This window comes from Peromyscus maniculatus, chromosome 4 (genome assembly GCF_049852395.1).
Source record: "Peromyscus maniculatus bairdii isolate BWxNUB_F1_BW_parent chromosome 4, HU_Pman_BW_mat_3.1, whole genome shotgun sequence".
NCBI classification, from domain to species: Eukaryota; Metazoa; Chordata; class Mammalia; order Rodentia; family Cricetidae; genus Peromyscus; species Peromyscus maniculatus.
In genome coordinates, this window is record NC_134855.1 from 143,289,164 (window position 1) to 143,577,521 (window position 288,358).

A 288,358-nucleotide genomic window follows, 5' to 3' on the forward strand; every position below is an offset into this window, starting at 1 on the left:
GAGTTCTGAATGCCTTTTCCAACCCAAAGCTTCAAAATTGTAATCCTTGTCAAAAAAAAAGAAAGAAAGAAAGAAAGAAAGAAAGAAAGAAAGAAAGAAAGAAAGAAAGAAGGGAGGGAGGGAGGGAGAGAGAGAAAGAAAGAAAGAAAAAAAGAAGAAAGAAAGAAAGAAAGAAAGAAAGAAAGAAAGAAAGAAAGAAAGAAAGAAAGAAAGAAAATGTCTGATCCATTGCAGCAATATTCCACTCTCTGCTCCAAATTTCTGCTCTAGTTTTCTGTTGCTGTGATAAAACATAGACCAAACCCAACTTGAAGAGGAAGGGTGTCTTAGTTACTTCTCTATTGTTGTGAAAAGACACTATGCCCAAGGTAACTTACAGAAAGAAGAGCTTATGGAGAGTTACAGTTTCAGAGGGTGAGTTATGATCATCATGGCAGGAGGCATGGTGATGAGAGCTTACATTTTAAAACACAAACACCAGGTAGAGAGAGAGGAGGGAAGGAAAGAAGGGGAGGGGAGAGGAAGAGAGAGAGAGACTGGGAATGGTGTGGGCTTTTAAAACCTCAAAGCCCACCCCCAGTGACATACTTCTTTCAACAAGGCCACACCTCCCAATCCTTCCCAAATGGTTCCATCAAATGGTGACCAAGTATTCAAACATATGAGGCTATGGGGGCCATTCTCATTCAAACCACAGACTGTGTTTGGTTTATAGAGTCTATCATTCAAAGAAGTCCGAACAAAAACTATGGAAGAACATTGCTTACAGGCTTGATTACTCTGGCTTGCTCAACCTGCCCTCTAACAAAACCTAGGCCCATCTACCCATGGTAGCACTGCCCACAATGGGCTGGGCCTTCCTTCATCATTCATTAATCAAGAAAATGCCCCCACAGACATGTCCAGGGGGCAATTTGATGGGGGCATTTTCTCAATTCAGGTCTCCTCTTTCCAGATGACTCTAGTTTGTGTCAAGTTGACAAAATATAATGGCTACAACCAGTCAGTCATAGGGGAAATATAAATTCACACAAGGGGAAATACTACTAGGAGGCCCCCAGAATAGCTACTGAAAAGGCAGACATTACCAAGTGTTGCTGAAATTAAGGAGCAGCAAATCTCCTCTCACATACTGGTGCTGTTTAAATTGTTACATGTGTATTGGTGAGGTGTTTGCCATATTTATGATGGCAGAGCATATCTACTCTCTGTGCCTTCCACTCCATCAATCCAGCAATTCCATTCTTAACTACATCCCACTTACATTCTCCAAAATGTATGTACAAGAATATTCATGGCAACGCTCCTTGTAAGAGTCAAAACAACAGAGTGGATGCATGTACTTTTGACATCTTCTTTCTGCTGATTTGGATTTTGTTGTTCTTGTTTATTTGTTTTGTTTCTGTTTTGTAGGTTAACAAAGTAATGGTTTGTTAACCTACAGGATAGTTCCCACTTCCAGTAGTTCCCCCATTTGCTTTCACCTCACATGTGTTCCATTACTTTTTTTTAATCCTTGCTTCTCCTTTAAGCTCTCGACCTCCCCTCTCCCAGTCCCCTTCTACTTTACACACACATACAATTAACTTACAGTCCCATATGAGAAAAATCATAAAGCATCTGTCTTGTTTGTTTGTTTGTTTGTTTTTCAAGGCATAGACATGGCTGTTCTGGAATGTGATCTGTAGATCAGGCTGGCCTCAAACTCAGAGATCTACCTGCCTCTGCCTCCCCAGGACTGGGATTAAAGGTGTACACCACCACCACTTAGGGGAGCATCTGTCTTTTGAAGGTGAATTATTCCATGTAAGACTATGAGTTCCTGTTCCGTCCGGTTTCCTGAAGATGGCATTTATTCGTCCTTAATCCCATTGTGTATGAGCACCACATCACGTTTTCTTTATTCATTATTCTGTGGTTGAACACTGAGGCTGAGTTCTTATCTATTGAGACTAGTGTGGCAATGAACATTGATTGATCTGCAAATATCTCTAAAATATGTAGAGTTCTTTGGGTAAATGTCCAGAAGTGATATGGCTGGTTCACATGACAAATCTACTTTTAGTTTTTGAGGAATCTCCACATTGATTCTTATAGTAACTGAACTGATTACATGACCACAAATGTATAAGGACCCTTTATCTTTAAATCCCCACAGCATCTGTTACTTGTATTTTTATATAATAATTTAAAGCTTTCTGGCCGGGCGGTGGTGCATGCCTTTAATCCCAGCGCTCGGGAGGCAGAGGCAGGCAGATCTCTGTGAGTTTGAGGCCAGCCTGGGCCACCAAGTGAGTTCTGGGAAAGGCGCAAAGCTACACAGAGAAACCCTGTCTCGAAAAACCATAAATAAATAAATAAATAAATAAATAAATAAATAAATAAATAAATAAAGCTTTCTATATTACACATCCCTTAGCAAATTATTATAATTTTACATTTTAACAAATTTATCTTTTAATCTTCAAATTAAAGATATGAGTGGGGTTTTTGTCATTTTTTTGTTTTGTTTTGGGGGGTTGTTTTATCTATCTTTAATAAAATATTTTATTAATTCTTCTTTGAGAATTTTATATACTGTATTTCCATTATATTCACTCCACTCCTTCTCCTAACTCCTTCCAGATCCATTTCCCCACCTCTCCACCCTTTCCCAATGTCAAATCCTCCTTTGTATTTTTTTTTTTCTGGAGTTGAGGACCGAACCCAGGGCCTTGCGCTTGCTAGGCAAGATTTCTACCACTGAGCTAAATCCCCAAACCCCCCTCCTTTGTATTTTAATAACCAGCTGAGTCAACTTTATGTTGCCCATATGCTGATGAATGTGAGGCTCTCCATTGGAACATGGCTGATTTACATGCCACTGTTACATTGTTACATTTAGTGGAGTTTACTTCTCCTTTATTTTTTTCTTTCCCCTACTTTTTTTTTCCTATGTCAGGCTGGGTCAAGAACGCAAGATCTAGACCTGGATAGTTGGCCAGGTTTCTAATATCGAGCAGGAGAACCTGTCTCCAAAAAAGACAGAGGAGAGAAAGTATAAATTCTTTATCAGCCTTAATCTTAAATCCCATGACACATATGAAAATTTCCATAAATCCAGGAAGAATATTGCTGGTAACCCCTTACACTGTCTGGCTTTATCTTTACAACGGTGTAGGTACCATTTAAACATCAACGGCAAAGAGTAAAGCCTCCTGTGCACCCAGACCTGAGCAGCATTTGGAGAAGTGGTGTTTCAAATGTTCTGGCTTCGTGATGAGAAGAGTGGGTTGGCTATGGGACACATGGCCTCTGAGCAGCAACTCTCTTACACCTGAACCTACAGCAAAACTTACGAATTAGGGAAGGTGAGGCCAGCCCTGACAGACCCTAAGAACAGAACATTATCTCCCTAACCCCTGGAAAGTGGGTAAGGGTGAGGCTTGAAAGAAACCAGCTAAGTCCTTCCGGTTCAGGCTGATAACACTTCCGTTGTTTTTTTTTTTCCTCACCTGTGAGCCACAGCACCACCTGCTGGTTATCTGGCACCCAGCGCTGATCCAAACAGATCTTTCTTCCATGTTCACCTGGCAATTTTCTTAGGAGATGAAACCAAGGAGTCTCACACTGTTCACAACAACCATCCTCCTTTGCCTCAGCATGGTGCAGCCTAGAATAAAGAAGAAAAGAGGTGATGCAGCGGGGTGCTGGAGGTACTAGGGGAGGGGAGCGTTTTCCCACGTGGGAATCCTGTGGAACCAGCTAGTGGGTCCTTGCAGTGATCCCACCGGTGCTTCCTATTCACTCGAGGGCATTTTTCTGCAGTAACGACGCCAAAACCTGGGTACTGCCCGGAATTTTTTCTCCCCTGCCCGTTTGTCCGCTTACCCGTATGCAAGCTTGATAAAGGGTGCAGGGGCATCAAAAAGTGCTGTTTCTACTACTGCCAGATGCGCTGTGTGGAACCTTGGACAACCGCTACTTGAAGTGAGTGGCCCCGGACCTGCTCTACTCGGTGCTGCCCCAGAAACGTGTCCGTGGATCCATCTTATCTGCCTTAGAGCTGAGTGTTCAGCACCTGTGGAAATCACTGGGATCAGAGCTTTTAAGTTGGGGGTTGCCTGGAAAACATAACATTCAGGCAGGAAGTGTGTCCCACGCCTGTAATCCTAGCACTTGAAAGATTGAGGGAGGGATTAGGAGTCCAGTGTCATCTCTGGCTACATAGAGAGTGTGAGGTCAGCCTGGACTACATAACACCCTGCTTGAAATGGGCATCGGACTTCCCTGTATGATGAGATCATCTGGACAGCATTATCTCTAAGCCACCCAACTATCACTGAATTTTTTGTCATGATTATTTTCAACTGACCCATTTCTCAGTTTGTTGTATTTCACATTTAAATTGAAAAGTAAGGGATTATGAGTTCATAATTTCATAGTGGAATTGCCTAGAATCCCCCAGGCCTCAGTCCCCAATTCTTTGACAGACAGCACATCCCAGTTCTCTTGGCAGAAGAGAACCTAGCAAGACTCAGGCCACGGTGGCAGTGGGATCCCAAAGCATGTCCCCAGAAGTTTACAACTGCTTCTGTTTCTGATTCTTCTCTTCCTAGGTGGAAACCCTTTCTTAACCAAGCCTGGGAAGATATGGTGCCATTGGCTCCAACTTGGATGGCTGACCTCAAGTTCCTCTGTCTCACAGGCCCCTTTTATTTGTGGGTTAAATGCTTATTAATATTAAAGCAAAACAAACAAACAAATCTCTATGTAATAACTGTTTCTTGGTGTCATAGTCAACTGCTTGAAGCCAGATACTTTATATAGAGAAGAGGTTTGTTTCCCTTCTAGTTCTGGAGGCTCAGGAACACACTCAGTCTGTCTTTAGCTCTAGTCAGGGACCCGAGGTAAATGGCACCACATAGTGGTGGCAACACATGTGAAAGTCAAGAGCAGTGCATGCAGAAAAAATAAGGGGAGGCACCAGCCTATGCCAAAGGAAGAATTCCAGTTCCACCAGATGTGTGCATTGATTGCTTCTGAAGGTGTTCCTCACATGACCTATTCAGCTGCCACCGGACCGTACTGCTTAAAGGCCACACTGAACACAGGCTTGCCATACACGAACTCTTCAGAGAAACACTCAAAACAAATCAAACCCTGTGTATTTTCAACTGTGTGGAGCTCTGTAAGACGTCTCTCTTCACCCCTCCTCTCCTCTCTACCTCCTTCCTGCTCTTCTGTCCTCTTCCCCTCCCCGCCCCCTCCTTCCTTCCCTTCCGTCCTCCCCCTTCCCTCTCTTCCATAGATCAGATTCCAGAGATTTTAGGGTCAAATTTTTAGTGTTTGTACCTTATGGAGGAAATCCTAAAATGGACGATCACATCACGTGTATTACAGCTTCCTGGACACAGGTGCTGTGTCCTTCCCACATCTTTATCTAGGAAATTTGGAGCTTTGAGTTAGAAACAAGTCAGGAACCATCTTTCATCTGGAGTGTTTAAAGACTGGGGAGATGCTCCATAGATCAAATGTCTGCTGCATAAGCATTCCCAGGCCCATGTGTAGCACATGCCTGTAATCCCAACGCTGGGAGGTGGAGACAGGAGCCTCTCAGAGGCTATCTGGTCAGCCATAGCTAGCCAATTAATGAACTCTAGGTTCAATGAGTGACCCTGTCTCAAAAAGTAAGCTGGAGATTGATAGAGGAAGATGCCCAGTGTTGACCTCTGACCTCCACATGCACACACATACGCATTATACTCAGAGAGGAGGGTGGGGTGTTGTTGTTTGTTTGTTTGTTTTTAACTCTTTACTCTTTGCTCTTTGGGTGAGGCCTTCACCCAGCTCCCAAACAAATACATGGATGCTGCGGGCCGCAGGAATATATCATAAAAACTCAGCTGGTTATGGCAAAGTCACTACCTGGAGGGATCAGGGAATTCCTCCAGAGGAAGCCAAATCCCAAGGAGTTTTTGGTGTTACTTGGCTTGTTATATATCAGCTGTATTCTGTTATGAAAATCATGTGTGCCTTCATAGTTTTCCCAATTGACTTTTCCCTAAGAAGAGCTAACAGTGTGGACTGATCACTCTCTGGACATACACATTCCAGGCATTTTGAGAACAGCCTCAGGAAAGGCTTTCTCTGGAATCAGATATCTCCCCTAGCCACTTTCAAGGACTAAAGGAGACATCACCCAGGTGGTCACCCAATTTCCGAGGATTAACAGTGATAACAACCCACAGGCGAGTCTCCTGACTTAAGGTAAATTCCACAAGGGGACACCGCCCAAGTCAGGTAGACATTAAGTAATAGCTTTACACAACTTAGCTCAGACCCCTCCTCTCTTACAGCCTTACTAACTTTATAGACCTCTAACTACTTACCTAACCACTTCTAGGAATATTTAGATAACCTTCTGTGCTAACAGCTAGGCTCAGCCAGAACTCCCAGTTCAAGCCTCCCTGTAATTATCATTATTGGTAGCATCCGGCCAGGTCCATCACCGGATGGAGGAAAGTACCTTATCAGAGATACCTCTGTACTCTCTAAGAACAGACTTAAGCATCCAGGCCACCTGTTTGAAAAGGCCTGGTGGATGTGCTAATTAAGCTTAACTTCCTCCTTTCCCAAACCTTACCTCCAGTTCCAGATCTCCCTTTAGCTATCACCAGAGGCATCTAGCTGTACACAGGTTGCCTAGAGACTGAGCACACTTTTCCCCACCCTGCAGAAAAACGGCAGACAGCCTGAACAGATAGGAGCCACAGGAAAAAAGAAGACAGTTTTATTTTCTCCCATTGACCTAGCAACTCATAGATTTTTAACATCTTTTACCAAACACATTTAAGATTATAGTTGTGCACGTAAGATCCCTCTTCTTAGATATTACCCATATTTAGCCTTTAGTTAGTTCATTAGTCACTTCCTCTTTGGGTCACAAATGGTAATTAACAACTAGAGCCCCTCTTTGTAATTCTTATCAACCCTCCATTTGATCCTGATAATGGACAATCACTGCCTGAGGAAGTTCAGGCTGGGTTTCCTGGGTGGAGGGGAGGATTGTGATTTCTGGGGGATATATAACTGTAAATCGAGGGAAAGGGGAGAATAAAGAAAAAGTGAATGGACTAAGAGCTCAGTGTGCTGAGATTCAATTTACAGAAAATAGTCCTCGCCGTCAGTAGTTCTCTCTCCTGAGCCCCTGGGATGTATAATATTGAGGCTGGTTCCTCCAATATTATACAAGACATGGAGACTTATTATTACTTATGAATGCCCGACCATAGCTTATTTCTAGCCAGCTTTTCAATCTTAACATTTATCCTGTCTACCTCTTGCCTCTGGGCTTTTACTTTTCTCTCTTTCTGTATACCTTTTCTTTACTTCTCACTCCGTGGCTGGCTGTGTAGCTGGGTGGCTGGCCCCTTGTGTTCTCTCTCCTTCTTTTCTAGTTTCTCTCCTTCTTCTCTTTATCTCCTTCTATTTATTTTCTCTGCCCGCCAGCCCCGCTTATCCCTCTCCTGCCTAGCTATTGGCTGTTTAGCTCTTTGTTAGACCAATCAGGTGTTTTAGACAGGTACAGTAACACAGCTTCACAGAGTTAAACAAATACAACATAAAAGAATGCAACACATCTTTGCATCATTAAACAAATGTTCCACAGCATAAACAAATGTAATACATCTTAAGTTAATATTCTACAAGATGGTCCAGAGGGAGGGAACTAAGGTTTTTATGGTCTTGAAATTTAAGTTATTACATATTAGCGATTAAAGAAAGAGATCCTCTGTGGCTCATCCTAATCTCCCTAATAATAAAACATTTTCTGATTCAGTTTCTTCACCTCATGCTTCTGGACTTCCAGTGGTAGTAGAGATTGGCAAACATGGCCGACTAAGTTTTTGTAACAAATACAAAAAAAAGTTTGAGGGAAACTATTTATTCAGTACCAAGTTTTCATCTGATATTTTTATAATTACGTCGTCACAGTGAGTGCAGCAAACCATCGCAGGAGACCATTCTGTGTGTAGCAAAAACAGGTTTATTGGAGGAGAAACTGCTGAGCTCTCTCCTGAGGGTGGAGAGCATCAGCCCCGCCGGAAAAAGCAAGTAGGCTTTATAAGGTTCCTGAGGGCTTAGGGCAGATGCCTTCCTCTCAGGAGATTTTAGAACAGGGTCCTCAGGCCAAGCCTACCAGGAGGGGTCTGTGCCTGATGCAATCAGGCCAATTTATGTATAGCAGATGTCCTTTTGCCTGTGGTGGATGCCCATCTTGGGGGAACGAGGAAATTGCAGGTCTCTGATAAACAAAGTCCCTGAGTCACAGGGTTTTTGAGAACTGCTGGAGGTTAGCTCCTGTTTACTCACGGCCTAGCTACACTCAGGTCGCCATTTTAAGGTATTGGCAGCCACACCACCATCTTAGGGACCTTCTTTGTGATCTCACAGTCACAAGGTGTAAAGTTTTATATACAGAATTAGTGTCATTTACATAAAATGGGTACATTGCACTTTTCAGTGTTCTTAGTGAAACTGAATTATGTCTTCTTTTGATAGCAACATTGACTAACAGAAAGATTTAAAAAAAAAGGGGGGGGGTCTAGAGAAACAGCCTAGTGGTTAAGAGCACTTCCAGAGGACCCAGGTTCTATCCTCTGCACCTACATGGTGGCTCACAATGATCTGTAACTCCAGTTCCATGGAATCCCATGCCCTCTTCTGGACCCCTCAGGCACCACGCATGCACATGGTACACAGACATGCATGCAGGCAAAATACTTTTACACACAAAATAATAAAAGAAGACTTTTAATGATAAAAGAAATTCCAGCAGGAGCGAGTCCTTTGCCATGAGTCTACTTCAGCTCTTCTGGGGGAAGAACGTTATCCAAAGAGCAACTATTTCTCCTCTTTGATAGAACATGGGCGCTTTAAACTCAATAGCAATAGATGTGTGTGCTTCATTGGACTGCCACAGGATGTTCAGCATGGAAAAACCATTTTTGTCGTTGAATTATGGTTGCTGTAGTTACTAACACAATGACACTGTGAGCCAATAAATAATTACTGTTAGTTGGGGACAATAGTTACATCATCTCACATGCAAGGCTGTATGCCTCCTTCAGCAAACTGAGCAGCCTGCCTAAATGCCAGGAACCAAGTTCTTCCTAACAGCACACTTGGAATACTGCAATCACACACCGGAGCTAGTGATCCCACCCCTGGGGGCTGGCAATAGATATGATTTTTAAGAATTACGCTCTCTTTGACTAAAATGACACATATTCAGCCTTATCTCAGCTATATAAACAATTCCTTTGTGTGCCTGAGCTGAAGTAATTGCAGTAAATAACTTCACAGCCTTGGATTTTCTTATGGAGAACTAGAGGGAGAGGTCAGTCCTATCGTTCTGAAACCAGTCCCTCCACTGAAGGGAAAGCTGACCTGCATATCTGAAGTAGGCTCCGCTCATTATAACCTATTTTCATCACAGGACCTGGAAAACCTTCAGTCACGACTCTTGGGTGTCTCCCAGGTCCTCTTCAACACCTTCCTCTATTCTTGCCTTTCACACAGTCATTTATTTTAGACCCTCAGAACACTTGAAAGACTTTCAGAAGGTTCCAAGCAAGCAGAGTTAAGCTCAAGGGGGTGTGGGTGTGAGCCAGGCTGACATTAGGGTATCAGCAGGGGGCCAGAGGAGCTGACACAAAGTGTCTTCTGGAGGCTGATGTCCCTTCCTACCCTCCCTCACACCTTGTCCCTGGTCCCTGACACAGACACCACACACACACACACACACACACACACACACACACACACACACTATGCAAGTTCATGCATGAGAGAGTCCAGAGCCTGAGTGGTGAAGACCCAGCAAGTAGATTCCAGACTGATGGGGCCAAAGGGGAGAAACCCTGACTCCAGTGTGAGTAAGCCTCATGCAATCACTTGAGAGCATTAAGAGGAAGACGGAGCAATAGTGGATATGTAGCCTCAACTGATCATCTCTTGTGACCAGGCAAGACTTCCAGGGAGGGATTGGCACACCAACCGAGCCACAGAACCTACAACCTACAGTCTGTCCTGCCTAAGGGATGTGCTGGAAAGGCTTGTGAGGGGTAAGGGAGGAGAAACTGTGGTCAGGATGTAAAATAAATAAATATTTTTTAAAAGCGTGAGAGAGAGAGGAGAGAGAGAGAGAGAGACAGAGAGAGAGAGAGAGAGAGAGAGAGAGAGAGAGAGAGAGAGAGAGAGAAGACAGAGGTTTCTGGAAGAATAAAGAATTCTTCAGACATAATTCCTGCCTGGGTTTCCAGTCTTCTTCTTCTTCTTCTTCTTCTTCTTCTTCTTCTTCTTCTTCTTCTTCTTCTTCTTCTTCTTCTTCTTCTTCTTCTTCTTCTTCTTCTTCTTCTTCTTCTTCTTCTTCTTCTTCTTTTTTGGTTTTTCGAGACAGGGTTTTCTGTGTAGTTTTGGTGCCTGTCCTGGATCTCGCTCTGTAGACCAGGCTGGCCTTGAACTCACAGAGATCCGCCTGCCTCTGACTCCCGAGTGCTGGGATTAAAGGCGTGCGCCGCCGCCGCCGCCGCCGCCGCCGCCGCCGCCGCCGCCGCCGCCGCCGCCGCCGCCGCCGCTGCCACCACCACCCGGCAAATTCTAGTCTATTACGCTCTCTGATGTTCTATTAAGTTATTATAAGTTGCTGGGTGTGGTGGCACACCTTTAATCCCAGCACTTGAGAGGCAGAAGCAGCAGATCTCTATGAGTTCAAGGCCAGTCTGGTCTACAGAGCCAATTCCTAGAACAGCCAAGACTTGTAGAGAAACCCTATCTAAAAGAAACAAAAAAAAAAAGCTTTTTTTTTTTCAAAGCTGCTGTTCTCAAAGGGTAAAAATCTTTCACCTGTAGAGCTTATTGTATGGGAAAGTTGTTTTAAAGAAATCGCTTCAAAAATAAGCTACAAGTATACTCTGGTGACAGGAAAGCAAATGTTGCTTTTATTGTCGTGTAGCATTTATTATCAGTTTTCTAAGATATGATTATCATTTTATATGTTAGAGACTTTCATTATTAGAATTTGCATGGTAATATAGTGTTCAGCATGGAGGATATACCATCTGCAGCTCAGTTCCAAATGTTTCATCAACTCTAGATCTGGATACCCCAACCTGTTATTAATTGTTCAGTCCAATACAGGTGTATGAGTGTCACTGCTCTGGTTTTTAATATGTTCTGCATACTTTGAAAGTTAGTAATAAAGTGATAGAGGTGAGGAATGGTGTTGTTTATTAAGCAGCACAGTGTTATTCATTAAGTGGTGCTGTTTACTGTGTGAGAAAAGTCACGATGTACAACAAAACCTACTATAAGAGTTTATTAAGGGAAGGGAACAGAAGGGATGTGCATAGGCCTATGGGAGTGACTTGCAGGAAGAGGGGGGAGGGATAAGTGGAACCCTCTTTTATAGGTTTCCCCTCCCCCTACACATGCACATATGGGCTTACGTAGCTAGGCCACACATGCACATAGACTACGTGATCACATTGCTTGCAAATTACGTGATCACGAAGCACACGGATTACGTGGGATGTGAGGCCCTGGGATGACTAAGCATCTTGCTAGCGCATGTGCGGGTCATGTAGCTGGGGGAGTGACTAGGAATTCTAACAAATAGCCAGCACACTCCAACATCCATGCATACACTCACCAACTCCCCAGACTCCAGCCCTAGGACATAGGACACATTAGTGAGCCTGGAATCATGGCTCACTGCCCAGTAGGGAGCTGGTGCTCTTTCTGGAATAGAGGAAGTCCTCCCTTTCTTTACTTTATATAGCAAATTACAGAAAACTAACTCACACCAGCTTAGGCAAAAAGGTAATTTTGAGGCATGGTAACCTAACCATGAGTACGGCATCAAAGAACTGGCCTTGGGAAAAACACTGGTGAAGGACAGGATTTCCTCAAATCACTCTATTTCCCATCTTTTCTTTTTAACATTTTATGTATTTATCCTCTTGAGTTTCCGGGCTTGTGCAGGAAATTTTTTTTATACCTGTAGAGCCAGTTCAAAGAAAAGACTTTAAAAGTTGTCCGGCATCACACGCACAGCACCGCTCTGCCTTGGGCTTCCTTCTCAAAAGCACCCAATACAGGAGTCCATAGTGGATTCATATTTCTGAAGGGAGGAGACTCAGAGTCCAAGACTGGAGAGATGGAGATGCTGATTGGGCTTTTGGTGGGGGGTGGGAATGGGGGGGCACATTTCAGGAAAGAAAACATAATTGCTATGAGTGAGATAAAACTATGACACCCGTTTTATGACTAAGGAAAGGAGTTTAGAAAGGAAATGCCTTCAGTCACACAACTGGTGATAAGGCCTAGGCCTGCTCTCATCGGTGGCATGGTTTGGAGCACACAGCGAGCCAGTTTTAAACTGGGTGTTCCAGAGCCTTCCCTGGGGTGAGAAGAAACCTGGGGACCAGTCCAGACATGACAGGAAGAAATGAAGACCTATGTCTAGGGAAGGACACGTAGAAACAGGGCTCAGGGGTGAGCATCAGAGTTGAAGAAACTTGGTCCTGCCACTGCCAGGCTGTGTGTCCGTGAGTGAGTGGCTTTGCTCCCTTTCTGGGCCTCCTTCCTTCCCCATAAGATAATATCATCTTGATGGTAATGTGATGTCAGTAGAGACTACTTATGCCAACATGGACGTGCCCTTGGAAGTTCCCCAAGTCCCATTTCTGATAGGGCTTGGGGAACACAGACCTCCCTGTTATTAGCAAACTTTCAGCCCTGCCCACTGCCACCCCCAGCAGACATAACTTAAAGCCAGCCCCAGCTCCAGCTCCAGCTCCAGCCTCAGCCTCAGCCCCAGCCCCAGCCCGAGCTCCAGCCTCAGCCTCAGCCTCAGCCACACGACAGCATGAGGCCAGACAGCATCTTGGTCCTCGCAGCTCTCCTCCTTTCCTCCGCTCTGGTAGCTGGAGATGAAGTCAACGGTGGTGAGTGGATATGGTGAGCTGGGTGGAGCTGGGATGGGGGCTCCCAGATGACACGGGCCTGAAGCCCTCCCCTTATCTTGTGGCTTCCTCCATCAATAAGACAAAGAAGGAGTTTGCCCAATGGACAATGGACGCTGCATCAGGAGACAGCCACCCCATTGTAAGAGTGACGAGGACTGTGCAGGCCAGGAGAAGTGCTGTTACCTGCACTGTGGCTACAAATGTGTGCAGCCTGTGAAGCCAGAAGAGCTCTGTAAGTAGCTCCCACTCCTGTGCATGGCCCTCCCCCTCCCCCTGCCTCTGCCTACCCCTGAAAGCATGGAGGAGCACTTTCTTGGAGGAGAGGCCCAGGGAGGGATGGCTGTGAGCTTGTGGGATCAGAGATCAGTGGCCTTGAACTTCTCCTTAGTACAAAGAAGGAAACTAAGGTGAAGGTGTGCAGGGCTGTCCCCAGAGCAGAGGGAAGTCCAGCCTTTTGGCTCTCCCTCCTCCCTGTCCTCGTAAGTGATGCTCCATCCTTTCCTTCTCTGCTGCTGTCCCTTAGCACCAGCCCACTGAAGGTCTTAAAGGGTGGGAGAAATGGGCACCCCTGGGAAACTTGGCCAAAAGAGGGGACCACCTACCAATCCTGACCCCAGCACATGCAGGTTCTTTTCTGTGTGTTCTCTTCCACCTTCATAGCTGGAGGCCTGAGGGTGTGAAACCTCCTGAGCCCTGAGGGTGTGAAGCCTCCTAAAGAAAGGACCTCAGAGAACTGCCTTGCCCTTCCACCATATAAGGACACAGCAAGAAGTACGAAGACCAGAAACCAGGCCTTTCCAGACCCTGAATCTCCTGGCTCCCTGACCTTGGCTTCCCAGCCTCCAGAACTCTGAAAAATAAATGCCATTTATAAGCCACTCAGTCTATGGTCATTTGTTACACTGGCCCAAATAGAATAACAACTTAATAGTTTAAAAAAAATCCCTGTTCAAGAAGCTTTACCCAATAGTTGATGGGAAGGAATGCAGAGACCCACAGCCAAACATTAGGTGGGGATCAGAGAAATTTGTGGAAGAGGGGGAGGAAGAATTGAAAGAGCCAGAAGGTCAAGGACACCACACGAAAAGAGCCCACAGAATCAACTAACCAGTGCTCACAGGGGCTCACAGAGACTGAATCAACAATCAAGGAGCTTGCGTGGGACTGACCTAGATCTTCTGCATATATGTTATGATTGTGTAGCTTGGCCTCCTTGTGAGACTCCTAACAGTGGGAGCGGGGGCTGTCTCTGATTCCTTTGCCTGCTTTTGGGACCCTTTCCTCCTACTGGGTTGCCTTGTCCAGCCTTAAAACTAGAGGAGGTTAGCCGGGCGGTGGTGGCGCATGCCTTTAATCCCAGCACTCGGGAGGCAGAGCCAGGTGGATCTCTGTGAGTTCGAGGCCAGCCTGGGCTACCAAGTGAGTTCCAGGAAAGGCGCAAAGCTACACAGAGAAACCCTGTCTCTAAAAACCAAAAAAAAAAAAAAAGAACTAGAGGAGGTGCACAGTCCTATTGCAACTTGATATGTCATGTTTGGTTGATATCCCTGCCCTTTTCTGAAGGGAAACAGAGGAGGATGGATGGGGGAGGGGAGGACGGGAGCTGGGAGGAGAGGAGGGAGGGGAAACTGCAGTCTGGATATATGTGAGAGAAGAATAAATAAAATAAATCCCTGTTCTACATTACCGTGTGTGTGTGTGTGTGTGTGTGTGTGTGTGTGTGTGTGTGTGTGTGTGTGTAAACACTTCTAGAAATATACATAAAATTTCTGGGGAAAAACTATAAAACTTTATTAAATGACATTTTTAAAAATCTGAATAAATAGGATAAATTTTCCATAATACGATTTTTTTATTTTAAAGATTTATTTATTATGTATACAGCATGTATGCCTACAGGCCAGAAGAGGGCACCAGATCTCATTACAGATGGTTGTGAGCCACCATATGGTTGCTGGGAATTGAACTCAGGACCTCTGGAAGAACAGTCAGTGCTTTTAACCTCTGAGCCGTCTCTCCAGCCCTGAGTTTTTTAATATATGCCCTTACAACTGGTCAAAGGGCAGAGAATAAAGTGACTATGGAGTCTTGACCTGTTTATTCTTAAATGAGATTATCTGTATCACACAATACTCACCACTACTACCACCAAGGTTCAGGGAATATCAAGGAAGAGCCAGCGGTCCTGGAAGACTGCTACAGATAATGTCGTCTACACATGACAGGGTCACTGTTCTCATGAATTCACAGCAGCTGGTGTAACCAGCCCAAGACCTAAACAAATCAGGCCAGTCAGTCCCCTGGCATGGAGAGGGAAGGGGCACATGAGGCCCACCTTTAGCTAAGGAGCATTGGCAGTTGATGGCCACTAGGGGAACCAGGGTCAGTTTTCCTCAGTGGTGTGGCCCATGGTGGGTTGCCTGTGTCCCAGCGGATGGTGCCTGACCCCCAAGAGCAAATGGGCTCAGTATCTGGATTCACTGGGTTATTAGAGAGAGAGAGAGATGGAGAGACAGAGAGAAAGGTGTGAATTGGAATGTAGAGGAAGATCTGGGGAAATGGGAGGGATATGATCTAAATATATTGTGTTCATGTATGAAAGTACCAGAGAATATATAAAAATTTATATATATATATATAATTATATATATAGAATATATAGAATACAATGCATATATATGCCTATTCTTCCCCAAACAGCAAGTGTCCACAAGACAAAGATATCCATCTTGATCAACGTAATTTATACTTAACTACAATCTAAATCCTTTGGAATCTGCCACCCCTAATTAAGTTGTTGACTCAGGCACTGGTCATCCACAGCTTCCTAATGTTTACAGGATGCCATTTCATCATTCCATGCTCTACTTGCCCCTGTGTTGGGGATCATGGCTTTACAATGAGAGGTTTAAGCTACCAGCTAAAATACATCAATCTGTAAGAACAACATTACCAATGGGTGAGTCGGGTGTGGACTTCCCCTCAAGTGATGAAATGGGAAGCACACATCCTCCACCACCCAGGAAAGTAACTGCCAGGGTGCTTTTCAGCTTGTTGAGTTTCTAGTGCTAATTTAGTACATGGAAATGTGAAGGGCAGAGCTAAAAAGACATCACAAGGAAGGGATATGGGCCACTGATTAGACACTCATCAGTTTGCTCAACCAGAGATAGCAAAGAGGATGACGGGAAGAAGGGCAGAAATGAGCCAGAATGTCTATTCCAGAATAACTTTAGGGATGTTGCAACCACACAGTAAGCACCCCTTGTGTGGATTTGGTTCCAACAACTGCACAAACTCACTTTTAAAAACAGATTTATTTTTAATTATATGTCTGTGTGTCTGTCTATGAGTATGTGCATGTGAGTACAGGTAGCCATGAAATCCAGAAGAGGGTGTCAGATGCCCTAGATCTGGAGTTAAAACAGGTTGTGAGCCACCCAACATGGGTTCTGGCGATCAAACTTGGGTCCTTTGCAAGAGTGGTGAGCCCCTAACCACTGAGCCATCTTTCCAGCCCCGCAAAGTCAGTGGGGACAATAAGGGAAATAGAAACCAAATGTAGAGGCAGATGATTAGGTACGACAATGACATTAAACTGTGTGGGAAAGTGTCCTTATTCCCTTTCTTTGAAAGTTGATGCAGGGTCTTGCTATGTAGCCCAGGCTAATCTGGTACTCCGGACCCTGCTAGCTGTACATCCTGTAGGTACATATCGCCACACTCAGCCTAAAGTGTCCTTATTTCTTAGAGATCCATACTGTCATATGTAAAGGGAAAATGTATGACGCATTGAGTTTACTTAAAAATTCTTCAGAAGTAAAACAAAACAAAACAAAACAGTGGATATGTACAAGAGGAAGTATCGCAAAATGTTACTGTTGAGTTTGGAATGTGCAGAGCTTTATAAAAAGAGTTACTGCTCTTCTGTATGTTTTTGAAATGGTGGTAAAATTGTTAATAGCAATCATTGGGATTTTTTTCAACTTAAAGTACTCATCGAGTTCATATTGGGCAATGAAAGACTATGATGTAAGAAGTGACCATGTAAATTAGTAGAATTTATGGATATCAGAACTCAACAACATTGTGAGGCTGTAACTATTATAACAGTACTGGATCAAGAATAAACAAAGAAGTGGTGGCACACGCCTTTAATCTCAGCACTCAGGAGGCAGAGACAGGCAGATCTCTGAGTTCAAGACCAGCCTGGTCTACAGAAAGAGTTCCAGGGCAGCCAGAGCTACACAGAGAAACCCTGTCTTGAAAACAAAACAAACAAAAAAGAACTGAAGAAAAAGAACAGAAACCCAGCAACAGTATATTATAATGGTAAGCTTCACTTGTCAGCCTGACACAACCTGGAATTACCTGGGAAGTCTCAATGAGGATTGCCTATGTGAGGTTAAGGTATCTGCATGTCTATGGGTGGTGTCTTATTTACACTAATTGATGTGGGAAGACCCAGCCCACTGTGGGCAGCACTATTCCTTATGAAGTGAATCTTGAAGTGTGTAAGAATGGAGAAATTAAGCTGAGCACAGGCAAGTGAGCATGGCTGAGTTTGTTTCTCTCTGTTCCTGACTGTAACTGTGATGTAACCTATCTATATGTAACATATCTATATTGACTTCCCCACCTTGATGCCTTGACTCCCCCACAACTGTAAGGTGGAATTAAGATAAAATCAAGTTTTTCTTCTAAGTTGCTTCTTGTCAGGATATTTTATCACATCTACAGAAATGACGCTAGAACACCCTATAACATATATGACAAGGATTTTTACAAAGTTCTGGTTGCTAATTAGTAACAGAAATTTGGATTTTTGAGTCTGAAGAGACTGCCCAGCAGTTGAAAGTACTTGCTGTTCTCACAGAAGACCCAGGTTCAAGTCAGTTCGCAGCCTCTACATGGTGTCTCATAACCTGTTTTTCCAGGATCCTATGTCCTTCCCTGACCTCCTCAAGCAGTGCGCTCATATGAAGGACATACATGCATGCAGGCAAAACACTCATACACATAAAATAAAAAGAAATCAATCTTTTTTTAAAGAAGGTAACCCAAGGATGAACATTATCAAAGTATAGTATGTGCATCTATGGAACTCTCATAACGAAATATTTTCATTTGTATAACTAGAATTGATAAATAGATATTTAAATAAAGCAAATGTAAGTGAAAAGGCTGGTTTGATCACCCTTAAATTTAAAACTTTGGGACAAGTCCAAAAAAAAATGAAAATACATTTGGAATAGAGAATTAGAAGAAGCATTTATCAAATTTATTCAGTTCTCAAAACTAGCTTATAAGATAAATATTATTTCAGTCCATCTTATAGAAGAACAACTGAGGTTTATCAAAGTTCAAATCAACTAGGACTTGGTAATACTAAAATTCAAAACCAGGTCTGTCTGTCCAGCACACATCCAACACACCACTCTATCACCACTCACATACAGCATCCTTAAGATATAAACAGCTCTTCAAAAAAAATTATGATTGTGCAGCTCAAAAATGAAAATAAGAAGACATCCAACAAAATTTAGCAAAATGGGAAAGCAAGCCATTCACAAAAGAGGAAAATACTCCAAGCAAAGTGAAGTGGAAACATGAGAAATGTTTACTCTCACCAATATTCTGAGGAAGACCAATTAAGATGAGAAGCTTCCATTAGTGGAGGTTTTATTTAGTTTGGGTTTTTGTTTTGTTTTGTTTTTTAAATATCCTGTGTTGGGTGTGCCCAGGAACTATCTGACCATGGGCAGCAGCAACAAACTTTGGAGTGTCCTCATGTGAGCAGGGCCTTCTCTGCTTAGGACTCAGATGGAGAGGGGTGGACAGGTAAGGGGAGGGCAGGTGAGGGGTGGGCAGGTGAGGGGCAGACAGGTGAGGGGAGGGCAGATGAGGGGCGGAAATCTAGTGGTCTCATCTGGATTCTCCTGTGTTAGGAGAAATATGTGGTATGTGACAACCAACCAGAATTAAAGGAGCTGCGTCAGGAGGCAGTGGATCTACCAAGGGCAGACACACGAGGCAGACAAAATGGCAGGTGTCTATGCAGGACAGATGGAGGTTCTCCTCTTCCTTTTGACTTCTGAAATGAATGCTGATCAGGTACATCCGCAGCCTGGAGAAATCCACCACGCTCTTTGACCCAATATTTCTGTTTAAACAAATTTTTAAAAAGTGTCTGAGATGTGACTTCAGAACTCCAGACTGGGATTGTGAAAAAGAAAGATAAGAAACCTTCCCGTCTTTCAGCAAAGAGCAGCTCACATGGGCTTGTCTTTTAAAGCAGCACACTGCCATCTGAACCCCTGGTGTCTAGAGAACACTTTACAACACAGGACAATGTCTACAAAATAATCTTAACTGGGATAGCATGTCGTCAATGGATGTGTACAATTTATAACTGGGGGAAATGGAGCCCATAAAATTTCCCCACCAAAATTAAGCAGCAAAAGACGTGCCAGAATCCTAAAATATCATCAGCCTGGACACAACAAGGTCCCCTCCTTTCCTGAGGGCTGAAAACACAGCATAAAGGATTCAAGTTGAACCCAAGCCTTCCTGCTTCGTCCCAGACTGGGACTGGGTAAGTGAGACAAACCCTGGAATGTCACCTCTGGGTCACATGAAGTGTTCTCCTGCTTTCAAGATCCAGGAAGTCGCCTAGGAATTAGGTGTGTGTTGTTGGAGCCGTCCATTCCACATCTGGCTAACATGTTCCTCATCTGTCGAATGGGAGAGTTGGGGCAAGGTCGTGATTGTCCCAGTGCTGATGGAGCACTGTGCTCTGGAGTTTCCATTTGGGTCCCCATGGGATGTCACACTTCAGCTACTCTCTTCCACCAAGGGCCCAGCCATCATCTCAGGTGTGACACTTAGGGTGTGGCCGCTAAGTGAAAGGAGGGTGATTTGCTCAGGTGGCCAGGGAGGACAGGAGTCTCATGACACCTACATTAGCTCTAGCTAGAGAATTTAGTCAAACCCGAGCCATGCTCTATCCACCCTGCAGAGCCATGCCAGCCCAGGCAAAGGGCAATGCCACTAGATGTCTTTGGAAGTGACCTCCCCAAGGATGTTGGTCTCACTTCCATCCACAGGGTCCCAAGATGAGAGGCTATGCCTGGTCTCATCCACCATGCCAACCTGAGCCAACTTCTCCAGAAGGAAGTCCCAACCCTGGCCCTTTGCTGTCCCCATTTCTTGGCACCTCGCCGTCCAAACTGATTCCTACCCCTTGTCTAAGACACCGTGGGAGCTTCAAGACCTTAAGAGAGTCAGGGGGCCAAATATCTCACCAAACTATCACCCTGCACACCATCAATGAAGCCGAACTCAGGACATGCACAAATAAAAAGGACTTTGCTTGGAGTCTTAGGAATTGAGATCCTGGAGGCGTGAGTTCAGAGAGTCTGCCTCAGTATTCTGGAGAAGGCAGGGGTGACTGGCGAGCAGAGCTCATGCTACGGAGCAGTAAAACTCCCTTTGTAGGAAAATTGCACTGAATGTTGAGGAAGGAAGGGGCTGTGCTGGGCCTGGTGGTGCACGCCTGTAATCAAAGCCACTCGGGGAAACTGAGGCAGGAACATCCTAAGTCTGGACTGACTGGGCAACAGATCAGCAAGGACAATGCCAGGCTAGGAATCTTGTCTCAAAACTTAAATGTTTAAAGGGGTGAGGAACGCAACTCGGTGGTAGAATGCTTGCCTAGCGTGTGAGAGGCCCTGGGTTTAATCTCCAGTACCGGTTGGACAGGCAGTGGGAAGCAAGCTGGGAACTGGCCAAAGGAAACCAATGGAAGAATTAAATACTTAGTAAGCATGTTCACACAACAAGTTCAGTGCCATCTCCTTATGCATCTCTGGGCACAATAAACTGGCCTGTTGTACCAGATGTTCCAGATGCCTGTCGTCAGAGGGTGGAGGTGGCCAAGGCTTACGTTCCCAGGCAGAGCCGGCCATGTAAGCTGAACTGCCTTAAAGGAAAGTCACCGTGTGTGGCTTTCCTTATAACCCCTCCTGCACTCCCCACGATACAGATGAGAAGACTGAGGCCCAAAGACGGCAAGACTTGCCCAATGCTCAGAGGCCAAGTCAGCAATACAGGCAGAACTAGATCCCAGTCCCCACACAAGGACCTCGGCCTTCAATTCTTGCACAAGCACCCCTTGCCTTGAAGATATCAGGCAGCGGGGTGGGGACGAGATCAGGGAAACACAAGCCACCCTAATCGTCCTCTGGTCCTCCTCCCCTGACTCAGCTGCTCTGGCATCCCTGGAGCTGTAGGTGTTAATTTTGGGGCCTCTGGGCCCTGAGCTTACTGGGTGCCACAAAAGAAACATGAGACTCCAGAGCTCCCTCCTCCTGGTAGTCCTCCTGGCTTTGGAGACCCAGCTGCCTGTGGCCTGGTGCAGGAACAAGGGAGGTGAGTGTCGTGAGTCCCTCTGCTCCAGGGGGCCGGGGGGGGGGGGGGGGCGGGGGGGGGGGGGCTTCTTCCTCTCTATGGAGAGGAAGGCCTTTGGGAGAGTCAGTGACGTGTGTGTGTGTGTGTGTGTGTGTGTGTGTGTGTGTGTGTGTCTGTCTGTCTGTCTGTCTGTCTGTCTGTCTGTCTGTCTGTCTGTCTCTCCACACGCTTCAGTGCTCCCAGGAACCTGAATTTTCATCTGTACATCATGCTTCTTCATGCTTGTGTCTTCACCTGTCAACGACCTCAGCCACGTTCTCCATGCCTGCCTGTGCCTACAGTCACATTTGAACATTTTCAAGGACATACACCTATTTCTGGGCACATATGTGCCTTTGTTCCTGACTGAGCAAAGCTCTGTCTATACACACACGCTTAGTGTGTCTGAGCTTATGGACATGTCCGCATGCATCCATGCGTCTCTCTGTAGAGGGGAGAGCATACCTACCGTTCTGATTGCGTTAACGGGCGTAAGCCTCCTCTGGACACCCAGGGACCTGTAGAAGGGACTTGGGAGTTAGTAAGGAATGTGGCCCCTGTGATTTGGGGTCTGACGGGAGACATCTCTGCTTTGCCTCTCTTCTTCCTTCCCCCGTGTCAGAGCCTTTCCCACAAAGCTCAGGTCGGTGTGTTGACAGCGAGGGACACACAGGTGTTCTCACACAGGGGCCGCCCTGTCTGGGGGAGGCCACTCCTCCCCCCGCCCACCACCCACCCCCAGGCTAGAATGCTTTGACTACCTTCACTTCTGCAGAGCTGGCCTTGCTTTTGTGGAAAGGCCCCTCCAGGGCTGGGGAAGCCTGTGCATGGCAGGTAGATGAAGAGAGCCGTTTCTACATGGCACCCCTTCCTTTTACCGTGGATTACGCCCTTCTGAGAGGCACAGGTCTCTGCCTGGGGCATGAGCTGGTTTGGGGAGGATGGTGCTTGGAGATCCCTGGCTGAGGGCAGAAGGCTGCTAGGAGGTTCCAAGGCCAGACCTCGTGTCGACTATGATTCAGGCAACCATCACAGTGTTGTAGTGAGTCAGTGCTGTTTTTATCCATTTTACTGATAAAGAAGCCAAGGCACAGCGGTAAACCACCTGCCCAAGGCCAAAGACCAAGATGGCATCAGAAGGGGGTCTGATCATGGTCCTTGTGCCTTAGAAGGTTCACTTCGCCAACTTACTCCCTGTGAAACGGGGTCCATGCCTTCCTCTCAGGAGGAAATGTCAGGTATGCCCATAAGTACAACATTTGTGGTGATGTGCGGAGGACTGGGGTGGCCAGCAGTCCTGCCACCACACCCAGGCTAAGAGACCTGGTTCCACCAGAGCTTGGGCCTGCTCTGCCTGGTCAGGTGTGACACCCTTGCCATTACCACTCATGTCAATCCATCCTGCCCTGGTTTCTCTCCCACGACACATCTGCCTGGCTCTCAGTAGTCTCAGACAGCGACAGAAGGTGACAGGGATCGGGGAAGGAAAACCTCAGTTTGTCTAGGTGGAAGCTCAGCCACTTCTGTTTACAGAGCTCATGCTCCTCCTTCGAATGTCGGGGTGTTGGCAGTTGTGTAGAGTTACGGGTAGAGAGCTGTGTATCAAGGGCGAGGCGTGCTCCTGTGTCTGACTTCATCTGTGGAGCTGAATACATTGATTGAACCATGCCCAGGTATGGTTGCTACAGAGGTATGGAGTCTACACATCAGCTGTGGTGTGTGTGTGTGTGTGTGTGTGTGTGTGTTGTGTTGTGTTGTGTAAGAGAGACTCACAGAAAATGTGTCAGTAAGATCAGCTACGGTGTGTGTGTGTGTGTGTGTGTGTGTGTGTGTGTGTGTGTGTGTGTGAGAGAGAGAGAGAGAGAGAGAGAGAGAGAGAGAGAGAGAGAGAGAGAGAGAGAGAGAACGTGAGGGGGGAGTGTGTGTGAGACTCAATGGAAATGGGTCAGCGAGTAGGAAACCTGGGTGTGGAGGGAAGGTAAGGAGCTCGGGTTGGGAAGTGTGGCCACCCAAAGTCCTGCACCTCTCTCTGTACGCTCCAGGCTTTTGAGTCTGCCTCCACACTGTGGCACTGACAGTTTGCTCCACTTAAAACACCAACTTTCGGTTCCCTCCCTATCAGTCTAGTCCTTGGAATCCAACCCCCGTGCCCTCCTCCAGAAGGTCTCCCGGACTCTATCCTGCAACCTACACTCCACCAGCATGCACACCCCTCCACCCCCAGCCCGCTAGAAGTTTCTGCTTCCTTGCTTAGGATCCAGGCAGCTTCTTTTGGCCCACTGTCTGAGGCCTGAGCACTGGGCTTGTGATTTTGATACTAAATCTTGGCCTGTAGATAGTCTCCAAAGGTTCTTCCCCCCCTTCTCCTCCCCCTGCCCCAGCATGTGCGCACACACACACACACACACACACACACACACACACACATACACACACACAGCCCTTCTTCCTTCCCAAATATCCACATTGTCCCAAGGAAGACAATCCTCAGAATGTGTGCTCCCTCCCAGGCTAAGCTGTCCAGCAGGGGGCAGCAGTTCAGCTTAAACCATCAGTTTAAGAACTAAAGCTGACCACAGGCCTGCAAGGGACCACCTACTGTGTGCACAGCCAGTGCCCAGGCAGGGACAGAAAGAAGAAGGTTGACGCCCACCGAGCCTATGGAGCTGTCTCAACTCTAAGCAGGGAGTGGGGAGCTTCTGGTGGGTGGGTGGGTGGGTGGGTGGAGCTGGGTAGGGTGGGTTGCAGGGTAGAGGCAGGGAGAACTTCTGGAAGAGGGTCCCGGGATCACATCATGATGGATCCAACCATGATACTAGACTGAACTGAAGCTTAATCAGCCCCACCCTATAAGTAGCCACAGCAGAATGAACCGATTAAAGGGAGCCAGACCCTGAGAGTCCCAGCCTAGGCCAGCATTGGGGTAGGCGGGTCACCGTCCTTGTGGGGCTTTAATTTCTCCCTCCAAATGGATATAGTGAGTGGTGTGTGTGTGTGTGTGTGCATGCGTGAGTGTGTGTGTGTGTGTGTGTGTGTGTGTGTGTGTGTGTGTAACTCATAGAAAATGTGTCAACGAGTAGGATTTCCAACTTGTATGTGACATCACAAGAAGACTAATTAGATCAACTCCAGGACAGAACATTCTAGAACTGTTAGGAGCAAAGGCTCAAAGACAGAGTTGATGCCCGAATCTGAAGTGCCTCGTTGGTGAGTAGCTGGCACACACCCAACACTGGGCCTCCCTTCAAATGCCCCTCTTCCCAATGGCCATTAGAGCCCGAGTGCTGTGCACTGTGCAGTGCTCGTGGAGGTGACAAGTCTCAGCCTCTAGCCCATGAGAGGGACAGACAGCTGCAGGCACACACCCCAGTGCTGACCTGGCTCCATGGGCTCAGAGCAGCAGGGTCTTCTGCAGAGGTGATGTTTCAACTGAGATCAACAAACTGATCGAGTGGCCAGGGTGGAAGACGGGACCAGGCAAAGCCAGAGCCTTGCAGAGAGAGCTGCCTTGGAGCAGCTCAGGAGCCTGTGAGCAGGAAAGTAGAGGTGACAGAGGATAAGGCCAAGGAGGTGCAGATGGGCAGGGTCCAGACCAGGCACAGTCTTATTGTCTCAGGTGAGACTCTGTGTGAATGCATCGGTATGTATGTTTGCACATATGTGTGGACAGATGCACATATATGTGGAAGCATGGAGACCAGAGGACAACTTGAGGGAGACTAGAGTGTTATGTCTCAAGTGACTCCCACCTTGTTTTTGAATCAGAGTCTCTCATTAACCTTGAACTCATCTAGTAGGCCAGGCTGGCTGGCCAGCAGGCCCCAGTAATCAACCTGTCTTCACCTCCTAGGGGCTAGGATTACAAACGCATATCACACCCCATCACCCACTCCACCTACCCCCACACTTTTTTTTTTTTAACATGGGTTTTGAGGATCAAATTCTCAATTGAGTGATCTCTGTAGCTTGAGATTTTAATTTCATTTTTCTCCTATCTGTTATGCCACGTGAATGTCAAAATTAGCCCTAGATGGTAGAAAAACTATAAAACTCATCCTGGTGGCAAGCAAGAAATAAGAGACAGGGAGGTTAGAACCTGCGATCCCCAAGTCAGTGATTGTTGCACAACCCTGAGCTGCCTCTGGTTACGTGATGTGAGGGTTCTCGTGCAGAAAAATTGGGGGGCTGCCCACCGGACGACGGACCTTGCCTCAAGGTGACTCCTGACCAGTGCATGAATGACCATCAGTGTCCCTCGTCGATGAAGTGCTGCTCCAGAGCCTGTTTCCGCCAGTGTGTCCCCAGGGTCTCAGGTAAATGGCCCCTCACTGTGCCGACCACCCAAGCCCCAAGCCCCAAGCCCCAGGGCTAGCGGGCACAAGCAAGACTCACTCAAGCTTCTGTATTGCAGTGAAGCTGGGCAAGTGCCCCGTGGATAAACTCCACTGCCTCAGTCCTATAAAGCACACGTGTAACAAAGACTTCGACTGCTCAGGCAAGAAGCGATGCTGCCTCGGCGCCTGTGGCCGGGACTGCCGAGACCCCAGCAAAGGTACCACTCCTGGGGGCCAGGACCGTGCCTTCCCCTCCAGCCTAGCTCTGGTCTCAGCAGGACACCTCCCTCAGAAGCGAGGCCTCCCATAGGGCCACAGCTGGAGGAGGGTGCACGGGCTCCCATTAGCGTGGCAGAGAAACCGGCTCCCTCCGTTCTCTTCTTACTGGGCATGCAGTGCCATGGAGACCCCGTCCCGAGCTGCCTTGGAGACCCCATCCCGAGCTGCCTTGGAGACCCCGTCCCGAGCTGCCTTGGACATCAGTTTGCCCTTCTGAAGGAGGCTGGCGAGTCCTGACTTAGCAATCATGAGTTGGACTGATAGGATCTAACTCTGTTACAGAAGAGAGGTTAACCCTTTCTTTCCCTTTCTTTAGGCTAATTCCGGCTTAAGATCCGTGGCTCTGTACCTCGGGTGTGGTTCCCACCAGGAAGAGATCCTGCCACCCAGGTCATCTCTCCAGAGCAGTTGTTACCTTCTGACAGACACTGGCCTGTTGCCTCTTCCCCTACAACTCATGCCTCCTGGTTTCTCTTCCTGAGTGCCAAGGTCCACAGCAGACCTTAAAGACACATCTCATCACTCCAGCTCCCCATCCCCTGTCACGCAGAGCTTCCCACCCTACCTCATAGCCATTTTTACATCTCCCTGTACATTCTGTTTCCTCCACTTAAAATGCCAACTCAGGCAGCCCCTTCTTTACGGAGCCCTAAACCCACCTCCAACAGTCCTTCCCCGCAAATGTATGTCTAGCAGGATTTCCCAAACACACGCTGTTACAATCTTAACCATCCCTGCAGAACCACACTGTAACGTGTCCAGTTGTGTAAAGCACCCCCTGTACATCGACTTACTTGATGTCTTCGTTTAAATGGCCCACTTTTGGGTGTAACAATTCATTTCCAAAGGATGGTGTGGGGGGGGGGGGGCAGGGGGTCACTACAGTAAGTGAGATAGATCTGCAAGATCACTGGTCAGACACGGAATGGAATTGTGAAGCCAACTGTAATGAAAATAGCAGTTCTCTTAATTTATGCTCTATTTAAATAATACCATTAAATTCTAGCTAGATATGGCCACCCGCCAAGGCAGAGCCTGTCTCTGTTTTAATAAATGGAGATTAACAAGGGTTAAAGAGATGTCAGAGATGCAGAGCTCTGACTGAGTCAGCTCCCTGGGCAGAGTTGGGAGCGAAAAGAGAGCCTCGTACTGCTGGGCTGATGCTGTTTCGTGTTGTAGCCAAGCGCTCGCTGAGATCATTCCAACTGTCCCACATCCAGGGAAAGGCGCTCCAGCGGTTGGGATGCCATGTGTAGTGTAGGTCTGTCTCGGCCGTTGGGCTGTGTCTCACTTCTCTTGATTTCCCCGGAGCCCAGCCTGTAGTCAGGGCCTAATGGGGGCTTCTTGAGAGGAGCCAGCAAGGATCCATCCATTCCTTGGACCCAGACAGCTGAATTCCTGACTGTCCTTCCTCCCCGGGACTGTCAGGAGGGGAAAGGAGGTACCCCTGACGCTTTCTCTGTGGAACCTCCTTTTGTCTGCTGGACATGGGCTACTGTAGAGGTGGACTAGGGAATTCTGGCTCTCCTGATCCTGTTCTTGTCACCCCGCTGTGTAGCCCAGGCAAGCCCTGCACCAACCACTTCTGTCTGCAGTGGGGAAGATGGACCAAGTTCCACTTCCTGGCTACTGTAGCCCTCCTCACTAGATTCCATTGCCTGAACTGTTGACTCATAGTAACAGTTGCTAACAACATGGATCAAGGTGACACCTGGGAAAAAAGAAAGCTCTCTGGAGTCACGGGATCTGTGCCATCTTGGATATTTCTCAGCCTCCTTCTGGGCCTCAGTTCCCTCACCCATCCCATTAACACAGATAATACAGAGGTTCAGAGTCTCTGTCCACCATGTCCCTTCCCTTCCACAGATTCCCTAGGGGATAGTATATGTCCTACCTGTAATGGTTAGTTTATAAATTGCCAACTTAGCAAAAATAAATAAATAAATAAAAAATAAATTGCCAACTTAGCAGAATTTGGAATTACTGGAGAGACAGGCTTCTGGACATCCCTGTGGGGGATTATCTTGATATGGTAATTGACGTGGGAAGACCCATCTTGACTGTGGGTGGGACCATTCCCTAGGAATTGGACCCTGAGCTGGACAAAACGAAGTGAGTGAGCCGAGCAAAGCATGCGTGCACTCATCGTCCTCTTCTGAGTGCAGACGTCATGTGACCAACTGCTTCAAGCATCAGCTGCCTTGACTCCCCTGCCATGAAGGACTGTATCTTGAACTGTGCGCTGAAATAAACCCTGTGTCTCTCCCACTGCATCTGTCAAAGTGTTTCGTCACAGGAACAGAAGGAGGAGCTGAGACATCACTCCAGTCGTTTGAAGCCTAGCTGGGAACCTGCTTGGTAGAACTAACCAAGCAAGCCTCCATCCTTCTGGAAGCTTCCAGCCTTTGCCACAAGAAGAGCTCATCCAGAAGCCACTAGCCTAAAGCTGAGCTGCCTCAGCCACGCCTCACACTTGTGAGGGGAAACAGTATTTGTGGTAGGACGTCTAGGGACTATGGGGCTGTTGGTGACATGGCAAGAGCCTGCTGGAAACGGACTGTTAGCTAGTCCAGAGTGAGTGCCCACCCTAGGCTCCCTACTTTAAAACACTATGACATCATTCACCCCATCACCCGGAGAAAGTGGATACTAGGACTCCTGTTTGACAATGGGGGAGTAGCAGCTTTGAGACAATGACTTGTCCCAAGCTCTTAGCTGGGAGGTGATGGGAGGTGATGCTGTCAGAATTAAACTACAGCGTTTCCTTCCCTGGACAACGATAAACCCAGACATTGCAGAGTACCCACCCTGTGCCCCATATCCCTTCATTCACGTGGACAATCAATCCCACTGAATCCTCACAGACCTACTGGGTTTCTCTCTGTTTCACAAAGAGAACTGAGGTACAAAGAGGTTAATTAGGACAAAGCCAAAGGAGTCACACACACTAGAGCTAGGATTCAACCTGGAACAGTTGGGTCCCAATTCTTTATATCTTTATTAAGTTGTTACAGTAGGTGGACACTTTAATAACAGTGTCCACAGATGAAAAAAACGAGGCTCGCCCAGCTCCAAGAAGGTTATGTGAACAGGCTCAATCATAGACATCAGAGGCCTGTTGGTTCACACCTGATTGTCCTGGGTTTTATTCTTGAGGGAGAAGAGGATGAAAATTCAGAGGTCCGGGAAGGAAGCTCCCACATAAACCAGCTAAAATTTGGAGACCAGTGGTCCCATGGCTCTCTCGTGGTTCCAGATTCTGAGCTCGGTCCCTGGAGTGACCGGAGGTCAGGTCACAGGCTGTGGCTTATAGCCATGCAATCCCTCTAGGCCAGTTCCTGGCCCACTCACCATCTGCTTCTTGGAGACTAGCCTTGTCTACACAGTGTCTCCTCAGTCCTCAGCTGCCTAACTGCTGCTGCAAACCCACAGCCTCTCTCCCCCACCCTTGTGGAAAGTCTCCTGGCATGCCAGGCACCTGGTTCCTTTACAAACGCCAATCTTGTTCCCAATTGTGTTTGCTGAGCACTTACTTTAGGCTACAGGCCATGCTCACACTCTAGTGGATGAGATCAAGGCCCAGTGAGGAATCTACATGATGATATACACAGGCCGCAAAGGCCTGCCAGGCTATTGGAGGCCATGAGAGGCCTAATTGATCCTGGAAGCTGTCCAAGCCCAAACCCTGAGTTTTAGTGCAAAGTGTGACATGCTAATCATCCATTCTCCCCTCCTTCCTTCCCAACAATAGTGTCTCCAGTTAGAAATGTTGTCCATACCTCTCAGCTACTGGAATGCTTATGACGTTCTACATATTGCCCAGGGCAACACAAAGGTAGAAACTTGAAATGCTAGTTCAGCCACAACTGTACATTTGTGTACTTTAATAACATCCTATACTGATTTAAAAAGTTAAATTAACTTTAAAAGCTTTTTTTTCCCTTCTTGGCTTCTTTCCAGCTAGAGATGTCCATGTGGCTCAAGACTGACCAGTCAGAAGCAGAAATTAGTCTACTGGGAAGGCCTTCCTAGAAAACCATTGTTTATCCCACTCATGAGACAAAACCAGCCTTTTGCCCCTCCCCCTAGGAACCCTTCACACTTCCTGGAAGGTGGCAGCTACACCTACAACCTAGAGAACTGTCTTGGTTGGGTTCCCAGTAGGAATCTTGGCATTTGATGAGGCTGATTTAGAAGTGTTCCTGGGGGAGCGGAGGAGGGCCCCACCAGAGGGCAGAGGAGGGAGTCCCAAGGAGCCTGATCCTCAGTGCTGCTTATGAGCAGCTATGTCGCAAAAGTCAGGTGAAGCCACCCGGAGTCCATTTCTGTTCCTGCAGCTAACTTAGCCTGAAAGCAAAGGGCAGGGAAAGTTATATGTGGGGATGACACAGCATGTGCTAACCTGCTCTGAAATCCATAATGGAGATATGTTCTCATTTGCACATAAGGAGAGAAACAGCCAAGAAAAGACACTTGGTTCAAGGTCACACAGGAATCCAGTGGCAAAGGCCTTATCTATTGCTGAGTATCAAGCCACCATAAGTAAAGTGGATTAAACGATGCACACTTATTGGGTCATAGAGTCCTAATGAAGCTGCACTCAGTCTGGGTGGAAGTCTTATCTAAGCCTCAGCTGCAGAAGTCTTTGCTTGCAAGCCTTTGCTTGCAAGCCTTTGCTGGCAGCATTTCAGCTCTGAGAGGGTGAAGGAACCAGACACCCAGCTGGCAGTGGCCAGAAGTCACCCTCATTTACTTGCCCTTCCAGCACGGTAACTTGCTTCATTAAAGTCAACAGAAGTTATAACCTTACATAATCTAATCACAGAAGGGACATGTCATCACCATACTCTAGAAGCAAATCAGTAAGTCACATACACAATCACACACTTATACTAACACACATACACATATATTAACAGCATATACACATACATATACTAACATATACTAACACACACATATATACACATATACACTAATAGCATATACTAATACACGTATACACATACACACATATACACACATACACTAACAGCATATACACACATATACTAACACACATATACACACTCACATACATTTAAGCACACATAATGAGTACAGAGTCTACGCCATTCACAGACTTCTGATTACAGAAATGGTGAGATGACCAATTTGTAGGGTAGGGGCTGCAGAAATTATGATAATTTGTAACACTGCAATAAAAAAAAAACAACTAGTATACTACATTTTGAAGACTTAGCCTAAAAGTGATTATAGAAAGTATCTCATTATTAATTTCTTTATTGATATCATGTTAAAATTGTATTTGTGATATATTGAGTTAAATAAAATACATTATTTTTAAAAACTCATTTTTTTTGGTTTTTGGTTTTTTCGAGACAGGGTTTCTCTGTGTAGCTTTGAAAACTCATCTTTTTTTTTTAAAAAAAAGATGTTTATTTATATATATGGTATTTTGTCTACATGTTTGTCTACATACCAGAAGAGGGCATCAGCTCCCATGGGACTATAGTCATAGACCATTGTGAGCCACCATGTGGCTGCTGGGATTGAACTCAGGACCTCCAGAAGAGCAGCCAGTGCTCTTAACTGCTGAGCCATCTTTTCAACCCTCTTTTTATTTTATTTTAATGCTGCTATCAGAAACAAAACAAGCAAACAAATTCAGGTAGTATCTTAGTATCCCAACTGGCCTAGAACTCATCATCCAAGCAAGGATGACCTTGAACTTCCTATCTTCCCACCTTTGTGCCGACTGTTGGGGTTACAGCTATAAACGACAGGGCCTGGTTTGCGCAGTGGGGTACTGGATATCAACCCGGAGGGCTTCATGGCCAACAGGCAGCACTCTACCAGCTGAACCTCATTCCGGGTCCAGAACCTGTAAGGGGCAGAGGTGACTCACATCCTATGTTGTAAACTTGGTGTAAACCTCAGCCACATGACCTAGAGAGAGTCAGGTACTTCTCAAGTCTTAGGCCTCCAGCTGAGGAGTAACATCTCATCCAGCCAACAGACACACTCACATGTTGAATGATGGATGGGATGGGCCCGTGTTGGCCCAAGGGAGGCGCTCAATCAATATTGGTGACTGTTGCGATGTATGAGTGAAGGAGCACACACATCAGCTACCCAAGAGATGCTGGAGGATGGGCGTTGCTAAGTATTCAGCACGGTTGTCTTCGTGCCCCACTCCCCAGCCCTCCTGGAAGGAAGTAACCAGATTCTCTAGGTGAGTGGGAGTTCTGAGCCTCCGGGACAGAAGGATGGGTTGCTGGCTTCACAACTCACTTGGAGAGAAGAGGGCGCTAGAGCCTTCGCAGGCACAGCTGAGGCTCCAAGGAGATGAAGCACCTCCCCAGCCTCCCATCTCAGACCTCCACAGTCTGAGCAAGTACCTGGGCGTGACTTATTAAGTCAAAAGCTGAAGAGCCACATTGGTGTCCAAAATGCCTGGGCTAAGTCCCTTGAAATAGTGCCTAGCATATATTAATCACTAAGTTAAGCAAATCGTGGTTTCTGCCATTCCTGGGCCAGAGCTTAAAACCTTTCTCCAAGGGTGTCCCCATTCCCTGACGTCCCATTCCTCCAGGCTCTGACTTTGAAGGATGCTCCCAGCTGTTAGGCCCCCATCCATCCCAGGCAAGAATAGAAACCAGCGCCTCCGGCCGCCCGCGGCCTCCCTCCCTCCCCCGGCAGCGATCGATGCGGCCTCAGCCGCTGGGGACGGGAACACAGGAAAGGAGGGGGCCGCCGGGCCTCCGCAGTAGTGAGGCGCAGCGCGGCCTCCGGGGCAGAAAACAGCCCCGGAGGCGCCTTTTGGAGACAGGCGCGCTGGACTCCCAGGAGGCCAGGACAGGTAAGGAGCCTCCCTCGGGGAGGGGCGTGGCTGGGAGAGTGGGAGGCGGAGATGGCCTGGGGATTCCTGGTGCTGGAGTCCCTTCTCCCAGACCTCCAAGGAGGGACAGTGTGGCAGAGATGGTCTTGCTTGCACATTCTGCAAAATGGGATTTAGAAAACTTGGGTGGTGTCAGGATATAACTGAGTATGCTGTGTGTGAGGAGCTCAGAGAAGCGGCCAGCATGCAGGGGTACTCACAGAAAGTATCAAGAGTGCAGAACCAGTCCCCTGAGAGGCCCACAGACAGTCTGTGTGATCTTGAACAAGTCACTCAGTCAGACTGACTGCGAGTCTTAACAAGAAATGTTTGTTGAATTAATTATCTGAATTCATACAGCAGGGAGGTGAGTGCCAGATAAATCCCCTTCTATCACCCTTCTAACATGTGATAGAAGAGGAATAAAAGCTGTATGTTTTGATGCCAAAGTCAGTGGAGGATGCCAGCGATGCACCAATTATGGGCCAGGGGCAGCACTACCATAAACATCAGCTTGTCTAATCCTCAGAGTCTCTCCAGTGTGGTCCAGACTCCAAAGCAGGGGACAAACCAGAAGAGGGCAATGGGTCCACTCAGTTCAACATCTGGGAAGTGGCAAACTCAGAATCTGAACCCAGATCTGATGAAAAGAAGGGGCACGGTTGTGATGTTTACTGAGCACCCATTGTGTACCAGGGATTTTGCGTGTATTCTCGTAAGAGTTCATCCAGTGCCATGCTCTCTGTTCTAAGTAAGAGAGCTAATGCCGCCCAGAGCACAGTAGCCAACTAAGGCAATGCCCATAAAGCCAAGCCCAGTGTTAGTGAAGGGCATCTGGGCTCCAGGGCTTGGTGTGCCCTCCACCCCCATCCCCTGGAAGAAGGCATTACTGACCGCTCAGCACAGATGAGATTACACAGTTTCATGGAGCAGGGATGAGCCAGGATCAGGGATCAGTGGACAGTGGAAGAATCTAGCATTTCTGGAGTATCAACTAAGCCAGACAGTTTCCATAAACCATCTGGACCACCACCACCCTCCACCCCCTCCCCGGCTATCTCTGGAATGTGTGCTATTGTCTGCACTGTGTATTCTGCAGGAAACTAAGGTCTAGAGAAGAAACGTTTTAGTCAAGGGCCAGGTCCATTAAGGATAAAGTTAAATTGTGGTTTGCCTGACTCCAGAAGACAGTGGCATAGGTGGATAATTTAACAAACTTTCTGTGAGCCTGAAAACAATATTAGGCCACACAATCACTTTACCCACACGTTCAAGTGGATATTCTGATCCCTGTTGGGGAAGGTTATGAGGAAATATGTGACTGTTAAGGGAACACAGAACCAAGGTTTAAGGTCGGGTCTGAAGGACACCACAGGCATATTATTACAAAGTCTATACCAGTAGCTCTCAAACCTGACCATGTGTTAGAATCACCCTCCAGGCTTCTTAAAAACAGACTGGCCGGGTGCACTGGGGTGTCTGGAATCCCAACACTCAGGAGACTGGGGCACAAGGATCAAAGGTTTGATATCAGCCTGAGTGAGCTGCATGGTGAGACTGTCTCCAAATAAATAATAAACAAACAAGCAAATAAAACAATATAAAAATACAGCGTGCAGGCTCCCACCTCAGAGGTTCTGAGTCATCAAACTCAGGGCAGACTGAGACTGCAACTTTGACCAACTCCTGTGATGAAGATGCTCTTAGTTCAGGGAACACAATCTGAGAATCAAGAGTCTCCCAACTGACTTTCTTAATAATCCTGGGTAGTAAGCCCTAACTAACCCCATCTGCAGAGGAAGATACTGAGGTTCAGAAGAGCCACCATACACATCTGGTTTCCTAAGCCCAAGCTTGTCCAGGAAGAGGAGAGATGTCCCACACTAGCGCCTAGCCGATGCCAGGCCATCCCGCCATCCTACCGCTTCTAAAGCCCTTTAAGGTAGGTCTCCCCATCTTTTGTGCCCTGGAGGAAATAGACGGGAAGATGGGTGATTTAGTCAAAGTCATCAAGTCGGGGGTTGAAGGATATTCAGACCCAGGCCTGACTTCAGTTCAAGGGGCATTCCATATCTGGGCGCCTACTGCATGCCTGGCACTTCACACAGTCTCCAGCACCCCATCTGGTGGATGGAGCCAAGGATTTTAACCCACAGGGCAGCACACTTGAGCCATGGTGAGTGAATCCCCGGGGCCGGGCTCCCGGGTGCCCTGGAGGCCAAGAGATGAGGCGCTGCGTGTGAACGTGGGCGGAGTGCGGCGGCTGCTGAGCGCACGCGCTCTAGCACGCTTCCCTGGCACACGGCTGGGTCGCCTACAGGCGGCGGCGTCCGAGGAGCAGGCGCGGCGCCTGTGCGATGATTACGACGCAGCGACGCGCGAGTTCTACTTCGATCGGCACCCGGGCTTCTTCCTCGGCCTGCTGCACTTCTACCGCACTGGCCACCTGCACGTGCTGGACGAGCTGTGCGTCTTCGCCTTTGGCCAGGAGGCCGACTACTGGGGCCTGGGCGAGAATGCACTGGCCACGTGCTGCCGCGCACGCTACCTGGAGCGGCGGGTGACGCGGCCTCGTGCCTGGGACGAGGACAGCGACGCGCCGAGCAGCGTGGACCCATGCCCCGACGAGATCTCCGACGTGCAGCGGGAGCTGGCGCGCTACGGTATGGCCCGCTGCGGTCGCCTGCGCCGCCGCCTCTGGCTCACCATGGAGAACCCTGGCTACTCGCTGCCCAGCAAGCTCTTCAGCTGCGTGTCCATCGGCGTGGTGCTCGCCTCCATCGCAGCCATGTGCATCCACAGCTTGCCGGAGTACCAAGCCCGGGAGGCAGCGGCAGCAGTGGCGGCAGTGGCCGCGGGTCGTAGCGCAGAGGACGTGCGCGATGACCCGGTGTTGCGCCGCCTGGAGTACTTCTGCATCGCTTGGTTCAGCTTCGAGGTGTCATCGCGCCTGCTGCTGGCTCCTAGCACGCGCAACTTCTTCTGCCACCCGCTCAATCTCATCGACATTGTGTCGGTGCTGCCCTTCTATCTCACACTGCTGGCTGGCGCGGCGCTTGGAGATCTGGGCAAGGTGGTGCAAGTGTTCCGCCTCATGCGCATCTTCCGTGTGCTCAAGCTGGCACGCCATTCCACTGGGCTACGCTCTCTGGGCGCCACACTCAAGGTAGGATGACTGAGGCCGGGTTGAAGCAGAGGGAAGATGTAGGGCAGGGTGGGTTAGTTGTTGCATTTGTAGCCTTGCCAATACAGGCACCCAGGACTACCTGCTACCCATTGAGCCAGGCATAAGGCAAGAGGCCAGATATACATTCATATTCACCCTGATCTAACCCCATGACTTTGTGAAGATTACCGGACTTGGAGTGATAACTCGATTAAGAGCCCTAACTGCTTTTCCAAAGGATTCAGGTTTGGCACCCAGCTCGCAACAGTCTGTAACTTCAGTTCCAGGGCATCTGATGCCCTCTTCTGGCTTCCACAGGCACTGCACACATGTGGTGCACAAATACACATGCAGGCAAAACACCCCTACATGCAAATAAAGATAAATCTCAAAAAAATATATAAGTAAATAAATAAAAGAAAGGCTTGGTGCTACCTGTATGTCCCCAGAAGAATACAGAAAAATTAACATATAAAAATAAATAAATACAGAAAATAAAATGGAGTGAGCCACGGGACTGGAGACATCACCCAGTGGTTAAGAGCAGGTTCTGCCCTTGCAGAGGACTCAAATTTGGTTTTCAGCACCCACATCAGGTGACTGGCAGTCACTTCTGACGGCAGCTCCAGTGGGCTCCAGCACTTCTGTGGGCACCCAGACACGCATGCATATAGCCACAAGCATACACATAACTCTAAATAAATCTTTTAAAAATTAAAGTGAACCACTATTGTCCGAGAGACAGAGAGAGAGACAGGGATACAGAGAGACAGAGAAACAGAGAGAGAAGGAAAGAGAGGGAAAAAAGAGGAAGGGCTTTTGATGTACCTATCTAATACCGAGGAAAACAGCGCAAAAAATATGCAAAGCAGGATGCTAACTGGCTTCTCTTTTGGCACCTTTCCCCTAGCATCATTGGAAGGCACAAGTAGTCTCAGGTCACTCAGCCTAGAAATAGCCTAGAGCTAACACTTACTATGCATAGGATGAGTGTTCTGTGCCAATTTTACATTCGTTATTGATTAGTCCTTAGGACAATTTCCTTGGGAAGATGCTATAATTTATTTTCTTCCCGTAAATGAAGATCCTGGGGGTGGTAAGGCTGTTTTATAAGCCTGGTTGCAGTTTATTGGCCACTGGCCCTGCTCAGGGGGTGAAATTAGCCTGGTTCAGGAAAGGAGGCAACATGAACAACTTGGACCACAATCTGATAAGGGAACAGAATGAAAGTCAGCAGAGGGGACACAGAAGGAGGAGATTTGGGGGTTTGAGGTACTGAGGGGCATGGACTCTGGACCCATGTTTTTGTTTCTTTTGTTGTTGTTCCGAGGGCACTGAGGAGCTTGTACTGTCACTACAGATGTGGAAACTGAGATTCTAAGAGGTGATAGGACTCGTGGGAGGCTCCTTAATAAGTGGTGGACCCCAGAGAACAAGCCAGCCATGCCCAGCTCCAGCCTTTTGTGCTCTCCCAAGCCCTAGGCAACCCTGTGAAGGATCCCCAGAAAGGCACTCACAAGTCCCTCCCACCCTTGATGACACAGCATCTTGTGTGTCCTAATAACGCAGGGCAGCCAGGATACTAGCCACTGGTGTGTGACCTGGGAAGAACCCTCGGGTACCAAGCAGGTACGGGGAAATATGTTAGCCAGACCCCTTTAATTCAGAGTCACTCTAGGGAAGAGCCTTATGCCCCCCAAACCTTCCTACTTTGCAGAGAATCAGAGCTTGAGGCTCCTAGCTTTGTCCACAAGGAGGAAGAAGAGTGATAACCAGAGCTGTGCGAGTCAAGACACAGGTGTAACATAGCATGGCGTGGGGTGGGGGGAGGGGGTTGCTACTAAAGTGAGGTCCCAGACCATCAACAGCTTCCTCAAAGCTTGCCAGAAAGGCAGAATCTCTGGCTCTGCCCCAGACCTACTTAACTGAGTTCTAGCTTTTAAAGAGACCCCCTACATAATTCTTCTATATGTTATAATTTGAGAGACCCCACTGTAGAAAAGGTTCTCAGCATTGGTGACATTTGAGGACAGATAATTCTTCATTGGGGAGGAGGGTGTCTTATGTTCTGTGAGATAAATACTAAGCCTTATCCCTGGCCTGTGTGCATGCATGCCAGCCTGTGCCCACTATGACGACCTAGTACTCCCTTGGTGGGCAAGGCGAGCAGAACTGCTTTGTTTGAAAATCAGGCACCAATAAACAAGTGCATTTATTCTTTAGATAGCTTAGGGAACTCATCTCCTCTCAGTTTCCTTGTGGGGTAGACAATATTTTTATACTTGTCAGAAATGTTATAGGGCAATTCAAACATACACGAAACCATTTCTTTGCATTATGAAATATAAACTGTGGTTCTCTTGGTTCTGTGAGTGCATAAAAAACACCAGGATGCTAATCAGTGTGGCCAAGCAGGCACCATCTGCACAGAAATTGGGCCTGCGTTCAATCACGGGGAGTCTTGTTGCTTAGTGTAGTTGGAAAAGTGCAGTTCAGAGTCAGGGTCTTGCCATCAGTTCTACCATTTGATGCTGGACATTCTTTTATACCCCGTAAGCCTCTGCGTCTCCCGAGAATGTAAGTCCAGATAGCCCTGACTTGCGTTCACACATTTTCTTTCAGCACAGCTACCGTGAGGTGGGCATCTTACTGCTGTACCTGGCCGTGGGTGTGTCAGTATTCTCGGGTGTGGCCTACACCGCGGAAGAAGAAAACGTGGGCTTTGAGACAATCCCCGCCTGCTGGTGGTGGGGCACCGTGAGCATGACCACAGTGGGCTATGGGGATGTGGTGCCCGAGACTGTGGCTGGCAAGCTGGCGGCCTCAGGCTGCATCCTAGGTGGCATCTTGGTGGTGGCGCTCCCCATCACCATCATCTTCAACAAGTTTTCCCACTTCTACCGGCGCCAGAAGGCACTGGAGGCGGCGGTGCGGAGCAGCGGGCAGCGTTCCTTTGAGGACTTGCTGAGCAGCGTGGACGGGGTATCAGAGGTGTCTCTGGAAACATCTCGAGAGACTTCTCAGGAGGGGCGGTCCACAGACCTGGAGACCCAGGCCCCCAGTGAGCCTGCAAAACCTCAGAGTTATTAAAACCAGGGCTCTGCATTCCCTCCCCACAGCCTCAGAGTCAGCAAATAGAGCAGATTCCTCCCCTGCTTAAGTTCTGTATGGGAGTCATCCACCTGAGCAATGAGACCTAAGCCCGAGGCAGGATGATAGTACACAACAACCTCCTTTGAAGTAGATACGCACCAAGAGGAGGAAGAGGATGGCCTCTATATGAGCCCCGTTAGCCCTGTGCTGGCAGATAATTATCCCCATTTCACAGATGAGGGAACTGAAGTTCACCTGAATGTCACGGAGCTGCTATAAAGAAGTCATCTTTTAATACTAAGTCTCAGGAAGGAGCTGGAGGCTAAGTCCTTACACAATCTGTAGGGTCCATAGCACAACCGTCTTCAGTACTACTTCCTAGGGCTGACTTATACAGAAACCTGAACAGACCCTTCTGGGACTCAGACCCAGCTCTGTACCTGCTTGGGAAAAGGTGGCCAACCCCTGGCCCCAAAACTAGATCCTAGCCCATCAGTCACAACTGGTGACCCAGAGAGAAGATTATGGAGGAGGAACCGACTTATAACCAGCTCAGCTTTGAGCTCTTGGTGGCAGAGGGCTGCTGTGCGTGCTCCTGTCCTGCTTGGTCTTTGTCAACTTGACACAAGCTGAAGTTATCCGGGAAGAGGAACCTCAGCTGAGAAACACCTCCATCAGATGACCTGTAGGCAAGCCTGTGGGACATTATCTTGACTAATGACTGATATGGGAGGGCCCAGCCTGCTGTGGGCGGTACCATCCCTAGGAAGGTGGTCCTGGGGTGTATAAGCAAACTGAACAAGCCATGGGAGCCAGTCAGTAAGCCGTGTTCCTCCATGGTCCCTGCTTCAACCCCTGCCTCCAGGTTCCTGCCTTGAATCCCTGCCCTGGCGTTCCTCTATGGACGATGACCTGGGATATGTAAGTCAAATAAACCTTTTCCTCTCCAAGTGGCTTTTGGTCATGGTCTTTATCACAGCAATAAGACCTGACTACCACAGCTCCCCTTCCACCCCTGTCCATCACACAGAACTCCAGCCCTGCCATGAGTAGCACCCAGGCAAATGTTTGAGATTCTTGTCCTTTTTGGCCAGTGCTGGTCCCATCATCCTTGATAGAGGTAAATCTTTTACACTCCCCTGCCAAATCTTCTATCCCTTTGGCTGAACAAGTTGTGAAGGGGTCTGGTCCCCACTTTTTTATACATTGCAACCAAGCACCCATTTCTCTATCATCGGGGCCTCCCTGAGGCCCCAGCTGTTCCATCACACTGAACCCCAAGGTAGAAGACATCATCTGGCTCATCCCCAAGATCAGGGCAGGGCAGGTTAGTACATATTGCCTAGACTGAGCAATTGCTACAGCCTGCTGGGCCCCAGGTACTGGGAGGAAGAAGGAAATAGAGAGAGACCTTGTTAATGAAAGAGTGAACAACATTGCAAAGGAGGCCCACAGGGCAGTCCATCCCCAGCCCTGCTTTGGTTTGGGAACTTTTAACAATGACTCCATCATGGTTTGTCACTCACTTATTTAACAGATCATTATTGGAAGAGCCTTAAGCTTAGGCTTCCCATGTGACCTACCTTGCTTTCAGATGCATGATGATTTTAGTCTATTTCAGACGTTTTCCAATGCCTTTGGAGGAGGAATGCACTCTCCAGTGTCCACAGTGTCCCACAGCTTCTCCTCTGTCCCCTCTCACACAAGCCATCATGTTCCACCCTCTTCTGACCTTGTCAGATTTGCCTTGGCTGTTGGACCTCTGTCTGACTGCTTACCAGGTTCAAGAGGTAGTCATGGTAGAGAACACAAATGTCCCTCTACTAATAAGGGAACTAGTCGGGGAGACAGACTCAAATGTAATAGTCACAAACTTTCATAACAGTTAACTTTACTAGGTAGGAAACCAGGAGCATGTGTACTCTACCAGAGTCCGTAACCTGAGACCATCAGAGAATGCTTTCCTGAGTGACAGACAGTCTAACCTGCTCTGATAATGGTAAATGGGTTCCAGGGAAGAGTATTCCAAAGAGAGTACACAACAGACGCCCAACACATGGATTCCCAGTCTCTGGACTGTGGCAGACACAGGAGCTGAGCCAAAAGGCCTCTGGGGAGGAGCTCACCATGTTAATCGTCTTTCCAGCATACTTGCCTCCTAACATCTATGTCCAGCTGTGCCCAGCTGAGGGACAGACTGGAAAGCTTCCCGCACGCTCCTTTGGCCTGGCTTAACACACACCAGACTTTCTGATCCTTCAAACAGAACTCTAAACGTGGCTTGGGGGCAGATGGGGGGGGGGGTGTAAATGTCTGCTGCAGGTTGTCTGCCATCCCAGCAGCAATGCAGTGGCTCTCTGCTGCTCCGGTGCCTTGGTGGAAAGTGTTACACAAACAGAGACCCGTGCCCAAACACCTGCCTCTGCTAGCCTGGAGCTGGCTGCCGGATTTGTTGAGTGACGGGGGAGAGTGGGCAACCAATAAAATGGAACAACTTAGAGACCACATCCTCAGAGGCTTTGTCTGTGGTAGTTCCAACCAGAGCAGTTTGCATGGACAGGAATCCAGTTGGAATTAACATGGTGAGAAAGTGTAACTCATCAGGCTTTGTGGCACAGGCCTATAATCCCAGTGATTAGAGAGGCTGAGAAAGATCTCAAGTTCAGCCTGGGCTACAGAGTGAGTTCGAGGCCAGCCTGGGAAACTTAGTAAGATCAAAATAAAAAGGGCTGAGATTGTAGTTTAGTGAGAGAGCACTTGTCTAGAATGCATGAGACCCTGGGTTCAGTCCCCAGCATCACAAAAAAGAAACCAGTTAATGAAACAAATAATGAAAACTATGAGTGACAGCAACAAGTACGAGTCCGTGGTTGCAAACACTAGAAACTAGCCAAAAAGAAAAAAAAAGAAGAAGAAAAAGAATTGGAAGGTATATTCATTTTTAATGGTTCTATAACAAATTACCACACACTCAGTGGCTTAAAACAAATTTATTATTACATAGTTCTTAAAGCCAAAACTCTAAAATCAAGGTGTAAGCAGGGCCCTGCTTCTGGGAACTGTAGGAGGAGAGGCCCCCCTCCCCCCCCACCTCTTCAGCCCTTGGCATCATTCCTGTCTCTGCCCCTGGCATCACATCACATTTTCCACTGTGTGTTAAATTTCCCCAAACTTTTCTCCTATAAAGATACTTTTGATGACATTTAGAGCTCATGGGGGATGATCCAAGATGATGTCATCTCAAGATCCTTTTAAACACAATTGCAAAGAAGACCACATTCTGAATAAGGTAACATTTAGAGGTCCCAGAGATTCCCGGGGGACATGTGAGGCCACCATTCAGCCTACTGAAGTGGAGTACATCAAGTCCACCCAAAGGAAGAAGTGACTGGCAGGGTCTGAGGCAGAAGAGCCATGAGGAGAGTTTGGGGGACCTCAGCAGCAGCCCAGAATCCTTCTGTCTAGGGACTGCCTTCCAGACATTCACCTCTGATCACCGTGTGTGTGTGTGTGTGTGTGTGTGTGTGTGTGTGTGTGTGTGTGTGTGTGTGTGTGTGTGTTCCCTCAGAGCTGGAGTTATTCTAGCCGCAAATGCTCTTACCCACTGAACCATCTCCCAGGTCCATCCCTGTGGTGATATTTTATTTGTGCAACCCAACAAGGTTTGTCTGAGGATCAGAGGAAAAAGCCAGCCACTATATTAAACATAGAAGTCCAGCAATGGTAGCACATGACTTTAATCCTATCATTCAGGAGGCAGGGATCTGTCAGGATCTCTGTGAGTTCAAGGCCACACTGGGAACAGAGCCAGGTGTGGTGGCACACACCTTAAATTCCAACACTAGTTAACCATAAAGGTTTGGAGGTCTGTACAGCCAGACAGGAAGTGACATAGCTGGGTAGGAAGAGGAAGTGATGTAGCTGGACAGAGAGAGCAATGAGATGCAGAACAGAAAGGCTTATAGGCGTGGGTACACAGGAAGTAGGTCTCTTTTAGAAGCTGGGGGTTGGTAAGGTGAGGTTGACTGTGGATTTTCCTATTCCTCTGATCTCTCAGGTTTTAACCCTGATATCTGGTTCTGGGTTTTTTATTTAATAAGACCGTTTAGCAATTTGTCTACACATCCCCCTGCATTGTTTGCTTACAGATCCAGTTTCCCTCCAGGAAGGACGGTGGTTTGGCTGAGTTGGCTGCTTTTCTCCTGGTGGGGCTGGAGGGCAGAGTGCTGGGTTTTCAAGTGCAACAGACGGAATGCAATTAGTAATTCAAAGACAGGGCCATCCATGTGTTGTCACTTAAAGGAGGGTCACAAATAGCTGGTGTCCACTACAGTCCAACCCTGGGTTTCTCAACACACCTCACGCATGCACGTGTGGAAACTGTCAAACTGTCACATATAATCCAAACACTGATCCCCCCTCCGAAGGGAAAACAACCCCAAATCATGTCCTGTTAATGGATCCAACTCTTAAGTTCATTCTTCCATTGGTGCCACTTATCCTTCCTCAATATTCCGAAAAGAGCCAGCGGCTGTCACCAGCACGCTCTGTGAATGAGACACGAGTGAGGAGATGAGAGCCTCAGCCTGAGGACCCCGCGGCCTCATCACATTGCTATGACACCCGGAGGCTGCTGCGGGCGCGGAGAATGTGATCTATTTGCCATGTCAGGTTCACCCTGCCTTTGGCTGGCCCTTCAGTCATTGAGATTCACTATCTGATAGGGTGACCTAACGCTTTATTCCTAGAGACTCTGAACCCTTGAAAGTGCTGGGAGATGCCTCAGGGAATTCCCTGGTGTTGCTTAAAACTCCTTGATGCCTTCTCTCTGTGTAGCAGTACTGGAATTTCCCCTTGATGGTATAGTTGATTACTCAGCTCAGCACTGTGACTCCCTTTATATTTGTATTCTTGAGGACACGAGCAGAAATGCCCAAGTGACAGACTCAATCTCCAATTCATGGAGCTCACTGCTGTATCCATTAGAGAAGCATTCTGCTCATGGGCACCCAAACCTCGAAGTTTGCAAAACCCAAGCCACAGAGCTAGGAGACAGTGGATCTGCCAGTGGATCAGTGTGCTTCTTTGGAACCACACAGACAGTTCTTCAATGGTGAGCACCTTTTTACGCAGCCAGCATACATCAGTGGTCCACACGAGCCCCTGGCTGTGCTTCCTGTTGGAGACCTTGCCAGGCATGCTTCATTTCTGTTTAGGTGGAGGACACAGTACCATTTCAAATGGGCATCTTTAGATACGTGATTACTTGATGTCCATAGTTAACCTGACATTCATCTTCAATCCCCAACAACAAAGCAAAATCCGACACCAGAGCCCGTTACATGAGAAGAATATGTGCCCTTCACAATGTGGGAGATAAATCCAGTATGTATGTATCCGTAAAATTCTATCATTTCCCTCCTGTCTTCCCTTCTCTTCTCTTCTCTCCCTCCTCTCCTTTCCCTTCCTTCCTTTCTGGCACATATGTAACGTGTGTGCATGTGTACACAGAGACAAAGGGTTAATGTCATGTGTCTTCCATGATTGCTTTCCACCTTGTATTTTGAGACAGTCCCAGCCCTCCTGACCTAGACATTCTTCAGGAGCCAGGGCAAAACCATGCTGGGTTCACTGGAGGCCATACTTAGTGGGATTTATGGGAAGAAAGCACAAAAAAAGTCCAGTCCAGCACAATGTCTTCAGAAATCTTTTATTCCCTTCCTCTACAGGATGCCAAAGGATCTGGATTCTGTAAGGTCCAATTCATGTGGGCTAGCATTTGGTCCAAGATTCATTAGCCAACGCATCCTGTTGCTAGAGCTCAGCCAGCTCCTGGAGCTAGGAGAGAAGGCCGAATCTCTGCTAACTGATTCTGTCTCAAAATCAGACTGGCCCCAAATTACATTTTCCCTCTGAAACAAACACCCCTCCCACCCCCACCCCCACCCAATCTATTTCTACAAATATACCCACAGCTGATGGTATCAATTAACAAGTTTTTGCAGTTCTGTTTGGGCCAGAGAACCTTTCCTGCCCATCTACTTTTAGCTTTCCAGGCCAAATTGATTCCATCTTCCAGCTAAGCAACCTTGAGCAAGCAGGAATCTGCGAGCTCTTACGCTGAGAAAGGCTGTGAGCTGTAGGCATAAGTTTTACAGGGTCCTGGATTTCTCTCACACTCTCAGTGGGCCATGCCTCTTGCAATCCTATTCAATCAATGCCAAACTCCACAAAGGTGTGAATTCAGCCAACAACCAGTTACCAACTTTGGAATTCTAACTTGGCTGCACTCCAAGTCTTAGGAGATTCTTTACCATAGAACAGAAGTACTCTTTATTTTGTGCCAAATAAATAAATAACCAAAACATTATCTGGGCTTGCTCAATTGACTTTTCTTTGATATCATTCAATGGATCTAGAAACCACAGGTTCCATCATACAAGCTGGGCCTTGCTAACTTGTAACTGAACTCTGCTGGATACTCCGAGAACTACACTACCCTCTCTGATCAAATGATATCAAATGACCCAAAAAGCATGTCTCTTTATCACTGAGACTTCAGACCACTGACTTTCCAGGCTGAAGAATAAGCAGCCACCTCACCTGCTGTCTTAGTCAGGGTTCTATTGCTGTGAAGAGACACCAGGAGCACAGCAGCTCTTGTAAAGCATTCACTGGGGCTAGCGAACCGTTCAGAGACGCAGTCCATTGTCATCATGGAAGGGAGCATGGTGGCATGCTGGCACACATGGTGCTGGAGAAGGAACTAGGAGCTCTACAGCTGGATTGGCAGGAAGAGCGAGGGCCACACTGGGCCTGGCTTGAGCAGCTGACACCCCCAGTGACACACTTCCTCCAGCAAGGCCACACCTACTTCACACCTCCCAATAGTGCCACTTCCTATGGGACTATGGGGGCCATCTTCATTCAAACCGCCACACTTGTTTTGCCCCATTAAAGCTGTGATGGTTAACTTGTCACCTTGACACAATCTAGAATCACCTCAGAAGAGATTCTCAATGAGGGACTATCTAGACCAGGTTGGCCTGTGGGCTTTTCTGTGGGGGATTGCCTTGATTACATGAACTGATGTGGGAAGACCCAACCGAAACGTAGGCGACACCATTCCCTAGGTGTATGTTCTGAGCTATATGAGTCTCTCTCTCCTTCTCCTCTTTTTTTTTTTTTTTTTTCTGAGACAGGGTTTCTCTGTGTAGCTTTGTGCCTTTCCTAGAACTCACTCTGTAGACCAGGCTGGCCTTGAACTCACAAAGATTCTCCTGGCTCTGCCTCCCAAGTGCTGGGATTAAAGGCGTGCACCACCACCGCCCGGCTCCCTCTCATCTTGACTGTAGGATGGGACTGCTACGTCAAGTTCCTGTCTTGGCTTCCCCAGAATTGTAAACTAAAATAAACCCTTTCTCCCCTAGGTTGTTTTTTGTTGGGGTATTTTATCTCAGCAACTGGAAAAGAAACCAAGACAACAGCCAGGTAATTTTAAACATCCCACATTACTGGAGGCTATGTTGCCTACAACTCAACTCTAGTTTCAATTTATGTTACCAGCTAGGAATATGTGGTTTCAAACAACAAAACAATTGCATGGGATAGACTGGCTAAAAGTAGAATTAAATGACCAAGTTTAAAGAACAAGGAATGAGCTGGGTGTGGTACCACACGTCTCTAATCCCAGCAGAGGCAGAGGCGGGCTGATCTCTGTGAGTTTGAGGCCAGCCTGGTCTACAGAGTTGCAGGACAGTCAGGGTCATGTAGAGAGATGATGACGATGACAACGACGACAACGACGACGATGATGATGATGATGATGGCAAAAAGGAAGAGGAGAAGGAGGAAGGAAAGGAGATATGAAGGGAGAAAAACATAAAGACTGAGGTATCAGAACCCATTAAAATAGCTGAGTGACATCTGCCTCCACTTGGATCACTCTGCTCAAGCTAAAATGTCCTTAAGAGTGAGTCTAACTGCTCTGAGTTGGATCCCACACCCTCTGGTGGCCTGAGGAACAGATAAGAACAGCTATCACAGACGTTCCCACCAGGATACTAACAGCACAGCGTCTCCCTGAGGAAAAGTGGAATGCTTTCATTAAAATCAGGGTAAAGGACCCCAAGTAAGCGTATCCTTTACCACGGGGTGAGAACAATAGACAGGTGACTCAGCTGAGCAGCATCAGAAATCCAAACAAAAAAAGCAGAAAGAGTGATTTCAGCACCCTGTGGTACACAGTAGCATGTCAATGTCTGCCAATCATAAAACTTATAATGCCTCCACTGGAGAGCGAGCACCCAACTCTGGTCTGAAAAGTCCAGGATTAGCACAGCTCCAGCGAGGTGCCCACATCTCTCAAGGGGGATTCACAGAGAAGTTAGGTCTGTGACAACTTAGCAGCCACCATGTGAGTGTCGAAGAGTTCCCAGGAGACCAAGGGAAACCGGACAGATCCCAGGTATTCCTCGGAGTGTTGTTTTCATGGGCCCCAATTTCATCTACAAAGTGGAGAAGAAAGTTCAGGTGTGACTGGCGCCCGAGGTGAGCAGGGTACATGGGACGGATCAAGATGTCTGGGACTTGGGGATGTGATGTGCTTGTCAATGATGAAGGAATAGTTTCTCCTTATTTACTGTGACCTCCAGCTAGGATCCTCCCTACTGAGAAAGACACAGTATTCTATAGGAATGCTCTCATTTAAGCTCTTCCTTGCTTCAGCTCCCATATTACAAGTCACAGAGCCAGAGAAGTCTATATGTTCACGTAATTCCATACCCAGTCCCTTTTCAGTTCAAAGGTAAACTAAGCAAGTTGTTACTGTTCAAATATGCAATGTCCCTCATGGGCTGAGTGCCTAACCCCAAGGTTTGGTGCTATTTGGAGGAGATAATGGATACTTTAGGAGGCAAGGCCTTGTTGAAGGAAGTCACTAGGGACCTTTGAAGGATATACCTAGTTCCTGTCTCACCCCCTCATGGCAGACCTTTCCTGTCGACCATGAAAACGCTCCTCCATCACATGCTCTAACTAACCACCATAATGCTTTGGCCAAGGAACTATGGACGAGCAGTACAGCTGTTCTCTTGGGTACCTGGGCCACAATGATGGGAAAGTACTAATACACAAGGAGATCACATTAGAAAAGGGGTATGGCTGTGAATCCTTTTTTGAGGCATTAGGTGCCTTTCTGAGGTTCCCAGAGTGAAGATGAACTAGTGAAACCAACAACCTTCCACATGTCTGTGCACTCTACAATCCACAGAGTGGTTTCATACCCTCTTTTACAATACACATCTTGCAAGAACCCTGAATGGTGACAGGAATGATCATGAAACAATATTATCATTAATTCGCAGATAGAGATGCCAAGGTCCATTGACAGTCAAAAGCAATGGAGGCTTCATGGTGCTGGATTACACCCTCTGGTACCACATTCCCATCATAATCACTTCGTTTGGAAAACCTAATTCCCTAGGTACCACTAAGGAAAGGGCTCTGAAGTGTGAGTCCTTGGGAGTCTTTTCTCAAGCCCTGGATGCTGCTGTGCATGCTGATTGCAATGGTCCTCTGTAGCTAGAGCTTTCCTGCCTTGCCCACTCAGGACAAATCTCTATCACCCGCCAGTCCCACAGCCGCTCAGACCCAACCAAGTAAACACAGAGACTTATATTGCTTACAAACTGTATGGCCATGGCAGGCTTCTTGCTAACTGTTCTTATAGCTTAAATTAATCCATTTCCATAAATCTATACCTTGCCACGTGGCTTACCAGCATCTTCACATGCTTCTTGTCATGGCAGCGGCTGGCAGTGTCTCCCTCTGTCTTCCTGTTCCCTCCTTTCTCCTCTCTGTTAGTCCTGCCTATACTTCCTGCCTGGCCACTGGCCAATCAGTGTTTTATTTATTGACCAATCAGAGCATTTGACATACAGACTATCCCACAGCAGTCCTCACTGACTACCAGACACCATATTTTGGGCCAGCCAGTCCCTATTCCTGAGGGTAGAAAATTCTCTAGTTTGCTACATTGAGAAGCTCATTTTGTTGGCGAATCTGACCAGGTATGTCTTTCAGAATCCTGATGGCTAGGAAGAATAAGGCCAGGAAAGATGCTCAGTATGCAACACTAAGTTCAGACTCACGAAGAGATTTAGTGCATCACCAAGAGAATATGCATAGATCATGAGAGATGCTATGAAGGATAGAGGAAGCAACATGTTTGTGAGCAGAGACATGCCCGCCCCCCCCCCCCAGCTTGATTCTCTGCTGTGTATAAACAGCATGATCATTACCTCAGCATTTTCTCTCTTGGGGTGTTGATGTCAAGGTTAGGCACAATAAACACTAAACATTAAACAAACCAATAAATCACAGAAAAGACAGAGTGTGCAGTCTCCATAGAGCCCTTGATTGTCTGGGAGAGAAAGTGAGCAGCAGACATTGGCAAAGGAATCTGCTTTTTACAGATGGCAAACCAGATTCATTTGTATACCTGAGTCCACAGCTGGGGGAGTCTCAGAATGAGAAGTGAACTCCAGAAGCCTGGTTTGAGTCTGGACTCTTGACATGGCCCAACTTGGGCCTTCGTTACTTCCTTTACCAAAACAGGGGGCTGGCTGATTATAAATGTTAGTGGCCTAAGAGGAAAGACTCCTCAGTTGGCATAGGGTTGGGGAGTTGCCATCCATGACCTTGGAGCCTTGCAAACAGTCCAAAGAGGAGGAGGTCTGTTTACTCAGGAGTAAGACACATACCTGGCACAAACTTCCTCAGTGTGCACACCCATGCAGTGAGTACACAGAGAATCAGAACTTGACATCACCCTAAAGCCCTCCTCGTGTTCCCATCCTGGTGCCACCCACAGCCATCAAAAGGAAGATCTGTCTTCCCTGTACCTCCTGGATGTGCCAGGGCAGCCACACTAATGAACTCACTGCAGCTATGCTGACCTGCACAAGACCTGCCCAAGATCAAGGCAGTCAACATTCCAGCAAGGATGAGCAAAGGGCCAACAAGGCTCCACACCTGGCTGAGAAGCTCTTGGTTGTAGATGGCAGCTAGGGGAGGGGGAGTCCATTTTCCTCAGGCCCCCTGGTAGGTTGACCATGTTCCAGTGGGTGTCACCACACTCAAGCACCAACTGAATGCAATGGATTATTAGAGAGAAGAAGAAGAAAGAAGAAAAAGGATACAAAAATGAAACGGGATGTGGTGATGGGGCTCTGGGATGAATTAGACTAAGGCCAAAACACACTGTATACATGTATCAAATCCTCAAAAAGAAATCCAAGTATTAGATAAACAAGTTTTGTTTTCCCACTGAACATCAAAGATTTCTTTGGTTTTGAAATTGATATCATTAGAATTGTACAATATATATTCCTTTGTGCCTGCTTTCTTGTTGGGATGACGGTAAAATGCATTTGAAAACTGCCTTTTTGATCATTTTAAATGTACAGTTCAGGGGCAGAACATGCATTCACACTGTGACACAGCCACCACCAGACACTGCCCCTCCTCAGACCTTAGCCTGCAGAGCTGAAGCTCCTGCTCAACACTAAGTCCCCATTCCTTCCTCACTCCCTCCAACATTCTGTTCTGCCTATGAATCTGACTACTCTAGGACCTTGTAAGTGAAAGAATATATATGCTCTTTTATGGCTGACTTATTTTACTTATCATAATGTCTGAGGTTTATCCGTGTTGTAACATGCATGAGAATGAATACCCTTTCTTTTAAAGAACTGAGTAATGTCCATTATACATACAAACCGTATTTGTCAGTTCATCCAATAATGGACATGTCTCTCACTTTACTCTAGAGATCAGCCAGGCTTTTGTGTCCAGTGAGAAACTGAACGTACAGGCAGACAATGGACAGACCATTCCCACAGACAGCTATGACTTTCCACCCACCAGACTGCTCAGGAAACCAACTCTATTCATACAGCCAACAGCCCAGAAGGCAGCCTGCTACCGGCCAGATCTTACAGGCAGACAGCTTGCTATCTCTGGTGGCAGTTCAAGAAGATCAACCATAACTGCTGTCACCACCAGCCTAACAAGGCTAGGCCTCAATTAGTACCCAGGCTTCTATAATTTCTGCCCGTTTCCAATGAGGACCAACCAGCAGCATAAAAATGTCATTAGCTGGCCTAGGGCATCCCCAGCCCACAGCTCCAATCAAGGCTTTCCATGGTTTTCCACTGTAGAGTTAGGTTCCCCAATCCTACTTTCTGCCTTTGAGTGTCTGCTCAAGTCTAAGTGTGACAGAGCAAGCTCTAAACAAACCACCTTTGCTTTTCTCATCTGGTCAGTCTTGGCTTTCTTCCACAACAGTTATTGATTCGTTTTCAGTGCAGTGTGGTATTCCACTATAGCAGTTTACATAACTTATTCACTCTATTGTCACTGGGTATCTGGATGGCTCCCTTTTACAAAAGGAAGGACTATGACCATACCACCATGAATGTACTTGACCTCTTCTGGTCTCAGAAGGTAAGATTGTGCTAGGTTAGTACTTGGATGGAGACCACCTGGGAATACCACTGTTACAGGCTTATGACACAGGCCCATAATCCCAGCTACGCGTGCAGCTGAGGGAGGAGTACTGCTAACTCAAGGCCTGTCTGGATACAGCTTGGACAACTTAGTGAGACCCTTGGTCACAATAAAATATGAAAAGAGAGCCAAAGCTCAGTGGCAGAGTGCTTTCCTAGCATGCATAAGACCCTAGAATGCATGGGACTCTAGACTCAGTTTCCAGCACTGTGATGATTAGTTATAATAATAAATAATGCCATGAATATGCATGTACATGCCTTGTAGAAATATGCACATAGTTCCGTTGAGGAACTACCCAGGAGAGCTGCTGGGTCCCAGGTACACTCACCAGTAATCAAGAGCTCAGCTGCTCCATGTCCTCACCTACCTTTAGTGAGTCCTCTCTTTTGTTTGAGCTGCTAAGGTGGGTGTGCAGGGCCAGCACACTTGTTTTGATACGTTCTTGATTAAAGTTGAATACTCTCTCATAATGGCACTGCAAACACATGAATCTTTTAATACCTGTCCCTTGATCAAAAATTCCTGATGGGAATCTCTCTCTCTCTCTCTCTCTCTCTCTCTCTCTCTCTCTCTCTCTCTCTCTCTCTCTCTCTCACACACACACACACACACACACACACACACACACACACAGAGGCTTTCACTCACCCTCCCATTTTCCCGGGGCTTCACACACAGTCCTCTCAATGCTGCCTCCTGCTTTGTTTTCTTTACAGCACACTACCTTATTCTGAAAATTATTATCTGTTGACATGGTACACAGACTTGCTATGAGTTGGATACAGACTTGGATATGAGTTCCAAACTAAACCAACAGTGTGCTGTCCTGCATCAGTGACTCAAAACTCGTAAGCATCACTGTCTTTGAGGGTGTGATTTTTCTGAAATGGGGGACATCTCTTGGCAAAGTTCCAACAAGGAATTCTTGAGTGTCTGAATTTCTACACAATCCTCTCTTCTAAAGTCAACAGTAAACATATAGAGTACTTTACACTTCGTTGCAAATAAGACTTGGTTTGCTCTTTTCTATTTATAAACAAGATTAAAAAAAAAAAAAAAAACCGCCGGGCGGTGGTGGCGCACGCCTTTAATCCCAGCACTCGGGAGGCAGAGCCAGGCGGATCTCTGTGAGTTCGAGGCCAGCCTGGGCTACCAAGTGAGCTCCAGGAAAGGCGCAAAGCTATGCAGAGAAACCCTGTCTCGAAAAAAAAAAAACCAAAAAAAAAAAAAAAAAAAAAAAAAAACCACACATTTGGACATTGTACAGGACAACCAGCATATCTGTCCCTGTTGGAGAGGTGCTGGTATGGCTGCTACAGCACCACTCCAAAACACCCCCATGCATTTCCAAAAGCACCCCAGTGGGCAGTTCTGTGGGCTGTTGAGAACAATGCAGCCACTGGAAGGAAGCACTGAGGACAAGCTGACTATCCGAAAGGCTGTCTTATGCCAATTACCTAATATAAAATTACAGCATTGTTCCTCTCTCTGGGCAGATTGAGAATCTGACCAATAGAAATATTTGTCAACCCTGGCAAGAGTCCGAAAGGTACGCTTAGTGTTCCAGGGAGTGAAGTGCACTCATTAGGCAACAATAAAAATGCCATCACTCCAACTCCAAGAAAAGCAGAAGAGCACAGAACGACAACATTAAATATTACTGAACAACTCCACTTGCAAGATCCGCACTGACTTTTCCACATACATCTGTCTGCTCCCTACTACTGGGTGAACTTTTATGATGAAAGGAAATCTGGGGTCATTCAGGCTGGGTAATTCCTGGATGAGGATGCACCACCCAAAGGTGTGGTCCCACTACTTCATCTTGGATGCTGGCCCATGTCTGACCTGGCTGTGCGAGGATTCCCAGGCAGCTCTGCACAGGCTCCTGTCCCAGCCTGTCTTTCCGCGTGCTCATTCCCTCCCTTCCTCTCCACCCTCTGCTGACCTTCTTCCTCACTTCTCAAGTTTCCGGATGCTTCCTGATGCCTCAGCAGCACTCACTCTTCTCTGCATTCACAGGCTGGATACTTCCTTCAGTCAGTCTCTCTGGTGATGCTTCTGTACTTGGCTGTTTATCAGGATCTACAAGAACTAGGTCCAGTTGCTGACCCAGAAGGAAACCTACTACTATTGTTTTGCTGAAGAGTCCCGTGGCCAAACCATTTTCTAAATACATCTATACTCATGGTTTAGTGCAGTGTCCAGCTTCCATCAGGAAAGCATCTTACTGCAGCTGGCAGTGGTTGATGCAGAAACCTGTAAGAGTGATGATGGAATGCCTGGCCCCACATGAGACATTATGATACCCCCCCACACACACCCCCACACCCCCAAGTCAGGGAATGCCTCAGAAGAGGGACAGGAAAGAATGTAAGAGGCGAGGATGGGGAGATGTGCAGCAAAGTCATCTGTACACAACACAGCTGTTGCACTCATGAGCCGGGTGCACAAGTCTGGCACAAGAGTGGACTAATCAATGCTTTATCACGGCCGGGGAAGGGGACCAGGGGGCCTCATGCCTTCCAGAGGGACTCCTGGCAATTAATGCCTGGAGGAGGGCCACTTTATTCAGTAGTGTAGCTGCAGATACGTTAGCCTTGCTCCACCAAATAACTTCCCACCTGCATTCAGGCAGTGAGCCATGCACACAAGGAAGAACAGGGAGGGGCTCACTGAACGGAGGGGTACCAGTGGGAGGGAAACGAGTGAGGGGAATGGGGGTGAAAACGACGAAAATGCATTACATAAATGTATGAAACTGTCAAAACGATAAAAAAAGACATAGGATCCACGGGAGTATAGTAAGCAGCTGGGATGTAGTAGTGCTCCCAAAAACTTGTTATACTGTGTATTTAATAAAAACTTTAATTGCATTTGTATTTAGAAAACAACAACAACAAAAAATCCCATGTCCATTTCAGTTCATTGTAATAGTATTGCCATCTAGCTCCATCTGTCACCAGTGTCCAGCAGCTCACCTCCCTCCTGGCTGTGGACCTTAGAATATACACTCAATAGCATCAACATCCACAACAACACTGTATAGCACTGACATGCATGAAAACAAACCTCCCTTTTAAGGAGGGACAGTCTGTGGTCTAAAGGACAGTTTATTTAAAACAATGGTGACAGGTGCTGGGGAGGAATGAGGGGAACAACTCTAACACAAGAGCAGACAGCAAGTCCCTCAAGTTAAAAACAACGGCAGTGGAAGAAGCTATGTCTCACACATATACAAACCGCTGACCTTGATTATTTACATCCAAACCTTACAAAATAGCATTTCAAGTCAGCACTTAAGCCAGTGTCATTAGTCTTCATTACAAAACATTAAAGCTACAAATTTCACATTTTTTAAATTGTACATCAGCAACAGCATTTTTTTTCTCCAAGTTGGTCTGAGTGCAGGCTGGTGGAAGAGACCAAAGAACATGGATTCCAAAGATGATGAATGTAATCCTAATAAAAATTCAAACACAGTGCTCAAAAGAAGGGTGAGGAGGGTGAGGGGTGTGTTCTGGGCAGGAACAACTTCCCCAAAATAAAGAACTGCAATCTTTAGAGGCTGCACAGTATGCTGGGAAGGACAGTGGCATAAGAACTGGACTCTGCTACACTCTGCTGGCATGACCTTGAGGAACAGGCATTTCCAGAGCCTCAGTTTCCTGGTCCACAGAACGGAGAGACACCCGTATCTCTCAGAGCTATCAAGTTTTGGTAGAAAGGGGACTGTTCAGATTGCCCATGTCTTCCTAACTTTCCAGGTATCCATCCATTTCACTTAGGCTGGTGAATTCACTAGCATGCAGCTGTTCATAATATTCTGCTATTAGTCTCTGAGCATCTGCAGGGTCTAAAGTGATGCCATCTCTCTCACTCCTGATATTAGATGGGGGTATTGAGTTTTAAATGGTAAAATAAATTTCTAGCATCTGCCAGGTGCTACTCTACAGTGTCAAAGACTCAAGACTCAATGCCTGAGGCTTCAGATGACCATTTCCATCTATCCACTAACCCAGCAACCTTCCCACTCCCAGCCAGTCAAATTCTCGTCCAATTAATTGGGGTTGAAGAAAAAAATACATAAGAAATATCAAAAATAGAAATGTGCTTCAAATTTATGAATGGGAGCACAACTAGAACATGTTTAGAGACTATGAGGTTTTGTTTGTTTGCTTTTTGAAAAGAAAAGTTAGGTGTGGGTCATGGCTTCTCAGAAGTAGAGAGCCCAGAGTTCTGTCAGCCTGAGTCACAAACACTCAAGCTCCAGGGAATCAAGATGCAATTCCTGGGATCCTCGGTCCTTGAGGAAAGCATGGCTTGCTCCCCCGCCTGTCACTGGACAACACATACACTCTGCAAGGAAATTTCCTTGATCCAAAACAATTGACTTCTGGCAAAAGGCTCTATTCAGCTGTACTGCTGATACAGAGATGCTTGAAACCGAATAAACTCCAGATCTAGGTTCACAGCTGTAGAATAGTCACAGGAAAATAGCTTTTGGATCTTGCTTCAGAAGGGAGCCAGGGGCTTTCTCCTTCTGCCTGGCCAAGCCCAAAGCACTTTTCTTCGAGAGGAAAGAGCTCCGAGGATGGGCTATTATGCAAGCTCAGTGCTCTGGGTTTTTAAAAACTTACTTGACTGGGGGATGTGACTATTAATTCAGCTGGCTTTTAACCTTAAAACAAAAAAAAACAAAAACAAAAACAAACAAAAAAACAACCCACACATACCTAAACGTAGTCTTCGTGAGAAGACACGGTCACTTCATTCTAAGCATTGAGGACTTTCCTGTTTTTGTGACTAGCCCCACAGAGTGATGCCATGGATCCAGATCCAGTGTCGTGGGAAGGAAATCTTTCAAATTCAATTTCATTGTATGAGAAATAACTAAATGAGACCACAGGACTCCTGTGAAACCTGGAGTCGTGCACCTAGCTCGGTGTCTGACACGTGCTACCCAGGGAAGGCTAGCTGTCATGTATCATTCCAGCAAGATCTGCAAATTGTCCTCTCATTCTCTGAGCTACATAGTTCCTTTGCTAGCCAAGTCCTGCAGATCAGCTGCCTCTTGTATTTTTTAAAGCTTGCTTTAACTCCAAAGAACAGAATCTGGTCACAGAGGAGAACATCCCCTTCCTTTTTATCGACTCTCAGGTTAGGGAGCAAAAGCAATTATGGGAGTTGAATTTCAGTATCCACAGGTGCAACCCAATCGTGGCTCTCATCAGAGAGAAGAGATAAGAAGAAAATAAAAGGGCAACTATCTTTCCCAGTTTCTTCAGACTGCAGTTGGAGCCAAAGGTGCAGGGCATAACTCTGTAAGTGTCCTTTGCAAAGCTTTCTACTCTGCTGCAGGCCTTCTGTGACTGCTTGCCTGGACCTGGGAGACACTGCAAGGAACCCACCGGTATACCGAGACTGACATGGCTCCTCTGGGGGGTCCTTCCATAGCAGCTCAAGGATCAAAGAGGCGAGGCAAGAGCAGGAGTCCTGGACAACTTGATGAACAGTGGTCGTTTCCTTCTCTCAGTGAAGAGCTCTTGGTTCAGCGGCCCAGGGGAGGAGCCCTGAGTTCCGGTCCCTGCTCTGACTCGGACTCCGTCTGTGACGTTGGCAATGGTACCCCTCCTCTCATTTTCCCACCCCCACAGCACACCGTCAGACCCCTTCCAGCTCCGGTTCCTCCCAGCTCCGGCTCCTCCCAGCTCCGGCATTCTGTGGACCACTAAGCCTCCTATGAGTGAGTCCCAGACCCTTGCCAGACCCTCCACAGTGAATGAAAAGAATAAACCAATCACATAAATTGAATGTGGACACAAAAGCAATCCATCCCCTTTACCCTGTAGTAAGAAACGCAGAGCAAATGCCACGTGTGATTTTGCACACGAACAGTGAGGCCCACAAAACCCCTTTCTTTTTTCTGGACTGGACAGTCCTGTTGGCTGGAGAGCTCTTGGTAGGCCGTCCTTTCAGCAGATTGTGTCCCCTGTTAAGGCACTGGGCAGTATCTGGGATGTGACTTTAGGCAGCTGGGAGAGCAGGGATGGATGAAAGGTGTTGAAACAGCAAAGGCTAATTTGCAAAGAGGCTGCCAGGCTTCTCCTAGGACTCAAGGAGCAAACTCAAGTTCTCCAGGCCTTCCCCTGGTGTCCCCAGCAGCTTCCGAGGCCAGGGATGACCCTATGAGGTTCATCACTGTGGTGGCATGACCATCCCAAGACTAATTTTCCCATGAAGCCCTGCAGTGGGTGAGGCTGACTCCTGGGATTCGGTGACCACCTAAGAGCCTCCCAGTGTCCTCTGCTCTCTTACTCCACAGTACCATAATCTCACGGAAAGAGACAGAGTGTCTGAAACTGTACCTGTACAGAGACACCACCACAGAGTGGGGGATCTATTTATAATTTATATATATGTGCATATTTATATATTTTTTAAAAAGTCTTCCAGAGAGAGCAACCAAAACTATTACAAGAAAGAAAACAAAAAGACGGTGTAAAATTCTCCCAGCTATCACTCAACTAGGAGTCTCTGATCCTGGGGTCTAAAATTCTGAGTTAAAAGCGCCAATCCAAACCCTTCAGTCCGCCCGTGTGGAGACGCACACTGACGGTCCGCACACGCCTGTCCAGGGAGCCCTTCCCATGGCGCACATTCCTGAGTTCACAAAGGTGCTGTGGAGAGAAGACAGAGCGGAAGTGCTGGCTATCAGACCCACAACCCAGAAGCCACCAAAGGCCTGGGCTGGTGCCGTCAGAAATTCTGTTGCCTCCTCTTCTTGGCTTCAATGGCATCCAGGATGGGCTGCCGCTTGGACCGGTACTTCTGCCGGATCTCTTCCATCTCCTGTTCCATCATGGGGTCAAGGGCCAAAAGCCTCTTCTGAAGGTCCTCCACAGTCCAACTCTTAAGCTAGAAGAGAAGTGAGGAGTACTGTCACCACAATGTCTAAGCTGAGAAGCCCAGCCTCCTCCAGCATCCAGAAGGAAGGCATCAGGAGGAGGATACTGTGGACAGAGTCAAGCGGTAGGGACAGCTAGAGAGTGACAACTAATTCCAATGCTCATAGGCCAGAGCTGTTGCGACCATGCATCCCTGAGAAACTCTGAAAACTAATTGTTTTGATTTAATGTGCCCTGAACAAGAAGTAAGGTACATATTCATTATATATAGTAACTTACTGTATGAAAACTAATGCTGCTTCCTGCCTGATCCATGAGAGGAGCAGGGGCAGTACCCATGGCTCTCTCTGAAACTTACCCTGGAGGCCTGTTCAGTCCAGGTGAGTCACCTCCTTCCCCCCGCCCCTCAGTGCCATGCACAGCCATAGTAATTCCCACTAACATTCACCAGAGTCAAAACAAAGTAAAGCCAAGCATTCTGTGTGGTTCTCTATATGTGGCTTCTGAACATATGGATACAACCTTTGGCTGGAGAAACCCTGAAAATTCCAAGATTAATTTTAAATACAGAGAGAAAAGAACCTGATGTATAAATTAATGATGATGGCTAGTACTTACATGGCGAGCACCTGAACCAGACAGACTGACTTCCTAAGAAAGGATAGGAATGTTTTGTTATCCCCACGCTACAGGATGGACAAGCCAAGGATGAGTGACTAAGGAACCTGCCCAACATCTCCCAGCTAGTAAGTGACAGGGTCAGAGCATGCACCCAAGCAGGATAGCTCCACAGGTCGTGCTGAGCCAGCTTTGCAAAAAGGCACAGCCCTTTGCAACAATTCATGTTTCAAACAGGGGTCTTGCAAATGCCAGGAGACTGGCAAATTATGGTCTTAGATTGGTACAAAGCACACAGCTGTAAGCCCAGCACTTGGCGGGGGGGGGGGGGGGGGGGGGGGGGGGGGGGGACACGGGGACGGGGACGGGGATGGACGGGACACCACACACACGGGACGACCACACAGCAGTAAGGCCAGCACCTGGGGGGCACAGGCAGAAAATTACTGAGAGCTGGAGACCAGGCTGGTTCACACCACTAGTTCCAGGCCAGCCAAGACTACATAACATTACCTATCTAATCTCCAAAGAAAGATGGAAAAGGAAAGCAATTTATCAGTCTTCCTAAGCTGCTGGTATCTACAGGAGGAGGAAGTGACGTTTCATCAGGAATACTGTAAGAATTCAATGCAGTCTGCTGCCCTAAGTGTGGTGTGGTTGATTTTTACACAAGGGCAGTCCCGGCTGGCAGAGGTGTGAGTGAATGCCAGTATTATCCACACTGGGTGGTGAGATTCACTCTGCTGCTCCCGAGAAGTACAGGGTTCCTAGAACTCACAAGGGCTCTGTTGTGCCCACATTTATAACCCTATCATATCCCCCAGTCGGCCCCGCCTGAGGCCACCACAGGAACACATTATAGAAGGGGGTGAAGGAACCCCTTTCTGCCCACCTTCCTCAGGAGGTAGGGCGTGAACGAGTGTTACAGAGGCCTCCTTAGAAATGGTTTGGTGTGACCTGTCACCACAGGACTTTCTCTGACTGGTTTCAGGGAAGTTTCCGAGAAGGGAGAAAAGCCCACCAGTGTAAGACGAAAGGCTCTTTGTAACAGCAGGATGGAAAGACTTTAAAGTATGGGGAATGCTGGAAAGTTGAGCTGAAAAACTGTGTCTTTTTTCCAGGTTGTGGTTTTATACCACCTTGGAGGCTTATTTTTTTTGGCCCAGCAACACCCCAAAGACTGATGCTTGCCCGGTCTTTTCAATTCCTCCAAAAGAAAACACCCCAAGCCCAATACCGAACGTTACTGGTAGCTAAGAACTTAATTCTTAGACCACTGTCTGTGTAACCCTGAAGAAGCAACTTCCGGCTTGAGCCTCAGTCCCCTCTGAAAATACAGAGAGCTCTAGTTCCTCCCCAATGGGCTTTAAGGAGACTCTGGAGATCATGGGTGCCATGAATGTGGTACTCTTGGCTCAGAACTTCTACAGTGCATGTCTGACAAACAGTGAGCCCTGATTCAAGAAATGCTGGTGACCACAGCTGTTATTACTGACATCCCAGGCATCTAATCATCTTCCATAAACAAGCTGTGTGTGAAACTGATTCAAGTAGAACCATACAAGTGAAGGGGAAACACTATCTTACTCACTTGTTTTAACAATACCTAAAGGCTGGTACTTTCCACAAGGTCCACTAACTCAGTTTAACAAAATGTTTCATCCATCCATTTCTGAAATGCTCACTACTGAGGATACACAAGACACTTAGATGAAACAAAGAAAACAGACGCCACCACCCCAGTAACACAGTATGTCAGTAAATACCCTCATGTCAGAGGGGCTGCCCGCTCTGACAAAGACAGAGAAAACAAAGGAAGGGAGCTGGCCTGGAAGGCAGACTTGCTTCTCACCCGTGCATCAGGACAGAATGCAAAGGAAACTAAGGCACTGCACAGATGTCCTGATGTGCTCGGTGCCTGCAGGTTAGCCCCTCCTCCCCTGCAGGTTAGCCCCTCCTCCCCTGCAGGTTAGCCCCTCCTCCCCTGCAGGTTAGCCCCTCCTCCCCTGCAGGTTAGCTCCTTCTCCCCTGCAGGTTAGCCCCTTCTCCCCTGCAGGTTAGCCCTTCCTCCCCTGCAGGTTAGCCCCTCCTCCCCTGCAGGTTAGCCCCTCCTCCCCTGCAGGTTAGCCCCTCCTCCCCTGCAGGTTAGCCCCTCCTCCCCTGCAGGTTAGCCCCTCCTCCCCTGCAGGTTAGCCCCTTCTCCCCTGCAGGTTAGCCCCTTCTCCCCTGCAGGTTAGCCCCTTCTCCCCTGAAGGCCTCTGTCTCCACATGGTTCTTAGACACCCTCACAAGTTCAGGGTGTCTTCACGGACACCTGCATCAGAACTGCTTGTGAAAATGACAGTCCTGAGTACCAGCCCAGATGCCACAGGAAGTCTGGTACCTTAGAGAAACTGCTCAAGTATTTCTTATACATCCCCAAAGTGGGAAGCACAAGTCTACATCTATCTTTCTATTTATCTGTTAGCAAAATTCTCACAAAACTGCTGCTTGATCTAAAGCTTGAGGTTCCTAATTTCTAAGCCACTCTGCTGATTTTGATTCTGACCTGGGTAACAGGCACTCTTGTTCTAACCATGGCGGCGGCCCTTAGTCCTCTGGGGCTGATGCTATGCCTCTCTTATTAGGACACAGCCAGCAGGGCATGGCTAGGGTTTGATCACACCATCCAGATATGGATTTTTCAGACAAACAAGTTCAGACAATGGTTTTATGGCGCCAGGTATAGCATTTCACCTTCCTGGTCCTTGGTGACATAAATAAATTTCAAATGGAAATCTTGCAATAAAATATCTGGTTCTGCAGTTTTGCTATAACCAGCATCCAAGGGATCAGATTCTCAAACCAGCAATACAGTAAGTCAGAACGGTTTTCACCAGGCAAAAGGAAATCAGCATGAATATCATCTCCAGGGTTTACATATGCTCTCTGTGCTGAGACTCCCACTCACTCACATCTGTACCACAGAATCCACCTCTGGACTCCAGATGCACCATATAGGATAGATCTGGCCCTACTGGCTGTCTTAGTCCCTGGAACTTGCAGCTTGCACCAAAGAGAAAGCTCTGGAGGCCCACTCTGCCTTCCTGCCCACCTCAGGAATGTACCCTGGTACTCTCAGTGGCTCAACCTCACCCTGCCCCTTCCTTTCCCTCACCCTCCTGCCCACATGTAAGCTTCGGCAGTTTTATGGAGCTCATCTCTGACATGCTGGCATGATTCAAACCCCATCAGTGTTTTCTGTTTCTGCCTCCAGTCCCCTGGGCCAAGCCACCACCAACCGGCAGCAAAAACCCATCTACAAGCAGAGCAGAGCACATTACCCTGGAGAGGCCTCACCTCCCACGCCAGCCTCACTCCTTATAGCCCGACCCTTGGTTTGGTCTACAGACAGTTCACTCGGGAGTCCTCTAACAGTCCTACTTTTGTGGCATCCAGGGCCGAGAGCACAGCCCTTTTGTCACAGTGGCTTGTCATCACATCCGATTTCCACTCAGAGGTTCACTCCTCAGACATCACAAAACTTTTCTGACCAGATTATCCAGAGGGACCACAGCCACCACTTTATTTTTTTATTTTTAACATCACAGTTCAATGAACTTGAATCAGAGGGGCAATATAAATGATTAAATGATTAATTTTATAATGAGTCTGTTGAAGTACATAAAACTTAAGCCATTCAGCCACTTTTGTCAGGACAATAAGGTTACTTTTGTAAATTCCTATTTTCTGTTTCATTTCCTGGATAATTCCAGAGTAATTTGATTTTATGACCAGGTAAAGGCTGTGGCACGCATTCTCTCTTAAGTAAATGCGTCTGCTCATGAAAGCACATCTGGTTGTTTTTACTTATTGTACTTGTTGGAAATGGCATGGCCTCATCTAGCTTATCTGCTAAGCCTTCACTGGCTGAAGGGACGACTACATGAATAGGTCTTCGTTTCCGTTGATGGCTTCCAATGATGACGTCACCAACCTTGGGATCCCGTAACTTTCCAACAGCTCCACCAGCCAGCCCTTCACCATGTGAGCCTCTGTGAGGGGGGTGAGGGGGGCAAACCACACTCAAACTGTAACATCCTCGAAGACAAACCTCAGCCGAATGAACAGTTCTGTGTTTTCTGCTGCAGTCTCAGGTCAGCCATGGGGTAAAGGGCATTGCCTAATGTAGTGTCTTCCCTCAAATGAAAAACCTCTACTATAACAATATTCCTTGGGGAAAATAATCAAAATATTAAGAAATGTGGCCCTCTGAACAAGACTAAATCACTGGCCACCTCACAGCCAAAGCTCATTACTAAAGGTGAGAACAGACGGCACACCAATAGGATCTCGTTCTAAAACAGCTCTCATTTCAGATGGAGAACACAGAGTTGGTCTCTTGATCAAAGGCGTTTAGAATTTCTGGGGTCACCTGAAGGCTAATCAACACATCAGTCCTGGGTGGATGGAAAAGAACGGGAAGGCAGCATTGATTCTGTGGCTGCACTCACTCACTGCGGTCTCACGAGCACCCAAACTCCATGGGCCATAGCCTTCCCCTTGTCTGATGGTGTGTGCTGGCCGTTCAAGGACCACTTCAACAACCTGAGCACAGCTGCTCTCTGACATGCGTTCAGATTTGTTTTCAGCCTAAAGTTCAGTCTTTAAGCGAGATACATGCTATCTTATAACTGGGCTCTAATACCTGTGCATGTAAACATATACTAACTACTTCAGTTTTGCCAAGTATTAAGCACTGTATATTAATGGCACTGTTTTATTTAACCTGTTTATAAGGTAGGTGCTATGACTGCTCTCCTTTTACAGAAGAGGTCAGTGCAGGTTAAGAGTGGCTAAGCAGGGAGCTGGAGAGGTGGTTTAATGGTTAAGAGTGCATACAAGGACCAGAGCTCAGTTCCCAGCACCTACACCAGGTGACTCACAACCCCCTATAATACCAGCTCTAAAGGGATCTGACACCTCTGGCCACAACACAAGGATGCCTGCGATCACATGCGCGCGCGTACGTACACACACACACACACACACACACACACACACACACACACACACAATTTAATCTTAAAAATTAAAAGAGTAAGGAAGTTGCCCACAATACAAGCTACTGAAGAAAGCAAGAGTTGTGAAAATGAGGCAATGAAAAGCGTGAAAGAGATCAGAAGTTACGAACTTAACATAAATATGTCATGGGGCCCTCACACTGAAAATGCTACTAGTGCTGTCCTGTGACTTTAGGCGAGTTACTTCACCTCTCTGAATTAGTCTCCTCATCCACAGAGCTGCAGCTTGCAGCTTTGCCGTCTTTCCTCGTGTGGAACTAGGACGTGCCGACTGTGTGAACGTGCCGAAGTGACTAGACACAAAATGGTAGGTGAGCATTAAATCCAATCAACCAACTCTCCTGGCAGCTTTACTGTTGGGCAAGATGAATAAAGAGCAAAACATCCACCAGAGAAATGGCTCCTGGGGCAAGGACAGTGGTTCTGAGCTCTATCCTTGGTAAATCCTCAGACTGGGCAGGTCATCTGGTGTGTGCCTCCGAGGGTCCCAGCATGTGTTCTCACAACGTACACACTAACACCTGGAGCATGCCAGGACAAGTGCACAGAGAGAAGCTACTGCCTCGAACTCCTTGGGGAAGGAGGAAGCAGGTAATATAAACACTGGGTGCAACTGCCTTAAGATGAACTACGAAGGTCCTTTTAACCACACACAGAGGTATCTCTAGCAAACCCTGATGGGTCCTGGATTATTTTCTCTGGGCGAGACCATAATCAGACCCTCAGATTCTAATATGAAGAGGAATACAAAACTGATTTCCTCTCAAAACATCCTTAGCAACTCTGACTATGGTGCTCTGAAGCACGCCATGTCACTGTCAATGCACCATCTGGCTCAGAGCCACAAAACCTCCAGCTGATGCTTCAGCACCACAGAGAATTTACAAGAATTGCACAGACAAGAGCCTGTCTGGAATCAACAAGGACAAGGTAAACCAAACAACTAAGAATGCACAGCAGAGCTTCATCCCGCCTTCACAGCAAGCCCCACAGTGCACAAACAGGTAGTCGTAGCCAAGACACAGTTGAAGCCTTTGTTCTTTACTTCTAGAAACTCTCACCTTGATAGTTCCATACACACAATGCCTGAGCACTAACAGCTCTCAAGATGCGGAATCCCCACTGAGTGGACAAGTTAGACTCAATCTGAGCCAAAAATAAGGATAAAAACCCACCTTTTGGAGTTTAGTGAAATGACAGGAAGCTTAATAAAAGCTCAAGAGTCAGATGAAGGTACCAGCTGTGCCACCCCATACCTTCAATATACACCAGCCACTAGATACCCAGCCCAAGTGCCTCAGAGATGCTTCCTTCCATTCCACACAAACTAGCTCCATCTAGGAGCAGGGAATGTGTCCCTGATAAGATGGCATTCCCAAGTAACCAGCTAATTCATCAGATGAAGGTGAAAGCTGAGAAGCTGAGGACAGTCTCACATAACATGTGGTTAGGTGAGCACCATCAACTCTAATAGAACTTGCTCCTCATATGAAACTTGAATTTTAATGAAATAATTCCTCTGATTCAAATAATAGTTATGGAAAATCATGTTCCCTTTAGGCCCTTTAAAATCTCCCTAATGCCATGTGTGGTGGCCTGTGCTCACAGTTCTTATACTAAGACTAAGGCAGAAGAATCTAGAAGTGAAGGCCAGCTTGGGCTACATCTTAAGGATGGGGGAGGGGTGAGTATGGTAGCACATATTTATAATTCCAGTACTTAGGAGGTAGAGGCAGGAGGATTGGGAGTTTGAGGTCAGTCTGACCTACACAGTGAGATCTTGTCTCAAAGAAAATATATAAATAAAAATGACTAAAGGAACGGAGAGAGCTGGGGACTTCTCAGGTCTGTGAAAACACCGACCTCTGGACCTCCACACTTCTGCTAACTTTGCCCTCTGCACAGGAAAATGTCCATCCAGACTTCCAGCCTGGGCACCAACTTTTCTCTGTCCTCTAATACCTTTCTTTGCTAATTTGAGAATCATCTGAAAGCCAGTAGACCTAACATATTCCCAAGCCAGTAGAAATAGTTCTGAATTAAGAAACATATCTTAAACTTTAAACCTCTACTTGAAAATGACACTGATGTCTTACCGGATTCTATCAAACACTAGGAAGACATTGGGCTGTTCAGAGGTTTTTAAAAGTATATAATCAATAAATACATAAGCCTAAGAGGACAATATAAGTTCATTAAATAACATTTATCAATTGCTCAAAACTGACCCATGCAGTCTAAAATCAAAACGAACAGCTCATCCAGTGTCCTGATTATAATGGACAAAAAAAAAAAAAAAAAAAAAAAATCACTTGGACTGGGGGTTTATCTCTGGTAGAGCACATGTTTACCATTTCTAGGATCCTGGGTTTGACTCCTAGCACTACAAAGAAAAGATTCGCTTTGGTCCTGTTGGATAGCATTGCTCTTTAACCTGTTTTAAGAGTAGCTCTAAATTGATACATAAACTTCATACTTAAGAAGGTCAAACTGTAAGAGAAAACCTCCAGAAGTTAATAAACATAACCCCCTAGAATAACTGTAAATGCCTAAAGGGTAGAGGGCAAGAACAGTGCAGGATGAGATGCTCCTGCCATCTGAAAACACTAAAGGGAGACACTGAGATTAGCGTCATTCTTGTAGGACATTAATCTTTCAAAGACAGGAAGATCTAAAGCACCAAGTACACCAAGCTGCTGTTTTAATGCAGCTTAATAATTTAAGAAAAGGGTTGGCTAATCAGAAAATCCCCGCGTGCTGTGGCTTCTGGGCACTTTCTTGAGCTGGAAATTTCCAAGAGAGTAAGAAGGTCAGGCTGTTTCTTCTCTGTTCCTGTCAGATAAAAGAAGCCAAAGCATCCCACATAACGTCTGTTAACCTGCAAACTGAGGCTGTGGTACCGTGGTGTACGCCTATAATTGTAAGTACTTGGGAGGCTAAGGCAGGAGAATTAAGGTTCAAGGTCAGCCCGGGCTATATAGTAGGGCTCTCTTTTTCTCTCAAAAATTCAAAGCCATTATATTATCAACATGTATGTACGCACACACACAAACACACACACACACCAAATTAATTTTTAAAAAGGCACCTTCAGATGAATTAAGATCCAACTTTACACACCAAGAATAAATCACTTGCAGAAAACTAGTAAAAAGGCAAATAAACCAGCTTATAACACAGCCTCTGATTCCAGCTACCCAGGAGACTAAGGCAGGAGGATCAAAGCCAAAATGGACAACAGAGTGAGACTTTGTCTTAAAATAAAAGTAAAAAGCCAGGTGTGGTGGCACATGCCTTTAATCTTAGCACTTGGGTGCTGTGGAATAATCCTTTTGTACACTGTAAAGATTTGTCTCTCAGACTGGTTTAATAAAAAGCTGACTGGTCAGTAGCCAGGCAAGAAGTATAAGCAGAACAGCCAGATACAGGGGGCTGGGAATGAGAGGAACAGAGTCAGAGGAGTCACCAGCCAGATAGAGAGGTAAATGCCACAAGCCTCATGGCAGAATGTAGATGAATAGAAATGGGTTAATTTAAGTTGCAAAAGTTAGTTAATAATACAGCTTGAGCTACCAACCAAGCAATTATAATTAATATTAAGTCTCTGTGTCAGTTATTTGGAAACTGAGGGGCAGGAAAGAAAAGTCTGACTATACTCTGGAGGCAGAGGCAGGCAGATCCCTGTGAGTTCAAGGCCAGCATGGTCTACAAGCAAGTTTCTGGGCATCCAGGACTGTTACACAGACAAATCCTGTCTGGAAAAACAAAACAAAACAAAAGAAGTAAAAAGTGTCTGGGGTTAATTGCTCAGTGGTAGAGCACTTGCCTAGCATGCACAAGGTCCTGAGTTCAATGCCTAGACCACAAACACAAATAAATAGAAATATAATAATAAAAGGAAATAGAAACTAAGTAATAGCACCGTTTTCTGGAAAGTCAATGAGCCCTACAAGCCCTACTGCTAGACACTCCTGTACATAATGAAGGATAATAGAGTTCTAGCCTAAATATTTGGGGTGCACAGGTACCTCAAAAGCTATATTCTCAGCCAGGCAGTAGTGGCACACGCCTTTAATTCCAGCACTCGGGAGGCAGAGCCAGGCGGATCTCTGTGAGTTGGAGGTCTACAGCAGCCTTGGTCTGCAGAGCAAGATCCAGGACAGGCATCAAAACTACACAGAAAAATCCTGTCTTGAAAAACCAAAAATACAAAACAACAACAACCAAAAAAGTTATATTATCTCTCAGGGCCAGTGAGATGGCTCAGCACATAAAGGTTGCTTTCTGCCAAGCCTGAAGACATGAGTTCAATCTCCGGGACTGACATGATGGAAGGAGAAAACTGGTCCCCCACAACTTGTCCTCTGACTGACACACACACACACACACACACACACACACACACACACACACACACAAAATGAACAAACTAATATATATATTAGCCAAGGCTACACAGTGAGACCCTGTCTTACTTCTCCAGTATAACCCTTCCTTAATATCTGCTTCCTAAATCCTTTGTACCACTGTGAGCACTTGACAGAAAGAAGCTGCTTTTAAACTTGGAATCCACAGTGATGAGGAGGGAAGCCACAGTGACAACACACCATGCTTTGTGTACCACAGACAGGCCTCTCAGCAAAGTGAAATTCATTATTCACATGATACTTACGTGTCTATGAACATGTTCTTTGTTACTGGAAGCTCTACACTCCAATTATCATATATATATATATATATATATATATATATATATATATATATATTCTCAAGCAATCCTTTGGGTAGATTCAGGGGGAGGGAGACAGGATGGAGCTTATGACTATGAACTTCCACAACAAAACTGAACAAGCAGCCCTGTCTGCAATGTATGTTAGAGTCTTCCTGAAGGAGTCATAAAGTCTTGAGGCTTGAACTCCATGCAGTGTCAAAAACATAAATCATACCTATACAGACGGTGTGTGTGCATCCATATGTGTGTGACTCTTAGTTTTATGAGAACCATGTAACTTAAAGTATAGATTTTAATCATGTATTTTTTTCAAGTTTCTTGTTTAAGTGTCTGAAAAAAGATATGTTTAATTTTTATTCTATGAAACAGCATATTTATATCTTAGATATTTTGGAATAGTGGATCATTTTTTTCCACAAGTGCTTAATTGTGACTGAACATGACTTAATTTATACATGTAATATATTTCAAATATGAATAAATTCACAAGCCTGACAATATTCTTTGTTAAGACCATGTGTCCTAGTTTTTCTGTTCAGAAAATTTGACATCATATATCCAAGTATAAGTTCATCTAAGGTCAAAATTAAAAATACTTAGCTTCGATCTCTGCAAATGAATTCAAGGTCAGCCAAGGCTACACAGTGAGACCCTGTCTTACTTCTCCAGTATAACCCTTCCTTAATATCTGCTTCCTAAATCCTTTGTACCACTGTGAGCACTTGACAGAAAGAAGCTGCTTTTAAACTTGGAATCCACAGTGATGAGGAGGGAAGCCACAGTGACAACACACCATGCTTTGTGTACCACAGACAGGCCTCTCAGCAAAGTGAAATTCATTATTCACATGATACTTACGTGTCTATGAACATGTTCTTTGTTACTGGAAGCTCTACACTCCAATTATCATATATTCGTTTCCTCTCGGGAAGGGTTTGACTGCAGACTGCACCCATGTGTACTTAGCACTGCCTCTGACTTAGGGTGTTTTCTAAAGCGGCCAGGGAGTGTGTACCAGTGAGCAGTTGCCTCTCAGGTCCGAAGGTACCTTCTCCGTGCCCTCGGAGAAAGAAAGCAGGCTGAGCAGGCCATCAAGAGCAAGTCAGTAAGCAGCACTCCTCCATGGCCTCTGCATCAGCTCCTGCCTCAGGTGCCTGCCCAGTTTTAGTTCCTGTCCTGACTTCCTTCAGTGATGGACTATGATGTGGAAGTGTAAGAGAATAAACCCTTTCCTCCCCAACTTGTTTTGGGCCATGGTGTTTCATCACAGCAACAGTAACCCTAACTAAAACATAGCCCAAGCCCAGAATCAAAATATTCTCACTTTCTTCCACTGAAAATTACTGCTAACTAGACAACCTCTAGTATCCATACAGCTAAAGGAACTCAGAAAATAAAACCAAACAATCTGAACAAATGCAGTAAGATGGATGAAATGGACACTCCCGGGCCAGAAGAAAGCTGAGTGGAGACTGAGTAGTAGTTAGGTCACTGGCCTGATGGGGCCATGTGAGAGCCCAGGAGCTAGCCAGGGTAAATACTGGCTGCATGTTAATGGCTCCTCACTGGGGGTGATCATGCTGAGCAGTTTCCATTGAGAAGACTCTTCAAAATGGCTAGGGGCAAGAGATCACAGCTTTTTCCATCTGTATTATGGAAAATCCAGATAACCCCCACTAACCTGAGAATCCGTGAAGAATAATCAAAACCGTGTGGGTGGAAGTTCCCTGAAGAAGAATTTTAGTTGAAAACTTAAAATGTAGTATCTTCAGGGCTGAGCAATGATACAGACTATCTGCCAGCTTGTGGAATTCTCCCTCTTCTCAGAAATGACCAGAAGTGACCGAGAAAGCACAGCACAACCCCTCTGCCAGATCTCTAAGAGGAACCAGAACACAGGCCTTTAGCCCCCTGACTCCTGGAAGGCTGCATTCCTGACTGACAGGGTTGGAAGAGCACTGAGAGGCCAGTGGATTCTGAGATGGCATTCACTTGCCTGTCAGCCATGCTTACTGGAAGGCCACAGAGAAGAGGGAAGTGGCTTTCAGAAGGCCTCATAGGGCCCACGGTGCCAAGATACTTGTCTGCAGTTCTTAGTGTCCATTTCTGAGCCTGTCTGGACTCAGATATCTAGTTGACTGCATTTGAGATTAAAATTATCCTTTAAGACCAGAATGGCAGAGCAGAAATATGAACTTCAAAAAGAAAGAACTAGGCAGCCATGGATCAGGCAGACCCCAGCAGAGCAAACGGAAAGAGCACCAAGCTGGTAGCATCAATGCGGTTTCCGGGGCTTTCTGTTTAGCATGTTTTTATTTTTGTTGTGTGTGCTTTAAGTGACGCCTGGGGTCACAAACCATAGCATTTAAGTCCTGTTTTCAATGCCATTTCAGTAACTGTTAGAAACCGAGCTCAGATCCGACACTGCGATCCGAGCAGAAGCAGGCGGCTGTGGGTTCTGAGACAAAGACGACATTCACCAGCCCTGAGGTTTCTCAGAAAGCATATCTACTCAGCAGCTCTCCCAGGCAAGCCTGACACACATGCCTTTTTCAGATTGCTATTTTTGGCCAGGTTTCTCAAAGTAAAGAGCACAAGATCTCTTTATATTCCAAAGCACAAATGAGTTCAGTCTCAACATATTTTAAAATTGGCTGCAGAGAAAAACAAGAAGTTGAAACAAAAACAGTTTGTCTTGTCAGGGACCATTTCTAAGCCGAGTGTCCTCACCGGAGACTGCTCAGCATGATCACCACCACCCCCACCACCCCACCCCCCGCAGTGAGGAGCCATTAACATACAACCAGTATTTACCCTGGCTAGCTCCTGGGCTCTCACATGGCCCCATCAGGTCAGTGACCTAACTACTACTCAGTCTCCACTCAGGTTTCTAGCCCGGGAGTGTGGGGAAAAGAACCCTCACCTGAAAATGTCTTCAAAGTAAACAGTTTGAGAGCATACAGTCTCAATGGTTAATACCACGGCTACTTCACACTCTTAACTAGGGGGAGGAGCGGACCCCATCAATAAAAGCAAGCACAAAAACCCAAATCCTAAGCCTCTTTCTTGTGGGCAAGAAGAATTCCTGGCTCAATGAATTGGAATGATAAAAAAAAAAAAAAAACAAAACCCAAATGCTAAATGTCAAAGAAAGGAGACTGATTAAGTCAATCAAAATAATACAATGTGATGGCTATTATATGACCATAAACAAGTTGAGGCAGGAGGATAAAAATTTGAGGTCAGCCTAGGCTACTGCTAGACTTTATCTTTAAAAAAAAAAAAATTAAAGAAGATAGTTCTAGGGGGTTGGACAGTTGGCTCTCAGTTAAGAGCATATACTGTTCTTCCAGAGGACCTAAATTCAATTCCCAGCACCCACACCACATGTATCACAGTTGCCTGGAGCTCCAGTTCCAGGGAGATCCAGCATCTCTGGGCTCTGTTGGCACCTGCATTCATGTGCACATACCCACATACATAATTTAAAACAATAATTTGTTAAAGATGGTTCTACAAATGTTTTTAATTATGCAATAAAATAGCTAGGTTATGTTAAATGAAAAAATAAAACTATATGCGGAAAGACTCCAGTCATATAAGATTATACTCATTAAAAACCCAGAAGAAAATACCTCAAAATAAAAATTATAATTGTTGCTGGGGGGTGATAAATAACAAGAGGCATCTTTAAGTTTTTCTTCCATCTCTAAACTTTCTGAAATGGGCATAAGACATTCTTTTTACAGTTGGAGTAGAGGCAGTGGGTATCTTATAAGATCCAAGCAACATGAAAAACCAAGAAAGAAAATAACATTTATCAAATGCTTAATATAGGCCAGGGATATCTACATATTTTATACACAGTACATCAGGTGCTACTCACTAGCTCCATGAGAAAAGTGTAATTTTAAAAAATACGTGTGTGTGTGTGTGTGTGTGTGTGTGTGTGTGTGTGTGTGTGCTGGAGCCACAGAGGCCAAGAGGCGGCAACAGATCCCCGGGAGTCGGAGCCGCAGGCAGCTGTGAGCTGACTGATGCGAGCACTGGGAACGAACCCCAGTCCTCTGAAGGACCAGCAAGTGTTCTTAACCACTGACCCATCTTTCCAGCCTCAGAAGTGTGACTTTTATCCACATCTGACAGACAAGGAAACTGAAGGTCAGGCAGGTGATGAAGACGGCTGCAAAGGCTAAGAGGAAGACTCCAATGGCTTTAACTGTGTGGACTGACCTTCAGCCACACTGGCAGGGCTTATTTCCTGCACTGGTGAACTTACTTTAGACGTACATAATCTACTTTAGATGCTATAACAGCTCAGGAGACCTGACTACAAAGGACAAATCTGCACAGGTCTAGAGCAGTGGTTCTCAACCTTCCCGATGCTGCGACCCCTGAATACAGTTCCTCATGTTGTGGGGACCCCAACCATGAAATTATTCTGTTATCCTCTTTTTTGTTGCTGCCTTTTAAGCCACGGCTGTCGGAATTAGCAACTGCAACTCCACAGCTACCAGCAGTGAGAGGTTAGGCCACAAGGGCCATAGCTGAAGGGAATTTTGTTCCCTCAAGCACCAACTCTTTCAAGGCTACAAAGGGAACTTAACTAAATCTCTGTCCCTCTAAAGAACTCAGGGTTCAAACGTTAATTTGAATTAAGGTGGAATTCTGCTCTTCAGAGACTGAATAGCAAGTAGCTCACCTCCTCTCCTTGCTCTCATCCTCCAAAAAGCCCTCCTGCTTTTGGCCCTCCTTATAAACCCTTTCTCACCTGGCTCCTCCCTACCACTTCCTATCAACTAGTTGCTGATGCAGCCTCCTGACTGCAGGTGAATTGTAATCAAACACGTTTGCACCATTAAACAAATGTTCCAGAGCATAAACAAAAGTAACACACCTTAAAATAATATTCTACAGCATTATTTCACTGTCAGTTCATAACTGTAATTTTGCTACTGTTATGAATCGTAACATAAATACCTGATATGCAACTCCCAAAGGGGCTGTGACCCACAGATTGAAAACCTGCTGTCCTAGATACTCAGGGAAGTTGTCCGACTGGAACTAAACACACTTCTAATGAAACAACAAACGGGGTCAGGTATCGCCACATCTGAAAACACAGCAGCATGAACTCAACCACAGCAAATGCCATGATACAAGAGAAAACAAGAAATGATGGTCAGGGGTTTAAACCCCAGGTATCTACTCATCGAAATGCCAAGGAAACAGACAGACATCTAAAGATAAGTTATTAGCACAAAGACTTGGAGAGACAGCCCCGAAGGCACCCTCCAAACAGCCTGAAGCACAGGACACAGACACTGCTGATGAGTAGAGCTTAAGAGGAAAATTAAAAGCACCACATCGAGAGCCAAATCATGCAACTGCACCAGCCAAGGAGGCCGCCTTCCTTTTTTCAGTTTAGCGCCGGTCAGTCAGAAATAATCAATTTTGCTTGGCAAAAAAGGCATCAAGACAGAAGAAACGCTTTGTATCAAGTTCTGTAGAATCAGCCTATTTGAGATGCATTAAAGTCAACGCCAAAATCAATATGGTGTTTCACAGTTCCTTTCTGGAGGCTTTTAGAAAGAGGAATACTGAACTCCAAGTCCCAAGTAGGGCCTTCTAACTGTAGAAAAAAGCCACTTTTACATACAGATGATGCCATGAGCTGATACCTCTAAATTAACCACACATTTTGAAAATCCTTGGCTGTCGGCAAAACAAGCTAAGAAAGATATAAAGCTGGGTGGCTACCTTACTCTTTACATCAAGACAAATTCCAAACAAATTACATATTTAGAAAAACTAAAACAAAGCAGCGGTTAATATTTTTATAGTCTTAGAATATGAAAATATTTTCTAAAGAAGATGACATTCTATAACAACAGAAGGAAGTTAATAAATCAAAATACATAAAATTTAAATGACTGAATAGTTGAGATAGTATAAATAAATAAAGTTTTTAAAACTGCAAAGAGGGTTGAAAGGCTAGTTCAGTGGATAAAGCAGTTACCGTACAGCATGGGGACCAGAGTGCAGATCTCCAGAATTCACAAGAAAATTGGGCAGGTTTGGCTGTTACCTATATAATCAAGCACTCAAGAGGCACAGACAGTGCATCACTGGGGTAAGCTGGCAAGCTGTGAGCTCAGCAGGAGATCCTTCCTCAGCAGAGTAGTGAGCAATCAAGGGAGCAAATATAACTTGGTTAGCTTTGCCCTCCTGTACATACACATGCATCACACACACACACACACACACACACACAACTTTGTTAGCTTTGCCCTCCTATACACACACACATGTATAAAACACACACACACACACACACACACAAAACTTTGTTAGCTTTGCCCTCCTATACACATACATGTATAAAACACACACACACACACACACACACACACACACACACACACACACATACACATACACTTTAAAAAAACCTGAGACAGTATCTTTATCACATATGCTACAGGGTTTGTATCTTATTTGATATACAAATCTTTTTAAAAATCAGTAAGAAAAATTAGAATTTCAGAGAAAATTAGGTCAAGTAACAAACTGTCAATTCCCTCACACACACACACACAAAAACAAACAACAACAACAAAAAACCACCATGGGAAACAGACTATCACAATTTCTAGTTAATACTTAGACTCAATAATTCCACCTGCAGGAGTTAATACTAAGGGCATAATATGCAATGGGGTTCCTTAAAACAATATTTACTAATATTAAAAGTTCAGGGAAACGTGCAGAAGAAGGGGAGGAAGAATTGTAGGAGCCAGAGGTGTTGAGGAACCAGGAGAATGTGGCCCACAGAATCAACCAAGCAGAGCTCACAGGAGCTCGGAGACGGAAGCCACAATCCCGAAGCCTGCAAGGTCTGGGCTAGGCGAAGGGATAAACAGCGCTGGTGGGCGGCGGCGGCGGCGGCGGCGGCAGAGTCATGAGCCATGGCTACCAGAGTTAGAATGGGCTTTTTAGAAAGAGGGGACAGGACAGAGAAGCCAGGCCTGGCAGAGAGGAAACAAAAAGGGAGGCGTAGAGAGAGAGCGTGGGGGTCCGTGTATGGCTATTTATTCATTCATTTATTTATTTATTTATTTATTTATTTATTTATTTATTTATTTATTTATTTATTTATTTATTTTGGTTTTTCGAGACAGGGTTTCTCTCTGTAGCTTTGCGCCTTTCCTGGAACTAACTTGGTAGCCCAGGCTGGCCTCGAACTCACCAAGATCCGCCTGCCTCTGCCTCCCGAGTGCTGGGATTATAGGTGTGCGCCACCACTATGCCGTGTATGGCTTTTTAAGGCAGCGACACTGTCGCCCGCTGATGATGTAAGGTATTAAAACTGGAAGAGTAAGAGCAGGATCCTTATACTAGGTCCTCTGCATACATCATGGTTGTGTAGCTTGGTGATTTTGTGGGACTCCTAACAGCGAGAGTTGGGATGATTCTGACGCTTTTGCCTGCTGCACTTAAGGCCCTTTTCCTCCAACTGGGTTGCCTTGCCCAGCCTCGACATAGGGTTTGTGCCTAGTCTTACTGTACCTTATTGTGCTTGGTTGATATCTCTGGGAGGCCTGCTCTTTTCTGAAGGGAAATGGAGAAGTGAATCTGAAGGAGAAGGGATGTGGTGCGAGGAGGAACTGGGAGCAGGTGGAAGGAGGGGAAACTGTGGCCAGCATGTATTGCATGAGAGAATAAAATTAAATAAATATTAAATATTTAAATAAATGTTAAAAATATAGAAGCCACCCAACATTTTCCTAACTTGGAGCTTCATTAAATCATGGGTCAGAAACACGAATGTTTTCAGCATTCAGTCCAACACTCATAAAAGGTAGAAAAGACATATAGGAAGTGTGTCTGTGGTGTGCCAAGTACACACATCACATGTGCCACAGGCCAAACCAGCTCTCCCTTCCCAAGTCCCACACACCTGAGTGAGATGTGTCATCCAAAGCCCTGGGCCAAGACTGCTGCCTGTCCTGTACCAGCCTTTGAGGATCCTTTACTCTGGATGCTGAATGCTCATCTATCTATCCTGTCACATCTGAGTGCCCACAGGAGGCCACTGATACGGTATCACAAACCCCCAGGACTGGACCAGAAAGCCAGAAGTCAGGGAATGGGGAGTAGGCCAGGCTATCCTGTCTGATTTTCATTTTTCCATACGAAAAGAAAAACAAACAAAAAACCTGTGAGGCAGGAGGAGAGGAGCGAGACTGGAAAAGGGTAAACTCCTGTGTCTCACGTAGCTTCCACATAACTCAATGTAAACTCACACACTGACCGAATACCAGGAACCCAAGTGCTACCTCATCTAAACACACGGTTCCCTTGTTAAACATTCCTTCAGCAATAAAGCTCTAGGCACCTGATTTTCTCATTAACCAGGCTGCCTCAAGGAAGGCTGCCACTGATAACGTGACAGATTGTGTATATATTTTTACTGCAAGGTCTTAATTCATCCCAGAAACTATTTTAAATTAATCCTAGAATGGCTGTAGTTTGTAATTACAGCCTCAGCAGCTCTTCTAAAAGTGGAAAATCTTCACTGGATCTGGAATGGAACATTTCTCCACAATGTGTGAAAACAGCCTTTTGCTCTCTGCCTGCATCTGGGAAGAGCACTTGGGAGGGGTAGCAAAATTCTCCACTGTACTCATTTTAAACACCACTCCCATAAGATATTTTAAACTCAAACTACACACAGCCATGTGTGAAGGCTATAAAATCCTAGAATAGTTTTTGCCACGACTTTTCTAAATAAAGAGCACATGGGAGAGCGTGGTGAGTCTGGAAGAGGGCACTAGTCTGCTCTTTCTCAGTAACGGCCACCTCTGGATCCCAGGCTGTGCAAGAGCTTAGACACAAACAGGGCAGCTCTGTGTCTCCTCCTGCCCCACCCACCACGCCCCTTCTTACTGTGCCACCAGGATTAAAACTGCTTTGAAAAGGGTGTCAGTGTGAGAACTGTCAGATCTCACAGCTTTCAGGGGGAAGCACAGCAGGGAAGCATGCTGGTCAGAAAAGACAACCAGATTGCCGGTGTCAATCAACATGATTGATACTTAAACCCCAGGAACATGATTGCCAGGCTCAGCGGTGTGAAGTACTGAATAAGGGCTCAAGGCAAGTCTAAACTACCACAAGGCTCCCGACAAAACGGGAACGGGGTGTCAGAGCTTCCTTCCACCCTCCTTTGGGGCAGTGCACCTGATCTAACTCTTCTTTTAAACCCTTTTTGCTGGTTCATTCATCTTTCCCACCTTAGATATTAAGTATGTACATGAAATTTACTACATGCTCACTGTGTTAAGTACTTGAAAAGCATTTTTGAATTTAATATTGTCAATAAGCCCGAGGCAAATGCAGTCAGGATGCTCATTCCATGTTAAGCATCTGGCCAGTTACAGAGCTCCTGAGAGGACTGCTCTTGCTCAGCAACCCTGACGCTGGCGGCACTTTCATCTTCCAATGCCCAAGGCATCACAGAAAGAAACACATGCCATCTCTAGTTCTTTCCAGCTCATATGGCTGCTATGAAAAATACAGCAGCTCCATTTTAAGGATGAGCAAGGAGCAAGAGAATCTGAGAGTGAAGAACTTTTGAAACTAGAAAGGTAAGGGGCTGACAAGGACACAAAGCTGGCCACTGGCAGACCTGACCCATGCCTTAGCCCTAACCCACTGCTCTCTATATGTAAGCCTGAGTGTAAAGAATGAACCCACATTAATAATAGAGTAGAACACTGGGCACTTTCTAAATGCTTGATGTATTCCATCCAACTTCGATTAACGTGCTCTACTAAGGGTTTACCAAAAAAGAGAAAAACCAAAAATGAAAGATAATAAAACAAAAAACCTATGTTCCACACCTGTCATATTTATTACTCTAATCAACATGGTCTTATAAACACAGGTGAAAAGTTATTACAAAATGAAAATCTCAAATAAATATCCAGTTCTGCAAAGAATGCATAAACAGGCTGAAATAACAGAATTAAAATAACACATCCTGAACACTCATGTGCTGTGGTTATTTGCCAATGTTGGATGCAGTAGAGAAAGAAATACAGAGCACCTGAATTCAACAAAGGTTCAGAAGCAGCATACAGGTACGTTTCCCAGGCAGAAAAGTATGTTATCTGAAGGATAATAAGGGCTCCACATCAGGAAGTTGAAAGCCTAAACTCATCACTTACTAATCACGTGCTCTTGTATGGGCCACGCACATCACCTAGTGTTTCCAAGCCTTGTTGACAAACGAGTAGGAATAATCTATCTTAAAAAGATAGTGTGAGAAATGAATGGGACAAAATGTTTACGGGGCACACACACAATACACACTTTGATGACTTCTATTTTTATCCCAAACTCTACAACCTAGTCTTTTTATGTTTATTTTATGTGTGTGGGTATTTTATCTGCACAGCACATATTTGCCTACTAGAAGAGGGTGTCAAAGCCCCTGGAACTGGAATTATAGATGTTTGTGAACTATCATGTGGTTGTTGGGAATTAAACCCTGGTCTTTTGGAAGAGCAGCCAGTGCTCTTAACCCCTGAGCCACCTCTCCAGCCCCTGTAACCTAGTCATAAGGCAGCAAGTATCCCAGCAGTCAAAGCAGAAAGTCAGACAATACTCCACCCATCTACAGACTGTTAAAAATATTCGGTATCTCTTACTGATGTGGGGCATGAAGGGAGGGAGATCAGCACACAGCCCATACTATCAGACGGGAGATGAGAGCATCAAAGAAAAACTCAGGAGCAAATTCCTGAGTGAGACTGAGAGGCACATTGTGACAGAGGTACCATCAGAAAAGCCATCAAATCTCCTCTACAGTAGGCATCTTTGTTCTGACACAGGTTACATTTGGTCAAAGCCAAAAGGATGCCTAAAATAATTGGCTTTGTGTTTCTTATTTAATAAGACGGTTACATCTACATTATCTCTCATCATTCAAAGAGCTAAACATATTTTTACAATGATAAAATGTGAAATAGAAATAAAATAATATACAACTCAAACATAAACAGCCTTAAAATTGTATGCTAACAGAACTTTACCATGGATCTTAAATTTGGCTCATAAATCCAATCTACATTTCCTTTTATTCTTTCTCCAACCCAAAAGAAAAAAATGAGGACAGGTGGTATCATGTCTTTTTAGTGACATTTCCTGACAACATATTACTGTAAAGCCCACAGTTACAAAGTAAGTAATATAGAGTGAAAAAAGATTGCTTCAGCTTGGGGCATTATTTACCTAGATGAAAAACAAAATGAAGTCTGTCTACTCTGCATTCTAAGTATGAAAGCACACTGAGTCAAGGTAGGCCGGCCCTCTGCTGTCATCCTCCCCACTGACGTCATTCCCATTACATGTGAAAAATTATTATTTTTTTCTGGCTTGGAACACAAACTACGTACCTAATATGGGCTCACAGCCTTGGCTGTCCAGTAAGAGGAAGCATCCAAGAATTAACAGAACCAGGCAATGACCTGGGGGTGGTGAGTTCCAGACCTGATTCTGGCATGAAGTAAGGAAACTGGCTTATTTATAAAAAGGTCTCTGAGATGGCTCAGTGGTTAAGAGCACTGGATGCTCTTCCAGAGGACCTGGGTTCAATTCCCAACAACCACATGGCAGCTCACAATTGTCTGTAACTCCAGTTCCAGAGGATCCAACGTGCTCACACAGCCACACATGCAGGTCAAACACCAATGCACATAAAAATAAATAAATTTTTTAAAAATAAATTAAAAGGTCTCTAGGCTTCCATTTCTCAAACTATTATGTAATCTCATCTCATTCTCTCAAAAAAAACAAAAAACAAAAAACAAAAAAAACAACACTGTATCATTAAATAAGAGTATGACTGACTATACCTGAACCGCATTAGACTTTGTATCACATGATGGTAATGTTACAATCACCAGGCATACCCCATGTGTGGTTTACCAATGCTTTGGTCTTCTGTTGTCCCTGGATTATCTTATGGTGATATTTTATTTGTACTAAAATGTGATTTTATTTGTATGTTAATACATAAAGTTGTTTGGGGGTCAGAGCTAATAGCAAGCCATAGCAGAAGCCGGGCGGTGGTGGTGCACGCCTTTAATCTCAGCACTTGGGAGGCAGAGCTATGTGGATCTCTGTGTGTTCAAGGATATAGCCAACATGGAGATACATGCCTTTAATCTCAATACCAACCATAGAAGACCTGGAGGTCTGTATAGACAGGCAGTGACAAGGAGGTATCGTGGTTGGGTTTACAATCAATGAGAAGGCAGAACAGAAAGTCAATAAAAGGACAGACACACAGGGTGTAGGTCTCTTGCTGAGAGGAAGGACAGCAGCGGCAATGAAGGGTAAGAAAGGGTTTTTAGCTCTTAGCTATTGCTCTGACCTCTTGGGCTTTTAACTCTGCATTTGGCTTTGTGTTTCTTATTTAATAAGACGGTTACATCTACATTATCTCTCATCATTCAAAGAGCTAAACATATTTTTACAATGATAAAATGTGAAATAGAAATAAAATAATATACAACTCAAACATAAATAGCCTTAAAATTGTATGCTAACAGAACTTTACCATGGATCTTAAATTTGGCTCATAAATCCAATCTACATTTCCTTTTATTCTTTCTCCAACCCAAAAGAAAAAAATGAGGACAGGTGGTATCATGCTTGACTTTTGCAAACCACAAATCTCAAGTTCAAAGAGGAGAGACAGTCAACTGAGGTCCCAGCTAAGGTGAAGGTCACTGATCTCTCTTCTCAGGCAATCTGACGTTGGGTTTACTGGTCTATATGATGAGGTGCTCACACTCAAGGAATGTTGCTTTATACAAAGTCAAATTCAAGACTGGTAAACTAATTTTGTCATGCACTATGCACAGCTGACGGCCTCTGCCACAACACTACACACAGCAGACAGCACACAAGAAGCAAAAGGGTGGCATCTGCTGGCCACAGTGTGCTGTCACAAGGGAAGTACCAGAGCTCTGGGATGTAAGAAACATCCTAAACACCAACAGTTCATGAAATGGGGGGGGAAGTGGAAAAGAAAACTACATGGAATAAATATGTAAGAGGGACAAAAGGAGGGAGGGCGTAGGGAGAGGGGGAGAGAGGGTGGATGGGAGGGCTGGGATGAGATAATCTAAAAATGATACCCAGCACAACTTGGGTTTTCCCCACTGGCAGTTTTAATTCCTCTGTTTTGTAAATTAGCCGGTTTGGGAGCAAGTGTTCCTTGGGAATGCATCTCTGCTTTCATAAGGGAGTCAAGTCAAATCACTGAGGAAAAGATTTAAGTAAGCAAGGCTTACTCTATGGAAGAGAAAGACAGAAAAAACAGAAACAGGAAGCTGGCATTTACAAAGTGCCTGTTACATCAGATACATTGCCCTATAGATTCAACAGCAGCAGAGTCTCCCCGCTGGGCTCTAGATAGGATCCTTTCCACTTTAGAGACACCAGGCTAAAGCTACTCATCACACAATCAAGTCAGGACTTGATACCAGAAGCCCAACTAGATCTGGCCCTGGCTATTAGGAGATTCAAACTTTGAAATGCCAGGCTCTGACGACAGCAGTTAGAAATGCTAGGCCCCCAGGGACCTCTTCACCTGTTAGCACCAACTTGGCAGCATTCTGACTGACCCATGTCTGGCCAGGAGACTGATTGCTCATTCTCCTGTGGCACATGGTATTATGATTAAATTAGTCTTACAGATTAGGTACTTTATATAATAGCAGGTTAGCAGAGGAGATTCCTCTGAGAAAATCTACTCCTCTCTTAAAAAAAAAAAAAAAAAAAAAAAAAAAAACCCAAACAGGCAACTAACATACAGTGCCACTTAAAACTGAAACAGACTTTAAAAAACAAAGGCAAAATTTCTAATATGTGTGTGTGTGTATATAATTCCTAACTTACAAGCAGGCTTACATATGAACCAACTTTAAAGCCCCTGCCAGCAGCTAAGCGTGTGGCCACAGAGAGGCTGTACTAACTACAGGACATCCTCCCAATAAGACACCACACATAAGGAAGAACAGGCTCACAGTCCTTCCTACAGACTGATCACATAAAGTAAAAAAAGGAGAGAAAAGTATGTGCTGTCCATTACTACTACTTACCCCAGAATGGGAGCGCGCGCGCGCGTGTGTGTGTGTGTGTGTGTGTGTGTGTGTGTGTGTGTGTGTGTGTGTGCGCGTGTGCGTGTGCGTGTGCGTGTGCGTGTGTCCTCTGCCCCCCATCTGTGAACATAACAACAAAGGGGAAGAAACAAGGCATGGGGACAGACATGAGCTAACAACTGAGCAACCTTGTTTTATGGATTCCCACTTGGAATTATATAGTCTATATAATCACAGAGAAACTTAACAAAGTAAAACCTGAAAGCAGAAAGCAACATTAAACAAAGATCTCTCTGCACACTGAGGAACAACCATGGGGCCTTAGCAACAACAAGAGGACAAAGGTGTGTGGCAGTGTCTAGAGGTAGAAGTACTGGCGCTGCCACTCAGAGGTGGCGTCCACTGTGGAAATGTTGGCACTGCCAGGGGAAAGGAATTACAGGCATGGATCAGAGTGGTTAAGTAAAGCACCAAATATCCAGCTTGGGCTTAGTGGAAGAAGGCGAAGTAAACATAGGCCTTTGTTCTGTTCACTGAAAAAGGCCTAGAAAAAAAAGACCTGACTGCAGGGAGCACACCTTGTCTCTAGACTGGTCTCTAAAGGCCATCCCTATTAAGAGGAACCAAGAGTTTCTTAAAAAAACCTATCTGTCCCCAGGTTTAGTACATGTGTGGAGGCCAGAGACTGACATTGGGTATCTCACAGGATCCCACCCCTAGACAAAGAACTCAAAGCCACTAATAGCTACTGGGAGAAGGAGAATTAGCCTTTCCCATGGATGAGCCCCCTTATTCATTATCCTTTTTAATTTTTGAGATAGAGTCTCTCATTGAACCTGGAGCTCACCTGTCAAGCAATACTAGCTGACTGGGAAGCCCCAAAGGGACTCCTTTCTCCACTTCCTCCAGCTTGGGGTTAGAGGTACATGCTACCACCCCTGACTTACACAGGATCTGAACTCCAGGTCTCCATGCTCATGCAGCAAGGCCTTGACCGTGAAACCAGCTCCCCAGCTCCCAGCTTCTTTCTTTATGGTTTTCTAGTTTGGGGAAGAGGCTGTTGAAGAGGCTGTCTCTTTCACTTTTGTTAAGGATTAGATGGTTGGAGCTGTGTAAATTTATTTCTAGATTTTCCATTCTGTTCCAGTCTACATTGATGTTTTTATGCCAATACCATGCTGTTGGTGTTGTTTCAAGACAGGATGTCACTAGGTAGCCCAGGCTTTCCTCAAACTCACTGAGGCCCAGGATGGCCTTGAACTCTGAATCCTCTTCCCTCAACAGGTATATGTTATCACACCATCTTAAAAAAAAAATTAAATGAAGGGCTGCAGAGATGGCTCAGTGGTTAAGACCACTGGCTGTTCTTCCAGAGGACCCAGGTTTGAATTCCAACACCGATGTGGCAACTCATAACCATCTGTAACTCCAGTTCCAGGGGAATCCGACACCCACTTCAGCCTCCGTAGACATCAAGCATACACATGATGAATGGATAAACATGCAGGCAAAACACTCATACACAGAAACTAATAAAAATAAATTTTAAAAGTTAAATCTTTACAATGATTTAAAGTCTCTTTAAAGATTTAAAGCCCAAACTTTAAGAAAGGTCTTTTGATTCTCAGTGGGAATTAATTTTTAGAAAATGTCTGCTGATATTCAAGTCTGAGTAACTGTAATTTGTTAGTATTTTTTTCAATGTAGTTGATGGCAGAGAGGACCATCATTCTTTCTGACTACTGCAGATGACTTTCACAGAAGACTTTAAATTTTTACTAGTAGTTCTATAGAAGAGAAGCAAGGATCAGCAAATGTATGTGCCTTCCTCCCTCACACCTAGGAAGGAGAAACAGCGGCTCTTAGAAATACATCATATCAGTCCTAGGTCTCAGATGGGAATTACCTTCAAATCAGTCACACATACAATTCTGCCAGTGTTCAAGAAGCAACTGTCTGGCGTTGGGTGTGTTGCTCAGTGGCAGAGTATGTCTGCAGCATACACAGGGGCCTCAACTAATCTCCTGCACATCCCCCAACCAGGAAGAACTTTTGTCTTGACTGTGTAGTAACTCAGATATAATCCACACAACCTCCTTCTCTTTCCCTTCCCTTTCTCCACCCTTTCCTGTACTTTCCCTTTAAGAGACAGGGCTTCTTGAGAGGCAGAGGCAGCCAGATCTCTGTGAGTTTGAGGCCAGCCTCGTCTATAAAGTGAGTTCCAGGACAGCCAGGACTGCTACCTAGAGAAACGCTGTCTCAAAAAATCAGAGGGGGTAGAGGGACGGAGAGGGAGAGACATATATACAAACATACACACACATAAATGTAAATTTAGAAAGAAAATGTCACAATAGAATGCATTTCCCTGTATACTAACCAAATATTAATTTCTAAAAGAAAAAAAAATAGCCCTTTTAAAATCACTGGTCATCTTTGTAGAACGGTAGGTAATCAAATAGTTATTTTGAAAAATGGCAAATAAAGGGGGAGGTCTAATATAAATTCTGTCTTTTGTACATCAATTGTAGCTGGGAGTATCTACATCACTAATGAAACGCTAATAGAGGACCTTCACGTGATAGATGGAGAAGTGGTCAAATATCACTACCTTGATCCTTGAGTGAGATGGCATTTAGGCCAAGAAGCAGGACCAAGCAAGCATTAGCAGTGACTGTATTCTCCACAGGTACAAACTACAGTTAAAAAATAACATAATAAAAAAATAAAATAAAATTACAAAAAAACTTAAGCCAGTTCCTTTAGGATGCTCTCAGGTGCAGTAGTAAAAGTATTAATTTTATTACAGCTTTTTAAAATGGCATCCATGATGAAATGGGAGGATCACACACAGCACTTTTTACACTGAAATCGATGGCTGTCGTAAGCAAAGCACTTGTGCGATCAAGCTTTGAGCCCAACCAGCTGCTTTTTCCATGGAACATCAATTTCACTTGAAAGAAACATTAACAAACTGTGGTTATGTAGACTTGGGTATCTGGCAGACATTTCCTTTAAAAATGAAAAAGTGAATTGGCCTTTAAAACAGCTGACAGTGTTTGCTGCCAATGATAAAATTCCAACTTTCAAACAAAAATCAGAACTTCAGAAAACCTGACTGCCGTGGTAAGTTTGACAGCCTCCCCTACATAGACAACTCTGTTGATGAGACTGGATATAATGTCAAGGAACATAATCTCCTTATGTTGGATAATGAGATGCCAGCACTCTGGCAGATCTCTGTAACTCACCGAGGCAATGTTTTCCAGATGACCAAGCCACGGGGTTACAAAGCCACGTGCAAGTAAACCTTCCATTCAAGCACAGGATGAATCAATGGATTCCTATATGCAGTACTGGAACACGAGCAGTCCGCTGATGGCCTGAGATTCTCCATCACTCACCGTTAGGAAACCACCACTGTTGGGGCTGCAGGGCTGGCTCAGCAGTGAGGAGCACTTGCAGGTCTTTCAGAGGACCCAAGTTCAAGTGCCAACAGCACCTCAGACAAGCAGCTCACAACCACCTGTAATTCCAGCTCCAGAAGATCGAATGACCTCTCTTGACCTCTGTAGATATCTCCTCTGACAACCACATACCCTCACACAACACACACACACACACACACACACACACACACACACACACACACACGTAACTAAAAATAAAATCTTTTCTAAAAGTATAACTATCCCCCATACAAGGTTGAAGAAAATTATCTACAGTTATCTGAACAAGCTATTAAGATGCATTTCTCTTTTCCAGTGATACATCTTTGTTTGGCCATTCTGCACACAAAACAATGTATGACAGACTGAAAGCAAACATTCATATAATAATCTAGCTGTCTCCCATTCACACAGATTTGAAAACATGTTCACATTGTCACTGTTACTCATTTTTGTTATAAAATGGAATATTATTTTTAATTAAAATATTTATATCAATACATAATAACTTACTGCTACCTTAAATGAATCAAAAATTATTTTATTATACTTTAGAATAAGAAGAGATTCTTAACATTGGGGTTTTCTTCTCCCCCTCCAACCTCCCCCCCCCCCCCCCCCCCGAGAAGGGATACTTCAAATTAAGGGCCTTGCTCATGCTAAGCAAGAGTGCTAAAACTGAAGTTTTATTTTTATCCGTTTTAGTTTCTAATTCTGTCAAGTATCAACAGATAAAATCCACACAAATAAAAGCTCTTTGAGGACCTTAATCATTCCGAGAAGCAGGAAGGGGTCCTGAGAACTCCTGCTATACATCGAACTACCCACATATAAGAAATTAGAACAAACTACAAAGATCACTTAGAGGTAATCAGCAATACCCAGCAATCTGGCCAACTGGAAGGAACAATCACTGGTTGTCCCAACAGTATTACAAAGCATGTGGGAATTAGGGGCTGTGAATTAAGTGATGCAAGAGGCAGCAGCTGTGGTGGCCGATCTTGGTTGTCAACCTGATTACATCTGGAATTAACTAAACCCACACCGCTGGGTACACCTAGGAGGGGTTTTCCTTGGGTGGATAATTTGAGGCGGAGACCATCCTTCTGGTGGCAGCCCACATAACAGGACATGGAAGAAGGAAGCCTTTGTTTTTTGCTGCTTGCCCTCATTCTGGCTCGAAAGTCCATCTATCCTGTTGCTGAGACATCCCTTCACAGGTGTTTAATCTACTTTTTCAAGATTCCAGCATAGACTGAAAACCAGTGGCTCTCTAGGACTTCCCTGGGACTCCAGCATCACATTATGACTGCTGAGGAATTCAGCTACCTGGCCTTTCTCTATCAGGAGACAACCACTGTTGGAATACTCAGACCACTGCCTGTAAGCCACCTTAATTAAAAAAAAAAAAAATGTATGTATGTATATACTATTACACACACACAAACACACAAAACTGCCTGGTTTTAGTTAATTCCACATATGTATATACATGTGTGTGTATATATATATGTGTACACACACACACACACACACACACACACACACACACACACGCTCATTCTATCAGATCTATTCCTTTAGAGAACACTGATTAATACAGAAACCAATTGTTACATAAGAATCTTGTTGGGGGCTGGAGAGATGGCTCAGTGGTTAAGAGCACTTGCTGCTCTTCCAGAGGACCTAGGTTCAAATCCTAGCACCCATATGGTGGCTCACCACTGTCTGTAACTCCAGTTCCAGGGATTCCCTCATGCCAATGTACATAAAATAAAGTTAAATAAATTATTAAAAAGAATAATCTTGTTAGGATTCTAAAGCAAACTTTGGAAGGTATGATTGGAGAAAACTAAACAGTAACAAGTACTTCATGACATTAAATATTTTTAACTTTTAAAGGTACACTGAGTTATTATATTTAAAGGAGTCTTTGAATCTTTATATATAAAGATTTTATATGTTTGTATTTACAGGTGCATACACACATATATAAAATATTTTAAAATAATACAATAAACACCTGCCTTTGCCTTACTTGAAAACAAACCACAGGTGAGGGTAGAGAATGGGAGAGACAGGGGTGTCAACGTGAATGAACTGGCTGCTGGAGCTACAGGATGGCAGTGCTCACTAGACTTCATCTTACCACGGAGCCTGGCGTGCTTAAGAAAATGAGCTAATATTTAAAATTCATTTGGAAGTAGATGGAAAATAAGCTCAAACACAACGCTTTAGAATGTACTTTTGTCTCCATAAGATAGCTGGTAAAGGCTTAACGTGTAGATATCTGGGTTCCCAGAGAACACAACAACGTGCCCTTGGAAGTACTAAGCATGAGTACCCAAAGCACCCCTGCCACAAAGTCAGCGATGCCAATAAGATAATGGTAAGCCTCACCTCCCAGCCAGCTTCTAATTTCTAAGGAGTAGAGATAGTATAGATAGTTAAAAGCAAAATGTGAAACTTAACGAAGAATGAGTGAGTGATCGTGTTGTGATAATCTAGTACAGCCTCTTTATAAAATCCCAAAGAAATCTCAACTTACAATCAGGTTTGGAGCCCTGATCTAGATAAAAATGGTTAAGATAAAGTTTCAAGAAATCCTTGCTAGCCTCTTGGGAGAGACTCAGGGCTAAAATTTATCCTTCCCTCCTACAAAAAGCCAACTTACTGGCTTATAATTATCCAGGGAATCTGAACAATCAATATTCAGGTTCTGGTACATTCATAAAATTAATTTTGAATTAACAGTTAGTGGTTTTTAATGTCCTGGTGGACCAATTATCCCCTGGTTTCAGAGAGCTAATTATCCTGGTGCTATGTTTAATTGGAGTCTATGTTTAATTTCTCCAAAACACCCAGAAAAAATCCAAGACAACTACCAATTTTGGGGGGAGGACATGGCACAGAGGGCACTAATGGCTTCACCCCACACTCCAGACAGTACTGTGGAAGGTCCACACTACCCTGAGCTCGCCCTCTCAGCTCAGACCTTTCCCCTCCTCCTCTAGCTAGAGAATGCCCAATCATCTTCCAAATGTTCTTCCAGCTAGACACGGTGCTGCGTGTCTATAATCCGAGCATGTGGCAAGCTAAAGCAGGAGGATTGTGAGCCGAAGGTCAGCCAGGGCTATACAGCAAGCCAGACCTTGTCAAAAGAAACCAAGAAGGGGCTGGGGAGATGGCTCAGTGGTTAAGAGCGCTGACTGCTCTTCCACAGGACCCAGGTTCAAGGCATCTGGACTCTCCCAGATGCCTCTGGATATTTTTTCTCTTATTTGTAATAAAGATCCTAACAATACGATGAAGTGGTCATATCGGTAGTTTCTTTTCTTTCTTTCTTTCTTTCTTTCTTTCTTTCTTTCTTTCTTTCTTTCTTTCTTTCTTTCTTTTTTTTTAAAGATTTATTTATTTATTATGTATACAGTGTTCTGCCTGCATATACACCTGCAGATCAGAAGAGGGCACCAGATCTCATTACAGATGGTTGTGAGCCACCATGTGGTTGCTGGGAATTGAACTCACAACCTCTGGAAGAACAGCCTTAACCTCTTAACCTCTGAGCCATCTCTCCAGCCCCAATATCGGTAGTTTCTTTACTGCGCCCCCTCACATACAGTTCCAAACCACAGCAATCTGAACTTTCTATAGTTTTTAGAGTTCAGTTCTCAACAGTTTATAGCTCTGTACTGATTTTATCTTTAAAGCCATGATTACTTAGGGATATATTTTTACAAATTTCAAGTATGATAATGTGGCTTTGGCCCCTTTCTTATATTAATTGCTAAACAATTGAATTATAGAAAAAAAATGGTATGATTTCTATGCTGAATGAGATTTCTCTTTTAGCACTTTAAAAGATGGGCAAGTTTTGTGAACATTGTCTGTTCTTAAAGTTTAATATTTGAAAAGTTTTCCTGTGCTATAAATGTTGTGAGCTGTGTTAGTCTGGGTGCTGGAGCCTGAACCCAGAGTCTCTGAGTACCTTCAGTGTGTACTCTAACCCTGAGCGACAGCAGCACCCTGTTAGTCTGGGTGCTGGCGCCTGAACCCAGAGTCTCTGAGTACCTTCAGTGTGTACTCTACCCCTGAGTGACAGCGCCACCCTGTTAGTCTGGGTGCTGGAGCCTGAACCCAGAGTCTCTGAGTACCTTCAGTGTGTACTCTACCCCTGAGCGACAGCACCACCCGTCCATAGTGTGTGCGCATGCACTCGTGTACCCATGTGTACTTCATTCTTGCTCTTCAGGCACTGTGGTGTGGTTTTGTTGTTGTTGTTTGTTTTTGAGACAGGGTCATTCGTTCATTCATTGACCTGGAGCAGACAATGTAAGCTAGGCTGGCTGGTCAGTGAGCCCAGGGATCTGTCTGTCTCCACCTCCCCAATGCTGGGTTACAAGCATACATCACAACCCCCAGACATTTTTTTTAATGTGGTTCTAGGGAGTAGGTTCATGTCCTCAAACACTTGGCTGACTGAGCTCTGTCTCTAGCTCCTGAAGTGTCCATTTTTGAGAGAATAATATTTATGTCATTACTACGCTTGCAGTTTTCACATTGTTCTTTGTATTTCTACTGTATGTTGTAATTGGATAGTGAGATTTATCCACCACCATCAACAGATAAATGCTTCACATAGTTTCATGACTCTGATCTCCTACAGTTCATTTGTACCCTATCGCAATACCAAGTAGCTTTCTTCCCATAGAATGCTCTTTTGTCTTGAATTCTGTTTCATTTCATTACTGTTGTTTGTTTTCGAGATGTAGTCTTGTTATGTTGGCCAAGGTGGACCCCTCACCTTAGCCTCCCAAGTAGCAAGGCCTACAGATGCACACTGCACATCTAATTTCTACCTTACTTTGAGTGTTTACATGGGCATCCTTTTATATTTCTCTATTTTAAGCTTTTTGGTAACACTATATCTTAGATTTATCTTTTATATACACTTAGAGACAATGGGAACTTTTAATGTAGTCACATTTTTTATGATTACTAATGCGTCTGTCACTCAGCTCCAGCTGCAATGACTTCTTTCCTTCCTTATACACTCCAGCTACATCTGTATACTGCTCAGTCTGGGTAAAGCTTCCTTTCCTTCCAATGGCTTGTTCTTCTTCTTCATGTGTCTTAACTGTATGTTCTGTCTATATAAGGTCTCTTCCACGTTTTTCCTTTACCATACTTTACAAAATGTGCCCCTGTGGTACCTTAACTGATTTTATTTACTGAATTTACTGAGTTTATTTTTGTTTCTCTCATTATTAACTCCATAAGAACACAGGCTTTGTTCTGTGCATCCACTGTGGACATGTAAGTCATCTTAAACTGAAATATTACAGGGTGGTTTTGATTTTTTTTTTTTGAAGATTCATGAACCAAATTGGATTTAAATTTAAAGCTTTTTGTGGCATTAGGAATAGCAAAATGAGAATGTGAGTCCTCATAAAAGGAATATTCTTTTTAAAAAAATGTGATCTGTTTATAGAATACCAGTTTATAAAGTATCAGTTTTAAAGAACATTGCATTTCTGAGCACTGTTTTTTACTTCAATCACCAACCACAAATCTTAAACACTACAGGGAATCACTGAAGGTCCCCCCACCCCCACCCCGCACTTGGTAAATAAGGCAATTCAATTTTAGAAATGGGATAAGTATTCAATTTCAGATGAAAATATGAAGTTTTTTTCTAAGTATCAAATTCTGCCACTTCTGATTAACTTATTTCCTATTTTAGGCAAAAAGTTCATTTCAAAAAAGCAATTGCCTTCTCAGGAGGAAAGAGGGTATCATTTTCATAATTAAATACTGCTTGTCTAGACTCAGAAAGCCTCTCTCTGAAGCTGCTGAGGTAAACATGTTAGTTAGCCTCACAGATACCCATCTCCTAAACATGCTAAGATTGCCCAGGCATTCTTCCCTCAATGCAGTATGCCTTTACAATGTAGAGATTTACAGAAATACATTCTCCATGTTCCATGTACTTCTTTGAAGTATAGCAGACTCAAAGGAGAGAAAGAAATTTTAAAAATCAAACACTATTAACAAAATATGAACACATTCTATTTCTGAATTATGGTACCCACTAAGAAAAAAGAAACTCGTATAACAGTACACTACACTCCAGAATCTTTTAGGTCAGACCTTCACGGTTAGTGTCACCGGCAGGGCAGGCTGAAGCACCACCTGGTGCTGTCCTCAGAGATTCCAATTCAGTATCTCCTGGTGAGAGTGACAGCTGCTTATGGGGAGCACCTTGGGTGCCATCTTTTAGACTACCATTCCAAATCCTGGCTTTCGGATGTGGCAATGGCTATAACACCAAGGCATCAGAGGCAGTTTTCACTTATCTTTAGTTTCATTTATATACATCCTAATTCCATCTTCTCTCATCACTCAAATATGAAATGCTCTTAAAAGAGAATTTAAAAAAAAAAAAGAATTCTCAGAGGACTGGAGAAATAGCTTAGCAGTTAAGAGTATATACTGCTCTTGTAGACAACCCGGGAGTTCATTTCCCAGCACCCACATCAGGTGGCTCACACTGCTGTAATTCCAACTCCAGGGCATCTGGTGTCCTGCTCTGGCCTCTGTAGACACTGTACTATGTGTATGTGTCCTTGTGCACATACTCTCACACGGATCCACACATCAACAAATAATCAGAACTAAAATAAACTCGTTTTAAAAGATGGATTTTCAGGCTGGCAAGGTGAAAAGTCCAGTGGGTAGAGGCACTTGCCACCAAGTCTATGCACTTTAAGAGCACACCAGGACCTACATGGTGGATGGAGAGAACTCACACCCATAAACTGTCCTCTGACCTCCATGTGTATGCTGTGCTGTGTATGTGTAACTTCAATGAATTCTCCTGGCATTCTGAAGGTAAAAAACAGAAATTCATACCATAACAGGTTGGCTCACTCATATATAAATCCAAATTTCAGTTTGGATTTGGAACAAAAGTCCTAACAGCGAATATCTCTAAGTATGAGACAGGTCAGACTATCAGGAGAAAAGAGGGAGACTGGCCAGGTAAGGTGGAGAATTAGAGAAGCCATGCTCAAACAGGGCAGCACAACCAACCATCATCCAGTAGTAATAACCCACTGTGCCAATCTTCCAAGTTTCTGGGCCAAGCTGGAAATACAGCATTTTATGTAAAATCAAGTTTTAAACATTGGCAACTGAGTTTCAGGTTGGTTTTTTGTTTTGTTTTGTTTTGTTTTTTCCGAGACAGGGTTTCTCTGTGTAGCCCTGGCTGTCCTAGAACTCACTCTGTAGACCAGGCTGGCCTCAAAATCACAGAGATCTGCCTGCCTTTGCCTCTCGAGTGCTGCGATTAAAAGTGTGCACCATCACCACCTGGCAAGTTTCAATTGTTTAATACTGAACAGATACACAGAAGAGTCTCTGAGCTGCGGCTGCTGCAGTCTTTGGATTAGAAGAGTCTTGGGTGAAGTACAGACTAGACAGATGTTAGTTAACTTGTCCACTCTTAGGGTCCAACCCCCTCTAGCCACCACCTTTCTCCAATAAAGTACTCTCTGAGAACCAATGGACCTCTCGGTAGAAATAGCCTGCCTGTCAAACCAAGCTCTTTGCTAATGACTCAGCTTGATAAACCAGGGCAAAGATAAAGGAACCTCTCCATACTCTAGACCTACTGACCTAAGAATGGTGACAGCATCAGGTGACTGAAATCTCAAGATTACTATTTCTACGGCATCTAGAAAACGAAAAACCATATACGAGTACAAAGGACTCTTACTTTATGGCAACAGTGATGTGAACTTCTGGCTGAAATTCAAGCAGGCTTGCTTAAACTAAGAAAATCAGTCTTGACAAATACACTGAAGACAACTCCACAGGCACCGTGAGGAGCAAGGGGCGGTTCAAAGCTTGTGGTCCTACTCTGCCTCACTATAGCAGGCAAAGCACTGCACAAAGCATCCAACATCAGCTCAGAAGAAGACAGACGCCAAAGACCTGGAAGAAGAATGGCAGCCGGAACGCCCCTCTTTGTGGCCTCCTTTGGACAGGAGATTAAAAACACCGTTCACAGAGGGATCAGAATACAAGTTTCAAAATATAAAGTGGATCAGGACACCTCTAGCCAAGGTTCCCCCATGGCTCTCAAGAGGAAAAGCTAAAGTCCTAATCTCACGCAGAAAATGCAGTACCAGCTGGCTCTCTGCCCTCTTCATCCCGTGACCATGTAGTGCTCTCTGATGTCACTGCATGTGCACACCATTTCTCCACTGCTCTGCAAATGCACCCAACAAGTCCCTGCTTCAGGGACCTGAGTCGGCCATTCTCACTGCCTGAAAAGTGGTCTCTCTGGATATGCGCATAGTTCATATCCTCATTCTCCTACTTAGACTCTATTTTTCCCCTCAGTATTCTTTTTAAAAGACACACACACACACACACACACACACACACACACACACACACACACACACACACACCCTTCTCTCCCCAACTGCCCTTTTGCTTTGCATTTTCTCTAACACCGCCATCTGACACACAAATGTTTCATTATGTTCCTTCTAGAATGAAATCTCCATGAGGTGGCTTTCACCTGCCTGTTTACTTCTACAGGCCTCTATCATAGTGTCAAGAACATGACGGTACTCAAACACCACCATCTTGGTAAATGAGCACACAGACTACCAAACAAAACAAAACAAACAAAACAAATAAAACTGGGCTCTGGCACAGGACCAGTGTCTAAGTTAAATAAACCCAGGTAAGTCATTCAGGCCTTCAGAAGACTTCTACCCTGAGTTATGGAAACTACATCATTCTATGACAGCACAGATTAAGTCATGGAGGGATGGCATCACTTTTATGTCAGTCAGCAGTCAGTGGAAAGAAGGACCAGACAGGTCTCTCAGAGCTCAAGTCCACCGCCCAAGCTAAACTCTTTTATAAGGACCAACAGAATTCTGACACAGCTGAATAGCACACTTTAGAACTTGAGAATGTAAAGATAAGAGTCCCAACAGAAACAAGCATTTTCTGTAAATAGTCACAAAATATGGGCTCCTTAGCTTACTTTTTGCTCAAAATGTTTTACTGTCTCTACTCATTAAATCCTGCAAACATTAATAAATGTCTACAGTTGGAGGAAGATGTTCTATAACAAACGGAGGGAAACATACCCAATTTTACATAACAAATTCTGAAAAGATTTAGAACAATCCTCAGGCTAAAATTAAAAGAATGATTAATAAAATAAAAAAAAGACACTACAAAATATTGTCAAATGCCCTCCAATGCAACTCCTACGTAAAATATCACAATTCCAAATATACTATTATAGTTGCTTCTTCATTTGGTTATGAAATATTTCTTTTATCACTAATCATTTCAACCTGGACAAAACAAAAAATATTAAGTGAATAAAAAAATTTTAAAGAAAAAAAAGGTCATCAGTCAGGGATCCCAGAACTTTTCAAATGTCAGTAAAATTATTGTCTCAAACTAGTGAGGCCCTTGGCCCTGGAGCTGCTGCCAAGGGCAGTTACAGGAGGTCGAACTTGGTAAGAAATGCACAGGTCTCAGGTACCGTCAGCAAGGTGACTGACTGGGTGTGTAGCACTCCCAATCCCTTCCCCACAGACATGACAGTCTTTAGTTCCAGCACTACTCACGAACTCATAGTCTCCATCCTGGGGTATCTTCCAGTCTGAAGAATTTTTCAGAGAGCCGGATACACTCTTGCCAAAGCTGTTGATCTGGTTTTCCTTTTCTTTCTGTTCAAAGTATTCAAGGAAAGATGGTTTTGCAGGCTGCATGGTCTCATCTCTTCCTGAAAACCAAGAAAAACAGAAGGTTAAAAGGAACACAGAAATGCTGTTGTAGTCAGGATGCCTATATGGGACACAGTCTCCAGGTCAGTTCTTTCCATTTACAGAAGCTAAAGAAAAACACACAAATCCTCACCCGGAATACTGCTTATGGAAATAAACAGATTCTGAGGTCCCCTGAAATATATGGAAATGTTTTCCCAGGGTCCTTATTTCTAAACAGCAAGATTTGAGTTTGTCAATGATTCTGAGAAAGCCTCAATAATAACTATATTGTTGTTGTTCTCTTTATTATTGGTTTACTATAGCAAATAATTCTAAAAATATTTGGGAAGCAAACAAAAATACTTGTATTCATCATATTCATTATTCTCTATAAGCATTGTAGCAGACAGAGCATGACAGACGGAAGGTGACTGCTCCTTAATAAGCTCACATTCTAGTTGAAAGAAAACAAATATGTTTGAAAAATAAAATACAAGTTAAGGACAATCCTTCCATTTGTGAAATATTGCATAAGATTCTTCTGGTGCTGGAGATCAAAAACAAAGCCTTGTACATACCAGCAAGTGTTTTCTCACTGAACTATACCCCCAACTTTATTTAACTTTCTTTTTCTTTTCTCTTCTGTTTGTTTGTTTATTTATTTATTTGAGGCAGGATCTCACTTTGTAGTCATTTATTTGTTTGTTTGTTTATTTGAGGCAGGGTCTCACGTTATAGCCCTGGTTGGCCTAGAATTCACTATATAGATTAGGCTGGTCACAAACTCAGAGATTCTCCAGCCTTTGCCTTTCAAGAGCTGAGATTAAAGGCACAGAACATCATGCCTGGCCCACAAATAACTTTTAAAATATTATTTATGAATGATTTATATGGGGTATAATATCAAATGTATAGCACATATTGAACTCTGTAAAATCATATACACAGGAGAAAAAAATGCCAAAATATTAAATAAACCATCAGACATTTGTCTTCTTTCTCGTCATCAACCATTTCAACCAATCCCGTTTGCCCATGGCTGGGGGTACCCACTGCTCACTCTGTTGCCACTTCCTTCTTATGGAGGAGTCATACAGGATGTGCTAAGACCCACCAATCACCAACAAGATGATGATGTACTGTTTTATGTGCTCTATGTAAACACTAGGTGCTTCTTACATTTGCTTTGTTGGTTGTTAAGCTCCATTATTATTGAATACCAAAGTACTACAAGAACTGCAATAAACCTTGTAAAAATGCAACACTGGATTTGCAGAGGAGACAGGAAGCCATGCTTTGTGCTCAGTGCCTTCCTCTAGGAACTCTAGGGGAAGGACTGGCTTGAGACAGCTGAACACTGATCTGCCACCTAATCCTACCAATGAACAAGGAGTATCAGAAAACCTAGACAACCAGCCCGGAGACTGCTGAGCTAACACAGTCAGAACATGGTAACAATACAAAATACCCTAAATTTACTGGGCAGCTGAACAGACTAGGAAATCCACAAAGTCCAAACTATTACATAGCTATCTGAGGAAGGATTACATTGGATATGTATCTCACACCCAAAACAAGAAACTTCCAAATGGATAAACAATTACTGCAAAAACAGAAACTATAAACTCTAGAGGAAAGTGTAAGAATGCATTTAAAGCCTAACTGTGGGAAAGGCTTTCCAACTGTGACAAAAAAATATTTATATATAAAATAGGCTACTTCATGTGTGTGAAAAAAACAGCACAAAATTTAAAATTATTAAATGGTGTAAGACACATACATTATATGACAAATTATGGGAAGAAAATGTTTGCAATAAATACCATAAAAAGTTTTAAAGAACTTATTTTTTAAAGAATTGAAGCCAGTGCAACCTACTCTGGTGATAGGATGGCCAAACACCCTAACTGTCGTGCTAGAAATCTCAACCAATGACTGATGGAAGCAGATGCAGAGATCCATGGCCAGGCCCCAGGTGGAGCTCCGGGAATCCAATCGGTGAGAAAGAGGAGGGATTGTATGAGTGAGAATTGTTGAGACCAAGATTGGAAAAAGCACAGGGACAAATAGCCAAATGAATGGAAACACATGAACTATGAACCAATAGCTGAGGAGCCCCCAACTGGATCAGGCCCTCTGGATAAGTGAGACAGGTGATTGGCTTGAACTGTTTGGGAGGCACCCAGGCAGTGGGACCAGGACCTGTCCTCAGTGCATGAGCTGGCTGTTTGAACCCTGGGGCCTATGCAGGGACACTTTGCTCAGCCTGGGAGGAGGGGACTGGACCTGCCTGGACTGAATCTACCAGGTTGAGCTGAATCCCTAGGCAAGTCCTTGCTCTGGAGGAGATGGGAATGGGGGGTGGACTGGGGGAGGACAGGGGGAGGGAGGGCGAGGAGGGAGGACAGGGGAATCTGTTGGCTGATATGTAATATTAAATCAAATTAAAAAAAAAAATTGAAGCCAAGCGGTGGTAGTACACACCTTTAATCCCAGCACTCAGGAGGCAGAGACAGGTGAGGCTAGCCTGGTCTACAGAGTGAATTCCAGGACAACCAGGGCTACACAGAGAAACCCTGTCTCAAAAAAACAAAAACAAACAAACAAAAAACACAAAGCAAAAAAGAAAGGAAGGAAAGGAGGGAGGGAGGGAGGGAGGGAGGGAGGGAGGGAGGGAGGGAGAGAGAGAGAGACAGAAAGAAAGAAAGAAAGAAAGAAAGAAAGAAAGAAAGAAAGAAAGAAAGAAAGAAAGAAAGAAAGAAAGAAAGAAAGAAAGAAAGAAAGAAGAAAGATTGTGAGGATACTTTGTGGATTTGGGGAGATAAGAAACCAGTATGTAAATAATTTTTTAAATCAAAGGAGACCCTTAAAAGGGAGCAGACAGTGGACTAAAGATTGGTAGCATACACAAAGCTACCCAACTGCTCCTCACAAAGATTTAAAAAAATGCTCTGGTTCACTTACAAGAGAAACTTAAAGCCACATGTGGGACCACTTCTCAATGCTTCAACTGACAAACTTGAAACTACGGATGCACTCCGGGGAAGTGTGTGTGTGTGTGTGTGGGGGGGGGGGGGTGTCAGCCACTCTCACTACAGCTGAACCAACTCTACAATGTACAACTGCTCTTGGGGGACTGTGCTGAGTAATAGGAAACCCCGAGCCAGAGGACACACGGCCAGCCTGCAGGGATGAATCTCAACTAGAGCTCACAGTTTTTAAAAAAGATTTTGCCAAGCTTTTTTGATTCAAGGAGACCAAAGCCATGGCACCCCAACACCAGTGAATATCCCCAGTGCAGACCTGAGTTTGCAAAAAACCTCCTCTACTGAAAAGAAGGATTTCTTAAAGGCAATAGCAAACTCCAGACTAAGGAAGAAAAACCATGAAGTGAGCCTCCCTCCATCTTCTTAGACAAGCAACTGTTAAGCTACACCCATAGACCAGTGCAGCTCACAGCCCTCCTCAGAGAAGCTTCCTCTTTGTAGTAGATGGTGATTAACACAGATTGGACACGGAGTGGGATGAGACTTCGTTGCAGGGAAAAGAAAACTCCGTTTTCTGCAGTGGAGTGGAACTGGTTCTGTCAACCACTCAGGGCAGGCCTCATGCTCAGAAGTAGCTGGCCAACACAAAATGAAATCTATAGCTGTGTGTGTGTGTGTGTGTGTGTGTGTGTGTGTGTGCGTGCGCATGTACACTGGTGTGAGATCCTCTCAGAAGCAACCAACAGCAATGGTTTGATGTTGCCAAACTGACACCCCCAACACCCACTCTTTTTTGAGAAAAACAGAATCTGGGGCCCTAATAACTTGGGAAATTCCATCTAGTTGAAGTGTCTGTAACACGTCCCTTGTAACTTTATAAATGTTAATAGGGGTGTGATTTTTTCATAGATGCTCAAATACTTACTAAACTGGGCTATTTTTAAATCCTATGTATTTTATTGAGCCTCAAACCATTTTTTCTTTCTTTTTTTGGTTTTTTCCAGACAGGGTTTCTCTGTGTTGTTTTGGTGCCTGTCCTGGATCTCGCTCTGTAGACCAGGCTGGCCTCGAACTCACAGAGATCCACCTGGCTCTGCCTCCCGAGTGCAGGAATTAAAGGCAGTCTCCACCACCGCCCAGCCCATGTATATCTTGAGGTCTAATAAATTACTAATGCAATAATCTAAGATTACTCAAACCAATTAAAGATTCACTCTTTCAAACTAATGGGCATTTAATTTAAGAGGTACCTAGGAAAGAACCACCACTATCAATTTGAGGACACTATGAACACCAAAACGACCACATTATAGCCCGGGCTACTCAGTGAATTCCAGGCCAAACTGTGCTACAGTGACACTCTATCTCAAAAGAATTAATTAATCAATCAATTAATTAATTATAGCGTAAAATAAATACATAAAATTTAAGTCATGGACGAGACTCAAAACATTTTTGTGGCTTAATTCTAAATCATTCCATTAAAAAAAATCAAAAGAATATCTCCTAGAAGAATATAACAAGTCTAGTTCTATCGCTGTCTAGATGAAAAAGTAGCAACATTTGCTTTCCTCATATTTCATTATTTACTTGACAACAACAGCCCTTCACAACTCCCCTAAAGATTCCTAATATGTTTAGAGCTAAAGAACTATTCTTTGTCTCTTTGAACAACTAAGCATCACAAACAAGAAATCCTACCAATGTCTTTGCTTTCATCGTGTGCTTTCCAAAGCCAGGGACCTGATCATCCCTGACACGACTCAGAATTCAGAGACACCCCCCCCCCGCAAAAAAAAAAAACAAAAAAAAAAACTATGCTTTATAATATAATCACATATTCAGACATAAGCTGGGAATGAAAGTCATACTTTTCTTTAGAATTTAATTATAGCTAAACAATCAGTTAAAGTTTACATATACCAAATTACCAAAGAGGTAAATTATCCCTCATTACTCCTGGACAATATTTGTAACCATTCCTTTGTATATAATCTTGTATCAAGTTAGAACCTTCTTATTTAGACAAAAGGAAGAGATGTAGTGGGTAGCCATTCCAGCTTTGGTCTGGAAGTTCCAACCCCTATTGAGGCTTCGGTAACTGTCACACCTTGTAGGCAGAAAAGGGAGGGCCCTGAAGACCCGAGATCTGGATGCACTGTGCTCTCATTTCCTGGACCCTGGACACTAGAGGTAGACCGAGGAGAGTTCTCCAGAGAATACCACCGGACTGCCTGTGTCTTTCCCAGAACCTGCAACCTACCTATCCCTTCCTTTGTAAGTTACGCCACTAAATGAATCTCCCTTTTAACTACATGGAGTGGCCTTAATAATCTCACCAATACTTGAGCTCGATGATCAAATGCAGAGAAGTAGCCTGTCAGAGTTGAAAAGCATAAGAACATCGCTCCCAGCTGATTAAAGGCGAGGCTGTCCTGCCCTCTCCTGCTCCCAGGCCTTCAGCTGGTCAGGGGACATTTTGTTTCAATTTGAACTAAAGTATTTTTTCAGATGTATCACAGGAAATGAACACATTCAGCTGAATGATAATACAGGAAACCTGAAGCCAGAGGGAGAATGGACTGGACAAACCATGAAAACAGCCATAGCTTGCTGCTTTGATTCTTTTATCCAATACAGGAAATAAATGTGCTACTACACTATGGTGGCCTACTTCTCTGTAAGCCCCACTTATCAACTGAATGGACAACCTGTCTAAACCCACAGGAAAAGAGAGAAATGATGTGCACCTGTGCCTTGTCTCTATGTCCCTTTGAAAAATGTTACATAAAAGCAAAAGAAATGATCCAAATGTCCACCAACCGATGAGCAAGCATGTGGTATATCTACATACTGGAAACTTAGTCAGACATATAAACTTGAAAGACTGAGGCTGGGGAGATGGCTCAGTTGGTAAAGTGCTTACCACGAAAGCGTGAAGACATGAGTTCAAGTCCTCAGCACCCACTTAAAACAGTGGGTGCATCAGTACCAATCTGTATCCCAACACTGGGGAGGAGAACAGGCAGATCCCTGCAGCTCACTAGCTAGCCAGCCTAGCCTAACTCAGGAGCTCAATAAGTGGAAAGAAACCAAGGCAGAATCCCAGTGTTAAACCTCTGGCCTGCCTTCACACACACACACACACTCACACACACACACACACTCACACACACACACACACACACACACACACACACACACACACACACACGTGTTCACATACACCAACAAAAAAATTATTATATAGTATATATAATATATATTATTATATATAACTTGATACACACTGAAACATGGATAAAACTTGAAAGAATTATACAAAACAAAAAAATGCCAGACCCAAAGAGAAACATATTGGCTGAATCCATTTACATTAAATATCCAGACGGGCAAATCCAGAGACAGAAAGTAGGTAAGTGGTTGTCTGTGGAAGGGGAAGAGTAAGACGTAACTGACAATGGGATGGCCACTTCTTTGGAAGTGATCAAAATGCCTGGGATTTAATAGTCATTATGCTTATAATACCTTGTCAACATACTAAAAAAATCCATGACACTGTATACTTTAAAACAGTAAACCTTATGAATTATATCCTAGTTTAAAATAATAAAACTTTAAAAGTTAAAAACTGGTGGTGGTTGCACAACTCTGCAAACATACTGAAAGTCACGGTATACTCTAAATGAGTAAACTCCACACATTTATAACCCATAAAATGGTTCATAAATTATGTCAATAACTCAATCTTGAAATAAATCAACAAGACCTTCCTCTACCGTGTGCTCTGATTTCTGGGTTTCTGAGAACTATAAAATAATGCAGGGATGGGCATGCTAGACAGGAGCTTAACCCAAAGGTGGAGCTTACATCTTCTTTGGAGTAACCACCTATCAGATTTCAGACTTGATGACCCTTCCATCCCAAACCTTCACTGCCAAACGAACTAACCCACAAGGGTCAATCTAGCCTTTCCTTAATGCCCACAATAACTTCTTTTTATCTAAATAGTAATTAATTCTGTTCAAAGTAAGCAACTGGGCACAGGCCTCCATTTTCTTCTGGGCTCCATGCATAAATATTTGCAAGACAAAAACTCCAGCAATGCCTCAGTTAAAATAATGTGATAATGTAAATGCATCATAAAGGGTTTGATTTGTTTTTTTGGGTTTTTTTGTTTGTTTTGTTTTTCAAGACAGGGTTTCTCTCTGTAGCTTTGCGCCTTTCCTGGAACTCACTTGGTAGCCCAGGCTGGCCTCGAACTCACCAAGATCCGCCTGCCTCTGCCTCCCGAGTGCTGGGATTAAAGGCGTGCGCCACCACCGCCCGGCCGTTTTTTGCTTTTTTTTTTTTGTTTTTTGTTTTTTGTTTTTTTAAATCTAACATTTATTGTATGTGTGGTTTCTGGTTTTGTTTTTGGTAAGGAGCATTTATGGGTTCCAAATGTATCAAGTGACTTAATTACATAAAGTCCATATAGCCATAAACTTTTGAATGGTCTTAAAACCACTAAGAACCACAGGCTATAAGATGCCCTGAAGCCCAGAGAAACATTCTTCTGGTAAACAGCTTGGGCAAATGCATCTGTGAACTGACTTGCTTTCCAGACAGTGGCTCACAAGCCATCCTAATGCTAATGAGCTGATATGGATTACAAGAGAGATTCTAGCTCCAAAGTCCAAGGCCTCCAGCTAGAGCACTAGGGACAGCCACCGGAAAAGACAAAAGAGAACAGTCACCAATGTAGATGATCGACACCTTGGTACTGCAAGAATCTCCTGAGACTGGGTCTCACCTTTCCTGGCCAGAGTGTCTTCATACATCGCCTTAACAACAGTGTCAAGTTCAAACTGCTTATCGGGTACTCAAAGTCCTTTTAAAAGCTGACCGATGCCCACATCTGTTTCAGTCAACCTCAACATTCAATACATACTGTCCACGTTTCTGCTTTGCACCTGCCTGGAGTATTCTCCGTGGCCGTCATAATCAAAGTCTTTACTATCCTTCTTACAAACTCTTTAACCTTTTCAATAACTCACCCGGCCTTTCATCAAGTGATTTGTTACCTTCAGATGCAGAGGGCCTCTCTCCTCAGCTAATCAAATCACTACCAAATGCCACACTCTGGGGTGCAGTCTACACAATACAAAGGACTGGAAAGAACAGTGACAGACAGCATGTGCAGCTCAGGGTGGTGGTAAAGAGACACCATCTTACATTTTTAGCCCGTAGGTTCCCTGTCAGCAGTAAATGTCCCATTTGGTCTCTGTACATTACACAGCTGTGACACACAATAAGTATCTAGGAGTATCTCCTGGATCACACTGGATAGTTGTTTTTTTAACAAATATTGAAATTGACATTTCTTAGCGTAGTCATGCTTACAGAAAATCATCTACTTTTCCTTATAGATCCATTGAAATTAGGATTAGAGTAAATCTCCATTTCTTTCTAAGCAAGAGCCAGAAGATCAGAAGAGCTTAAGGCACTGGAGGTAGAGAACTATTGAATCAAGCTATCTACCTGCGCTTCTTACATCAACAGCCAAAGCCTAACTTCTGGATTCACTCTCCTTTCTGCTCACTACTGTTGCACCACTGCCCTCTTTGGAAAAAATGTGATGCCTCGTGGCTATTCTTGGCTCTCCTCTGACGAACATAACCACACTAGAGTAACTTATATTCCAAAAACTATAGGCCTTGAGCCCATCACCCAGGTCACATGGAGATCTGGTCCTTTTACATCCCAGTATGTGGTCTGGCTGGGCTCTCTGAGTGAATATTCAGGCACCAAGAGTCTGTGTTTTCTGGCTCATCCCAAAGAAATGAAGAATGTTAATCGTTTCCAAAGATAAAAGTGAGCCCGACATGTGGACACAATAAGAGAAACTGCACAAACAATTAGGAGTTAGTTTCCATTCTGGAAGGATGACCTCCAGTTATTTGTGACACTGTGAGAAAAGTTTAAGAACCAAGATGTCTGCTTCTCTATTGTAAAGCTCACCCAGGAGGGAACCTCTCCTGAAAAGCAGTTCCCCAGGAGATTGCCTTTCAGGGATGGGAATGAAGGCAGCCAGTAATAAATGCCCATGCTAAGATCAGGGTCAGAAGCCTCATAAAAGAGGGCTCATGGGACCCAGAGTCTGGCCTTCTTTAAATCTGCCATCTTGTATATTGAGCTGTTAAACTCGTTCTCAAAATAACTATCATCTCATTGCCAGGGAACTTAATTCTCCTCTCTCTCTCTCTCTCTCTCTCTCTCTCTCTCTCTCTCTCTCTCCCTCCCTCCCTTCCTCCCTTTCTCTCTCCCTCTCTCTTTCTCACTGAATAAATAAATGCTTATTATAACACTTTCATCTCTGAGCATTTAGATACTAAGTATTTTATATGTAGCACTTTATATTAGTTTGGCAAAACGGCAAAATAAAACTTCTTGTGCCCTATTTTTCTAAAGGTTTAGGAAATTGAGGGTCAAAGGGGAAACAGCCTCCCTAAGGAGACTTCACCAAACACTGATTCCAAAAATCATTCCACTGTTTTCCTTTCTTCTCTTGCCCTCCTTCAGAAAAACAACTGCAAGGAAACTAAATGTTGTAGGGTTTCACTCTGGTCATGTAACAGCACTAACACTATCCAGAACCTTCCTATGGTGCCAATTCAGAGTGCCAGGTACATGCAAGCACTGAGTTTTCTGATAAGTTTTGAAGCAATCAGAAACTAGACACTAAAGCTCCTGTTGTAAATAGAGTGCTCAGACCTGTGCAGGCTTACATTCTGATTACCATCCTTGCCACTGCTCTCCTCCAAGACAGAGCCCATGAACACAGCACAGGATGTGCTAACAACCTCCTCAGACAGCCGCAGGTGGGAAGAACTGGGCTGTGAGTCAAGAATTTCTCTGAGGCAGCTCTGATCTGCATATCTGACAGTGCTGAAATGAAATCTTTTCAACGGGAGCCTGGCCTTTGGTTTTAAAGGAGGAAAATAGCCACAATAGATGTCCTCAGTCACAGAGCTTCCTGAACTCAACTATGCTGCTAGGCTTTAAAATTCTCTTCCAAAGAGACTATTGCTCTAGGGAGCAAATTAGAATGCTGAGAACCAAGCGCAAAGTTTAGGAAGAAATCACCGCGTGCCCCTCAGTTCACAGGGTCTAACGGGAAAGGCCTGAGCCAGGGATAAGAACTTAGCAAATATTATTTCCCTTCTACCTCCACTGCAAATAAGCCTGGAAAGGAGGAGAGGGCAGTTTATGTGCATGTCCTGGACACGTAGAGAGGCAAGGCCACATCAGTGCAGTCACCGAGCACTGGTGTCAAATCTTGAGCAGACAGGTGTCCATCACCTTTCAGAACTGCTAGACTTAGACCTGGCATTTCCTCGTACCAGGCAAAAGCATGCAGCTGCCAAATTAACAAATTAAGTTTACTAGCTATAAACTCCTGTACCAAACAACTAGAAACGCGCATTCTTAGGCTGGCAAAATGACCCAATGGGTAAAGGTACTAGCTATGCAAGCTTGTTGACCTAAGTTGAATTCTCAGAACCCACAAAAGTTGTCTGCTGACTTCCACAACTTGGTTTCATGGCACATACAGAGCTTTCAAAAAAAGAACACAATTTTGCTAAAGCACACAAAGATTATTTGACAAAAATTCACAACAAACATGCCAAGCCACAAATGTCTCAAAAAGTACCAAAGAACTGTTACCACGTAGACCATGTTTTTTAACCTCAATTCTCTGTAACTGAAATGGGCAGTTTTAAAATTTCACACCCGTAGTTTTGAAAAAAGCACTTCTGAATAATTCACAGGCATAGCAGCAGTACATGCCTATAATTTCAGAATTCAAGAAGTAGAGGCAAGGGGACTTGAATTTGAGACCACCCTGGGTTACATGGCAAGTTCCAGGCTGGCAGGGGATACACAGTGAACAAAACTCTGTTTCTAACAAACAAAATGGTCATTAGAGCTTCTACGCAGCTCCATGGAGAATGTCTGAGCAGTGTGATGAGGTCCCTGGGCTCAACATCTGGCACCAGAGGGTGGAAGGGAAGGAAACAGAGAGCACATGTACCATGCACACAACAGAGTGATGCTGAGCCACAGATAAGGTAAAAGCTATGTCAACCCGATTAGTAAGCTGGAAAAACCAACCACAAAATAGTGAACAGTGTTACACCAGTTCTGATTGTTACAAGGACCCCTGAAGCCAGAAGTAAAGAACTTTAGTCTAAGGAGGAGCCCTTATGATTCTGTTTCACAATCAGACTCGGTATGAAGATAGTAGAAGACTTTTCTCTAAGGTGAACAACAGGACAAGAAGAGGGACTGCTATTCAAACTATACTAGAGCTCCAAACGGACCAGAAAAAAAAGGTGAATGGATCACAAAGGGAAAAAACTAAGGTCATAATTCACAGACAAGGCCTTCTCTGTAAAAAATAAAAAAGGAAACTTACAAATTCCTAATCTCATAGGATAATGAATAAAGCTACCCACCGAAAAACATCAACAATTCATCTATAAAAATAAAACAAGGTCTGTGAAGAATTGTGTTGGGATTTTGATGGGGACTACATCAAATCTGTGGATTGCTTTTGGTAAGATGGCCATTTTTATTATGTTAATTAAACTTATCCATGAACAAGGGAGATCTTTCCATTTTCTGATACCTTTTTCAATTTCTTTCTTCAAAGACTTGAAGTTCTTGACATACAGGTTTTTTACTTGCATGGTTAGAGTTAAACCAAGGTATTTTATATTATTTGTGGCTATTATAAAGGGTAATATTTCTCTGATTTCTTTTAGCTTGTTTATCATTTGTATATAGGAGAGCTACTGATTTTTTTTAGTTAATTTTATATCCCACCACATTACTGAAGGTGTTTATCAGTTGTAGGAGTTTCCTGGTAGAATTTGGGGGGGGGGGTCACTTATGTACACTATCATATCGCCAGCAAACAGTGAACGTTTGACTTCTTCCTTTCCAATTTGTATCCCCTTGATCTCCTTTTGTTGTATTATTGCTCTAGCTAGAACTTCAAGTACTACATTAAATAGATATGGAGAGACTGGACAAACTTGTCTTGTTCCTGATTTTAGTAGAATCACTTTGAATTTCTCTCCATTTAATTTGATGTTGGCTGTCAGCTTGCTGTATTGCCTTTATTATGTTTAGGTGTTTTCCTTGTATTCCTGATCTCTCCAAGACCTTTATCATGAAGGGGTGTTAGATTTTGTCAAAGGCTTTTTCAGCATCAAATGTGATGATCATGTGTGTTTTTTCTTTCAGTTTGTTTATTTGGTGGATTATATTGACAAATTTTCGTATGTTGAACCATCCCTGCCTACTTGATCATGGTGGATGTTTTTTTTAATGTGTTCTTATATTCGGTTTGCCAATATTTCAATGAGTATTTTTGCATCAATGTTTATGACAAGAGATTGGTCTGTAATTCTCTTTCTTTGTTGCATCTTTGTGTGGTTTGGGTATCAGAGTAACTGTAGCCTCATAGAAAGAAGTTGGCAATGTTCTTTTTGTTTCTATTGTGTGGACCAATTTGAAGAGTATTGGTATTAGCTCTTCTTTGAAATTCTGCCTGAAACCATCTGGCCCTGGGCTTTTTTTGGTTGGGAGAGTTAACAACTGTTTCTATTTCCTTAGGGGTTAAATTGTTTATCTGCTCTTAATTTAATTTTGGTACATGGTACCTATCAAGAAAATTGTCCATTTCTTTTAGACTTTCCAATTTTGTGGAGTACAGGTTTTTGAAGTATGACATTAATGATTCTCTGGATTTCTTCAGTGTCTGTTATGTCCCCCTTTTCATTTCTGATTTTATTAATTTGATTATTCTCTCTTTGCCTTTTGGTTAGTTTGGATAAGGGTTTGCCTATCTTGTCAGTTTTCTCAAAGAACCAACTCTGTTTTATTGATTCTTTGTATGTTCTCTTTGTTTCTAATTTGTTGATTTCAGCCCTGAGTTTGATTATTTCTTGCTGTCTACTCCTCCTGGGCGAGTTTGCTTCTTTTTGTTCAGGTGTGCTGTTAAGTTGCTAATATGAGATTTCTCCAAATTCTTTATGCAGGCATTTAGTGGTATGAACTTTTCCTCTTAGCACTGCTTTCATAGTGTCCCATAAGTCTGAAGAACAATACTCAACTTCATATGGAAAAACAAAAAACCCAGGATAGCTATAACAATCCTGTACAATAAAGGAACTTCCAAAGGCATCACCATCCCTGACTTCAAGCTCTACTATAGAGCTATAGCAATAAAAATAGCTTGGTATTCGCATAAAAACAGACACATGGATCAATGGAATTGAATTGAAGACCTTGACATAAATCCAAATACCTATGAACACCTGATTTTTGACAAAGAAACCAAAATTATACCATGGAAAAAAGAAAACATCTTCAACAAATGGTGCTGGCATAACTGGAGGTCAACATGTAGAAGAATACAAATCAATTCGTATCAATTGCCCTGCACAAAACTCAAATCCAAGTGGATCAAAGACCTCAACATAAATCCAGTTACACTGAACCTGATAGAAGAGAAAGTGGGAACTAGCCTGAATACACTGGCATAAGAAACTACTTCCTTAATATAATACCAGTAACACAGACACTGAGATCGACAATTAATAAATAGGACCTCCTGAAATTGAAAAGCTTCTGTAAGGCAAAGGACACTATCAATAAGATTAAATCGCAGCCTACAGAATGGGAAAAGATCTTCGCCAACCCCACGTCTGACAGAGGGCTCAAGAAACTAAACATCAAAACACCAAATAATCCAATTAAAAACTGGAGTACGGATCTAAACAGAGAATTCTCAGCAGAAAAATCTCAAATGGCCGAAATACATTTAAAGAATTGTTCAACACCCTTAGTCATCAGGGAAATACAAATCAAAACAACTCTAAGATTCCATCTTAAACCTGTAAGAATGGCTAAGATCAAAAACAATGATGACATCTTATGCTGGAGAGGATATAGAGTAAGGGGAACACTTCTCCATTGCTGGTGGGAGTGCAAACTTGTACAGCCACTTTGGAAATTAATGGCAGTTTTTCAATCTACCTCAAGGGACTCAATCTACCTCAAGACCCTATGATACCAATCTTGGGCATATACTCAAAGGATGCTCAATCATACTATAAGGACACCTGCTCAACTATGTTCATAGCAGCTTTATTCATAATAGCCAGAACCTGGAAACAGCCTAGATGCCCCTCAACCAAAGAATAGATAAGGAAAATGTTGTACATTTATACAATGGAGTATTACTCAGCTATTAAAAAAAAAATGACCTCATAAAATTTGCAGGCAAATGGATGGAAATAGAAAAAATCATTCTGAGTGAGATAAGCCAGACCCAGAAAGACAAACATGGTATGTACTCACTCATAAATGGATATTAGGATAGCCAACCTTACAATCCACAATCCTAGAGACGCTAGAGAACAAAGAGGGTCCAAAGAGGGATGCATGGATTTCCCTGAGAAGGGGAAATAGAAGAGATCTCCTGGGTAAACTGGGGGCAGGGGTGGAGAGATGGAGGGAATGGGAACTTGAGGGAATGGGCTGGGCAGGCTGGGTGCAAGAGGTAGGTTGGGGTGGAATAGAGGGGGAAAGTAAAGAAAGAGATGTCTTGATGGGGAGGCATTTTGGGGTTATAGAGAAACCTGGTGCCAGGGAAACTCCCAGGAATCCACAAGGATGATCCCAGCTAAGATTCCTAGCGATAGTGGAGAGGGTGCCTGGATTGGTCATCTACTATAATCGGATTGGTGACTACCCTAATTGTCATCAGAGGGCCTTTATCCAGTAACTGATGGAAGCAGATACAGAGATCCACAGCGAGGCACTGGGCTGGGCTCCGGAGTTCTCCTGAAGGAGGAAGGGATTGTAGGAGCCAAGGAGGTCAAGGTCATGACGGAGGAACCCACAGAGACAGATGACCTGAGCTGGTAGGAGCACACAGACTCTGGACAACAGTGAGGGTGCCTGCATGAGACTCACACAGGCCTCTGCATGTGTGTGACTATTATGCAACTTGGTCTGTTTGTAAGTCTCCTAGCAGTGAGATCAGGACCTGTCCCTGGCGCTTAGCTGGCTTTTAGGAACCTGTTCCCCATGCTGGATTACCTAGTCCAGCCTTGATGCAGGGGAAGGAGCTGGGTCCTGCTCAACTTGATGGACCATGCTTTGTTCAAGCCCATGGGAGGCCTTGCCCCTTCCTGAATGGAGACAGTGGACTGGATGGGGAGGGAGGTAGATGGTAGTAGTGGGGGACGGGGACAGGTGGTGGTGGTGGTGGTGGAGAACTGAGGTCAGTATGTAAAACAAAGGGAAAAATGTTATTAAATAAGAAAAGAATGTAAAACAGAAAACAAAACCCCAACGCTGAAAACAAAAGATCTGGAGCACCAGAGAGAAGACATTTGCTACAAGTCCCATGTCAATGCCCCAGACCCACGCAGTAGGAAGAGAATAAACATCCTCTGACCTCCACATGTGTGCATGGACACACACACACACACATAATAAACAAGACAATTTTTGAAAATCTGAAAATAAATTTAGTAGCTTAATAAAATACTTCAACATGCTAGGCTGGCTGAGGAGAGACCTCAATGCATTAAGGGTTTGCCAGGTGCAAGAACCTGAGCTGGATCCCTGGAAGTCACATAAATAGCCAGGCATTGTGTAGACATATGACCCAGGAGAGACTGCAGAATCCCTGGGCTCGGTGGCCAACTAGCCTGGCCTACTTGCTGAATTCTAGGCCTGTGAGAGAACCAGTCTTAAAAACCAAGATGGGGCTCAACAGTTAAGAGCATGTTCTGCTCTTCTAGAGAACCCATGTTTGGTTCTAACACTTACATCAGGTGACTCACAATCAAACACCTGTCCCTCTAGCTCCAGAGGATCCAAGTCACTGACTTCCTGAGGCATCTGTACTCAAGTGTACATACCCACACATATACACCTAATTTTAAATACTAAAAATAAAATATTCTTAAAAGAAAAATCAAGGTGGACAGCTCCTGAGAAACAGTACCTGAGGTTGACCTCTGACCTACCCATGAGCATACACACACACACAACTGCTAGGCATGGTAGAACACATCTGCAGTTGCAATACTCACGAGGCTGAGACAGAAGGATTGAAAGCTGACACTAGCTTGGGATATATAAAAAGGCCTCCTCAAAAAAAAAAAAAAAAGATAGATAGATAGATAGTAGAGAGACAGACAGACAGACAGATACACACACACATACAAAGATATAGAGCGTGTCTGTGAATAAAGTTTCTACAGATATGAGAGAAACCAAGTATCTATGTTTGCTGACAGAATTAACACTGAAGAAAGAGACAGTAACTCTGCTGACTAAATAAACTATGCATTCCAACAATTAAGTAAAACCCCAGTGATATACTGCAAATTTTAATATACTGATCCTGAAATTGATAGGAGATTTTCAAGTAGCAATTTGTACTGAAAAGAAAAATAAGAAGGAGACAAGGAATCTATTTTAGATAAATGGTCATAGAAGACATGTAAAGGGCCGGGCGGTGGTAGCGCACGCCTTTAATCCCAGCACTCAGGAGGCAGAGCCAGGCGGATCTCTGTGAGTTTGAGGCCAGCCTGGGCTACCAAGTGAGTCCCAGGAAAGGTGCAAAGCTACACAGAGAAATCCTGTCTCGAAAAACCACACACACACAAAAAAAGACATGTAAAGGTGACTGGATCACACAGTTGAATGTGGAAGAGAAATAAGGTTTCCAAATGGAAAAAGTAGAGCAGATGACTATAGCTCATAGTATAAACAGAAAGAAATTCATGATATATTAAAGAACATCTGTGAACAGTAAAACTTTACAACAACTGTTTAAACATACACTAATTTTAAAATATATCTAGGTAAAATGAAACTTCTTAAAGAACACAAAAGTTATACTGTATAAGAAAATTTAGAACAATCTGATGTCACAAAAAACTACAGTTGCTAAGAATGGTTGCCAAGCTACGAGCACAAGCCATGAGCTGGGGTAAAATAATTACAAAGTACCAACTATACACCAAGAAAGTCAGTCTCCAAATACAAAGAAATTCTGCCAATCAGTAAAAGGTTACTCAGATGACCTTTCTGCAGTAAACATACAAATAAGCAAGATTAAAACGAGGGCTAAGAGCCCAGCAGTGCACACCTGGCATGCACAAGGCTGGAGGTTGCAGCCGCTGCGCTTCCAAAACCAAAACTGGGACATACCAAGCAACAAACGGCTATAAAACGTCTTTAACACTTGTTTTTATACACGGTATAGCTTTCCCCCCAAATCAGTTCTGCACATGAGTTGTTTTGTTTTGAAATCTTATTCCATTATTTAGCTGGGACCGCTTAAACTGATGCCATTTTAAAAGCTGTGTGTGGCACTGTGCTGCAGAATGACAGAGTTTACTAGAAATCTGAGAGGAAAAGACGCTGTGCTGAGGTGCTCCGGTTGACTCAGACTTCAACTCTGCCAAGTGTCCTATCTCCTAACTAAATGAAACAACGGCAATGCCCTAGTGTTGCTGTGGTAACTCAAAATAGACTCAAAATAAAGGTGAGGATGGAGAGATGGCCGAACAGTTAACAGCACTGGTTGCTCTTCCAGAGGACGGAGGTTCAATCATAGTAACTACAGTTCCAAGAGATTCAATAACCTTTTCTGATCCCTACAGGCACTAGACACATGTGTGCACAGACATGCATACACATACAAAAACACCCAAACACATAAAATAAAATATACATATATACTTAAAGATAAATACATAATAGCCTTGATCCAAAAAGAAAGGGTATGGTAAACATGAATGGGAACACAATTTCAATTCATAGCTTAATACAGAGCTCCCTCTGCTGGCACAGAGGAAGTACAACAATCCCAATACTGGCAATTCACACAGGAATTTGACCTTCACTTTTGCCATCAAGAGAATTTCTTCTAGAACCCTCGCTCAAAAAATAACAGAAGAGACCGGGTGGTGATGGTGTACGCCTTTAATCGCAGCACTTGGGAGGCAGAGGCAGGCGGATCTCTGTGAGTTCAAGGCCAGCCTGGTCTACAGAGCGAGATTCAGGACAGGCACCAAAACTACACAGAGAAACCCTATCTCGAAAAAACCAAAAACCAAAACAAAACAAAACAGAAGTCTGCCCTGCACATATTCTACAGACTAACAAGAATTGCCAATACGTTTTCAGACAAGTACAATTAGCTAATGTTCTCTCTCTTCAGATTTTAGCTAAGGGCTGGGACTGTACTTAATGTTTTTGTATATACAGTATTCTATCTATAAATACCATGTTTGGGAAAATTACTGAATATAGTTTATTATTTTTTTGGGCCTGGTTCCTAGTAGTGGAATTTACTGGGTCAAAGGTTTGACTTTTTCTTTTAAGATTTAGTTTTAATTATGTGTACATAGCAAGAGGTCTGTTTATGTGTGAGTACAGGTATCTGCAAAGTCTAAAACGAATACTGATCCCATGAAGCACTACTTACAAGTGGTTGTGAACCACCTGATATGGGTGCTGGGAACTGAACTCGGGTCCTCTGGAAGAACAGCAAATGCTCTTAACTGCGGGGCAATCTCTCCAGCCCCAAATCTGAACTTTTTAAATGCCTGATACACAAGGCATTCCAGAAGTGTTTTCAATTTATGAATCTACCAATAGCATTACCACTCCTTCATAGTCTCAGAGATAATGAATCTGAGCCCCCAACCGGACAAAAGGAACTATGTTGCCGTTGAAGACAAGAGGCTAGTGGTTACCTTGCAAACCATGACCTGAAAGGTGAAGAGTAGAGGAGACGTTGAGAACACTGCCTGCAAATGTCCCTCCCTCTCAGCCACAAGAAGCTACCCTGAGTTCCTCACCTCCCCAAGCTCCTGGTGAGGCTCCGTGGGAAGGGCTCCCTCTGCCGGAGTACCTCCAGTTACTGCCCGCTGCCAAGCCGGCAGCCTTTCTCCCATGAAGAGCCCCAGTGGACGTTAAATACCCTTCTACTACACTTTGACAACGCCCTTGGCTTACCCTGATATTAGAACTCATTTCATTCACTGAACTGGATGGCATCTGGGATCAACTAAGAGATACAACAATGAGGAGTCAGTCTGTGAGGGCATTTGTGAAAAGGACTGACTGAAAAGAAGTCTCTCCCTGAGAGGGGACAGCAACACCTGACAGCTCAGATCCAGAGAGGTCTGAGGCAAAAAAACAGTCTTGCTGTCTGGGTTTCTTACTAGTACACCTGTCCCTGCTGCTGCTGCTGCTGCTGCTGCTGCTGCTGCTGCTGCTGCTGCTGCTGCAGCCACTCTCCCTGCCATCCCGCACACCCGTCCCTGCTGCTGCGGCTGCGGCCACTCTCCCTGCCATTCCGCACACCCGTCCCTGCTGCTGCGGCTGCGGCCACTCTCCCTGCCATTCCGCACACCCGTCCCTGCTGCTGCGGCTGCGGCTGCGGCCACTCTCCCTGCCATCCCGCACACCCGTCCCTCCTGCTGCTGCTGCTGCTGCTGCTGCTGCCACTCTCCCTGCCATCCCGCACACCCGTCCCTCCTGCTGCTGCTGCTGCTGCTGCTGCTGCCACTCTCCCTGCCATCCCGCACACCCGTCCCTGCTGCTGCTGCTGCGGCTGCGGCCACTCTCCCTGCCATCCCGCACACCCGTCCCTGCTGCTGCGGCTGCGGCTGCGGCCACTCTCCCTGCCATCCCACACACCCATCCCTGCTGCTACAGCTGCGGCCACTCTCCCTGCCATTCCCTACTGGCATTGGACTCCAGTTTCTTGGGTTTTTCAACATGGACTAAAGACCAGCGACTCTCCAGGAACCTTCCAGGCCCTCGGGACCAGACTGGGACTGCTGAGACATCCAGCTTTGTGGACTGAGCAGTTATCTGGTCCTTAGCTCTCCAGTCTGCAGCCAGCCACTGTTGGACTATCCAGATCCTACATGTAAGCCATTCCAGTCTGACCCCTTTGCTTAGGTTTAAAGCCCAGGTCTGTTTCATAATCTTTTTCTTCTTCCTTTTAATTGTGCACCCTCCCTAGAGATCAAACCATGAGAGGGCTTCACATGGCACCAGTCAAGTGTTCTACTAGCCAACAGGCTTTCTCTGTCTGTAAAGGAACAGACATACAATACTTTAGGCCCGGAAGGCAACAGTCTTTCACAGGTTCTCAACTCAGCCTTTTCAGTACAGAGGCACCAGCAGCAACAAAGGAATGGCTGTGGCTGGTCTCCAGCTGAGCCTTACCGCCAAAAGTGGGCGGCAGACCAGACTCACCTGGCCTGGTTTGCTGATCCCCAGACTACAAGGAAGACTTAACTATTCTAAGTGGAGGCTGAGGACAGAGCTCAGCAGAAGACTAGCACATGTGCAGCCGAGAGTTTGATCCCTTGCATAGGGGTAGAAAGTTAAAGGAGACAAAAGAAGATGACCAGCGAGACCCAGGTCTTTAAACCGATGCAAAGTTCAGGTTAAACTGAACCTATACACCTCAGTTATCATTCTGTACTCTCAAGTTATTCCCTCTGTGAGCTGGCCTATAACTCAGGTACTCGGGGTAGAGCGCAGGACTCTGAAGTCAAGAGCCGAACCCAGGAATAAGGTCAATCACAGGAAGATCGATCCTAGCTACTTGGGAGGCTGAGGCAAGAGAAGCACTTTGAGGCAGGCAAGCACTAGAAATAGTTTAGTAACCGGGACTCCATCTTGTTTCACTTGGCAACCTGGGAAGGTCCTTGACCTGCACTAACTATTCACACACACCGCTCTCTGCAAAATGCACCTAGCAACCTGTTGGCAACTCAGGACCCCATCTGACCAGGGTACACACACACCCTACTCTGAACAATGGAATAGGTTTCTCCTTCCCTTAACAACCATCAAACCGACAAGCACTATGCAATCATATTCTTCTCGTGTCCAAGCACAAGACAAGAAAGGCAAATCTGGCCTGAACTAGTTTTAGAGTCATGTACAACCAAGCCCACGTGTGTCCTCAAGTGAACTTCTAGGGAGGCAGGACTCCCCTATAACTTAGCTGCATTACAGAAAGAGGCATGCACAGCAGTGGGGAAATGATCACATAAACTAATCTATTAATTAAAATAACAGAACCACCCAGACTACTTCCCTAGAAACAGTCCCTCCTTCCTCTCGGCTCCCACAGAAAGAAGCCTCGGGCAGCAGCTGCCTTCCTGCGGCCTGCCGCTCTCCCGCAGTGTATTCTCGCCTGTGCTTTGCCTAAACAGTGGCCTCTGCAGTCTCTGTGGGCTTTTATTTTATTTCTGAATCCAATAACAACAACCTGAAGCACTAGGCCAGACTCTGACCACAGACACCAGCTTGAACCCAGAAGTTGGAAAGAGGCCTGGGCAACACACTAAGACCCTGTTTCAAAAGACGGAAGCCGTGGTGGGGTGGGGCTCGTTGGCAGGGTGCTTACCCAGCAGGTGTGAGGCTCGGGGGTCCCCACAAAGAACGTGAAGGGAGAAACAGGCAGGGTAGATGGGGAAGAAAAGGAGAGAGAAGCAAAGCAGCAGCAGGGCAGAAGAAAGGAGGAAGAGAGGGAGAGAAAAGAAAGGATACTTCTGAGGAGACTTGACAGAATTTTTTAAACTGCTCAATTATCTTTGTCTGAGTTAAACAGACACTATCAAGCCAGACGGTGGTGGCACACATCTTTAATCCTAGCATTCAGGAGGCAGAGGCAGGTGGATCTCTGTAAGTTCAAGGCCAGTCTGGTCTCTAGAGTAAGTTCCAGGACAGCCAGGACTGTTTCAAAGAGAAAACCCTATCTCAAAAAACAAACAAACAAACAAAAAAAAAAAAAAAAAAAAAAAAATTCACAGCATTTCAAATTTCATTCCTAATTGAGATGAATTATGTATCGAAACAATGCATCTGCCCTCCTCCAAGGGAACTCTTCAGTGACTCCATTCATGAAAGGAGAGCCACTGGGGTTCAAAAGCAGCCCCCTTCCCACAGCCCCCTTCCCACACAGCCCTCCAACAACCTCCTCCTGAGCGTCTCTCTTCCTGGCAGGCACTTAGCTCTGGCAACAGAACAACAGGCCCGAGACTAAGACAGCACAGACCAGGAGAACCCATCTCCGGATCAGTCAGTGTGACAGAGCCTCACTTTTCATAGTTCCTTCCTCTTCCTCGTCCTCCGTGTTGATCACCATGGTGCCCAGCTGTGACGGCAATGTGTCACTGTGCTCAATCATAGTATTGGCTCCATCACTCATTGTACTGGCTACTCGCACGGTGCCCATCTCATCACCAGCGGCTCGAACCATTGTGCCAGAATCCATCTCATCCTCCTCCTGCAAATCAACAAATTTGTTCAAAAGATTGTTAACTTTCTGAATTACTGTTGCTCATCTTGGTGCAAGCATTCCTGGATTTGTATCAGGGACTATGGGGGTCCAGCCCCTCGATAGTCCCGTCCCAGGGTCCGGGTAGAATCTACAACTAGCTGATAATTAATCTTTGATGAAAAGAAATGAATCTGTGCACACGAAACTCCTTAGTCTATATATTTTATAATTCTGTGTCAGTTACAAGCTTATATTCTGCTCTCATATTTAGCTCATTTCTTGCCTGATTTCTTTCTACACTTATCTGCAGTCCCCTCTAGGTTCTACCTTAATTCCTTCATCTAGTTCTGCCCCTTCTAGGTTCTCATCCATCTAGTTCTTTCCCATATCATCACCTCTCCCATCTCCTTCTCTCTCATCTCGTTCTTCCTCATCTTGTTCTTCCCCATCTGGCTCTTCCTCATCTTCCATCTCATTCCTCTAATACTCTCTTCTAGCCCTTCAATCTAGTTCTTCCCCATCTCAGTTTGTTCCTCTCAAGTTCTTGCCCATCTAGTTCTTCCATTCTCTTTTCTCTTCTCTGTTCTCCATGTGCCCTGGAAGTCCTGGTGTGTATATATACACTTACAAGCAGTATTCCCTTAGTAGTGCAAAGCCAGGCTTCCAGGGTCAAACAGAGGGGTGATAAGAATCACAAAGAGGAACAATAACCATTAATTATCATTTGCAACCCTAAAGGGAAGTGACTAATGGGGAAATGAATTAACTAAAGGCCAAATTCAAGTAATATCTAAGAAGAGGGTTCTTATGTGCTCAACTATAATCTTGAACGTGATTGGTAGAAAATGTTAAGAATCTATAAGTTGCTAGGTCAATGGGAGAAAATAAAACTGCCTTCTTTTTTCCTGTGGCTCCTATCTGTCCAAGCTATCTGCCGTTTTTTCTGCAGGGTGGGGGAAAGTGTGCTTGGTCGCTAGGCAACCTGTGTACAGCTAGATGCCTCTGGTGATAGTTAAAGGAAGATCTGGAACTAGAGGTAAGGTTTGGGTAAAGAGGAAGTTAAGCTTAATTGGCACATCCGCCAGGCCTTCTCAAACAGGTAGCCTGGATGCTTAAGTCTGTTCTTAGAGGGCACAGAGGTATCTCCTCCATCTGGGGATGGACCTGGCCAGATGTTGCCAATGATGATAATTACAGGGAGGCTTGAAGTGGGGTTCTGGCTGAGCATAGCTGTCAGCGCAGAAGGTTATCTAAATATTCCTAGAAGCGGCTAGGTAAGGAGTTAGCGGTCTATAAAGTTAGTAAGGCTGTAAGAAAGGAGGGTCCGAGCTAAATTGTGTAAAGCTATTACTTAACGTCCACCTGACCTATGTAGTGTCTCCTTGTGGAATTTATCTTAAATCAGGAGACTTGCATGTGGACTGTTATTACTGCTAGTCCTTGAAAGTGGCCAAGGGAGATACCTGATTCCAAAGAAAGCCTTTCCTGAAGCTGTTCTCCAAATACCTGGAATGTGTATGTCCAGAGAGTGATCAGTCCACTGTTAGCCCTTCTTAGGGAAAAGTCAATTGGGAAAACTATGAAGGCACACATGATTTTCATAATAGAATACAGCTGATATATAACAAGCCAAGTAACACCAAAAACTCCTTGGAATTTGGCTTCCTCCTGAGGAATTCCCTGATCTCTCCGGAGGAATTCCCTGATCCCTCCAGGCAATGACTTTGACATAACCAGCTGAGTTCTTATGATATATTTCTTCGGCCCACAGCAGATTTGACACTTCTCCAGGTTGTATACATACCGTGGAAGCTGAAAAGTACACATTTAACAGGAGATGATCATAAAGTCACCCTTGTGACTAGTGCATGTCTAACCTAAAGGACTTTCCTCTTCTTCCTTCTCATCTAACTTACAGCACAGACCTAAAGAGCTGACACGTACCCTTCAAATCTCTAAAGCTGTGAGTGACTCCAGAATACAGTATGAAAATTTTAAAAGAGCTTGGTAAACCAAGTCTCCAAACTGGGGGATATGTCTCCCTGCCCCTCTCTCTCAAAGATAAACTGGATAAAAGATATGGGGGGAAAATAGTAAAATGTAGGTGTTCTGAGAAACACTGAGTAACAGGCAAACAGACCCACCAAGTGTCCAGCGACACTGAATGAGATTGGGACAAAGTGCTGTTAGAGTCTCGAGCTCCAGGCTTCCCCACAGCAGCTACTTGTCTCCCTTCTGCGGCAATCACGACCTAACAAGCAATTACTCCTGAAGCCACTCACTGAGTTTTCATCATCGTCCTGGTCCACCTCCCGCTGCTGGGCTTCCTGGCGCTTCAGTTTCACGTCCATGGCTTCGTTAATTAGGTCTCGCAGTATCGACACTCCTTTGGCACTCTTGACAAATGGATGCTTGCGTAAATGCAGAACAAAGGACACAGTTTTACTTTATTTATTTATTTATTTATTTATTTATTTATTTATTTATTTATTTATTTATTTATTTATTTATTTATTGGTTTTTCGAGGCAGGGTTTCTCTGGGTAGCTTTGCACCTTTCCTGGAACTCGCTTTGGAGACCAGGCTGGCCTCGAACTCACAGAGATCCTCCTGGCTCTGCCTCCCGAGTGCTGGGATTAAAGGCGTGCGCCACCACCGCCCGGCTCACAGTTTTACTTTCAAACAGTGCATGGCACACAGCAGAAATCTGGCAATATTTGTCATATAAATCAGTGGATCTAATTTCTCTCTTCACACCTGGAGCAACTAGGCCACAGTCACTTGACGACTCTAAGGAGAGAGACAACCGTTTGGACCTGTGCCGTTCCTCTCTACCTCACCTGGAGGTTCTTTTTGTCTTTATTTCATCCACTACATCAGTCCCTATATCTAATTCAGGTTGCAGGCCCGGGGCAGGCACCTTTACCCTCCGAGACACCTTACCAGCCCCATCTTCTGTGTTTGCTGCTTTTGTGGAGCAACAAGGAGCCCCAGCAGTTAGAGCTACATGTAGAAATTCTTTGCATGAGTTATGTACACACACTTACTCTGGCAGTACCCACGTTCCCTCCCGGTTCTCCATCACCAACAGGGCAAAGGTCTCCAAGCCTTTCTTAGGTACTCCAGAGACTGAAAGGATGCTTCAGCATATGGTGGGACTGCAGAACAGAAAGCTCTTCCACAAGCCTGTCATCATCACTCCATCCAGGAAGATTGGACAACATACTTAGAAGAGCTAGGTCACTAGCAAGGATACCATGTCACCTTGTTCTCTATACTTGCAAAATATGCAAGATCATTTCCTTCCACTCTTCCCAGATGCACGCACATCTGGCCTGCTATGACTTGACATCAGTCTTGAGCCATTACCCAGCCACTGCTCTTCCTGGTGGGAGAAATTTGGTTCTGAGCTTCTTACTGCTCTTAAATAGCTGGGCAGTGGTGGCGCACACTTTTAGTCCCAGCACTTGGGAGGCAGAGCCAGGCAGCTCTCCATGAGTTCGAGGCCAGCCTGGTCTATAAAGCGAGATCCAGGTCAGGCACCAAAAACTACACAGAGAAACCCTGTCTCAAAACAAAACAAAAAAAACCTAAACTCATTCGTAATGTACTTCCTTCCATTACCAATATGTTCTTCAAGTTAAGTTTTTTGTTTTTGTTGTTGTTGTTTTGAGACAGGGTTTCTCTTCGTAACAACCCTGGCTGTCCTGGAACTCGCTTTGTAGACCAGGCAAGCCTCAAACTCACAGAGATCCACCTGCCTCTGCCTCACAAGTGCTGGGATTAAAGGTGTGCATCACCACCATCTGGCAAGTTAAGTATTTTCTATGCCCTTCCATCTCAATAGTTTTAAATCTCCCTCGCAGTATGGAATATCTTATACCTCATTCCTACTTCCAAGCAAGTGACGCAGCCATGTGTGCATGGCATGGAGAGGTGACGCGTACCTGTAGGAGCTGAGTGGCTGTGGCTCTCTGCTCAGGGCTTTTGACCAGACACTGCTTCACAAAATCCATGAAGTTGTCTGACCACAGCTCGGGCTTACGGAATGTGGGAGGAGGGTTTGTAGGAATCATGAATATTGCCTAGTTAGAAAAAAAAAAAAATAGGTAAAATGAAAATGGCACTCCAATCTAAACAACTACATTTATTTGGTGAAAAGCTTTTCCACTTATCCACGCACAGTGTCCACGTGGAGTCCAGAAACCAGACTCTGATACTGTTCTCCTTCCCTTTCCCTTGCTCACATGCAGTCCTGCTCTAAACCTAACAATGTCGAACAACACCAAACAAACAAACCTTTCCCTTGTGTGTCTGCGTGGTAGTATTATGCATGTTCATGCAGGTGTGGACGCGAGTACATGTACACATGTGCATGCATACATGCAGACCAAGGCTCAACCTCAAGCGTCACTCCTGAGCGGGACTGGAGCTCAGTGGCAGGGCAGCTGCCCCACATAAATGAGACCTTCAGCTCAATCCCCACTACTAATAAAGTAACAAGAGTGTGGCTCCTCAGGAACCATCCGTCTTGTTTTTGAGTCTCACAACGATTAGGTTAGGCAGGCTGACCAGCCAGGAGCCCTAGGAATCTACCTGACTTTCTCTTGCAGTGCTGAGATTATAAACACACATCATCACACCTAGCTTTTTATGTAGATGCTAGAGAATGAACTCAGGTCCTCAGGCTTGCAAGGCAAACACTTACCAAGTGAGCCGCCTCTTTAGCCTCAAACAAATTTGGGACAAGGGGCAACCATACCACGTGGGTTTCAATGTGGAAAGACACCTATCTGTACCCTGAAGACAACTTCAGACCCATAGTTGTTAAACTCCCCTCCTTCAAAGCCACCAATGAATGTCAGCAATGACTCTAAGATCATCAACTAGAAGTCCTGAAAGTCACAGGGAGCTCTCAGCTTGGCCACCCCAAATTATTTTCGTTAATCTTCATGTCTTAATCATGTGTGAAGGTGTGAGTATGGGGCATAGGGTGAGGAGAAAGAGAGTGTATGTGTGTGGTACCAGGGACTGAATGCAGAGTTTATGGATGACAAACAGGATGTCTGCCACTCAGCTATTCTTCCAGTCCCTCAAATCCTCACTGTGCAGAAAAGAAAAGCTAAAAATCAAGCACTAAAACAGAGCACAATGAAATTCTACTTTACAAAGGTCGAGGTTATTACGAAGGGCTGGAGAGATTGCTCAGTAGTTAGTATTACATACTGCTCTTACAGAGGGCCCGAGTTCAGTTCCCAACACCCATGTCAGGCAGTTCACAACCACTTCCTATTCCAGCTTCAGGGAATCTGACATCCTCTTCTGGCCTCCAAGGGCAGCACACAATGAAAATAATAAATCTTTCTCTAAAAAGACTACTAATTGTTGAATTTTAAATGATGGAAACCTCTACTTTATGCAAAATAAAACCCTTTACATTAGACAGTTAAGTTGTATTCTTTACCTAAAAGTATAACATGTAAACCCTCCACTCTTCGCCTCTTCAGCCCCACAAAAAATAAATAAATAAATAAAATAAAAAAAGAAAGAAAGAAAGAAAGAAAGGGATTTGTCTTTAGGCATATGAATACTTTTTAAAAATTCAAGGCCAGCCTGGTCTACAGTGTGAGCTCCAGGACAGGATCCAGAGCTACAGAGAAACCCTGTCTTGAAAAACAAAACAAAACAAAAATGCTCATCTTTTTTTAAGATTTATTTATTTATTATGTAATTACGTACACAGTGTTCTGTCTACATGTATCCCTGCAGGCCAGAAGAGGGCACCATATCTCATTACAGATGGCTGTGAGCCACCATGTGGATACTGGGAATTGAACTCAGGCCCTCTGGAAGAGCAATCAGGGCTCCTACCTCTGAGCCACCTCTCCAGCCCCCAGTTCAAGTCTTTTAGTGAAAGAATAAGTTAAAGACAAAGAACTAGTGGGGGGTGGGGCTTGGGAAGGCTGTGCAGCCTCTGGGAAAGAGAGGGGTGGGGATTGGAGGGAGGTGGGGAGGTGCAGGGGAGTCCTTTCAACAGAGCTGTGTGTTCTTTGAATGAGAAAAGCCTGGGAACTCCTTAAGAGTATGAGTATTGAAAGAGGTGTGGGAGGTGCAGCCTGTGAGCCATAATGCTGTAAGAGGACATAGGATGCAGGCTGAAGAAAACACAGCCACCAGAAGTCTGAGGATTCACAAAGCAAAACACCTACAGAGATCAAGCATGAAAAAGACAACCTGTGAAGCAAAAGCACACTGAAGAAGACACTGTAGTAGGTACTATCTGACACCCGGTGACCCAAAGGGGAGTCACAAAAAATGATTACATGGAAAGCCAATGTTTACAAAGCTAAAAATGTAGTTGCAAAGTGTATATAATGTATACAATATGTAAGTTGATCTACACACTTCTATAGCCTATGTCCTTCAAGGAGACTATCAAGACACATACTCTAGAATTCAAAATAGACTGTATTCAAACTAATGTCAGGGAAGAATATCACCTACAGAAGCATTTATCATTATATAAAAATTAGCTCATTTCCTGTTTGGAATATAACCAAGGAAGTTGCCAACTAACTTCCTACTGATAACCAGTAACCAACCATCCAACTGGCTGTCTCCTTACCCGCATTGGATGGATATCGGCATATGGGGGTTTTCCTTCAGCCATTTCTATGGCGGTTATTCCCAGAGACCAGATGTCGGCCACGCAGTTGTACCCAATTTCCTGAATAACTTCAGGAGCCATCCAAAATGGTGTTCCTATCACTGTATTCCTCTTTGCCATGGTATCCTAAAATGGAAAAGGGAGACCAACACAAAGCATGAAAACTACTGAGAAAAAAAAGTTTGAACATTAAAAAATGCTTTGTTTATGCTCAGTAGTACAAGAGCGGCACAAATGTTATGAGAGCAACCAATTACTGTTTGCTTAGATTTAACTAGGGCTCACTCCATGAGATGGAACCCATACCCAAGTGAGGCCAAGAACCTAAGACTAGATAGCCATCAGCTCTCCGGGAAAGTTACTTCTTTTATTCTGCTAAATGGACACAGCAATAAAACAAGTCCTAATGACCTATTGCTCCACCCATAAATCAATGCATCACTCAACCATCACCAGAGAGGCTTCTGCAATCAACAGAGACCACCACAACTGGACAACACGCAAAAAGTTGGGACAATGTCCCACCCCTAGTCAAGAAGCTATTGGCATTTAAAAGCTGCTAGGAGAAGGCAAATCAATTTTCTTCAATGGAGTGACACTGAGTATATCATCCATACTTCAGGGCAGGCCTCATGCTCAGGACTAGCCAGCCAATGTATATTGGACTCCATGTTTTCTAATGGTTTTGCTTCCTTGGTTGTTTTCTTTTCTTTTTAAGACAGAGGGAAAAAAAGAAGTTGGGTGGGTAGGAAGGTGGAAGAGGACCTGGAATTGGGGAAGGGGAAGAATATGATTAAAATATATTGTATAAAAGTCTGAAGGAGGGGTTGGGGATTTAGCTCATGATAGAGCGCTTGCCTAGCAAGCACAAGGCCCTGGGTTCAGTCCTCAGCTCTGGGGGAAAAAAAAGGCTGAAGGATCGGGGGAGGGGGGGGGGATCTGTGGGTGGTATGTACAGTGAGTAGAAAATTTCTTAATAATGAAAAATGAAAAAAGTCTGAAAAATCAAATAAAAACATTGAAAAAAGAAAAAGAATACCTTGTACTTGAAACATACCTAAAACAATACTCGAGACATAATGAGACAAGTCACTAAAGAAATTCAAATGGTCAAGAACCATAGGATTCTCAATCAATTATTAAAATACAAAATTATTAAAATTAAAAAAAATTTAAATCAATACTGACAAAAACATAGGAAGTCAGCAACTGAAACACAAGGTTACTGGACCATGAGATGGTACAACCTCACAGACAAACTGGCAATATTTAGTAAACTTTTAAATATCCATATTTTTCTATTCAAGTATCTTTCTAGAAATTTGCCATGCACAGAAGTACCCCAAACAGAGGCAGATTGTAGAGTGCTTGCAATAGGGAAGAAGGACCAATTAAAATGACTATCAGCCTGTAATTCCAGCTACCCAGGAGGGCCACCGAGCAAAGGGATCCAGACTGGCAGGCAGCACTGAGAGCCCATCTCAATAAATATATTTTAATCACCACAAAGGTACCTAACACTCATAACCTGAGTCCTTGGCGAACTGAGGTAAGAAGATCACTGACAGAATTCAAGGCCAACCTGGACTACACGTGAGCTCCAGAATGGCAGGGGCTCTAGAATGAAACCCAGTCTCAAAAACATAAGTAAGGCCAACCACAGTATCACAAGTCTTTAATCCTAGCACCCAACAGGCAGAGGCAAATGGATCTTTGTGCATGCGTTCAAGGTCATCTTGGTCTACATAGCAAGTTCCAGGAAAGCAGGGCTACCTAATGAGACCCTGCCTCAAAAGGAAAAATAAATATTACAATAGATACTCATATACTGAAATGCTACATTAAAAGTTCTCTAAGAGGCAGACATGGTGAACGCTCACCTATAATCCAAGTGCAGGAGAGAGAAACAGGAGGAGCTTAAGTTTGAGGCCAGCCAGGGCTATACAGCAAGCCCCTATTTCAAACAGAAATAGGTATGGAAAATGTGTAAGATATTGCAACACCAAAAAACAGTTTACAAAATGATGAACAACACAGCTTTATTTCTCTGAAAACAAAATAATAATCACAACAATGCAACAACCAGTAAAAAGAACCGCCCCTGTGTAGCAGAATAGCAGCCTAGAGCGATGAGCACTACTAACAGTCACATCTAGAAGGCAGAATTACTCATTTGTCTTCTGTCTTGCAGATTTATGTAACACTCCCTTGGTTTATATGTGCAATTAGAAAAATCATTTTAAAGCTTAGATATAAGAAATGGTACCAAGTTCGACCTGTGGTTTGATGAAGGATCTGCGGCTACAGCACACACTACACTAATAAGCACGTGCGCTCCCCCAGAGCGGCGTGGTCCTACTGAGAGCCTTGCTGTAACTGACTCAGCACAGAGAGAGGACTTCCAAACACAGGCAAGGATGCAAAAGAGCCTCCCTGTCCCACATGTCTGAAGTGCGTTTGACTTCAGTCGGGAGCAATGACAGGCAGCACTTCTGAACTGACCTCACACTGTCCATCATATATAAAAAAAAACAAAGGGGGGCTCTCCGTGGCTCCTCTTCTAGAGGACCTGGGTTCAATTCCCAGCACTCATATGTCAGTTCATAACTGTCGAGTTCCAGAGGATCCGACACTATCACACAGACATACATGTAGGCGAAACACCAATGTACATGAAATAAAAATATTAAAAAAAAAAAAAGAAAAAAAAAACCAACAAAGGAAATAACTTGGGCTTAATCATTTCCTCAGCTCTGAAACCTCAAACTTGCCAGGATGTTTTCAAATGGTGATACCCAAAGTTGTTTTCACTAGATTATTTCAACCAGAAATGGATACTCACAGAATGGAAAATGTTTTGAAAATTAAGGAACCAGTATATCCTAAACTCCAATTAGATCTAAGTTACAGAATTACTAAGTATAAGAGAGCAACAGAGAGTGTTAAATCCAGAGAGAAACTGTGGCACATAAACTAAACGTGCACACACTCAAAAGCCAGTCAGATCCATATGCCACACACAACTTAAAATGCTTTCAAACTAGCATGAAAAGGACAAAATATCCCCAAACTACAAAGCACTGGCCAAGTGTGGTGGTACATGACTTTAACCTCAGCATTTGGGGTAGAGGTGGGCAGATCTCTTTGACTTCAAGGCCAACCTGGTCTATATCAAAGTTCTAGATCAGCCAGTACTACATAATGATACCCATAAATAAAAGCACTGAAAACTAGGTAGCCATCCGTAAAACTCTAAACTTAAATTCCTACCTTACACTTTCACTAAAATAAGTTCAAATAAGTTAATCTTCAAATAAAAAACAAACCTAGTGGAATCCTGAAAGTACAGATGAGCTGCTACATGATTCTGGAACAGAACACCAAAGACAAAAATCCAGAAAATAAGGGGCAGGTTCAGTGGTTCAGAGCACTCCCCAGTCTTCTGGAGGACCTGAACTTGGTTCCCAGAACCCATGTGGGACCCATCTGAACCATCTCTCGTGAACAACAAATGCATTCTTTTCGATGGGTGTTAGTTCACACTTGTAATCCAAGCACTCTCAAGAGATTGAGGCAGGAAGACTGAGAAATTTCAGGACCAGGCTACAGTGAATTCTAGGCCAACCTCAGCTACAGGATGAGACTGTGCCTAAAAAGGAGGGAAAGAAGCCTGGAATGATTTTGCACACACTGGGAAGGCAGAGGGAAGCAGGGGTGTATGTGAGTTTGAGGCCAGCCTGTTTTACACAGCAAGCTCCAGGCCAGCCAGGACTACACAGTAAGACCACATCTTAAAAATAAAAAATAAAATAAAACATGTAAAGGACATTATCCTAAAGACAAAAATCGAAGAAATGCTTAAAAATGCAAGCATCCTGATGTTTGCCCAGAAGGATCTTGGGATGGTGGGGCCTTGGAAAACAACATCGGCGAGCATCCAGTGTGCACAAGGGCAGGGGGGTTCAGAGAACCGCGGCACACGGCACACTCACACATGAGAGCCCATCGAGAGCCAGGCATGTGCTGCTGCTAACCCGAGAGCTGAGGCAGGGGGTGGACTTGAAGGCCAGCCTGGGCTACAGAAGACTGTTTCCAAAACAGAAAAAGAAACTAATTACACATTTCTGCTAAAGATGACAGACTGAACGAATACATTTTCTTTTCACTTCTTCCCAAAACCATCTGAAAATGCAAAGCAAAGCCACAAAATTCTAAGCTGGGAAGCAGATGGCTGGCTGAACAGTAACTAACTGAACAGACAATCAAATGGACTCTTGAGTCAGTCACTGGGAAAACTGAGAACAACCTAGTTCCAGCACAGACCCTTCCAAAGGGCTTACAAACTGTTGGCATTGAGAATGATAAAAGTGGATCTCACAACAACACTGGATTGAAGAACTCTGAAGGATTTAGAAAGCCAGGCATCTTGGCTCAGGCATCTAATCCCAGCATTCAGGAGGCTGAAGCAAGGGAACCAAGAGGTCCAAGCCAGACAAGGCTGTACTGCAAAGCCCTTTCACAAAAAGAAGTCAACATATACAAAAGAAGGACAGCCAGAGGGGGGGCTCGGCAACTAAGAATGCTTCCTACTCTGTCAAGAGGACCTCAGTTTGGATCCCAGCACCCACGTCAGACAGCTCACAACTGCCTGTAACTCCAACTCCACATCGTTCCTACACCTCTGACCTCCCTCCCAAGGGCACCCACACTCACGCCCATGTACCCATACAGAATATATGCATACACATAAACAAAAATAAGAAAAATAAGGCAGCTGTGGTGGCACATGCCTTTAGTCCTAGCACTTGGAAGGCAGAGACAGGCAAATATCTCAGAGTTCATGGTCAGCCTGGTCTACATAGCAAGCTCCAGGCAAACCTTGCTACATGGTAAGACTCTGACTCAAAAATAAAAAATAAAAAAATAATAAAACATTTCAAATAAACTATATAAAATAAAATGAAGCAGCTCTCACATGAAGGAAAAGGGCTTCCTTTGCTTGATCTGCATTAGACTGGACACTCACTCCCTAGAGAGAGAAACTGAGGACCCCTGATAGTGAAGTTGGGGGAGCACTGTGAATCAAGAACAATGTTACTAAATTCGAAGTTACCCTCACCATCACCACCACTTCCCCAAAAACAGCCAGCCGGGCTGCAGCATTTGGTAGGAGGCCAGTCAGAGAGACCGCAACTTAGTAGTACTGGAAGCCCAGATGGTTCATTATAGACTATGGTTGCATATTTGAGTCAAACAAACAAACAAACAACAACAAAAAAAAACAAACCAACTTTTTGTTTTTGTTTTCTTTAGCAAAACACTACATGTTCACTGTAGAAGTTTGAGAATTTGGGGGAGGGGGGGGCGGGGGAGGGGGGGGGATGAGCAATAGGAGCTGGAGACAGTAAAGTGCCTGAGGACCTGAGTTCTAACGCAATGAAAGCTAGGCTTGCTAGACCATCTGTAATCCCTGTGCTTCTACTGGAAGCTGGGAGGTGGAGATGAGAATTTCTGATGTATACACCATGAATAACAAACATCCCTGTCTCAAACATTAAACCAGGTAGAAGGCAAGGACTCACAACCTATAATCACACACATGAACTTTTGAGTACACAGACACAATTTTAAAAAAAGAAAACTAGCAATAAACAAGCTCAGTAACATTGTAGAACACAATATATAAATATCAACCATATTCATGTATAATAACAATAAATAATTTGAAATCAAAGTGTTCTACTTAAAATAGCATCAAAAAGAACAAACCACTAAAAAATGAACTAACCAAATTAATGCGAAATGCTTACTATACAAATGACAATATTGATGAAAAATGCAAGATATAAGTAGATGCAAAAGCATCTTGGGTCTGTGAATTACATGGCTTAATACGAAGATGGTAGTAATTTTAAAACTGACTTATGAGTCAATGCAGTGTCTATCAAAATCCCAATGATTTCTTTGCAAAAATAACCCACTAATCTAAAACTCAGAGAGAAATGCAGGATCCCAGAGGAATCAAAACAGTTTTGAAAGAGGACAAAGTTGAAGGTCTCATGTTAACCAAAGCTGTAAAAGCCAAGACAGTGAAGTACAGACACAATGACCTAAATACAGGCCAACCAAATACAACCAAAGTCCCAGAAATAAACCCACACTTGATTTTCAGCAAGAACCAATACGTAAGTCAACAAAAGAAACGCTAAAGGTCTATCGACAAGTAACTGAAATAAATGGTCCATGACCATTTATCAATACACAAAAGAATGTATCTGGATACCTATCTCATGGCATGAAAATTAACTCATCTCAAAGCAAATGTTAGAGCTAAAACCACTAAACACATAGAAGGTCATGGCTTCTTAGCTATAGCACCAGAAGCATAAGCAACAAAAGAAACTGGACATGTTAGACAGGCATGGTGGCATATGCCTTTAGTCCCAGTACTTGGGAAGTAGAGACAGACAGGTCTCTATCTAAAGGCCAGCCTAGTCTACATAGAGAGTTCTAGATCAGCCAGGCCTACATAGTGAAACCTGGTCTAAAAAAAAAAAATGGTTTGTAGCTGGGAAATGACAAGAGGGGTGGGGAGACGGGAGGGGTGGGGAGAAGGGAGGAGAGGGGAGGGGTGGGGAGAGGGAGGAGGAGGGGAGGGGTGGGGAGAGGAGGTGGGAGAGAGAGGGGAGGGGTGGGGAGAGGGGGTGGGAGAGAGAGGGGAGAGGTAAGGAGGCAGGAGGGGTGGGGGGAAGGGGGAGAAGGGAGGGGTGGAGAGGTGGGAGGGGTGGGGAAACAGGAGGGGTGGGGAGAGGGGAGGAGTGAGGAGAGGGGGGTGGGGGTGGAGGAGGGGAGGGGGGAAAGGGAGGGGTGAGGAGGCGGGAGAGGTGGGGGGTGGGGAGGCGGGAGGGGTGGGGGTGAAGCACACAAACTCACCAAGAAAACCCTTGGTGTAATATTGTTGGAGACTCGTGTTTTCTATGTAGAACTGTTTCCATTTTTCTACATAGACTCTTAACTTAGTCGGTTATTTTACAAAGCCAGATCCTTCTAGTCCTCCTGTTTTGAACAGCTTCCTTTTTCGCTGGCAAGCACAAGCGAGAACAGAGGGAAATTAGGAGCCCACACTGAAGCAGGCCGGAGCGCTTCCAGTGCGCTGACTGAACTGCTTGGAGGCCGGATGGGAGCCTCTGCCTTGCTGAAGGAAAGCAGCCTGCTCCAATCTGTCTTCCTTTTACGTCCCTGATGTATTAGAATTAAATCAATACTCCTGTCTTATGTTAGTTTCCATTTTTATAGACATTAAATCATGAACTTGAACCCCAGAAAAGATCTAAAACTCCTACTACCTATTTGGTAATCTTGTAAATTCTACAAATGTGTATTACATAATTAAATTAAGTAATGTATATATATATACATATATATATATATATATATATATATATATATATTTTTTTTTTTTTTTTTAAATAAGTAGGGGCCGGGATGACACCTCAGTTGGTAAGGTATTTGCCATGTAAGTATGAGAACCTGAGTGCAGCTCTCCAGCTCCACACAAGAAGCCAGATGCTACAGCACACACCGTAATCCCAACTGGAGAGGCACAGAGAGGCAGGCAGATTCCCGGAGCACTGGCCAGCCAGCCTGTCTGAATCAATGACTCCAGGTCAGTGAAGGACAATTTCTCAGAAAGTAAGGTGGAGAGCAATCAAGGAAGACAGCCAACATGGACTCTGGCTTCCATATGAAACAAATATGCACACACGTGCCCACAGGCATACACACGAATATCTCTCTCTCTCTCTCTCTCTCTCTCTCTCACACACACACACACACACACACACACACACACACACACACAAGGAAAATGAGGAAAATGAATCACATGAATCACTCAATGACCTTCTGGGAACACAGCTAAAGTACTGGTACCAGTAACCTTTTCTTTTCTACTTACTGTAAGTTGACCTGCGACTCCAAAATCTGCAAGCTTTGCATGCCCTTCTGTATTGAGCAAAATATTTCCTGCCTTGATATCTCGGTGTATTTTTCTCATAAAATGAAGGTATTCCAGTCCTTTAAGAGTTGATTGTAATATTGTAGCTATTTCCTCTTCTGTTAACTGAAAAACAAAAAACAGTAAGAAGTTCCAACCCTGTTTACATCACATATCAGAAAAGGGGAAAGTTACCTCCAAACTCACGCACGACTGTTTTGGCCATGCCGTTTCCTGAAAGCTCTGGTCCCTCTCGCTCCTTCTGCCTGCCTGTTCCCTCTACCTCAAAAGCTCTCTCTCCTCTTTATCCACACGTCTGTACTTAGGCTTTCTTTACTGACTGCCCAAATGCCACTCATCAGAACAGCAGAGGCCTTTCCTCCTCCATGCCTGGCCATTCTGTTCCCTTATCTTACCTTGTCAGCACAGAGACAACCTGATTTACTATACAGTCGTCCTTATTACAGGTACACATTAAAAAATGTTTCATTGCTTACTTTTGTATACCAAGCATCAAGAGTGGGAACTGAAATAGTTCTAGAACAATGTGGATCACGACCCCTTTGGAATCACAGATCACGTATCTACATTACGATTCGTAACAGTAGCAAAATTACAGTTACGAGGTAGCAACAGAGTAATTTTATGGTTGGGAGTGACCCCAACATGAGGAACTGTATTAAGGGGTCGTGGCATTAGGAAGGTTGAGAACCACTGGGCTAGAATGACTAAGTGCTGGAGATAGACACAGGGCTTCTGATCAGACCATATGCCATCTCTGCAGATCACACCCAAATCCTAAACAAAATCCATCCAACTCTCTCTCAACTCCTGGCATGGCAAACAACCCACATTCAGGAGTAAGCTGTGGACAAAAAGATCCAGGATTAGCAAGACCCGGCTTGTACTTCTGGCACTACCTTCTTTTACTTTTATTCTAAGATTTAAATTTGCATAATGAGAACTAATAAAGAAGGAAAGAATCAACACAAGAACAATGAAACTCAGTGGAAATAGTTTAACATGTAGAAATGCACAAAAACAGGAGGCCCCGCAGCAGCAGCAGCAGCAGCAGCAGCAGGGTCATCATCAGAAGAGCAGACGCACCTGCAAGTGAACTTGACAGCAATTCCTAAAAGAACATGATCAGGATTTAAAACTTCTCACAGGTGGTCAGACCTTAATTATGACCTTTTTAGTTTTTAAATACAGCTAGCATCTACTTAGATTTAATTATACAGTAACTTTCTGCTTAAAATAAACTTTTTCCCTCTTGTGGGCCCTTTCTAGTTCTCCTACCCCACGTGGATAGCAGTTATGCACATGAGCAGCTAAGATCCACATCAGAACAGACCCACCCCACGTGGATAGCAGTTATCCACATGAGCAGCTAAGATCCACATCAGAACAGACCCACCCCACGTGGATAGCAGTTATCCACATGAGCAGCTGAGATCTACATCAGACAGACCCATGTCAGAGAGAGCACGTGGTGTCTGTCACCCTCAGCCTGGACAACCTCACTTAACCCAGTATCATCATTCTACCACCATCATTTTTTTGAGACAGGTTCTATCATGATAAAAATTTAAAGTTTTTACATCTTTCTGTGGTCATACTTCTTCAAACTTAAACAGTAATTCTAGTCCCCTGTGGCTGGAGGCTGTCACATTAAATAGTTTTCAGTTAACACAGTTAATAATTAAGTGCATAGACTAAGAAACTAGTATTAGGATATCAGTAGGTACAGAATCACTAACAGAGTTAATTCTGGAGTGCTGAGGGGCCAGAAACAAATTGCTGCTGCACACAAAGCCTGGGGCTTCAATTTTAAATCAACAAAGTAGTCAAGGTTTCAACTTCTCTTAAATTATTTATTTCATTTTTTGAGATTATAATATAATTATATTATCTCCTCCCTCCCCTCCCTTTCCTCCCTCCAAGGCCTCCTAGTCTTTGCTCTCTGTCAAATTCATGGCCTCTTTTTTCATTGTTGTTACATTCATATATGTTTGTGTGTATGCATATATATAAATATATATAAACATATATATATATATATTCCTAATACATAAATATAACCTCCTCCATCTGTACAATGTTACTTGTATACATGTTTTCAGGACTGACCATTTGGTACCAGAAATGTATATTATGTCACAGCACTACTCTTGGCTAAAGAACTTACTAATAAAGAAAATATACAAAGTCTCAATAATGTAAATTAAGAAAAGGAAACAATGATATGATACAAAAATGTATAACTTGAGTTTCTTTTCTTTTTTTCTTTTTTTTTTTGGAGACAGGGTTTCTCTGTGTAGTTTTGGTGCCTATCCTGGATCTCACTCTGTAGATCAGGCTGGCCTCAAACTCACAGAGATCCACCTGACTCTGGCTCCCAAGTGCCGGCATTAAAGGCGTGTGCCACCGCCACCTGGCATAACTTGTTTTCAAAACAGTCCCATCTTATAACTTATATAATACTTCATGATTTACAGTATACTTTTGCATACTTAAGTTAATTTTTACAACATTGCAAATACTTAATGTGGGGATGCATACTCCCATCCTTACAATCAAAACCAAAACCACCTAAGAGCTAAAATTTCCCTTTTCAACAATCTACACAGAAACTAGAGTTGTTTTTCAAATTGCATGTCAGATGACTCACTCACTTTCTTAGAATCTAGCCGTGTTCCTTCTGTACCTGGAATACAACTCAGCCACAGCACGATGACCTAACAAGACCCAACATCATCATGCCTGCCCACCTGTCCTGAGGTCCCCTTTGTCTAATCCCCTGTCTCAGTGGCTGTACTTCTAACACACTGCAGTCTCCGAGTCTTCACACTGGCTGGTTCCTCCCCACAGTGGCCCTTCAGACTTTGCTCCTGCTGCTCTGCCAACCACCATTCTTTACCACTTTCCTATCACCATCCTTATTAATTTTCTCCAGAGTATTTCTCATTACCCGGCATTTTCTTTCCAGCTGCTACCTGTTTGCTTTGATTTCCCTACAAAAAGGTGGCTGCCATAGAGCACACACCATACGCTGTGGTCTCTTCTACTGGATCCCCAATGCCTACAGCAGTACTCTGCACCCTACAACCTCAGGCATAACAAACACTCTTTTATAATAGGCTCATTCCCTATGCAACAGCAAGCAGAAGAAACCACTCTGTGCCTATACTTGGTAGGAGGACAAATTCAAATCCAAAAGTAAACATTCAAAACTCCTAGAGGTGAAGAGACGACTCAGCAATTAAGAGAGCATTCTGCTCTTCCTGAAGACTGTGGGGCTCGTAATTACCAGTAAGTCCAGCTGCAGGGGAAGCAAGACCTGGCCTCTATGGGTGCCTATACTCACATACACAAACCTACTCAGACACATAACTTTTAAAATTCATATATTTTTAAAAGTCATTCTATAACAGCCAGACCTGGTAGGGAGAAGGACATAGGAGGAATGTGAGTTCAAGGCCAGCCTGGGCTACACTGTCAGTTCCAGGTTACTCTTCACCATGAAAGCCTGTCTCAAAAAATGAAAATTCATCCCCAAACCATGACTTGATAATTGTTTTACCTAATAAGAAGTAAACAAAACTCACTGGAATGAGTCAATATCAAATTGTCACATTTAAGAGATAATTGAGCATGGTGCCACACCCTGTGATCCTAGCACTTGAGCTGGGCAGGGAGTTACACACCCCTGTGAACCTAATACTTGGGCTAGAGGTGACAGCCCCTGTGATCCTAGCACTCAGGTGGGGGGGGAGGGAGTGATGGTAACACACCCTGTGATCCCAGCACTGGGGATGGGGGGGGGTGGTAACACCCTGTGATCCCAGCACTCAGGTTGGGGGGTGAAGGTAACACCCCCTGTGATCCCAGCACTCAGGTGGGCGGGGGTAGTAACACCCCCTGTGATCCCAGCACTGGGGGGGGATGGGGGGGGTGGTAACAACCCCTGTGATCCCAGCACTGGGGGGGATGGGGGGGTGGTAACACACCCTGTGATCCCAGCACTCAGGTAGGGGGGGAGTGATGGTAACCCCCTGTGATCCCAGCACTTGGGCTGGAGCAAAAGAATCAAAAGTAAAGACCATACTGAGATTCTGTCTTTGTTGGAGGTGGGAGGGGAGTAAAAAGCAGCAAAGACCCAAGGAAAAGGAAGAATCTGACAGTCATTTCGCTGCTGTAGAAGCAGCATGTGAACGAAAGACCCAAGAAAGATGACAAGAATGCTAGCCCCGCACGCAGCCCCTCCTGGGAGGTGAACTTACCGTCTTGTTCCGTAACCGAATGATGTCCGACACAGAGCCAGCCCCACAGTACTCCATGACGATCCACAGGTCTGTGTTCTTAAAGTAGCTGCCATAATATTTGACTACGTGAGGGCTGGGGAGAAACACAACACAAATCAGTGGAACGTCCGCAGACGTTTAATTCACTCTGTTCAATGCATGGAAAACAATTTCTCATCTCAAAAACTGAATTATTTCTAGTTAGGACTAAGGGGGCAATCTCCCGATAAAAACATGAAATGGGATCACTCTTCCTAAGAGTAATAATGCACATTCAAAACAAGAGAACAGTATAAGTGCATAATTTATTCTCAGAAAATAATGACAAATTCTCAAAAAAATTAGCTACCAACACAGAATGATAACAAAGAGAGATTAGATACAATTTAAATGACTATCCAATATGAGGGAACTTAAGGAATAATGGCACCACCAGTCCATGGAACATGTTAGAGGAATATTTAATAAATAATGTTAGTATGTCCTGGGACTGGAGACATGGCTTAGCTGTTAAGAGTACTTGCTGGTCTTCCAGAGGACCGGGGTTCAGGTCCTAAGACCCCCATGGTGGCCCACCACTGTCTGTAACTCCAGTTATAGGAGATCTGATGCCCTCTTCTATCCTCATGCACCAGGCCGGCAGGTAGTGCACAGACACACATGTAGGCAAAACACCCATATACATAAAATGCGTGTGTGTGTGTGTGTGTGTGTGTGTGTGTGTGTGTGTGTGTGTCCTGTTTACCAGAGAGAAGAGAGAGGTAAGCTATAAAACAATAAAGTAATCACAGCCACAGAGACATGGAAAGATATACCAAGGGATATATAACAAATTATTGTTTTACCAAATTTTACCAAAAAGGAAAACAATCTTTTTTCTTTTTCTTTTTTCCAAAAAGTCATAGTATAATTGGGAGTAACAAAATCATCACTACATAATATAAAGAAAGTTTAGTATCAAATCTAGAACCTTAGGTCTTAAATTTGAAGAGAGACACCAAATAAGAAATACCTGAGAAGTCAAGCACCCCAGTAAAATGAAAAATCTGTCTTGACAACTTGTAGCATTAACAGCTGGACTGCTGTTGGAAGCCAGGTTGCATAGCAACCAAAGACGCTCAAACTACCCAGGCTCCCTGACCTTCCATCTCAAATGCCCCTCCATTCTCGGGACATACACCAGTGACAAGGACAGAAGGAAAACACAGCACAGGAACCGAGTCCCTACGGCTCACTCACACACACACACACACACACACACACACACACACACACACACACTCCGCCACGCCACGCCACGCCACGCCACGCCACCCCCTGCGTGCTCCCTTCCCTCTCCTCCTGCAGTCACTTACTTGATCGTCCAAACACACTGTTGGGATACTCTCTGCACAGTCTTGTACTGTCGGCTACATTTCCTGACTGTACATGCCTGGCCTGTGAACTCCCAGAAAAAGGGGGGAACCGACATTCTCACTCCAGCTGCTTTTTCTAGCAAACCAGGCACAGGTCCCCTAAACCCTGCCCTTACTCAAAAGACAGTGACAAAGAAACAAAACAAAGAAGCAAACAAACAAAACTCCCAGAGCACGAGGACTCTGCCCTGTCTTTTTTATTTATTAGAAGGCTTAACCCAGAAGGATCTTCAAAACATCACTTCCTAGCACACGGTACTCTTACAGAGGACCCAGGTTCAGATTCCAGCACCCATATGACAGCTCACAACTGTCTATAATTCCAGTTCCAGGGGATCTGATACCATCTTCTGGCCTCCACAGTCTTCAGGTACTTGTGGTCCACATACATACATGCAAGCATACACATAAAAAAGTAAAAATAAATAAATCTTAAAAAAAAAAAAAAAAAAAACTCTTTAGTTAGAAGCATTTTCCATACTCTGTTTATATACAATTTGCCAATTAAAACGAGTTTGAGTAAAGTAAATCATATAGAGAAAAAGAAAAACTGCTAACTTAATTCTGGCCAATCCAGCCAGAAAAAAAAAAAAAATGGAGGTTTTTGTATAGTGGACAATAACCACAAAAAGGAAAATACAATAGAAGATGAGCGGCAGCTATACTTCAAGGTCGGGGAGATTCAAGGTCCCTGCAAAATAACAAGACCCTTTGCCCCGCCACAATCTACCGCTGAAGCCTGACAAACAGGGATTAGTAAACTTTCTCACCAACACGGCCGCGGATGCAGCCTCAAGTGCAAAACTTCTTCACCCTCACTTCCAACCCCTGGACCTAGGCCTGCCCTCCACCTTACTTGTCTGTCTGTCCCACCTAAAGAGGGCTGGGTATGCCCGCTCCATCAGTGACCAGCTCATGTTGTCATGGAACTTCACGGCAGATCACGTGCTCTTCTGTGGCTGACTTTGGGGCCAACTTCCTGCTTATAGCTTTTGACAAATCTTAGTTCCTCAAAATTAAAACACTTAAGAACTCTTGACAAGAATAAAAATAACAGTGAATACCTAAACAAATAGTCCCTTTTTATAGACCAATCTGATATTCTACAGTTTCTGGGGCTAAAAGATATTTGAATTATCTGATAGTCTATAGTTTCTGGGGCTAAAAGGTATTTGAATTATCTCAGCTATCTCTCAGTTTTCTCAAAAGAAAGAGAGAGCAAGCAAGTAAGAAGAAAGGAAGAAAGAAAGAAGGCGCCACTGTCTGCCTCTTCTTCCTCATCTCTAAGAGCTAACTGAGGAAAGGGAAAATGCAAAAATAGAAACTGTGTATCTAGGAAAACATACATGCTTCTCATTTTTCAGAAAGTACGCAGTCATCCACCGACCTCGCCCTCTGCAAACGCCTCAGCAAGTCCATCTGTAGGTGTCAAAGCATGTGATCAGAGCAAACACAGAAGCGCGTTCTGTCAGAGGATGCCCTTACCTGTCACACTGCTGCATTATGGAGATCTCTTTGATTATCTCCTGCAGGTCTGACTCCACGGGCACTTGCTTGATAGCAACAATCTGGCCAGTCTCTTTATGAATAGCCTTGTACACACTGCCATAAGACCTGCAGTTGGGGAAGGAGATGCTTTATAAAGCCAGAGCACCCACACAGAAAGCCAGGTTAGCATAATCAACCCACAAGCCTACTTTCTATCCCAAGCGCCTAATGCTTACAAGCTTAGTTACATTTGCAAAACTGACATGGCTTAAATACCTGGGGGAGAAGATGGCACCCTAAAACTTCACATTTGGGAACCAGGGTGTCGCTCAGTGGTAGAGCACTTATCTAGCATGAACAAGGCCCTGGGTTTAATCCCTAGCACCCAAAGAGTTATCAGGTCTAAACTATGATTTTCAAATTACTGTAGTAGTTTCCATCCACCATCCCTGATATCTGCTAGAAAAATACATCTGGGCCTATTCTTTGATAATAAAAATTTTTTTAAAGACAAAGACGTGATTATTTTAGACGTAAAAATTAAAAGTTTAGAGGTCACTTGATTTACCCAAGGTCACCTAAATGATGAGCTTACAATGTGAACCCATGTAGACTGAACATAATGCTGTTTCCTCTCCACAACAACACAACATGTATGTCTGTTTTCCTACAGCCACTCTACTAGTCTTTCCGTCCTTGTTCCTCTCACATGCTGCAATGTTTAAAATATGGAGACTCGTTAAGACCTAAGCCTCCTTCACGATAGTGTCAGAAGAACAGTGCATATGCAAATCTTTCTGCCTTCTGCTTCATCTTCCCTGAAAAGCTCCTTATCAAAACCAAGGTTCTATGTTCATTCAATCTGGGTGCTGCAAGAACAGTAGGTTTAGAATCTAAAGATGGAAGACTGCGTCCCCCATAGTTATAAACACATGAGTTAGCTCTCTTGTGCCTTGGTTGTCTTATTCACAAGATGACCAAAAATAAATAAATAAATAAAATAAAAAATACAAACTCCCTTCCAAGACAGTTATGGTACTCAAGTGAGATCCCACCAGAATCTTACAGTTTTTTGTTTGTTCGTTTGTTTTTTGTTTTTCCATTAATGTCCAGGGCAGCTCTCAGTAAAATATGAGAAAATCATCTTTTTAAATTTCCCAAACATGCCAGGTAGTGGTGGCACACACGTTTAATCCCAACACCTGAGAGGCAGAGGCAGGTGGATCTCTGTGAGTTAAAGGCCAGTCTGGTCTACAGAAGAACAGAACTTTCAGGTCAGACAGGGCTATACAGAGAAACCTTGTCTCAAAAACCTAAAAGAATAAATTTCGCAAACACACCTGTTTCTACATACTATCTTGGTGAAAAGAAAATCAAAATAAAGACTGTGACCTAAGATGTCAAAATAACAGAGCATTCACACTGCAAAAAAGGAATTATCTTAATGTCAAAATAGATTTTTAAAACTTCTTTTTAAAAAAAGAAGTATCTATGAATGTAGAGCACATATAAAGTTCTATCTGAATCCCTTACACTTAAAAAGGAGTAAGAAGACACTCAGAGAGTTTCAAACACTGTTTTACAACAGAAAGCCAACTGCTGAGCATCCGTGGAAGACCCAGCCACTGCCCTCTGTTCCTTGCTGAAGTAACTCTCAATTAGGACGGCACGTGTTAGTCCTTGGGGAAACTGAACCAGCAGCAAAAATCTAACCTCGATCCAGCCACTGTATGGCTAGAATTCTGAAGTCTTTCTTCCCGGGAAGACAAACACATAGGGCTGTCCATCTTCACTGTCACTTTCCTCCTGGCTTTGGTTACTGTCAACAGGGATGACACTTGAAACTAATATAACCATCTTGTGACTGTAAGAGCTGCCCAGACCGACCATTAGCAAGTCAACTATCCACTTCTGGGAGATGGATTAGCTTGTCACTACATCATCATAGTTGGCCACTGCTAGCAGGTGTTGTTACTGCCATCCGAAGGCCTTTCTGAAACACTAGACCCCGTATGCACAAAAATATCTTCGTGCTGGAATGAGTTTGCTGGGTGCAAAATTTCCTTTCTCTCAGCACTAGTACTGTAGTTTCCCACATCTACTGCTTCTGAAAGTCTGCTTTCATGAGAGCAATATTCTTCATAGATAAGCTCTCCACAGCTTTCCATGTTTTAACATTCCATAATTTTACTATAAATAGGAGTTGATGCACCAAATAAGCTAATGCCTTTGCCCTACGATTAAATATTTAATAGAATTTTTACTCATTATTCTTATGCATCAGGAATGAAAAGCAAGTCTTCCCAGTGAACTTGTTCTGTAATCATGACCAAAACAAAATCCCTACCCACTACCCTCTCCTGATAGCAAAGGAACTCCAACAGAGCAGGTGATCAAGGAGCAAAGACTCATGACCCCAACACACCATAGCGATCACAATCTGAAGGAGTTGGGCTTTGACAATCACGTCCAAGGTTATGGTTTGGAAGTGAGATGTCCCTAACAGGCTCATGTGATTGGACACTTGGTCCCCAGAAGATGATGATATTTCAGAAGGCTGTGGACCTTTGTAAGGTGGTACCAAGCAGGAGGAAGTGAGCTGGTACCGGGTGAGCCTTGAGGTTTATACCCTACCTCGGAACTCCCTCTGTCTAGTGCCCCAGTTGCCTTAGGCTCCCCTGGCACGCTGCAAGCTGTGCCGGCCACCACACTTTTTCCACCATGTTGGACTAGACGCTCTCAAATGGAGGCAGTTTCCTCCTTTCTGCAGTTGTTTCCAGAGGGTATTCCGTCAAAGCAATAAAGTAGCTAATAATCCACACACAGGCAAGTCCCTTAAGACCTGATTCCTACAACGTTAACCCAACATAATGAAGTAGCTGTTTCACAAAACCATCAAAGTATGGATGAATGAAAAAAACAAAAACATGGAAATAAACAGTATCTGCGCCAACACAAACAGGTCTCACTCCACTCATTAGCTAGGGAACTATGGGAATAAGTTGTTATTATGATAAAAGCTTCAATGAAGGCTGGGAATGTAGCTCAGTGATAGAGCACTTGCCTAAAGCACATGAGGATCTAATACTGCAAAAAGAAAAAAAAAAAAAAAACTAAAAGAGCCAACGTGTAAAACTTGGAAGTAACAGAAGCAAATGGACACTAGGCTCCGTTCTAAACATTCCAGATGCTCTCCACTCATCTCAGTTCAAGTTGTGACTGCCCTGCCACAGAGCCACATGATTTCTTCAAAACTGCATGACCACAGCTCCAGGACCCAATACGGTTCTTCAGCACAAGCTCGCTTTGAGAACGAGCCAAGTCCAGCGGCTTCAAAGCCTTCACCGAAGGGACATCTGAAGGTGGTGTGGCGTCCACATTAGAGAAGCACAGGTAAGGAAGGTCTTCCTTTAGAGTCATGCCAGCTCCATCAAACTGCCCAGGTTCACTAAGTCAGGACGACAAAAATTCAAGTGTCTGTGGTGTCACTCAAAAGTTCAATGAGATGACAGCATGAGGAAGGATCTTTAGAGGGAAATTCCCAAGTTCTCTGCTGAAGACGTCCGGATCTAAACACAATTAAAAAACAACATAGTTAGCTTGTTTTCTTCCCCACATTATCTTTCTGACATTTTCTGCCTCTAATTTCGGTATTTCCTAAATCAGGCACAGCAAGCAGGCCCCGCTAAGAACACCTAACTGTACTTTAAGACTTAAGATTTAGCTTTGATGTGACATAAGGTCTGAAAAATGCTTCAGCTGATACACTCAAAAATAATGGTTGGTCTTACTGAGCATTCAGTTCGTGACACTCACTGTACCTCATACTTAACATTTGTTACTTCATGTAGTACTTTCCACGACACCATTTAACAGATATTGCTATTATCCCTACTTTGTGGATGAAGGTTGTGAGGGTCGAAAATACAAGCTCATCTGTTATGCTATAAACAGGACACCGAGGCTTTTAACCAGGGTCTGTGTGACCTCAGTGCGTGGGTTCTTGACTACTCTAACATGCTTTTATTAAAAATGGAAAAAAGAAGTTAGTTACATATATGTCCACCACTTATATCATATTCCAAAAACTACCTATAAACATTGTTAGATTAAGGGGCATGGACTAATCGCCTTCAGGAGAACAGCAAGAATGCCAAGCAAGCTAAAGCTACAGATCCCAGACAAGAGATACAGAGAAACTGTCGCTACCTCATACCTTTAATGATGTCATTCCATGGGCAGTCTTCCACCATCTTGGGCTTGTCCTGGGACATCACGATTCATGTTCTTTTCCTTCCTTCCTCTGCTCGATTTTTTTGATGGATCCCAAAGAGTAATTTTTCAACTAACAGAAAGTTGAAGACTGATGTTTTCAACACGGAGGCAATGCGTGAAAATCTATTCCATGGAAGCCAGAACTGCACTTGTCATTAGTACAGATCTGTATTTAAACATAGCAACACTAAACTCTCAAACAGTGAGGGAAGGGGAGGCTCCGCTCAAGCAGAGCACAGCCTAGCGTGTGTATGACCCTGAGTTCAATCCCTACCACCACAGAAAAAGAAAAAAGCACAGTCAGTCAGTCATTAGTCAGAGGTATTCTGAAGGGACTAAAATTTCATATACGACAATGCCTGTTTACATATGCATTAACTATCTCTGAATCATATGAATTTATTACCTATTCAAAAGCTAAACACTTAAGGTATCCCTAGCATTTTATTGTACTGATCATTACAAAAGAAGCAATAAATATACAGAATTAAATTGAAAGGATATGTAGAAGTATAAGAAATCTGATGCAGCCGAGTGTGGTGGTACACAACTTCAATCCCAGCACTCAGGAGGCAGAAGCAGGCGGATCTCTGTGAGTTCGAGGCCAGTCTGGTCTATCTGAGTTCCAGGACGGCCAGAGCTACTCAAAGAAACCCTGTCTCGAAAAAACCAAAAGAAGAAACTCTGATGCCATGCCCTCCTGTATCAATGAAAATCAATCACAGCCATCATCTATTACTGCAGTCACTGCAGCAGCATTTCAGGACCTCCATTGGAAATCGGTCCTTTAAGAAGCTCAGTTTCCCAACCTCAGATGGTGGATCTCCTGAGTCAGAAGACATCAACCGCTCTCAGTTTATTTGCTATTTTTCACAAAGCTGCAACAAAAACATTGAATTTCCTAATTTTTACATACTAGTCAGAAATCCTGATCAGCATATAAAATTGCCTATGTCTTTCTTTTTTTTTTTTTGGACAGGGTCTCACTATATAAGCTGGCCTGGAACTTGCTACGTAGACCAGAATGGCCTCAAACTCACAAAGATCCACATACTTCTGCCTCTTAAATGTTGGGATTAAAGGCGTGGGCCACCATCCTGGCTGACTTTTTAAAACCTTAATGAATTATAATGTAATTAGCATTTCTGTTAACTACATAAAATCATACACATCACAGATTCTGTAAGAGAAAACAATAAAAACCTTAATATTAAAAAGACTGGAAATTACTGATAAATCACTAAGTTTAGTGATAGGCTGAAGACTGACAAGGCATTGCAGGCAGGAATGTACCTCCCACACCACCTGGAACGATGCTGTACTCGGCGTTCTTTCTTTTGTGCAGGCTTGACTTTTACACCATGAGAGGCTCACATCCCTCAGCTACTGTGCCAGGAGAAGGACTGGGACCCGCTGCTCTGTACACATTCTAACTATACTCACCCTTCTCCGAGTTTCTCTAAGACATCAAACACTTCTTCTGGTTGTTTAGTTAAACTATCTTCATCCAACTTTTTCAGCTGCCTGTGGATGAAGAAATATAAACACAAAATATGTCTTACTTGCAATTAAAAAATAAAGTACATTGTTTATTTTACAAATACAATTCTAGGAATTGCTCTACAAAGTCTACTTTCTCTACTAGTAACTATTAGTAAAGCTAAGAGCTTTTTTTAAGACAGGCTCTCACTATTGTAACCCAGATTGACATCAAATTTACAATCCCCTTGCCTCAGCCTCTCAAATGCTCGGATTATAGGTGTTCACCACCATCCCTAGCTCTCTTTAAGGAGGGATTATACTTTTGCTGGGTCACCCGATGAGCACATAGAACATGAAGAGCTGCCAGGAATCAAATTTCAGTTCAACATACGTATGAATTTTCTAATGAGAAAGCTGCCCTATAGCGGATCAGGCTACCTTAAGAGGGCCAAGTTCTCTATGGTTGAAAAACTTATGAAAAATAAAGTATCATGAGATGAAATGTTAGAGTGCAGAGCCACACATTAGGTAATTATTTCTATGAATTTAAATGGCACAGCTATCTCTTCAAAACAGACGTTTAAATGTAAGGCTGTATATGTAAGCCTAAATGAACTAGCTGACCTTTTCCTTCTATTGGCAAAGCTTTGGTCATTTCGTCTACCCAACTCAGTTCTACAGGTGACACAGAAACAGGAAGTAGAAAGCAGACATTTATACAGACCCAAAAGTGCAAACTGACTTGACGGCAGGGAGATTAAACAGTCTCAGTGAGCCCCTCCCGCCGGGATCAGGCATGCACCTTTCACTAGAGCCAAGAACCAAAAGGGTCACTTACGACTTCCATGGGACTCAAACTCTGCAGCCATGCTAGACAACCACAATAAACTGGAGAGGTTAAAAAGCAACATTTCAAGTTTAAAACTCTGAGACCTCTACTAAAACAAAGTAACAGGCGTAAAGAGTTTGCTGTGGAGTGCATGTGTGCGTGTGTGTGCGTGTGTGTGTGTGCGTGTGTGTGTTTGTGTTCTACACAAAAGTGTGTGCGTGTGTGTGTGTGTGTGTGTGTTCTACACAAAAGTGTGTGTGTTCTACACAAAAGTGTGTGTGTGTGTTCTACACAAAAGTGTGTGTGTGTGTGTGTTCTACACAAAAGTGTGTGTGTGTGTGTGTGTGTGTGTGTGTGTGTGTGTTCTACACAATGGTTTCCTGAAGCTACAAAAGACAACAAAGAAAAGACAGCTCAGGAAATGGTGAAATATGGAAGTCGTCACACTGTAAATTTCTTGTGCAGAAAAAAGGCTTGAACCCACCAAACAATACCAATTCTTAAAAGAAATGGCTTTTTTAAAAAAATAGAAAAAATAAAATTAAGGGTAAAGAAAGCCTGACCACATGAAGTATAACTACTACCAACGAGCCCTGACCTCAAAGGGGCAATCTTGGAGAATTCCATAGAGAAATGGAGAACCACAGAAAGGTAATGCCTTAACTTGAAGAGTTACAAAAGACTACACTGACATTTGAAGATTCTAAAATTGAAATCCCAATGACTTCATAAAAACTCCCAGCTTCAAAACAAAAGGGCTGAAGTGAAACTCCTCTTAAACTTCAGAAGTGATATTTCTACAATCTCAGAAATTAAAGCCAACAGCTCATATGCCAGGGTTTTTGGTAAAATCCCCAATCATAGCTGTATAAACAATGGACAATACCTCATCCATCAAGAATAAACTCATATACAGCTTATATAAAGGAGATCTGATTCTCTTTTGAGTGTTGACTCTTATAGTTTAACAAAAGCCAACGTGGCTATTTCAGAGACCACAGAATAACAAAGGAAACCGCCTCGGCCCTAAGAGACAGTTGCAAGACTCGATAACACTCGGACAAACTTTAAACAATGCTCACGTGCCTCTTTTAAACAATCTATGTGGGAGTTTCGCTTTGTGACTAGAATTTTTAAAACACTTTAAACTTAAAGAAGCGTTATTATCTCTGGTGCCAAATAACCAAGAGATGGCTAGAAACTATTTGCTAAATGGATCAGCCAATGTGAGGTGGCAATTGCATAACCTTGAGTAGCAATCTATGTATCCTGTGTTCTCAGAACAGAATTTCTTTCTTTCTTTTTCTCTTTTGAGACAGGGTTTTCTCTGGAGCCCTGGCCATCCTGGAACTGGCTCTGTAGACCAGGTTGGTTTCAAGCTCAGAGTTTCATCTACCTCTGCCTTCCAAAATGCTGGGATTAAAGAAATGCACCACCACACTTGACTCATCAAAATAAAATTTCATCTAAAATGCTAACTGGTTATCAACACATAAAACTTCTATGAAACATCTGCTAAGTGACTGAGTCTTCATGGATGAGGACTATTACCCAAATGGTCTGACTTTGGTGAACTGCAGCATGAAGTTCACTCAGAGGTGACATCCCACTCCAGTTTTTACTTGCTCATAATGAACAGGCTTGTCCAATAAATACAATTACACACACCAAATGTTGGTGATATCTCTATCCTAAGTCAGCCGACACAAGAATGGCCAGCATCCCAGGAATGCACCCTCAGCCTTCTACTACACCATTACCCAACGGCAACTTACGTTTTAAAATCACTAACTCTTGCAAGACACCATCCATCATCAGTCACTGAGTCACACACACACGAATGTCAAGCTCATGAATACAAAGAGTATTTCCTGCACTGAGACTGCTGGGCAGCACACAACCCGAATCTCTCAAGAAGACATCTGTACCTTTCCAAATACAAGAAATGTTATGATGTGGTGGCTGAGATCTGGCTAATTCTCAAGCATCCACCCCATGTCAGAGCTCTCAAAGGTCCATTTTTATGCAAATGTATCCCTCTAACAGAATTTTACCAATTACATGAAATATAAAAGATAAACTGAAACATTTTAATAACAAAGTTGTCAGGTCCAATGGCTCCTGCCTGGCACTCAGGAGACTGAGGCAGCCGGACTATACTGAGTCTGAGGCCAGCCTGAGCTACAGTGTGAGACCCTGTCTCAAACAAAAGTTAACTAAATTGACTATGCCCAAACCTTCACCCAGACATTAAGATTCTAACTCAAAGAACGTCAGAACTCGAGATTGTGTCTGGAGATAGGTGACTTTGTAAGCGGAAGAGGTGAGGGCAGGAACAGATATGAACAAGGACCACATAAAGAAGTGAGAGAAAGATGGCCATTTGTAAGCCAAAGACACTTAAACTTCCAGCCTCCAGAAAGGCAAATAAAGTTAATTTCTGTTGTTTACACCATCCGGTGTGGTACTTCTTCCAGTCACTCAAGCCAGTTAATACTGATGATACTAAGACCCAGCAGCCCACTAGTTACAGGGAACAAGACAGCACCAATCATCCAACAATTCGGTCCTGCAATGCTCTTCCCTTGCACTTTATTACAGTTCTTAAAATCCAAAAGGTAAACTGGACAGTGGCGGCACACACCTTCAATCCCAGCACTCAGGAGGCAGAGGCACTCGGTTCGAGGCCAGCCTGATCTACCAGGCAAGTTCCAAGACAGCCTGGGCTGTTACACAGAGAAACCCTATCTTGAAAAACTAAAAACTAAAAAATCCAAAAGATACAAGGATGATCAAAGTCAAAAAAACAAACAAACAAACAAAAAAACCTGCCAGAAACCACCAAACTCACATTCCCAATTCTCATTTTGATCAAATGAAGGTTTTGGAAAAAGAAGCAAAGAGAAAGAAGAAATCTGGTGGTGACTGACTGCACACACACACACACACACACACACACACACACACACACACACACACGGTAACTATCTGTTAAGATGCACTTATACAAAGACCCAACGTAGCAGGTAACTTCCAGAGAGATGTCAAGAGTAGGGAAAAATTTAAGAGCAAGGCTTTGGACTAGATCACCAGACACTAAAATTCCAACTCTGCCTCTTACTAGTTATGGAGCAGCTAACCAATGACCTGCCTCTCTGTGCCCTGGCTTTATCATCTGTGAAACAGGGATGCAAGGATATCCTCCTTATGTGACAGTTCTGAAGGTCAGTGAGTCAGTAAGTTGGACCATCTCAAAGTACCATTTTTACAAGTGCAAAAGTGGCCAGACACCAGCAATTTCAGATGGCTGAAGAGGCGAGATGGAAAGCAATTAAAACAGTGCCTGGCACCCTGTGAGCACTCTCTGGATGTAATGAATGATCACTGTTACCACAGGCTCAGCACACCACACTAACAAGCTACTGGTTTTATTCCATGTTTGTGTACTTCCACCAACCCCCAAGAGTGCTGCCCAGGCTTTCAACCCCCTCCCTTCACCCCCCCCTTCACCCCCTCCCCTCCCCCCTCAGTTGCGGGCACTCCCTTCTTCTGAACACTTCCTATTTCAGTGCTCGTTCTGCTACAGGAAGTCAAATGTCTTCTCTGTGAAACCGAAGTTTTTAGCTGCATCTGAGAGAAGTGTGACTCCCTCGGGCTCTGCGCTCTTTTCTCCAGGTGAGGGGGAGTGGTCCAACACAACATCGACCAGTCCAGACTTCCTAGAGTCAGTCCTTCTTCACCCAAAACAATTCCAGAGACTTTTCGAATCTGGAGCTGATAGTATTGAAACAGAATTTTAAAAGGACACAGTCTGGCTGGATCTACTGTGTCTAGACTATTTATTGGACCTCAGCTTAGCCATCCTCCGGTATTTTCTTTCCTTATCTATGTCCCAACTTTGGGTTTTGGAAGGCTGAGGAGGATTAGGAAGAAAATTAGGCAGGCACTCAGGACATCAGCAACAAAAGCCTTCACCACCACCACCACGATCATCATTCCCACATGGGGATGACACCCAGAACACCCTTGGAAACTCTCCTCCACGACCTTTTCTCCGTTATTAGACCCACGAAACTGGTACTTCCACAGTAAGGCAGGTAGGAGCAATGACTTTGGACAGGACCACCTAGCTATGATGCCTCCAACAAATTTTCCTACCAACTTCTGTCTCAGAAGCAATGCAACAGACCTTTCCCCACCGCATGGTCTGTGGGACTCAGGACCCTCTCAGCGAGTAGTCCTCGCTCATCCCAAACAGGTTCGCTTTCAACCGCCCTCGGCATTGGCCCCTAAGTCCTCGAGTCTCTTCTTGGGGAGTTTTCCCCGGCCTCAGCAGGTGTCGCCCTAACTTGTCCCACGTTGCTCGGCGGAGTGCCCCACGGAGAGTGCTCCCTCTAACCAAACCCATTTTCTCTCCCGGCCGGCGGATGCTCCCTCACTCAGCAGGTGCTCCTGCAGCCAGGTCGCCTATCTCGCGGGTCCCTCTCCGCCCGGTGCTTGCACACAGGTGTCTCCGCTCAGCAAATTCGCGCCATCCCTCCCCACCCAATCCTCCTCCTCTCAGCCTCCGGCCCCTCACCTGCGCGGCGGGTTCCTCAGCTGCACGGTCTCCATGGCGCTGCCGGCAGCCGCCCAGACCGCCTCAATACTCCATCCTCCCGAAGCCCGCCCCGCAAACCCTCCCACACTTCCGCTTTCCGCCCCTACCGGAAGCGGCGGGGAGGGGGAGGCGTGAGCGACGTGGGTCACGTGATACTGTGGCGCGCAGCTATAGAAGTCCGAAACCGAAGAGGCGCCTCTCGGGCGGCCTCTGGTGGCTCAAGCGTTAGCGACACCCTCCCGTTCATTGCCTTTGGACTGAGTACTTGAAGCCTGATTGCCTAAGGGTTCCCCAATTTCTCCTGTAGTGAGGCTATTAGCAAAGCATGGGCTTTATAAGAATTGAGTTCTTTTTAGGGAAAAAAGGGAAAAGCTGCAAGCACCCTGTAAGCTAGAGTGCAGTTAAGAAACAGAACAAAAAAAAAAAAAAAAAAACACCGAAATGTCCGGTCCATGACTGGGGAGGTTTTTATTGTAGATAAGAACAGCCAGGATGCCGGGCGGTGGTGGCGCACGCCTTTAATCCCAGCACTCGGGAGGCAGAGCCAGGCGGATCTCCGTGAGTTCGAGGCCAGCCTGGGCTACCAAGTGAGCTCCAGGAAAGGCGCAAAGCTACGCAGAGAAACCCTGTCTCGAAAAAAAAAAAAAAGAACAGCCAGGAGCATCTGAATGAATCCAGAGCAGAGAGAAAAATCAGAGTGGCTAGGACTATTTCTTGGGAGCAGAAAAAAATAGCAGAGAGAGAGAACTGCGTGTCGGGTAAAATAAACAAACTTGCCATAACTAGAAAGCAGAGCTGCTGTGGAGGGGAGCGAGCTAGCTGAAACTAGAACAGCCTGGGAGCTAGCATAGTGGAGGAGAGAAGGGCCAGGATGCTAGCGTCCTGGGGCTTTGATATTCATAACAGGTACATGTTACTAAGGACTCAAGGAGCCCGGAGGTTAGCATGGGCTTTGATGTGTAACCACAGCTATGTGTCAACAGAGAGCCACAGGTATCCTTGGCCACAGGCAAGAGAAGATATTAAGTAGCACCTTTTGGTAGACAGAAACTCGTTTCACAGGTTCCAGAGGAATATACCAGTCTACCGGCCAGTAATTCTTTTGTTTACCCTGTCAATATTCAACATAAGCTGAGCCTAGACGGTCATCTTGGACCTAGTCAGTAGGCCTGCCCTTTTGGGGAGGAGAGGGGATTGGGGGTTCCCTTTGGACCTGACACACCCCCAGAAACAGCAGACCCACTGACTTGGTCCAAAATGCCAGTCTAGGTTCAGCTCAAGCTGGACTACAGAGTTGTGGACGGATAGAGCAAAGCTCACAGATTTCTGTGGTTTCTTCTCTGTGCCCTAACACTTGCTTTGTGAGGTTTGGGGGTTTTTGTTTTTAGTTTGGGTTTGTTTGTAGGGATCTGTCTGAGGTAGCATCTCATATACACTGTGGGTGGCTTGTAACTCACTATGTAGACCAGAGACCCGCCTGCCTCTGCCCCCCAAGTGCTGGGAGCATGTGCCACCACGATGGGTCAAATCTGGGGTGTTTTGCTTACTAGCAGTTTTGTTGTTTTAACTTTTAATTAGCATATATTGGTTTGTTTTCATCTCACTGTTGTAGCCCTGGCTGGCCAGGTATTCCTGATATTCCTGTTGCAGCCTCCATACTACATGATTACAGGTATTCCCACCACACCTACTAAAAACGATTGTTTTAAAGTGAAGCCAACCTCAGTGGAAGTGCTTGATTCATTTGCATTCACTCATTAAATAAACTTTATGGCCCACAAGATGCCAGGTACTTTGCAGCTCTCTGGAATCCTACGCCTTACATCTCAGGTTTCAGCTCAATTAGTTACTCTCAGAGGCTTTCCTCAGCTTGACCACGTCTAACAGCCTCCACGTTATTTCCTATAACATAGTTGTGTGTTTTCTTGGTTTTGTTTTAAAACAGGAGCTCACTTACATTGGCCTTAGCCTCCCACGTGGTAGGATTTCAGACCTGAGCCACCAAACCCAGCTGCTTTGGATTTTGTTGATTTTTTTTTTTGAGTGGGGGGGCCTGCATTGTATTCTTTTGTGTGTATGGTCTTCTGTTTCGCCAGTCTCACTGTGTCGACCGTGAAGTTCTCTTGGTTGCCGTGAACAGGCTGCCTTAAGCCTTCCATAAAATTGCACCACCCCGCACTTTGCTTCTTTATAATATTAATCTCTTGATGAAAAATTCATCTTCTTTCGGTCGTGGATTGTTTCCCAGGCCCCCCGGACTGTGAGCCTCACAAGGGATGACAATCCGGCTCCTTCTGAGATTCAGTCACGGTCGCCACCGCAATCCCGAAAGAAACGTGGAGCATCGCCCTCTTTAATCCGGTGGACCACAAATTCCAGACTGAGCACGCGCAGAGGGCCTGGGTTCTCGAAGGCCCCGCCTCCGATCCTCTTGGCTCCGCCCCTCCTAGCCCCACCCCTAGAGAACAATGAGCGGCCAGACCTAAGGGCTTGAGCCCACGCTTCCGCCCGCCCCCGGCCACCTAGCCCCACCCCGTCTGGCCCCGCCCCTCGGGCCCAGTCCGCAGCGGGCCTTAAAGGCACGCAGCCGCAGCTGCCGGGGGGAAGCTGTTGCGCACTAGCGAGCCGGGAGCGGAGTTGGTCCCTGCTTACCGGCCCTCCCAGGGATGGCCCCCAAAGTCTCAGACTCTGTGGAACAGCTCCGCGCTGCCGGCAACCAGAACTTCCGCAATGGCCAGTATGGCGAGGCCTCGGCGCTGTACGAGCGCGCACTGCGGCTGCTGCAGGCGCGAGGTAGGAACCCGCCCCGCGTTTCCCCCCTCCGGGCTTGCGTCCTCCACCTGCATCCCCGCACCGAGCCTCAAGTTGGCTCAGCCTTCGGGCTCTCCTTTCCCAGCATCCAACCGCCACACCAGGCCCTCGCAGGGCTTGATCCCGCGCTTCCTCCCGTCCCTTGCCGCCTAGCTGCGACCCCCATCTAGCTCCGCCCCCCGAGGCCAGTCGGCTGCGGGCCTTAAGGGCACGCAGCCGCCGCTTCCGCCCGGAAGCTGTTGCGCACTACTCTGCGGGGAACGGAGGTGGTCCCTGTTTGCCGGTCTCCCGGGATGGCCCCCAAACTCTCAGACTCTGTGGAAGAGCTCCGCGCTGCCGGCAACCAGAGTTTCCGCAACGGCCAGTACGCCGAGGCCTCGGCGCTGTACGAGCGCGCGCTGCGACTGCTGCAGGCGCGAGGTAGGAGCCCGCCCCTCGTTCCCCCTCCGGGCCTGCAGGCGTCATGCACCCGCATCGGCGCCCAGGCCTCACGTTGACCTAGTGTTCTGGGTCTTTTCCCAGGCCAACCGCCGCACCAGGCCCTCCTATCACGCTCCCACATCTTCGTCACTTTAGCATCCTATGGAAAACTTATTTGGCTCTTCTGCCTGCTTTTTTGTCCTCTTGGCTTGTATCCTAAGTTACTCAGGCCTCTCTCTGACCCTTGATATAGCGGTCCTCCTCACATCTATAAATTTTACAATACAGTAGAGCACCTTTTGTATACTGACTGACTGTGGCGTGATGGGGTCTTTTCAAGGGTCGAACTTCATGGGGGCAGTTGTCTTATGTTTGTGAATAAGTAAACGAGACCTCTGAGATTAGAGCTATTAAGACAAGGTAATGTGATAGAGTTGGATCCCTTAGGAAGTCACAACTTCTTGAGATATTTGAGGTGATGTCCATGAGATGCTGGGCATTGAGCATCCCACGTGTAGGGAACCATCTGAAAGGATCCAGATAGACTAAACAGTATGAACTACTAACGAGAATATTTAAAACATGAAGTAGATAAAGCCTTATTGTGTAGGTGGTTTAAGCCCTCCAAAGAGTTGAGATCGTATCCCCTAATTAGAAGAGCTTGAAACAGAGGATTGGCGTATTATCGATTCTCCTAGGCTTTGCCCAAAGTTCCAGAAGCTTTGACTTGAGGATATCCTTGAATCTCGTTTTCTCTTAAGTCCTCATTCTCATTTTCTTGATAGCGTTTCTTGAGTGTTTTTCCGTGTGCTAGATATTATCGTTGTTTATCTTCATTATGATCAAATCAATTAAACACTTGTAAATGAGGAATTCTGAAGAATTAATTGCCTAACTAGGATTGCACAGTGAAGATGTCAGACCCAGGATCTGAATATAGATTTGTCTGATTTCTGAGTCCAGGTTTTTTTAATTAATTAATTTTTTTTTTTTACTTGTAATCATAGGTATGGGGCGGCGGGTGGGTAATGTGCATGAAGCATCCTTCCCCTAGAGCTGGAGTTAAACTTGTGAACTGCCAGATGTGGGTGGTGGGAACTGAGCTCTGGTCCTCTGCAGAATCAGTACTTCCTCCTTTTTGTTTAACGTTTTTATAGTTTCAAGCTCCCGTTTTTTCTCCCTGGAAACCCTCTTGGGCTTCTCACATTATTTCGGTCTCACATCATGAAGTTGCTGAGGAATCTGAAGTTGTTGGCTTCTTTTATTCACAACCCCCTTCCCGGAATAAATATAATCACTGTTGGCCCAGAAAAAGCTGTTTTTTCGAGAGTTTATTTGAGACCCCTTAGAATAGTTACCCTGGTGTTTAAATTTACCAGATTTTTGTTCTGATCCTACTACTGATTTTCTGTGTGATTATGTGGGTAATTCTCTTGACTTCTCAGATCAGTCTTCTTGGCCTTAAGAGAAGTTGGGGGGCTCACTGGAGCTAGAGAGGTGGCTCAGCAGTTAAGAGCACTGGCTGCTCTTTCAGAGGACCCAGGTTCAATTCCCAGGACCCACATGGAGGGTCACAACTGACTGTGACTCCAGTTCTAGGGGACGTGACGCTGACAGCCTCACACAGACATACATGCAGGCAAAACACCAATGCACATAAAGTAAAAGAGGAGCTCAGGGAAGCCTTCGAATGTGGATGCACACAAGTGCTCAGGAGGGCTGAGTGGATTGTGTAGGACCCTCAGCTGGATTTGAGGTTCTGAGAACCTTTCCAACATAGCCCTGCTACTTGTGTGCAGCTCTGTGCTTTGGTGACTTGAGATGGATTACTGGTTTTTAAGTGCTTGTACTTGTTCCTTATGTCAAAGATGTATTTATCTTACCTGTGTATTTTCTGACCCAAGAGAAGAGCAAAGAGGTATAAATTTATTATGTTGATTCTTGTTAGTATTGAATGAAGGATATCAAGTGGCAACATGGTATCATACTTCCTGAAGCAAGTTGCAACGTGATGCCCCTTGGGAACCACTTAACGATACTGTCTGTACCTTACTGTTAATGGTGTATACTAAAATGGGCAGTGCTTGAGGATTGTGCTGGCCTCCAGGGAGAGGGAGCAGAGGGACAAGGATGAGAATGGATGGAGCTTTAGCCATTTCAAAAATAAAATGAAGGCCAGCTGGTCTGTGTAGGGGCTTCCAGGCCAGTTAGGCCTACATAGTGAGACCTTGCTCTGAAATAGATAAATGAATGAGTGAGGGTGTGGAGGTGCCCACCTGTTGTCCTAGCACTCCAGAGACTGGAGCAAGAAGGCTGTTGGAAGGTCCACATGGAAAGATGGAAATCCTCCTGCCTCTGACTCAGGAGCACTGAGATTAAAGGCAATTGGTTTTGAATTTTAAAAAAAGAAAGAGACAGAGAGAGAGAGAGAGAGAGAGAGAGAGAAAGAAGGAAGAAACTAGGTGTGATGACCTGAATCTTGTAGCCCTAGTACTTTGGGAAACTGAGGCAGGGGAACTGCTAGTTCAATGTCAACCTGAACAGTGAGACCTGACTCAAAAAAGGGGGCTAGGGTGGGAACAACTGATTTTGCTAAAGTGGTGGATACTGAGTATTCGACAGTTGAATGTCTAAATAGAATTTTTCAGTAAGACCTTTGGACTACATGCCCAGGAGTTACTTGGTCAGCACTAATTGTTGTTGTTGTTGTTGTTGTTGTTGTTGTTGTTGTTGTTGTTTTTCTGTGCTTTGTGTTGTTTTATGACCCATGCTAGTGAGTAAAATGTAGTTGAAAATTTCTTCTGAAATGAAGATCAGGGGTTAAAAAAGAGAGCACAAAGTTGGGGAACATGGAAATGGGGGTGAGTCTAGGAGGTGGGGGCCCTAATACAGCCAAAATATGTTTAACGATACTCAAATTAATAAAAGTATTTGTAAAATGAACATTGAGGTCTGTGAGGTGGCTCAGCAGGTGAAGGCACTTGCTGCCACACCTGATGATCTGAGTTCTGTTCCTCAGCCCCACGTGGTGGAAGGAGAGAACCGACTCCTTCAGCTTGTCCTCTGACCTCTTTGGGCACATGCACACACACAAAGTACATTTTAAAAATAAAAACAATGATAGTCACAGTGAGAGATTTCAGCTTCTGAGAGTAAGCATTGGCTTTAGAGAAGTGACTAATAATAATTGTCCTTTGGGGTAGTTCACTTTGAGTTCCCAGAGTCTTGGCAGAGCCAGCTCTGTTACCACTTCTCTAGTAAAGTCTTTTCTGACTTAACTCACTGCTCTCTAGCTTGCATTTCCCTCCAACTCTGGGTACCTCCCTCTGACAGGCATTTATTACTGTCCTTTTCCTTGTGTTTTTCCACTGAGTGCCCCATGCATTCTGTAATAAAGTTAGCCACACACCCAAGTAATTAAAGCATTGCTTTCTCTGAGGCAGAAGCCAGCTGTATTTCATGTTTATCTTTACATCTGTTACCAAGTTCAGTTTTTAAATGAGGAATAAATAAGGTTCCTATGAATGCCAGAAATCTCAATTCCCCAGTCTTGGCAAGAATGGCAAATGTACTATCCTGCCTGATAGAAGCCTGGTTAGACTACAGTCCTCTGCTGTGATTTCCTGAGCCTTGTGAGCTCCAGCTGTGAGGTGCATCCCTATGTCCTCTGACCTCTATCTCCTAACTCATGACCTTCTTGCTCTTCCTGCCTCCATCTGGGCAGGTTCTGCAGACCCCGAAGAAGAAAGCGTTCTGTACTCCAACCGTGCAGCATGCTACTTGAAGGATGGGAACTGCACAGACTGCATCAAAGATTGCACTTCGTAAGTGGCCCGGGGAGACTCTGGAATGCCTGAGGGTTTCCCAAGAGCAAGCCAGGTTTCTTCTTCGGGAGAATCCCACCATTTCCCTCTGTGACAGATCTTAGAAAGTGTCACTAAATGTTATCAGGCCATTTAGAGTGACAGGCCCCACTGGGTCCTTGTTGTCTTAGAGTTTTGGCAGTGCTTCTGAGAGTGGTGTAGGATGGGAAGTTAGACCGGTGGGGTGAGACACAGTTAGAGCGACTGACTTGCTCGGGTGTTTTCGGGATGATGATGTGAGAGGTAAGAGGAAGGAAAGGGGGGATAAGTGTTAACCGATTGTCTAAAGGAGCGGAGATGGTCAGGCACACCTTTAATCCAGTGCTCAGTAGGCAGAGGCAGGCAGATCTTTGTGAGATCAAGGCTAGCCTGTTCTATGTAATGAGTTCCAGGCCAGCCAGGGCTACATAGTGAGAGCCTGTCTCAGAAGGAGCAGGGGATAGGAGGCAAAAGAGAGCAAGAAAGGACAGTCTGTCAGTAACAGGTGTACAGGACATTGAAGGGTTTTCCTGTCCTGTTCTTCCAGCTAGCCTTTGTCCTTCATGGCTAAGCCAGCATACAGCTGCCAACTGGGTTCTTCTGGCTAATCCTAGATGTGATGCTCTTTTACATGCATGGGAGGACAGGGAGAGAGGTGCGCTCATGGAGCCTGTGCTAGGTTTTTTGTCTTTACCAGGGTACTCACTCTGACGGTAAATTTAGCCTCCTTCCCAGAGCAGAATGAGTTGCCAAAGACTGGGATGATAAGGTGATTTGCCTGGGGTCCCGTGGCTAGTGGCAGTGTGGGTAGAATGTGAACTTAGCCCCAGGGCCTGTTTGTTACTGCTGCTGGACTACAGTGTGGAAACATGTCCACATGAAAACTCTGAGACTCCTGTTCTTCATTTGGGTGGGGGGACATAAAAATTGATACATGTGCACATACATTTCAGTAGTGGTTCTCTGCCTTCTTTCCCTTCCCACTTCAGTCTAAGTTGAGAATTCCCTACCTATCCTAGAAATGGTGTCTTCCTGCCAGAAATTAACTAGGTTATGCTGACTACTACAGATGGCCCTACCTGAATCACTACACCGTTGGGGAAGCCTGTTGGCCTAGCAGACAGGTGACATTTCTGCATCTTGTTCTAGAGCGCTGGCCTTGGTTCCCTTCAGCATCAAGCCCTTGCTGCGAAGGGCATCAGCATATGAAGCCCTGGAGAAGTACCCCCTGGCCTACGTCGACTATAAGACAGTGCTGCAAATTGATAACAGTGTGGCATCAGCCCTGGAAGGCATCAACAGGTGAGCCCAGTGTCTGCAGGACTTCTCCATGGAACTTGGAACCAGTACCCTTGATTGGCCTGGGCCATTGCTTTAGTTGTTTTCTGAGTGTGATCCCTTTGACTGTGCTTGAAAAACTGTGTGTGTGTGTGTGTGTGTGTGTGTGTGTGTGTGTGTGTGTGTGTGTGTTCGTTCATGTATGCATGTAGAGGCTATGGGGTGTCTTCCTTTATCACTCCCAACCTTATTTTTTAACAGTCTCTCATTGACAGAGCACATCAGTTTGGCTAAACTAACTGGCCAGCAGCCTCCAGAGACCCTCCTGTCTGCTTCTCCCGGATTATTATAGGCATACACTACCATGTGCAGCTTTTATTCAAGTGCTCAATATTCAGAATCAGGCCCTAATGCTTACATGATAAGCATCTCTTTAGCCCTGTTGACTTAGGAAAGTCTTGTTTGTTTGTTTGTTTGTTTGGTAGACAGGGTCTCACTATGTAGCTCTGGCTGTCCTGGAACTCACTATGTAGACTAGGCTGGCCACAGAGACTTGGAAAACTCTTAATATGTTCAACTAAGTATATAAGGATCTGCTGCTGCATTTAGCAGATTGTGTAATATGTAACTGGAGTTAAAGAGATGGCTCGGCAGTTATGAGTGCTTGCTGCTTTTGCAGGGGACCTGAGTTCCATTCCTAGCACCTACTTTGGGCAGCTCGCAACCATCTGTAATTCTAGTTCCAAAGTGATCTGATGCATCCATGGGCACTCGAACTCCCGTGGACTGACTCTTACACTTAATAGTAAAGTGGATTTTTTAAGTCAGAATTACTGAGATTGATGGTTTTTGCTGCATGTGCACATTCATTCGCACACTGCTATTTATTGAGCTCTCTTTAAAGTACAGGAGGCTCGGTGGAGGATAGCAAGATTGAAGAGATTCAGACCCACTCATGTTCAGAGTGCTAATTCTGACTGGAGAGTAAGAAACACATGGAGCTAGAATGCTGCCAGGTGGGATTCTGGTCTCCTGAGCCATCACTAGATTTTTCTTTATCTTTTGTTTGTATATTTGATCAGGATTCCTGTTCATGTGGACTGCTAGAAAGCCCAAGCACCAAACAGTGTAATATGGTCTATGTTTGGTTTCTTGGTTGGCTTGTGTCAACACCCAGTTTTCTCTTGGAGTCTTTTTGTCATTCACTAAACACTACTAGTTTTGTGCCAGACTTTGCACAAGGACCTGCTGAATGAGACATACCTCTCTGTCTTTACACAGCTCTTGGCCTCCAAGGGAGTACTCGTCAGTATTGCACAGGTTCAAGGTAGTCATGCAGTGTTAAGTACAGGAGTGGCCAGCATACATTCTCCAGGACAGAAGAGAGGCCAGAGAGTGCTTTTCATAGTGAAGTCACTAGTGAGGCTGAGAGCAGCAATTCAGTGAGGTCAGAAGCAGATGGCAGGTTATGAAGGGAGATGGGAGTGTAGCTGGAGTGGTAAGGGGTGTCCAGGAGAGTTATATACGTGAGCAGGTTGAAGGGACTTTAGTGTGGAGTCAGTCACTTGGGAGAAAGATGCTGCCCAGGTGAGGTCCCTGAAAGAGGCAGGGATGGATGGGGCCCAGAGCTTACACGGAACAGGTTGGCTATCTGTGACAGGAGAGAAGTAGGGATGATTGAACGGTATCTTAACTACCTTCCTGGTGCTGTGATAGCGTACCCCGACAAAAACTATTAAAGGTCAAAGGTTTATTCTGGCCCACAGCTAAAGGATCTAGTCCATCGTGGCAGGCAGCAGGAGCTTGAGGCAGCTGCTCACATTTCATCTGCAGTCAGGAAGCAGAGTGGTCAGTGCTGATGCTCAGCTGGCTTCGCCATTGTGTGCAGTCCAGGACCGAAGCTCAGGGAAGGAGTGGGCTTCCCACCTCAGTTAACTTATGGAGATAACCCCTCACGGGTAGGCTTGCCCAGATGCTTGTCCCTTTGGTGGTTCCAGATCTCATCAAGTTGACAATTGAGGGTTTTGTTTGCTTGTTTGTTTTTATGAGTGTTTCTCTGCCTGTGTGTATGTGCACCACGTGCATGCCTGGTGCCCTCAGAGGTCAAAGGAGGATGTGGGATGTCCTGGAACTTGAATTACAGATGGTTGTGAGCCACCATGTGGGTGCTAGAAACCTGAAAAACAAGTGTTCTTACACACTGAGTTCTCTCTCCAGCCCCGACAATTAAGATTAACCGTCACGAGTAACCAGGTTTTTATTTGGGGAATAAGAGAGAACGCTTTGAAAAAATGTTAGGGAATAGGAATTGGAATAGCTGGGCCAAGCAAGAAAACTGCTCCAAAGCCTAGTGAGAGGCTGTGAATTTGCTGTGGTTTCTGTCTGTGTGGTTTTAGTCTTATAACACAGGAAGAGGATGCAGGAGTTTTCTTCACTCCTGTAGCGCACGCATACTTACTGTGTCTTGGTGGGAGCCAGGTGATGTACTAAGTGCCAGAAATCCGTTTCCACTAACAACATGGACCTCATGGGCAAAGAACACCATTTTAAGTTGAAAATGAAATAAGCAGGAGTTAGCTAGCTCTCCAGAGTAGGAATGGAAAACGGAAGGAATTGTGTAATGCAGAGGAGATGTGCATAAGGTCGGGGAGAAGGAGCTCGTTTGCTGAGGATCAAACCTAGTGCCTTGTATGTGCTGGGCAGACACTCTACCACTGAGCCACACAGCCATTGGAGTCAGGAGTGGATGTGACACACACTAAAAATAGAGAGGAGGGAGAATGCTAGAACCCACAGGCCATATTAGCCTGCAAATGGAACCACTGAGGTTTTAGTATTGCTGAATGGGCTGATTGACACTTACAAGAAAATCCAGTCTGAACAGTAAGCAAATGACAGGTGTTTGTATGCTTTGAACTACTTTCCATGAGAAAATATTATATATATATATTTTCCCCCTTGGTTTTTCGAGACAGGGTTTCTCTGTGTAGCTTCTGGAGCCTGTCCTGGAACTCACTTTGTAGACCAAGCTGGCCTCGAACTCACAGAGATTCACCTGCCTCTGCTCCCAAGGGCTGGGATGCCACCACTGTCCGGTTTTGTTTTGTTTTTTTTAATGGGATCCTTTCTTGGGAGTATTATGCAAAGTTTACCTTTAACAACTAGCAGGGGGACCTTAAAATTCATGTTTGGCAGCCAGGCTAAGGGAAAGTGTCCTGTGGTGTCAGGTCTGAGAAGGAATTGGTGAGGAGTAGGCTCCCATTCATCTGTTAGAGCATGTGGGAAATACAAATAGTGGGGGGTATGCCCTGCCTTGTGAAGGAGCCTCCATCCCTTGGGGTGAAAGAGGAACAGCTTGACCTGGCGAGACACCTCATGCAACTCCTCATCCTTTCCTTCCAGAATCACTAGAGCTCTCATGGACTCACTTGGGCCTGAGTGGCGCCTGAAGCTGCCCCCCATTCCTGTGGTGCCTGTTTCAGCCCAGAAGAGATGGAATTCCATGCCTTCGGAGAATCACAAAGAGACAGCTAAAAACAAATCCAAAGAGACAACTGCAAAGAGCAGAGGTGAGCTCTTTCCAAGTGTCAATCTAAGAAGTTTAGAGTGGCCTTCCAAGAGTTGGCCTCATGTAACTGTTAGGCAATAAATAAAATGAAAAACATCATAAAAGGGTCTCAACTTCTTAGAGATTATCTCCTTGACTGGACAGTGAAGTCGTCAATGAAAGGCTTAAGTGATACAAGATGTGTAAACCGGCCTGGGACATGGGTGCAAGTGCTAGTTCTCATTCACTAGCAGTACTTGGAGTGTGTTGCTTAGAATGTTTTTGATTGCAAGAACAGAAACTTCCAACATGGCAAAATAATAAAGGAAATGTATTGGCTCATAATTATAGATGTCATGCCAAAAACTCCATCCCACTCTTACCTGCCCCTCAACTCAATCGTTTTTTTTGTTTTTCAATTCAGTTAAGTCACTTCCTCTATATAACTTAGCTTGTATTTTCCCAGTGTCCTGGTGTGATTGGTCACAGGCTCCTGTAACCAAGAGATGAAGTTTTATAACTGTCTCAGCGCCGCCCCCCCTTTCCCTGGTATCATCCCCATAACTAGAAAGTGATGCCTTCCTGAGAACACATGTCTTGGGTGAACCTGGAAAAGAATGAATAAAGACAGAGAGCTGGGCAACCAGGGGATTGTCTGCTGGGAAGCTCTCACTAATGTTCCAGGAGAACTGTCCCAGTGTGAGTCAAGACTAGCAAGTGTGAGTCAAGATGGGAGTGCAGAAGGGACAGAGGCAGAGCTCTTTTATGGACAAGTTAGTTTTAGTGGAAGAGGGCAACATTACTCCTCTTTGCAGGAAGCTCCCTAGACAGCATGTGGGAGCCTGGTTGTTGTTTTCCACTCTTAGAAGGAAATTACGGAGTGCTAATGAACTAGATGGCCTCAAGGTACCTGGCTTTTCTTTTGTTCCTCTGGAGTCACTGAGCCATGTGGTACAGGCCCTGTGCTAAGCAGCAGAGACAGGGACAGAACTTGACCCTTAGGGAGCTCCTGGTCTAGGGAAAAATGGAGTTATGTTGATGGTGTTTTAAGATCTATGGAGGAAAAGCAGGTGCCGTGGAATTGTTAGTGTTTGGGAAGTTGACATTGAGGAGTCAAGGCAAGGCTCACACTAGGGCGTGATAAAAGTGATATCTTGAGCTGGACCTTAAAGGATGAGGTCATTAGGGAGGAAAATTGGGGGCAGAAGCAATGGAAGGAGCTGGAGAAGGGAAATGCATGAATAAACATGACTGCAGGGGACGGATTGCAGAGCCCAGGTGAAACTGAGTCTGTATGCATCCACCCTGCTGGGCTGCTTCTAGAAACTCACGCTCCTGTGCACAGGAGTGGTCACTGCAGAATGTTTTGTGATAGCAAAACAAAACTAGAAATAACCCAGGTCTCCACAAACGAGAGGAGGGGACAGATCCTGGAATTTTGGAAGTGAAAATGTATCAACATAGACAAATGTCAGGAATAGAATGTTGAGGGACAGCAACCAAGCCATAAGAGACTATATGGAAATACTTGCTTCTTTATAGGACGCTCCATGACAAGTGGCTTATAGGTGCTTTTGTATCCACAGCTGTGGTTTATATGGATTGAGATAGTTAGCTTAAGGGAAGGGGGAAGCACAGAATTAGAAAGAATAGTCTTTCAAGAGTGGATGGGTTGGGGAGGGTCCACAGGGCTTCCGGTCCTAGTAATAATTCCTAAGCAGAGGATGAGTCGTAGCACTGGTTTTATTCCCGTAACTTTACCCTGGTTGAAAATACCGAGTGTTTTAAAGATTAAAATGTGGTGCTGGGAATGAGACTGGGACAATTGACTGGAGCCACACAGTCAAGGGCCTTCACACACTAGTGTGAGCAGCTTGGGTTTCACCTTGTTCTCTGCTCTCTCCGCTAAGGGCTGGGGCAGAGCTGCAGGGCAGGTGGAAGTGGGTACTCACAGGCCCCCAGCACATCAGACAAGCCTCTCAGCCCCTTTCTGAAGCCCAGAAGCTGCAGCCTTGCTTTACTAGATGCTTCTCATTAAGTTTGTAGGCTGTTCTCCACTTTGGCCTGTATTATTCTCAGATCTGATCCTGACATAGCCCTTCACACTGGGGAGGAAACGGAGGTACTGAAGTTAAGTGGGTCGTGCAGAACATTCCAGCTACCCAGTGGCAGTACCACAAGTAAACCTGGCTTGCTTTTTATCATGTATATATGATGCATGTGTAAATGTGTTTGTGAGTCTCCGTTCTCTTCTAACAAAAACCTTTAATTGACTAAAAGCCATTAATTAGGGACTGAGTAGTCAGGAGGAGTGGTCTGCAGCCGCCCAGGCAGTCCCTGACTTGGAAGAGATGCTGCTGAAGAGATCTCACTGATCTCCTTTGAGCACCTGATCCATGGTTTTTTCCTCTTCTGAATTTGTGTCTAGTGCCTTCTGCTGGGGATGTGGAGAGAGCCAGAGTTCTGAAGGAAGAAGGCAATGAGCTTGTAAAGAAGGGCAACCATAAGAAAGCTATTGAGAAGTACAGTGAAAGCCTCTTGTGTAGTAGCCTGGAATCTGCCACATACAGCAACAGGTATCTTCTGCGCAGCTCTGGCCTCGGGATTCTCCAAAGGCTTTTCTGAAGGCTGGGGTGTAGCGGGGAGATGCTCGCCTGCCGTGGGCTCCGGGGTGGGGATGTAGCTCAGAGGATACGTGCTTGCCTACCACAGACTCCTGATTGTAGAGGAAGTCATGTGCATTCCCACCTACCCCAGAACCGTGAACAAGGTATTGATAGCGGCCGCTGTAAAGGGTAGAGACGTAAAGAGCTGCTCAGCAGTCGTCTTCACTGTCTGTCCTAGCCCTCATCCCAGAATTTTAAGCTTTCAGTAACCTGCTCTCTGCCCATGGTTGCTCTAGCCAACCTGTTTCTGACAGTTCTGGCCTAGAGCCCAGCGAGCGGAGTAACTATTGTCTGGCTAGAGCAGGAAGAAAGACAATAGTTACAAAGGAGTAACTATTGTCAGGAAGAAAGAGTGCCTTCTGGCTGAGTGCAGAGCAGCAGGAACTGCTATTGGGAAGCTCCGAGCTGGGAGGCACAGGAGCCGGGGGGACCCTCCTCCCCCTCTTGTGGGACTCACTGCTCTATACTGATATTTGGCAGTTTAGGTGACTAGAGATAGGACACACACACACACACACACACACACACACACACACACACACACCCTTGTGTGGTACTCACTGCTTTATACTGATGTTCAACAGTGTAGGTGACAGAGACCAGTATTACTGATTTTAAAGTTGAGAAAATGAAGATGCTGTCTAACTTCTGGCTCCAGTGAAATCCATTACTTTTATTGTCAGAAGCTTGAGACAGTCAGCAAGAGGCGCTGCCTCCCCCACACATTTATCATTGATTCCCACATGACATGCATTCAGAAGTCTAGTTGGAACATCTTGACTCTGGGAGCTGGAGAGATAGCTAAGCATGAGTAGTTCGCACCGTATCAGACAATTCATGGCCACCTCTAACTTCCATTACTGGGATCCAGTGCCCTCTTCTGGCCTCTCTGGGCACTGTACTTACACACATGGTGCACATAAACACATGCAGGCACACAAAACAATAAATCCTTTCAAAAAGTCTGATCTGATAGAACTTCCTTGTTCCTCAGTAAAAACTTTTAAGATAAAACGTGTTTCCAGACAGTGAGATGACTCAGCAGGTAAAGGTACTCACCACCCAAGTCTGGTGACCTGCATTCTGATCCGCAGAGCCCACATTCAATAAGAGTGGAAAGAAAACGGACTTCACAGTTCTGTACTGACTCCACATGTATGCCATGGCATGTGCACCTGCATGCACATATCGGGAACATATAGACAGACAGTATTTTCTTAGCTGAAGAAAATTTAAAACTAAAGCCTGTTTCAGGTTGTAGCGAGGTGCTTTGGTGCACACACTGAAACACTTGTGCAGGCCTGAGGTGGCTTCCTGAGATCAGCTAGTGTTTCTTCAGTGGACTGTGGGAACTGTGTTCACAGGAGGTGGCGTAAGAAATTAAGTAGATTTACCTCACTCAGGTTTGGTTTTGCTGCTTCTTTGGAGTTGCCTATGACTTTCCGAGCTGACTGGACCAGGGTGCCTCCTTTGCGAGGCTAGCTTGTACAGGAAGCCCGTGGCCTACTGGATCCCTCTCTTCTCTAAGCTCTTTGGCCTTGGTGTTGCTAGAAGCCCATTAGCTCATTCTCCTAAGAATATTTTATTTTTGCCATAACTTGTAAGAATTTGTTTAAATACTGTCCTTTAAACAAATGTGTCTGGGCTCCAGGTTTACTTCTCCTCCTTTATAATGTGTTCATTTGAAATGTGGTCTTGCCCCTTGGGTGGGGGTATACTGCCAGGCGTCACACTGAGGGCCTCGTGCATGCTAGGCCAGCACTGTCCACTGACCTGTACTCCAGCCTGAGGTAGATTTTTGTGTTGTTTGTTTTTAAGTGGTGTTGATGATTCCAGAGTTAATCAGGGGGAAAAAATCGTTTAGTTTAAGTGTGGGAAGAAGAGGTATCAGTCAGTGAATAATGTTGGGTTGTCCAGGTGGGGGCTAAATACAAATTTTTCCTCTCTGTATTTTTAAATAACTAAAATTCATTAGCTACCATTTTCTTCCATCTTCACAGAAATTACAATTTAAGACCCAGGTTTGTTACAGTCATAGGACAAGAGACTCTTGGTAACTTCTTCAGAGTGCCTGGCAATTACAGAATTTGAGCTGTTGGTGTCTCTTGATCTGGCAGCCTCTTCCCCGGGGAGTTCACTGCAGCATTCTGTACTTACCATGCTGGAAACAGTGAAGATATTTGCAGAGAGGGAATTGGTAAAACAAACGATGCCATATCCAACTGTCATGCTCTGTATCCACTAAAAACAATGAGGGGGAATGAGGGGGCCAAGTTGACAGGCTTCCTTATGAGACATTTCAAAGTATGGGAAGTTGGAAACATGCAAGTACCTTGAACACCATCTACTCAACATCTAAGTTGTCCAGTAGATACACAGTGCTGGGGGCCCTATCCAGTGCTGAGCTCTCCACTCCATCCCTAGCCCAGTCCATGTTATTGTTGATTGTTCCAAAGTAATTGCTTACATCTTTACACTCTACCCCTGAAACGTCAGCAGGCATAATGTTAGTTAGTATTTAATATTCATGCATTTATTTTTTCTTAAAATGGGTAAAATTTTTCATCTGTTGAGGAAAATGTTTGAAGAACTTTTCTTGGCTAAATGAACCTTACGCAGGGTGGTGAATGACAGAAGTATGCAAGGTCAGGCTCTGGGTTCCTGCAGACCCACTGGTTTGAACTCCAGCTCTGCCTCTCACTGGTAGTAGGCCTTGGGCAAGTCCCTTGACTCCTGAGCCAGTTATGAAGCTTCTTATAGCCTTTGCATCTGCAAAAAAAGGCCAGGGAACTGGAGAAATGGCCAGCAGTTAAAGAGCACTGGCTGCTCTTCCAGGGGACCCAGTTTCAGTTCTCAGCACCCTTATGGCAGCTCACAGCCACCTGTAACTCTAGTTCCAGAGGATCTAACACCTCTTTCTGGCCTCCACGGGCTCCAGCACACGTGTGACAATAACATACACACATAAACCTAAATCTTGGGAGGTGAGGCTAGACTGGAGAGGACCGAGGTAGAAACAGCAGCACAGAATGGGTGCTCAGCAAATCGGGTCATCCCCAACTGCCTCCATCTTGCTTAGGGGACCCACCAGTGACTGAACTTGTGCGATGGTCTTTCCCCATCAGAGCTCTCTGCCATCTGGTCCTGAAACAGTACAAGGAGGCAGTAAAGGACTGCACAGAAGCCCTCAAGCTGGATGGAAAGAATGTGAAAGCGTTTTACAGACGGGCTCAAGCCTACAAGGCACTCAAGGTAAAGGATCCCTGCTCAGAAACCCAGCTGTAGTCCGATTTATGCCAGTGCTGGCTCCTGCGGTATCGAGCCAAGCAGCGCTTGCTGTGTCCTCCCAAGCCCTCAGCAGCTCTGGTCTGGGGTTTGAAAACATCTCCTGCCTCAGCAGCTTTCCCACTCCAGTGGGTCTCACCTCCTCCCTTCCCCAACTCTTCTTTTCTCTTGCATAGGACTATAAATCCAGCCTTGCAGATATTAGCAGCCTCCTACAAATTGAACCCAGGAATGGCCCTGCACAGAAGTTACGGCAGGAAGTCAACCAGAACATGAACTAACCCCAAGAGGGCAACAGGAACCCTCTACCCGACCTTCCCAGACAAGGAAGCTAGGGGCCTCCCTGCATCTGCCCCCAATACCCAGCATGCCCCTGCGGGAGTGCAAAAGCAACCCCACTTTGGCCCCTTGGAGAGGTGGCAGCCTTCCACCGGAGAAGCTTCGCTTGCCCCAATTACGTCCATTGCAGACAAGCACAGGACAGTTTTTATTTCCAGAAAGGTCTCCACTGGAGCTAACGTGTGAAGGTCCAGCCCCAGCCTCATCCCCTTGCTTCAGCCTGGTCCTCATCAACAAAGTCCTTGGCAATTGTCATGCCCCAGATGTGCCGCAGACTGATTGATGCCTTGTGGTGTCCCCAGAGCCCACGCACACGTCTGCAGTTAGTCTGAGCTGGGAGGGTAGTGCTGACAGGCTAAAGTGCTGGCTTACCTACACCCCGAGCAGCCTGTTGAGCTGGTTCTCCAAGGCTGCCATCTCCCCAAGGGTACAGCTGCTGTCTGCACCCTGTCCTTGGCACAGTGTCCTGTGTTGAGCCCCCAGTGCCTTTGGTCCAGGCCCTTTGTGGGAAGGCAGAGCCTGACCCTTGGAGGCTTTGTGCTGCTGCCTTCTGTATGGAGCTACCTACGCTGTTCAAAGAGCCCGAGTTCCTCCTGGGATGGGGAGAGAGGCCGCCTTGAGATTAGTGTCCCTCCAGTCTGAGCAGGAACTGACCTTTCCCCGACAGCAGCCCCTCAGGCTTCTTCATTGTTTTCTGTTGTTCCTGTTAATATGTTAAAGTTAATTGAACGGATTTTATTGAACTGTGTGTTTCTGTTGCATTAAAAGGTTTTCTTGTGTACAGCCGGCTTTTTCATGTTTGTCCTCTCAGCCTTGCATCTGAACTCGGGAGTGATAACAGTTGTTATGCTGTGTTGAATATGGCACAGAACAGAAAATAAAAGCAAGCTAGAGCTTAAACACATCTCTCCTGTTACTGAATTTCAACCCTGTTAAAGAAATGTTCATTTTAAAATATTTTCACTTACGGTTATTTCCTGAATAAGATAAGAGAATGATCTTTGAAAAAGAAGAAACAGCTACTGATTTTGGGAATTCATTTGTTTATTGAGGAAATTGTCAGAACAGCCCAGGCATTGCGTATAGTCCGAAGGAAACAGGATGACTAGATCGGTCCCTGCTCTCAGAGGAGTGGCCTTGTGAGAAGACAAGGATTAATCAGATAACTAAGTATAAAGCTGCACCTGCCTTAGGCAGCATGGAGGAGCTAGCTATCCAGCGGTCAGCTGCCTTGCCTGCCTCCATGAAGAGGTTTACACAGTGGAAAGGTAAAGGTCTGTTGGTGAGTAGAGCGTGAACTGAGTTCAGAAGAAAAAGCTAAGAGCAGGGGATGTAGCCCAGTGGTAGAGCATTTGCCTAGCAGAAGCCCTGGGTTCAAGACCCTGCACCACAAAAAGTAAAGGGAAAAGCTGCCCATTGTGGAACTAAGTATACAGGTTCCTCAAAAAGTACCCACAGTGAGTTCTGGGGTTACACAGAACCTGTCTCAAAAGAAAAAACACCTAGCAGTCACCTCTCCTTAGAGACACTTGTACATCCATGTTTATTGTGGCAACGTTCACAAAAGCCAAGATTTAATGAATCAGTATAAACCACCATCAACAGATGAATGGATGAAGTGTACACATACACAGTGAGGTGTGCACATACACCTTAGCATGTGTGAGGAATGCACGCGCCACAGTACACGTGGACATCAGAGAACTCTGTGAAGTTGTTTCTCTCCTTCCACCTTTACATGAGTTCCAGGTGTCAAACTCAGCTCACCAGGTTTCTGTGGCAGTGACATCACCTGGTGGACCATCTCTGGCCTACACAGTAGAGTTTTATTCAGCCATAAAGAATGGAAAAAAAAAATTTTTTTTTTTTGCAGGAAAACAGATGGAGCTGGAGATCATGTTAAGCAATTAAACCAGACTCATGATTTTTTTTTGTTTTGTTTTGTTTTGTTTTTTCGAGACAGGGTTTCTCTGCATAGTTTTAGAGCCTGTCCTGGATCTCACTCTGTAGCCCAGGCTGGCCTCAAACTCACAGAGATCTGCCTGGCTCTGCCTCCCGAGTGCTGGGGTTAAAGGCGTGCACCACCACCGCCGCCGCCGCCGCCGCCGCCGCCGCTGCCGCCGCCGCTGCCGCCGCCGCCGCCGTCACCACCCAGCATGTTTTCTTATATATGGAATCTAGATTTATCTGTGTGTGTGTGTGTGCGTGTGCGTGTGCGTGTGCGTGTGTGTAAGGGCCTGGGACAGGAGGGCACAATGAGGGTGGTAAATCAGCAAAGTGCATGCTGTACATAACAAATGTGATAATGAAACATTTTGTATGATAAATATAGGCTGACAATGGGAAACTATTCTAAAGGGAATATTAATAGGTGGGAAGTTGGACAAGCAGAACATGTGTGCTCCCTAGTGGGAGCACTCACTAAGGGAGGACTAGTGAAGTACCATTCACATTTGCAAAGTCCTCAACATGAGACGAGGCTGCAAATGACAGTGTTTTCACCTTGGTGAAACAGAATGACGCAGACTTGAATAAAAAAATGAGACATCAGATTTTCGTTCTGAAGGCAGCCTTCCAATCGCTTGAAGGAAGGCACCACCCATACAGTGAAGCCACAGGAGCTGCTGCCAGAGTCCAGCTGAGCTCAGGATGGCAGGGGAGGATACGCAGAGTGGGAAGAAATGAAGGGTGGCGGGGAAATTGATAGGTTGCAGATGGAAGACGAGAGGAAGGAGAGGGAAGTGACAGAGTGGGGAGACCTCAGTGTTAGAACAGAGTGAGATACTCTGGTGGATACTCCCTGAGAACACCTGAAGATGAAACCAGAGGGACGGGGATCTCTAGGCCATAAACTCGGCTTTCGTGGGACAGTCTAAGAACTAAGGGTAAGGAGGGGGTAAGGTCTGTGGTCCAGGAGCTCCCACAGTGGGCGGGGCTACAGAAAACGGAAACCGGAGTCCTCAAGTATGATTGAAAATGGGGTTGGTAAGCTAGATACGGAGAACGCGGAGAGAGGAAGGGGTCAGGCCTGAAAAAATGTCAGCATTGAGGATCTGGAGAGCATGGGGAGAAGCTACTTGGAGAGCAGTGGATTGGAGGTTGGGGTGTGAGTTTACAAAAGCACTTGTGGGGCAAAAACAGTGTGAGGCAGAATCGCGGGACCCTGTTGGATTTGAGTGAGCTTGTGAGGGCACCAATGTGCAGCTGTATCTTCACTCTGTTCTCTGGTCACATGGGTATGGGGAGGGAGCTGAGGCCGGTACCCCTTCAGGAGGTGAACACTCACTTCGCTGAGGAACTCTGGGAGCTCTCTATTTACCAAGGAAGGTAATCTAGTATATTTCTACAGAATTCCTAATTGCATTACGCAGCATTTGGTCAGCTGGGACCTACATACAATCGTCGGCTTCCTTCTGTGGTATTTACCTGGCCTGCAGAAATGCAACATATTTCAGATGGGGCTGCCTGGGGCTTGAGTCTGGTGGTACCCATGTAACCATCTGCTGTTGATGGCCAGTTTGTAGTTTGGAGTTAAGCTCAGCTCCCATGGGTCTCCTGTTCTAATATGCACCTTCTGTGTGTTTCGGCACTTGTTTGGGGTTCTCCTATTCCTTAGAGCCAAAGCTCCAGTCCAGAAAATCTTTTTCTCTGCCCTCCCCCTCTCCCAGGCGCAAGAAAGCCTCCTGGGAGGCAAGACAGATTTTTGCAGCATATTTTAATATACAAAGGAAAAAGATTAGCAATGGACTGTGTGTCCAGCCTTCATTTACACATCTATAGCTCAAGAACAGAGAGACCAATCAGGAAATAAGTTAGAGTTCACAGGACCTTAGAACCAAAAGCAGAAATGCTGTACTCAGCAGTCAAGGGGGAGGGGGTTCCATTTTCAGTGGGGGGAGGAAAAAAAAGTTCCTAAAGTATGCAGGACACCCCGTCTTAAGAAGATGGACTGACTCAGCAGACCAGGCCTTCAGATGAGCAGAGCGGAGCCAGGCAGTAAACCCTGAGGCCTGGCAGGGCTGCTGGCATGAGAACACTCCAGCCGCTCTGTGTGTCTCCTATGACTCAGCCTCACCAAACTCCTTCGCGCTTCAGACAAAGCCACTGTCACATGGCAGTGAGTTCTTAAATGCCAGCCTCTGCTGGGATCTCTCCAGGGTCTCTCCAGCTGAGAGTGGCTCAGCTGTTCTGTCGTGGGTCCTCCCACCCCCAGCCACCCACTCTTTTCAGGTCCTGTTGCCTTCCACAGACTCCATTTCCTGATGCACCCGCAACACCTCCAGCGCCTCTTCTATCTGCGGGACACAAGAGAGAGGGGCTTAATGCAGCTGCCCAACGGGGCCTCACAAGAGCCATGACTTCGCTTGCCTCATGGACTCGTGAGGAGCCCTCATCCTCTGCCGCTCACAAGATCCCAGCCCCCACTGCCACCTTCTCCAATAGAGGTGCCAGGGCTGGACGTGACTGTACAGTCAGAACACAGCTGTTTGTGCTGAAGCTTCACTAGGGAGCTACACAGAGCTTGTCTCTGGAGGGACTGAAGTTGGGAACCCCCCCCTAAGACACAGCAGATCGATGTCGGCTGCCACAACCTATCTAGGCCAGCCCTCGCTCTTTGCTGGGCTGCCTCCCAGCCTCCACCTGCCTTGGCATGGAGGGACTCTGGGGACTCCAGCAAAAACAGAAGCTCCAGGTTGTCCATCTCCAGCAGCATGCCTGTGATCTTGGCAGTCAGTGAGGCACAGGTGTCGTGGATGAGGGAGAAGAGACGCTCCCCTGTGTAAAACAACCTGATGGTGGCATCACGGCACACACCTGCCTCACAGCCCAGCACCCAGGAGCGGTGGCATCATGGAGTGGAGCAATGTCCTAGAACCTGTCACCCCAAGCTATGCCATTTAACCGTGCTGGAAACTTCTCTGTCCCCCTCCATAAAGCATAGCAAACCCGCCTTGGAGGACAATCTGAAGGGCCAAGTTGAATGTTATTTGTGAAGAGATCTGCAGCAAGATCAGTTGAGATTCAAGACTCCATTTGTTCCTTTTGTGAGAAGTGGTTCTCACGGGACACACTGGGATTCCAGACAGGAGGTGATGCTCAACTTGAGACTTTGAGTGTGGGAAGCAAACAGCATAAGTTTATCTTCCACCACCAGGTACTTCCAGCAGTACAACCTGGTTTTGGGGTCTGCCCATCTGGACAAGGCATGGAGGAACACTCCAGGGTGGGGGTGCTTAAGTGGGAGCAGAAAGGTCTTCCCATAAAGAAGGGACATGTTGACAGACAACAGCCGGTTGAGCCTACATCAGGCGTATGTAATTTTCTTCTGTGTTAGGGAGGGGCATGAAGTGACAGAACCTGGTGAGTAAGCTAAGGAAACGATGGAGGAGTGGCAATGGCCTTCAGTGAAGGGGCCCCCGGTCTGCATGGTCAGGAAGTGAAGAGTGTGCTGACCAGAAGCAAGCTGCTCATTCTTTCCAACATTAGTAACATCACATTCACGTATGTGTACGTGTGTGTACGTGTGTGTGTACGTGTGTGTGTGTGTGTGTGTGTGTGTGTGTGTGTGTACAAGCACATGCAAGCAGTGATGTGTGCACGTGAAGGCCAGAGGAGGATATCAGGTGTCCTGCTCTATCACTAGCCACCTTATTCCCAGGAGACAGTGTCTCTTACTGACCTTGAAGCTGCCTGTTCAGCTGGGCGGGTTGGCCAACAATTTCCTACCATCTTCCCGTCTCCATCCCCCAGCTCTGGAGTTACAGGCACACATAGCCAGGACCAGCTTTTTATATGGGTGCTGGGGACTCAAACTCAAGTGCTCGAGCTTACACAGGAAGCACTCTGACCTACTGAGCCATCTCCCCAGTGCCCACTAGTGCCATCTTTTTCTTTTTTTCTTTTTTTTTTTCTTTTTTTTCTTTTTTTTTTTTTTTTTTTTTTGAGACAAGGTTTCTCTGTGTAGCTTTGCACCTTTCTTGGAACTCACTTGGTAGCCCAGGCTGGCCTCGAACTCACAGAGATCCACCTGCCTCTGCCTCCCGAGTGCTGGGATTAAAGGCGTGTGCCACCACTGCCCGGCTTAGTGCCATCTTTTATTGGAGCCTGTCAGAAACTCTAGGGCTGGAGAGGAGCTGCACTTGGAGCTCAGAGTCCAGAGGGAACCACCCGTGTTTCCCCAGCACACGGTTATTTCCCACCTTCTGCAGCGGGCACCAGGAGACAGATGAAATTTGACCAGGGCTTCCCCTGGAAGAGGTGTGAAGACATGTAATGACCACCCTGGACCATTTCCCAGGAGAAACCCAAGGGTATTCTACACTGCTTCTTGGCCCTGATCTCACATCCAGGTATCTCCCACCTAAAGTCAGAGTCAGATACCAAGCTGGAAAAAGCCTTGGGAGCATCAGCCCACTAGTACTTTTAGAGAGAGCCAGCTGGGGTGAAACTACCTCTCATCTCAGTGAGGAAACTAGACCGTGTTCCCAAGTCTGTCCTCACTGGAGCTGTTTCCGGCAGGCTAGGCAGCTCTCAGCCCTCCTGCCTGCCTGCCCCAGTGTAGGAGAGTCAGCCACTCACCAATCATTTGTTTCTGCTCGTGCAGGGGTGCGGCAGCCAGCATGGACACAGTCAGGGGTTGATGGCCAGGGACATACACAGCTGACTCCTGGACCTGCGCATGGTGCCAGGAACACATTCCTTAACCACATGGATGGGAAAGGCCTCACACACTTACCCCATCAGGTGAGCATAAACCTCCAGGAAAGGTTCTGGAAGAGGGAAGCGATGTCTGCACAATCAGGTGGGACAGAGAATCCCTAACAAGGGCATGGACTAGAAGACAAAGTTATCCTCACACGGAGATGTTGTGACCCAATGAAGGCCCTTCAAAAACACTGCCACATGAAAGCCACACTTCACTAATCACTTTGCACCTAATAAAGCCCTTTTCTTGGCAAGCTTTATGAACACATCAGCAGTACACACACATCTCCATGGTGTATGTGTGCCTGTGCGTTAAGATCTATATAGTCCAGGATAGCCTAGGTAACCTAGGCTGGCCGAGAATTCTTGCCTCCCCCTTCAGCCCTCTTACATCTTGCTAACTTTAGAAGTACTATTGTTATTTAAAGGCTGTTGTTCATTTTGCAAGAAATCATTCAAACAAGACATATTGAAATTCTAGACATGTTTCAATAATGTTGAATTTGAAACCTTTGGTAGGGGGAGTAAGGAGATACATAGCCTTTTGTTTAATTATAATAAACATTTTTAGTCCTATTTTGAAGCTTAATCTTATTCCTTCAGTACTCAGTATGTTCTTAGATTTCCTTCTCCTGATACTCACAGGAAGTTCAAGTTCATTTTGATAATAACCTAGACAAAAAGTTTGTAACCAGTAAATAAAATATGACCATAGTTCTTTTTCCTTTCTGCTAGTAGGAATGATCTTTGACTGATTGCACATATTAGTAAATGAAATTTTATAAGCCAAGAAAAGCAAAGACCAGAGGGAAAACACTCTACCCAACGTTATGAGCCAGGATACCCAGAGCCCACAGTGAGCAGGCAGCCTTACCCCATGGGCACTGTGTACAGCTGAAGATCCTCTATGTGTCAGGAGAGGCTGGCCTGGAATAGAGCGTCCCTCCCCACCTGGTCCTGTAGTCTGAGTACCAATGTTGACTGTGAAAAATAATAATAATAATAATAATAATAATAATAATAATAATAGGAAGAAGAAGAAGAAGAAGAGGAGGAGGAGGAGGAGGAGAAGAAGAGAAGAAGAAGAAGAAGAAGAAGAAGAAGAAGAAGAAGAAGAAGAAGAAGAAGAAGAAGAAGAAGAAGAAAGTTTCAAATAGCCACTTAGAAAAAAATAGCAAATTTTGGTGGAGCAATAAAGAAATTAAGGCATTTGTGTACTATAGACAAGAATGTCAGGTATACAGCAACTATAGAAATACAATATAAGGGTTCCTCAAAAAAAATTAAAGAGTCAACACATCCAGCAATCTCAGTTCTGCACATATACTCAAAAGAATTGAAAGCAGGGTCTCAGGGAGATACCTGCAAATCCATGTTCACAGTAGCGGTATTCATGCACAAGAGCTCCCAGGTGGAGCCATCTGTGTGTTCATCAACAGGTGAATTCGTAACCAAAATCTACATCTACAGGAAACTGCAACATGCTAGAACATCACTGAATCTTGAGGACATTGTACTAAGTGAAAGTTAGTCACAAAGGACTGATGGTCTGATTCCACTTACATGAAATAACCATACTCCAATTCATAAAGACAATAGCTTCTCAGCCTTTTGGCTAAGATCCACTGAAAATTCAAAGAGCCAAAAATTGAATGGTGCTTTTTCTAGGGGCTAGAAAGAATAAAATGAAGAACTATGGCTAATGGGAAGCTTAGTTTCACAAGCCAAAAAGCCAAAATGGTGGAAAATGCTGTAGTCCTTACTCCACAGTGTGAATGTACTGGATGCCACTAAAACTGTAGGCTTAAAAATAGTAAAGCTGCCGGGCGTTGGTGGCGCACGCCTTTAATCCCAGCACTCGGGAGGCAGAGCCAGGCGGATCTCTGTGAGTTGGAGGCCAGCCTGGGCTACCAAGTGAGCTCCAGGAAAGGCGCAAAGCTACACAGAGAAACCCTGTCTCAAAAAAACCAAAAAAAAAAAAAAAAAAAAAAAAAAAAAAAAAATAGTAAAGCTTGGAGCTGGAGAGATGGCTTAGTGGTTAAGAGCACTGCCTGCTCTTCCAGAGGACCTGGGTTTAATTCCCAGCATCCACATGGCAGTTCAGACCTGTCTGTAACTTCAGTTCCAGGGCTTCTGACATCCTCACACAGACATGAATGCAGGTAAAACATGAACATAAAAATAAAAAGTAGTAAAACGCTCACTGTTCTTTCAGAGTACTGGGGTTCACTTCCAAACACCCATATATAGCAACATACAACTGACTGTAATTCTAGTCCCAGGGTATCCAACACCCTCTTCTGACCTCTTTGGGTACTGCACACATGTGGTGCACATACATTCAGGGAGGTAAACACTTATGCATATAAAATACAAATAAATCTTTTTTAAAAAAAGTAGTAAACCCTGTCTTGAAAAACAAGAAATAGTAAAGCAGTAAAGTTTACATTGTGTATATTTTACTGAGGTTGAAAAATGAAACAATGAGGGGGCTGGAGAGATGGCTGAGAGGTTAAGAGCACCAGCTTCTCTTCCAGAGAAGAGTTCCTGAGTTCAGTTCCCAGCACCCACATGGTGGCTCACAACCATCTGTAATGAGATCTGGTGCCCTCTTCTGTATATATAATAAATAAACCTTTAAAAAAAAAGAAAAAAAGAAAAATGAAACAATGAGCATGTATGTTGAAGCCTGAAACAATATAAGACCAGGGACTTCATCTGGCTCATTCATCCCCAAAGGACCCCCAGTGCTGAATGTAGGACCAGCACAGAGATGTGAGGATATTGGCCAACAGATACACTTGTCCTCAAGGCACAGCAGCCTCAGTCCTTGCTGAGATTCAAGTCCTCCCACTTGTGAACTCACCAATCCTCACCACAAAATGGGCCCACTATTTTTAAAGATTCTAAAGACTATTTTAAAGATTAAGTCAGCAGAAATAGCAATCAGCAAGGGGCACGAAGTGACTCCCAAGGGCTGGATGCCAAGCTAACATTTCTGTTACAGACAGCCTCCAAAGCTGGCCTGGCTCACCAAGGAAGCAAGGTCACTATGGAGCCTGATCTAAACTCCCCTCCACTGCCAACCCCGCGGACACCCTTCTATTCCGAATCTTGCCCTCGTTCACTGCTACTCACCTACTCTCTGCGTGTGAGGCAGCTGACTGGAGGCCTGACTGGCACTGCTGAGGTGAAAACACGTGTGTTGCATCGTGCTTAGTGGTTGGACCACCGAGGCAGCTGGAGGGCAGGTGGCTTAGAGCAGAGAGAAAAACAGAGAGAGGTTTTGGGTGACAATCAAAGTAACACACTGTGGCCTGGAGTTCCCAGGGCTGGCGAGGAACTGGAAATTCACAACAAAGAAAGAAGAGTCAGTTTACCTAGACCAAGAACTCTGGAGGAGGGTGTGTAGAAATGTGCCATGACAAAACCAGCTCATGTCCCCCCAGGCCCTAAAATTCTGATCATTCAGTTTCGTCCAAGTGGAAGCTTGGATCTCAAAGGCCATTCATCAACAATTTAGCCAAGAGAGTTTCATTATTTTCTCTGTTCTACAAGAATTTTCAGCCCCAAATCAGAGTAGCCTCTGGAGATAACTGACAAGGCCACACTGTGTGTCTTCGTCAGGGTTGCCATGGTGCCTGCCGCTTCATGAACACTTCATTTGGTCCCCAGTTGGGAAGGGGAAACTGAGGCTCAGAGGAGGGAAGTAACCGACTCTGAGAAATGCAGAGCCAGGCTTGGCCCTGTAGCTATACACTGCCTCTTCTCTTGAGGCTCACACCCACAAGCGTGGCTGAAGGTAGAGGGTGGATCACTTACACGAAGGTCCGTGTGGCTGGGCTGTCCACCTGGGGTCAGGTTGCATTGGAGTCATGGAGCCCGAACCATAGTATATAGCCTGTGCTGTGGACTGTGGGAGAAGAGGATCAAGATGAGAGGGGCTTTGTATCTTCTCAGGACACCACTGCAAGAACCACACTATCCCCTGCCGGAGAAAGCTCAGGCCTACAAAGCTAATATGAAGGCTCCATTCTTCCATCTCAGGATGTCCTTTATCCCTAAACCCCTCAGAGCAAAATCACTGATTTATTTCAACCATTGCTCCTTACCCCAGCCCAGTAACCAGATGGAGTTTGTCAATTACTCCAGCTGTACAAGCACAACCAGTTGCTAAAGGATGTCACCAAGCCAGTGGTCTTCAACATGCACATCCCTCTCCTGCTCTCAGTTCTATGATGTCATTCCCCTAGCCGTGCTCCTCAGAACATGAACAGCCAGGTCATGCTAAGGTACATGAGCATCTATCTGAGCTGGGAAAATGCTACAAGCACTATGGCTGTTTAAGAGAGCCAATGGATTCTGACATAACCGGAGAAGATAATGTATACAATAAAGTAATTGATGTTTCTATAGTGTGTGTGTGTGTGTGTGTGTGTGTGTGTGTGTGTGTGTGTGTGTGTGTGTGTGTGTGTTTTGAGACAGGGGTTTCCCTGTATAGCCTTGACTGTCCTGGAACTTGCTCTATAGACCAGGCTGGCCTTGAACTCACAGAGATCCACCTACCTCTGCCCCCTGAATGCTGGGATTAAAGGCATACACCATCACCGCCAGCTTTAGACTTCAGTACTTAATGTAAGACCTCTCAAACTCATTTAACCACAGAGTCCCTTCCACACAACATTCAGGAATCTCACGCTGACTGGAAAGCAGGATAGCATGCCATGCCCCTTTAAAGATGGGGCGAGTGAGGCTTCACGGGGCTGGAACAGCTTGCCCAGAGTGTTTTCAACAGAACCTATACTTGTGAAGTTCCATCCCCCTGTGGGAGCTGGAGGCCCACCTGGGATACAGCAGGCAGTAGGTAGCTGGTAGGCTGCTGGAAGGAGCTCAAGACGGGGCGAGAGAGGGACTGTCTATACTGGTCGGTCAGGATGGCCTTCCGCTCCTCCTTGCGCTGTGCCAGGGCCACATACAGAGGCTTAGTGCCCACGATGCGCCCATTCATCTCCGTCACGGCCTTCGTTGCCTCTTCTGGAGAGGAAAAGCAGACAAAGCCAAACCCCTTGCTGTGGCTACTTTCTGTCATCACCTAAAAGCAAGACAAGACAAGGGTTGCTGGGCACAGGGAAGCAAGACTCCTGGGATACACACTTCTCTCCTGGGACCACATCTGAAGAGGCCTAACTTAACATCCGTGCAGCCATGACAGGCTGCAGACTAACAACACTGGGGCTGGGCCTCACCATTACAATAACCAGGAAAAGCCACAAACTGTACCCTGCAGGGGACCAATCAGAACGGAGACAAGCAAGTACTAAATGCTCTAGAACTTAAAGGACATATAGATGTTGCCAATTTCCTTGCAGCAACACCAGTACCAGTCCCTGCTTGACAAAACTTCTGTTACCTCACTCCTGCCCAATCAGGAGTTCGACCCCCATCTGAATCTGGAATTCCCCTATCACCCCCATTCTTTACTCCTTAAAAACCCTGCCTGTTGGATCTCCCTGATCCAACCACTGTGTCAGAACGGGTGGGAAACCCAAGCTCGAGCTTGCAAAGAAGGCTCTTTGCTTTTGCTTATGAACTCGGACTCCTGATGGTCTCTAGGGGCTCATGATGAGGGCATAACACATCCATCACTGAGAAGATCCTGTGACATACTGTGACAGAGGGATGAACCGGCACTCCACTTTTACTGAGGCCTGCTGTATGCCACATACTTTGTGAACTTTTGTGGCTCTCACACCCAGACTCCTGATTAGGGAGGCATCCTGGCCTCCCTGTTACAGGAGAAAAAGGATGACCCAAGAGGAACTTGTCCAAGGCCACCTACTTGGTGACTCAAACACAACCAGGACTCAAAAGACAGTCTAGCGATTCCTACCCTTCCTCAAGGTGTGAGGCCTGGTTCTTGAGAAGTTTGCAACAGATTTTCTCAGCTGCCCTTTTACAATAATGTCATTATTTTGGAGTCACTGTAGACTTCCAGAAAAGCTTGAAGAGGAGTACAGAGAGCAAGGTGTGGTGGTGCACGCCTGTAACTCCAGCACTGAGGAGGCTGAGGCAAGAGGAGCACTATGAGTTCAAAGCCATCCTTACACAGTGAGCCCTTGTCTCCTACCCAACAGCCCCTGACCCAGAGATTGCTCTGTGTCTCAGGCCCAGTGTCCCTCACTGTTCTTGACTCTGCTGCTGTTATCTTCTGTCAACCACAGTGCTACTGTCCCCACTTCAGGCTGGGCTCACATTGCAGCTTTTGTTTCACTTTGTTTTGGTTTTGAGACAAGGTTTCTCTGTGTAACAGTTCCAGCGGTCCTGGGACTTGCTCTGTAGACCAGGCTGGCCTCACAGAGATCTGCCTGCCTCTGCCTCCCAAGTACTGGGATTAAAGGTGTGCACCACCACCACCACCACCACCACCACCACCACCACCACCACCACCACCACCCAGCAGATCGCAGCTTTTAAACTAATAATCTTCATCACTTCCCAGATCAGAGGCACACTACATTCTTAACCCTTGGAGGCTGGAGGCACAAGAGCCCCTTTTAACAGCCTCGCCAGTAGAGTTCATTCTGTGACATAGGGACTTTCCAACCGCCTCATCTCTTGGTTGTGGAACTGAAGCAAGGGGCATTGATAGAATTGTGCAAAAGGGTCTTTGTTTTCCTCAGGTACAGAGATGGGCAACAAAAAGTAAACATAGCAGTATCAGCATTGCCTGTGAAATCAAATATTTTTATGTCCTATTTAATGTTGATCTCAATGTGTTATTTATTCTCACCGCTATTGTGATGGATCTTAGCTTAATACATTAACCACACAGCATGTAACATTGTTGCTTTAACATTTTGATAATTAGATTTCAATACAACTGGCTCTCTGATAATCTTATGAATTGTATCCTATGCAAAATATTCTTAGAAGAGAACCAAAAGCTCATCAGGACCAGATGCCATTGCATGCATACACATGTATGTGTGCTCATGTGCCTGTGCGTACTTGTGTGTGTGTGTGTTATGTGCACACTGAGGCTAAAGAAGGATGTTGGACATCCTGCTCTGTCACTCTCCACCTTATTCCTTTGAGACAGAGTCTCTCACTGTACCTGAAGCTAGGCTGGTAGGCAGCAAGGCCCCGCCATCCTCCTGTCTCTATCCAACCTAGTGCTGGGGTTACAAGCACATACGTGAGCAGAGTTAGTTTTCCATAGGTTATGGGTGTTTGAACTCAGGTTTTCATGTCTGCACAGTGCTCTTACCTACCGAGTCACCTAAGTCTCGATGTGAAAATATTGTCAGGAACTTCTGTCAGCAGATAGATTTTAAAAGGGGACACTCCAGTGGAATTTACTGTGAACTTGGCAGTGGCTTATTCACAGCAGACAATGTATTCACCTTCATCCATTTAATTCTTATCACATTTTGTATAAAGTAGAAAATGTATATAATTAGATAAATCCAGGGCTGGAGAGATGGCTCAGCAGGTAAAGACACTTGCTGCCAAGGCTGATGACTTGTTAGATCCCTCAGGTCCACACAGTGGAAGGAAGAAAACTGACTCCCACAGGTTGACCTCTGAACTCTGGGCATGTGTGTACATACACATACATAATAAAATGTAATAAAATTTTAAGTTAAAAAAAAGAAAGTCAGATGTTCAGGTCATGCCCTCTGAATTCTACATGCATCTTGTCTGACCCAGATAAGAAGCCAGGGCTGAGAACCACACAGTCCATGCTGCACCTTCATCTTGTGAATGAGACACGGACTCTAAGCCTCCTTGCAGTCACGGAACTGCTGAATAGAATGGCCCTCTTAGGTACTTCTTAGGAACTTCGCAGGATTGGGCACATCCCTAGCACTCAACAAATGGAGAAGAATGAGTGAAGAGTGATGAGTGGCAACCCAGCTGTTGCATTTTCCAGATGATTAAACTGAGGCCCAGAAATAGGGTAAATTTCTGGAATCCTGGCATATATGGTATCTATGGATGTTTGTTGAATAAATCATAGTTACAGTGCATCAAGTCCAGCTCTACAGCTAGAGTATACATTTAATTTCTTCCCACCCAGGAAGAATGTCTAAGGCAAGGCTGCTGGTGGATCTCCAAAGGTGTTAGCCAGACCAGAATGAGGAACTCAACCCAAAGTCCCTGGAAGCCAAGTGAGAGACTGGGGTTTGTGCAGGGGTGAGAAGCAGGGATTGTGCAGGGGTGAGAAGCAGGGATTGTGCAGGGGTGAGAAGCTGGGATTGTGTAGGGGTGAGAAGCTGGGGATGGTGTAGGGATGAGAAGCTGGGGATGGTGTAGGGGTGAGAAGCTGGGGATGGTGCAGGGGTGAGAAGCTGGGGTTGTGTAGGGATGAGAAGCTGGGGATGGTGTAGGGGTGAGAAGCTGGGGATGGTGTAGGGGTGAGAAGCTGGGGATGGTGCAGGGGTGAGAAGCTGGGGAGTGGAGGGGCGAGGTAGTGAAGGGCAGGGCAGGGAGTGCCGCAGTGCCCACCTTGGCACTGGTGATCACTCCATAGGCAGAGAAAACTTCCTTCAACCTCTCGTCGTTAATGGAGTCATCCAGGTTCTTCACGTAAAGGTTCACACCCTGAAAGAATGGATCCTGCTCAGTCCCCTTCCCCTCTCGTCCCAGACTGCCTGGGGTGGGGCCAGTGGCTGGCAGGGCCACAAGGGACATGCAGGGCCCAGCTTCATGTAGCCAGGCAGCCTGCCTGTCCCCAGTTACTGCAGATCCCATACCGAATGTCTAAGGCCCCCAGCCGCTCCCGCACACCTGCCCAGATCCTAGCCTCCCATTTCACACATGGGGACCCCAGAAGGAGGTCTCAGACCTACAGCAGGCTGAGTGAGGCTCGGAGCTCAGCCACACAGCTCTCCGGAAGGCTGTGTAGAACAGCTGGAGGCAGAACTCCTGGCGGGCCGATTCTGCTTTAGTCTCGGAGTAAAGGATAGCTGCCAGTCTGCCATCTGCCAGCTTGACATGTTATCTTACATGATGCAAGACACCACTCTAAGCCCTTTCATACATCAGCCCTAAGGTACGGAAGCTTTAATCCCGTCTTGGAGATGTCAAAATGGCAGCTCTCCTTTCGCGCCAGTCCTTTGCCATGTGAGCTTTGCTGGCCACCGCAGGGTGTTTGCCAGCGTCCCCTCCCCACAAAGTGTGGAAAATGAAAGTTCTAGACATTCTCAAGTGTCTCTGCAGTGAGAAGAAAGCTGTCTCTCACTGAGGACTATTACATATGGATACATGTACATGACAATATGTATACATGCATACACACCGTGTACATTCTCCATAAAATCTAAAACTTTTATTAAAAAATTTAGAGGGGGGCTGGAGAGATGGCTCAGAGGTTAAGAGCACTGCTCGTTTTTCCAAAGGTCCTGAGTTCAATTCCCAGCAACCACATGGTGGCTCACAACCATCTGTAGTGAGATCTGGTGCCCTCTTCTGGCCTGCAGGGGTGTGTGCAGACAGAATACTGTATACATAATAAATAAATAAATCTTTAAAAAAAAAAAGATTTCTTTAAAAAAAAATTAGAGGGGTTCATCTCCAAAAGGTCACATTGTACTGATTTACACTATTAATTTTAATTAGCTAACTTGTAGGGTTTGGTGGCTCATGATTGTAATCCTAGAACATGGGAGAGAGAGACAGGAGGATCATGGCCAGCCTGGTGAGTTCCAGGCCAACCAGAACTATATAGTGAGTCTCTGTCTCAAAAATGATAAGGGCTGGGGAGGGGGGTAGTAGCACACGCCTTTAATCCCAGCATTCAGGAGGTAGAGCCAGGCGGATCCCTGTGAGTTCAAAGCCAGCCTGGTCTACAAAGCAAGTTATGGAGGACATCCAGAGCTGTTATACAGAGAAACTCCATCTCAAAAAAAAAAAAAGCTGACGAAGGGGATGGAGAGATGACCCAGCAGTGGACCTAGGTTCAGTTCCAAGAACATTCGTGATGGCTGACAATCATCTACAACTCAGGTTCCAAAGGAGCCAATGCCCTCTTCTGACCTCCACAGGTAGCAGGCATGCACACAATGACTTACATACATTCAGGCAAATACTGATACGCATAAATAAATCTTAAAGAAACAACAGTGAACTTAATGGAATTTTTTGTGTATGTGCATATGCAGAGGCCAGAGGGTAACCCTGGATGTCTTCCTCAATCACTCCTCGTGTTTTGAGACTTGGTCTCTTCACTGGGAGTTGAGGACCACCAGTTAGGCTAGCCTGGTGGGTCAGCAAGCGCCAGGGACCCACTTGTCTCTCCCAGTGCTTGTAGTAAGTTGTGTGCTGCTGTACCCATTTTATGTGGGTACTGGGGGGTCAAACCTAAGTTCTCAGGTTTGCGCGGCAAGCACTTTGCTGACTGAGCCACAGATTAATGTGACTTTAATGACTAAACACCTTCTGGATGTGACCTGTGTGGCCTAATTATTTTCAACCTAGAGTAGGATGTCCTCCAGAGGCATTTGGAAATATGTAGGTCATTCTCGTTGTTCATCACTGGAGGATACAGTGGGTATTGGACACACAAAGGATTGTGCCAACCAAAGTTGACAGCATTCCCAACAGCCCTTTGTAGTGCAGTTATATGCCACTTCTGTCACAGGCAGGTGACGCCTGCCCCAGTGCTCATGTGATCCCTGCCCTGAGCCATATTTCTAGAAGTAAGGCGATTGTTGGAAGGAGTTGCATCCAGGGCACCCCTCCCTGGCCCCACTTCCGGCTTGCCCTCACCTGATAGCGGTTCTGCCTCTCCTGCTTCATCTGCTCAAACCTGCGCTTCAGCTCGCTCTGCCGCTCTGCCCGCTTCTGGGCCCGACCCACGTACAGCTGCTGCCCGTTCACATCCTTTCCATTCATGTGGTCCACGGCCTGGAGAGCAGGAGGAGGGCACGTGGAGAACCATCCCTGTCTCCAGTCCGCCTTTTGGGCCAGAGGAGGTCACCTACAACGAGGCTGGCCTTTCTAGCCGGAATAATTAATACCAGGAAACGGCCTTTTACAGGACAGCCACTTTTTAAAGATATGGTACAAGACTCTGAAGTAAATTGTGGGTTTTAAATTCCTCATTACTTAAAAAAACAGAATAGAAGCCTGTGTGGTGACAACATGACTTTAAGCCCTATCATTCAGGACACAGGGCAGAGGAATTCAGTGAGCACAAAGCTAGTCTATTCTCTGACAAGGCCAGCTAGGGCTACAAGCTGAGACTCTGTCAAAAAGAAAGGGGGGGGGGGGAGAACCCCAAACACAAAACTCAGAATTAATGTTAAGTTTTCTATATTAAAAATTTAAAGTTTTTTTAAAGTGTGTGTAGGTGTGTATATCTGGGTGTGGATGTGAGTACTTGTGTACAAGTACCCACAGAGGCCAGAAGAGGACATCAGATCCCCCAGAGCTGGAGTTGCAGGGGGTTGTAAGACTCCTAATGGGTGTGCTGGGAACTAAATTTGGATCTCTCTAGCCCCATATTTAAATACCAAATTTTAAATATTTAAATGCATATTACATTGAAAGAAGTCAGTCAGTAAAGGATACATACCATCTAACTCTAGCCAAGTAACATTCTGGAAAAGGCAGAACAATGAGGCCAGTAAAAAGCTCAGTGGGGGCCAGGGGGTGGGGTATTGGGAGAATTGGCCAGGTTTAGAGGGGTGAAAATACTCTCTCATATGGTCCTGCTGGATGCATACACTTTTACATTTGTCCGAACCCAGAGAGTGAACAGTACCAAGAATGACCCCTAGTGTACACTAGGGCCCCTGGGTGATGATGGTGCATGTAGATTCATCAGTGTGACAGATGTGCCCCTCTGGTGGGGGATACTGATAACGGGGGGGGGGGGGGGGGGTAGGCTGTGCATAGTGGCATATGGAATGTCTATGCCATCTACCCAGTCTTGCTTTAAATTGCCCTAGAAGGTCTATTACAAAATAAGCTAAACGTCTATTTCATTGCCACCAAACAGGGCTAATTTGAAGGAAGCAATAAACATCCAAAACAGCATGGCTGCCTAATCACCATCCTTCGTGTTAGAGTTTACAACGCAGCACAATTCTTTTTTCTAACCATGAGAGTGTTCATAAAGATTTTTAGAAACATTTGCACTTCAATTCTGATTTTTCTTATCTTTTAAAAAATCTTTTTAAAAATTCTTTAAAGTTGGGCTGGAGAGATGGCTCAGCAGTTAGGAGCACTGGATGTTCTTCCAGAGGACCTGGGTTCAATTCCCAGCACCCACATGGCAGCTCACAGCTGTCTGTAATTCCAGTTCCAAGGGATCTGACACCTTCACACCAATGCACATAAAATAAAGTTTAAAAAATTCTTTAAAGTTATTTTATAATTTTATGTGTATGAGTGTTTGAATTTGTGTCTGTGTACAGTGCCCCTGGAGGCCAAAAGACGTCAGATTCCCCTGGAACTGGAGTTACAGATGATTGTGAGCTGCCATGTGGGTGCTGGGAATTGAACCTGGATCTTGATTAAGAGCAGCCGGTGCTCTTAACCACTGTGCCATCTCTCAACCGCTTCAATCTTCTTTTCAAACATTAAAAATTTTTGTTAATGTATGTGTATGGTGCGTATCTGTGTGTGACTGTGCCACCTGTGGGTAAGTGCTCAAGAGGACCACAAGAGGGCATCAGATCCCTGGAACTGGAGTTACAGTCAGTTGTAAAGTGCCTGATGTAGGTGCTGGGAACTGAACTCAGGATCTCTGGAAGAGCAGCAAGTGTTCTTAACTGCTGGCCCCAAGCTTTTTCTTCTCTTAAACACCCCAAACCTGTTAGATGGTGTAAAATCCTGCATCTTCTGCCAGAACACAGAGGAACCAAGCAGGTTCTTTCTGTAATCCACGTGGAGAACAGAATTCCCATTTGTTTATCCACAGAAAGCAGCAGAAGTCAGACCCAAGTGCACACTGACTCAGTGTTTAGGACTTTTACCAGTGTGGGGAGAAATATTTGAGGGGAAAGAGGCTTCTTAAGAGGTCAGTTATTAGTAAATATTTATACATAGTGAGGACTTTTGCTTCCGCGCCTAAATGTTCCATTCTTTGAACTTCTAGGCTTAGAAGCCAACAAGAAAAGATAATGATAGAACCTTTGATCCTTGCATCCTGGGCTGGGGGAGGGTGCTTTCTTGCCCTCCACTTGCAGGCCCACTCCTGATCTTCTGGCTTCCCAGGCCTGGCTTTGTATTCTTTAGTGGAGCAGGACCATGGAGGCACCTACCTTCTGGGCTTCCTCATGTTTCTCAAAATTGACGAAGCCGAAGCCCCTGGATTGGCCATTGTTGTCTCTCATCACTTTCACACTCTGCATCTTTCCTAGGAAGGACCAAACTGGCTTAGCAGGGAGTTGGGGAAAAGCCAGCATGTTCCCTTCCTTCCTCTAAGTCCCCAAGAAATCCCAGGAAGCCCTCCTCCCACCAGACCTGGCCATGAAAGAAGAACAATAGTGCCCCCCTTTTCCTTTGCAGAGCATGCCCACCAAACTGGGAGAAGAGGTCCTGGAGGCCCTGCTCATCCATGTCCACATGCAGGTTCTTCACGTAGATGTTGGTGAACCCCAGGGCCCGAGCCCCCAGCTCTGCCTCCCGCTTCTGTCGAGACTTGAAGTGGCCTACAAAGCTGTGGACACATCAACAGAGTAGAAGCCACCAGATTCATCATCCCTCCATCCCAGTCTGGGCTCACCTGGCAACTCTGGGTCACTTGGACCAATTGCTATCCTTCAGTTTCCTATCTGTTGTTGGCAACCCTGGCAGGGTCATACTCCTTGGACTGAACATGTCCAGAGCCCAGCTGTTTTCAATAGGTGAGAAGCTGTATTCCAGAGCTCCACCTTGCATGAGGTTACAAGAGCTTCAATCTAGTGGCAATTGCACACAGAATAAATGCTCCAGACTGGGTAGTTGAGAGCACAGGAAAGAAGAGCATGGATTTGGAATCGGGCTCAAGCCTGGAACCTCACTGCAGTTACCTGGTTGTGTGATCTAAGCAAGTTACTGAACCTCTCTGAGCCTCAGGGTTCATTTCTGTAAATCTGGGGTCCAACTGCCACTGTGGGGCTTTGCTTATTCATTTAACAAGCACGGAGAATACCAGAGATGCAAGGGTGAGCCAATCAGACATGGTCAGTGCTTGGGTCACTGGTGATGGAGGGGAGAGAGACTGACATCATTTAAATGGGGCATTCATTTTAAAATCTGGAGTTTCTGAGCTGGGGATATAACTTGGTGGTAGAGTGCTTGTCTAGCATGTGTGAGCACCTAGTTCAATTCCAAGCATAGCTAAAAAGAAGAGGAAAAATCTAGAAGTGTTCAGGTTCACATAAACACATCTAAGAATCATTTTTCAGAGAGAGAGAGAGAAAGAGAGAGAGAATATAAGAAGCTTGCTATGTTGCCCAGGATTCCCTGGAACTTCTGAACCCAAGTAATCTTCCTGCTTCAGCCTCCCAGATAGCTGGGACTACAGGCACTTGGCTGAAAAGAATCCTCGATTAACAAATGCCTGGCTAAGGAAGGCAGGTAGTGTGGAGCACATGTGTCACGAGGAAGTTGGAGCAGACACCAAGGGTTGAACATCAAGCGTTAGAGGTCAATACAGAGAAGTGGTTGCTAATAACATCTGAGAATCCAGGAAATCTCAGAACAAAACAGTAAGATCAGTACACAGGACCCTCCCCAGAGAAACTCCAGATCAAATAACCCAGTGCCTCTGGCAACCCAAAGTTGCCTCTCCAGTCAGGGCTAGCAGTTCACACGTGTAATTTTAGTACTTAGGAGGCAGAGGCAGGAGGATAGGGAATTTGAAATCATCTCCACCTATATAGTATGAGACCCCCGTCTCAAAAAGAAAACAACAACAACAACAACAAAAAGAGCTGCCTTCCCTCCACAGCACTGACCATGTGGCTGGGCCAGCAGATGGGCAGATTCCAAATATGGAAAGGAACAGCCCAAGGCAGGTTCTCTCCAGATCTGCAGCACAGTTTTCCCATCTGTGAAGTGGGATGATAGCAAACTTGGACAGGCCTGATGCTGTACCTGCCTTCCCGTCTGCCCCCAGACCCTATGGAACAGCACACACAAGACAGAGGAAAGAAACCGCAGCCATACCAAGAGACTGGAAAACAGATGCAATCATCAAGCCCATCTATGATTTGGCCATCAGCTGTTCCCTCTAGAATTCTCGTCCTCTGCTCAGATAGTCCTTTGATGTCTACCAACTCCAATTTTACACAAGGAAAGAGTCCCTGAGAGGTTCAGCCACTCACCTGAGGTTACACTCCAAGGAAGAACTCTGCCCAGCACCTTGTGCCCATTAGACAGTCTCAGAAGCAACATTCCTGATTCCACAGTTTTGCCCCTTCAGCCGCGACCCTCCCCCCAGGGCCGAGAACTCACACTTTTCGGTCATTCAGCAACATCCCGTTCATGGTGTTGATGGCCTTCTGGGCAGCCTCATGGGTCTCAAAATGCACAAAGCCGAAGCCCCGTGATCCATGTTCATTATACACTACCTGGTCACAGGGAGGAAGGACAGAGACCACCCAACAGGGACTTCAGGGAGAACAGAAGGACAAAGACTTGTACATGTTCATTGGTGAGTGTAAAAGACAGTTATGTAGGGGGAGCTCAGTGACAGCCTTTGCTAACAGGTCCTAGACCTTGGGCTTCCTCTGGGGGGTGGGGGGAGAACGAGATTTAATCTCATAACAGTTTAGAATTGGAGAACGGACATCTAGAGAGACCAATCCACTTGCTTGAGGTGCCAGTGTAAGGAGGGGTGGACTTGGGATTTCAACCCCACAGATGCCCCCTGCCTCTGAGAGCAAACTGGAGACACTGTGAACATCCCAGGGCAGGCTAGCTGTAGAAGCTGTATATGGTTGCCCTGGTCTACTGCACGTGCGAGGCTGAAGAGAATGTGGTGGGTCATAAGGCTGGCAGTCATTTGAAAGAGATAACTAAGGCGCAGGCAGAAATCAAGTCTATTTGGATCAAAGTGGGATCTATGAATAGAAAGTTTTGAAACATTCACACACACACACACACACACACACACACACACACACACACCTCTGTTTTAGGGGGGTTTTGTTTGTTTAGGAGATTTTTGAGATAGGATCTTGCTCTGTAGCCCAGGCTGGCCTCAGACTTGCAATTCTCCTACCTCAATTTCACAAGAGCTAGATTACAAGTGTGTGCAACTGTGCACACCTCACAAAACTATTGACAGTGATTATTTCTGGGGACCAGAGCCAGAAAGGACAGAGCTTTATTTCTTAGCTCCTTCTTTTTCTTTTTCTTTTTTCTTTTTGGGGGGGGTGGTCAGGGAGGAAATTTTTGAGACAAGGTTTCTCTGTGTAACAGCCCTAGCTGTCTTGGAACTTGGTTTGTAGACCAGGCTGACCTCTAACTCACAGAGATCCACCTGCCTCTGCCTTCCAAGTGCTGGGATTAAAGGCATGCATCACCATGCCTTCCCTATTTTGTTTGAATTTTACCAATTCCTGTACTATTCCAACAACAAACTCATCTCAATGTTGTGACAGAACATTCCATGCCTGTTCTGTAATAGAGAACAAAAAAATACCTAGAGTTCAGATGGTTCTTAGCTCTTGAGTCAAGGCCTTAGGCCCAGTTTCTTTTTCTTTCTTTTTTTATTTGTTTTTTTGTTTTTTTGAGACAGGTTTTCTCTGTGTTGTTTTGGTGCCTGTCCTGGATCTCGCTCTGTAGACCAGGCTGGCCTTGAACTCACAGAGATCTGCCTGGTTCTGCCTCCTGAGTGCTGGGATTAAAGGCGGGTGCCACCACTGCTGGGCATTAGGCCCAATTTCTAAGGTCTCCATGACCCCAGTTTCACAGGACCACCTCATAGCTCAGCTCAGTGACACTGTCCATGCCTCCACCCACATGCCAGTTGCTGGGGTGCTCTTCCTAAAACTGTGATGGCTTCAACCATGCAGAGAAGTCTGCTAGCTTGGTAGGTTGAGGCTCCTTGATGGGCCATGCACAACAAATCCTACATCCAAACCACTTCTTGTGGAGTTGGGGAGATGGACTTGGGGCTATGAGTACTTGGTGCCCTTTCAGAGGACCTGGGTTTAATTCCATATTGGAGAGCTCGCAACTGTAACTCCAGTTCCAAGGGATCCACCGCCCTCTTCTGGCCTCCAAGGGTACTGCCTGCACATAGTGCCTATACAGGCAAGCAGGTACAAACATATATACATAAATACAATCCTCAATCTCACACCCATCACACACTTCTCTATCTCTCCATCCCCAAGGAGGATCTTTTTACTTTTAGTTCAAGGTCAACCCTTTCAGACTTAGCCATGTTGACGGCCCCCACCTCCCCCACTCTGGATCCATCACTAACTAAAGATATGTACTTATCTTGTTACATGTTCCAGGAGAACCCTTCCAGGTAATTCTTAACTTTTGAGACCCAGTGGGAAAATTAGAATAGACGACTGGTCCAAAGTCAACCACTCAGTAGCAATGTCATAATTATTGCATGGTCCTTTAGGTGTTTTATGCCCCAGGTACCTTTTCATAGCCTGCACCTAACTCCCCACAGTCCTAGAAGGGGAGTTCTACCACTGCCCCTTTTCCAGGAAGCCAGTGTAGGCGCAGAATCAGGAAGTGAAAGCGTTTGAACTCAGGACATTTGGCCTCCAGAGTTCTCTTTCTGGTACAATACATTATGTTGCCTTGTTGCTATGCAGCTGGCGTTTGCACAGAGGTGGCCTGATGCAGATCACGTGTTCTTCCCATGGTGCCACTGAACTCTTTCCTGATTGGCCTAATGGCTCCCTCCTTTCTGGGCCCATGACTCCTTGAGAACCTTAGTCTTGCCTCTGAGCCCAATTTCCAACTATTCCTACCAATTCCAGCCAAGCTCTCTGGAGTGGAGGTAGGGACCTCATTGTAAGCCTTATTGCTGACCAAGCCCACGGCAGGGCTTCCTGAGGCCTACAAGGGTTTGCTTGTGTCACACAAAGCTTGCCATCCAGTCTTCAGTGACCCAGAGGACTCAAGGCCTGAAGAAGGGGGGAAGACATCCTTCCCCCTGCTCAATTTACTACAGTTAATCTGGTAAGTTTGAACCTACCAGTTCAAACTGACTCCAAAGCCAGGCACAGCGGTGCCCAGCAGTAATCCCAACACTTCAGGAGACTTCAAGGCAGGACTGCTTTAAGTTTGAGGGTAACTGAACTACATAGTCATAGTAACTCAAGGCCAGCCAGGACTATGCAAGACCTTGTCTCAAAAAACAAAACAACATGGGCTGGAGAGATGGCTCAGAGGTTAAGAGCACTGACTGTTCTTCCAGAGGTCCTGAGTTCAATTCTCAGCAACCACATGGTGACTCACAACCATCTGTAATGAGATCTGGTGCCCTCTTCTGGCCTGCAGGCATACAGGCATACAGAACATTGTATACATAAAAAATAAATAAATCTTAAAAAAAAAAAAAAAAAAAAAAAAAAAAAAAAAAAAAAAAAAAAAACAGAAAAGCACCAGGCAGCGGTGGCACATTAATCCCAGCACTCAGTAGGCAGAGGCAGGCAGATCTCTGAGTCTGAGGCCAGCCTGGTCTACAGAGTGAGTTCCAGGACACCCAGGGCTACACAGAGAAACCCTGTCTCAAAACAAAATAAACAACCCCAAAAAACAAACAAACAAAAACCAAAAACCAAAGAACCCACAAAATCAAACCCAGAGCTTTTCATGTTAACCCTCATCCATATACTACACTGAACGGCAGACAAGCAATCCTACTGCTCCAAACCTCTGTGGCCTCAAACAAAACTCTGGAATCTTCCTGGGGACACCTTGAGGGGTGGCAGGGAGGGATCCAGAGCGGCTATAGAGGCAGACATCCAGACACACAGAAAGACAAGCTTCTGACAGTATGTAAGAACTCAGCTCACGTTAAGCTTCCTCCTCCCAATGGTGGTCAAAGCAAGGAGCTGCCCTGGCTCTGTCTCGGTACAGCACACACCTCGGGTGTCAGTCTGCTCCTTTGAGTGGCCGACAGGCCCTATTCACAGGGAAGGTGGAAGAGCTCAGCTGAGAGCTTAGGGACTGAAGCTGGCTCATAGCAGTGTTCAGAGAAGGCTCAAACCCAGAGATCATGATACCTCTGCCTTTGCCCTTCTAGAGACCTCTGGGGACCTAATTGGCCATCATCATTAACATCCAGGGCACAACACCCAGGCTTTAGCCCTCTACTCAGCACATACTGGCCTGCTGTTAAGCCTCTGGTCCTGAAAAGTCTCATATATAAGGTTAGAGAACTAATCAGAACTCTTCACAAACCATAAACCATCCAGTACTTATTGCACGTCATGATGGGGGGACATCCAGTGTGCCCAGGGATGCAGGAAACTGAACACAAAGAAAGACTCAGAGACACAGCAGTGACTAGAAATAATAATGCCACTTAGAAGGACTTCATGTTCTAATATAAGAAACATCTTAAAAACAAGATGTGGTGGGGGCCGGGTGGGACACTCAGTGGTAGAGTGGGTTCTGTCTCCAGCAACAAGGGAAAACCAGAAGCAAGATGCTGATTGTTACAGTCTCTAATGAATAACTTTATCACAACCAAACACTTAATTCTGTTTTGTAGATGTTAACTACCCCCTCACTTGAATGTGGATTGGTCTGGGACTGCCTTTGGTCTATAGAGAACAATAGGAGTAAAGGGGTCCCGATTCTGAGTTGAAGTTATAGATAGCCCAGTGAATTTCTACTCCAAGTCCTCTGAGACCTGGCACAGCTGTGAGAAAGACCTGGGATAGCCTGCAGGAGCATGGAAGAGCACACAGAGAAAATCCCAGATGTTTCAACTGACAGCCAGCCAATCCCACACGGACCTCCTGAGAGTTTCCGCCAGGCCCAGGTAGCATGGGAGGGAACCCAACCAAGACCAGAAATGCTGTCTAACTGAGCTCAACCCAAATCACCAACTCCAAATTATAAACTAAATAAACAGTGGTGTTGAAAGCCATGAGCTCGGGTGATTATCCCATGGCCGGCTATTGGGTGCAAGAGCGACCTCTAGTGGTTCTAAGAAGATAAAACCATGAATAGCTACTGGCGAAGTGCCTGCTGTACCCAAAGCTTTTGAAGTGGGGTGCTGGTTGGTACCCCTCTACCACAGAGGTATCTGACACCAACTGACTCTCCTAGAGGGGCACACCCACCTTAGAAGAGAGGATGCTCCCGAAGGTGGAGAAGGTGTCATAGAGAGCCTTGTTGTCAATAGAATTCTCCAAGTTTTTGATAAAGATGTTGCCCATACCAGACTTTCGAAGCCCTGGGTCTCGGTGGGACCACATGATCCGGATGGGCTGGCCTTTGATCATCTCAAAGTTCATTGTGTCCAGTGCCCGTTCCGCTGGCGGGGGAGGCAAGGAGAGAAAGGGGCAAGTTAGGTGACATTTGTGACCCTGAGTTTCCACTGTGCTCTCTAGGATCGAGGAAAGGAAAGCCATAATCTGGGTCTCACTTGAGATATGAGCCTGGAGACTTGGGTGGATTAAAGCTGAGGGGATGGTTGTACATGGTACTCCTTGGATGTTCCAGAAAGATCAACTCTTAGCAAGTAGCATGGATCCCCATCTTACAGATGGGGAGACTGAAGCTTGGGAAGGCAGAGCCAGGCTAGTCTAGCCAAGAATATTGCACGGATGAGCATGTAAAGGAAGGGGATGTGAACGGCACCCCCCTCACCAGTCCCTCATCCCCACCTGTGAAGTGAGGAGATGATGGTGGTACCTTCTTCCCCATGCCTAACTGGAGTGATGCCACCAACTGACCGGCGGTCAGGCAGATCGGAAAGCAAAGCATGCAACAAATGGGACTTGGGTCTTGTATCACACGGGAAATAGGTGTTTGGTAAACGGCAGTGTGTCAAGCCACCTCTGTCCACCATCCTTCTACTTGGACAGGCTATGCCTTGCAGATGATGTGCTGCCTGCTTCAAGACCATGCTAGCTTCAGAGGCACAGAAAAGACCGAGGGAATGCAGTGGAGTAAGAACAGAAGTCTATACTTTTCATCCAGTGCTAACATACCCAGTCAGGAACAAAACTACAGTTCAGACCTCCCATCTATGGATTGATGGCCCAGATGGTCAGGTCCCGTTTCACTCATGAGCCTTGCAGAGAGGCAAGAGGAGGCAGAAATGGAGTGTGGTAGAGAGAGAGAGCATTCTGGACTCTGGGAACCTTTCAGTTCACCCAGGAGGCCTGAACTAAGGGGTCTTTCTTCCTTTTGAGACATGTCTCAAAATGTAGCCTAGGCTGACCTCAAATTCATGTTCCTGCCATGGCTTCTCCAGTAGTCTGGGGAGGCCAGTTCTTGGTTACATTTCTGGAGTGGTTCGTAGGCTGTCACTTAAGAGTACATCCAGTGTCCCAAATGGTCCTTCAAACTCTGGTCCCCATTCTTCATGCTACTGAGGAACAAGCCTCCAGCAAAACCCATGGCTCTTAACCCTTGCCCTCCATTCTCGGCAGAAGCCCAGACATGCTCAGCTGACAGTTACTAACCAATCCTTTCACCCCGACAGTGGCCAGCAAAGCCAAGAGGAGGCAGCTTTTCCGGAAGCAGAAAGGTGAGGCACCTGGTGGAGACCCATGTCAGGCTACACTGGAGGGCAGGAGCCCAAGGCTTTCCCATCCTCCACCTGCAAGGCGTTGGCCAGCTTCCTCCCAGGTGCTCTCAATCCCTTCTATAACCACTCTTGAAGGGAGGCAGAACTCCCGTTTTCCTTCTACTCAGGCAACTGAGCTCAGAATGGTTGAGCCACTTGCCCAGTGTCACACAGATCCCGGGCTCCTAATCCAAGTCCACTCAACACAAAAGCCACCCAGCAACAATGAATGCGTCCAGCAGTAATTGTCAGTTCTCCGAATGCCTGCCTTCCAACTTCTGGGTCTCCGTTTCCCTGCTGTTATATAGAAGAGGGAAACACAGGCTGTCTCATCTTCCCTGGCTAGGATCTGTAATACTAAATACCCACAATTAGTTACAGGCCCATTTCTACCTGAAAGACAGAAAATTACTATTACATAGCTAATAGAAGTTCACTAGAAATAAAATTTTCCAGTTTGGGATGGTAGTTTTCAAAAGGGCATATTTTGCCCAAAGGATGTTAAAGGCAAGGTTTTTCTCTCCTCTGGGGCTCACCATCAGCAGGCTGCTGGAAGTTGATGTAGGCATAGCCCAGCGAGCGCCGGGTGGCCACGTCCCGACACACGCGAATGGACAGAATATTGCCGATGGGGGAGAACATCTCATAGAGCATAGCTTCAGTCACGTCGGGGTGCAGATCGCCCACATAGAGCGAGGAGAGTGCGCAGCTCTGGCTACTGGGGTCCATGGTTGTGCAGGGCACTCAGAAGTGGGTCACCAAGCAGCCCCAGCTCGCAGGGTACTGGGCCTGGCAAACGTGATGGTGGCCGCAGCCCGGCTCCGCCAATCCTCCCGCCTGCCTCCGTCAACCTCTTGCCTTTACCGGCCCTGTAAGCCAATCCCAGCACCCAGCCCCACCCACCTGGGAGTCTTCAGGCTGGGAAAGGCGCAGGTGGCCGGCATCTCCCACCTTGCCTAGGGGCAAGACCACAGGTCAGCAAAGCCTGGGGCAGGGCCACCAAGATGAGTCGTGGGTGGAGTCGTTTAGAAGAGGCAGAGTGCGGGTTTGAACCCAGGTCATTCATTTTCTCTCTATATAAAATGGGGATGTGGGAATGGGGGGTGGGATGGGGGTAAGGGGAGGGGGTGGGAGGGGGGAGAACAGGGGAACCCGTGGCTGATATGATATGGTATTGTAAAATAAAATAAAAGGAAAAAAATACAAAAAAATACAAAAATAAATAAATAAATAAATAATGGGGATGACTCCCTTTTGGGAACCATTAAAGGAGACTTCTTTTGTGGTTTCAGTACAAACCAGAGAATTCTTATGGAAATACTCGGTTCCAAGGTTTTGTAGAGTTTGAGACTGGGGGATGGCTCAGTGGGTAAAGTGCTTCTCTGCAAGCATGAGGACCCAGGGTCAAATCCCCAATGTCCAAGTAAAAGCTATCAAGTACAATGGCAATGGGCACCTGGGACTCCAGCCCTGAGGAGATGGAGACAGGTGGATTCCTGGGCTTGCTGGCCAGCCAGTCTAGCCGAAACAACCAGATCAAGGCTCAGTATAAGACTATCTCAAAAACAGGTCGTGAGCTGCAGACACCCCTGGCCTCACCCAAGCAGGTGCATACAAACAATTTTATCTTGTCTCCAGGAAAGCCTTCTCTCAGTACACCCTGGTCCAGGGAGACTTGGGCACTGAGGGTACAGAACAGATCTGTGTCAGGGGACTGAAGATTGCATGTGACAGTTTGGAGCTTATCTTATATATTGACTGTATTTGAACATATACAATTATGTATTTATATACTATATAGATTTAACTGTGTTATGTATTTCCAAAGCTGCTCTTTCCTCTGCCTGTCCGGCTCCCACCGGTTCCCCCTGTCCCGTTGGGCCCTCTGCAGTCAAGCCTCTGCAGACAGCTGAAGGGCAAGTTTCATCCACATTACTCTGAACTCAGCCCCCTGGCTGGCTAGTCCTCCCCTCCCCTCTCTCTAGCCCCTTGGCTGCAGCTACCATTTCTGGCTGGTGACCTTAGCTAGCCCATCATCTTGCCTGTACCAGGAGTTTACAGGTATGGGTGGCATCCCTCCCAGTACCTTTTCCAGTTTGACTGTTGGTTCAATTATTAGGGGAGACTCAGTGGCTCAAAAGATCTCAGCACAGCCTGCCTGGCACTGGTGACAGGGTTGGCAGACACCACGTGGTGCTGTTGTAAATGTGTGTGCTGCCTTTGCAGCACCGGATGCTGGCTCACCCTCACAGGAGGTTAGGTGTGAGGCTTTCAACTCCACCCTTAGCTGGGTGAGTTGCTTCCACGGTCACTGACGTGGCCAGCGGCAGCTTCCAGCTGTGGCGATGCTTTGTCTGCGGCTGGTAAGAGCTGCACCAGTGCTGTACCTGGATGTCCGCTCCTTTGCATGACTAGGGTCAGGATCCTACTGGGACCATTTGCTCAGGTTGGCTCTGCTCAGCCCCCAGCTGCAGCCCTCTGTAATGTGCTCAAAAGTTTTTTTAGGTCTTTCTGTGAAAAATTCCACACGGAATCTCCCTCCCTCCCCTCCTTTTTTTTTTTTTTTTTTTTTTTAGCCTTTAAAAATCAAGTTCTGCTGGGTGGTGGTGGCGCACACCTTTAATCCCAGCACTCGGGAGGCAGAGCCAGGCAGATCTCTGTGAGTTCGAGGCCAGCCTGGGTTACAAAGTGAGTTCCAGGAAAGGCTCCAAAGCTACACAGAGAAACCCTGTCTCAAAAAAAAAAAAAAAAAAAAAAAATCAGGTTCTAAGGATAAGAAGGCAGGGTATAAAAATACCAGTTGTAGAGGACCCAGGTTCAGTTCCAGCACCCACATGGTAGCTCAAAACCATATGTACCTGCAGTTCCAGGGGGCACGGATGCCTTTTTCTGGTCTCCAGGGTCACTGCTCATGATGTACATACATGCATGCAGGCAAAACAGTCATACACTTGAAATAAAAATAAGCAAGTCTTTTTTTTTTTAATCTAGAACCCACACAGTCTTTAAAAAAATAATTTACTTCTTTATTTTATGTGCATTGGTGTGAAGATGTCAGATCCCAGGGAACTGGAGTTATAGACAGGTGTGAGCTGCCATGTGGGTACCGGGAATTGAACCCAGGTCCTCTGCAAGAGCAGCCAGTGCTCTTAACCGCTGAGCTGTCTCTCCAGCCCCAACAAACAAGTCTTTTTTAAATTATTTATTTATTTTACATACCATTTCCCCCTCCCTCCTCTCCTTCTGTTCCCTTCCACCACCTTCTTTTTACCCTCCCCCCATCCACTCCTCAGAAAGGGTAAGGCCTCCCATGATATGCCCAGCGCATGGCATATCAAGTTGAGGCAGGACTAAGCTCCGCCCTCCTGCATCAAGGCTGAGCAAGGCATCCCACCATAGGGAATAGGTTCCAAAAAGCCAGCTCATGTGCCAGGGAGAGATGCTGGTCCCACGGCTAGGGGCCCCATACAGATCAAGCCACACAACTGTCACCCACATGCAGAGGGCCTAGGTCAGTCCCATGCAGGCTCCCTGTCTGTCTGTCTAGAGGGTCAGCTGTCTCTGTGGGTTTTCCTGTCATGACCTTGACCCCCCCTTCCACCCTTTCTTCAACAGGACTCCCAGCTCGGCCCAAGGCTTAGCTGTGGATCTCTGCATCTGCTTCCATCAGTTACTGGATGAAGGTTCTATGACGACAATTAGGGCAGTTACCACTCTAATCACAGGAGATGGCCAGTTCAGGCACCCTCTCCACTACTGCTAGGAGTCTTAACTGGGGTCATCCTTATGGATTCCTGGGATTTTCCCTGGCACCAGGACAAACTAGTCTTACCGAACAAAAATAAAATAAAAACGCACCAGTTCCCTAGGAGATCCTCAAACACCCACATCTGTTTTACATTCTTAGGCACAGGCTATTAGAGAATTTTTAAAAGCTATTTTTATTGTGTTAAAGATTATTTTAAAAATTGTATGCATGTGTGTTTGTGTGTAGATATCTGAGTATGAGTGCATGCACCCATGGAGGTCAGAGGTGTTGGTTCCCTGTGCCGCTGGAATTATAGGAGGTTGTGAACCACTAAACATGAGTACTGGGAACCAAACTCGGGCCCTCTACAAAAGCAGTATGTATTCTTAACCACTGAGCCATCTCTCCAGCTTCTGTGTTGTACTCATCCATTGAGGATTTCATACATGTATCCAATGTATTTTAATCATACCCACCCTCACTTCCCTCTCCAGCTCCCCCAAACCCCGCCTCCATGGTCCCCTCCGGACTTCATGTCTTTTTTTTTTTTTAAATAACCCAGAGTTCCATAGTGCTACCCATATATGTATGGGCATGTACCCATCTACTAGAGCATGGTCAACTTACCAGGGGCCACACCCCTAAACAAAACTGACTCTCTTCTTCTAGTAGCCATTGGCTGTCAATGCCCCTCCCCCATTTGTGCTGGAATGCTGACTGGCTTGATTCTGTGAGCGTCTTTGCAGACAACCACATTGCTGTGAGTTGATGAGTACAACAGTCATGTCCAGAAAATACTGTCGAATTTGATCAATACCTTGTCAGGGAGCATATGTCTTACCAACCCTAAAATTCTTAAAAATTCCACAGCTGGCTCTCACACTGTGTGGATTAACTTCCCGCTCGCTCTTTAGGTTCGGTTTGCACATCTTCAAGGTGTTTCTAAATCTGTTGAACACCTTGCGGCTAGCATCATATCATCTATATAATGAAGCCATCTTGCGGAGGGCAGATAGTACAGCAGGGTCCTGGACTACCATCACGTGACCAGACACTGGGTTTGTATCCTGATGAGTGTAAAGCCAAAAGTGAATTTATTTTACTGCTCGCAGCCTGGAAAGAGGGCTCTGTTTCTAAAGCAATGCCCTCCTTGGATGAAGAAAGCATAAGGGTTTTATACAAGACTATACAGCTCTTCACAGAGGACGTGGCCCCCTCCTAAATACACTCAGGTAAAGTATGCTCTTGAGGACAGTTTCAGATGCTGAAACCCATGTTTAAGAAAGTGATGGACAGGAATGCCTCTGGGCATGCTCAGCTCACATCATATATAGTGTTTAATGGAACATAAACATTTTGAAGGTACATTAATCCAGGATTATGTTCCTGAAGGTGCCTGCCTTGTTTATTGGCTAACAATCCCATGACAGTGGGGCTCTGGAGCAAAGCTTGATGGAGCGGCTCCTGCTGAGTGAGTCGGTCTGGGGAGCCAGCAGCTAGGGGAACAGTGAAGCAAGGGGACACTTCATCACTTGCACTGTTTCAAAAGACCAGTCCTGGTATAAGCAGGTAGATGGGGTGGCACTTCTCTATTTAGCTCTCTTTAATTCAGCCATTATCCATGAGCTGTTTGGCTTTTTGTTGTCATGTAAACATTAACTATCCATTGTTAACTTGTTCATTCTGTGTGTCGATGCACACACGTGCATGTGCACACTATGGCATGTATGTAGGGGTCAGGAGACACTTGAGAGCTGGCTCTCTTTCCACCATGTGGGCCTTGTAGATCAAACTCAGGTTTTCAGGCCTGGCAACGCAGGCCCCTACCAGTTGAGCAACCTAAATGGACCCTTATTGCGGCTGCTGCCACACAGGTCTCTATGTAGTCCTGGCTGTCCTGGAGCTCACTATGTAGACCAGGATGGTCTTGAACTCAAGAGATCCACCTTCCTCTGCCTCCCAAGTACTGGGATTAAAGGTGTGTGGCACCATGACTAGCCTCCATCTGGCTTCTTTACTGGACACACTGGGCTGGGTGGATACTCTATCCTTTAAAAATTCTTCATGGTTTCTGTAACTTTGTCACAGACACCCTGGGCAGCCTATGTTGTTTGGTATTTATTGCCCCATGGCAGGGAGGTTAAATAACTTTACAGCTCTCATCTCAGCTAACCAGGCCTGCCTGCCTTACAGTGACCCCAAGTAGAAACTTTCCAAAGTGGTATGCAGCGTCCCTAGCGGTACATCTACCAAATGGGGAGAAATGTACAGTGCCCTGGGCAGATATGATCAGCCACCCACAGGATAAACTTAGCACCTACCTGTACCATTCTCTCGCTGTCTACTCACTGCTGCTCGGTTCTTGGTACCTTTGAGGGTTGCCAAGGTAATTTAGCTCCAGTACCTTACCGCAGCCCATATTTTACTCATTAATAAGGGGCAGATAAACGTGCAATCCACGGAGCCTCTAGTTCCTTTGTATGCTCATTTTAATCTTGGCCACTTCTGAGGGTGGGCTGAGGCGGTTCCACGCCAGAGCTTCCTCCACCTGCATCCCAACCCTCTCTCTGCCATCATTTACGAGGGTGAGCTGACACCTGGCTCTGAAGTCTTCCTTCTAGAGCAGCGGTTCTCAGCCTTCCGAAAGCTGCAACCCCTTAATACAGTTCAAGTTGTGGTGACCCCAACCATCAAATTATTGCGTTGCTACTTTGTAACTGTGATTTTGCTACTGTTATGAATTGTAAATGTTTTCTGATGACCTTAGGTGACTCTCTGTGAAAGAGTTGACTCGGGGTGTGTGTGTGTGTGTGTGTGTGTGTGTGTGTGTGTGTGTGTGTGTGTGTGTGTGTGTGTGACCCACAGGTTGAGAACTGCTATCCTAGAGGCTCAAAGGCACCAAATCTGGTTTCCTGTCACCCCAACTCAATACAAATAGGACTCCATTCACTTTTAAGCAACCAAAGACCTTCCTTGTGTTTCCTTTTTCTCAAGCCCTCCTGAGTACTTTAGCACTCACTAACTCTATGTACACGCTATCCTTCATCACAGACCTGCTGGCCTCTCCTATCTAGTGAAGGTCACGGCCCCTATTAGTATCAGCAAAGGCCTAAAGGCCCATATCAGTCCTGAGGTCACTGCTGAAAGCTTTTAACTTTCTTGTCAAGTTTTATCTAGGTGTTGAACTGTACAGTATTTCCTTCACACCCAGGTCTCAGTAATGCCTGCCCTTTTCATTGTCTTCTAGTTCCTAATATACACGGCAGCCTCAGGAAATGACCAAGATCCCCAACAGGACAGTCCGATTCCCCATTGTCTCAGACTATACCCTTTATCTCAAGGAAGGAGGGATGAGTGAGAATCCCCATTTCATGGCACCTACACTTTCCACTCCATCTTCTCCCTTGCCCCAGAGTCTCAACATTGTTCAAAGTCTTTGTTGTTGTTGTGTGTGCATGAGTACACACATGCCAGGGTGCACGTGTGGTCAGAGGTCAACTTCCCTTTTCTCCTTCCACCATGTTAATCTAGGAATCAAACTCAGGTCCCCGGGCCTGGCAGTAGGAACATACTTTGTTTTTACCCATGGAGCCATCTCGGTCTTCCCCCAGTCAAGCTGTTCACAGGCAGAGTGTTCTGATTATCATTTTCTTGTACTGGACCATCTCTAAGGCCACCTGCACGTTGGGCCATGGATCTTCCCTTCCTTTTTATTACCAACTCTTCCCATGGGCTCCCAAGTTTTTGGACCCCAGGAAACAGACTCAATTTGTACCTTATATCAGTTGTGTAAGAAAGGACTCCCTCTCCTCCCTTCTCATTTAACGCCCAGAAGCTAACAGTAGGTAACATCCACTCTCCCACTCTAACTCCTCGAGGAAGAAACTATGGGCTGACAGTGCAGCCTCCTCACGTCTTATTACCTACAGCACAGACCGTGCAACTGCCGCCGCCTGCTTACATCCTGACCCACAAATGCTTTCAAGGACTGTAAAAGCACTTTGTCCACCAGCTGCTTGGGGGGACATCTCTTACCTGGCAGACCCTATTACAGAAGAAAACTGCCACCTGGGGGTTTCTCTGACACTTGGCTCAGTTGTATGCCTCAGCACCTATAGCTGGGGGCCATTTACTGCCCCCCCTAGACTCGCCTTTGGTTCTGCTGCACGGCACATCGCAGGGCTTTTTCCTAGGGAGATACAGACCCATCTACTCACTACAGACAGGGAACATGCTAAGAGACTAAAGGACCCCATCCACTGGGGAACTGACGGAAGGAGCAGGGGCAGGTCCACAAGCAGCTGTACCACTGGCAGGCCCCCGCGCCACTTCAGAACAGCTGTGTCACCAGCAGGGCTGCCATCTGTGCCCCCCCTCCCCCCGCCAGCCAGAGTGCTTATGTAATCTTGTGAAATATGCCCCACCCCCCCAAAAGAAAACAAAAACAAAAAAAGGCCCATTTTGGTGAGGGCCTTGCAGGGTGATCACAGCTGCTCTGGTTCAAGACGGTGGCAAGGATCACGTCCAACTCGACAGAAACAGCCGTACCGTCTTCCTGCTGGCTCCAAAGGGTTACATAAAACTACTTTTTAAAAGAAAAAGCTCCAAACAGGTGCGATCAGAATAGTCCTGAGAGTGACAGATAGTGTGATACATCAATCCACAGGCAACTAACTGATAAAACGTTTTATTTCACTTTTGAGTTTGTACATTTTCCTGATTCCTCCGGGTAAGGTGAAACTAGAATGCTTAAAGACACACACGAGTCTAGCACATCAGTAAGCAGGGTTTCTTTCTCTTTTTGCTGTACTATTTTCACAACCACAGGTGTGCTTGCTCGGTAAATACAACACCACAGAAGCAAACGTTAGGCAGAATACTGGTAAGGAAAAACAAAGCAAAGAGCTACCAGATATACAGACAGGCTTGGGTCCACACTCACTACTGCGTTGTCAAGCGCCAAGTATTAACTGCACATTTTTGTTTAGCTAGAAATAAGGGATTTTTTTTGTTTGTTTTTTGTTTTTAGTTTTTTTTTTTGTTTTTTTGTTTTTGTTTTTGTTTTTTGGTTTGAAATCAGTGCATGAATTCTTTTCTCACTTCAGCAGATGGACAAACAGATGGATTCTACAGCTCCATGGAATGTCAAGGTAGAGGGGTGATAGATACTGTGAGACTGGCAGGCCTGGCTGTTGTTGGAGCGCTCTACTGTAGTGTCCATGCAACTTCCCTGTGGTATAGGGTCTTGTTTCGGCATGTCTGAGACTAAGCTGGATGGGTACACGGGGAGGGTCCGGTGACAGGTACTAACAAGCATTGTCAGGGCTGATTGCAATAGGGAGAAATCATGGCTACTTAAAGAGACTTCTTTTGATTCGAGTCATGGAATGAAGAACAACTGTGCCGAGAGCTGCAGGAAGACGGGGTGACGGTGCTGGCAGGCCACCTTTCCCAGCACCTTGAAGCAAGGCTTGCTCCCCAATGTGCTCAATGCCTCGCCCCTGTCCATACAGTAACAACAAATAAAGGCTTCCAAAAGAAAACACCCAAGGAAGCAGAAAGCTGTAAATTTAAAGAGGAGAAAACCAAAGTCAGCAGCCAGAAGGACAGGACGGAAAGAATGTTAAATCTCAAAGTTCCCACCCTCCAAGCTAGGAAGACCCCTAGACTAGGAGTGCTCCTCAGGCAAGAGACCATCTCCACAGATGGGTCCACACTCACTACTGCGTTTTGAGTCCACAGAACAGTATCCTTCAAGGAATTATCCAGCAAACTAGTATGGCCATTCCTAAGATAGACTGCTCTCTTTTTCTCTCCTTTAGCTAGGGGGTAACAGAAACAGATCTCTGTTTTCACAAGTTGCTAATCAGGAACACACTGCTGTAGTAACGGGGTTTAGTCACACATGTGGTATGAGCACGGGACCTTGTGTGTGGTGTCATAGATCAATTATCAGCCAAAGAATTTCACTTTCAGGTTTTGAGTTTCCTCAGAAGACACTGAAGATATTTGTGGTCATGAACTTTTGAGTGGCAACAGCCCATATTGATCAAGCGTCAATAAGCCATCAACCATAGGCAGAATTATCGTGAGTCACCAAACTCAGGGTGCCAATGGTAAGCATCTCACCCTAAGTCCCGTCATCATAACAGAATCTCTAGAACTTTCTGTACAACTTTACAACAGAATTGTATTTTCAGTGACTATTTTGATATCAGATTAAACTTTCCAAAAAGTTATACATAATTCAGGTCTATTTTTCCTACCAGTAAGAGCTCTGCTAAATTACAAAACCCCATAATCACAGTGTTCAGTTTGTAAAAATTAAACATACAGTAATCCTTGTCAATATTGATCAAAAATCAAGACTTCAGAAATGCCGTGGCATTTAAGGGACCAGTCTGAGTTTTAGATACAAATACCAGCTGTTTATCCCAGGGACCATTTTTGCTAGGCTTAGGCTGTGAAAAATCGAAAGTCAACATTCGATTTTTTTGTTTTTGTTTATCGAACAAAGGGATATAATGTGGAGGATACAGAGTGACACCAAAGAGATCACAAAGCATGACGACAGACATTAGTTTTCTCCCTCTCCAGCATCTCCTTCATCTCCTTGGTTTTCTGATGTCCAGAGCTGCAAGAGAAAAAGAAATAGAAAGCTGTAATAAGAGATCATTAAAATTGTTTCTCCAAGAGGTGGGCCTAGTATATTTACCTCAACCACTCAATTTTCTTTTTCATTTTATCTTACATGTATGGGTGCTTGGCCTGCGTGTATGTCTGTACATCATTACATGCCTACTGCTCTAGGGAGTCAAGAGAGGGCACCACATCCCCTAGAACTGGAGTACAGGTGGTTGTGAGCTGCTGAGTGAGTGCTGGGAACCTGGGTCCTCTGGAAGAACAGGCTGAGAACCACTGAGTCCTGTTTCCAGGTCTCTCACTCAACTATTCACAACTCCTTATTATTACCATAGACAATGATGACTACAAAGGCATAAAGGTGGTAGTACAATACAGGTTAACTTAGCAACGAAAACTGTACTGTGAGTTAACAAATCCCTCTTAAATCCTGGATAATAGTGGATTAAGTAGGTAAACGGCCTCCAGGGTACTTACAGTGAGGTTGTCCCTGAGCAGCTGCATGATCAGGGTGCTGTCTTTGTAAGACTCTTCATTCAGCGTATCCAATTCAGCAATTGCTTCATCAAATGCCTAAAACAAAGAGCTATTAGCAAAGATCTGGACATTCTCTGCATTAGCTCTACCCTTCCTGCAGGTAGGAGGATGGGAACTACCCTGCTCTCTTCTCACATGTCTGCCAGCTGTTTCCAATGTTTGACATGTACAAAGCACCAACCAGCAATGACAAATCCCCACTAACAAACACTAACTGTTACTGTTAGCACATTTAGTCTATAAACTCACTCAAATTTTTGATTGCCAAAGCGGTTTCTATTTTTGTTTAAACTAAAAAGGTCAAAGGGGAGAACAGCAAAGCTCACCTCACTAAGCTTGATTTGTCTCTGGGGTTCAAGTTGTAGAATTCGCTGCAGGCACCCTTTCCAAATTCAAGTTTCAAATAACCGTGTGCATAGGAGAAAGCTCCCCAAAGAAGACAGGAAGTAATACAGCACAAACAAAATGGGGTCTCATTTCTTTCGGGATGACCTCTCTTGGCACAAAGATGACAATGCCCAATGCTCAAAGCTTGTTGAGAACCACCACTTTACCTCAAAGGTTCTACCAATGATCCCAACAGTAATCAAACAAAGTAAAACAAAAGCCAGCATGTATTCAGATGAAAGCACCAAGTTAATAGCTCTGTATTTATTTCCTAAAATCCCACCCCCTAGAAAATGTTTAAATGTCCAAGGCAGCAAGGACTGTCATAAATAGAAGGAAATTCTTGGAAATAGCAAAAGGGTCTTTCTTTCCTTACCGTTTTGGCCAGGCTGCAGGCCTTTTCAGGAGAGTTTAGAATCTCATAGTAAAAGACTGAGAAATTCAGCGCCAGGCCAAGTCGGATCGGGTGTGTAGGCTGCATTTCTTTCTTACTAATTTCAAATGCTTCTTGGTAAGCCTGCTGAGAGTTCGACACAGTGGCTAGAAAGAAGATAAAATGTCAGCTTCTTGCACAGGCTGCATCCCCATGTGATGATCTTTACTATCAAGTTACTTCAATAAAGACCCTAAAGTAAATGAACTATCAAAACAAAGGTCCGTGTCTTCACCATTCAACCTAAATACTTGTTCAATGTTTATGCTAAGTACTACATTAAATGCTTCAGAAGAAAACAGACAATTATGAGGAAGTCTATTAAAGCATCCGAGAAATATAGACACGGTCTCTCATAAGACTGAGTATGGAAAATATGTTCTAGTGAAAAGATAATGGGGTTTATGGTCAGCATAAACAAGCTCAAATTTTCAACTTAACTCACCCAGTATGAGGCCTAAGTAAAAAGTCCACACATGAACTCTGGTTTCTTTTCTTTTCTTTTTTAAGATTTATTTGTTTATTATGTATACAATGTTCTGCCTACATGTATGCCTGCCGGCCAGAAGAGGACACCAGATCTCATCATTGATGGTTGTGAGCCACCACGTAGTTGCTGGGAATTGAACTCAGGACCTCTGGAAGAGCAGTCGGTGCTCTTAACCTCTGAGCCATCTCTCCAGCCCCAACTCTGGTTTCTTTCAGTGGAAAAACTGGAGACCCACACCCAGATTCAAAGTGCTAAGAGAATAGTGCAACCCTAACTACTTGGCACATGGCAACGAGTGAAGCAGCCACAATCACATCACAGTAGGCCATGTGTTGAAGAAATGCATCCCTATGGTGGTCCACACAGCGGTCTCCTCATCTGTGGATGCCAGGAACTAGACAGTACGGAAACCTATCATCTATGCTCAAGGTAACTCACACAGGAGATTAACAGGACAGTTCCATCAATATGCTGTAATGTAAGTTTGCACTCTGGAAATCAGTAAATTACTTGAACACAAGCAGTGCATACTAGAACAGTCAATCAAGTAACCAATATGGCAACTAGGTAAGTAATAGGTGGCTAGCATATACAGGGTTACTCAGAAAAATTTATGACTCATCTATCTTTGAAATTTTCCATTTAGATTTCAAACTACATTTGTAGCAACTAAAACTGGGTAAAGAAAGTTACGGCCAAGGTGAACCACCATATTTTACAGTTTTACTATACAGAGAACCATCAATTCCCAGGTAAGAGTTCACCACATATATTACATACTAAACTTCTAATACCCTTCCTATCTATCCACTAGATAGAGATTTGCTAACTCCGGGACCCCACGCGTGACAATTCTGTGGTCCTGAAACTCTAATTACTGTGATCTTAGTATCTATAGTAAACAAAGTCAAAATGGATTTCTTTATGAAATACTAGCCCTCCTACTGACTGTATTTTTTAAAACGTTACTTACTTTGTTTATTGTCTCCAGATGCAACCTCAGAAAGATACCTAAAATAGTCTCCTTTCATTTTCAAGTAGAACACCTTGCTTTCTGGCTGCGTAGCATTAGGAATAAGATATTTGTCCAACAGCTCCTAAAAAGTGATTTACATTAAGAATTTTGAATTGCTTCTGAGATGTTCAAATTACATTTGAGATTCAAGATAGATACTACTACTACTGATTTTTCTGAAGACTAAAAACAACAAAAAATCCTACACAAACAGAAAAACCCAACCAATTTTCATCCAAGCTGCTAAATACTGTTTAGCCAATTCCTAAGAGTAGACACCTGTATTCTTCATGTACAAGTCACTCTGACCACTGTAAGGGCTGGTTATAATTCAGCCACCACAGTGGAATGCGATGTCAAAAAGATGGCAGAGAACCACACCGCTAACACAACTCTAAATGGAATCTCACTTTAATATTAAAATAAGTGTGGGTGCATGCACACAAAAACACAGGGAAAGCCTTGGAGGATTCTATTAACAATGTTTCTCTGGATGAGAAGTGACATTAGAAGAGACTTTTACTTCGTAACTCTTCTGTTTGTCTCTTAAAAACAAACAAAACCCCCATTTAAACTTGTAATTCTGTAATTGTGAGTGTGTGTGGATCTTTCCATTCTGGGCAGAAAAAAAAAGCAGTAATAGAACAAAACAGCCAAGAACTAAGTTTAAAATTAATCTAACCTGGGAAGAAAACCTTCTGACGCTTACTGTCTGTTTCCACACGACCCTGGAGAGACTTAGAACCCCAAGCCTCAGATTCCTTGGCTGTACAGTGGGGAGGGGGAAGGGGACCGGCATGGCCACCTTCTAAGGCAGTATAAGGACAAGCGAGGTAACGTACATCTAGTGCTTAACACGTTGCTTGGCACGTAGTAAGCACTCAGAGTCTAGTACTATTATTAATAACAAATTCCTTTAAACATTTATGCTTACAACAAAAGTAGTTCTGAAGGAGTCCAAGCTTCGTATACAGAGCAATATTTTCGAAGAGTTGTTTTAGAATGTGGCATCCTGAAAAACTGGTTAAGAGGCAGTAAGTACCATGCTCTTCTTCACATTCTTTCAGATGCTCTTAAAAGCTGGTCTACATGTCAGGAATTATGGAACTCTCTTGCCTTTGGAATGCATGCCATGCTCCATCTGAATATCAGATGTACCTAACATTCAGGAATTAGTGCACCATTAACAAACCCCCAAACAACCGACAGGCAACAAGTGTAGCCATGAAACTCTTATCTAATAAAGAGAGGCTCAAAGCAAAGCTCAGCTATCAAGGATTTCATTATCAATGCCGGAGTGTGCAAGAGGCAGTAGTTGTTTTCAAGTATTGTGCAGAGAGGGATGGGACTCCTGTGGGTTGGAGTGAGGAGTGCTGCCTGATAGCTGACAAGCTTTACACTGGTTTTCAAAAGATGTCAAGGGAAGTAAGTCATCTGGAGAGACAGACAGTAGGGTAGGAAGGAGATCAACAAGCGTTAACCCCCTTTCCCTTTATATCAGCCCTCAGAGTTCATTTTTACCCAATGTCACACAGAAAATAAAAGTTCCCAGTGGGTTCCAGATATGAGGGAAAGAATAGAACCATAAGGTGTTCTAGGATAGGCCACCAACCCTCCCGTCTAACCTCAAATGTAGTTACAAGGACCCCACCTGACCGCAGCATCCGTAACACACAGGAGAAGCCCCAGACCACCTCGGATTTGGCTTTGGACCGTACACTGCAACTGACAGATGTACCTAACCTTCTACATCAGATTTCTACACTTTGTGAAGGCATGACCAAGGAGAGGCTGAAAGGCCTTTACACCTCTTCCTGTCCAGAGACGATCACTACTGAGACCACTAGAACAGCCCACTAGTGACCGAATCTTTCTAATTATCCCCTCCATCTGGCCTTAATTTCTAAAGACAAATGGAGGAATGTTGATGAAATGTTCCTGTTTGTTGCAGGTCTTTTTGAGAGGAAAAGGAAGACATCCCTAAAGAGATGCACTGATCACGAAAGGGTGATGAAAATCACATCACATTCTTTAGATCAAGTTATAAACGGGTTTCAACTCCTTGAGTGTAGTGGAACACCTCCACTCTCTCCTAAGCTGCTGGAGAGTGTATCTGGACCGCTCGTTAAGCCTAGAGATGGATGTGAAAAGCAGAAGCGCTGCCCTCACCAGCACGTCATTGCAGATGTCCTGCAGCTCAGCCTCTATCTTCTCCCGGTACTCTTTGCCCATCTGCTGTTTCTTCTCATTCCGCTCTGTCTTCTGTTCGATGCTGGAGATGACACGCCAGGAAGAACGGCGGGCACCTACCACATTCTTGTAGGCAACAGAGAGTAGATTCCTCTCTTCATTGGAGAGTTCATGTCCCTGTTCTGTTACGGCCTTCATAGCTGCAGCCATATCATCATAGCGCTCAGCTTGCTCAGCAAGTTTGGCTTTCTGTACCAGCTCACTTTTGTCCATGGTCATTCCTAGAACAGCCAGAGCACAGAGGAAGCACTGTCAGCAATGACGCTCTCAAGAGCACAGCCCCCAATGCCATCAAGAATGTGGACCGTGGACCTACAAAGTCAGGACTGGGCTGAGGTCGTGAAATTATTTGGGTCAATTGTTACCAACAATCCTACATGGTAGGAATATTCCCAATAACCCCTCTACCTTCTTAGAAAACACAAAGATTAAGAGAAAGAAAACGATGTGCCCAGAACACCACGGCAAGTGGAACACAGTGGGGAGTCAAGGCTTGCTGGCTTGTCTGTCCCTTCTAGAGCTTGTTTGTTCCATTATCCTAGATTCCTCCCCAATACGCAGAAACTGCTTTAAAACGACTTGCTTTTAAACACCTGTTTATGTGTGCGTGCACATGGGAGAGGACACACATGGGTGTATGTGGGGAAGGGAGGACAACGTCGGAGCTGGTTCTCTCCCTGTACCATGTGGGTTTCGGGGATTAAACTTGGGTCGTCAAGTTTGGCAGCAATCTCCTTTTCCTGCTAGGCCATCTTGACAGCTCCTACCCCAGAGCTTGTTTTGTTTTTAAGTTTATGCTACATATATGTTCTTTACCTTTTTAACTTTTAAAAAGTAACCTTAGTTTGGAGTTGGAGATATGGCTCAGAGGTTAAGAGCACTGCCTGCCATTCCAAAGGACCTGCATTTAATTTGCAACATCTACATGGCAGTTCAAAACTGCCTGGAACTCCAGTTCCAAGGGATCTGACCACCCCCACCCCACTTTTGGCCTCTTAAGGACACTAGGCATGCAATGAGGTACACAGACATACATACAGACACAACACCCATACACAGTTTTTTAAAGCTACCTTAGCTCAACACCCAGCAATACAGAAGCCCCTTCTCACTGTCCAGTTCCCAGCACCCCACAGCAGCTCCGAGTCAAACAGCAAGCACTTTAGCCAGATGAAATGTCAGCAGAGACGACAGTTCTCCCTGCCCTCTTCTTTCACAGCAGTTACCTACAAGCCCATGTATTCCAGTATGTCCAGTCCTCAGATGGTGACGTTCTACAGTCAAGTTCCTGCATGACTCTGCCACACTGGACATGCAGTACAAAAAAGAAACTTTTGGGAGTGGAGAGATGGCTCATCAGTTAAGAGCACTGGTTGCTCTTCCAGATGACTTACTTGGGTTTAATTCTCAACAATCACATGGTGGCTCACAACTATCTATAACTCTAATTCCAAGGAATACAATGCCCTCTTTTGGCCTCTGTGAGTAACAGACACACATACACGCTGGATAGACACACATGCAGGCATACATACATACCTATATACATAAAAATAAATAAATCTGAAATAAAATGGAGCCTTTCTGGTTTGGGATTATTTCAAGATTCTCTGACATTGTCACAGAGTTTTTTGAGATTAAAAACCATCATGTTACCTTAGACCAAGTGTTATGTCTTTAAAAAGAAAATTGATACTCATTTATCCATCAGTTTCTAAAACTTTCAATACAAAGAAACAAGAAAACACATTAACTAAAGGTCTTGATGCCTGCTGCTTATGTAACTCTAGACTAATATAACATGGATTTTGGAGCAGCTAGGCCAATTTCAACAGGAAATGGGTTACACACCATCTAGTAGTTTGGAGGAAGGCACAGAAGGGAAAATGAAACAGTTCCTCTTTCTCCATCTACACTAACACCCACCACCTGTAGCCACTCCCTGTCTGTGAAATCAGGCCATCCTCAGAAATCTCCAGTAAAGACACTCCCTGATTTAAGTTTTCACAGTCCCACAGCAGAGACAATAAAGAGTAGCAACTGATAGCAAACCCCCCTTCTCACAACACATCCTTCTGTCAAAACAGCTGGCTTCTTCATGCACATCTGCTTTTCCACCTCAACTCACTGGGCCGCAGCTCTCCTTCACATGGCCCCCACATCGACCTTCCCAAGAAGCTCCAATAGTCACTGGCCACTAGAAAATGTGACTAATACCACCTTTTGAAACCATGATATTTTGAATATTTAAAAATGTTAGTTTCTCTTGTCTTTTGGTATCTAGCTTTTTAAAGCTGGCTGGGTTTGAACTCAGGGCCACATGTATGTTACACTCCAGCACTGCACAACACCTCCAGACTGTCTTTTTTTGTTTGTTTTTTGAGACAATGTTTCTCTGTGTAGCTCTGGCTGTCCTGGAACTCACTCTGTAGACCATGCTAGCCTCTAACTCAAGAGATCTGCCGGACTCTGCTGAGATTAAAAGTGTGTGCCATCACTGCCCAGCTTTTTTTTTTTTTTGGAGCTGAAGACCGAACCCAGGGCCTTGTGCAAGCGCTCTACCACTGAGCTAAGTCCCCAACCACGGCTATTTTTTTTGTTTGTAATGAACCTATCAAAATTTATTTTATTAAATTTAGCTGATATTCTGTTTCTAACAAGAAAATATTTCTGGCAAGAATTCTGTCTGGACCTGCTGGTTAATGTGTGTCTTCAGTACTGAAATCATTTGCAGATGCTCCCAAGTTCCTTCCCACACTGAGCTTCTTCGGAGAGAAGCTCCCAGTCCTGCACAACTGGCACCAGCTAACAGCTCCTAGATGAGGAGCTCCTGAAATGAAACCACCCCACCAATTTGGCAGCATCCTCTCCTTCCTCAATACAATAACCCAACGTTCTTGTTCCTTAAAAGCACACTCTCTCACTCTATAGATTGCTAAACTACAGCTTCAGTCACACCTTCGCCTTAACTCAATAATCTTAAGGTCTTCCCCTTTGGGCTAGTCCATCACTTGAGTCTAAACCCTCGCTGGCTTGCTTTCAGAAGTCTTTCAGAACGTGGCCTGGGAGGTTTTCTGATTCACTGATCTTCAATAGGTACCATTTCTCAGGTACACATTCCCATATACCCTGTAAGCACCTTGCTCAGGTATGAGGTCTCTTCATCTAGACTGCTCCTGCCTATGCAAACTCTATCCAACTGTCTAGATGCTGGTCTATGATACAGGACTCTCAATACACATGAACCTGCTATACAGTCTAAAGCTTCTTTATGCTGCTCTGCATTAGATAGTGAAAGCTATACCACTTAGTTTCCCAAATAATTCTTTTCAAAGGAAGGACTCACATGTAATCCTAAACTGCTCAAGTAAGCATTGTTAAGTTTTTGAACACACATGACTGGGAGAACAAAGAACACACAGAAAGGCAACAGCATTATGTGTCAAAACACACTCTGCCACTACACTGAAAAGGATCCTGTCAAACTCAAGTCTTAAAGTTTACAAGTGCAGACAACAGAATCTCCCTCAGCAGAGTTGCTTACACCAGGAACAGGGCATTAAAGAACAACAGATGAAATCTTTCTTAGAAATACATACTGCACAAACAATCTGAAGATCATTAATTCCCTCCAAGTGTCTAGATACCATTTTTTAAACCCAAAGCGTGAGCTTTTTAAAACTTTAAAAAAATATATACAATTTCAAAAAACATTAGGGGTGTTAGTGCAGTGGAGGAACACCTATTTTGTATGTGCAAGGCCTTGGGTTCAATCCCCAGTTTCAAAACAATAAACAAAAGACCAGGAAGGAGGAAGTGAGTCTGTACTGATCTTTGCACAGGAAGTAGTTATATGTTAACATGACACTCATTCTCTCAGTGAGTTCAAAATGGGACATACATGCTAACTATGACATTTTAACAATTGCCAATCAGGCTTTTCTGGAATTAGTAGGCAGTGGTAGCTTATCAGAAGGGCATGCATTTCTTCTGAGGCTTTGAATGAGGGTCACAGGCTTGCTTTATTTGCTTTCTTTTTTTTTTTTTTTTTTTTTTTTGATTTTTCGAGACAGGGTTTCTCTGTGTAGCTTTGCGCCTTTCCTGGAACTCACTTGGTAGCCCAGGCTGGCCTCGAACTCACAGAGATCCGCCTGGCTCTGCCTCCCGAGTGCTGGGATTAAAGGCGTGCGCCACCACCGCCCGGCTGCTTTATTTGCTTTCTACTGGGCAGATGACTCCTCAGAGGCCATAGTCTAGACTGGCAGTGAAGACACTGACATGCATGAGTTCCCAGAGCACCCACATGGTAATGATGGCTGTCAATCTGTCTGTTCTAGGCCACTGGAAGCCTCAAGTCACAGTACTGGCAGGCGTTGGCTAATAAATGTAACCAACGCTTAGTGACTACTGGGAACAATTCAAACATCCAACAGTAGAGAGCTGGTTCGTAGAGAAGAGTCAGGGCAGTACAGACTGCAGGATCCTCAAAAGGAAGCTGCACAGGAAAGATAGTTAAGATGTACAGGCTGTGCATGAAGGGGTACACAGTACTTTCCTAAAATGTTCCTAAAGAGTGTATAAGCATGATTAGAAAAGTCAACACAAAATGACTAAGGGTAGCCAGGCAGTGGTCCCAGCACTTGGAAGGCAGAGGCAGGCAGAGTTTGAGATCAGCCTGGTATACAATGAAAGTTCCAGGACAGCCAGAGCTGTTACGCAGAGAAACCTTGTCTCAAAACAACAAAAGAAAAAAAAAGGGGGGGGGCGGCTAAGGGTAGTAACCTCAGTGTTATCTCTAGGTGGTAAATTTTTATAATACTTATTTTTAAAATTTACTTTTCTTTTCTTTCTTTTCTTTTTTCTTTTTTCTTTTTTTTTTTTTTTTTTTGGAGACAAGAGTCTCGCTATGTAGTCCAGGCTGGTCTGGAACTCACAATGTCTTAGCCTCATAAGTGCTCAAATTACAGATGTGTGTCAACATACCTGACTATCTCCTACTTTTAAAATAATTTTATCCCATATCTCAGTCACAACACAGACAGCCCAGATGAGGCACTGTGTTTAGGGGTGGGTTTACTTTCTACACAGTCATCCTAAGACCATAGCCCGGGATAACTATGAGGAACAGACTAGTTTGTCTTATAATAAAGATCTTTTAAAAAATAAGCTACCATGCGTGGTGGTGGTAAAGCAGACTGTTTAGTGCACTTCCTGCTCTTTCAGAGGACCCAGGTTTGGTTACCCCTATCCAGTGGCTTACAACTGCCTTCAACTTCAGCTCCAGGGGATTAGGCACTGTCTTCTGACTTCTGCAGGCAAGCCCCCACCTCCCTAATTTTCTCTGAGGAAGAAGCAGTACTGGGGAATCCACCAGAGACTTGGCACACTGGCTAAGTCATTATCTGCAGCCCTCGTTGGTGTTTTGAGACAGGCTCTCACCAACTAACCCCAAGGTAGCCTGGAACTCTATCTACATCCTCCTGCCCATCTCCCCAGTGCTGGGATCACAAGAAAACTTCAAAATACAATCCTAAAAGTGACTACAAACGAAGCGCTAACTCAGCTAACCAATGCTGTAAGAAGACATGACAGCCAATCTCACTCCTGTAGCTAATGCTTTGCCTAAGGGACATTTTCTGGTTAGATGTCATTCAAAATTTAGAAGTCATTTCAGAGTGGCCAAGCAAACAGAAGATCATTATCACTCACCTCTATGTTCTTTTAAAAAATTATTCCAAAGAAAAGTTGAAAATGATAACTTCGGCTTTTAGAAGCATTAACTATATTTTTAAGAAATAGAACACTTTCGATTATAAAATAAGCTTGAGTGTAATAACTTGTTAAACATTTAAAATGTGAGCTTGGTCATGATGGCACACAACTTTAATCCCAGCACTTGGGAGGGAGAGGCAGGTGGATCTCTGTGAGTTTGAGGCCAGCATGGTCTACAGAGTGGGTCTACAGAGTGAGTTTCAGGCTAGCCAGGACTGTTTTATAGAGAAACCCGTCTCAAAAAAAACAAAACAAAAAAATTTAAAGTGTGGATTCCATTATCTACATGTCAAGAATCAACTGACTTTATAGAAAACATGGTGCCCTACATAGAACCAATAGGAAGCTATACAAAGCAATTAAATGATTTCCCCCACATTATAATACCTGTTTCTGCAGTGTTAAAAGTAGACATTAACAGCAGCCAAATAAGAAAATACACACCAATGCTTAGACAGCACTCAGGGTAAAAGCTCATGGACAAGTAATTCTGACTCTTCAGGTACTTCACAAAAACAAAATGCCTACAGTCCAGTGTTGAAACAACTGCAAAAATGATCAGTATGTCCAAGAATTCTTTGGATTATTCCTCAGAGGAGCTGAAAAGAACTACCAGCAGAGTGCCCCCACACTCAAGCTAAAACTGTGATAGAAACACAAGAAAAAGGCAGCACATCTGAATCTCCTGGGAAAAGCAACCAACTACACCAAGAGGGGAGAGGCTAAAGGCATGTGTGTTCTGGAACTGGAGTGAGCACTCAGAAGTTAAAAGCACATACTGCTCTAACAAGGAATCAGTCTGACCTCCAGAATTCATTTCTGGAGCTCATAACTGCCTGTCACTCCAACTCCAGGGGACTGGATGCCTCTGGTGTTCTGCGGGTGTGTGGGAAGACAAACACTAAAAAAAAAAAGATTTTTTTTTCAAAGGTAGGTGTTCTAGCTCCTTTTATGAGATGGTAGGAAAAGAATAAGGCTCTATAGTGGTAGAAAAATAAATCCAAGCTCAGAGGTGTGAATGGGTGGGGGCTGACCACACTCACTAATACACCAGCTAGAACATCCCCGGCATCATAAAGCAGATCACAACTGAGGAAAGAAAGTATGCCAAGCTACCTATCTTGGGAGGGAATGAGAAGTCAGGGGATCAGTTGGTTGGTGGGTGTTATCCTGAACAAGTGAAGCACTCCTGGCTCTCAAAGGAATCTACGCACTGAAAACACCTACTCTAAAAATGTCTGTGTGCCATTCCACACAGAAAATGTAGTCTTGTAAAACTAATTTCATTCAAACATGTGCAGATCCTTTGTTGGAAACATCAATGATCAAGTGGCTTGAAATTCAGTGTGTTGGGCATATTACATTTTGGGTGCCCAAAGGATAACAACAGTCTGGATTCCTAACTTAAGCTTAGAGCCCACTGTAGGTACCAATAAAAGTGTTTACAGTAAACTCTCGAGAGTCATATTCTAGAAATAAGCATAAGTAATTAACATGTGCTGTTCTTTTTAAACTCTTTAAAGAGAACAAGGTAGATTTAAGAGAAATGAGGTGCATATTGAGTGTCCCTTCCTCACTGACCGTTAACTTTTGTGTGGAATGCATTGTCAGTGCTGTTGATTTGAGTGCTTACAGCGACTCCTAAACAGCATCACAAACTAACTGTATTCCTTTTAAATGATTGGGTGTGTTTAAGGTAGTATGGCTATAGATGATTTATACATTTAAAATTATTTTGGCAACAGGAAATACTGTTTATTATCTCTTGATTCCTAAAGATAACATCAGAAACATTGATATTGAGTTTAAAATAGAGCTCCAGTACCTGGAGCAGTAATTTACTTTGAATTATCACCTTGTTTGCTTCCATGTGCTTTCAAATCTAGTTAAATGGAGGTGGGGTATTTATTTTTCAACAGTTAAAATTAATAAATGGCGGGCTGGAGAGATGGCTCAGTGGTTAAGAGCACTGGCTGTTCTTCCAGAGGTCCTGAGTTCAATTCCCAGCACCCACATGGTGGCTCCCAACCATCTGTAATGAGATATGGCACCCTCTTCTGGCCTGCAGGCAGAACACTGTATACATAATAAATAAATCTTTTAAAAAAAATTAATAAATGGCTACCATAGACTGAAGTTTCTGAGTTCTCATTATGTGTAAGTCAACTGCTTGAACACGGTGCCAAGTTCTACAGTATCATACTAGGGTCTCCTAATAAGGAGATCCCCTCCCCATTGGGGGTGTTATTTACTGGATCAGAGATGACTTGACCAGTGGCTACACCCCTGTAGCGAAATGAATACCCCTGCCCCAACAGCTGCTCACTGCCAATAGCTCCTCAGCCAGAGGAGGGGCCTCACCTGCCCTTCCCCCATCTGTGCTAGACCATTAGCAGGCCCCATCTTGTGCAGCTGGTAGGAGGCATGCGTGAACACCCACACCGTGGCCAGAAGACTTCATTTCACCACACTTCTTCCCAGTGTTCCCTGGGCTTGGGGGGTGGGGAGGATGTCCCAGTCGGGCAGTAGTCACTTCTTTCAGCACTTTGACCAGTTGTAAGTCTTCGTTAACTGCTGCCCATGGCAAATGTGTCTCTGACCAAGGGTGAGGTGAATACTAATCCATCGGTGTAAGCATAGAGATTTAGAAGGTGCTCTGACATATTGTCTGTTTGGTAAAGCAGTAGTAGGAGCTTCCCTCCAGGGTCTGGAACCTCCCTTTAGCGGTGGGTTTCTGACCAGATTTACAGTCCCCGCATGATTTTCTTCCTGCGGAATCCATGCCCGCCAGTCTAATTGGAAAGTGGCCTTACTCTAACTGTTGTAGTTTCTGTGGCTGTGATAATACCTGACAAAGAGCACCAGAGGAGGAAAGGGGTTATTCTGTTAAATTCTCTCCCCCGATTCCTTTTAAACCTTTCCACCCACAGCAGTCCCCTCCTCTTTCCCTCCCACCCCTTCCTCCCTGAAGGTCACGTCCCCCCCCCCCCCCCCCCGACTCTCATGGCCTTTTCTAGCTTTCTGACCTCTACAGACACTTAAACACACAGATCCAAACTCCAGAGTGGGGGTCTGGGCCTGGAATACCTCACTTAGGATATTTTCCGTGAATTTTGTTATTTTATTTTTTTCACAGCACAATAAAATTCATATATATATAGTAGATGGTACCTAGACTGAATGTTTCCTAGGTTTTGTAAATACAGCAGCAGTGACTATGGATATGCAGGTGTCTCTGTGGTAAGATAAATTGGTGAACTGTATTGAGTGGCTTCATTATAATGGCAGGACAAACCTTTGAAATCCGTTCATAGGGTCAGTCAATTGGGCTGCCTTTATAAATCAGAATTAGCATATGTCTTTGGATTGGTCACTTAGAGCCAGCAGATCGATTTATTGTGGTGCATGTTATTTATTCACACTTTGACATACCACTTAACACCGGTGGTTTTTGCTTTTTGTTTGCTTGTTTTTTGAGACAGGGTTTCAACACTGGTAGTTTTTAAGTTAAGTGTTGGTTCTTTGTTGGGCAAAATTCGTAATGATACTTGAAAACTGATGTGAAAGTTGCGGGTCTGGGAAGGCTTGTAATGCCAACACTGAGGAATAGGAGGCAGGAGAATCAGGAGTTCAATTCAAGGTCAGTCTCATAGCTTCATGGGAAGTTTGAGGCTAGCCTAGGCTACATGAGACCTTCTCAAACAACAACAAAATCCCACAACTGCTATGGAATAAGGAAGAGATTTTGGTTTTTCTTCACAATTCAGTGTTTGCCGGACATAGAGCTATTTTATTTTAGAGTTTACTCTTAAACATTTTTATTGGTACCTACAGTGGGCTCTAAGCTTGAGTTAGGAATCCAGACTGTTATTATCCTTTGGATACCCAAAATGTAATATGCCCACCACACTGAATTTCAAGCCACTTGATCACTGATGAATTTTAAAAAAGCGAACAAGCTATTATTTCCTATGTGGACAGAAGCAGATAGGTCACATCTGACCTAGAAAATACAGACTCCGTGTGTGTGTGTGTGTGTGTGTGTGTGTGTGTGTGTGTGTGTGTGTGTGTGTAGTCTACCTTTTTTTTTTTTTTTTTTTGGTTTTTTGAGACAGGGTTTCTCTGTGTAGTTTTGGTGCCTGTCCTGGATCTCACTCTGCAGACCAGGCTGGCCTCAAACTCAGCCTCTTAAATGCTGGTGTTACCAGGTGTGAGCCATCACATCCAGCTGGACTTTTCAAAGCACTACCTTAGCTCAAATCAAGACACAGCACCAGGCTTTTTAATTACTATTTTTTTCAGCTACCAATCATACTTAAGAAAATCAAACTGGGGGCTGGAGAGTTGGTTCAGTGGTTAAGAGCACTGGTCCACTTCCAGAGGACCTAGGTTCAATTCCCAGCACCCACATGGCAGCTCACAACTGTCTGTAATTCCAGTTCCAGGGGATTCAACACCCTCACACAGATATGCAGGCAAAACACCAATGTATATAAAAATTAAAAAAAAAAAAACATTAAAAAAGAGAGAGAGAGATTCAAACTGGATTCCAACAAGCCCCTAAAATATTTTCAAACCACACTCCATACAAAATGATCAGGTACTCATACAAAACCCAGAACAGCTAAAAGGCTAAGTAATAACACTTCTCATTTATGGTCTGCTGAAAAGGACAAAGCACTCAGGAACTGGTATCAATCCATACAACACTAGAAACCTATGAGATAGGTGGCACCATCTCCTTCGACATGTAAAGAGTAACTTATTGAGGGCCACACAGCTAGCTATCCATGGCAGAGCTGATCTACCTCAATATTGTGTGCAGAGATCACAGGTCAACTTTCTGAGTGTCAATCCTCAGGAGCTCTCCTTGGGGGTTATTTTGTTTTTTTGTATTTGAGACAGATCTCTCTCAAAGACCAGCCACAGAGCCCCAGGCATTCTCCTGTGTCCACATTCCAGAACTGGGATTATATATGCACAAAACATCTGGCTTTTCCATGTGGGTGCTGAGGACCAAACACAGATCCTTATGCATGCATAGTAAGCATTTTACCAAAGTAGCTATCTCCTGAGCCCATAAAATTAATTTCAAAAGTTGTTGACATTTATTTCTTTTGTGTGCACATGGAAGTCAGAAGACAACTGAGGGAGTTGGTTCTCTCCTTCACTGTGTGGGTATCAGGGATCGAACCTAGGATATCAGGTTTGGTGGTAAGCACCTTTACCAGCTAAGCCATTTCACCAGCCCCTCTACATTAATTCTAAAGTGAATGTTTTCTCAATGTAGCAACCCTTTTAAAAATAAGCTGTTAACTGTGTTGAAGAATCATGTAAGGTTATTACAGTAGTTATAGTACACTCTGAAAACCCACTAAACTATCAAACGAGCTTTAATGTAAGGCTCTCCCCAGGAAGACAGAGTAACAGACCAGGCTCATAGCTACTTTAATTTGGCTTTTCATCTGTTTGTCAAGGCCATTCAGAAATAACTCCTCTAGCTGAGTCTTTTAAGGAAAACAATGAAATAAACAACCAGAACAGGAAAACTTACATAATCAAGAACTGGCCAGAACTTGAAGGGAAAAAGTTTACCTACAATCTGCCAGAACAGCTTGTTTTGGTGAGGCCATCACTCACTTTCATCTCATTACAAGAATCAGAAACATGTAACTGCCTCTCAGAAAGCAACCTTGTAAGTCGCTTTTAGCAGACACATCACAGAACAGCAAAGTACTTCAAATCCATATCTCTTCCTTTAGCATTCTCCTAAGGAAAATCCCAAGTCTACCTCCAACTGTTTCTCACTATGAAATGTAGATCTACTGGAGCCCTTTTTATGCAGTGAAGACAGGTCTAACCTTAAAGAGTCATTATGTAACGATATTCTCCTGGCCCCTAGCTAGTGCAAATTCTCTCTTTCTTTCTTTCTTTCTTTCTCTCTCTCTCTCTCTCTCCCCCTTCCTTCCTTCCTTCCTTCCTTCCTTCCTTCCTTCCTTCCTTCCTTCCTTCCTTCCTTCCTTCCTTCCTTCCTTCTTTTTTTTTTTTTTAGGCATAGTCTTGCTATGTAGCTCTGGCTATCTTGAAACTCACTATGTAGACCCAAACCAGACTGTCCTCCAACTCACACGGATCAGTCTCCCAAGTGCTGAGATTACCATGAAGTTCTAGTTTCTAGGGTTCCTCACTGACACAACTGCTTTTGCCTGATACCATCCATAGAGTAGGGAGCACAATCCCTACAGGACACAGTAACTTAGCTTCTCTCTATTTACAGAGGGAGATCTTCCCTTTTCCTTCTCCCAGACAAAATACAAACCTAAAATACCACAAAGTGTATGAGAAGTAACAATAAAAGATGGTTACAGTTACAATCTAAAAAAACAGAACCTAGGGTGGCTTTCTGCAGAGTACCTGATGAATGTCCTCCCTGGTATAAAGGAGTATTGAAAAACTGGACTTTTCAGCAGCTTTCAGCTGATATATACCAGCAATATCACCCTATGAAAGAACAGCATCGTATACGCCTTTAAGAACAGATGAAATGCTGGATTAAACACATAATAGGACGCACGTACAAAAAAGTAAGGTGGTCATAGAATACATATGTTGTTCTACAAGTCAAATCTATCATTACCCAGAGTCAAAGACATGGGTGTGACTCATGATTTCAGCAGTTAATTCTGTGCTACGTATATGTGTATCCTTGGAAAAATTTAATTTCTGCACCTCAGTTTCCTCATCTATACAATGAGGCCAACAGTACTTACCTTTCATTGGCTGAAGACTAAATAATTAGTGCTTAAAGTGTTTACAAGGAAGCCTGGCACATACAAAGTGCTACAAGTGGTGACTAGTGTGATTGTAGACTATTTACCTGCGGATACCTCAGTAGCTAATGATTAAGTCACAATGGGTAGATTCTGTATGTGTCTATGCTATAGGCAAATGTGGACATGTACAGTCAAAAACACGGGTTATAAATTTACAAGTTCAGTTATGCTATGCACTATACCCTGACTACACATAACATGTACCCTGTGTGCTGGATTTCTCAATGGGCTACAAGAAAAGACTTTATTTTTTACTACAAAGAAATCATGTCTGGCCGGGTGGAGGTGGCAAATGACTTTAATCCCAGCATTTGGGAGGTGGATCTCTGTGAGTTCCAGGCTAATCTGATCTACAGATTTGAGTTCCAGGACAGCCAGGGCTGTTACACAGAGAAACCCTGACTTGAAAAAAATCAACCAACCAACCAACCAAACAAACAAATAAATAAAAAGAAATCATGTCTGAGAAGATAGGCTATTTAAACATTACACAATATACACATATTTAAACATCATGGTATATGTCCATTCATATTCAAATGTTTTTAAATTAATTTTATTTGTACTAAGAAAATCTACAACCCAGAAGCTTATTTTAATTCAGCCTGCCACCACACATCAAAAGCTGTATTAGCAGCGTGGCACAGAGGTGCACACCTGTAATCCTGGCACCTAAGAGGCCGAGGAAGACCAAAGCAGTGAGCGTGGGGAAGAGGGGCACCGTTATCATATGTAAAGTTATAGAATGTATCGTTTTAATAGCAGTGGACAAAACAAGACTGTGTCTTATCAGAAAGGGTGAAAGAGACCGTGAACTCAACCACTAAGATACAACAAAACCAAAGGCTTAGACTTAACTTACAGTTTACAAAAGTCTGAGACAGCAGTGGAGATAGGGAAGCTAAGCGCCAGAGATGAATTAACTTCTGAGGATCACCGTTAGAAAACAGTACAAGGAAAGAACCAAATCAAATTTACCTAACGTCAACTTCAGTGCTGTTTTTGGATCCACGGCCAAGTGGGAAAAATGCACTTTTTGCAGCAGCCCAAATCTCTGGAGACTCTGCCTAGGGAACAAGCATCAAGGGAATGTGCTCGGCCTGGTTTCACACAGGCTGCCTCCCTGAGCCATACAGCTCCAAGTCTAAAATGGCTTCAACATAAGACAAGCACTGCATGATGGGAAATGTACAGAAGATAACAGGGTAAGAGCCATACTCCAGGGGCTGACAGTCCATAAATAAAACCACAGATGAAAGAGGCTATTCATCTGAAAGTAGGTGTGTGGTTTAGGCCAAATCACTCATTTCTCATAAAGATTTCATCTGTAAGATGGGTGAATGGTTTCTTATCTTGTTTGAAGGCAGAGGCTAGGAAAATAATTTAGCAACTGGTACTGGATTTTCAGTCTTCCATTTCTAAGGTCATGCTTAAAATTCTGACTTGGGTAGGAAAGGAAAAAAAAACCCAATATTCTCCAGCTGTATGCTGCTAAGGACATTGAGCTAACACACACACACACACACACACACACACACACACACACACACACACGCAAGCGCGCCTCGGGCAACCCTAAAAAATGAGGTTCGCTGGATGGAGGCAGTCAAGAAGAAACCCACCAAGAACCAAATATTTGTATAAATTCCCAGTAGCTAAATGTAAAGCACTCAGTAACCACACGTTCAGTCCTATAAACTGTATGTATGCATGGTTTCACAGAAACACCTGAGACACAGTGAGAAATGTAATTTTCATATTCTCCTAAGTGTTGCACCTTTCTGCATTGGCTCTCGTTGATATTACAGACTCATAACATCCTGCAGATTCCACCTCCCACATCTGACAAGTGAAATCAAGAGTCAAATGCTATCTCACCAGAGAGAATGTACTGAAGGCAAGGACAAGACTTATTACAGAGAGGTTAGCAAATTCTCATCAACGCTGCCACCTTTGGAATCCTCCCTGCACGCAAGTTCTCCATTTGCAATAGACCCAGATGCGCTCATCTTGGAAAGAAAAAGGGTCTACATTCCGCCCACTCGATCCCCACCAACAGACTTCAAACAGTGTTTAAAAAAAAAAAAAAGTGTATGGAGGAATTTGGGGCGCAGACACACGAGACTGGCAGTAAATGACGACAAATATCTTGAGAAGCCTCAATTCTCAGCCTGATCTTCCCCCACCCCACTGGGAATCCGGTTCGAGTCAGTAAAACGATTCCGACAAATCCATTTCTTGATTCAAACCTCAACCCTGCTGTCAGAGAATCTCGGGTCCAGCAGGGTTTCCCACACCAGCGATGATGAAACAGCTTTACTGCAAAGTGGGAGAGGGATTCGCCCCAGCTGTCGCCAAGGTTAAACCCTTACTCATCCAGGGGAGTGCAGCAGGGGCGTCGCGGTTCGGGGAACCCGCTCGCCTTCCCCTACATTTCAATTTTTGAAAGCCACAAAGGAGCGAGGCTGACAGGCCCAGAGGGATGGCTCCGGGCCCGAGGGGAGTAGGCAGGGGCGGCGCCGAGCAGAGGAGGTGCCGAGGGGAGTCCGCGGCCCAGCCGTACCCAGCCGCACCCCGTAGGGCCCGCCGAGGGAGAAGCCCGGTGCTTCCCGCGGAGGCCCAGGCCCGGCCGGAAGCGGGGAGGGGCGGTGGCGGGCCGGGCCGCGGCCGCCGCCCGAGAAGGGGCTTCGCGCTGGGGCCCCTGGGAGCCGCGCTGCACTCACCGTGGAGGACGGTAGGGAGCAAAGGCGCTTCCGGGAAGCTCGGAGGGCGGCGACTACGTCTCTCCCAGGCCCACTCCTGAGGCGGCGGTGGCGGCAGCGGCGGCGGCGGCGACCGTAGCTGCAGTGGCGGCGGCAGCAGCTACCGGGCTCCGGAATCGGCGGCGGCGGCGGCGGCGACAGCAGCGGTGGTGGCGGCAGCTGCACTTCCGCTCCGGCCACCACTTCCGCTCTAGCCCAGGTCCCGCCCCACCCTGAGTCGGCTCCTGATTGGGTGAGGGAGGCACGGGGTTGCCCCGTCCTCCCGAGAAGGGCGGTGATAGCCAGAAGGAGGGGAAGTCACGGACGGCCTAGAGGGAGCGGCCGTGGGGGGGCGTAGGGCCTGGGTGGGAGCGCAGAGGGGGAGGACGCAGGGAAAGGAAGTGGGGTGGGGGAGCAGGAAGAAGAGAGGGCGGAGCTGAGGTGACCGCCCCAGGGCTGGGATGTGTGAGAACAGGGCGGGCTCCAGGAGGGAGGGTTCAGAAGCTTGGAGCGTTCTCCGTCCAGGTTCGGGTCGCGTGTTCCCACCCCACCCTGAAAATAATCCTCACGGGATCCCAGGCCCTAGCAGTCCTATTAGCTGTGCGCTAAGGGAATTCTTGTAACCAAAGGAGGACAGAAAGGGCTCAGCCCTACATTTTCAGTGAATTCATATTTCAGTCCTAAAAGGTACACACTGTTCCTTTCCTAGACTGAGGAAGCTACATGAAGTGTCAGGAACAGAACACCCTCAAGGTCTTTAAAACAAAAACAACCTGTGTGCACCCGTTCTTCGTTGAGATTCCCTGGTCCCCAAGTATCATGTATAGGAAAGCCTCAAAGACAGAACTCCAGGTTTCCCTGATGGTTTTCACCAGTACCTGAAATTTATTAATACTCCACTTAAGCCTGTTAACCCTTAAACCTAGCCCTTCAAAAATACCTCTGTCACCACTCCTTCACTTTACACAAATGCTGTGTGGCAGCTTTCTGAGTGCTGGAGAATACAGCCAGAGACAAGACAGACGGTCGTCCTGCTGTCTTGAAGCTTACAGTCTCTAGGAGAAAGAACAAATAGACCCTTTTCATTTCTCCCTTACTTAATGATAGACTTCCAATACTTGACTCTGAGCCCTGCCTCCACTAAGTGATCTTTTTTCAGTGCCACTGTAAGTGTGACAACCAGAGCTCTCCAGAAGCTGTCCCTCCTGATCGTCAGCACCCCAATTCATTTATGTAACTCCCTATTCTTCCAGTATACTGTTCCAGTATTTATAAACAGTTTGAGATAGTTGCTGTCTTAGGGTTTCTATTGTTTTGAAGAAACACCATGACCAAAGTAACCTGGGGGGAAAGGGTTTATTTGGCTTATACTTCCAAATCACTGTTCATCACCACAGGAAGTCAGGACAGGAACTTAGACAAGGCAGGGACATGAAGGCAGGAACTGATGCAGAGGCCATGGAGGGGTGCTGCTACTGGCTGGCTCAGCCTGCTTTCTTACAGAACCCAGGACCACCAGTCCAGAGATGGCCCCACCCACCATGGGCTGGGCCCTCCCGTCAATCACTAATTAAGAAAGTGCTCAACAGGCTTGCTTGCAGTTTCATCTAATGGAGGCATTTTCCCAGTTGAGGCTCCCTTCTTTCAGATGACTCTAGATTGTGTCAAGTTGACATAATACTATATAGTACATTTGCTGGCATTTTTCCTTTTTGCGCGCGCGCGTGTGTGTGTGTGTGTGTGTGTGTGTGTGTGTGTGTGTGTGTGTGTAGGCCTGAGTTTTTGGTGTCAGGAATCATCCTCCATCATTTTCTACCTTTTTCATTGAGGCAAGGTTTTTCTATCAAACCCAGAACTCACCAATAAGGGCATTCTCCCAGACCAGTTGTTTCTAGGAATCTCCAGCCTCTGCATTCCAAGGTGGGAATTAGAAGTGAGAGGTCATGTCCCACCTGGTATTTATGTGTTGTTTGGGGTGCAGAATCCAGTCTTCACACTCATGTGGCAAGTGCTGTAAGCACTAAGCCACCTCTCCAGCACAGCTGTTGCCCTTCTTGTCTCATATAACCCTCCATCTTAAGGGTGACCTTGAATTTCTGATCCTCCTGTCTCCAGATCCTGAATGTTGGGATTACAGGGGTGTGCCACAATACTAGTTTATAGGGTTCTGAGGATCAAAGCCAAGACATCATTCAGGATAGGCAAGGGCCCTACCAACTATATTCCCAGTCTAGTTGCCAACTTAAAAAAAATCAGATTTTTATGGACAGAAAATTGCATCTCTGCCTTGTCTGGCAATGCTGTCCATATTTCTGTATGGCAGCTGAGACCACAGAGTCTTTACTTTAGATTGGGTATGTATGCACAAACTTTCCAGGGTGTGAGAGCCCTCTCTCAGTCTGTGGGCCGTTTTTCCTGACATCATCTGTTGTACAGACATTTGTTCTTAAGGCTCAGACTGAATCACATGTCCTGAACCAAACACAGCAACTTTTAACTTGAACAAGATTAAGAGTGTGTTGTGTAATCTTTAAAAAAAATGGATTTTAATCAAAACCACAGAACTAGAATACTGGAGGGGTTTCTTAATACCACAAGTACTCCTTGGGGATTTGTCTTTGGTAGACCAAAGACCAGTCACTAATCCAGAGTTTGTTCAGATTGCAGTAGCTTTAATGTGACAGCGCTGTCTTATGCCCCCATCTTGAAAGTGGCCTAATGGGTTAGAGGCTTATAATGATTACACCACAGGTTACATCATCCGTACATGGAGTGAACAGAAATGCTCTTTGTCGGGCCTCCCCTGGTGCCTGCTAACGGGTTGCATGGATTCAATCCTTTCACCATCTCGGCATTCTAGGCCAGGGGTCAGCAAGCCACAGCTAGCAACTGACAGATTCAAAGGTGAAATATGATGTGTATTCCAGTTTGCTCCTCTCGTGCTGGGATAAAACACCATGACCAAAACAACTTGGGGAGGGAAGGGTTTCCCAGGCTTACACATCCACATTATAGTCCATTGTTGAAGGAAGCCAAGACACCTCGAGGGAGACACCTGAAGCAGACTCCATGGAGGAATACTGCTTACTGGCTTCCTTTCTGTGGCTTGTTCAGCCGTGAACCACCTGCCCAGGGGTGGCACTGCCCACAGTGAGCTGGACTCTTCCACATCAATCATTAATCAAGAAAATGCCCCCTAGACATGCCCACAGGGAAAATATGATGCAGGTGACCCCTCAGTTGAGGTTCTGTCATCCTAGGTGACTCTGGTGTGTGTCAAGTTGACAGAAACTAAGTGGCACAGTGTGGTACAGGACTAAGCAAATGGACTAAGATTATGGGGACTTGGGAGGACATATAAGCATCTTGTGAAGAGAGAACGGAAAGTATGTAATTCCAGTATCTCCCTATTCCTAATGGACCTTCTTCGTGTTGATAAATTTGTGACATTTGGTGAGCCAGTATTGATACATTATCTTTAACTGGCACCTAGAGTTTTGTATCCAGTTACATTCTTTGTATTTTTAGAGTCCCATAGAGCTTGAAAAGCAGGACAGGCAATGTATCTCCAACTATTTTCCAAAAAAATACTGCCCTAACAATCCCTGTGCTTCATTCATCCTCCCCCTACTCCATACCCACAACTTTGGGCAACTACTGACATTTTACACTCTTCATAGTTTTGCCTTTTATAGAGAGAGTTGATTCATGCAGTAGGTAGCATTTTCTGACTGGCATCTTTCATGAAGTGATACGGTTTAAAATTTCTTGGTGTCTTTTTATAGCTTGATAGCTCATTTCTTTTTATCATTGAATAAAAATCCCTTGTATGATTATACCACATATTGTTTATCAGTTAACCTATTCATTTTTTTTAAGACAAGGCCTCTTGCCCTATAGACCTATCTGTTCCCTTGCCTCAGTCTTCCAAATGATGGGATTACAGGTGTGAAACATCACACCTAGCTCCCATAACTCATGTCTTCAAAATTGACTTGTGTCTTCCATAAAGATTTGTTGAAATTGAGATCTTAGATACCTGCAAATATCACCTTATTTGGGAATTATATCTCTTTGAAGATATAATCAAATTATGAGGGGGTCATTAGAGTGGGTTCCTAATTCACCAGGACAGGTCTCTGTAAAAGGAACATGTCGTGTGGAGACAGAGGCACACAGAGAGCACTGTGTGACAGAGAGGCAGGAAGTAGACTGGTTACAAGACAAAGAGCACCAAGGAGCAGCAGCAGCAGCAGTAGAACCTAGAAAGTTCTGGGAGGAGTCTGCCCAGAGTCAGAGAGAGATACAGCCCTGTAGATCCCTTATTTCCGACTTGTAGACTGAGTTGTGAGCTAATATATGTCTGTGTATCAAAGCCACTTCATTGATAGCACTGGGGACTAATAGAAGCACTGAGGGAGCTCTTGATCAGCCTTTGACCATTACAACTAACGCCGCTGTGGGGGCTTACATGCAGGTTTATGTGGACATCGGTTTTCAGCTCAGCTAAGTAAAGATGTAGGAGCAAGAGTATTGGGCTGTATATTAAAACTGTGTCTAGCCAGGCAGCAGTGGCACACACCTTTAATCCTAGCACTTGGAGGCACAGGCAGGTGGATCTCTATGAGTTCAAGGCTAGCCTAGTCTACAGAGCTAGTTCCAGGACAGCCAGAGCTACACAGAGAAACCTTGTCTTGAAAAACCAAAAAAAAAAAAAAAAGCCCCCCAAAACAAAACAGAAAAACACAAAACAACAACAACAAAACCCCCTGTGTCTAATGTGTGGGAACACAATCAAATGTGCATGCATATGTGAATATATTCAGGTTGCAGGTGGACATTGGGTGTCTTCCTTTTCCTAAATTTGAAAATAAAAATATTTTTTATTTTATGTGTATAGGTGTTTGATCTGCACATATATTTGGGTACCATGTACATGCCTAGTGCCCCTCTGAGACAAGAAGAGGGTGTTGGATCCCTTGAGACTGGTGTTACAGACAGCTGTGAGTCACCGTGTGGGTGCTAGGAATTAAACCAGGGTCCTCTGAAAGAGCAGCCTGTGCTCTTAACTATTGAGCCATCTCTCCAGCCCTGCAAATCTTCTCAATCACCGTTCACCTTTTTTTTTTTTTTTTTTTGAGACATAGTCTCTCAATGAACCTGCCACTCACTGATCCACTAGGCTGGCTGAGCAGTGGGTTCCAGGGACCCTCCCACTTCTACCTTCACAGTCCTGGGACTAACAATGTGTTGTCTTGCTGTGCCTGAATCCTTGCATGGGTTCTAGGAGTCTGAACTCAGCTCATCATGCTTGCTCTACAAACACGTTACAGACGGAGCCATCTCCCTGGCCCCTAAACCATGTCTGACTTTTTTAAGGAGCCACTGAAGTTTCTTTCAAGGTGACCGTATATTTTATGTTACACCGGCAATGAAGAGTGCTGCTCCCTGAGCATGCCTATATCTGGTATGTCTGGTATGTCAGGTCTTAGTTTCTGTTGATTTATTCTCTAATTTTAGCCACTGGGATCGGTGTGCATTAGTATCTTGTTATTGTCTTAATTCACAGTCCCTCAGTGACACCTTTTCACAGGCTCATTTATCATGTGTCTTTAGCAAAGTGTCTATTTCCTTTTCTTCCCTTAAAAACAAGATGGATTTATTTTTTATTCCCTGTATGTTGTCTACATGTATGTATGTACATCACATGTGTGCCACATGCCCATGGAGGCCAGAAGAGGTCCTCAGATCCCTGGGAACTGAAGTGGGTGGTTATCCACCACCACTTGGGGCCTGGGAACCAAACCTGGGCCCTTTGCAAGAGTAGCAATGGCCTTAACTGCTGAGCCATACCCCACACAATCCGCTTTTTTGTTTCTATTCTTTTCTTTTTTGTCCATTTTTAATTGGGTTGTTTGTTTTCTTGTTGCCGAATGTTGGGGCTTCTTTGCAGATGTTTCTGCATTCCTGGCCTTTATCAGATGTGTGTTTTGTAGATTATCTTCTACTCTGCCTTGGTTTCCGCTCTCCCAGCAGTGACTTCCCAGAGCAGGAATTTTTTAGTTTAATGAAATAAAACTTACCTTTCTTTTTCCTCCATGGATCATATTTTTGGTATCTATAAACTCATTGCAAACATAAGGTTACCCAGAGTTTTTTCTTTCTATTTCTTTCTAGAACTCGTATAGTTTTGTATTTTACCTTTAGATCTGTGATCCATTGAGGGTTAAGTTTTCATTAGGATCCACTGAGGATCGATTTTTGTTGTTTTTGTTGAGACAAAGTTGCATTTAGCCCAGTCTGGTCTCAAACTTGCTATGTATCGGAGAATGACTTTGATTGACCTCCTGCCTCCACCCCTGAAGGGGGACTAAAGCCACATACTGCCACACCTAGCAAGGGGTAATTTATTTGTGGAACAAATACAAGGGTTATGTCTAGATGTGTGTGTGTGTGTGTGTGTGTGTGTGTTACGTATGTTTGTGTACTGGCTTGTGCAGATGTGTACATGTGTGTTTACAGGTGTGTATGAAGGCCAGAGGTCAATTTTTTTTGTTGTTTTTGTTTTTTGAGACAGGGTTTCTCTGTGTAGCTTTGTGCCTTTCCTGGAACTTGCTTTGGAGACCAGGCTGGCCTCGAACTCACAGAGATCCGCCTGCCTCTGCCTCCCGAGTGTTGGGATTAAAGGTGTGCGCCACCACCGCCCGGCATTCTTTATCTCTTTTCATCTTAGTTTTTGAGACAGGAGCTCTTACTGGATCTGGAGCTCATTGGTTGGCTAGGACAGCTGACCAGTGAGCCTCGGGGGTCAACCATCTCCCCTGGACACCCCAGCATTGGGGTTATGTGTAACCTGCTCTTCCATTAGAACCCTAGATTAGTAATATTGAATTCCTGGTTCAGTAATGCCATCTTTGCATGTCTGAGTCTGGTTATGGTTCTCTGTCTGTCTCTGTCTCTCTCTGTGTTGTTTACACACACACACACACACACACTGTGCAGCTCTAGGTATAAAACTCGTGGCCTCACACACACTAGGCAAGTATTCTAGCGTTGAGCTATAGCCCAGTTCTTGCTTTGTCTCCTCAGATTTTTTTTCTTCTTGCTTTAAGCAAGCCTTATAATTTCTTAGTAGTCAGACATGATGTATTGTGTAATAGAAACTGAGGTAAACAGGCGTGTGGTGATTTTATGTCTCTCCGCCTGGAGTTAGGCTGTGTTTACTGCTTACCGTAACTGTGTCAAAGGCTTCAATTTCCTCTTTAATTTGCCTCCCTTGTCTAGGTTTCCCTGGAAACTCCTTTGAATGGCAGCTTGTACCTCGCTGCTTTCTCAGTTGTAGTTCCCTGTTTTTATATTGAAGATGTATTGATGCTATGGAGAGGTTCTGGTGATGGGAAGCTTTCTGTCATCTTGTAATTAAGTCTCTTTTGTGTGGGGTTATGTATTTTAGTGGGCCAGAGTCCCTAGACTGTAACTTCGAGATACATTTTAGCCCATTCTTCTTCTCTTCTGTGAGACAGGAAACTAAAGGAGGCTGGAAATACCTAATTGGCTTTCCGCTAGGTAGATATGGCTCTGATAAAAGTAGTTTCCTTTGAAGGGAGGCCTCTGCCACAGAGAACGTAGTGACCTGAAAATGAAGAAAAAAATCCCCTCTCCTCTTGCCTAGATCTTTATGGTGAAGCGGGCTGGGCTCAGTGTGGAGTGCCCTGGGATTGGGAAGTCCACACTCAGCCCCTAGTGATTCCCGACTACTGTTGAAACGTGAGATTGTGCTCAGCTGAGGCTGCCCTGTTGAGCTGTGTTTCTCTGACTCTCTAATGGCTCTCGTTTTCAGCACCCCTCCCATCCCAGTTCCCTCAGGGCTCTGAGAAGAACTGCTCCTTCCCTTTATTCCTGCTTCTCTTGTGAAGAGGGAGCCTTGCCTCTTCAGCTTTGGCATACAATTTGAGCAGAAGTTGCAAGTCATTCTAGTGAATTTTTCATTGGTCTAGAGGAGAATTAAAAAAAAAAAGCACAACACTTTGTCTGAAGCTAAATATTAGATTTTGTACAAGTTAATCGATGTCCAGCTCATCACTGGCCTGGAAGTTCCTTGAGAGCAGAAATGGTCCCCCCATCTATGCTGGGTACAGAGGATGCTGCACCTGCCTCCTAATGAAAGAAATTAGGGACATGAGTTCCTGTCCCTCTGTGAAACCGATGGCTGTAATGATCAGACCTGGAGACTCCATGGCCCCCTACTGTAGTGTATCTCTGTTCTGCCTATGACCTCTGAACATTTCTGGATTTTACTATGTATCTCTTGTTTGATGTTGTTCTTGCTGGTTGTATTTCTATTTTTGTTTATGTTATTACCTTTCCCCTCTCCTGGACAATATTTGACAATCGTTCCTATTGTATATAATTTTTATTAGGTTAGAACTTTCTTATTTAAACAAACAGGGGCGATGTAGTGGATATCTGTTCTGCCTATGACCTTGAAGCACAGCCCCTAGAAATATAGCAGGTAACTGCTATACCTTGAAGTACCTGCCCCTGGGGTATGGCCTTGGGGCTACCTGTAAGATCTCAGATGCATGTATGCCCTCTCTTCTCTCCCTAGTGGGCTTGGATGGCAGACTGACTCAGAACAGCATGGGACAGTACCTCAGCATTCCAGGTACCCTGCGACAATTTTCCTGTTCTGTTTTAGTGAGTTTCTTTCCTAATAAATCACTTTTGCCCTTTAAGCAGACTTCCGTGGATTTATCACTATACCCTACCTCCTGAGGAATATGATCTGGTGACATCATAAGAATTTGGAAGATGGCAGAAACCAAGGCTACTTTAGAGGAGGCTTCAGCCAAAGAACCATAGCAGTTTTGCCCATGGCCTTCCATTCCGAAGGTGGTATCCAAAACAGGCTCCAAGCCTCCCATGGTAGGCTGGCTGGCGGTTCAAAAACATTGTCTTTATCTGTGCACTATGGCCAGGGAACAATGTGGCTTTATAACAAACAGTATTATTACATTACTGTTGGTTGTAGATTCTAAGGTATGTGTAGTTTCCTGGTTTTGTTTTTTGTTTTTGTTTGTTTGTTTTTGGTTTTTCGAGACAGGGTTTCTCTGTGTAGTTTGGTGCCTGTCTGTTCTGGATCTCACTCTGTAGACCAGGCTGGCCTCCAACTCACGGGGATCTGCCTGGCTCTGCCTCCCAAGTGCTGCTATTAAAGGCGTGCTCCACTGCCACCTCGCTGGTTTTTGGGTTTTTTTTTTTTTTTTTATAATTTTATTTATAAAACCAACATTGTTTTTTATTTAATTTAATTAAATTAACTTTTTGTTTTGTTTTGTTTTTTCTAGACAGGGTTTCTCTGTGTAGCCCTGGATGTCCTGGAACTCACTTTGTAGAGCAGGCTGGCTTCAAACTTAGAGGTCCACATGCCTCTGCCTCCTGGGTGCTAGGGTTAAATGTGTGTCATCACACTGGGCTCATTTAATTTTTAAAAGATTTATTCATTGTTACTTTATGAGAGTTTGCTTACATGTATGTCTGTGTATCCACACGTGTGCCTGGTGCCCTTGGAGGTCAGAGAGCTATAGACAGTTGTAAGATGCCATGTGGGTATTGGGAATCAAACCTTGGCCTTCTAAAAGCAGCCAGTGCTCTTAACTGCTGAGCCATCTCTCCAGCCTCCTGTTTTTTAATTTTTCAATTATATGTATATTTGTTAGGGCCTGTGCTGATTAGTTTTACATTATTTTGACACAAGCTAGAGTCATTGGGAAGAGGAAACTGAGAGCCAAAGCTACATTTTAAGTTTTAATTACTGTGCCTAAGAGATCCATGGAGCAAAAATGCCTGTAGTCTGCAAGCCCCTTGCCCAAGGACAGATAGTTCCTGTTGTTAATGCGAGACAACAAGCCACATGTTTTCATTCTTTTCAACAAGTTTGTTTGACCCATCTGCACCGATGTGCTTGATCACATGTGGGCAAGAGGTTTACAGGCAGGAAATATGTCAGCATGTATGTTTGCCCCTGATCCGACCTGATGGGGGAGTACTTACACTTCTGTAAATCGTGACTCGGGGGCCATTTTTCTGGAAACCCAGAGATGGACCTGGCCAGAGCCCATCCACCTGGCCAGTATTTAATTAAAGCTTGCTTCAAATTTGGCTTTAAATTGGGGTAGTGGTGTTATTCTTGAAAGGGATTAACCACTAACTCTGGGATTAGCAGAACCTCAGTTGAGAAAATGACCCCACCAGACTGGCCTGTGGGTAAACCTTTGGGATATTTTCTTGATAATTGATGTAGGAGGGCCCAGCTCACTGTGAATGGTGCCATCCTGGGCTGATGGTCCTGAGTTCTATGAGAAAGCAGGCTGAGGGCTGGAGAGATGGCTCAGCAGTTACGATCACTGGCTGCTCTTCTAGAGGTCCTGAATGCAATTCCCAGCAGTAGCTCACAACCATCTTAATAGGACCTGATTCCCTCTTCTGGCATGCAATTATACATTCAGAGCACTCATAAATAAAATGTAAATTAAAAAAATAATAAAAAAAAAAGAAATAAAAGAAAGCAGACTGGGCAAGCCATGAAGAGCAAGCCAGTAAGCAGCACCCCTCCATGGCCTCTGCATCAGCTCCTGCCTCCAGGTTCCTGCCATGGTTGAGTTCCTGTCTTGATTTCCTTTGACCATGAACAACAATGTGAAAATGTAAGCTGAATAAACATAAGATAACGGTGCCCCTCTTCCCCATGCTCACTGCTTTGGTCTTCCTCGGCCTCTTAGGTGCCAGGATTACAGGTGTGCACCTCTGTGCCACGCTGCTAATACAGCTTTTGATGTGTGGTGGCAGGCTGAATTAAAATAAGCTTCTGGGTTGTAGATTTTCTTAATACAAATAAAATTAATTAAAAAAACATTTGAATATGAATGGACATATACCATGATGTTTAAATATGTGTATATTGTGTAATGTTTAAATAGCCTATCTTCTCAGACATGATTTCTCTTTATTTGTTTGTTTGTTTGGTTGGTTAGTTGGTTGGTTGGTTGATTTTTCAAGTCAGGGTTTCTCTGTGTAACAGCCCTGGCTGTTCCTTTAGAATGAGGCCTTTAAGATAGGATGCAGAGCAGCACCAAGGGGTGGGATTTCAAGGGGCGGGTCAGAATATTAACAGTTACCTTCTGCTACTTATTTCAGAACTATGCATTTTGTCTGCAAGCTCATGACTCACATACTTTTAGAAATGTCTGTTGAGTAGTCTGTTAAGTAAAATGCTGAATTTCGCAGGGCGGTGGTGGTGCATGCCTTTAATCCCAGCACTCGGGAAGCAGAGGCAGGCGGATCTCTGTGAGTTCCAGGCCAGCCTGGGCTACAGAGTGAGTTCCAGGAAAGGCGCAAAACTACACAGAGAAACCCTGTCTTGAAAAACCAAAAAAAAAAAAAAAAAAAAAGCTTAATTTCTATCCCATGTACCACACATAATATTCTTTCAATTCTCCCAGGTTAAAAAAAAATAAAAACAAAAGACCTGAAACAAATCTCCTAGGTAAATACCTATTTCTGCCTCTCCACATCCTTCCTTTCACAATAATTATGTCATAATTTTAGTCAAGTCCATATGCAGTGTTTACGGTTTGTTTTGTTAGTGTCTCTGTGTAACTGAAAACAAGCAAACAAAACCATGCCTACTTTATTTCCTTAGTAGCTTTCTCTTCATTGTGCACATTTCTGTTGTCCTAAAGAAAAGAAAAGCTTTTGTTTCTTTGCTCAATTTTCTATATTCTCATTGAAAGGAAAAGTATTGTCTCAGGACCCCAAGACCAAGTTCTCAGCACAAAGGAGATTTATTTGCCCCAGAGGGACAGAGGGCAGGGATAAGGGACAAAGACAGGAAACAGAGGACAAGGGAGAAGGAGAAGGGAACAAGGCAGAGGAGAGAAAAGGAGCAAGGAAGAGAGGTAAGGGGTATCTGTCCCAGGGGACAAAGCACAGCCTCTGGACAGAGGGGAGTCAGATGTGGACCATAGGTAAATGGAGGTTTCTAAAGGCACAGGGGGAAACCCTGTGTTAGGAAGAGGTGTTTCATTTGAATTGGGCATGTTAATTAGGTGAGCCAAAGGGGGCTTTTGATTGCTGGCCTTCAGTTCTTGGATAGCTGGACTTTAGTATTCAGCCTCAGGAGGAAGTGACCAAATAAGGGACTAGACCTTGGTGCTTAACTCTAGGAATGTAACCTAATGGTTTTTAGCAAGGCAGAGGGAATGGGGGAGAAGAACAGGGCCTGTCGGAGTCACGCCAATCACACTCAAGCTGGCCGGAGTCCCTTCACTCATCACTGGCCACTCCCTACTGCATTAGTTTCCTGTGATGGTTATTGTTAATTTTCAACTTGACAGACTCTAGAATGACCTGGGAGAGAAGCCTCTGGGCATGCCTGTGGATTTATCTCCATTAATTTAGTTGAGGTGTGAAGACTGGCCCACTGTGGGTGGCACCATTCCCTGGCCAGGGTCCTGGACTGTGCACACGGAGAAGGGAACTGAGCATCAACGTGTTCTCTGCTTCCTGCCCTTGGATGCCAGTTGCTTCAAGCCCTGGTTCACTTCCCTACCATGATACATTGTATCTTGAGCTGTGCGGGAACTGAGCATCAACGTGTTCTCTGCTTCCTGCCTGTGGATGCAGTTGCTTCAAGCCCTGGTTCACTTCCCTACCTTGATACATTGTATCTTGAGCTGTGTGAGAACAAACCTTCCTCCCTTAAGCTGCTTTTGTCCGAGTATTTTATCACAGACACGGGAAAGGAAACTAAGACATTTCTCACTGCTGCGTCAACAATGTCTTACAGAATTTGTTCCTTGAAACAACACCCATTTCTCTGTCTCTGTCTCTCTCTCCCTAGCTCTTTTGACAGTGCTGGGAATTGAATACAAGGATTTACACATGTTAGACAAGTGCTGTATCACTGACTGACGCCTTTAGTCCGAAACCCATTTGTTTCTTATCTCGTGGTTCAGCAGATGAGAACGAGGCCAGCGAGAGTCAGTCGGATCCCCTCCCCTGCCTTGAGACTCATACAGGAAAAGGTGTCAGCTGAGGGACAGTCCTTACTGATGTAGATCTTAGATTTGAAGCCAGCTCCAGGCTCAGGAGGTTGTGGCTTGAGTTCTACACCTCCTGTAGCCGGTTCCCTCTGGGCTGTGTCCTAGGCTCTTTGATCCTGGAAGCTGTCTGCATTTCTTTGTATCTGCTCCTCCCCCACCCCACCCCATCCCACCCCACCAACGGTGGGTCTGGAATCTTTGCACCTGCTGCTTCATGTCACCTCTCTGCCTTCCTCTCTTGCCATCTCAGTCATTGCAGCTGAGAAAGTCCTCAGCTTTTAAGGCCTCCTATGGGGAGACAGCTCTTCTGATCACGTTTGTCATGTGGCACGATACACTCACAGATTGCGGCACGGGGCATGAACATCTTTGGGGGACTGCTCTGCATACCGTAAGTTTTCTCTCCATCACATTAGTCCATTCAACAAGTACTTACTAAATTCCCCTCTACCCCCTTTCCCTTCCTTCCTCCTTCCTTCCTCACACAAGAACTCTACCCTTGAACTATATCCCCAGACCGCTTGTGCATTTTGAGACAAGGTCTCACTGAAGTGCTTAGGCTCGCCCGATGTTATGTAGCTAGACCTTTAACTGCTGATCCCTCGGACCCCCAACCTCCCTCAGTGCTGGAATGACAACAATGTTTTTGGTTTGGTCTCTCCAGCCCTGTTTTTGGTTTTTTTTTTTTTTTTTTGAGGGAAGATCTTGCTGTGTAGCTCAGGCTGTCCTGGAACTCACGAAGTAGCTGAGACAGGCTTTCAGCTCGCAGGCCTCTCTGCCTCTCAGATGCTGGGGTTGTCATCAAAGGGGGGCCACCTGGGCCATCACACACAGCTGTGATGATGTCATCCTTACATTTCTCAAGCATCTGTATTGCTGTGGCAAAATCTGATGCCCTCCCTGGCTGTCCTGGAATTTGTTTTGTTCAAGATCAGACTGGCAAAAAAAAGTAAAATAAAATAAAAAAAATAAAAGATCACACTGGCCTAGAACTCACAGAGATCCACCTGCCTCTGCCTCCCAAGTGCTGGGATTAAAAGTGTGTGCCACCACTGCCCTGCTGCCTTTATGATTTTTTTAAAGGTGTTTTCACATTTCTCTCTCTCTCTCTCTCTCTCTCTCTCTCTCTCTCTCTCTCTCTGTGTGTGTGTGTGTGTGTGTGTGTGTGTGTGTGTGTGTGTGTGTGTTTGGGACTCATGTCATTTTGTATGAATGTGGCACTTGGGGAAGCCAGAGGAAAATTCACAGGAGTGAGTTTTGCCTACAGTGTGAGTCTTGGGGATCAAACTCCAGTCATCACTGGTCCCCTTTCTGATTCTCGATCTTTTGTAACAAACTGTCTATTCTCCCCGAGCTTTGTTTGATCCTACTATTCGAAAACTCATGTTTAATGGGATTTTAGAATATGGCCTTGGAATATCCATTTGTGTCTGTCCTTTCTTCTTTCCTTTTTTTTAACCCCCCCCCCCACACACACACACTGGAGGTTAGAATCGAGGGTGTGTGTGTGTGTGTGTATGTGTATGGATTAGAACCAAGGGTCTGTGCCTCTGTGTATGTATGTGTGTGTGTGTGTATTAGAAACAAGGGTGTGTGTGTGTGTGTGTAAGGATTTGAACCAAGGGTCTGTGACTCTGTGTGTGTGTGTGTGTGTGTGTGTGTGTGGATTAAAACCAAGGATTTGTGACTCAGTGTGTGTGTGTGTGTGTGTGTATTAGAAACAAGGGTGTGTTTGTGTGTGTGTGTATGGATTATAACCAAGGGTCTGTGCCTGTGTGTGTATTAGAAACAGGTGTGTGTATGTGTGTGTGTATGGATTTGAACCAAGGGTCTGTGCCTGTGTGTGTGTATGTGTGTGTGTGTATGGATTAAAACCAAGGATTTGTGACTCAGTGTGTGTATGTATTAGAAACAGGGGTATGTGTGTGTGTATGTGTGTGTGTATGGATTAAAACCAAGGATTTGTGACTCTGTGTGTGTGTGTATTAGAAACAGGGGTGTGTGTGTATTAAAAACAGGTGTGTGTATGTGTGTGTGTGTGTGTGTGTGTGTGTGTGTATGGATTTGAACCAAGGGTCTGTGCCTCTGTGTGTGTGTGTGTGTGTGTGTGTATGGATTAAAACCAAGGATTTGTGACTGTGTGTGTGTGTGTGTGTGCACACGTGCATGTGTGTAGGAGCCCTTTGGAGGTCAGAGGGTAGCCTTGGGTGTTGGTCCTCAACTTTCACCTTGCTTCAGTCAGAGTCTCTTGTTCCACACCGTGTAAACCAGGCTACTGGGTCTGTGAACGTCCAGAAATTTTTTCTCTGCCTCCTAGCTTGTTATGGGAACATTGGGATTACAGACATGGGCTACCACATTTGGCTTTATGTGAGTTCGGGGGATTTGAACTCAGGTCCTTGTACAGCCATCTCCTCAACCTAAACCATGGGTCTTGCCCAGAGACAAGCACTCTACCACTAGGCTGAGGGCTGGACCCTCTTCCTTTGGGCTACATGCTTTGTTGCTCTTTATTTTCCATTTAAAAAATTATGATAATCTAAGTAAGCACCAGACAGAGAATGATAGAATAAACCCACATGTTTCTATTGCTTAGTTTTATTTTTCTGGTGAGTAAGCAGCGTTTTATAGCAAACGTTGTACATTGGAGAGTTCTGACAGATGAGAACTTAAAAAAAACAGGCAGCCATTATTCTGCTGTCGCAGGTAAGGAACTGGCAGTGATTTTTACCCACGCTAGGTTTAGTTTCTCAGATGATCTCAAACATGGCTTTTCGTGCTGGATTACTTAAGTAGGCAGCCTGCCTCCTTTCCCCGTGTGGTTTACTGTTGAAGTAGAATCTGGGTTTGACTGCCGGGCCTTCAGGTTCTCTATGTGTTTGAAAATATGACAGCACCCTTTGGATGTGTTCTAAATTGATAATTCTGTCTAGAGACTCAATTAGAGTCCAGTCCTGTTGGAGAGACTTTTACCGACCACGTGCTGCAGGTGGACCTGCAGACTTCCTGCTGTGCCAAATCAGCGGGTGAGCACCGTCCTGCTCCTCAGTGAGCTCGCCAGTGAGAAGATCCATCCCTGGTACTCTGCCATTGCTGTGCGTGTGTGAAGTTGTATTTAGACAATTTCTTTTCTTTGTTTCGCTAGTTTCTACATTTCCACTTCCGGGGCTTCAAATTATTCCGTCATTTGGCCCCGTGGGATAGTATTCTAATTTCTAACTTTCCTTCCCTCCTGCGTTTCATCTTTTTGTCTACCGTCTGGATGTTCTTTTCCAACCTCTGCTAAGTCACGTTATATTTAAGACATGGAAGTGGAAACCATCCTCAGTAGTAGAAGCAGGAAGGGCGTGAACACGGGGAATTCGATCTCGTGAACTCTGGACCAGAGCAGTCTTGGGGAACTCTTGCTCCTGAATCACCACAGCTGTGACTGAGAGGCCAGGGCTGCCGCTGCTTTTTCCTGAGGCTGTCACCGTACTGTTAGGAGGTGATGGTGATGAGCAGACTGCCATTTTGCTTCGGAGAGAAGCTAAAACTGCAAGGGAGCCCATGACATGACAATTTACACGTGGTCTTTTATATCCACCCCCTCTGGTTCAGAGAAGTCCACAAGAGGAATCAGAAACAGAGTTTTGTAGCTCTTACCAATGCTAGAAGGCAAGAGGACGTGGTGCTGAAGAGACGAGCATTCTTCTAGATGGCCTGAAGTGAATCGGTCATGAAAACCAGGTCACTGGGAAGGTAGACATGACACATGTAAAATTAATTAATTAATTAAAAGATTCTGGGAGTTGAAGAGATGGGCTCAGTAGTTAAAAGCACCTGTTGTTCTTCCAGAGGACCCGAGTTTGGTTCCCAGCACCCATGTTGGGTGGCTCACAACTGCTTGTAACTCCAGCTCCCAAGGATCTAACGCCCTCTTCTGGTCTCCATATATCCCTACACTCTCATGTATATAATTAAAAATGCAGTTTTAAAAAGCATTCTAATCCAGTCCATGTTTCAGTTTCATGATAGCTAGAGCAGAGGCAAGTTTCCCAGTGTGCCTAGGCTCCATAGATTCCTACCTGCAGAGAGACTGACAGACACTGTCATGTTCTGACACTTCCTCTTGCCCTAGAAGCTTCACAGAGTTCTCTGCCTCTAGACTCCATCTTCAGAGCACCAGATGGGCAGAAAGAACCATTAATTTATAGGGTGTTTATGTGTGTATTTTAAGAATGATATTTTTTAGCATTTCATTTTAAGGAAGAAAACACCTGTTATATTCCTTTTAAGTGAAGTATTTTTATTATATGGTGATGCATGAATATATTTTCAGCATAAGAAAATGAAAATAAATATAAAAGTCCCCCGTGATCATCGCCCCCTATGTGCTCCCCCTGCTCCAGAAGTCACTGCAGATCAGTTATATAGAAGCACCAACTAACCATTGAAGGTGAGGCTGTGCTGCAGTAACAAGCATCCCTAAACCTCAGTCATACAGATTTATATCTTTGTGTGTCGGGGGAGGGTGTGATGCATGTGAGGGGCATGTCCATGGGCCAGAGGTTGATGTCAACGTCTTCCTTGACTGCTTTCCATTTTGTTCTCTGGGGCAGAGTCTCTCACTTACAGCCAGAGCTAGTTGATTTGGCTACCCTAACTAGCTAACTATCCCCAGGGATTCCCCTGACACTTCCTCCAAAGGCCAAGAGTAACAGGCAGCTGCCCTTACCAACCCAGCATTTATGTGGATGCTGGAGATCGGGACTCCAGCCCTCATACTTGTGTAGGGAATGTGTTATCCATGGAACAATCTCCCCAGCCTCATATTTACATTGTACTCTTCACATATTTTTATGAGTTAGCTTCAGATGGATTTCGGGACATGGGCTGAAGAAGCAGCTGGTGCCTGCTGGTTTCATGACAGAGGGAGAGGGAAGAACGCTGGGGCCTCTTGAAGCTTCTGCTTGGAAGCCTCCGATGTCACTGTCACTCACAGTCCCTTGGCCGAAGCAAATCTGATGGCCACACCTGCCTGCCTTCCTTGTGGGGAAGCAGAGAAAAGTTTCCCACATTGCTTGTGGAACACATGAAGCTATAGAAACGATAGCACTCATATAATTTATTATGGTTCTGGTCTTTCTGTATAAAATAACATGTTTTGAGTCTTTCTTGAGATCCATGCTGTGCTATATGAGTATAGTTATTTTATCAGTAACGTTTGTTTAGCTGCTTCTCTATTTGAAGGCATTTAAGCAATTTCTAACTTTTGACTCTTGTAAACAAGGGTGTTGCAAACGGCCTTCCACTTGCCCTTTGTGCAGATATCTGCCAGTGTGTGTCTGGTGTGGGTACAGAGATGTGGAATTCCTCATGGACAGGCATCCATTGGCTCTGGGCCCACTGCTCTCCAAACCAAATGCAGTATTCTCACTAGGAGAATGTTGAAGGCAGTGTGAGAGGGAGCTGGTCAGAGTGGGTCCATTAGCAGTCCTCCAAAAGCTTTGGGAGCAAGGAGAGCGTATAATCCAGTAGAAAAGAGTCATGTGGGGAGAGAGAGATGAAACCAGTGCAATGTGGCCCCACGGGGAAGGAGCTATGGGAATAAGTGTCTTGGGTCATTCTTTCCCTCCGTCTCCTACTGGGCTGACCTCAACCAGATGGCAGCAGAACCTGTTGATGTAGTCCATGCAAGCATGCCTCCTGGGACACACAGGAACATGAGGAAGATAAAGAACAAACATGGAGAGGCAGCCAGGAGGTGTTCACCCCATGCTCTCACCCACCCTCCAGAGAAGGAGTTCAGCCATTTGCTATTATCATAGGTGAAAAGTGGAGCTTCATTGAAAATTCAGTTTGCATTGTCCTATCCATTATAACATTGCATTTTCCTATTATTATGCAATTATGGTCCTCTCACATTTACTAGCAATTTCCTATTTTATTAGTAATTTACTTGCTCTGATTTCTGTGCATACACTTTGCTGTCTTAGTTTAAAAATAAATTGTTTTCTGATCTTGAGATGGATGGAAACCTTTTACAGACCCGATCTCTCAGTGTCACTTGTATTTTACACCTGTTTTGTCATAGAAAGGCTTAAAACATTAAAACAGTAATTCATTTATTTAAATTTAAAATACAGTTTTTATTTGCTTTTTGAGAATTTCATACATTTTGATCATATTTACCTTCAGCTTCCCACTTCTGTCTCTTCTAAGATCCCCTTCCCAATTCCATGTTTTCTATTTTTTTTTAAAGTAACCCACTGAGTCCAATCAATGCTTCCCGTTAGCATATACAGGCCCATGCTAGGGGTATGGTCAACTTACCAGGGGCCATACCCTGGAGAAAACTGGCTCTCCCTCCTGCAGCAGCCATCAAATGCCAATAGTTCCTCAGCTAGGAGTTGGGGCCTCATGAATCCCTTTCCCACGAATGCTGGAAAACGGACTGTCTTGTTCTTGTACAGATCTTGTATGGGCAACCACAGCTGCTGTGAAATAATAATTTAATCGATCTTTTCTTTTATAGTTTTTGTCTTGCATCATGTTTAAGGAGGGCCTTCCTATTCACAAAGGATCAACATATCTCCTTATTTTTTCTAACACTGTTAGGACTTTGATCCATTGTTTATAGTCCATTGTTTCACCATGCAGAAATAATAGGTAACACATACTAAACCCATGTGTGCATTCTGGTTTCTGATTTCATAGACACATTTATAAATGTCAGTACTGATTTAATCACTGAAAATATCTTGTGAGTTTTGATATCTGACAAGGTTTTGCTGTTCTACTTTTTTTTCAAAGTTGCTTTTCCTCTGCCTGAACATTTATTGTTTGACACAGGTTTTGAATCATATTTCCAGGTAGTCTAAAAGATATTGGAGGATTTTCTTGGAATTGCATTACATGTATATATTCACTTTGATAAAATCAATTTCCTTTTGGCATTATGTCTTTCATACCCAGGAAGGTAATGTATAGAGAACTTCTGGTGAGGTCTTAAAATGAAGACTTATAGTTTTCTTTTTAAAGGTCTGGCACATTTTTAAGTACCTAGGTATGTCACCATTTTTGCGGCTATTTAAAGTGGTATATTTTGCTCCTTTGATTTTAAAACATTTTTGCTTGTCTTGAGATGGTTTTGCTGTGTATTCTTGGCTGCACTGGCATTAGTTATATGGCCCAGGCTGGCCTCAAACTTGTGGCAATCCTCCTGCTTAGCATTTTGTGATAAGGTTGTAGGTGTTTACCACCATACCCATCCTTTAAACTCTGTTGTTGTATATGTGATGGTTTATATCAATTGTCAACAGCATCCAGAGTCATCTTGGACACAAATCTCTGGGTACTTCTGAGAAGAAGTCTCCTGATTAGGTTAACTGAGGCAGGAATGTAGGTGGAATCATTCTATAGGGAGAGGTCCTGGACTGCACAAAGAAGAGAGAGCTAGCTGGGCCAGAATTTATTGCCCTCTGCTCCCTGACCGGATGCAGTTAACTGTCCCAAGACCTTGTGGCTAGAACTTCCCTGCCATGATGGACTGTCCCCTGTAACTTGAGCCAAAGAAAACTTGTCCTTTCCTAAGTAGTTTTTGTCAGTCATTTTGTCCCAGCAATGTATAACATAACTAATACAGTATGTTTGGTCAAACTGCTAAAATCTCTTCGTTCCATGGTGATGAGTTGATTGGTATGGGTTTAAATGTTTTTCTTGCATGCCTAATTTCCTCCCACTCTCTCTTCCTGTCATGTGACGATGCAGTAAGAATGTGATTGTCTAGAAGCTGGGAGGCAAGCCCTCACTAGGACTTGGCCATGCCAGCACCTGACCTTTGACATCCAGCCTCCAGAACTGTGAGAACCTCTCTCGTTTAAGCCCTCAAATATTCTAAATCGTTTAGTGATAGTTTTAACTTTTACTTTATATATTTGTGTTTTGCTTTTGTTAGAATTAAAAAAATAATTTCTCCGGACTCCCTTGCAGCTAAGGTATGCATACTCATCTGTTTTCTTCACTGAAAACATAGCTAAAGAAGTGAGCGATGTCAAGAAGCAGCAATGTGTGGAGAGTTAGATTCATCTGGCAATTGTAGTGGATGGAGAGTATTGGTCTGGGCAGAAGTTCCTTTACTCAGTTATAACAATATCTGATCCAGGAGTGGATGGTCGAAGCAATGTTTTCCTGAGGACTGTATTTTGGAGCTGGTGCTGGCCAGTGTGCACTTTTTCTACTAATAGCAACAGCAGCAGAAGAGAGTCCTCTCCCCTTCACATAATATAAGGACTGTGGAGTTCAAGTGCTGTGTTAGAGTTACGTTCATCTGTGCGGAAGACATGGTAGCTATTGGTAACATCCACAAGTCAGAAGTTGGAGGCAGGATGTTCAGAGTTGATTTGGTGGCTTGTTCCTTGAAATCTTCTGTGATTTCTGGACCCCTTTAATCCATGCTGCTTCATTCTGTGTAAGCTGCCCTTCCTTTGCTCAACCCATGGTTGAAATGACTGCTTCAGCTCCTGTCATTATATCTGTACCCAAGATGGAAAGAAAGACAAAGAAACCAGGGTCAAAGGTGGAAATATGGGGTGCAGTCCTGATGTTTCTTTTGGAAAGTTCTAGAACTTGCTCTGTGACTCTTTGATTCACACCCTGTTGAGCAAAACTCAGTTTCACACCCCTCATGTGGCCTATAAAGGATTTGGAGGAATCTCCCATATATCCTCAAGAGGTGAACCACATTCCTAGATGAGAGAGATGACTTAGCAGTACTAGTCAAAGCTCAGGATTATTCAGACATACTTCTCTGGCAGTTAGTCTGGCTTTCCAGAAGGAATGGCCTCTGTTCCCCACGATGCCTGGGTCTACCCTCTGGGAGGCTCTTCTTTACCCAGCATCCTCCAGGAAAGTAGTAAAGAATAAAATTTCACAGATTTTATAGCCTCATCGTTTAAAACATTTTCTTTTACATTTTAAACTTAAAAAAAAATCCACATGAATGTTTTGCCTGCATGTATGTATGTGCACTACATGTATGTCTGGTGCCACAGAGGTCAGGAGAGGGTTTCAGATTCTCTGGAACTAGAATTATGGTTTGTTTGAGCCATTGTGTGGGTGCTGGGAATTGAAGCTGGGTTCTCTGCAAGAACCACAAGTACTGTTAATGGCTGAGCCAAGTCTACAGCCCCCCAGCCCCACTTCTCAATGGTTGTGGACTCTGGATTTCTCATTGCTTTGTAAATGAGAAAGGGGGAGCTTTCTTAGGGGATGCTTTGCAGTGTTTGCCACAGATGTAAGAAAAGTGCCTGGTCGTGTGCTCAGTCCTAAATGGGACGTCTGTATCCCCAGGCTCAAGCAACATGGTGTAAGAAGGGGTGGGAAGATCATGAGCGAATGACACGACAGGAATCTTGCGTTCATGCACCTGTGGTTACCTGCAGAAGATGGGGTCAGTCATTATTGTTGCATGAATGGAGGAAGGGGCGCCTAAGGTTCTAGTCATAGCCGAGGAGCTACGGAGGAACTGACGTGACGGAGTCCTTTTTATTTAGGAGTGTGGCTGCTGGTGGGTTCCCATGTTCTGGAGGCTGGTGCAATACCCATGCATACTCAGGCAGCACTAGACTCAATGGGTCATCAAAAACAAAAGCAGAGGGCGTGAAGTGGGGTGGTGAAGGGGCCGCGGGGGAGAGGGAGGTTGGAGGTGGCTGTGATTAAGATACATTGTACGCATGTATGATATCATCAGAGAACAAATACAAATATTCTTAGTTTTAAGACAGGAAAGGAAGGTGCTTGGCCCACTTCTTTTGCTGTATGAAAGCGCAGGAGTCACAGCTAGAAGGAGCAGTTCTAAAGATAGCCTTTACCAAAGAAAGGAAAGTCACTGTTATAGTTCCAATGCATCCTTGTGTTACCCTCTAAAATCTTATAAACGCATGCCTGTCAGCCGCTGATGCATAACAGGCCACCTCAAAGTTCAGTGACAAGCACTAACAACCGTGTGTTCTCATTCATGCTTCAGCAAGTTGACTGATCCTCATGGGCTCAGCAGGCTTGGCTGGGCTTGGCCCTAAGCGGGAGGCTGGCAAGGAGGAGAATGGGCGGAGTGAACTGTTCTCAAGCAGTTTAGCGAGGCTGGTGGCACGCGCCTGTAATCCCAGCAGTTGGCAGGTGGATCCAGGAGGATTAGGAGTCCGAGGCTGTCCGAGGCTACTTAGGAGTCTCTCTTACAGGAGAGAGAGAGAGAGAGAGAGAGAGAGAGAGAGAGAGAGAGAGAGAGAGGGAATGAATTTAATCTACAACAACACGATTATTTTAATCAGTTACTCTAATGTGTTAATTTATTTATGGGGTTCAGAATTTCTTTTACTGTTTGAAAATGTTGAACAATTCACCAGTCACTTGCAGGGCCACTTTACTTTTCCTTCTCTATCCGTGTATTACTTTGCTAGAAACTGACCCAAATTCATTGGTTATTGTAACAGAATGGGTCTGGGTCACCAGTCCATTGGGTGCATGTGGGCAGGGCATTATCATTCTTTCTTTTTATATTATTTTATTTGTGTGTGTGTGTGTCTGCATGCACATGTGTGCATGTGTGTTTGTGTGCATGGTTTATGTATATGTGTGTATGTACACACACACACACATATGTGTGTATGAATCATGCTTGTGTGGTTATCAGAGGACAACCACAGGAGTCAGTTCCTCCTTCCTCAGAAGGCTCCAGGGGTTGAACTCAGATCCTCACACTTGCCTAGCAAGTGCTTGTAATAGCTGAGCATCTTTTTTTTTTTGTTACGTAAATTAACCCACTTATTAGAGCTCAGGCAGGTCTCAAACAGTGTGCTTCTACTGGTCTTTCCGTTCCTTCAGTCTTCTGATGGCGGATTCACCGTGACGGCAGAAGTCGTGTTATAGGTCCAGGCCCCACCAGTCACTGTTTTCATGCAGGAACCACAGTGCCAGATGCCAACTGCTCGTCTCTTCATCTTGGTCTTGCCACAGAAGGAGCAGGTGTACTTGGCGTGCTGGCTGATTTCAATTTTCTTCACCATTTTCTGGAGGGAGGCACCATAGTGGGTCCCATATTTCCCGACGATCCCGACCTTCTTGGTGCGTTTAGCCATGTCGCCAGAACCGAAGCCCAAGCTAGAGAGCACAGCTGAGCACCTTACTGGCTCCATTATCATTCTTTACAACCGTAATCCATAGCTGTCTTTGTTGGCTCAACAGCTAGCGACCCTCATGCACCCGCATTGCACTGAGCCACGCAGTGAATCACCAGACTATAGGACGGGGCATGGGCTCCATAAAGGGCACCGTGGCACACTGCCCCATCTCCCACTCCAGGACTCGGGCTCATTCGCCCAGATGTCAAGGGCACTGGCTGATGGCAGCTTTTAGCTGGGTCTGTCTAGGGAACTGACTCAGATGAGGAGAGCAGCTGGTCCAAATCCACACCCCTCTCCTGAGGGGTGATGGATGGATGTATGAGTCAGGGTCTCGCCTCCTTGCCGTCCTTGTTCCATCTACACGTGGTATCAGCTGGCACCTGCGGAGGGTACAGGCTTCCTGCTTGCAGGTCTCCATCTTGGAGTCTGACTTCTGGGAATCCCCTGGACCTCACACTCTGAAGTGAGGTAGACCTGACTTTCCGTCCTTTCCCAGCAGACTACCTATGCGACCTTCAATATGATAAAGCACTGTGAACCTCGAGGCTTTGGTATCTAAAGCGGCACTAATCATAGTGTCTGCCTTTTGCAGTTACTTTGAGGATGAACAATGGCACATGCTTAACTCAGTATCTAGGATGTGTCAGGTGCTGTGAGCAAGCAATCACATGCTTATTTTGATTAAAAATGATGCTTGATAAAGATAATTGCTAATATGGGCAGAATGGTCGAGAGGTCCCGAGCAGAGGGCATGGGGCCATTTTGTTCTTTCCTCTTCACTCTGCCTTTTCAGAACTGGGTTCTTCCATTCCTGCAGCGGAAATGGACCTGCTATGCTAACATATGTCCAGCAGGTGGCGCCAGCGCATAGAGCCTCAGTCCTCGCCCTTCTACAGGAGTGCATTATTGCCTCCCATTCTCCTCCATCAACCATCCATCAAATGCAGATTATCCCGTCACTTATTCTTCCATCTTTTCCCTCAACAAATGCTTTGCCGAGCATTGACTACAGCCAAAGAACAGTTTTAAATCCTGTCTAAAGTATCATGGTGACTAGAAGACAAAAAAGAAAAAAGTAAATTACAAAGCCCCTGACAGCCAGCTAGGCTGTGGAAAGATGGATAAGGCAAGTTCTAGCCGTGATTTTACTTCTGTCTCTGGGATGGTGCCAACTTGTGCTCTGGGCTGCTTTAATAAAACTGAAGGAGTTTATTTGGTGAAACTGAGTCAGAGAGAGAACGATTTCTCTGCAAAACCACCAAGGGCATCCCAGAGACTATCTACAGCTTCCTCAAGGGCCATTGATCTGAGACTCATTAAAATTGCCAAGTAGGGGAAAGAAGAAGAACATCCATAAGGGGGAGAGGAGAGGGCGCTGAAGGTCTAAGTGGGAGGAGGGTGAGGGAACCTGGGTTCTAGGGCTCCAGCAGAGGTGACTTTGCCTGTCCTTGACCTGTGCAGACAGACCAGCAAGCCACCGGAATGCCAGGATGCCAGGCCTGGATGAGGACAGCGAGTGCCTGCCCTCACTGTCTCACACTGACTCCCAAACTCCGGGAGATGAGCTTGCCTGAAGGCCACCTAAGCAGAGTGGTTGGGGATATCAGGATGGCACTGGTGATTGGGGTTGTAGCTGGTTTGGTGGTATTCTTGCTTAGCATGAACGCGGCCCAGGTTCAGTCTCTAGTGCCACACAAACCAGGCGTGGTGATATATGCCAGAGATCCCAGCATTGGGAGGGAGGTAGAGGCAGAAGCGTTGGAAGGTCTATGTCTTGCTTTCTACATAATGAATTTGAAGCTACTTTGGCCAACCTGAAATCCTGTTAAGAAGAGAGTGGGAAGAGGCTCACTGTATGGGCGAGAGCCCCTTCTCACAAACACACTCTCACACCCACTGTCAGTGTCCTTTAAAGTAGATAATGCAATAAGTTGGGCATGGTGGTACAACCTGCAACCCCAGCACTGGGGAGGCTGAAATTGAAAGATCATGAGTTCAAGTCCAGTCTGGGTAACAAAAGAATACAATGAAACAAGTATGGGTTGGTGAGATGACTCACTGGGTAACGACACTTGGCACTAAGCCTGTCGACCCGAGTTCTAGCCCCAGAACCTATGTGGTAGAAGGAGAGAACTGCTTCTGAAGGCTGTCCTCCGATTTCCATAAGCATGCTTGGGTGCGCGCGCGCGCATATGCATGCATACACACACACACACAAATTGAAATAAATAAAAAATATGAAAAATAAGATGAATGTTGAAGGAAATATGTTGTGGAATATTTGTTTAAATATGCAAAGATTGTTGCATTTGTTTAACTATGTAAAGACGTGTTGCTGTTTCACCTTGCCTCCTAAGGCACCTGATTGGTCTAATAAAAATCCGAACAGCCAGTAGTGAGGGAGGAGGTATAGGTGGGACTTCTGGGCAGGGAGAGTAAGTAGGAGGAGGAATTTAGGCTTGAGGGAAGAAAGAAAAAGAGACACCAGGGGTCAGACAGACAGACACAGAGGAAGCAGGAAAGCAGGACATACAGAATGAAAGAAAGGTAAAAGGCCCCAAGGCAAAACGTAGATGAAGAGAAACAGGTTAAATTAAGTTAAAAGAGCTAGTGGGACAAGCCTAAGCTAAGGCTGAGCATTCATAATTAATAATAAGTCTCTCTGTCTTTATTTGGGAGCTGGTTGGTAGCCCAAAGAAAATTCCAACCACAGAGTTCTGAGCAGAATTTATACATAGATGTGTGAAGTGAGGGGACACAAACCCCCACATATTCATATCTGTTGTCAACGTCGAGTTATCTTGAGTCAGAAGTGGAGTACATTTGAGAGATGGGGCTGCAGAGATGGCTCAGCAGTTAAGAACACTGGCTGCTCTTCCGGAGGATCCGGGTTCAATTCCCAGCGCCCACAAGATGGCTCACAACCATTGGTAAACTCCAGTCCCAGGGGATCCAGTGCCCTTTTCTGGCCTCCATGGGGTCCAGGCATGCACACGATACACAGATATATGTGCAGACAGAACAGATACACAAACTTTTTAAAAGTTTGAGAAATTAGGTTGAGCATCTAAGAATGGCACCCATATTTACACTGGCCCTGACATATAGGTGTCCCCCAGCTCCAAACATCATGCTATCCCCAACCTGATTGCCACTGAATCATAAGAACATGGCCTCTCAAGCCAGGCGGTGGTGGCACACATCTTTAATCTCAGCACTCAGGTGGCAGAGCTAGGAGGATCTCTATGAGTTCGAGGCCAGCCTGGTCTACAGAGCGAGATCCAGGACAGGCACCAAAACTATACAGACAAACCCTGTCTCGGGAAAAACCAAAAAAACAAACAAACAAAAAACATGGCCTCTCTGCCTCCACCGTACCTGCCAAATAATATCCTCCTCTGTAGGTTTTCATTCCGAGTCCAAGGAGGATGCAGCTAGTTGGCAGAACCAGTTGCATGTGCATGTTCTGGCAGCCAGGGATGCTTGGCTGCCGGGAATGCAGTGTTTTCTGTCATGTTTGGTGGTTACTGGACTCTAGGTCCTAAGGAATCCAGTGAATCTCCTTCTCTTCAGTAATGAGAGGGAGTAAAGAGCATCAGTTTAGCTGGACCATCTCAGTAGCATTGTTGCAATCCTCCCACTCAGGTTTTCCCATCTGCAAAATGGAATTGGCATTACTTCCTCCCAGAAAGCCTGGCCTGGAAGACGAAAGAAATGAACACCTGTACATCTCTTAGGGTTGTGTTGCGCTCCCTCCCTGAATTTTTAATTACATAAACCCGTACCCCTCAGCCATCGGGAAGCCCCTGTTAACCTGTTGGTTTTCCTACTTGGTACTGATAGCCATGACCACTGCTGGGGTGGGTGGTGCCTCCCAGGGTAGTTGTAAACCATGACTGAGGAATGAGAGGCACAATTCCTGGCCCACAAGACATCAGTTCCCGCTAACCACCTACTGCCAGTGTTAACAACTGTGATGTTTAATCCTGATTGTCAAGTTGATGGGGGTTTAGAATCACTTAGGAGACAAATGTCCTGGCAGATCTGTGGGGCATTCTTAAAGAGGCTTAACTGATGTGAGGCGACCCATCCTGAACAGGGGGCAGTACCATTCCATGTGCTAGAGTCCTGACTGACTCTTCGTGATGTCCTCTAACAGAATTGCTAAGAGGTGGGTTTGTAAGAAGTGCCTGAAATAGCATGTAGGGAGAGGGTTTCATTATTTGGGGGGCCATCAGAGAATTTGGGACACCAAAGTTAACAGAGCACTGTGTACTGGAAGTAGGTCCATAGACAGCCTAGTGATTCTCCCTGCCCCCCCCCTTTCAGTTTAGGGATGGAACACAGGGCCCCAGCACGCTAGGTAGGTTCTTGACCACTGAGATACCTGCCCAGTCCTGCAAGTGTCTGTTGAATGAGTAAGCATGTTGAAAGGGGGAGGAAAGACTCCCAAAAGAGCTTGTGGAATAGCAGTGAGCACCTCCATCCTTCTGGCAGCCCACGGCAGGTGTTAGAGCTGCAGATGTGAACCAGGACCCGACCCTGTCTTCGAGGGCCAGCTAGCCTTGGCCCAAGGGAGGGAAGCCCAGGCATCCACAGGACTGAGTGTGGTGATGTGAAATCTGAGAAGTGAGGGGGAAGCATGGGCAAAGGGAAACATCACCTTTCTTCTTTAATCCAGTGTAAGAGGAACCGCCGATGCCAGGGTGGTGACTGACGCACAACCTTTGATGAGGCTCTCTTGCCAGGGAGACAGTAGGGTGTGGTGGGGACTGTGCACAAATGGAGAGGGCACGCTCTTTCCAAAGGGGGCACTGCTCTGAGGGCAGAGAAAGGAGCCCATGTCGCCTGGTTTCCAGTTTGCCAAGGGAAGCCAGAATTTTTTTTTTTTTTTTTTATGAGAAGTTCCTGTTTTTACTTTTGGGGCAATGAATATAAAACATTTAAAAAAACATCATGTAGGAAAAGAAGACAAAAAAAAAAAGCATAATTCTTTCTGAATTCCTGATCTGAGCCAGAGGCCCAGGATGTGACCTCCAGTCTTACTGGGACAGGCAGATGGCTGCAAAGGGCAGTGGACACAGTTCGTTAAACGCAATTCAGGAAGGCGAGATGTGATTTGCCAGAGAACGAGAGGCATCCTGGAGGGGGCCCCAAAGCTGGGTTCAGACGGGCCGGTCGGAGGTGGCAGCCCAAGGGAGGGGCTGTCAGAGCTTGGGTGAGAACGAAGGGGTGGCAGGACTGCTGGGGGCCGGGACACACAGAGCGTGGCCCTGAGTGCCCGGCCCACCCGCTCAACCGTCTCTCAGTACTCCCGATTGTAACTTCTGCTGGTTTAGATAGGAAAACAGAGACTGTTTTTATGCCCCCCCCCACGACCATTTCCTGTAATTAGAAGGCCTTCCAGCTACCAAGCGTGGTAACACTCCGCGCTCTTCTCCCTCATAGTTCCTTCTCCTCCACCCCGCCCCTGTATTTGTCCCATTCCTTTCCCAGGAAGAACAAAGAAAACACATACTTTTGACCTTTATCTGAACACCTTGCACTTGCCAGTACAAAGAGAAGCAATTTGCACAGGAGGGGATGTCTTCCCCCACGGCTCGCTTTTCCCTGTGCTCCGAGCCAAACACAACCGATGACTCAGACATGGCAGGAGCAGCCAGCAGGACCTGGGCTGAAAGTCAGGAGTCCAGTCCAGGCCTAGCCCAGCAGTCCGATTCCTCCTGTGGTCAGGCCACACAGGCTCAGCTGTCACATAAGCAGGAGGTTGGACAGGCTCCAAGTCCCTAAGGTCATTGCTTCTGCATCGTGACTCAGGGCCCAGACCTCTCCCACACAGAGTAGGTCTGAAGTCAGTTTGGGTGTCATTCACCTAGCCAGTGCTTGCCATGTGCCAGTCATGGTGCCAGGCTCCCAACACATGTGGCTCTAGCTAGTAACTGGAATATCGGTTATTTTCTTGCTTCTGTCACAGAACACCCAAGAGCAGTGACTCAAGGAAGAATGGCCTTTTTTTTTTTTTGGACAGGGTTTCTCCGTGTAGTTTTGATACCTGTCCTGAATCTCACTCTGTAGACCAGGCTGGCCTCGAACTCACAGAGATCCACTTGGCTCTGCCTCCTGAGTGCTGGGATTAAAGGCGTGCACCACCACCACCCGGCAGGAATGGCTTACTTTGCTTCACAGTTCAAGGTACAGCCGGTTCATCATGGTGGGGAAGAGTAGAGAGCTGGTCCCATTGTATCCAGTCAGGAAGCAGGGATGAATTGCTGGTGCTCCGCCCACTTCCTCACCTTTATTCAGTCAGGACTCTAGCACATGGAATGGTACTGCCCCCTGTTCAGGGTGGGTCGTCTCACATCAGTTAAGCCTCTCTATGAAAGCCCCCACAGATCTGCCAGGACATTTGTCTCCTAAGTGATTCTAAACCCCCATCAACTTGACAATCAGGATTAAACATCACAAGTTCACCCCTTCTTAATGCGAGAAATAAACACATCACTTAATCATAACATTCCAACCTTGGCTGTCCCGTTCATCTCATAAAGCAAAATGCATTTAGGACAGTTCTAAAAGTGTCCACAAACTTTAACATCCCAATACTGTTCAGGCATCCAACATCTCTCTTGAGACCAAAGGTAATCTGAGAGCTTCAATAATATAAAAACAAGTTAAACGCTTCCAACATACAACAGTGTAGAGTAAATATTCCCATTCTAAGAATCAGAAATGGAAGTTAGCAAAGGAAATCAGATGAATCAAGACTGAAAAACAGCAGAGCCAGCACCAGATTCTCAGCTCTTGTGGGCTCTCAGTGGCACCCTCTGGGCTCAAATGGACTTGGACAGTGTGATGGTTTGAATGAGAACTAGATAGCATGGTGGCTTGAATGCTTGATCCCCAGTTGGTGGAACTATTTAGGAAGGGTTAGGAGGTGTGGCCTTGTTGGAGGAAGTGTATACAACCACAAAATGGTCTTTGAGGTCTCAGAAGCCCATGTCATTCCCAGTTAGCTCTTCCTGATGTATGGCTGTATCTCAAGATGTAAGCTCTCAGCCACTGCTCCTGCACCATACCCGCCTGTCTGCCTGCTGCCATGCTCCCCGCCATGATAGCCATGGACTGTAACTCTCTGAAACCATAATCCCCAGATAAACACTGTCTTTTATAAGTTGCCTTAGTCATGGTGTCTTATCACAGCCGTAGAGAATTAACTAAGACAGACAGCCCCTCCCCTTAGCTCTGCTGTCTGTAGCATATGCAGCCTCTCTCTTGGGTTGGCTCCTCTCTGCCTACAGCTTTCCTCAGTGGACATCCTATGGTCCCTTCAGCTACAACCTCCTGGAACCGCCACTGCCACTTAGCCTTTACCCTCACAGCTCTATGCAATGGCCTCCCAGGGGCTTCTTGCAGGGACTGTGACCCTGCTACACCCTGCCTGGCCTCAACAGCTTCCTGGAATCTTGGTGCAAGCCTGTGTGACTTCGTCGTCACTGTATTCTACACGCCTACAAAGCTAGTGCCACATGGACAGTGCAAGTTCTGTCAGCTCCAAAGGGAATTTGGTCCCCTTGTACCGCCGCCGTAGTGACAGCTGGGCATTGTACTGGTGGAACCTGGAAAACTACTTCCCAGTGGCATTGTTTCCAGTCGAGGAACGCCTTCCATGGTGCTCTCAACCCAGGATCTCACCTTGCAAATGAATTTGCATTTTCACACATTGCAACCTTTGATGGGTAGGGTCTTACTCCTAGAACATTTTCCAATTCATAGTGCAGAGCTCAAGATTTCTCCTTAATGACATTTATGAACTTCTTTAACAGTTGCAGCTGGTTTCTGCATGTCTACTGTGTTAGCAACTTTAAATTCGCTTATGTTTTTTCTTGGCCAAATTACACATCTTTTACATGTTTCTACTCTTTCTCATTGTAGATCTGATTAGAAGCAGTAAGCAACAACCATTCCACGGACTGGGTGTTACTTGCTCCTGGAATTTCCTCTGTCCAATAAATCTGTACTTTTGAATCCAGGTTCACTCAGATTTTCAGGACAGAGGCACAATGCAGCCAAATTCTTTGCTAGAAAAATAACACAAATGGCCTCTAGTTCAGGTCTGAGTCAGGCTCCTGTCCATCTCTGAAATCTCACAAGTAGAGCCTCCATTGTCCATGTTTCTCTCAGCATCCTGGTCTTCTAAACTCCCACCAGAATGATGCCTTAAGATCTGCTTAGTGTAGCATGAATCTTAAAGAGTCTTATTAATAAAAACAAACCTGGAGACAGGTATTGGGGTGAATGCTGGAAGATCAGAGAAGCAGAACAAACCACAGCCTCCTCACCTCACCAGTTCCTCAGTTGATCCTGTTTCCTCAGACTGGAAGCTTCTGAGTCCTCATCCAAATGAATCTCAGCTGAATTGCTGCTCAAGAGCCTAAGAGCTTAACCAGGCTCTAGTTCCTTGTCCTCATGCCTTAAATACCTATCTACTTCCTGCCATCACTTCCTGGGATTAAAGGCTCTTGTTACCACGCCTGGTTTTTTCCAATGTGGCTTGGAACTCACAGAGATCCAGACGGATCTCTGCCTCCGGAATGCTAGGATTAAAGGTGTGAGTGCTACCATTTTCTGGCCTCTATGTCTGTCTAGTGGCTGTTCTGTTCTCTGACCCCAGATAAATTTATTAGGGTGCATGATATATTGGGGAATACAATATCACCACAGCTTAGGGCATTCAGATGCTTCTCTAGCTTTCATGTTCAAACTCTAACACATGCCTTTCAAAAACTAGTTCCAAAGGCCTGCAAACCTGACCAGGTCTATGAGCAACAACCCTACTCCTAGGACCAATTTTCTGTGTTAGTTACTTTTCTTATTGCTGTGGTAATTACCTGAAAAAATAGCTCAAGGGTTTATTTTGGCTCACAGCTTGAAGGTACAGCAGTCATGGTGGGAAATGTGTGGCAGCGGAAGTGTGAGGTGGCTGGTCATTTTGCACAAGTGTGAGGTGGCTGGTCACTTTGCACAAGTGTGAGGTGGCTGGTCACTTTGCACAAGTGTGAGGTGGCTGGTCACTTTGCATCCACAATCAGGAAGCAGAGGGATAATGCTGAAGCTCCCTTGCTTCTCCCTCCTTATTTAGCTGAAGTTTGAAGCCCATAGAATGGCGTTGTTGCCGGGCAGTGGTGGCACACGCCTTTAATCCCAGCACTCGGGAGGCAGAGCCAGGCAGATGTTTGTGAGTTTGAGGCCAGCCTGGTCTACAAAGCAAGTTCCAGGAAAGGCACAAAGTTGTACAGAGAAACCCTGTCTCGAAAAAAACAAAACAAAACAAAAAAAGAGTGGTGTTGTTTGTGTCCATGTGAGTCTTCCCAGCTCAGTTCAATCTCTCAGGAAGCATTCTCACAGGCAAGCCCAGAGCCCGTTTCATAAGTGATTCTAAACAGTGGAAAGGCAGCAAAGTTAACTATCACCTTGTAAGGGTCCAGGAGGTAAAGGGTTTGTACAGCAGGGAGATGAAACCAGGGGAGTAAAGTGCTAACACTTGATGCTGTGGCAAGGCTTGCAGATGTGATACAGCGATGGTACTGTTAGAAACAAATGGATACAAACATCATCGGGAGCTGAGCCTGCAGTCACAGTTACTGGGGAGGCTGAGACAAGAGAACTCAGAGTTCAAGGCCAGTTGGACAACTTAATGGGAACTTGTCTCAAGATTTTAAAAAAAGTAAAGAGTTGCCTGAGGATACAGCCCAGTGGCAGAGTATTGCTTAGCATGCACAAGGCTCTAGGTTCAATCCCTAGCACCCCCTACCCCTAAACACACACAATAACATATTAAATAGCACAGGAGAATTTCGTGTGAAAAGCACTCAGCCTTTTCCCAGCTCCAACACCACTCTTCAGGGATACCTTGGTAATCATTTTGACTTTTTCCTCTGCTACAAACCATAGTGTTGTGGTCTGAGTCTTGGGGACCCCCGTCCTGTCAATTCCTCTGTTGAAATCCTAGTGCCAAGGTGTGGTATTGGGAATAGGGAGATTTGGGAGGTGATGAGCTCATGAGGGTGGGGATCTTGTAAATGGAATTGGTCTTTTATGAAAAAGGACCACTAGACATTATCCACCATGTAGCACTGTGACTCGAAGGTAAGCCACAAGACACTGGATTTGCTGCTTGATTTTGGATTCCTGGTCTATAGATCTGTGCAAATACAAGTCTGTTGTTTATAAGGCAGGCAGTTTATGATAGTTATGGCAGCCTGAAGGGACCAGGACAAACTGCTGGGGAGTCTGCTCTGACTATACCCTGAAGTTCACTTGACCTCACAGCTTTCTCTTCTCCAACTGATTGATATGTGTGTGCTTATTTGTAGTTGTTTCTTCTCATAAATTTGGTAAATGCAAGCCTTAGTTTCCTGTCTCTCCCTTTCTCTTTGCACTGAATCTGTTCTGTTGTGAGTTTATGCCAGGCTTTGTTTTTTCACTCCTCCCTGGTGGACACTTGGGCCATTTCTATGCCTGGTCATTGTGAGCAATGCTGTTGGGACGTGTAGGTAAAAACTTCCTCCAAAAACTCTGTTTTCGTTTCTTTCTTTTTTTTTTTTTTTCTGAGCTGAGGACCGAACCCAGGGCCTTGTGCTTGCTAGGCAAGCGCTCTACCTCTGAGCTAAATCCCCAGCCCCTGTTCTTATTTCTTTTTGTAATTACATTTCATTGCTGGGGACCAAACACTAGACAAGTGCTTGCTCTGCCACTGAGCTAATTCTCCAGCCACTGAGCTCAGCCCTGTCAATTTCAGAACTGGAATGGATGGATTATATGGTAAATCCTTAATATGTGTGTGTGTTGGTGCCTGTGGAGCTGGAGTTCTAGGCAATTGGGAGCCACCCTCTGAGGGTGGGAACTGAACTGGAGTCCTCTGTAAGAGCAGCAAGAGCGCTTAACTGCAGAGCCATCTCTCCAGTTCCTTCTGCCTTTACTTTTGTGTGTGTTGTTACCATTCTCTTTTCTTGAATGGCTGGTTTCATTTCCAATACCAGTGCCCAAAGCTCAATTTTAGCTACATTCGCTAATACCTTTATTATTATTATTATTATTATTATTATTATTATTATTAGGTGTGCATGTATTGTATATAAGTGTGTGTGTGTGTGTGTGTGTGTGTGTTGTGTGTAGGAGTGCATATGCAAATATGTGCAAATGTGCATGTATGGTGTAGAGGGCCGAGATTGATATTAGCTGTATTTCTTGACTGCTCTCCACCTTATTTTTTGAGCCAGGGTCTCTCACTGAACCTGGAGCTCACTGATTCGGCTGGATAGCTGGCTGGAAAGCTTGAAGGATTTACCTCTCTTCATCTGGGGTTTCAGATGTGCGTGTGGGTGCTGGAAAGCTGAACTTGGGTCTGCATGCTTTCCCATCAAGCCCTTGACCAGCCACCTCCCCTCCCACTTTTTGGATTTACACACTCACCATCCTAATCCATATGAAGTAATCTCACTGTGGCTTTGATTCACGTTTCCATAATGATCAGCTTCATTTTTTAAAGTTAAAAAACAGCTCATACACAGGACATTGCCATATCTTATAAATACAGATGAAACACTGTGTAAGTGATTTCCACATGTGAAACTACTAACAGATGAAGGTCTGGAACATTCCCAGGGCACCAGAGGCTTCCCTCTTGCCCCTCCTAGTCAGCAGCCCTCCCAGGGCTGCAGGGGCCATGTGTGTCCTCAATACAGTCTGTGGCTGTTGCCCAACTCAGCTGGTTCCCAGCCTCTTACGGTGTCCTCCTGGAGTCACGGAAATGTTAACATTCTATGTAGCTTTCTCATCTTCATCTTGGAGAGAGTGATTCCGGCGCTGAAAATTCCCCAAGTATTGGCATTCTCCAGGTCGCTTCCCCTCTCTTTATGAGCCTCCTTATCAAATCCACTTGCAGCTCACACTTTTGTGACCAGGATGCTGCATGGCATGAGAGCCGCTGTCATCTCTCAGAGGTGCAAATACATAAGCCGAGCTCCTGGGACTCGAGTGGAAAATTGGAATGTCAATGTGTTTGTTGATAACAAGAAATAAAATTGTTGGGCAGACAGGAATCGTCTCCTCAGCTTGAAGGCAGAACCAAGGGAAAAGCCAAATGACACTCGGGAGGTAGCTGGTGGGCAAGAGCTTATTTCACGGGGTCAGCTGAGAGCTGTCAGGTGTCAAACAGTGTCCTGGACACAGGGAGAAGAATGCCTAAGAAGGACGGGTCCTCATCCATAGATCCCAAAGTGCGGGGGAAGGCAGGCCCTGGACAGATGACTAGATTTCTGGGTTCAAGGAAACAAGGCTTTGCACATGTTAGTCCTTGATTTCTCTCTGAACTCACTAAAATAACGGCCATAGATCTTGTAGAAAGGCAATTCACTAAGACAGGGGTCAACAAATGATGACCTGTGGCCTAAAGCTAGCTTGCTGCTAATTCATCTGCAGTCCAGAGGTGGGGGGGGGATAGTTTTTCATTCTCGAATGGCTGTAGGAAAGTGATCAAAGGGTAGCAGTATTTTATGACATTGCAAATGATGTAATGTTTGGACACCAGGGCTCCTAAATCAAGTCTTTTTGGAACAGCCACGTGTCTTAGCAGGTGCTCCATGCATTGTTTGTGGCTGCTCTTCTGCCACAGTGACAGAGACAAACACATGCAGCAGCAGCCTTGTTCTGGGCAGGATATGCCAACACCTGCTCAAGAGCAGCCCTATTCCATAGACCTCTATGCAACATGGGACGCGTTATACACTACCCAGTATAGCAGCCAGCCAGTGCCACGTGTGGCCACTAAACACTTTAAATATGGTTAGTACAGATGCCAACTGAACATTTATTGGGTTTAAGTATCTGCATGTGGGCTGGAGAGATGGCTCAGAGGTTAAGAGCACTGACTGCTCTTCCAGAGGTCCTGAGTTCCATTCCCAGCAACCACATGGTGGCTCACAACCATCTGTAATGAGATCTGGTGCCCTCTTCTGGATTGCAGTCATACATGCTGTATACATAGTAAATAAATAAATCTTTAAAAAATTATAAAAAAAAATCTGCATGTGGCTACCATATTGCATAGCACAGCTGTGGTGAGAAGGGTGTGTCACCACATACCAAGCACGGTGGAAGACAGTGAAGGCAGGCGCTTCACACCACAAACAGGTACATAGTGGAAGCTCCCTGAGAAAGCCCTGCCCACCTCTTCCTCTCTGGCTTCTTTCAAGCTACATTCTAGAAGGCCTGAAAAGATATGGAGATGTTTAGATGAAAAGATACACAGGGTTATAATCTCCTTGGAAGAATTCTCTCTCTCTCTCTCTCTCTCTCTCTCTCTCTCTCTCTCTCTCTCTCTCTCTCTCTGTCTGGTTTTTTGAGACAGGGTTTTTGCAGACCAGGCTGGCCTCGAACTTAGAGAAGACCCACCTGCCTCTGCCTCTGGAGTGCAAGGATTAAAGGCTGGTGCCACTACACCCAGACTCAATTGTCTTTCTCTTAAAAGATGTCTTAAGAGTCTTTTCAGGAGAATTGACCAGTCAAAAGCAAGAACCTAAAGATCCTTGGGCACTGGGGGGATGGATCCCTAGGACTGATATAAAAAACTGGGCAGGTCGTGCCCATATAATTCTGGCACTGGGGAAGTGAGAACAAGAGATTTAGCCAAACTGATGAGCTCCAGGTTTAGTGGGTGACCTTGTAGACTACACACACACACACACACACACACACACACACACACACACACACACACTGACATTGAGGATCCATGGTGCATGGATACACCTTAGCTCATGGTTATTAAGCTCTGTCCACATGCACACAGTTTTTAATAAGCACTGGTCCATGTGCTTCACATGGACAGCAAGGATTGGCATACATGTGGGGAAAGTGTGGGATAAGTAAGACTGAAACCAGTTATGAAGATTCTGGCAAAGGCCCGTGGGAGGGTTTCTGATTCAGTTACGAAGCTCACGACACTGGGTGAGAAGTGTGGGCTTCATTTGCACAAGGTCCAGTGGTGTGTAGCCTTGCCACTGGCTGACCGTGAGCAGCGGAGCACAGCCGTGTCTAGCAGTCTCTGTGATTTACCCACAGACAGACACTGCATTTAAACTTAGCTCATTGCTGTGTTGAGGTTATTTCAGATTCTCAACTATGCTCATCGTGACCTTGAATTATCATTCTTCTTAGACACGCTGTTTAAACAGATAGGAGTGTATGTGTTGTTACGTGAGAGTTTTTTTTTTTTTTTTTTTAAAGATTTTGATAACTGTGTTTCAATATATAGATGTTTCTCGGCTTACAATGGGCCTCGCCTGGTAAACCCATTGTAAGTTGAAAATATTATGAGTTAAAGCATTAAAGATGCGTAAGCTGCAGAAAAATCACAGCTTAGTTGCAAGATCCACCACAGAGTACCAGACGTTTCCCCTGGAGATACCCTGGCTGCCTGGGAGCTGCGGCTCATTCACTTACCCTAGAGGAGAAAGAGAATATCATAGCACTTCACCACTGGCCCTGTGAAATAATCAAAAACTCAAAGTGCGGTTGCTGCTGGTGCTTAATTTTTTTTTTTCATCATCATAAAATAAAAACAAATAAACTTGGGGGCCATCTGCAAATGATTTCTTTTATAACTCTATGTGTAAAATCTTATTTTAAAATACAACAAAAGGTTTTGATAGGCTTCACCAGACTCTAAGGGGTGTGTGCTACAAGAAGGGTGAAAAAAGAAACCAGTGAGATATGTCAGTTGGTAAAGAAATATGTCAGTTGGTAAAGGTTTTGTCATCAAGCCTGCTGGCCTGTGTTCAGTTCCCTGGGCCCGCAAGGTGGAAGGAGGGAATTGACTCTTGCAAGGTGTTCTCTGACTTTTACATATGTGCTATGGCTTGCTTATACCCCCCCCCCCCCACATATTAATAAATAAATGTAATAAATAATATATTTTTAATGGTGACATTGTCTCTAGAGCTAGCTAGCCATGCATGGGAAGTAAAGAGGATGATCAACAAACACCCCATGTGGCAGATTCTGAATTTCTTAATTCCAAGGTGCAACTACTGTTATTTTAATAGCCTTCATTGGAACTTTGAAATACTTTTCTTGGTTTCCTTAGGATATAGGACAGTTGGAGGGAGGAAAGATGAACACATATATCCCATAAGCTCCCCCTGCCCCCCAAACTTAGCTTTCCTTTGTAAAATAATATGTGTGCATCATAAACCAGTTAGAGAAATACAAAGAGGAGAACAGTCACCCACAGCTCATTACGAATGCGGTGAACTTCATTCTAGGCAGCATATCCTGTGCTTCTATAAATAAACATACACATGTACATTTAAGCCTATACATAGACAAATGTGTGTATAAGGATACATACATAATTAACTTTAAGCAAACAGTGTAGCTAGAGTTTTCCTGCCTTGCCCACAGTCAGGACAAATCTTTGTCACCCGCCAGTCCCAAAGCCGCTCAGACCCAACCAAGTAAACACACAGAGATTTATATTGCTTACAAACTGTATGGCTGTGGCAGGCTTCTTGCTAACTGTTCTTATAGCTTAAATTAATCCATTTCCATAAATCTATACCTTGGCTCGTGGCGTACCGGCATCTTCACATTCTGCTTGTCCTTGTGGCGGCTGGCAGTGACTCCTTCTGCCTTCCTGTTCTTTCTTTTCTCTTCTCTGTTAGTCCTGCCTATACTTCCTGCCTAGCCACTGGCCAATCAGTATTTTATTTATTGACCAATCAGAGCAACACATTTGCCATATAGAACATCCCACAGCAAAACAGGGTCAAACTGTAATCTACTTTTTAAAAAAATGTGGGGTGTGTGTGTGTGTATGTGTGTGTGTGTGTGGTTACAAGTGTGTGAGGGTATGTATGTGCCTGTGCACACACATGTGTAGGCTAGAGGAGGACATCAGGTGTCCTTCTCTGTCTCTGTGTTATTCTCTTGAGACAGAGTCTCTCACTGGATATGGAGCTGGGCTGGGAGTCAGCGAGCTGCCAGCAAACCTCCTGTCTCCACCCAGCTCCACGCCAGCTCTAGGGCTGCAGGCATCTGTGGTCACACTTCAGCTACCCGAGTGCTGGGGTGAGGACTCAAGTCCTCGTGCCTGCTCTACAAACATTCTTACCCTCTGAACCATCTTTCAGCTCCCAAACTGCACATTTGTTATAATTATTTTTTAATTTTGTAATTAATCAGTACATTGTGTTGACCTTTCAAATGAATAATAGGAGTCCAAGAAGGCTATTACTACTACTACTACCACCACTACTACTATTATTATTAATTATTCTCAATGCACAGGAAAGAGACCTGAGAGGCAAATAACTAAAGCCAAAACAAAACAAAACAAAACAAAACAAAACTTCATCTCTAAGGATGTCATCTCAGAGTGGCAAACCCTGCTGTGTAGCCAGGATGAGCAGCCTCCCCTTCCTCCGCTGTGTTTACCTGTAAGCTGGCAGCCTTGGTAACTATAGAGAATTCACAACTCAAGTGCATCCAGTCCATACACTAAGGTCCAGCTTCCACTGAACCGTCCCAGTCCTAGGCAGCAACCCAGATTCTTGCATTCTGTGTGTTTTATGGGAGCAATTGACTGATTATTTCACTAAGCTCAAGGACAGCAATTCACCACTAGGTGTCTCCATGGGGCCCATGTGTACAGCCATTAAGAGGAACAGGAGTGATTCACACTGAGGGTGACCTGTCGTCCTGTTCAGCATACAGGAACTGGAGAAAATGACAAGATTCAAGTAGAAGACCCCAAAAGAAGATTCCACTGGGTCAGATCCAGTACTTAATTTACCTCTAAGTCCCAAGAGTCAGACTGTCACAGAATTATGCTCCCCTGGTAGCAGGTGCCAATCTTACTATCCATGACAGAGACGAGGGAAGCGTCACACAGGCCGGTGTCTATAGAGGCAAGAGGCTCTCATACTCCTCCACAGAAACAGTGAGGACCATCAGAACCAGCATTGTCAGAACTCCAGAAACCGTTGACAGGCCACAGGGTCACAGCACCTAAGAGGGCGACGAACCACGAAAACACAACTAAAACCCAGCTCTCCTTGGAACTGAAGGCTGAGACCGAGTTCTGGAGAACATCAGCACGGGCCTGTGCGCAAAGACCCAGGGTGTGTGTGTTGTGCTGTCTCGTTTATTTATTTTGACTTCTTCTATTCAGGGATGTCTCTGTAAGAGTTCTAGTTGAACAAAAGCCAAAGGAACAGACTACAGTCCTTTTCTTTTCTTCTCTCTCTCTCTCTTCCTCACTGCATAGTTCACAATGACCTCTAACTCTAGATCCCCTAGCCCCGACCTCCCTAGGACTGGGATTACAGGCATGTGCCATCATGCCTGGCCCTCGGAATATAGTCCTTTCCCTTGCTAAAAATGTTATAAGAATCACTAAACAAATATGACTGCAGCTTCCATAATCAAACAATAAATTGTTTCAAACTTTTTTTTTTGTTTCAAACTTTTATTGCAGTTATTTACTCATTTTGTATGTGTTTATATGTATGCTGATGCAAATGCATGCACCACAGCGCATGTGTGGAGGTCAGAGGTCAACTTGCAGGAGTTTGGTTCTTGGTTCTTTTCTTCCACCATGCAGGTCCTAGGGATCCAAATCGGGTCACCGAGCTTGAAGGCAGGTGTCTTTAGCCACTGAGCACTTTGCCAGCCTCAGTTGTCCAGTTGTAGCAGAAAGACACACATGCACACATACATGTAGCCTTAAGATCATCAGGCAGACAAGGAAATGGAGCAAGAGCCTCCACAGAAACAAAATAAGGAGATAGGACCTGTCTCTGAGGAAGCACAGTCTTTGGCCCCAAGACTTCAAACCAACTATCTTAAACCAGGCATGGTGGTGTAAAACTTTAATCCCAGCTCTCAGGAGGTGGAGGCAGGTGGATCTCTGTGAGTTCAAGGCCAGCTTGGTCTACAGAGTGAGTTCCAGGACAACCAAGGCTACATAGAGAAACCCTGTCTCAAAAAACAAAAATGAAAACAAAAAAACCCCCAAAAAACAAAAAACAAATCCCAAGGAAAAAAAAGTCAACTATTTGAAATGTGCTTGTGGTGGTTTGAACGAAAATGGCCCCCAAAGGGAGTGGCACTATTAGGAAGTGTGACCTTGTTGGAATAGGTGTGGTCTTGTTGGAGGAAGTGTGTCACTGTGGAGGCGGGCTTTGAGGTCTCAAATATGCTCAAGATACTATCCAGTGTCTCAGTTCACTTCCTGTTGCCTGTAAGATATAGGACTCCCAGCTACTTCTCCAGCACCACATCTGTCTACACACTGCTACATCCCACCATGACGATAACGGACTGAACCTCTGAACTATAAGTGAGCCACCACAATTAAATGTTCTCCTTTGTAAGAGTTGCCATGGTCATGGTGTCTCTTCACAGCAACAGAAATCCTAAGACAGTGTTCAAAGGAATAAGGACATAAAGCAGTATGTGGAATTACACAGAAAGTCTCTGGAGCCGAGGAGCCAGCCAGATGGCTTAGTGAGTAAGGGTGCTTGCTATCAAGACTGACAACCTGAATTTGGTACTGGAAACCTACATAGTAGAGAACCAATTCTTCCAAGTTGTTCTGTGACCTCTATATGCACGACATGGCATACATGCACATGTACCCACCCATATGCGGAAGGCAGAGAGGTTCTTGTGCTCACAGATAAGCACTAGGGGAACCAGCAATGTTAAACACATGGTGTTGTCTCTTTATAGGGAGAGATGTATAGCCTTTTTTCCACCCAGAAGGCTGGGAGTGGATGTGGTTAATAGCCTGATGACCTTTACGCCATGTAGCCAAGACCACACTGGATCCTCCCCTAGACCCTTATCATGAGCTTTTTTTTCTCAGTTGTTCTGTAGAACTCACCTTTATAAAAGCTGTCACATGTACTTTACAAAGGCTTTTGATGTAATCATGTCTTAAGCTTTGTTGTGCACATGGGATTGGGTTAATTATTACCAGGAAAATTCTCACCAAATTGTGCTGTGCTTAAATATGCCTAAAATAAACCGCTTGGGGTAAGACTCTTGAAGTATGAACTAATACCATCTACCGAGTTGGGTTGAACTGAACTACCTTCTTGCCTCCCTTGGATCATTATTCATGGATCATTGCAGAGACACACACCCCCCATACCCCTCCACACACTTAAAACTGTTTTAAAAAATGGAGCTTAAAAGTATAATAGAAATTTAAAATATTAAATTAGACCTCACCCTGGTCTAATTTCAAAACCTCTGATGGACAAATTCCATCACTGGCCTTCTTCCTCTTTTTTTCTTCCTCTTCTTCTTCCTTTTCCTCCTCCTCCTCTCCTTCCTCCTCCTCCTCCTCCTCCTCCTTCTTCAGTCTAACTGTATAGCTCTAGCTAGACTTGAGACTAGGCTGGCCTTGAACTCACAGAGATCTGCTTGCCCCTGCCTACTGAGTGTTGGGATTAAAGGTGTCCTCAACCACTCTGGGGTCTTCAACATTGGCATTCTGTTGGCACTGAGAACCCATGTATCACAGCTCTGGCTTAGGAGACAGAGGGCTGGGATTCTGATGTACAGGCATATCAAAAACTTGGAAAACACTAAGGTCAGGACTTCTACCCAGGCTACAGGAATGTTCAAGGGTGTGGTAGATCCTGGGTGTGGGTAGCAGCATTTCGAACACACTTCAACTCTGGTGACCAGACAAATCTAGAAGCCATGGAGAGTTCTATGCTGTCCAAACTCCATGAAAGATTTTTTTTTAAAACAGATATATGGAGGTTCCTCACCCACAAGTGTAGGTTAATAAAATGTGGTCTAATGTTCATCATCGAGGCTGCTGATCCTGGGTCAATGTCACCATGATTTAGGATGGCACAAAGTTTACCTTACTCGGTAAGCCTACCACCCACCTCATAAATATTCATAAAAATGTCCACACTGCAGAGCCTCCTGGGCTGCTCGCCACCTGGGGTAGCCCACTCCAGTCTTTTTGGATGTTTGTTTCTAAATAAACTGCTGCTCAAACTGTTTATCTTTTGACTGAATTCTTTCCTTCAAGGAGGCAAGAGCTGAGAGGCCCTCATAGCACAAAGAGATGTAAATGGGACTATGACAGGGCCCTCTGGGAAGCTCCAGTCTTCCTTATGTGGGGTGGGGTTGGGGGAGGGAGGTACTACATGACATCTTGACAAGGACAACTGCTCTGAGAACAGAGTTCTCAGCCAGCACAGGCCAGGAAAAGTTTCATTTTCCCTTTGCCTTTATTTCTGCCTGGAATGTAAGGGAGATTCTGGAAGTGAGGCAGCCATCTTGCGACTGTGAGGAGGAGAGCCCCTCTCCTAAGGACTGAGGACAGCAGCAGCAGCAGCAGCAGCAGCAGGAACTTCTGTCCTGCAGGATTTCTTTCAGCCTCTGCACCTGCCCAGACTGCCTCATTAGGTGAGAAGGTGAAGGCTACTCCTTGGTCAGATTTCTGCTGCACGCCACTCAGTGCAATCCTGACTGATACATTATCCCAGAAATGTCTCTTCTCCAACCTATAGCCCTGGCATGTGGCATTAATGAGTACCTGTGGTGACCCAAAAATAGACACGAGGGAGGAGAGGTTGGCTGGGGCTCTGATCCTGAGCGTGCTGAGCTATCGCCTGTCCTGGCTGGGCTGGGAGCAAGTGTGCAGTCATTAGTCCCATCCCCGCCAAGCAGAGCTCAGGACACTGCGCTGTGTGTTCCTTAGGGAAGCTCAACTCCAGGGCGGATTGCCGCCACTCCTGCTTAGGGGCAGCATTGCTCGTCTGAGGTCCTCATGCAGAACGGGGGAAGCATTTCTTGGAAGGTTCTAGTCTGAAGAAGACGCTAGAGAGCATGGGTGTTGGTAAAATGCCTGCCTCAGGTAAACGGGGTCTCCTTCCTCTGTCTTCGCATGGGGCAGGTGCTAAGAGTGAGGAGATGACCAGTCGTGCTTGGGGCCCACACTGGAACTGGGAGGGTGCATCACTCTGTTAGCCCAGGTACTGGATTATGTGCGACAGAAGCCGGGTTCACATAACTGCAGGAAAATATCACCGATGGAAGAATCAGAGGCGGGTGCATAGTAAGCAAAGCTGGGGGACAGAGCTGGGCTCACCGGAAGCCCCAGTTCTGGGAAATCTAGAAAATGGAAACATTGTCAAACAGTGTAGCCTCAATGAAGGAAGGCAGCTGGCGCTTTCTAGATGGCATTGTGGAGAGGTTTTCTGAAAGCAACTAATTAGTGTAGTACCAGAAGAATGGAGGGAGGAGATGGGGGTGATAAAACAAGCAAACAAACAGACGGACAGACAGACAGGCAAGCATGTAGGCAGACAGACTCTCTACTGCCCAGTATGGAACTGTTGACATGTGGGGCTTTAGGGATGAGGCGAACCTCAGTTACATCCTCAGCTCTGACCTTTTTGCACTCTGACCTTTCTGCTCTCTGATCTTTATTGGATTCATTAAGACTCAGTTTCTCCACCTGTGATCAGAATGGATCTTATTTATCTATTGTCTTTTGAGACAGGGTTTCTCTGTGTACCTTTGGCTGTCCTGGAACTCACTCTGTTGACCAGGATTGGCCTCAATCTCACAGAGATCCCCCTGCCTCTGCCTCCTGAGTGCAATACCACCACTGGCCAGAATGGGTCATTTAAAACCCACTAGCCTGCAACTCTGGGAGGGCAGGAATTTTTGCACCCTTCCCCCATCTGTAGTGTCCAGCTCCCCATCAATCCACTGATGCTCGGTGTATGTTAGTTATGTGAACAAATGAACTTTACAGGTGCCCAGGATGGCTCCTGGGCAGAGAGCTGATCTAGTGCATCTAGTGTAAGTGGTGGGTTCTTGGACTCTTGTCTGGCTATATCACTTTGGAAGGGACAGAGGAAGGGAGCAGAGACCCTGGAGCACACGAATAGACACACAGTGGCCTACACTGTAAACATACCGCATCAGCATGCTGACCTCCTGACCCACAGGTACAGACCACAGCTCTCATACTCCCAAGCAAATCACTGCAGCTAGACCCATAGTTTCGTGTCTTGTGTGGGGTAGATGTGTGCCATCAACTACGGGGCTTCCTGAACAATGTTATCATGTTAAACTCCACCTCTAGGTTTGACATGTTAAGGAGCCTGAAGTCATCACGTCCCTATAATTCACAGTGAACATGACACACAGTAGCAAATAGAGTAAATGACAGCCCTGGGAATGTGTGCATTATTTTTAAAAAAATACACACAGCAGGTCTGCACAGGCAGAATGAACGTTTTTCCATTCTCTGCATCATGTTTTTTAATCTGCCTGTCTTGACAAGATGAAATGTTAAGTCATTCTGATCCCCAGGGCCACTGAAAAAACACAAAGCACGAGAGAAAGAGACAAACCTTGAAGAAACAGGGACGTGGGCACTTGTGACCTTCACACCCACCTGTAACCAGCACACAGCCATAGTCACCGTCATTTTCCTCAGCGCCACCTCCGTTCCGCGGTGCCACAGACTCCCAACGGCAGCGGCACATCTAACATCTCTGTCTCTGTCACTTTTTCCGTAAAGATGGTCGTCAGAGTGGTGACCACCAGAGGATGACTCATACTAAGGCCTCGGCCTGGTGGCCTTCCCCACAGGCCTTGCCCAGCCCCCAGCTTCTGTCACTGTTGGTCCCAGCTGTCCCCTTCTGAGAATTCCCCTCAGCCAGCGGAGCTTTCTTGTGACTCCCATCCCCAAAGGCAGCCTGCGCGCTGACTGAGTAGGGCTGAGAAGTCCTTCCCCACCCCTTGTAGCTCCCTGTCTCATGCCTGCACAACCCTATGGAGGTTAGTAGACATGCAGCCCTCTGTGGGATTGGGGCTCAGCTGACCATGTTTTCTCTGTTGCCCTTCACTGCTTTTCTCGTCCCTCTGCTGATTATTTATCACCAACTTGACAGGACCCAGAGTCAACCGGGAGACAAACCTTTGTACACATCTGTGAGTGAGTTTCTAGATTAAGTTAACTGAGGTTGGAAGACCCATCCTAAATGTGGGTGGCATCAACCTTGGGCTGCAAACCCAGACTGAAGAAAAAGGAGAGAGTGAGCTGAGCACCAGCGTTCTCTCTGCTGACATTCATCTCCTGGCTAAGGATGCCATGTGACCAGCTGCTTCACCTCCTGACGTTCCTGACGCTCCTGACTCGTGCCCTCCCTGCTACAACGGACTGAACTCTCAGGCTCTGAGCAAAACCAAGCCTTCCTCCCTCAAGCTTCTAATGGGTGTTTCGTCACAATGATGAGAAAAGGAACTCTCTATTGTGTTTTTCGAGAGATCACTCAATAACTCATTGTAGGAGCATGCCATCTCTGATAAATAGTTACCAACACATAACTGGGCCCAGACTGTATGATTCTAGTCCTTCACTACACTTAAGAGGTTAAGACAGAGCCTAGCTCTGGAAAGACTTCTCTAGAGGCTTCCAGTGATATATGAATCATATAGAAAAAAAATGGCCTCAGCCAGCAGATGCTTCCCAGAATTGGGAAACAAGTCAATTACAGGCATTTGGCAAAGAGAGTTGAATATTAATTGTGGCTACCATATAGTGAATGCTCAGCTAAATTTGGGCCACGCCATCACTTTCCTTGTCTCATGCTTATGTCTGTCTTGCGGTGATTGTACCATCCTCAGGTACTGCATGGACCAGGCTCAAAGGGCTGAAGTCTGTCCAAGGCTATCCAGCTGGACCGGGCTCCACCCCCTGGGGCTTGTTTTTGTTTTTCTCACACCAGAGGCTGTGCTCATGAGACAGATCTGGGGGCCCAGACAGAAGAGGACCACAGGAACGGTGACACCCTGGGAGAGGAGAAACTGGAGTAAGCAGAAGGTGTCCATCAGGATATGAGTGTTTCAAGTTGCAAAAACCGAACGAGAAGTAGCTTTGATAAGTAAGGCTGCTTCTTAAGTTAAAATCCAGCCCGACAGGGCAAAATTCGACCTGGATTTTGGGCTAAGCAGAAGGAGGAATCTGAAAGCCAAGTGTTATCTTTGCGTCCCTCTGTCTTTCTCTCCACACACCCACTTTTTCTTTATTTTACCTAGTATTATTATTACTGTGTGTGTAGGGTGTGTGTGTGTGTGTGTGTGTGTGTGTGTGTGTGTGTGTGTGTGTGCAGGGGCACGTGTGTCGGAGGAGGACAACTTTCACAGTTCTCTCCTTCCACAGTGAGCTCAGGGAGTGGACCATCAGGTTTGCATGGCAGGCGTTTTCACACAGTGAGCTCAGGGTGGACCATCAGGTTTGCATGGCAGGTGTTTTCACACAGTGAGCTCAGGGAGTGGACCATCAGGTTTGCATGGCAGGTGTTTTCACACAGTGAGCCGCCGTCCTGCTGGTCCAACCCCACTTTCTGTGTGTCTCCCTGCACAGAGGTGTCCTGCCAAGAAGAGTGAGGGGAAGCTGTCCCAGCTCCCTGGGGCTCCTTGTCTCTCCAATTGTAGGTGGTTGTAGCTTCTAAGATTTCCAGTAGCTAGGGGTCTCCTAATCCAGGGATTCATAACAGGTCTGTGAAGAGACCAAGCAACTAGAAAGGCTCTTCGAGTGGGGAAATATCTAGACTCACTCTCCTGGCCCATGGTTGGATTCCTGCATCCCTCATGGCCCTGTGTGATGTGGGAAGCATGCGGTGTGATGGGGGAGAGGAACAGCACAGATTTGATGTCACAGACACCTGAATTCAAACAGTGACTTCGCTGAGCCTCCCAGATCGGGCCTAATGGATCCTCAGTTGCCAAAATATATCAGGTTTGGGGGCAAATCATTTACCTTTCGGAGTCTGTTTCCCTATGAAAAGGAGAGGGTCGCCATAACTATTTAGCAGAACTGTGGAGACACAGCAAAGAAGGAGAGGCACCCGCAGCAGAGACGGTGCTTCGCCGACTGCGGCCCACCTGACTCACCCCTGCAGTTAGGAGTCAGCTGTAAGTGCAGCCCACCTGACTCACCCCTGCAGTTCGAAGTCAGCTATAAGTACGGCCCACCTGATTCATCCCTGCAGTTAGGAGTCAGCTGTAAGTGCGGTCCACCTGACTCACCCCTGCAGTTCAGAGTCAGCTATAAGTACGGCCCACCTGATTCATCCCTGCAGTTAGGAGTCAGCTGTAAGTGCAGCCCCCTGACTCACCCCTGCAGTTCGGAGTCAGCTATAAGCTAAAGAGCTAGTGGGTAGCCCCACCCTCACTCAGGGAGGTAAGACAAAAAGAAAAGAACGTGGTATTAAAAATATCTCCCGAGGCCCTGACCCGTCCCTCCGCCAGCAGTCACGTAATCTCAAAGTCATCCCCACCGCTCCCTGGCCAGCCTCCAGACCGATTAAACATTGATGGTACAGCTATACTTATCTCCCTTTCTCCTCTCCAGCCAAGCCCTGACATCACTTCCTTCTCTCAAGTAAAAAAACTGAGCACCCCCACCTTGGTGGAAGTCTCCAGACTGTATGGAAAAGCAGGAAGACTAGAGAGAGGACAAAAATGTGGCCAGTGAAGGGCCGAGTGTGTACGGTGCATCCTCCTGTGTCGTGCGCTGAGGTGGGCCTGTGGCTCCCACAGAGTCTCCTTCCCAACACCTGACTCACCAAAGTTAGAGCCATTCTAGAAAAGATCCAACTGCTACTCTTCAAAAGTTGAGGGGTTGAAACCCAAGTTAATTGAGAAGCTCATAGGCCAGAGGAGACCAAGGAGATGGACAGCTACACACAGGATGATATTCTAATTAAGGAACTGGAAGAGAAAAAGACACCATTGGAAAAAATTAGAAAGTCTGAATTAAATATGTAGAGTAGTTAATAATAGACTTCCAACCACCAAGTCCATCTTCTAAGTTTTAAAGATGTACCATGCTTATGTAAGATGTTAACGTCAGAGAAAGTGGAATAAAGGGCAAGTGGGAAGTTTGGACCCTATTTCTTCTGTAACTTTTCTGTAAGTCCACATTTGTTTAAAAAAAAATTAGAATTTAGAAACAAAATCAAACAGTCTGACCCTGGGGAGATGGCTCCATCAGGAACGTGTTTACACACAAGCCTGAGGACCTGAGTTTGAATCCCCAGCACCCATGTTAAGAAGCCTGGTGTCGGGGCTGGAGAGATGGCTCAGCTGTTAAGAGTACTGGCTGCTCTTCCAGAGGACCTGGGTTTGATTCCCAGCACCTACATGGCAGCTCACAACCTCATGCAACTCCAGATCCAGGGGATCTGATGTCCCTTTCTGGCCTCCATGGGCACCAGGCACATATGTGGTGCAGAACATAAATGCAAGCAAAATACTCATGCACATAAATAAATAGATAAAGACAAAGACACCAGCCATAGCCTTTCCAGGTCTGTAACCCTGGCTTGGAAGCTCGGAGTGGAATGTGAGGGTGGGGCTGGGGATGTGATATGAGGGTGTGAGAGCGTGTGGGGTGTGGAGACAGGCATCCATCAGTTAGTTCTGGGTGCAGGAGAGTTCCTGTCTCAGAATGATAACGTGGACAACCGTAGATGGAGACCTCTAACTCTGGCCTCCACAAACCTGTATCCCCCACCCAGAGAGATATCATCTCTTTCAGTATACTTCTAGAATACATTAATAGGCTGTAGCTGACTCTGTTTTAACCGTAGATCTTCTCCCCTCTCCTCTTTCTTTTTTATTCCTCTTAGCTGTGGAGACTAGAGCCAGGACCTCATGCCCCCTAACCCATACAGTCCAGCTTTAGGTGGTGACTACCTGTAATAAAACATTGGTGCAGTTGTACTGTATTTTTTCCATCTGTCTCTAAACTTCCTATTCTGTATTAACTACATTGAATGAGTCAGTTAAAGGTTGCTTTTGGCCATGGCTAATAGAAAACCCAAGTACCCAGTGATAAACAACAGCTAACAAAGAGTGAGTTAGGCACCCATGATGTCTTAGTCAGGGTTTCTATTGCTGTGATGAAACACCATGACCAAAGGTAAGCTGGGGAGGAAAGGGTTTATTTGGCTCACACTTCCACATCACTGTTCATCACTGAAGGAAGTCAGGACAGGAACTCACACAGGGCAGGAACCTGGAGGCAGGAGCTGATGCAGAGGCCATAGAGGGGTGCTGCTTACTGGCTTGCTCATCATGGCTTGCTGAGCCTGCTTTCTTACAGACCCCAGGACCAGCAGCCCAGGGATGGCACCGCCCACAACGGGCTGGGTGCTCCCCCACCAATCACTGATTAAGGAAATGTCTTACAGCTGAAGCGTTTTCTCCACTGAGGCTCCCTCCTTTCAGATGACTCCTGCTTGTGTCAAGCCGATGTAAACCAGCCAGCACACGTGGACACTGTTTCTGTACCTTGAGGATGTCAGGTTCCCTGCAGCTCTCCTTCGGTTTTCCTCATGATTGCAAAACCAACATTCTAACTCCAGCCATTGCGTTCTTGTTCTTCTCAGGAATAATGGGGGAAATTATCATATCAGAAAAGGAAAGTTTCCCACAAATTCCTAGCCTGGATCTCATCGACCATGACTATTACATGCTACCTCTAACTGCAGTAGAGGCTAGGGAATACATTTTTCTTCCAAATTAGACATATTTGATGGTCCTAAAATTGTTATTACTTAAGAAGATGTGTGGCCGGGCGGTGGTGGCACACGCCTTTAATCCCAGCACTCGGGAGGCAGAGGCAGGAGGATCTCTGTGAGTTCGAGGCCAGCCTGGGCTACCAAGTGAGCTCCAGGAAAGGCGCAAAACTACACAGAGAAACCCTGTCTCAAAAAAAAAAAAAAAAAAAATGTGCAGGGGCTGAAGACATGGTTTGGTGGACCCATGTTTGGTTCCCAGCACCTACGTGGTTTCTAACCATCCGTAACTCCAGTTCCAGGGGACCTGATGCCATGTTCCAGCTTCTATGGGCTCCTGCATGCACACGGTGCACGTATACTCATTCAGAAACACTCAAATACACATAAAATTACATATAGAGAACTGTTAATCCTCACAGTTGCAATGCCTCATTTTATATTTAATCATATTTAACATTTACCAGTCATCTTAGATACCAAAGCTTTGTGTGTGAGAGTGATGTGTGCATGCTTGTGCGTTTGCACGAATGTGACACATTGTTCCTGTGGAGGCCAGAGGTTGACACTGTGTGTCTTCTGTGATCATGTTCCACCTTAGTTTACTGAGGTGGGGCTTCCCATTGAACCTGGCATTTGCTAATTTGGCAAGTCATGCTCGCAACCATGCCAGCGATGCCCAGTCCTCACCAGAGATTGCAGGTGAGCTGTCACATCTACCCAGCTTTCACATGGATTCTGAGGATCTGAATTTCAGTCCTCGGGCCTGTGAAGCCAGCATTTTACCCACCAAGATGTTTCCTAGCTCTACTAAAGCTTTCTACATGCTTCCTGTTTATTTTTTTGAGGTGGGGTCTCCCTGTGCATCTCAGAGTCTCAAACTCACAATTCTTCTGCCGCAGGCTCTTCAGTGCTGGGATTACAGGTGTGCCACTATCCCTAGCTGTTTCTAAATATTTTGTCTTTTATCTTCCTCGTCATTGTCAGTATTTCAGTGCCATGGTTAAAGACCAGGCTCTAGGGAATTATGGCTAACAACTTCCCTCATCTCTCTCTGGTGTCTCCACTGCCTGGGAATCAGACTCTTCAGAGAAAGAGAGCATCAAGGTGACCTAAGCCTGGCTCTCTCATCCGGGCAGAAACTGTCCCTTTAAAAGAGAGAGGAGCAGAGATGGCTCACTGCCTCGGAAAGCCTTCTGATTGACAGCCAAGGGCTCCCGGGAGGCCTGATGTCACCACCAGTGAGCAACAAGCCATCCAAGCAGCAGCTGCACCACCGCTGTCTCCTTGGCCAGGAAGGCTCTACGCAGCACCTGCACAGCAGGACTTAAATGTCGGAGGGAGCGTGCTAAGGACACTGCTTTATGTCCATCCCAATATCCCCGGGGCCTCTCCTGCAGCTTTCCCTACCAAGTCAGCCTGAGCTGGCCTTCTCTCCTGTTTCTCTCTAGCCTTGGACCCTGACATTTAGTTCACACAGTGCTGAAGACCTTGAACAGACCTGACCACTTCCAGTGTTCCAGGATCAACTGGCTTTCATGTACATACCTCCCCACCCCCACCCCAGTTCTCATTAACCCAATGCTATCCGTTTCTAATATAGGAACAATGCAGCTCACTGTAAAGGAAAGGGGAAATATCAACTAATATACAGAAGATAATGTGATTTACATCATGTTTAGGATTCATCATGGCTGGCACTTTTTTTTAGGGAGATATGAATTATGTAAACCTATATAAAGCATACATAACTATACAACTGGGTTAATTTGTACTGTGTAGACACCCATGTGATGACAACCTGGTTGGAGATTCATTATATTAAGCACCCAGTGGCTTCCTGGTCCACATCTTCCCTCCTCCAGCCTTGACACCCACTGACTGGGCACTAATTTTTGAACTTGATAAAAATGACATGTAGGCATTTAAAAGATGAGAATGAGAACTGGAGAGATGGCTCAGCAGTTAAGAGCACTTGCTGTTCTTCTGGGGGAGCTTAATTCAGGTCTCAGAAACCCACATCAGGTGGTTCACAACTGTCTATTACTCCAGCTATAGGGGATACATTGACATCCACACTCATGTGTGCATACCTACACGTTGTTACACACCTTCTTACACATAATTAAAAATAAATCTTTAAAAAGTGAGAATGGGGTTGGGGCTGGGACTGGGGAGATGGCTCAGTAAAGTATTTTTTTTGCAAGCAAAAAGACCCAGAACTCTCTGACAGCGTCCGTGCCCCCTGAAAAAGCCAAGCTGCACATGGTAGTATGTGCTTGTATTCCCAGCACTGGGAAGACAGATAGGCAAGTCCCTGGCTTGCTGCCCAGCCAGCCAACCTTGCCTAACTGTTGAGTCCCTGTCTGAAAATAAGGGGGATGGTGCTCCCAAAGAACTACACTCAACGCTGTCTTCTGACACGCATGGGTGTCCATACACACATGTTCATCACGTGCGTGCACACGCGCACGCATAAACACACACACACACAAATATTAAAATAGGATGTAGGTGTTTCACATCATCTTTTACTTAGTAATTAAGGAATATTTCTACAGTCATTATTCCTTCAAGATATTTTATTTTGCAATGGTTGGGATCCAGCCCAGGGTCTCACATATTCCAGGCAAACACTCTACCACTGAGCTACATTCCTAGCCTCAAATCTTATTTTTCAAAATTGTGCATTTTAATAAACGACTCTACACCATTTATCTAACCATCCTTGGTTCTTGCACATCATGTTCATTTCTGATTGGCTGCTATTTTAAGCAGGACTGTGTGCTGCATCTTTTTAGTTCAGTGTTCCAGAAAACAGGACAAGAACTTGATCTAGAACACGAGGTTTCCAGTTTAGGGATTAAAGAGACCAGGGTTCAACTTCCAGTCTGTTTCTGGCCAGCTCCTGGGATTTAGCAATTTACACCATCGTGGTCTCAGTTTCCCCATTTATTTCTTCTCCATCTCAGTTTCCACACATAGACACAGGCCTGACAGTACTTGTCACGTCGTTTGCTGCTCTAAGGGCTGAGAGAGTTAAGAGCCAAGTGCTGACATATTGCCTGGTGGGGAGCGAAACTCCGTAAATGTTAAGCCACTATTATTCATCTTTGTATTCACTTCTAATTATTTCCTTAGGAAAAATTCCTAGAAGTCGGATTGCTGGATCAAAAAGAGCGCTTGTCTTCAGGATTTTTTTTTTTAATAGTCTGCCAAATTGCCCTCCAGAAAAGCTGTGCCAACTCATAGAACTACCAGCTGCACTTGGAAGTGCCCTTACCATTTCCTCAACAGTGAATATCTAGGAAGAAAGAAATGAGGAGGGAGAGGGAAGAGAGAGGAGGAGAGGGGAGGGGGGAACCCAACCCTGGCCAACCAGCCGGGAGACTTTCCCTCATGGTTGTTCAGCTTTCCGGTGCAGTCAGGTGCTTTCGTTCTTCACACTGGTTGTTTGTTGGATGATTAGGTCTCCTCCCACTTATTCCCTGTTGGGATGTGTGCTGATGTTCCACTGATGGACCGCTACTCAATTAAAGCAGTCTGTTCTACTCGGCATGGCCTGTTCCTGTGATGGGGTTTGACCTTGGTCTCAAGTTTCTGCCGTGGTGTTCTACATGATTTCCTGGGGCCTTTGGTTTATTCTTACCAGGGCTGTCTGATCATCCCGCCCACCCCAGACCTTGCTATCCTGAGATAGGCTGGTGCCCATAGTGACCGGTCAGTGGGGACTCATTCCGCTCTAAATGCTTGTTCCATTTAGCAGACAGTCTGAGTGGCGCACGAGAAACAACCAAGAAGGAAGAAGCCTTGGGATGACACTTAGCATTCTTCATTAAAAGTCATTCAGCTCTGGCTCCAGGCTCACATAACTGAAATAATGGAGGCAGTCCTGTGGTTATGCACACAGGCCTTCCTTAGGTTGCAGTTCAACATCGTCTCCTCCCACAGTGCTTAAAAGTTTTATCTTCAAATGTGTGCAGTGATAACCTTGGCAAGAATTCAGGTCAATATGATTTTCTGAATTCTCATTTTATTTCTCAGGTTGTGTTCCAGGCCCAGAGGTGCTTGACACCTGCCATAGCCTGACACTCTTGGCAACTGCCCTTCTGACTAGCGTCTTCCTGGCTCTGCCCTGACTTTATCGAATCCACCCACGTTTCTGAGGTCTTTGGAATCAGCTAGGCAATGAGATAATCTGGGACAGTAAGTGTCTTGAAACCTGTCACTGTCACAAGAAGACACTTCCACTTATTTATTTGGAAAGAAGCATTCTGAGAAAATAAGAGTAGATAGCTGGGTGTGGTGATGCACACCTTTAGTCCCAGTGCTCGGGAGGCAGAGGCAGGAGAAGCTCTGAGTTCAAGGCCAGCCTGGGCTACAGAGAGAGTTCTGAGACAGCCAGGGCTATACAGAGAAAGCCTGTCTCAAAAAACCAAAAGAGGAAGAATACGAGGAAGAGAAGGAAAAAAAGAAATCACTTAGAGAGTATTAAGCACCAGAGAAAACTTTAAATAAGATAGAATAGGGGAATAAATGAAAAACTACCATGCCTGTAGATGTAAGAAATAGTGTTGTGATGATGCTGACATTTGAATGGTCTCTAGCATTAGGAGGAAAGTGATTGTATTAATTAAATCTAAACTTTCCATGGAAGATAACTGGGGATGTAGCTCAGTGGTAGAGCACAAGCTGGGTGGGTGGTGTAGGCTTACAATCCCAGCACCGAAGACAGAGAGGCAGGAGGATCTCAAGTTCAGGTTAGCCTGGACTCTAAAGGGAGGAGGCTCTAGATTTAATTCAGTTTTGAAGTGAGGAGACAGGGAGGGTTTGCATGAGTGGTAGCTAAGACAGCTAATATATATATATATATATATATATATATATATATATATAATATTGAATATATATAGAAGCAAAGGTGAAAACTATCATTCTGCCAGATATTAAGGAACACCGTGATGCTGTTTCATGTTCTTGGAGCATCTAATTTAAAGTCATACCGATGGGCCGAAGGACTACACTCGTGGATGGACATTTGGTCTGTGAAGAGGCAGGAAGAGAAATCAGTAGTGGAAATGGGTTGTGTTAATGGTGTGGGGGAAAGTGGTTCTGAATGAAAACAAATACAAATGATTTAACAAACAATAAAAATTTAAAGGGAAATCTTTATGATATTGGTTATGGAGCTATCTCTTAAATAAGATACAAAAAGTTCAAACCAAGTTGGGTGTGGAGGTGTGTGGTCCGGAGGCAGGAAGATCTGGAGTTCCTAAACAACCTACTCTCGCAAAAACAGAAAAAAGTCCAGATCATAAGGAAATTAATTGTTTTCTGCACAATAAAAGACATCACAAAGTCAACCAGTAGCTGACATACGGAGAACATTTAAAAAATTATTACATATTTATTTATTCATTCATTCATTCATTCATTCATTCATTCATTCATTCATTCATTTATTCATCCATCCATTTGTTTGTTTGTTTGTTTGTTTATTTATTTATTTATTTATTTATTGGTTTTTTGAGACAGGGTTTCTCTGTGTAGCCTTGCGCCTTTCCTGGAACTCGCTTTGTAGACCAGGCTGGCTTTGAACTCACAGAGATCCGCCTGCCTCTGCCTCCTGAGTGCTGGGACTAAAGGCGTGCGCCACCACTGCCTGGCAATTTATTTATTTTCTATGTCTATATGTGTGTGTGTGTGTGTGTGTGTGTGTGTGTGTGTGTGCATGTGTGCCATGGCATGGGTAAGTGTGTTTGTGTGCCATGGCATGAGTGAGTGTATGTGTGTGTATGTGTGTATGTGCCATGGTATGGGTGAGTATGTGTGTGTGCCATGGCATGGTGAATGTGTGTGTGTGTGCCATGGCATGGTGAATGTGTGTGTGTGTGTGCATGTGTGCCATGGCATGGATAAATGTGTTTGTGTGTGTGTGTGCATGTGTGCCATGGCATGAGTGTGTGTGTGTGTGTGTGTGTGTGCCACAGCATGAGAGTGTGTGTGCACGTGTGTGCCATGGCATGGGTGTGGAAGTCAGAGTAGAACTCTCAGGAGCTGGTTCTTTCCTTTACCATGTGGTCCTGGGGACTCAACAAATCTCCATCAGTCTTGGCAACACGTGCTTTTACCCACTGCGCCATCTCGCTGGCTTATGATTTTCTGACATATTTTCAACAATAACTGAGGATTAAAATCTATGGGATATTATAAATTCAGCCATAAAGCATTGAGAAAAAAACTGACAAGACCTAATATACAAAAACAGGAAACTTATTTCCTAGAAACTCAAAGAATGGATAACTATATAAAGAAAAATGTAACTTATTGGAAATCAGAGAAAGAAAAATGAAAACAGAAATGACCTATAACCTAATACTCTTCAGATTGGAGAAAAAGACAGATGTCACAGTGATGCCTGAGATGTGGAGAGGTGAGAATCTAATGTCTTATAAATTCGTGTATTGATGAGCTACCTTAAAGTATTCAGTAAAACCAAATTAATTCTCATCCATTCCTTCTCACATTGGGACACAACCCATTACTATATCATGAAATAACTAGTGTTTTGCAGTTAATGTGAAATTGAACTAAACAAAATGAGACACATTACAAGGTTCTTCTTGCAATAATGGAATAAGGATGATTATTTCATGAAAAAATTTACGTGTGTGTGTGTGTGTGTGTGTGTGTGTAGGTAGTCTTACCAGGTGTTAATGTAAATATATTCCTTACTGAAGGTTGCAATACAAATTTTGAATAAAATATTTTGAAAATGACTGCTATCCTTGCCCTCCCAACAGTTCCATTTCTATATAGAAACTCTAGCAAAATTAGTCTGTAGGGCTGAGTAGAGAGGCTTGTCTCAGACAAACAGAGAAACAAAGATACAGGTATCAAGATGTTCAACCTGCTGTTGTTTGTGATGGCAAAGTGAGGGCAACACATTACACCAGTCGGAAAATAACTTTCAATAGTGAAGAAAAAGTTACACAGCAGTTAAACTGAATACACTAGAG

General features: G+C 45.2%; 8 protein-coding genes, 1 long non-coding RNA gene and 1 pseudogene across 14 annotated transcripts; 6 read left to right on the forward strand and 4 right to left on the reverse strand.

Annotated features, from left to right (window-relative positions):
- The first annotated feature begins 3,406 nt into the window (after positions 1–3,406).
- Positions 3,407–4,745, forward strand: LOC102926955 (WAP four-disulfide core domain protein 15A-like). The gene is made up of 3 exons (XM_006971007.4): positions 3,407–3,673; positions 3,808–3,969; positions 4,599–4,745. Exons 1-2 carry the CDS (start codon positions 3,589–3,591, stop codon positions 3,966–3,968), a joined length of 246 nt encoding a protein of 81 aa, XP_006971069.1. The 5' UTR covers positions 3,407–3,588; the 3' UTR covers position 3,969; positions 4,599–4,745.
- Positions 4,746–12,823: 8,078 nt separating this feature from the next.
- Positions 12,824–13,889, forward strand: LOC102921082 (WAP four-disulfide core domain protein 12). The gene is made up of 3 exons (XM_006971070.3): positions 12,824–12,992; positions 13,093–13,245; positions 13,674–13,889. The coding sequence occupies exons 1-3, from the start codon at positions 12,914–12,916 to the stop codon at positions 13,691–13,693; spliced, it is 252 nt and encodes an 83-aa protein (XP_006971132.2). The 5' UTR covers positions 12,824–12,913; the 3' UTR covers positions 13,694–13,889.
- Positions 13,890–21,210: 7,321 nt separating this feature from the next.
- Wfdc5 (WAP four-disulfide core domain 5) lies at positions 21,211–28,339 on the forward strand. Its single transcript, XM_006971008.3, has 4 exons — positions 21,211–21,443; positions 25,634–25,774; positions 25,873–26,013; positions 26,391–28,339. Exons 1-4 carry the CDS (start codon positions 21,359–21,361, stop codon positions 26,393–26,395), a joined length of 372 nt encoding a protein of 123 aa, XP_006971070.2. The 5' UTR covers positions 21,211–21,358; the 3' UTR covers positions 26,396–28,339.
- A 4,484-nt stretch (positions 28,340–32,823) lies between these two features.
- Positions 32,824–42,105, forward strand: Kcns1 (potassium voltage-gated channel modifier subfamily S member 1). The gene is made up of 4 exons (XM_015999119.3): positions 32,824–32,936; positions 34,751–34,896; positions 35,111–36,120; positions 38,743–42,105. Exons 3-4 carry the CDS (start codon positions 35,128–35,130, stop codon positions 39,208–39,210), a joined length of 1,461 nt encoding a protein of 486 aa, XP_015854605.1. The 5' UTR covers positions 32,824–32,936; positions 34,751–34,896; positions 35,111–35,127; the 3' UTR covers positions 39,211–42,105.
- A 12,776-nt stretch (positions 42,106–54,881) lies between these two features.
- On the reverse strand, positions 54,882–152,099 carry Stk4 (serine/threonine kinase 4). Its single transcript, XM_042276772.2, has 11 exons — positions 151,957–152,099; positions 146,510–146,590; positions 140,789–140,917; positions 137,868–137,982; positions 133,546–133,710; positions 125,547–125,714; positions 122,869–123,006; positions 121,205–121,333; positions 118,742–118,928; positions 96,396–96,553; positions 54,882–58,704 (listed from the first exon to the last, which is right to left on the reverse strand). The coding sequence occupies exons 1-11, from the start codon at positions 151,989–151,991 to the stop codon at positions 58,546–58,548; spliced, it is 1,464 nt and encodes a 487-aa protein (XP_042132706.2). The 5' UTR covers positions 151,992–152,099; the 3' UTR covers positions 54,882–58,545.
- LOC143273077 (uncharacterized) lies at positions 63,303–132,863 on the forward strand. 3 transcript variants are annotated; one of them, XR_013050951.1, is made up of 4 exons: positions 63,303–63,448; positions 64,593–64,682; positions 67,215–67,295; positions 132,658–132,863. It is a non-coding gene; the product is annotated as an uncharacterized LOC143273077 (long non-coding RNA). The 3 variants fall into 3 exon arrangements; XR_013050950.1 differs by lacking the exon at positions 132,658–132,863 and adding an exon at positions 85,813–86,028; XR_013050949.1 differs by lacking the exon at positions 67,215–67,295.
- Positions 152,100–154,415: 2,316 nt separating the features above from the next.
- Positions 154,416–170,946, forward strand: Tomm34 (translocase of outer mitochondrial membrane 34). 2 transcript variants are annotated; one of them, XM_015999151.3, is made up of 7 exons: positions 154,416–154,770; positions 158,933–159,032; positions 160,200–160,352; positions 163,731–163,897; positions 166,304–166,451; positions 169,667–169,793; positions 170,003–170,946. In XM_015999151.3, exons 1-7 carry the CDS (start codon positions 154,644–154,646, stop codon positions 170,105–170,107), a joined length of 927 nt encoding a protein of 308 aa, XP_015854637.2. In that variant the 5' UTR covers positions 154,416–154,643; the 3' UTR covers positions 170,108–170,946. The 2 variants fall into 2 exon arrangements, with proteins under 2 accessions (XP_015854637.2, XP_006971073.2); XM_006971011.4 differs by lacking the exon at positions 154,416–154,770 and adding an exon at positions 154,874–155,208.
- A 2,138-nt stretch (positions 170,947–173,084) lies between these two features.
- Positions 173,085–199,602, reverse strand: Pabpc1l (poly(A) binding protein cytoplasmic 1 like). Its single transcript, XM_076571192.1, has 14 exons — positions 199,128–199,602; positions 197,138–197,331; positions 192,321–192,436; positions 190,400–190,539; positions 190,142–190,236; positions 187,641–187,778; positions 185,379–185,474; positions 181,714–181,962; positions 180,693–180,783; positions 180,009–180,125; positions 177,745–177,851; positions 176,745–176,838; positions 174,811–174,941; positions 173,085–174,460 (listed from the first exon to the last, which is right to left on the reverse strand). Exons 1-14 carry the CDS (start codon positions 199,318–199,320, stop codon positions 174,392–174,394), a joined length of 1,830 nt encoding a protein of 609 aa, XP_076427307.1. The 5' UTR covers positions 199,321–199,602; the 3' UTR covers positions 173,085–174,391.
- A 7,408-nt stretch (positions 199,603–207,010) lies between these two features.
- On the reverse strand, positions 207,011–229,674 carry Ywhab (tyrosine 3-monooxygenase/tryptophan 5-monooxygenase activation protein beta). Of its 3 annotated transcripts, none has more exons than XM_006971012.4 (6): positions 229,422–229,674; positions 214,013–214,314; positions 211,802–211,925; positions 210,282–210,445; positions 209,459–209,554; positions 207,011–208,973 (listed from the first exon to the last, which is right to left on the reverse strand). In XM_006971012.4, the coding sequence occupies exons 2-6, from the start codon at positions 214,310–214,312 to the stop codon at positions 208,917–208,919; spliced, it is 741 nt and encodes a 246-aa protein (XP_006971074.1). In that variant the 5' UTR covers positions 214,313–214,314; positions 229,422–229,674; the 3' UTR covers positions 207,011–208,916. The 3 variants fall into 3 exon arrangements, with proteins under 3 accessions (XP_006971074.1, XP_042132703.1, XP_042132704.1); XM_042276769.2 differs by lacking the exon at positions 229,422–229,674 and adding an exon at positions 228,948–229,274; XM_042276770.2 differs by lacking the exon at positions 229,422–229,674 and adding an exon at positions 227,677–227,760.
- Positions 229,675–253,379: 23,705 nt separating this feature from the next.
- On the reverse strand, positions 253,380–253,681 carry LOC102928968 (large ribosomal subunit protein eL43 pseudogene; annotated as a pseudogene).
- Between the last annotated feature and the right edge of the window lie 34,677 nt (positions 253,682–288,358).

Coding starts and splice junctions, on each gene's coding strand:
- LOC102926955 (XM_006971007.4), top strand. CDS start 3,589: ATGAAACCAAGGAGTCTCACACTGTTCACAACAACCATCCTCCTTTGC. Junction 3,674..3,807: donor TAGAATAAAGAAGAAAAGAG/GTGATGCAGCGG, acceptor ATTTTTCTGCAG/TAACGACGCCAAAACCTGGG.
- Tomm34 (XM_015999151.3), top strand. CDS start 154,644: ATGGCCCCCAAAGTCTCAGACTCTGTGGAACAGCTCCGCGCTGCCGGC. Junction 159,033..160,199: donor TGCATCAAAGATTGCACTTC/GTAAGTGGCCCG, acceptor ATCTTGTTCTAG/AGCGCTGGCCTTGGTTCCCT. Junction 166,452..169,666: donor TCTGCCACATACAGCAACAG/GTATCTTCTGCG, acceptor TTTCCCCATCAG/AGCTCTCTGCCATCTGGTCC.
- Pabpc1l (XM_076571192.1), bottom strand. CDS start 199,320: ATGGACCCCAGTAGCCAGAGCTGCGCACTCTCCTCGCTCTATGTGGGC. Junction 192,437..197,137: donor GGAGCATCCTCTCTTCTAAG/GTGGGTGTGCCC, acceptor CCCTGTGACCAG/GTAGTGTATAATGAACATGG. Junction 174,942..176,744: donor CGAGCAGAAACAAATGATTG/GTGAGTGGCTGA, acceptor TGTTTTACACAG/GGGAGCGTCTCTTCTCCCTC.
- Wfdc5 (XM_006971008.3), top strand. CDS start 21,359: ATGAGACTCCAGAGCTCCCTCCTCCTGGTAGTCCTCCTGGCTTTGGAG. Junction 21,444..25,633: donor CTGGTGCAGGAACAAGGGAG/GTGAGTGTCGTG, acceptor GTTCTCGTGCAG/AAAAATTGGGGGGCTGCCCA. Junction 25,775..25,872: donor GTGTGTCCCCAGGGTCTCAG/GTAAATGGCCCC, acceptor TCTGTATTGCAG/TGAAGCTGGGCAAGTGCCCC.
- Stk4 (XM_042276772.2), bottom strand. CDS start 151,991: ATGGAGACCGTGCAGCTGAGGAACCCGCCGCGCAG. Junction 140,918..146,509: donor TTAGAGAAACTCGGAGAAGG/GTGAGTATAGTT, acceptor CCCCAACTGCAG/GTCTTATGGCAGTGTGTACA. Junction 125,715..133,545: donor GAGTCGCAGGTCAACTTACA/GTAAGTAGAAAA, acceptor TTTCCATTTTAG/GATACCATGGCAAAGAGGAA.
- Ywhab (XM_006971012.4), bottom strand. CDS start 214,312: ATGACCATGGACAAAAGTGAGCTGGTACAGAAAGCCAAACTTGCTGAG. Junction 211,926..214,012: donor ACATCTGCAATGACGTGCTG/GTGAGGGCAGCG, acceptor ATCACTTTTTAG/GAGCTGTTGGACAAATATCT. Junction 209,555..210,281: donor CCTGCAGCCTGGCCAAAACG/GTAAGGAAAGAA, acceptor TCTTTGTTTTAG/GCATTTGATGAAGCAATTGC.
- Kcns1 (XM_015999119.3), top strand. CDS start 35,128: ATGGTGAGTGAATCCCCGGGGCCGGGCTCCCGGGTGCCCTGGAGGCCA. Junction 36,121..38,742: donor CTCTGGGCGCCACACTCAAG/GTAGGATGACTG, acceptor ATTTTCTTTCAG/CACAGCTACCGTGAGGTGGG.
- LOC102921082 (XM_006971070.3), top strand. CDS start 12,914: ATGAGGCCAGACAGCATCTTGGTCCTCGCAGCTCTCCTCCTTTCCTCC. Junction 12,993..13,092: donor TGGAGATGAAGTCAACGGTG/GTGAGTGGATAT, acceptor TCCATCAATAAG/ACAAAGAAGGAGTTTGCCCA. Junction 13,246..13,673: donor TGTGAAGCCAGAAGAGCTCT/GTAAGTAGCTCC, acceptor CCACCTTCATAG/CTGGAGGCCTGAGGGTGTGA.